Below are 287699 nucleotides of genomic sequence, written 5' to 3'. Positions count from 1 at the left end.
AGCCACACTGGAAGATGTCAGCTCTGACCAATTTGCTTCCTGCTTTCAGTACAATGGCACTCTCTTCCTCACTGCTTCCTTCTTCATATCACCCTTCTTTCTCTCAGTCCTTCTTTGCAACTTTATCATCTTTCATCCTTAGGTTTTATATTACTATAAAATTCACCATACATGAAACATGGCTGTGTGGTGCATGCGTACATTTTAAAATAAGAATAAGATCGATACACTTCCACCAATGTATAGGATGTTCTCAACTGTATGCCCAACCCATATCCTGGTGGCTTTTCTCCTCTTGCCCTCCCACAGGGAATAACATTATTCTCCATCTAGCTGTGTGTCTTCTGCTTCTAGAGCCTTTGCATCAACGGTGTGAAAGTGTGTTCTCTTCTGTCACCTGCTGCTGACCCTTTCAGCATTTCAGAAATGCCTGTGAGGAGGCTCACGTGGCTCATCCACACAGCACAGCTCACTTTCCAGTGCTCTGTAGTCCTCCGGGTACCACAGTGTCCATTTCTCATGCTGGTAGCTCTAGGTTCTGGTCCCAGGGGCTGGTGTCTTCAGAACACTCTCGTCATGTGTTAGGTGAGCGTCGGCACCTGCCAGTGAGATGCTGAGTGGGGCCAAAATGCTGGTGTCCCAAGTAACTGTAAAACTCAGAACTGCTCAATGTGGACCGTGACACTCACTATGCCCCCTAATAAATACACGAATAAATAAAGTGTAACTGAGTAAAACTCTATGTTCATTAAATAAGTGTTAAACAGAAAAATAACACGCATTGTTCTAATACCTTAAAGAGAGATCATTTCAGCAGGCCCTTTTTGTGGTTTTGCTTTGTCATTTCATTGTATTTACCTCCTTTAGTTAATTTTTCCTTTTCCTTTTCATTTAACGGCCAAAATGCTCTTCTTTGTGCTTTTTAGTACGGTCTCTTTTCCTATCCGTCTTCCAGTGGTTATCTTCCCCAATAGTTTGCTACATTGCTGAGAGACTGACACCCAAAATCACAAGCTCAGAAATTTCCCGTAGATGTGTGTGGGTCAGAGTGAAAAAGTCTGGCATCAGCTGGGTGGGAAGCCTGGGGCTGGAGGCCTCTGGAAACTCCCTCGAACTCCTTTGCAGACTGGGTTTTTTTTTTTTTTTCTTTTTTCTTTTTAGTAGTGTCAACTGTGGGATGGCCTTTGGGGACCAGCGGATACTGAGTCTGCTGACCTCTCTGTCTGTTTCCTGACACAGGAGATTGCACCTGGATGTACTCAGTATTTCCCTGGAATTATTAAGCCAAAGAATAATTTTTAAATAGAAACCCCGGCATCGGAAGGGTCCCCGACCAGGCCTTCAGTCTGCTTGCCAGTGCCTGCTGCCACGAGCTTCTGTGGCTGTCACAGAAAGAGCAGATCAGAGTTCCCAAGACCTGAGCCGCAGAGGAAACCCCCCAGAAAAGGTGCAGGAGGGATACACAGACTGACCGGACTGGTTGAGTGTCTCTGAGGCCAGAGAGGAATGGTGTTTGGACCTGGTGCCTCTGGCTACATGTTGTGTCTCCCTGTGGTCTCTAGAGTTAGTTTCTAAGGGTCTCTGGAGGTCGATGACTGGAAAGGTGCCCTTAGCAATCAGGGCTTCAGCAGCAGCCGCCTTCCTCTTCAAAGGCTGCTGCCTGGGTCGCGCCCCAGGGCTTCTCACGTTTCTCAGTGGCCTGGGCTTCGGCTCCTCAAAGCTTTCCAGGTGGTTCTAACCCTGAGGCCAAAGCCCAGAAACTACCCAAGCCAACCCGCTCTGCTACTTCCTGCTCTACTACCATTGCTGAAGCCCATGTGGACCAGGCTGGGTGAGGCTCTGAACACCTTGGTTCATACTGCTCAATCTTGGACTAGGGACAAGGAAAGGAAGGCTCAGAGTGATGAAGGGACGCACTTGGGTTTGTGCAGCAGAGTTCAGGCTTGATTTCTGAGGCTTTGAATCCCCTGGCGAGGGACCGGAAACATGAGAATGATCCAGATGTTTAAAAATTGAGTTAACGCACACAGCTGCTCCATCTTGCCCCGGTCCACCAGCGCCTTACCCTTCTCTGGTCATTAATTTCTGTCCATAGTGGGAATGGAACTGTGCTCAGGAAGGAACAGTGAGACTTAGGTGGGAGGGAAGGGCCTTGGAGAAAGAAGAAAGGGGCCATTGTAGTCTTCTTGCTTCCCTTCTTGGGTTCTTGCTGATCCCAGGGGAATCTTAGTATTGGAACACCTTCATAGCTCTGAAGTACCTTAAAATGGTTGCATGTTAATCACAAAAATGCAAAGCAAACCAACCAACCACCACCACCACCAACAACAACAACAACAACAACAACAACAAAAACCAAGCAGTTAAAACCCTGAGAGTTTTGCCTTTGCTTACCTTCATTTTAACAAAAGGTTAAGGATCCATTTGCTGTCAGGGTCACACATTAGCAAGTTTCATTTAAGGAGAATGAAAAGCCAACACGCAGCTGGCAGAAATGTTTGCGAAAGACAACGTGATACAGGACTAAGATCCAAAGTATACGAACAAAATGGACAGGATGAAAACAAACAACCCAGTTAAAAAAAAAGGAGCAAGGACATGAACAGACACCTCCCCAAAGAAGACCCGGGGATGGCAAGTGAGCAAAGGAAAAGAGGCTCCATAGTGCTGTCATCGGGAAACGAAAATCAAAGCAGCGAGACGCTGCCGCAAGCCGGTGAGAACAGCCCGACCCAGAACACTGACAGCGGCAAATGTTGGCAAGGATGTGGAGCGGCTGTAGGAGAGTACCATGGGTTTGCTGTTGTTGGTCCTTGTGTACCAGGCTGGCCTCAAGCTTGCCAGGTAGCTGAGGCTGTCCTTTAACTGAAAGCTTGCCTCACCCGCAGCCCTCACCACAGTGTGTGGTTACAGGCATGCACCACCATGCCCAGTGAAATACCATTATTTCAGTAAAGATGCACAGGCCCCAGCAAGCTTGCAGAAGGGTCCACAGAGCAAGTAGGAATGTGAAATGGTAGAACTACTTTGGAAGATGGTTTGACAATTCTTAAAAAAAAAAAAGAAGAAGAAGAAGCACACTTTCATTGTATGACCTGGAAATTGCATACCTTCCTTAGTTTTTACCTAAGTAATAGAAGACATAAATGCACACAGAAACATGCATGTGATTTTAGGGTCAAAATGTGGCAACAGCCATGATGCTTTTTGGTAGGTGAGTGGTGGAAGAAATTTTGGTACCTTGGGAGGAGGGATGGCTGTTCAGTGTTACAAAGATTTGAGGTTTTATGACAGGAAAAGAACAAGGAACCCTCCGAGCCCTCTCAGGGAAAGAAGCCGCCTTCACAGCCTACAGTCTCCCACGACATCAGTGAGCTGGCATTCTGCAGATGACAAAACCATGGGCAGTGGACCAGCAGTAGCTAGGGTTGAACAGGAAAGAGGGACAAACCAGCAGATCACAGAGAACGCTGACAGGGCAAAGCCACCATGCCTGACAGATATCACAATGGAGGACACCATCATACATTTGTCTAAACATCAACAGGGAAAGTGAGCCTTAAACTATGGGCTCTGAGTAGCAACAGTGTGCCAGCTTAGGTCTCTCAGTTGTAACAAGTGGGCAGTTCCCGGGGGCATGTTGATAGGAAAGGTGTGTATTGGTGGGAGCAGGAGAAATGGAGGAAGCTACCTTCTCTCACTTTTGCTGTGAACCTAAAACAATAGATTTGAAAACTTCAACTGTGTAGTGGAATTTCTATTCTTAGTTGTTTTACATTTGGGGGGGGGGCAGGGACCACTGGGAACTAGAACCATAGTCCCTTTCTATTTCTCTGCTTCTGACCATCTTGAGCGAGCAGCTGCCTCTGCCCTGGGCTCCCTCTGTGATTTACTGCCCCACTACAGACCCAAATGCAGCCAGCAAACGACCAGGGACTGAAACCTCTACCACCGTGAGCCAAAGTGAACCTTTCACTTTGACTGCCCTGGGCTCTTTGTTACAGTCACAGAAAGCCAGCTATCACCGAGCACAGGAACTTGTCCTCACCTTCTTCCAGTTCTTAGTCCCACTGTCCTGACCCTGCAGCCACCTCAGTAGCCACACCTGCTACTGGACCAACTCCTGGGAGTGGACTAGGATGACAATCAGAGACCTACAACCAACTGACAGTTAAGGTGATGCTAACGAGGATAATAGTACCACTTCCTGTGTGGGGGACCATTGCACACTCAATGGGAAATGCATGTCAAACCCTGCTCAGTTAGCTATTGATAATTATGACCGTGGTGAGCACAGCGGTGACTCATGGCACCACCCCGTCAGGATGCTTGGAGGCCATCCTGCGGTAGTGTCCAGGGGAGAGCCCTGCCTCAGGTCCAGTCTAGACCCTAACACTGCACACTGGCAGCACGGGCCACCCTACGCCGGCATCCTTGCTGGCATGCTTCTGTTGCTCCAGCTGATCTGACAGCCTTTGCCGGCCCATCTTACCAACTCTCGATTCCTCAGCTTGATTGCGTGGTTGCCCCAGTCGTGAGGCTCTCTCATCAGACTCCCTCAGGCTGACCACTGATGCCCCTGATCACCACCTTGACTCCAGCAGTGGGGAGGGGCTGTGATTTTAGATAGACTGTCTCCTGATCTGCTGCACACTGCCACCCGAGCTGGGAACGCTGTGGAGTCTCACCCTGTCTTTGGCCCCACTCTCACTGTCCTGGAGTCTCGTCATCAGTACGCACTGCTGAGCAGAGAGCTCACAGGCGATCCCCACAAACTGTGGGCTGGGCCTGTGTGGACAGCTGCCCAGTGTGATTTACACACAGAAGGCTGAGAGTTTCAAGCATGAAGCTGAAAGGTTCATACAGCTGCACGTGCTGAGATTTCAGCATTCGGGAATCAGAGGCAGGCGAGCTCTGTGAGTTCTAGGCCAGCCTGGTCTATGTAGTGGGTTCTAGGCCAGCCAGGGCTACACAAACAGCCCTACTGTGCTTTTTGTTGTGATAAGACATTCTGACCAAAAGCAACTTTGGGAGAAAAAGGTTTGTTTGCTTTACACTTCCATAGCACACGCCATCATTCAGGCAAGTCAGGGCAGGAACCCAAGGCAGGAACCTGGAGGCAGGAGCGGAAGCAGAGGCCGTGGAGAAACGCTGCCCACTGGTTTGCTCCCCATGGCTAACCCAGTCGACTTCCCTGTATAGCCTAGGACCACCTCTCAGGATAGCACTGCCTGCTGTGCTGCGCCCTGCTGAGTGACCCCACCAGTTATCAGGACTTTCCTTCAGGCCAGTAGATGGAGGCATTTTTTCAGTTGAGGTTCACTCTTTCCACATGATTCCAGCCTGTGTCGAGTTAACAAAAAACAACAGCAAACAAACTTAACTATCACATAAACAAAAGCCAAAAGAATATTTTGTTTTTAAATTTCCTATTTCAAACGATTTGTCTATAACTTTTATCGCGTTTATATATGATGAGGAACACAGCTCTCAGGAATATAACCCAGTCAGATTTGAACTTCTCTCACTCGTGCATCTACACAGACCCACACACCTACACATACACGAGCTTTGCATGCCATCTTACCTGTCAGGGTGAGATACAAAACGCAAGCTCCCCATGCTCCGTCTCTGTGAACACCCCCGTCAGTCACCTCACACACAACTTTACTAACTTTATCAGCGTGGGTTATTTTTTTCTGTTTTTAAACCACGAGAGCGGAGCCACATAATGCGCACTCGTGAGTCGTATGTGTGTGACTAGTATGTGCCTGTGCAGGTCTTCATGTTGTATGCAGCAGTGAGTTTCAGTTGCTGTACATTCGTCCGGTGCACGAATATTCCGTTTTTGATTCCACTGCCAACAGGCTACAGTTTGGGGCTGTTAGGAAGTAGCTCTTTATGGACGTGAGTCATGTGCTGTCACGCCTCTTATCTGTGAACCCCACAATGCAGTGGCAGCTCCCAGGGCACATGTAGGTTAGCCATAGTAGATATTGCCAAACAGTGTTCCAAAAGGTTGTGCGAACTACTTCCACTCCCACCAGTAAGGTATGAGTGGGTTATTACTCAACATCGTTGTCAACACTTCCTCTTGTTACTCTTAACCTTAGTCATTTGGGTGGGTGTGTAACAGTATTTCATTGTTATTTTAATTTGTACCCCCGATGAGTGTGTGCTAAGTGACTTTGACATGCCATTGGCCATTTGGAGATCTTGTTAAGCAAGGTGTCTGCTTAATCGCTGAAGAACACAGTTTTATCTGTGTTACTTGCCTCTGCTTTTACTGCGTACGCTGGCACAAACACACCCCAGGTGCTGTGAGCACCCTTTTCTGTGGCGCGCCTCTTCCCCCTCTCAGTGCTCTTGGTGAAGAAGATGTTTCTTAATTTAAATAGAGGCCAGTTGATTTTTCTTTTTTCAGTGCTAGCGTTGAAGCCAGGCACTTGTGCCTGCTAGGCAAGTGCTGGGCCGAGAGCCGTGATCTACTTCACAACTGTCTTCATTCCGTTCTCGCTCTTAACTCTCTTGAAGCTTTTGTAATTTTTCCTTGCATCTGTCCAAAGGTTTCAATGTCATATGTCTGCATGAGAGAGTTTTATTGTAGTTGATCCAATTCACAACACAGAGACTCAGTTGAGCCTATTTTCCTCCTTCGGCTCTGAAGATTCTCAGCTATTTGGCCAATGTTTCCCTTTATTCTCTCCTGGAGTCTGCTAGAGCCTTTTATTGTAGACTTCGGTCTCTTGCTTTTTCTTTTATGCCTTTCATCCCTTCTCCGTGGGTGATGTGTTGGATGTTTTCCTCAGGTTTATTGTGTGTGTGTGTGTGTGTGTGTGTGTGTGTGTGTGTGTGTAATGAAGTAGCCATAGAAACAGAGAATGATTTAGACACAGGAGCCAGAAGTACCCTGGGGAAGCAGCAATGACCACTAACCACTGCAAAGGAGATGTGATGCTGTGATGCGTGCCCAGGCGTGAATGTGGGTTCTTGTAGTGAGATCCATGCCCCCCCACCCAGGGGACAGACTCCTCAACTTGCTGATGGGGACAGAATGACAGCAATCACAGAGAAGACACTGGGATGCTTAAAGATTTTCTTTCTAAAGTGAGGGACCTCAGCCTGAGGACCACACTTTGTCTGCCCACCACACTTTGTCTGCCCACTTCTGTCTTGCTCACTCACATTCTGGAGTTTTGAAAACAGTCGAATTCTTGCTTGATTAGCTCTTTTCCTACAGGACAGTTTTCACTAAACCTCTTCTCACCCCCTCTAGAATCCCCTTGATCCTCTTGATTTAATTTGGTTTCATTAACCTGAGAGTCAAGATTCTGAATCTGGGGCTTAGCTTCTAGATGAACTGGATAAGGAAAGAAAATCCAGTCATATGTACAAGCAAGATCAGGGGTATGATGGCTAATTTGGGTTGTCAACTTGACACACTTGGGAAGAGGGAAGCTTAGCTGAAGGACTGTGGTCGTGTCCATGGGTGTGTCTTGATTGTTAATGAGTGCAGGAGGGCCCAGCCCCCATTCCTAGGCAGGTGGGTCTGGGCCTCGGAAGCAAGGTGGCTGAGAGAACTCCCTCAGCCATCATCACTGGGAGTGTAGGATGAAATTATCCCGCCCCTCCCTCCCCAGGCATTTTGGTTATTTTATCACAGGAACAGAAAAATGTGAGCCATGAAGCATGTGCAAGGGAGGGAGGACGCGGAGGAAAGGGATGAGGAAGAGAGACAGTTAGTTAAGGGAGGCACTACAGTGCTCACTTGAGCCTCAGACTTTGCAGCAGACCCCTGCATCCTCTAGGTACTCCCGGCCAGTCCTGGCTGCCAACCAGCCTCCTTAATCTCAGGTGAATCTGGGTAATACTGTGGGCTTCCGGCCAGGATGGTGACTTCAGGATCTCTCCTCCAAAAGTGACCTTTGGGTCTCAAATGTAGGAACTGTCACTAATATCCTCTTCCTCGGAGTGAGACCTCTTGGGTCAGCTTCCTCCCTGACATTGACCTTTGGCAGGGTCCTTCGTAAGGGCAGTCTTCCCTCAGGAACCATATGGTTGACCCAGTTTCAGGTTTTTAGCTGTGTTGTGGCACCTTCCATGGTGAGTTTAGTTGGCGAATGGAATGAATGCTGACAGGGCTGCCAGAGAAAGTGGCTGTTGGGGTGAAGGTGGGACAAGGTCTCTGTGAGTCAACAATGGCTTTAGTGACTCAGTCCTTGCTCTGCAGTAGTGCTGAGAGCCCAGCAGGTTGTCGGAATCCTTAGTTACAGCTCAGCTGCAAAAGCAACAGGGAACAGCAGGCAGCTGAGCAGGCCACTGTCCTCCGAGGCAGCCTGTCAGGGTTCCCAGGAGAAAGCAACCTCAAGAAGCTCTGCATTCACTGGAGTTCCGATGGGAGTGCTGGAGTCACTCCAAGAATCGCCCAAAGCAATGAAGTGCTCGGCTGAAATGAACGCACAGAAACCTCCAGAAAGGGCACCACACCTCTCTGTCTATGTCCTGTGGGGGACTCAACAGGACTCTCAATAGAAACTTATGGTACAGAACAGCAGGACAGAAGGGCCTGGGCTTTGCTTGAATCCTCTCCACCAACAAAGGGATGCATTTATTTAGATTGCCACTTGTGGGCCTGGAGAGGTGGCTCAGTGGTTAAGCGCACCACCAGCTGCCCTTTTAGAGAACCTGGGTTTGAGTCCTCACATCCTAGAGTGGCTCACCCCAGTCCCCAGGAATCCAAGTTCTTCTCCTGGCCTGCAGGAGCACCAGACACATACCTGGGTCACAGACATACACGCAGGCAAAATGCCCATACACGTAAAGCAATAAAATTATTCCGAACATTAAACTGTTATTTATTCTTTTTAATTTTTATATTAATTACAGTTTATTAATTTTGTATTCCAGCTGTAGCCCTCTCTCATTTCCTCCCAACCCCACCCTCCCTCCCTCTTCTCCAAGTCCACTGATAGGGGAGGACCTCCCCCCTTTCCGCCTGACCCTAGCTTACCAGGTCTCATCAGAACTGGCTGCATTGTCCTCTGTGGTAAGACTGCTCACCCATCAGGGGAAGGTGATCAAAGAGCCACCCACTGAGTTCATGTCAGAGATAGTCCCTGTTTCCCTTATTAGGGAACACATTTGGAGACTGAGCTGCCATGGGCTACATCTGAGCAGGGGTTCTAAGTTATGCCCATAAATGGTCCTTGGTTAGAATATCAGTCTCAGAAAAGACCCCTGTGCCCAGATTTTTTGGTTCTGTTGCTCTCCTTGTGGAGCTTCTGTCCTCTCCAGGTCTTACTATCTCCCCCTTCTTTCCCAAGATTCCCTGCACTCTGCCCAAAGTTTGGTTATGAGTCAAAGCATCTGCTTTGATATACTGCTGGGTAGAGTCTTTCAGAGGCTCTCTGTGGTAGGCTCCTGTCCTGTTTCCTGTTTTCTCCCTCTTCTGATGTCTATTCTATTTGCCTTTCTGAGTGAGGACTGATCATCTTACCCAGGATCCCCCCTTCTTGCTTCAGTTCTTTAGGTGTATAGAGTTTAGTATGATTATCGTATATGTCTAATATCCACTTATAAGTGAGTATATACTGTGTGTGTCTTTCTGCTTCTGGGATACCTCACTCAGGATGATCTTTTCTAGATCCCATCATTTGCCTGCAAATTTCATTATTTCCTTGTTTTTAATTGCCGAGTACTATTCCATTGTGGAAATGTACCACAATTTCTATATCCATTCCTCCAGGGGGACATAACAATAGACACTGAGAAAATCCAAACAATCATTAGGTCTTACTACAAAAGCCTATATGCCGCAAAATTTGAAAATCTAAATGAAATGGACAATTTTCTTGATAGATTCCATTTACCGGAATTAAATCTAGATCAGGTAAAAAGATTGAATAGTCCTATATCCCTCAAGGAAATAGAAGCAATCATCAAAAGTCTCCCTTCCAAAAAAAGCCCAGGGCCAGATGGTTTCAGGGCAGAATTCTACCAGACCTTCAAAGAAGGGCTAACACCAATACTCTTCAAACTATTCCACAAAATAGAAACAGAAGGAACATTACCAAATTCATTCTATGAAGCCACAGTCACTTTGATACCTAAACCACACAAAGACCCCATAAAAAAAGAGAACTTCAGACCTATCTTTCTTATGAACATTGATGCAAAAGTACTAAACAAAATACTTGCAAACTGAATCCAAGAACACAGAAAAGATATCATCCACTATGACCAAGTAAGCTTCATCCCAGGCATGCAGGGGTGGTTCAATATATGGAAATCCATCAATGTAATCCACCATATAAACAAGCTGAAGGAGAAAAACCACATGATCATCTCCGTAGATGCTGAAAAAGCATTTGACAAAACCCAACATGTTTAAAGTCCTGGAGAGATCAGGGATACAAGGCACATACCTAAACATAGTAAAGACAATATACAGCAAGCCTACAGCCAACATCAAACTAAATAGAGAGAAGTTTAAATCAATCCCACTGAAATCAGAGACAAGGCGAGGCTGCCCACTCTCTCCACATCTCAACACAGAACTTGAAGTCCCAGCCATTTATTCCTTAAGACCCTGCCAAGGATCTGGCTCCACCAGGCAGTGTCCTTATCCCCTGCACTTCAGATCCTCTCCCCTCCCACTGTGCCTGTCTCTGCATTCCTGCAGCCTGTGCACGCCTCTGTGAGCACGCAAACCTCTGTGCTGGGATTGGAGGCTCTGCTGGTCCTCTGTGATGACTGACCACCCCTGTGCCTGGGCTGGTCTTAGAGGCCGACGTTACCCTCTGGCATGTGTTAGTGCCCAGTGCGCACTGAACTAGCTTGTTCTTAGAAACTGGTTGCAGAGACATGTTAAGGTAGCTTGTTTTGGTATTAGGAGACCTGATGATTATAAAAGCCTCTCCAGGTAGAAACTGTTTGTTTATGTGGATCACGTGTGTATTTAATGTGTGACACCTATCTATCATGGCTGGAATCCCACAAGCTGGGCATGCATGTGGCCAGGACCCCTAGGGTGTCAGTGAGGAGAAGACTTGGCCAGCCTCTGCCTGTGCATCTGGCTTGCAGATCTCTCCCAGTAAACTAGAGGTGGGCCATGATGTTAGCTCTTATCTATTCGACACAAACCTAGACGTATTTGGGAAAAAGGAATCTCAACTAAGAAATTGTCTCCACCAAATTAGCCTGTAGACATCTGCCGGGCAGTTTCTTGATTGATGGTTGATGTGGAAGGGCCCTGTGCACTGTGGACGGTGCCACTCCTGGGCAAGTGGTGCTGAGTGGCATAAGAAAGCTAGCTGAGTGAACTGTGGAAGACAAGCGAGTAAGCAGCTCTCCTCCATGGCTTCTGCTTCAGTTTCTGCCTCCAGGTCCTTCTTTGAGTTCCTGTTATGACCTCCCTTTATGGTGGACAATAATCTACAAGACCACATAAACTTCTTTCTCAGATTGCTTTAGGTCCTGGTGTGTATCACAGCAAAAAAAGCTAGCCTGGCATGGTGGCGCATGCCTTTGATCCCAGCACTGGGGAGGCAGAGACTGGTGGAGCTCCATGAGCTGGAGGCCAGTGTGGTCCACAGAGTGAGTCCAGGACAGCAAATGCTATATAGGAAACCCTGTCTTGGAAAGAAAGAAAGAAAGAAAAGAAAGAAAGAAAGAAAGAAAGAAAGAAAGAAAGAAAGAAAGAAAGAAAGAAAGAAAGAAAAGAAAGAGAGAGAGAAAGAAGGAAGGAAGGAAAGAAGGAAGGAAGGAAGGAAGGAAGGAAAAAGAGAAAGAAAGAAAGAGAGAAAGAAAGAAAGAAAGAAAGAAAGAAAGAAAGAAAGAAAGAAAGAAAGAAAGAAAGAGAAAGAAAGGGAGAGAGAAAGAAAGAAGGAAGGAAGGAAGGAAAAAGAAAAAGAAAGAAAGAAAAAAGAAAGGAAGGAAGGAAAAGAAAAAAAGCAACTTGGATAGGAATTGTTCAGTCTTGAAATGATTTTTGTTTAGAATTTTCTTCTCATGAATAGCTCTGCTCTGAGAGTCTGGAATAGCGTTTTTCAATCTATGGGTTGAACCCCTTTGGATTTTGAAACTTTCATGGGGATCATGTATCAGCTTATATTACATATTTATAATATAAATCATATATTTATAATATATAATATTTATGCATATTATATATTTACATTAGAATTTCTAACAGTAACAAAATTACAGTTATGAAGTAGCAATGAAAATAATTTTATGTTTGGGGTCAGCACAGCGTGAGGAAGTGTATTAAAGGGTCACAGCATCAGCAAGGCCGAGAGCCACTGCTCTACAGCAGTGCTCTCTAAACAGAACACCAAGGGGGGTGGATTTACCGGTAACCAGGAGATCCTGAGAAGTCTTACCAATGCCTCCTTCCTCTCAAAACTGTGAGGCATGTGGTCTTGGTCCTCATACTGGACAAGGCTTACCCTCACACGGCTGCTACTCTGTCCGGCTCTGCCCTTGTTCTTACCGTGTCAGAACAAGGGAAGAGCTCATGTTAGGCAGCTCATGTTATCAGCAGGCAACACCTTGCACTGGGCGGGGGCTGGGCTGGGCTGACGGCTTAGAAGAGCCAGCCAACCCAATGGGCAGACACCACAGAGGAAGGGCAGTGCCAGGGCCGCTGCCTCTCGCTTGGTGAGTTTTCTCAGCACCTTGACTATTCAGAGTCACCGTGAAAGCTGCTGGTTCATGTGTTCCAGCTGCCAGCACCTCTTGGAAGGGCACGGGGCAGGCAGCTTCACTTCCCCAAGGACTTTTTTTTTCCTCTTTGAAGAAAACAAGGAACTGGTAATATAAATGAATAAAGAAATATATATATATGATAAACTAGGAAGAATAGAATAGGTTTCCAGATAAAACATACACACCCTGTTAGGTCTGAATTTCAGATAAACAAATAGTTATATATATTTTTTAGCATACATATGCCTCAACTATTGTCTAGGATATACTTATGTTAAATATTAATTATTGTCATATAAGTCTACATAATTTTACCACTTAAAATTATAGGCACTAATTTTTCAAATGCTACTTTATTTGGGGGTTTCTTAAAGATTATACCTCCCTTCCAAGGCCCCAATCCCAGGTAGAGGAAAAAGAAGGTTGGAAGGGAAAAGGGAAGCAGCCCTCCCCCGCCTTCTCCAAGCTGCTGCACTGTGGCCTCTGGGCTATTATATTTACACCCCTCAAAGTCCTCAGAATTCAACTAACTCCAGCTGGCAAAGACCATGATCCTGCACTAGGTAATTACCAGCTGTGGACAAACTAAAAGCCCACACTTGGGAGTATAACAAAAACATGTTCATATAACATAACCGAGTTTTTAAGGAAGCCAAAACTCCCATTACAAAAAATAGTTCAGGTGGGTCAGTGAGATGGCTCAGGAGGTAAAGGCACTTGTCACCAAGCCTCACACACATACACACACACACACACAAACGCGCGCACACACACACACACACACACACACACACACACACACACACATACACACGCACGTTACCTAAATAAATAATAAATTCTGACTGAACGTAGTTAAGATGTTTTTTTAAAGCTTTGTGTCATCTGGGGGATGAAGGTATGGATGCCCTGCATTTCTGTGAGCCGAATCTGGCAGCCAGCAAAGCGAAGGCAGGCTGTGCCCTCCTGCTCTCCTTCCCTGCAACCACAGACACGGAAGGGGGGCCACTGGGCTGCCCTCCAGGGAAGAGAGACTGAATCCCAGGTGTTGAAAGCTCCTGCAGGATGGGCCCTGACAGAAGCCAGGAATCAATGGCCTGGATAGAGCTGTCATCACCTCCTTGCCTCCTGACTGTCACACCCATCACTAGGCTGTAAGCCATGCTTAGGTGCCCTTGAAAAAGAAGCAAACCTCAGCCACACAGAAAACTCTGTGCTTACCCCAAATACCAGAGCAAGTGATTATGTCATGCTGTTGACACTAGCATAGACCATGGGCTTTCTTTAATAATAAGTAAGCTCCCCCACCCCGCCTGTGAGTTTAGAATAGGGTTCTAATTAGGAAGAGAAAGTAACAGGATGGTCACAGCACCCCAAGGAAGGGCAGGGATGGTAAAAGCGAGTTTGTTTTCTAAGAGGGGAAGGGCTGGAGACATCTGCAGGGAGCTGGAATGACAGGTGTGTGTGTGTGTGTGTGTGTGTGTGTGTGTGTGTGTGTGTGTGACAGCCGCTCCTTCCTGGATGTTCAGAACCGGTCTCTGCCACAGTAACACACAGCCACACTGTGAGTGTGGGGTAAGGCTGCTCTGAGCTTCATGCTTGGGCAAGGCATGTACAGGAAGGCTGGTCCCGTGGTGACGTGGTGGGAAGTCCGAGAAATAGGTAGAGGAAATGGCAGTCAGGCTGTGCGGCTCCATCATGCGTGTCTGTGTGGCTCACAGAAGGAGGCGGCCGTCGCAAGGCTGTTAGCAAGCATGGCCATCCCTGTTGCTCAGCCCCTTCTGCCAGAGGCAGCTCCTTTTGGTGCCTGTGCCACGTTGTGACGCAGCCGGCAGGCGCCTGCCCAGGTGCGGCTTCCATGTTGCTTGGATCTGCCAGTCACCAGAGCTGTGAGCCATACTCCTCCTCCCCCTCTCCCAGGCCCTTTCTCTGCTCTCCTTTTCCTCCAGCATATTTTTCACCCTGTAGCCCAAGCTGGCCTCAGCTTCACAGCAGTCCTTCTGCCTCGGCTCCCCGAGTGCTGAGATTAAAGCCACCAGCCAGCACACCCTCTGAAAACGCTTTCTTCATCAAGCACCCACTCCTAGGGGCTTTACTCTAGCGACGCAGAACAATTGATGCAGTTTTCATTGATGTCGCTCCCCTTCCCTCCAGCTGCAGACAGAAAGAATTTGGAGAAACAGTGAAGACAAGAGAGCGAGCTGGGTATGAGGAGCTCTCTGCTCTGGAATGAGAGGTTCGGGAACGTCATTTGCTCTGGCACATGGAGTAAAGTAAACGGTCTGCTCATGAAGCCACCAGTTAGCCGGAACTTAATGATGCTCTGCCTGGCCCGCTGGGCTTAACTGCTCGGCAGCAGAAAATAATAATTACAAAGTAATGATAACAATAATATCAGACAAAATCCTATCTTCATTGAGTCTCTCCCAAGGAAGATGTCAGTTATGAGCCCGGGACCTCAGAATGTGACTGCCTATAGGAGAGTGGTGTGAGCCGGGGGAGGAGCCACATGACTTTGTGTGAGAGGGTGACTGCCCGAAGCCGGGGAGGAGGCCCAGAACAGTCCTCCTTCTAGGCCTCAGAAGAAACTAGCCTTGTCCACTCCTTCATTTCGGATGAAACCTTTAGAACAGGAAGGTAAAGTTTTGTTGTTTGAGTTACTCAGTTGTTTGTACCTTGTAATTAATGTGGAGCATAATAATGCTTTGGGGCCTGAATGTCCCCCCAAAACCCATATGCTAAGGTTTGGCCCCCCAGGGGTGCAGTCCTGGGAGGTGGTGGGCCCTCTCAGGGCTGGGAGGGCCCTTGAAGCAGAGAGTGGGATCCCAGCCCTCCTCGGTCCCTGTGTTTCCTACCGTGAGGCAAGCAGCTTCCTCTATGGCCACTGACACAATGGGCTGGTTTACGTCAAGCATTTTGTCGGAGTAACATTTTGTCTCACTAGCACACAAGGTGAGGGGATCACTCCTATGTGGTAAGTACTGTGCCCAGTGGCTTACACAAATTGTATCACATACTCTCCACAGTCCCATGAGAAGGAAGCCTTCCCCACTTTGGGTGGGGGCAGGGGAGCTTGGAGAGGCTGCAGGTGCCACAGCCAAGCTCGACATTGCAAGACGCTGGTAGAAGCCTGGGCTGCCCATTGCGAGCCACATGGCCTCTGCTCAGCGCTCAGCAAGACCCGGAGACCAGGCCCAGTACACACTGACCACCCAGTGATCAACATGTACCCAGAAAAGGGCACTATCACCTCAGGGAGGAGAGCTGGGGTGGCAACGCTTGGCCCATAGAGTGGCACTGTTAGGAGGTGTGGCGTTGTTGGAGGAAGTGTGTCACTGTGGGGGCAGGTTTTCAGGTCTCCTGTGCTCAAGCTCCACCTAATGGGACACACAGTCTCCTGCTGCTGCAGATCAAGATGTGGAACTCTCAGCTCCTCTCCAGCACGTGTCCACCTGCACGCTGCCATGCTTCCCACAATGATGATAATGGACCAAACCTCTGAACTGTGAGCCAGCCCCGGTTAAATGTTTTCCTTTATAAGAGATGCTGTGGTCATGGTGCCTCTTCCCAGCAGTAAAGCCCTGACTAAGACACCTGGGAAGCCTGAAACTTGACAGACCAGGATGACCTTGAGCTCACAGAGACCCACCTGCCCCTGTCTCCTCAGTTCTGAGTGTAAAGTATGTGCCGCCATGCTCAGGAAATCTGGTCATATGCTTACTGGTGTCGGGTCTCCCAACAAACGTCGCTTTGTGACTAAGCGTCTTTGAGGCTGCTGATAAATTGTTCCTGGCATATCAGAGATTAAGGCACCATGTCATTATCCTGCCATTCGCACAGCACCTTCAAAATGACCAGGCTCATTATTATGTCATTACATCGTGGTTTTGACTCCTTGCCCTAAGAAGTACCCTAAAGCAGCAGTTCTTAACCTGTGGGTTGCAACCACTTTGGCAAACCTCTACGTCCAAAAATATTTACATTGCAATTTACAGCAGTAGCAAAACTACAGTTATGGAGTAGCAATAAAAAGAACTTTACAGTCGGGGTCACCACAACATGAGGAACTGTATTAAAGGGTCGCAGCGTGAGGAAGGGTGAGAAGTGATGCCAAGGAAGATCCATCCCTCCATAATGGGGGTAAGGGAGTCACCCACATTAGAACCATCCGTTAAAGCCCCTTTAAACTCCACAGTGAGGAACTCAGTGTGCTGATATTCCCATCCGTCCCATGCAGAGCCAGCGTCTCTTTGCTAAACAAACTTCTGCCTAAGCCGTCTCTGACTCTTGACTGAACTCTTTCCTTCAAGACAAGAGCTGAGGAGAAACCTCACCAGGTAACAAAGACTTCACCTGGAAGGTTAAACACAGAGAGAGGTTCCATGGCCTTGAGAGACTTCAAATTACATGTCTGAAGTAGCAACCAGAGTCATACCGATGTTAGCCTCATGCTAGCCAGCACTCAGAGGGTTAAACCTGTGGATCTTAGAGCCCACACACTTGTCACCTTCAGGAGATGGTGGGACCCTGAAGAGCTCATTGGGAATCCCCGAAAAGGAGATCCTGAGCCCTCGGGGCCAGCTCTCTCTCTCTTTGCTTCTGAGCCATAAACTGAGTGACTTAAGTCAGCCACAAACATCCATAGAGATGCCCCACACTTCTGCAGGACCAAGCAACCAGGGCAGGTCATGGCTGAAACTCCTGAGCCAAAATTAACCGTCTCTCCCCACAGGCAGACCATCCCAGATCCTCGCTGTAGCTTCGGGAAGCTGACTAAACAGCAGGTCATGAGTCAGAATGGCCGCCCTCTCCTAGCAACAAACAAGCCGTGGAGATTCGGCCTCCAGCTAGCATCTCACTCACGCAGGGGTGAGGGTGAGTTGCATGTGTGCATTTACTGTTTGGTGGGAGCACACGAATGCCGTGGTGAGCACTTACGGAAGTCGGAGGGCAACTTTTGGGAGTTGGTTCTGTCTTCCCAGGGCTATTTTTCTCTTTTGGAGTTTGGGTTTTCACTTTCAGCCACGGTCAACTGTGACACGAAAATATTCAATGGTGGATTACAGACCCTGAATATGCTTGCCCTTCAAGTTGCCTTCTGTGCTGAGTCGCAGGTCTGTGCTGGCTCGCTGTGCCACCCAGGGCGAGAATGAGGGTCAGCGGGCCCCTGCTGCAGGTGCTGTCTGCCTGCAAGCCACCTAAATCCCTCCACCAGCCAGGAGGCCTGGGCTCTGGGTACTTGTTCAGGTTACACTTATGTTACGTCATGATGGACCCAAAGTACACAACTAAAGTATACAACTAATGTGCCAGCGATTTACATCTGCTAAGGGGAGGCTGGAAAGTGAAAGTGCAGAGCTACCCAGATTCTTCTAGGTTCGTGTGTCTGTGTCGGTGTGGGAAGACTTCAAGGAAGTGATCCCAGGGAAAGCCTCCCAGCCCTGGTCCCAGCTTCCCATGCCTCTCTGCCCAGGCCTACCCTGGCATCAGCTCCTGTGGGCGGTTCTGCAGCTGGCCTTCTGCCCTGCTCCCCCTAAAGTAGGTCCCACAGGGATTAGCACGGGCCTGCTTTCTCCCTTCCTCAGTGACAGAGCCACTGCCTGCCGTCCTCTGCGGGGAAGGTCCCACCCGTCCCTGGCCCACCTGACCTATCGGGCTCCACCAAGCCTTCTGGAGGAAGGGGAGGGAAACTGAGGTAGTGGAGTCAGGACTGACCATTAGAGGCTGCTTTCCCTGACACTAGAGCTATATTTGGCCTATCTAGCCCAGGGAAGGCATTACTGAACCCCGAACCCCTCTAATACAAAGATGTGTCCAGTCCAGAGCTGGGCATAAGAAAGACCCTCAAAGATGAGTGCAAAAAACCTTTGTAACCTTTACTTGCATGTAGGGATGGACTAGGAAGCCTGTGAGGCTGTAGGGACCTGCTTCTGATGACGTGGCCATTTGGATGGGACCGTAAGCATTAATGCATCTTACTGCTTTACAGGGCAGTGAGATAGGGAAACATGACCCTTCCCAGGGGCATTCAGCTTTCTGTGTGCGTTTTCTCAAGCTTAAGCATTCAGTTACGTAACCCTTCCCCTTGGCTAGCAACCAAACTTCCAGATTAGCTGGAGGTTCCCTGTGCAAGCTGGGAGCTGGCATGGTCTGAGCCATGTGACCACGGTGCTTCCTGGGTCTGGTAGGGGCTGCTCTCTGAGGAAGGACCAGTGTCGTATGTGGGTCAGGAGGGAATAACCTGCAGGCGGAGTGTGATTCCTGACCCAGAAGGGGCCTGGGGTCATCGCCAATTCTCAAGCTGTGGCCATTTAAAGTTAGGAATTTTTATCTTTTTTTTTTTTTTTTGTCTTTGGAAAAATAAAAGTGAGACATCTACACTTTTAAGTAGGAAACTACTTACAAGAAAGTCAAATGTCCAGCTACTCAAGGTCTCGTGTGAACAGCGGCTTCAACATTGTTGAATGGGAGCTCTGTGGTCCCTGGTGGCGGTGTGTAGCGGAGCTCAAGTCCCAGATGTCTCCTTCCGCCTCTTGTCTTTTCTTTCAGGCCACTGATAACAATCAACATGCTGGCTCTTTCTGTACGGCTTACGACAAGGTGGGAGGCAGCGTGGTGAGAGATGATGAGCCCAGCAGACATTCCGAACCTCTCTGTGTGTTTGCTGATTCAGTTCACATTCATCTTGGCCAAGGTGTCCAGACGTTTGGTCTCAGCTTGTCCTCGATGTATCTGTGAAAATGAATTTGCACTGCTTGATTTCATTGTGCTTGGGCTAACATTTAACGTGTTGGACTTGGGTGAAAAGCTACTCACGGTTCATAGCGTGGCGGGCCTCATCCAGTCAGTGAAGGCTTAGAACAGAGACCTGAGAGGGGATTCTGCTTACAGACTGCCTTGGAGTTATCTGAGTTTTCCAGGAGAAATGTGAACAAATGCCTATTTGCCCTACATAGGACACTGACAATGGACCCGAATAATGACGCCATTGACGTCCACCTTGGAGAGCAATGAGCCTGTTAGAGTTACCTGCAGGAGCAGGGCAAAGGGCTCCTTATTGGAGTGTGGAGGATGAAAAGGCAGCTGCATAGCCGAGAAGCTCATCAGCACAAGGCCCCGGAACCCCCTGCGCAACCTCTCCCCAGTAATCCTACTTATGTAACCTCATGAATCTTTTAAGTTTCAGGCACTTTCTGAGACTTGTAAGTTTTTTACTTCCTAAGCATTGTAAGTTTTGTTAACTTCCTGAGTCAGAAGGCGCTTCCTCCTGAAAGGAAAGTTTCAATCAGAAGGAAATTTCTACATAACAGGACTTTGGCTGCAACTCTCCCCCAGGGTCAAGTCCACACTTCCCTGAAGTCTCTGGACTTGAACTTCCTCTATCATCTGAGCTATTACTGAATTCTCACATGTTCTGCATGTGCGCTCACTTGCATACTATATATGATCCAATGTTTATGTGTGGATATATACACCCACGTGAATATTCTTATCCTGCTGATATTAATGTAATGTATATTACTCAGTGTACATGTGGAGATATACATTTATAAATGTCCATATCTTACTGGCTACATGTGTATACATCTATACACACCCAATCCAACGTACATACTTACACACATTTCTCTAAGTGTGTGGATTTTATTGCAAATATGTTATCTATAAAAAAGAAAAAGAAAAAAGTTCTTAAGAATGAACAAGCCAGTCATGAAACATTCTAATCTAATTCCCAATCCTCTGGCTGTGCTTCCGTTGCTCTCAGATATATTAAAACAGAAGCAGTTACCAAAGGATGCCAAAGGGGCCGTACAGAGTAGCCCCTGGAATCTTCGCAGCCTGGTGAATCCAAAGTCTACAGTGATCCTTGGTGAATGACCACATCTCCTCTACAGCCCGGATCAGCTCGCTGCCTTCAGTCTACGTGGCCTCTAGGACAGTGGTCCTCAGCCTTCCTAAAGCTGCAACCCTTTAATACAGTTCCTCATGCTGTGCTGACTCAGCCATAAAACCATAAAGTTGGTTCTTCATAAGTGTAATTTTGCTACTGCTATGAATTGTAGCATAAGTATCTAATGTGTAGTTTATCTTCATTCAGCCCCCAAGGGGTCACAACCCACAGGTTGAGAACCGTTGCTCTAAGGCTGCTTTTCTTATGAAAATTCCTAGGGAAGGGCCTAGAGAAATGCAAAACACCAGGCAGGTCCCCAGAGGTCCTGCAGTCTTTCCTGTCTCTCTCTCTTCCCTGTGTGCAGAGGAAGACACAGCCCCAGCATCTGGAGAGAACAAGCATTTCAGAGTCCAAGGAAGTCATCCCCAAGGACTACCCAGCCACTGAAATTGATCCCAGGGAAAGCCTCCCAGCCCTGTTCCCAGCAGTCCCGTGCTCCTCGTTTGTACTGAGGACTCAGCCTGGACCCTCACACATGTCAGGACACAGCCGAGCCAACGCCGAGGCCCATAGGGTCCATCAGAAGGCCACTCACGAGAAATGCGGCCAAAGGTCACTGTGATCCCCAAGGTTCCTGCCCTGTCAGTCCTCTGATCTGCTGTTTGAATGGGAGGCTGGAAAGAGGCCTTGTGCAAAGACTGCCTATGGCTCTTAAGGCAGGGCAGCTCGTCCTTGTTCCTTGGCCATTTACTTTTCAAAAGAGGCTAAGGCTAGGCTTTCTGTCATAAAAAAAAAAAAGAAACACTGGAAAAGGCCTTAAAAAGAAACGTGAATCCTCCCACCCGAGACAGTTGCTGTTGACACTCAGCGGCTGTGTACCTGAGTGTGTGCTTGTGAGGCCCCCAGAGCATGGTGCACAGCCCAGCCGAGCTGTGTGTGGGATGGCTGACTGCTAAGAGCAAAGCGTGGGCAGGCGATTTCTCCCCAGGCCTCTGCAGCTCGCAGAGGGTGTCCGGGGGGGGGGGGCTCATGTTCGAAGCCCTCCTCTCAGTTCCTCCTGACTTAACCCGCTCTGAAGACCCTGTCTCCTGGAGTCACAGTCCAAGGCACTGGTTCAGGACTCACATAGCTGAACTCTGGGGCACACATCGGAGCAAAAGGAATACAGGTGTGTGATTATAAACAGGGCAACACCGAGGGACTCTTTTAAAATCTGTATTTTTATGACAGCCAGACTGGGCTACATGACCCTGTCTCAAACAAGACAAAACGATACTATAAAAAAAAAATCAAATAACAACAAACAAAAAGAAAATCTACTCCCAAGGCTTCAGAAACTGTTAGCAAAGATGCTTAAGCATTGCACACCCAGTGTTCTGTGCGGGGGGGTGGAGAATAGTGCGTTCACTTTGGAAAACACACACACACACACACACACACACACACACACACAGGTTTTCCATATGTATAGGTGATATATAGCGATCCCTGGAATGGAACCCCAGCCTTGCACATGCGAGGCAAGTGTTTTGCTGCTGAATTACATGTTAACTCTTGAACATTGCAATTTATTAGCTAATTTCGATTTGATAGGTTTTAGGCTTTGCTTCTTCTGTCTCACTGCTCTAGGGTCCACTGCAGTGGACATCTGTGCTGGCCCATAGCCGTGACAAACACGAATGAGAACAAGGGCAAAGGCAGGCATCTTGCTCTTAGTTTCAGGGTGGTCAGCCCACACCCACGGCTCTGTTGGTTAGGGGCTGTGTTGGGGCAGATGCTACCGGGGCCGAGCAGGAGGCAGAGAGCAAAGGTGAACCCCTAGTGAGCTGCCTTTTCTAGGGGTGTCCCTAATGTTTCCACCGTTCCCACAAACAGTGCCAGCAGCTGGACACCAGGCTCCTGACACAGGATCTCACGGGGACAGTTCATGTTCTAGCCTTACCTTTTGGGTATGTGCCTGACTCTCAGATAGAGTCTAGAGCTTCAACTGGTGGCTTACAGGGGCAAGTCATTCTTAATGTTGATGCAGATTGTTTTTTATCCTGTCCTGAAGGGCTCAACCTTGGCCTCAGCACATGTGAGAGTCTGCGTCCCCAACTGCTCGCCAACATTAGGCTGTGACGTGATGACGCGAGAAATTGGTTCTTCTATTCATTAGCTGCCTCTCTTCTTGGGCCCTTTTTGGACCGTTTCTGAAAGGGTATTGCTCTTTCATTTCTCACCTGCCAAAGGACTTTTAAGTCTTAAAAGAACAAACCGTATGCTTTGCTTTTACTTACTTTGTGACCGTTTTGGGGGTGAAGCAGGGCTTTCTGCCTGCTGGGCACTTTCGGTACGTGAGCTGCACCTTCAAACCTTACCCTTCCGTGTGCACAGCTAAGCCTCGGGGACACACGTTCTTGTGAAACCAGGCTTTAGGGCTCATTCCATCTGCCAAACTAAAGCTATGAGCCCGCTGATCAGCAGCTGTCCAGGCCCTTTCCTGCCCTGCCGGGCACAATCCCCTTCCGGCTCTGGCCTTGACTCTTCTGGTTTTGCATCTATGTGAAACCGGGGAGTGTTTGGGAATTCTGAGGTTGGCTCTGGCAAACTGTCTTTGTGTTTACGTGTGAGCACGCATGTATGCATGGTCGAGTTTGTGTGTATGTGTACAAGCGAGTGTGTGTGTTTGAAGGTGTGTATGCACGTGTATGTGTGTACACGTATGTGTGTGCATGAGTGAATGCGCGTGTGTATGTGTGTGTGTGTGTGCACGTGTATGTGTGTACACGCATGTGTGTGCATGAGTGAATGAGCGTGTGTATGTGTGTGTGTGTGCACGTGTATGTGTGTACACGCATGTGTGTGCATGAGTGAATGCACGTGTGTATGTGTGTGTGTATGTATGTACACCCTAGGGCACGAGCCTGACACTGAGCCCTGTGGAGGTCGGAGCACAGCCCTCTTGAGGTGCTCCCCCTGGAACCAGTCTCAGGTCGTCAGGTCTAGCAGCACTTTACCCACTGAGCCAACTCGGCAGCCACACGGCTACTCAGTGTTCACGTTCGCTTTTCTGGGGAGTGTATCTTGAAGTGCAACTGGAATTGTAGTTTGAATATGCAGGTTTTTGAAGTTATAAGGCTTGCGTGGCTCCTAAAACTGTATGGACTCCTAGTTAGTCCTCGCCTTCATCCGCAATTAGCTGTTCTACAACTGGGCATTTTGTACTGGAGTGTGGATGAAACTCGCAGGCTGTGACTAGTGATGAGCTGTTTCAGATGCATGCTGGCTCTTTGCAGGGTCTCCGGTGATATGCATGCTAAGGTTGTTTCACACAGCTTTCCCCATTTCCCCTTGGCCAAGTCCCCTCCTCACCGTGAATGAGTCCACTGTGGGGGCTACGGGCTGGCAGTGTCATGGCCGCCCCTCGCTCTCACAGGGTTTCTTCCAGTGAGGGGACATTCTTCCTTTCAGTGGATTCTAACATGAGTGCTTTCCTGTGGTTCTCTCACATCCCTCCCTACTGCTAAGACACTTTCCCATGTCCCGTTTCAATCACTTTCCTTGTCACACTTTAGATCTACAACCATGTGGTGTCACAGCCACGTGGATCACAAACGTTTAGATGTGTATACACATGCGTAGACGTATGTATACCGCGTGTGTACCTGAGGACTCAGAGGACAACGTTCAGGGCGGAGTCAGTTCTCTCTCCCCTCCATGTGGGGCCAGGTGATCCCACCCACCCAGGTCCTCGGGCTGCAGGAGCCTTCATGCACTAAGACACCATTCTGGCCCTAGATTAACTGGAAGAACAAGTGTTGTTGAGACCGGGTCTTGCAGTGTTGCCCTGGCCGGCCTCTGCAAAGTACTCCTGCCCGGTCTCCCCAGGAGACCATACTCTAGGGAAGTGTGCAGCATGACCAGTTTGGGGCTTCTTGTTGTTTCTTTAATGATGTTGGAGAAGACATGGACCTTATGGAAGGGATATTACACTCTAGATACTATTCTCCACTGCAGTTAGTTCCCAACTAATCAAGACAGAGACCTTTTAGAGTTACGAAAGCTTTAAGGCAGATAGCAGCCCTCTAAGCTATTTTGCTATTTCCCAGCCACACATCCCAACTTACTTGTCAAAATTGTTTTGTTCTTGTTTTTTGTATAAAGGTTTTCTCTGTGTAGCCTTGGCTATCCTAGACTTGCTTTGTGGACCAGGCTGGCCTCAGATTTACAGCTGCCTGCCTCTGCTTCCCTGAATACTGGGATCACAGGCGTGCGCCACTGCTCCTGACTTACTTGCCATAACTGTTCCTGCCTGGGATGCATCTGTTCCATCAGGCTAGCTCTCATGGCCACGTGCTCATGGTCCATACTGCCCCATGACAGTTTCCTTCTCTTCTGCTTCCTCTCCTTCCTCCTGGCCTCGTGGTCCCTCTGAGACACTCGAGCCTGGGAAGCTAAGCTCTGCCTACTTCTGCCCAGCTATAGGCTGTCAGCTACTTAATTTACCAGTCAGAAAATATTGACAAGTAAAGTACATCTCCTCTGGGCATCAGCCAGATCTTGGGGGCTGGTAATTAGCATTAGAAGGCACAGCACCAGACCAAGCCCCAACACATGAATGAGGAGGTTTTTTGTTTGCTTTTGTTTCTTAACCCTACAGAGATTTTTGTGCCTCCTTGTTTGTCCTCAGCCAAGGGCCCCACTGGCTTCTCCAGTCTGCAGTTTGAAGCGGTCCTCTTCCTCAGGGTTGTCCCATCACAGACTGTCCCCACAGACAGGCCATTTCCCATGTGCAAACAAAGGAAAGCAAAGCCCAACGCACCTGCTAGGGGACAGGTTTTGAGATTCCCATTGAATCTATGGAACCATTTAGGGAGAAACTGACATTTTCCCCATATTATATCCTCCAATTGTGCAGATAATCCTGGGATTTTAAATTTTCTTTACAATTTCCAAATAGTGGCTATTGCTTTCTACATTGTTTCATAATGCTTTGCTAGATTCATTCCTAAATATTTTATTTTAAAATGTATTTGCAAATGTTACCAGCTTTTAGATTTAATTTTCCAGGGGTTTGTTGTGATTATTAAGAAAGAGAACTAATTCTATGTTCTTTGTAGCAAAGAACTCATAGAGTGTATTGATGAGTTTTAGCAGCTTAGAGACCCTGATGGTTGGGGTATTGCTGGTGACTGAACCCCAGAACCTCCTGCACACACAGCATTCACTCTGTCCTTCACCCCAGCCCAACCTACTTGATTTCTGAAAATAGAAGTAGGGGTTGTGCTTCCTCTTCCCTGGCCCCTCATTTTCTCCTTATTGATTAAGTGTGAATCTTACTGGGTTTTTTTTCTCAGTTTTTTTTTATGGGGGAGGGCTCTTTTCTGTTTTGTTTAGCTAGCCTTTACCAGATTAAAGAAATTTCCTTTGTGCTTATCATCTTTGTGTACCAAATCTCATTAAATGAAGTCCTACTCCCATTAGGATGATTGTAACAAGCCTCTATTTTATTTCATTAATATGGAGATTTGATTGAATTTTGATTTGGAGTATTAAATAAACCTTGGGTTCCTGGAGTAAAATCCATTTAGTTGTATTTCCCTGTTCTCACATAATTGAACTTAATTTGTTACTATTTTCTTCAGAATTTTTGTAAGATAAATCTCCTTATAATGTTACTTTCTTTTACTAACTTATCAGGTTTTACTTTAGAGTAATGCCCCATGGAACACAGGAGGGAGACTTCCTTTTTCTGTTCTCGCAAAAGCTTATGTATTGTAATAGGACTTATTTTCCTTATACTAAGAATTTTGCATCAAAACTAAGTAGGGCAGAAATTTTCCTTATGGGAAGATTTACAACATTCCTTTTTAAATTTATTTTTCATTAAAAAAGAACTAGAAAGTAGCGTATTCAGATTTTACAATTTCTTATTGGTTTTGGGAAGGTGCACTTTTCTGTTTTCTATTTCTATTTGTTTAACTTGGAGCATTTTTGAGAGCCTTGACCCCCTGTGCATCTGCTTTGGTTTTTTAAATTTAAAAAATTTTATTTTACATGTGTGAGTGTATTTCTAGTGTCTTAGTTTGAGTTGTCATTGCTGTGATGAAACACCATGACCAAAAGCATCTTGGGGAGAAAGGGTTTATTTGCTTACACTTCCAGATAACAGTCCATCACTGAGGGAAGTCAGGGCAGGAATTCAAGCAGGGCAGGAACTGGAGGCAGGAGCTGATGCAGAGGCCATGGAGGAGTGCTGCTTACTGGCTTGCTCCTCATGGCTTGTTCAGCTGCTTTCTTATAGAGCCCAGGGTCACCGGCCCAGGCATAGCCCCACCCACCATGGGCTCGGCCCTCCCACATCAGTCACCAATTAAGAAAATGCCTGACATCTGGATCTGGAGACGTTTTCTCAGTTGAGGTCTCCTCTCAAATGACTCTAGCTTTTGTCAGGTTGACATAAGACTAGCAGCACAGCCTACATATATCTGCGCACAGCACAGCCTACATATATCTGCACACAGTACATGCTTGATGCCTTCAGAGATCAGAGGAAGATGTTGCATCCCCTAGAGCTGGATTCACCAATGGTTGTGAACCACTATGTACGTGCTGGGAACCAAACCTTGGTCCTCTGCACGTTCTCTTAACCACTAACCCATTTCTGCAGCCTCTACCTGTGCATCTGTTTTCACTGGCAGTTTTCCTCTTGGTATACATGCTAACACAGTGACAAAACACCTTAGCAACAGGGCTGATAACTTCTCAACAAGAGTGATGACAAGCAGGAAAAAAGCAATAGCTTCCTTCTTTCATGTCCTTCCACGTACGCTGCCCTCCGGAGATGTTACCCTGATTTAGGGTGCCCTGATTTTCACACCTCAAAAGATCCAATCAAGAAAATCCCTCCAAGGCAAGCCCAGCCACTTGGGTTCTAGTTGACTCCAGGTGTAGCCAAGTTTACAGTCAACGTTAGCCATCACAGCTTGTGTTTGCAAATGGCAGATGCTCTGAGGGATGTTAATGCTTCCAAGGATGATTTGCTCAGCTTCTTCTGGAGTGAAAATGTCGTCCACAGGCTCACACGTTTGAACTCTTGGTCCCAGTTGGTGGCGCTGTTTGGGGAGGGTATGGAATCTTTAGGAGTTAGAGCCTTGCTGGAGGGAGCATATTACTAAGCATATTACTATGACAGGAAGTTCATAGCCTGGCGCCCACTTCCTGATCTTTTCTACTTCTCTACTTCCTGTCAACTTTCTGCTTCTGCCTCCATGCTTTTCTTCCCTGCCATAATGCTGTCTGCCCCTCTAAAACTATAAGCCAAAATATACCCTTTCTTCCTGAAGTTGCCTTTGGTCATGGTAATTTTTTTAATCACATAACATGTGAGGAAAAAATACAAATTCATATAATCTAATTCAGGATTGATCTGTTTCTAGCCAGGTTCTAGTCTTTGCAAAGTCTGGTCTACTTCTGATTTGTCCTAACTCCAAAGTTTAACCTCTCCCATCAGTGAAAGCCGAGGGCCTTCACATTGGTCTTCCTCACCAGCCCTGGCCTCCAGCATCAGTCTTAGATCCAGACTGTCGGGAACTCTGCTCCCATCCTGCCTCTCAACTGCCACTTCCTGCTTACACTCTCCACCTTCAAGGCTATTTAATCTTCACAAACACCCTCAGGTAAGATGCCACTCAGACTTTCAAGCTGAATTTTCTTCCTTTTTTCAGCTTCTGACATAGCTTCAAGTTCTGCCTGCCATGAGACCCTTGACTATCAACTTCTGCCTTCTCAGCACCATGAGATGCTGAAAGCTAATTCTAGACTGTCTGTCTTCTGTTGTTCATACTCCTTCTGCCCAGCAATGTCCATTGAGAGGGAAACTTGGGGGAATCCTGAGCTCATCGAACCTCTTGATCTGAGTTCTGCGTTTCCTGGTTGTAGGGTTTTGTAGCTCTCTGATACCTTCAAAAAGGAGTCCCTGTCCCCTATCTATCTATCTATCTATCTATCTATCATGTAAAATCTATTTCTCACAATGTAGCAGTGTCTGGCTGACCTCAAAGTCACAGAGAACCACCTGCCCCTGCCTTGAGCTGCTGCAGTAAAGCAAATGTGTACCAGCACCCCTCTTTCATCTTTAGCTTTTAAACTGAATTTGTTACTTGATGGCCCTCCTTACTCCTGGCTTCTGTAGACTCTCATTGATGTCATTACTTGTCCCATGTCTGGTTGCCAATTTCTAACCAGGTTAGTGAAAGACCCACAGCAACTGTTAGGCCTCATAGCCTGAACCCCACCTCCATTTACACTTTAACAGATATTTTTTCTTTGTGTTGTTTATTTGTGGTGCTACAGACGGAAACTGGGGCTTTGCGGTCTAGGTGAGTATTCTCCCTTTGAGCAGCACTCCTTCCCTCTCCTACATGCTTTACACTTGGTGGTTACTTACTCCCTAATGTTAATTCCACTCCTGTTGGCTGTGCTGTCTGCTGATGACCCACACTTCTGGGTTTATTAGGCTTTCTACTTGAGGTCTCACTTCAAGATTCCTCCGTATTTCTTTTCTACTGTCCCTTCTGTTACCGTGAAGAGGGGAAATTCCTACTTCTCCCTAAGCCAAACACAAAAAGCCTGTAGAACCCCATCTCCATTGTACACTACAATCAAGATGCCAAAACTTGACTCAGGAGCTAGAGATGGCTCAGCAGTTAAGAGCATGTGCTGTTCTTCCAGAGGACCTGGGCTCCATTTCTAGCTCTCACACGGCATCTCACAACATCCTGTAATTCCAGCTCCAGGAGACCTGATGTCTCTTCTGACCTCCACGGGCACCAGACACATGTGTGGTACATAGACACACATGCCAAAAAGGAAAACAGACAAGCAACCCCATCCCAAACCAAACAACAACAGAAAATATCCATGCACATAAAATAATAATAATTAAAGATTTTAAAAGTCTTGATTCAGTTTGAAAGTATTTAATTCAGAATATTAACATCTATGTTCATCAGGGATGTTGATCTACAGTGTCCCTTTTCTTGTTGTGTGCTTCAGGTTTTGGTGTCAGAATCAGACTGGCTTCTGAGAATGAGTTTAGTAGTGTTCCTTTCCTTACTGTTGTCTGAGGAACACTGGTGTTCACTGTAAGTCTGTGGGGTTCAGCTGTGAATCTGTCTGGTCCTGGCTTCTCTCTGTTGGGAGACTATAACTCTGGAACAGCATTGCTTGGTGTCGACCTGTCTGAACTGTTGACATCATTTTGGTCTAGTATTGGTGGACTGCAGGTGGCAAAAGAGTTCTCCAAGGTTTCTGAAGTGCTGTCCGATGATGATCTGGGTTTTACCTGGAACTGTTGAAGGGCTGGTGTTTTCACCTCTCTCTCCTTCTGGCTGACTCACGTAAGTGTGGCTGGTGACCTTATTCATCTTTCCAAGGAGTCAACTCTTTGTTTCATTGATTCATTCACGATAGTACCTCACGGACAATCCACTCATTCAAGACACTCTCACAGACACGGCCACAGGCCCGAGCGATCTGGGCAATGCCTACCTTGAGTTTCCCTCTTCTTAGGTGCCTGGAGGTTGTGTCAAGCTGACTATAATAATTAAACAGGCCAATTTCCTTGTAGCCTGCAGCCAACTGCTTCTTAATGTCCTCTCTGATGTCAGCTCTGGCTACATTACTCTTCTTCACTCTGTTCAGCAAAGCCCAGGCCGGTTGCTGCATGCTCTCGGTATAGCCCTTCCCTGCAGCTGCCCTCCTCTGCGCCATTGCTTTCCCTCTTTGGCCACCACATCTCCACTTACACAGTCTCCTAAAGGAACACGACACCCCAAATGCATTTCCACCTCTGTTTTTGCTCCCGACGCAGAATCTTGCTGCTCTCATGGATTTCCTACCATCGCCTCCAACTGACATAGCTCAAGCAAGTTTACCCCAAATCCTTCCTGACCGTCTCCTGCCTGTTAACTGCCTGGGAAGCTCCTTTAACTCTGGCCTGCAGGGATGTGACCCCATTATCCCCTTCCCACCCTTTTTGCCATAAAATCACGCTGTGTTTTGCCGGGTTTTGCCAGTCTCCGGGACATGTTTTGTGTGTGTCCTCTTCTCATTGCTACCCACTCTTACTTGTTTGTTTTTGTTTTTCTAGACAGGGTTTCTCTGTGTAGCCTTGGCTGTCCTGGACTCACTCTGTAGACCAGGCTGGTCTCGAACTCACAAGATCCGCCTGCCTCTGCCTCCCAGTCATTACCCACTCTTAAAGATGTATTTATACTTTTTAATTTATCTGTATGTGTATATGTGTGTGTAAAGGCACAGGCGTGCACGCAGGCAAGGCTCCACAGAAGCTAGAAGAGGTGTCGGATCCCCCTGAAACTGGAGTTACAAGTGGCTGTGGGTGCTGGGAGCTGAACTTGGGGCCTCTGCAGGAGTATCTAGCCCCCTTAACCATGGCACCATCTTGCCCTGTCCCTCCCATTACCACCGTTAAGTTATTGCTTTTGCCATGAGGTGTCTTGGTTCCTTTTTCTTTTTCCATTGTGTGTGTGTATGAGTATGTATGTGTGGAGGTCAGAAGACAGCTTCTAGGAGACCGTTCTCTCCTTTACCACACACATCCTGGTGCAAAGCTCAGGCCGCAGGCTTAGTGCGGGACACTGTACCCACTTTGCCATCTCGTTGGCCCTTGGTCCTTAGTTCTACATCTTCTAATTTATTGCCTCACTGGCACTACGCTAACATTGCTTGATATGCATCAAATGAAGAACTAGGCCAGCTTTAATAATGCTACCTGCTGGTTACTTTGAGATTGCTGACTGTGAAATTCAGAGCTCGTAACTGAATCGAAGTCCTTTGAATCTGGCCTGAGAATCTGGACTCACTAGCTCTTAATTCATTTCCGCACCCTGTGTCTCAGTTACACACACTGCCATTTTTTTCAAGCTGTGACCCGCAACACAATAGTGACCTTCAGGAAGTGAATACTGTCCCTTGATAAAATGTTCCATGGTAATTGAATTTGACCAAAGGCAAGCATTTTTCCTGCACAATCTCCCAAAGCCTTTACTGTTCTGATGTATACATTGAGCCTTCAGTTGAGAGGGAAATTATATGCTATTTCTCAACACTGTTTGAACATGAATCCCATCTAAGGGGCACCACTTATGTCACAAGATGCCACTGTTCCAAGGACACATGTTCAGATGCGCAAACACAGGCACCTTTATTCCCCAAACGCTCACATTCTCGCACGGGCTTCTCCACTAAGCAGCCCTCGGGGGCATTTAGCAGTGTTCTGGCTAGCACAGTGGGGAGGACTGCCCGCTGCGTGGGAGCCAGCACTGTGGCCACACCAGCCAGACTACGCAGGACAGGCCCCCACAGCCAAGAATGGTCCAGCTCTCAGCTCTCAGAGAGAACATCAGCTCTCAGAGGCTGGACCACCCAGCGTAGACCAAGCTCCTCTCGCCTGTTTGCCCCAACACTGGCTCCGCGACCTCAAGGCCAGCACCTCCTCTGCAGCAATGCCTGGCTCCTGCGTTAGAGCGTCCCCTCTCCTCTTGGTGGAGCCGAATGCGTTCCCACATTGTGCATGTTCATGCACGTTTAACCTCTCCCCCAGACGGTCAGCACTGTGAGGCGACAGCATGGTGACCTTCTCCCCTGCTCTTCTACACGGCTATCACAGTGCTCACGAGATCTTGCTCACCTGGTTCCTTTCACCCTTCAAACTTCCACACCCACATGGCCCGGTCCGTACCTCTGCCTATTCCCCACATCTTTCCTTTTTCTGTGTCTGTAGCCAGTGTTCCAGGGGCCACTGTGGCTCCAGGCACTTACAGCATGGGAGAAGAAATAGCATCCCACAGAGAGCTGCACCCAGACCTTCTGTAGGCCTCAGGTGGCTCTCCCTACTCCCTAGACTAAAGCCTTCCCTTCCTGGGAACTGAAGTTCTTCAGGACAATGCGGAGGCAGCAATTCTGTTTGCCTCTTGGGTTCTTGAGGAGGACTAAGGTAGACAAATGATGTACCTGAATCATCGTGGGTGCCCAGCGACAGGCTCCAGGGTGTAACTCATGATAGAATATATGCTCAGTGTACCAAGGCCCTCAGTTCAGCCTTCAGCAAGTACACGCACACACACACACATGCACACACACACACACTAACCATACTGTCTAAAGGGTCTCCTCTGTCCCAGTCGTGCACTTTTCTTTGGTCCTGCACTAACCACAAAGCTCTAAACACTGGAACTCATTGCCACAAGGCTCTAGACCTTCGAACCCATTGCAGGGGATTTGTTAGCAACTTTCCAGGGTTGCTTCCCTTGTACTTCTTCCTGCGCTTCTGGTCCTTGATGAGTGGCCATGGCCTGAGGTCCCATCTCCATCTTCTGGTTCCTAGTTTCCTCTTAAACAATGTCTCTGCCCTTAGCTACAAATCTTACCTAGAGTCATTGGCTTTCTGTGATTGTGACAAAACCAAAACCAAATCAAACACAAACAAAAAAAACCCCAACCCACCACCATCACCTCCACCAAAACCACCCAACCTGTAATGAGAATGGGGATTTGGCTTAGTTTCCCAAGTTCCGTCATGGCTGAACAGCCCTGTTGCCTTGGGCACATGAACAGTCCCATCATGGCAGAGGAACAGCAAGGGCTGGGGCTCACCATCTCCTTTGTGCACCCCTCCAGTGGCCAGCCCTTCTTCTACAAGACCCCACTTCCCAGTGCTTCCACCATGTCCTGATGACGTCAGGTGGGGAGTTTTTAGCACAGCTTTGGAGGCACTCAGCTGTAAGCTATAGCCCTGTAGCCCAGCCCTTCCTTCAAGGAAGTCCTCACAGCCTGCTCTGTCCCCAGGGTGAGTCTTTACAGTCTGTTTTACTTTGACAAAGGTACTTTGTATATGTTAATATTCAGAATCTTTAGTCCAAATTACCCAATGTCCTCTGAGGAGTGGAGGTGTCAACAATTATCTCTTTTTAAATAATTTATTGTTTATTTTTCATGTACCTTGGCCTGTGTGAGTGTGTCAGATCTCCTGGGACTGGAATTACAGACAGTTGTGAGTTGCCATGTGGTGCTGGGAATTGAACCCAGGACCTTTGGAAGAACAACCAGTGCTCTTAACTGATGAGCCATCTCTCCAGGAGATGTCTTTAAAACACATTCCTTCTCTTGAGCTTTGTACTCACCTTGGAGGGTTTGCCATGGCCAGGAAGAAATGCAAGTGATGCAGGGCAAGGAGGCAGGTGCATACCAGGCTCAGGGAGAAGTCTTGGAAACAGGATAACGCCAACGGGACATTAGCATTTTAATTAACAACTTTAATGGCTTACCCCAAATAATCCCCCTGATCTGGAAGGATTAAATTTCGTCTGACAAAACCATTGGTGTGTGAGGAAAGAGGTCTCACGTGCTATTTCTTGCCACAGCGGGGCTTGGAGAGGCCAGGGGCCCCCAAGGTACACAGCTGGTGGGAACCGCTGTGCCAGGCTGGTGAAAACAGCCTCGCACCTGAAGCCAGGCGCTTAAACACAACAGCATCGAGCAGGGGTCACGTCCATCTTTCAGAGGTAGGCGAGGGAGAGGAAACAGTCTCTCCAGCGCTCTAGCTGCAGTCGGCAGCAGCTCCATTTCCTTGTGTGACCCTCATCTCCCTGCCCACCTTCTTCACCTCTCTCATTCCTCCCCCCAGTCACTGGAGAGTCAGTATATTTAGATGGTCCCCAATTTAAAATCCAGATATTGCGGGAGAAATTAAAGGAGATCCAGTATCCCCTGCTGAAAGCTGATACTGTTGATATTGTTGAAAGTACTAATAGTATTAAAATGTACATCCTACACAAAGCGATCTAAAAACTCTGACTGCTGCCAAAAATCTTTACTATCGTGGCTTAAAAGTGATGTTTTTTCTTTTTGTTAATTTAATTTTTTAAGACTTTTAATTCTGTGTAGTTGTTTGTGTCCACATGTGGCATGTGACATGAGTGCAGGGACCAGAGACTTTGGGTGCCCTGGAGCTGGAGTTACAGACAGTTGAGAGCTGCCTCATATTGATGCTGAGACCAGATTCGGGTCCTCCGGAGGAGCAGCAAGCGTTCTAAGCGCTGAGCCGCCTCTCCAGGCTCTGGCTTTCATTATTTTAAATTTAATTTAGTTGAAAACATTCTGGGTGTGTATGTATTCATGTACGCCAGTGGGGGGCACCTGCTTCAGCCTGTGTAAAGGTCACAGGGCAACTTTCAGGACCCAGTTCTTGTCTTCCACCTCAATTGTGCAAGTGCATGGTTCCTTCTGCTAGCTGCCGTGCAAGCTTCCAGGTGGGGTGGTTCCCTGCCTCACTCCCAGCTCTCCGCAGAGAGAGACATGTGCTCCTGACTCCAGCCTTCACACGTACGTTTCTGGGATCCAGAGCTCTTACCCACCAAGCCATCTTGTGGCCTCAAGACTTTGAGCAATGATTTCCCACATTTCCCTGTAGGTAAAACCCTCTCTTTTCCTCCGTTTGCTGCATTCTTAATTCACCTTCTTTTTTGGTATAGACTCATAGACCTTCCATTGTGAAACAAATGTTTATCAGAAGTTTTCAAATTAATTGTACAACTGATCCATTGTAAGTTTCCAGACAGATTGTATGTTATTTCTCGAGGATTTTTCGATGACTTCAAGCTTAGGGTCTTCAGATTTGAAACATCTCCTTGCTGCTTTGCCAACTGTTTGTTTAAGCTTCAGAAGCTCTGCTCAGCCCTCACTGCTGCCTGGCCCACAGAGACAGGTCTTCACCTCCTCCCTCTCCGTTTTGGTGCTTGAGCCAGGATTGGCTGCTGGCCTCTATTCCTTGTCTTTGTTCTCTGTCCTGTTTAGCAAAAAGGAAAGGAAGAAAGAGGAAGCCGTGGTGGAGGGGCCCTGTGAGGAGGCTAACAGCTCAGCGCACTCCGAGGGGCGTTCCGTGAGAAGTGGCCCTTCTCCCCACATGTAAAGACCAGACTGCTCTGTGTAGACCATGGTGGCTTGTGTCCTCCAGGACCATTCTTGATAGTAATCAGTGATGGAGGCCCAAGCCAAGAGGGGCTGAGGAGTGGAGAGAAATGCTCCTCAGTGTTGGTCATCCATTCGAGCATCTAGATACACCTGCCTTTGAAATTATTCCATATTTTTCAATGTGTTTATACTTATACATAAAATGTATATATAACTATCTATATTATATATGTGATCAACAGTATCTTTCCATTCCTTGTATGTCCCACCCACCTCTGCTTGCTTTTATTTTTGTTTTGGTCAGCCTCTTCTCCCAAGGTCCATGAGTGCTTCCTGCACTAGATTAACCATGCTATCTTAACAACTCTGACAAAAAGAAGCTTCTTTCCCATGGTTGGCACATAAATCTTGCAAGTGTCTCTGCCTGGCCCAGGCCTGATCCTATCCCTGTGCCTGATTGGATAGCACCCTCATCAGCCAGGCCTGGGCTATGAACTCTCCTGCAGAACAGGAAGTATGGGTGAAGCATGCCAAAACACACAGGTTGGGCGTGAGGAGACAGCCTGGCACCCAAGACCTCTGGAGTGTGCTTACCAAAATGAGAAAGGAAAAACCAGAAAGCTGACTGGAAAGCTCACCCATTGTGTGTGGAGCACGGGCATGGTGACCATGAGGTGGGCTGATGAACAGAGGGGCAGCCATTTTGTCAGGACAGCCCTCCCTTCCTCTACACAAGCCCCCTCACAAGGAAGAAGCCCTTGGAGACTGAGGCCTCTGCCCACTGTCCCGGCTGCTGGCAGAAGTGCCCAGGAGCACAGAGGATGAGAACAGGCTGGGCCCTTCCTAAGGAGGCTCTCCATCAAGACCGGCTCCTGTGTCACCAATTCTCCCAGGCCTGGCAGGTCCAACGGGGACATGTCTGTCACAGTGGTGTGTTACGTCATGTTAGATGGCAATCGAAGGCGCTGTTAACTCAAGCTGACAGGATTGCTGTGGCAATGTGCTTATCTGGATGCCACCCTCGCTGAGTAAAGAGCCATTATCAGAATTATTCACGCAGTGTTACAGCAGCTCAAGTCTTCGGATTGCTCATTACATCACCCTCGCTTTAGTCACTCAGCAAAGATGGAGCCTCAAAGGAGACTACTCCCCACCCCCTGCCCGTGAGAGGCCACCCTTTCCCTTACACACCAAGAGGAGTGTGATGTGATGTTAGGTCAACCTCTAATGTGCTTGTTTCATGCCCAGGGTCAGCCTTCTGTGTTCCTTCCACAGGTGTGAGCAGTCAGGTGTGAGATCCCTGTTGAGATGTCTCCCAGTGAGACCCTTTCTTGGGACCGTCCTGCCAACACTGGTGTCCAGTGGTTCAGAGCTGATGTATAAACTCCAGGTATGCTTTCTGGAAAGGAGAGAACACAGCGTTCGTAGGCCTAGGCTCCTTCAAAAGGTCCATAGACCCTTCCTAGCTCGCTCCGTGATCTCCACCCTGGACACACCTCTCCCCTGCCTCCTCCGCCAACAAGCCTCCACCTGCAAGGCAAACACACTCAGACTTCACCCTACACACACGTACATTCCCATGCAAACCCAACAAAATTGATGGCAGAAACTGTGGGAAGGAGGCAGGAAGAGAGTGTGGTTGACAAGGTGGGTTCGGAGGCGTGGGCCTCTTCACTGCCACCGTCCAATGATAACACGGAAGAACAACACAGACTGAGCTGAAGGCAAGCAGGCAGGAGGAAGGCCGGGGATTAGAGGGGAGGGTGGGAAGTCTCTGTTCACTGCCTTGGTCTGGAGACGTGTTTTCAAAGCGCAGCCATGTCCCGCATCAAACAATGCTTCGGAACCTATAGCGCCTCCTGCTCCCTCTCTGGGCTTCAATGCTCTGGAAGATAGCACTGTGCCGTGACTTCTGAGGGCCTCTGCTTTGTCCCAGACTTCTCTCACTGGCTCGGGGACAGACATCCTTATATTCATGTGGGATTTTCCTGGGAATGTGTTTCTGTGTCTTAACTTTCCCCTTTGGAAAAGATATCAATAGTATCTGATTAGGGCCACCCTGGTGACCTCATTTGACTTGATTACATCTGTAAAGATCAGATGTCCACATAAACACACTTTCTGAGGTGCTGAGGCACAGATAGAGGGGGTGTGGGAATGGCACAGACCTACCCACGGTGCCCTGGTTTCCCAGCCTCTCACCCTGTGTGTTTCTGCTCTCAAGGCAGTGCCCTGGTACTAACATGTCATCCCTTTTGCTTCAAGCCTTTTCAGTGGCTGAGTATGTTTGATGGACTCTGCCATCTACAGCTAATGGGAAGATCTTGAAATTGGAGGCATCATGAGATCAGAGGCCTGAGCTTTCTGTCCCTCAAGATCTTGACACTGTTGGCTGCTGAAGGTGGGGAGGAATTCTGAGCCCCCCAGGCATTAATGAGTGCTCTAGGCTACAGAGGTTCTTTCTCCTTCAGGTCTCCTCAGGACAACTCTGAGTAGTCTGTGGCTATGACAACTGACTCCCACATGGATGCTTGCATTGGCAGCTTTCTGTCTTTGTGACAAGATGCCCCAAAGAAATAACTTAGGGGAGGAAGGTATTTGGCTTGTGGATTCAACCTATAGTCCCCAGGCACCTTGTTTTTGGTCCTGTGGCAAGGCAGGATTTCATGGTGAATGCAGATGGTCCAGGGGGCAACTCACATCATGGACAGGAAGCAGAGGGAGAGACAGGAAGTGGCCCCAGGGTCCCAACATTCCCCTCGAGGGCATGTCTTCGATGACCTACCTTTCTTCCACTTTGTCCACCTCCCAGAAGTTCCGCTGTCTTCTTTTAGCACCCTAGGCTGGGACCAAGATGCTGACATGTGGAACTCATGGACCATTCCAGGTCTGAACCACAGACCGGCTCTAAGACTTCAGGCGCCTGTGAGTGTGACTCTCCTGTGGATGCTTCCTGCCTATTTTAGTTAAAGAGAACATCCAGACTGAGTCCTGCTAACTGGAGTCCAGGTCACTTCCACCTGGAAACAATGAGCTGAGGTGCCATCTTTGGGCCTTTGCAGCTGGGGCACTTGATTGCTTGCTTAATTGCATTCCTCAAACAAGTGAGTGAGGGAGAGCTTCCCTCTCGGCTCCCTTTTCTAGCCCCTTTTCTAGTCCCAGGCTAGGAAAACCAAGTCAATCTGTGTCTTCTCCCTGCTCCACTGCACCCTCCTCTCTAGCTTCCTGCCCCTCCCCTCACCGTGAGTGAACACCTTTTGAGCTGGTTCCCGTTTCATCTTCTTCCTGTTAATTAACATGAAGTACCCGTTGCTGAGCAGTGCCCAGCTATTTCACTGAGAACAGACAAGCCTAAACACAGGCCTACCAACTACAGAAGGAGAAAGAGGAAGAAAAGGGGCTCTGCTGTGGGCACAGGCTTCCCCACAGGAAGAGAGTGGGGTGTCAGTTTATGGGGCACAGAGCCCGGGTCTGAGTGGTCCTCTTTGTAGGGCAGCCCACCAGGGTGGGTGGAAGGGTTTCACCTGCTCGCAGCCTCTTGTCCCAGCATCCCTCTCTCCTCCTGGATCACTCACAGAAGTTCTAGGCTTCGGTTCATGTAGGTTTTACAAAACAGTCACCATGACAGCATTTCAGCCCTTGCAGGGGGGACTTTCCGGAGTCAGGGTCTGCACTTCACACCTTATGAGGACAGGGGGACAGTATGCAGATAAAAAAGGAGTGGGCCGAGGGGAGGGTCACACAGCTGTGGTGACAGACAAAGGGAGTCCCAGAGAAGGACTGCACTTGCTTGGGAATTCTGCCCCCAAGGACAGCCTTGCTCTGTGGCTACTCATCAAAAAATGTCAACTTGAGGTCGCTTTAGTCACTGCCATCTGCCAAAGAGGACAAAGGCCAGTCTGTGGTCAGGGAGCCCAAGGCGAGAGGCTGGACACAGAGAAGGGTAGGCCTGTATGTATTACTCTCGTAAAAAATGGTCTTCAGTTAGCGAAGCGGGTTTTCTGTGGGGAGAGGAACCTGAAGGGCGGGATCTAACTATCTTCTCTGTTTCACTACAACACACTGATGGAAAGAATGCGCACAGCTCGGGATTTCTCCTGGGCTCTAAGAGCTCTCACAACTAGAAGGTGGCACTTGGCAATCCAAAGAGTCTTTGTTTCATGCTGAGAAAGTCCTCAGAGGGGGTTGCCTCTGGGCTTCCTGGTTGAGAGGCTGATATGAAACATGGGTGGTGGGGGGAGGTCCACGGCCCTGGGTTCAAAAGCCAGCAACCTCCAAATGTAATAAATGAGCGTTTAAATCAGCCGGTGGTAAGATGCTCCAGGTATCTGGCTATCCTGAGGCTTCCCCAGTCACACAGCCTGGTTCCCTGAAGCTCCTACCACAAAGCCAGTTTCCTTTGTGCAAGGCATCCGCACATGATGAGAAGATTTATAGCAGACCGTCACCAGATGGCGTCTTGGTTCTCCTCGAGCTATATTCTGCTCGCTTTGTTCTCCTGCAGAGAGCTGACATTGTGACATTTCTTTGAGAAGAACAGTCAGTTCCGGGGGATATAAATGGGATGCGAGGAGCCACAAGTTATTGTATTTGATCAGTCTGACAAGACTCTAGGCTCATAAACACAGGAAAGCCACGGTCGTTGACCAGGAGTTAATGGAAGAACAGATTTCTTCACACAGTGGGACGTATCCATGAAAGCTCTCTCGGCTCCGGACATGCAAACCTGACTCAGGGCTAATTGCTCCCCACTGGCATGTTGCTGCTGGATTCAGAGTGATTTCCAGCCCTGAGAGTCTGGGCAAAGCCACTGAAGAGGGCCTGAGAACTCAAGCTGATAGCAACCTCAGTGGCTTTCAAACAGATATTTTGTATTTTCTTTCTTCCTTTTTCTTTTATGACAGGATTTCACTGTGTAGCCTCTGTTAGATTTGAACATCCCCCCCCTTCCCCGCCTCAGTCTCCCAAGTATTGAGATAGTAGGCATGCCACAATGCCCAGAATAATCGTTTCAGTTCTTAAAAGTTACTTTTCAACAACCGGCAGAGCCTGTTTCTCGTTCAATATAAAATGGGAATGTAAGTTGGAAAACTGTTACAAAAAAAAAAAACTAGGTAACTAGCAAACAATTTTACTGCTTTTCTTTATTTCTTTCTTTTAGAGTTATTTATTTATTTATTTATTTATTATTTATACAGTATTCTGTCTGCATGTACACCAGAAGAGGGTACGAGGTCTGCTTACAGATGGTCGGTCGTGAGCCACCATGTGGTTGCTGGGGAATGAACTCAGGACTCCTGGAAGAGCAGCCAGTGCTCTTAACCTCAAGACAGAGGTTAGCCCAGATGATGGCCCAGTTTCTTCCGGTGAGGGGGCGCGGGGGAGCGGTGTCACCGCAGGGGTGCGAGGGACCAGATGCACGCCCGGGTGAACATGCCTTTACAGTGCAGCGGGGCAGGGGGACTGAGGACCTTGCAGCTTGAGGCCTGGGGCTCTCACTCTGTCCCGAGTACCTCCTTCAGCTTCGCCTTCTCTCCTCGGAAGGCGGTGATGTGTGGATGTGGCCACCCAAGCGCTCAGAAGAAACTTTGTCTCCGCCATTTCCCGCCTTGGCTTCCCAAGCTCCCACGCCCCGAAGTCCCATTTTCGCCTCCCAGGGTTTGTATCCAAGCCTGTGATGTGGAGGCTTAGTCCGTTCATACAGAATTGTCACTCACAGAGGACAATCGGGGCGCCTTAGCGCCCGGATTTCCTGGTGTGCGCGCTGTGAGGCCGTCCGCACTCTGACTGGTCCTCGGCCCATCTGCAGGAGCATCTGCAGGAAGCCAGCGGCCACAACCTCGCCTCTGGGCGAGCCACGCCCATTTTCGTTCCAAACCTGGGCCTGGGGCTGTCTGTCCCGGGCTTCCCCCGGACTCTTAGAAAGCGGGTTGGAGTCGGTGACATCAGCCGTCCCTCTCATTCCTTAGGACACCCGTTAGGTGTGGCAAGCATCTACTACTTAATTCTTTTGTGTGCCCTTTCTCTCTTTGCAAGGGGGAGGGGACGGGGGCCACGGAGGGGACCCCCGGGTCTGCTGTCAACTGAGCAGCAGCTATGGCAATCAGCATCGTGCCCGTAGGAGTCAAACCTACTCGCTAAGCTCTCGGCTCTCCCACGTGGAAGCTGGGTGGGTTTGCACCATTTACCACTGGGAACACATTTCAGCTTCTTTCCCACGCCAGGCAGGCAGCGCTGAAATCGCCTTCCCCCTGGAGCGCCTGGAAGCCGATTGGACAACCGGCTGTGCGCCCCCTGCTGGCCGGCGGAGGCACACCCGATTCTCCGGGAGACCTGGGGCCGCAAGGACTTTTCAAAGGCTTGTCTTGCCCTCTGAATTTCAGTGAAGGAAAGGCAGGGATAAAGAGGACGGCAGGTTTGACTGAGCTCTCACACAGTGGAGTCTGGCGGTTAAGAGCAAGCATCCTGGCGTCTGCGAGTCTAAATCCCGCCTTGGCAATCAGGAGTGAGTGTAACCTTGGGCAAATTTCGAAACTTCTCAGTAATCAGTTTCTTATCTATCAAACGAAGAGCATAACGCTCGGTGCCTCGGGGTTTAGAAGATTAAATTAGGCAGGGCATGTGGAAGTACTTAGCACTATGCCTGACCCCCCTCCCCCGCCCCCAAGTGAGGCAAAGGCTACAGCATCCTTTATCCCGCAGCTGTTGATCTGTGTTGACAATTTTTCTTAGGGATAGCACGGTTCGAATTAGTTGCTTAGGTATCAGAATAAGAGGCTGAAGCACCGCAGACAGCATGGAAGAAGAGCAGGGAGACAGTGTCTGGCTCTAACGAAAGGGCTTGGGAAGGATCACGGGTCAAATGCACTGCCATGGATTAACGGGATTGGGTGAGAGAGGGAAAGGCTAGTGCCCCAGGATAGAGGTTGGTGGGGAGCAGAGAGAAAGTGTCACCTGGCATCATCCACAGGCGTCCCAGGAGACCCACTGTCAGCTCCACAGGCTAGGCTCGCCCTTGCTGGCCACTGACTTTGGAATGCCGACATTTAGAAAGACCACTTTTTCAGTTCTAGAACGACCATATTCCATAAGGAAGCTTGGCTAGTTCCAGTCTGTGACCTGGCTGCAAGTTCTGCTGCCCTGGAGCCTCCAGGTCACTTGCAGATGCCTGAGCGGCTGGCCCAAGCCGAGCATGCCCAGATGCCAGCCTCAGGCGGCGGAGCAGGGCAGCAGCCTCACCTGGCTGGGGGAGGGGGAGTGTTCTGGGGGAGGGAGGCTGCAGGTCTGAGAGCTCTGTGTGGGCACACAGGGGGGGGAGAGCTCTGTGTGGGCACACAGGGGGGGGGAGAGCTCTGTGTGGGCACACAGGGGGGGAGAGCTCTGTGTGGGCACACAGGGGGGGAGAGCTCTGTGTGGGCACACAGGGGGGGAGAGCTCTGTGTGGGCACACAGGGGGGGGAGAGCTCTGTGTGGGCACACAGGGGGGGTTGGAGGGTTCAAATATCTGCTCACTTTGCAGATGCTCTTTCTAGCCTCATGTGAACCTTTTATTGTGCTGGTTCCGTTTTCTTTCTTCCTTTCTGTTGCTTAGTTTTGGGTTTTTGAGATGGGTTTCATGTAGCCTAAGCTGGTCTTACCTGTTGCATAGCTGAGGTTAACTCACACTCCTGACCTCTTTGCCTCTGCCTTCAGAGTGTGGGGTATGCGTGCTCAACCGTACTCAGTTTGACACTATTTTTTAATGGTGATTCCCACACACACTTTTTTTAAAAATCCTTTTTTGGGGGACTGAAGAGATGGCTCAGTGGTTAAGAGCACTGAATGCTCTTGCCAGAGGACCCAAGTTCAATTCCCAGCACCCACATGGCAGCTCACAACTGTCTGTAACTGTTTCAGGGGATTGGACACCCTTACACAGGCATATTTGCAATCCAAACACCAATGTACATAAAATAAAGGTAAATCATGTTTTTAAAAATTCTTCTTCCTGTTCTTAGAGTGTATATCACACAGTATTAGAGTTTTAGACACGTGGGTAGAAACGGCTTGATAAACAGGTGAGCCTTTGAGAACATTCCTCCTTCCCCAACAGCTGTGCTCTTCAGCAGAAGCACAGCTGTGCAGGAATCTTAGCACACTGAGGAAGGAGAGAAGGAAATGAAGGTAAAACGTGTTTTCAAATGGAGCACAAAGACAGCTCCGTGGCCGACAGAGAGCCACAGCACAGGTAGCTCTCTTCACTTCTTTTTTCCTGAGCGGTGGATCCACTCATTTAATCCTTTATATTTGTTGAGTATGCCATTTGTGCCAGGCACCACGCCAGCTGCTGACGAATCGCACATAGGCTTGCCTAAGAAACCCCACAGTCTGCAGGATCCCGGTACTCTCCATACCAAGCTGTTCACGCCCGCGGTGACACCAGCTTTTTGGCAGAGGCTTGTCCACGGCACAGAGAGAATGCAAAGCGGGGCCCTGGAAAGTTAGGGTTGCTACCGCAGTGACTGCTTCAGAAACACTGTCGGAAGACAGAAATATTAGGTGATGAACTGGAGGGAGGGGATACCTTGTCAGCCAAAAAGGGTCTCCAGAAAAGCTCAAAACATGGGAGGATCCAAGGGCTGCTTCTAGGGGACAAGGCTCGCAGAAGCAGCAATCATACACCAGAAAGGACACCAGGCCTGACGGCAGCCCTTCAGCCTTCCTCTAAAGAAACAGGGCAGGGTCAAGTCTTCCCGGGAAGAAGTGACCTAAAAAACAACAACAATTTCTAGGCCACTTGTTTTATTTTATATACATGACTTTTGCCTGCATATACATGCACTGTGTGCCTACAGAGATTCGAAGAGGGGGTCAGATTCCCTGGAGCTGGAGCTGGGGGTGATTGTGAGCCAGTCCGGCAGGGGCTCATCACTGAGCCACCTCTCCGTCTCTGGCCATCAGCAATTTTGAGAGCAATCATGGCTTAGACTAATCATGGCGGCAGTAAGATAACCAGCTGGAGGCCAAGACAGGAAGTAGAGGCTTCTTGCACTAAACTGCAAACAACATGGTGAAGGCCTAACCTGATGTCAGCAGTGGGTGAGGAATGGGGGTGAGGGATGTCCCAGGCTCTAAAGAGAGGCTCGGGGGAGATGGCTCCCAGAAAGGTCACTTTCAGCATCTGCCTCGAGTCACTCGTTTTTCTCTTTGCGTTATGCTAATTCAGCGTAGGCCAAGAAGCCCCTCTCAGTGGGCCCTTGCTCCAGAACACAGGGCTTCTCTGTGTGCACAACTTTATGACTGATACTATAGAATGACAGTGGCTTTGGAGGCCTTGCTCTCGGCCACACTGACTGGCAGCAGCAGCCCCCTGGGGAGATGTGCTCACAGAATCTAAGATGGCGTCTGCAAGGCGTTTCAGCAGGGTACCCCCTTACACCCAGGTGCCCTTTCTTTATTTATTATGCTGAATTTAGGGCTGGGTAGCTATTAAAAAACAAACAAGAAAAAGGAAGACTTTTATTTGAGACAAGCTCTTTCTGAGTCACCCAGGCCAGTCTTGGACTTAAAATCCTCCTGCCCCAGGCCTCACAGTAGCTGCACCACTGCCCCTGGCTGCTGATGCTTTCAGTATGCCAACTCTTACTCAGGCAAAGGGCACACTGGCTCTGCCCTCCACCTTTGGTCAGGTGACCCTGTCGTTACATTGATCCTGGGAGCTGGGGTGGAACAGAAAAAAGTAAAACATGCCCCGCAAACCTACTCAGCAGGCTCACCTGGTTTCCTCCCAACGAGCTGCCTGTTGCTTAGCTGCACTGAGACCCAACAGTGACAGCATGTCCTCCACTGGCCGGAAGAACATTCCTCAGGAGGGCTGTGGCCACTGCGCATCGCCTTCTGGAAATTCTCCTCAAATGATAAGTCTCAGGCGAATGACTTTTGGGGTACCTACAGGCTGGATTCCGGTGGGCTCTTCCGCCCACAGTCAGAGAAGCTAGGTAAAGACTGGGGCCTCTCAACCCGCAAGCCCGCTTTCCAGTCACCAATAGTAAAATTAAAGCATATGGCTGAGGATTCTGACCATGCCCATTTTTTTAAAACCAGACAACAAAATAGCTCAAATGCAATGTAAATTTCCTTTCAGGAAGTAGAAGACACATAAAAGCATTGAAGGGGAAACTGGAAGACTGAACATCAAAACAGCCTATCTTTCTTAAGTACTCCTAGCTGAGCAAGCAGAGTGCAAGTGGCGAGCCATTTCAGTGATTTAACAGCGGCTACGGGATGACAGTAATGAATGCAGTTCAAGGCCAGTGCCTTTGAAGTGAGCGAGTGAGCGTTTCCGGGTTTTAAAAAGAATGCCTTTGGAGCTTATAGAACTCACATAGGAAAGGATCTTGGTGAAGAAGTGAGGTTCTCTGCCACCTAGTGAAGATTTGCAAGTCAAACCTCATTTGCATCTAATTCTCAGAGTGCAAGTCACAATGGATTACTTCGAGGTGAAAAATTCTAAACACTCTTGGAAATTTCTTTGATTACACCAAGACAAAGAAAACAAAGCAAGGAAATAAGGTGGGATTTAAAACTAAGCCCACCATGAGAATGTGTAGGGGCTGACACAGCTACAGCAGTTCTAGCAAAGGACCATCATGCACTGCTTCCTCTGTAGCTGAGCCAGTTTGATTCAAGATGCTAATGGCATGTTATATGGGCTCATTTCAGACCTGGTCCCTAGCTCCTAGCTAACTCCGCTCCACCCCGCGACACACACACACACACACACACACACACACACAGAGAGCACAATCTTGTCTCCAAAAACCAAAGGGAAAAGGGCACTGACCCAAGTAATGACTGATAACATGGCTTTCGGTTCATTTGCTTTCAAGGCTGCTGCACATGCTCCCTCCATTACAGCTGGATTTCAGCTAGCAGAACGTGAGAAGACAGAGAACACACTCCACACTTTAAGGGTGCCTGCCCACCACATCTCTTAGCCAGGAACTCGGCCACCTGGTCCTGTCTAGTTACAAATGTGAGGAAATGTGGCGTTTCTTCCGGCGGCTTGAAAACCTCCCTAAATATCTGATTCTCCATAAATATATAAACAAGCCCCAGCCACGGCCATAAAATGGAACAGCCTCCCTGGGGAAGCTGCAGTGTGCTTCAACATTTGCATTAGAAGCAGCTGGCTTGAGAGCTCAGGGTCTGTGACGCTAAATACAGAAACTCACTCAGGAGGGCGTTCTTGTCACCAACACAATTCCAGCTGAGGGGACAAATGAGCCTGTGGTTGGACAGATACCATTCTGGCTCCTCCAGGGGAGCAGGAGAGTGCACCAGAGCTCTGCCGCAGGCCCATGGGCCCGGGCTCGTTCCTTCTGTTGATCTGGAGGTGCAGAATCCTAACCCTATTCTTCACTGTCTCAAACTCACACCCACCATCCCTTCCAGGTTCCGTCTCCCCAAAATACCTTGAGCTGCACGAGCTGAGATCTGTTGGTTTTGTTTAGTACGGTTCTTGGGATAGGGGGAGCTTGTTTGTTTGTTTGGTTGGTTGGTTGGCTGGTTGGTTGGTTGGTTGGTTGGTTTTTTGAGACATGGTTTCTTTGTGTAGCCCTGGCTGTCCTGGACTCACTACATAGATGAGGCTGGCCTTGAACTCACAGAGATCCACCTGTTTCTGCCTTTAGGGTACTGGGATCAAAGGCCTGTGCTGCCACCACCACTGCCCAGCAGGTTTTGTCGTTGTTGTTGTTGTTTGAGACAATGTATCACTATGTGGCTCAGTCAACCCAGAATTCACTAGGTAACCAAGGCTGGCCTTGAGCTTGCAACTTCCTGCCTTGTCCAGAAAGCTGGGGTTATAGGACTATGTATCACACAACGTTTGACTCTGAGCTAAACAGTCTTTTTTGTTTTGTTTAAAGATTTATTTATTATGTATACAATGTACTGTCTGCATGTAGACCTGCAAGCCAGAAGAGGGCACCAGATCTCATTATAGAAGGTTATGAGCCACCATGTGGTTGCTGGGAATTGAACTCAGGACCTCTGGAAGAGCAGACAGTGCTCTTAACCTCTGAGCCATCTCTTCAGCCGGGGCTGGACAGTCTTTATTATTTATTATTATTATTTATTATTGCTGTGTGTGTCACATTGTACCGGAGGTGAGAATCTTGCGGAGGCCAGAAAACAACTTTGTGGACGCAGTTCTCTTCTTCGCCTTTATGTGAGCTCCAGGAGTCAAACTCATGTCCTCAAGCTGGCTCTGCAAACACTTTAATCTGCTAAATCATCTCATGGTCCCTACTCAAATTAAAAAAAAAAAAAAGTATCCCCACTGTCCTGGAACTTGCTGGGTAGCCCAGGCTGGCCTCAAACTCTTTCTGCCTCTGCCTCTGCCTCTGCCTCTGCCTCTGCCTCTGCCTCCTGAGTGCTGGGACTAAAGGTGTGCACCACCACTGCCAGGCAAAACAAAACAAAGCAAACAAAAACCCGGCAACTTTTTAAGAAGCGTTTTGTTGTTGTTGTTGTTGTTTTTATCTTTGAGACAGGGGTTTACTATGTAGCTAAGACTAACCTTGACTTTCTGTGCTCCACTGATGGCCCTACCTCAGGCTTTCCAGTACCGGGGCTGCCAGCTCCTGCTGTCTCAGGGTTTCTATCACTGTGATAGCTGAGCTTGGGGAGGAGAGTGATTCTTTCTCTTAGCTTCTACATCGCAGTCCGCTGACAGGAGCCAAAGCAGGAGCTCACCCAGAGCAGGAGCCCCGAGGCAGGCGCTGATGCAGAAGCCACGGAGGGTGCTGCTCACTGGCTTACTCCTCATGGCCTGCTCAGCCTGCTTTCTTTTAGAATCTAGGATCACCTGCCCAGGGATGGCACCACCCACAATGGGCTGGGCCCTCCCATAGAAATCATTAAATTAAAAATGCCCCACAGGCTTGCCTACAGCCTGATTTCTGGAGGCGTTTTTCTCAGTTGAGGTTCCCTCCTCTCACAAGCCTCTCCCTTGCATCAGGGTGACATAAAACCAGCGCCACAACTGGCTCAACTGTTTTCTCGCCACTGCCGCAAGCCTGTACTTAAACCCTTAAATTAAAGTTTTATTAAAAATCGCAGCAAACAAAACATGTAGGGGCTACACACACACACACACACACACACATGCACACGCACACACGCACACACGCATATGCAATGATGAAAAGGTCTGAGGCTCAGCACAGGAGGTGAGGCAGACACCAGCCAGCAGCCCTCCAGCTCTGCTCCTCCTGCATGGCTCCAGCCCCCAGGAGTTATTAGCAGGCTTTCCTTACATCGCAGAAGTGGTGGCTCTGCTGCCATCTCAATGCCAGCCAGTCCTCACCACAGGGACCAGGCTACTCAGGGGATTTCAGATGAATAATTCAGCTTCATAAAAGCGTCTCCACGGGGCCTCTAACCAGAGCTGTGACGTAGGTGGGCAGGAGGGACCCGGAACAGAAGGTGACTGTAACAGACAGCATTTTGATCACCTATCCAAAAGGACAGTCCCTCCTGCCCAAATGGCCAGAGCAGGGCGGGGTCAGGGCAGGAGACTGAATCCACAGGGGCACCTTCGGGTCTTTCTGGTGATGGGACTATCTTCCAGGAGATCTTGGTCCGCCTGGTAAGCAGAGCCCAGGTCACGTTGGGGGCCCCTGTGTTTGTGCCAGGGGACGCTGCACATGGCTCCCTCTGTGCCCTGACCCCATGCCGCAGGTGCTAGTGCCAGGCTTATGTCCCCCAAGGCTGTCCGTCACTTAGCCTTGTGGGGATGCAGCCTGGATAAGGCCAGATTTTTCAGATTCTCAGAAAAGCCGAGGATCCACGCGGAAACGTAACTCTGCGTTATAAATACGGGCAACTGTTTCAAATGTGGAAAGCATTGCGCAGACCCTGGGCCGCAAAAGGGAAGGAGCCAGGCCCCGCCCATCCTGGGATTTGAAGCTGAAGTGGGTGGGGCTGTGGGAGGAACAAGATGGCATGATAGACGGGAAGGAGCTAGTCCTGCTTATGCCCCTGCCCGCCCCACTCCCGCGCCCTGCTACCTTCCCTGGCCGCCTGTGAGCCGGTAGGCTGACCACACAGACTGCCACAGGCAGTCTCGGGTTCTAACTCGTGTCAGCAGCCACATCGAGGGACTGAGTCGCTTGCCTAGGCCATGCTTCAATGGTGAAGCAGGGACTACGGTCAGGAAATGTGACCCCAGACGCTCTCTGCTCTTCAGCACCAACCCCGAGAGAAACAGGACTCTCACTCAGCTCTGAAGTTAACTGTGGAAACCCTGGAGAAAGAGGAATCAGGAGGCTGGGGAGAGATGTCCTGATTTTTTTTTTTTTTTAAGCAAAAAGTTTCTACTAAAATATGTTAGCACAGCCAGATGGTGGTGGCTCATGCCTTTAACCCAGCACTCAGGAGGCAGAGGCAGATCTCTGAGTTCGAGGCCAGCCTGGTCTACAGAGTTCCAAGACAGCCAGTATACAGAGAAACCCTGTCTCTAACAACAACAACACAAACAAACAACACACACACACACACACACACGTAGGTATGTTAATGCGTAAGTAGAGAGCATAATTCCCTTGTGTGCTGTCTGCTGGGCTTACTAAGCCCATGGTATGACCTGGCCCCTCCTCACCGGCACAGACACATATATTCACACCCATGGAATCCACAGGTACCATGTCACACTGATGGGTGAATTCTAAAGCTTTATGTGCGCGGCCCTCAGAAACATTTGTTGTCTTTTTAACCTTGCTTCTCTGAGACTGGTTGGCCCATCCTGACACACACAGCGCATGCATACTGTTTTTATTCTGTCTTTTGCTGTTATTGAGCATTTTGTTTTTGTTTTTTTGACACGAGGGGGTCTCTGTGTGTTGCTCAGAATGCTCTCAAACTCCAGAGCACAAACGCTCCGCTGCAGCAGCCTCAGCTTCCCGAGAGCTGGCAGTGTGCACGGCTCCACTCAGCTCCCGCCTTCCATTCATCTTTTTAGTTCCTTAGCACAAGGGATGGAGTCCAGGGCCTTGCGCAATGCACGCTTGGCAATCATTCTACCACTGAGCTTCATGTCCAGCCCTGCCCGTGTTGTTGAAGCATAGTATCTAATCAAGAAGGCCCACAGAGCTGCCAGTTACAGCTCAAACAGTGTATGGACCATCTCCAGGCCTGAGGAAGGGACCTGGGGAGGGAACTGTTCAGCAGGTAGAGTGCCTTCCAGGACCACAAAGCCCTTGGGTCAGCTCCCCAGCATTACACGCTGTAATCCCAGAACTCAGCAGGCAGAGGCAGGAGGACGGGAAGCCACCCTGGGAAACTGGAAGTTAGGTTCCCTGATCGGTAGGCAGATAGGGAGAAGAGGCAGGACTAGGACATAAAGGTGATGGACTTCCAAGATGGCTGACTTCTTCCTCACCTTCCCGACCTGAGACACAGCCTGACAGCTTAAAACAGAGGACTGGTGGGCTTTACTCCCCAGGCCCTGCCTGCGGACAAAAGCATGTTCACAAAAATGGTGGCTATATCAGCCTCCCTGTCTGTGTTCAAACTGAGCAACCCTAACCTGGGGGAGAAAGATCCCTCAAAGACCTTTAAGATACCTCTTGGAGAGACCAGGCTTAGCTTCTGTAGTCCCTCCCTCTGCGCTACAGAGGCTGTTTCTCTGAGTGTGCCCTGCTGTGTGTTTCTTCAACCCTAGTGCAGGTTTTTCTTCACTGGCTGGTTCTGCCTGCTCTGTCTCTGATTTCCCCCACTGCTATCTGTTGTGCTGCAGTTTTATCTATTTATTTATTGATTGATTGATTTTTAATTCTTGAACTGGCAAAGAAAATGAGCCTCATCAAGATCCCTAGATGGAAACAGTCCTTGGTGACATAGCAAGTTGGAGGCCAAACTGGGCTACATGAAACCCTGCCTAAAAACCAAAAGCAATAAATCAATAAATAACAATAAATCTGAACCGTGGTGGTTCTCATGAAATGAAATGGATATCAGGCAACAGACCAACACCAGGATTTGGAAACCCCCATCACATCCTGTCTCATAACCATCCATTTTCATGGCAAAACACTATTCCACTGTGCCAGCACCCACACCTTGTAGCCTTTACTCGATGGACTTTCTTTGCAGTACTGCAGGGGGGCACGCCCATCAAGGACAGGTTTGTCATCTCCAGCCCACCGCGGCCTTTCCCTGTGGCTCACCAGATCCCAGTTCTGCCTGCCCAGCAAGATCTGAAAGTTGCTCTTCTCTACAGCCTCACCGGGCTTGGCACAGGAATGTCTCCAACCTAAGCAGTGGGACGTGGTCTCTGCCACCCACGATTTAAATTTCCTTTCCACCGGTTACAAGTGAGGTGCAGGGGCTCACTGGGGGTTTTTCATGGTTCCTCTTTTCTGAATTGATTTTTCATGTCTTTGTCAGTTTGTTTGTTTTCGTTTTTGTTTTTTTTTTCCTATTGGGTGGTCTCCATGTTTACTGATTTTAAGGCCATATATATATATATATATATATATATATATATATATTAGATAGTAGATGTGTTTCTCGTATCAGCTTTTTTTAAATCAGAGCAGGACACTTTGCTTTAGTTTTCAGGAGAGGAAGGAAGATTCATGAGGTAAAGGGAGGCCTCGGAGTATGATATATGTTTCTAGATTCTAGAGCACATCAGCAAGGGATGATTTGTGGCTACTGAACGTGAAGCCGTGATCGCTGGGAGGATCTAGGCTGGCAGGAACAGGTCATGCCGGCTCCCCGGCTTGTCTTGCCATCGCCGTTTGAGTGACATGCACCTACATCATTGCATGCATTCGGGACGCCGACACGGTCACCCTCCCTGTGCAGAGCGAAGGAGGGCCGCGGGCCGGCTCAGCAGTGACCGTGGGGGATCGCTGGGCTGCAGAGCAGGGGCAGCTGAGGTGTTGGTGCTGGGATTTCTGTGAGACCTTAGCCTTGGCCTTGCCGCGGGGGAATGTTGGATTGTAGACATTAAATAAATCAGTTACTACTGTGTCCTATGAACCCCACAGGAACCTCCTGGAGACTCACACTAGGGCTGCATGCTGACCCATTCAGCAAGCTCATTGGTGTCTCTGAAGGGGACAGAGGTGACATGCAAATCATATGCACCATCGTCTTGAAAGTGAATTCAGAGAATAACACTTGTAACCTAAATTGAACCTCACTGCAAGTTTCTGGAGATACATGGAAAGGGTCCCATTCATCACCTGTCTCCCCTTCCCATCACCAAAACCTCCACTAGGGAGGAGTGAGAGGGACAGGCAGCCCTAAGAGGCTCAGGAGAGGCTGGGACACCTGCCAGGGGGAGGATGGAAAGGTGGGAGGTAGAGTTCTGGGTGCAGGGACCAAGGAGGAGAATCTTCGGTCAAGCAGGAGACGGGGAGTGGAGGGGCGAGGAGCCATTGGGAAGGGCTGGGCTGGTCACTGCACAGAGGATGCTCCTGTGTACCGGGAAGGGCTTGTCCAGCAGTCTTGTCTATGGGACAGCGCAGAGAGCATCCGCATGCTCACGCTGGCCTGAAGAGCGCTTCTCTAATCTTATCCAGTCCCTTCCTCTGCATGTCAGGACAGTCAAAGCCAGCATCGAAAAAGCAGACTCACACAGGAGGCAAGGTCTGTAAGCTGGCTGGTACCACCAGGTTGGGAAGGATTTTCCCACTTACTCTGAGCCAAAGAAAGCCATGGAAATTTCCTAAGTATTCCTCCCACCGGACGGTGTGGGGGGAGAAATGTTGGAAAAGTGTGTCGGAGCCAAGTTTCATTCCCGTTGCCTTCAAGTCACCAAAGTGATAGGTATTTGTCGTCATTTTTCCAATATACAGTGAAGAAAGAAGAAAATGAAGATTTCCCAGTGCTTTGCGGTGGGCCTGAACGCTGGTTGATCCCTAAATCCATACTGAAACCCCACCACAAGGTGGCGCTATTGAAGCACCCATTGGGAGCCGAGTGTCAGGAGGGTGGTACCCTCACAGCGGGATCGGTGCCCTTATAGAAGGTGTGCAGTGTCCCGCCACAGCAGGGCACAGCGGGATGGTGGCTGTCCGAATCCAGCAGCAGCTCTCACCAGACACGGTATCCGAGCTGCACCTTGACCTCGGACCCCTTCAGTTCTCGACACCGTGAGGAATAAAGTCAGTTGTCCACAGGCCTCTCGGCCTGTGGTGCCCCTCACAGGAATCCGAGCGAGCCGAACACCGTCGCTTGTGGAGATTCACCCACATTCTTCAGCCATATAAGGCGTAAGGGCTGTGCAGCGTTCCTTCGCACGGCTGCTTCGTGATTTATATAGCAGACCCCGTGTTGTTCAGAATACATGAGTGTAAATCGTGAGCTTCGGCCTGGATGCTCTTCTAGACAAGCTAGCTCCGGCTCTCCGCCTCTGCCCTGGGGTACTGGGTCGGGAGCCGCACAGGCAGCTGCTGCTGGCCGGAGCAGCCTCGGGCGCTGGGCGCAGGTGTGCAGGCTGACAGCTCTCCAGGCTGGCTCAGCTGTCGGAGGGCGCGGCTCCCGGCGGCCATCAGCAGTGTGTGCTCAGCAGCTCAGCCCCTCACCCACTGTAGCCGTTCGCCTGCGGAGACCGCACCATCGGGCCCTCTGCCCCGGCCTCCAGTCTTCGAGGAAGCCATGCTGGCGTCTTCTCTGCGAGCCGTGTTCACGTTCGTGTTCACAGACCCCAGGACGGTGCTTGCCTCAGCCAGCCCGACCCGGCTGCTGTTTCCAAATTCAGTTTCTTCTTTTTTAAATTATTTCATTATTTGTTTGTGGGTGCCAGGGCTGGACCCCAGGCCCTTCTACAGGCTAAACGCATGGCTTTCCACTCAGCTACCTCAGCCTTCTGCTTTTTTTAAATACCCACAGCTTCCTGAAGAGCTAGCTCTAGCCCACCAGTCCAAGCCCTCCTCCTTTACCAACAGCTTGTCATTGGGACCTTGAAGTCTCCTCAAGACACCCCAACACGGAGTTCTCAGCACGAAGGAGATAGACTTGTTCCAGAAGGACAAATAGCAGGAACTAAGAGACAAAGACAGGATATAGAGGAAGAGGGAGAAGGGGAAGAGAGCAAGGGATGGGAAGGGGTATTTGTCCCTGAGGGGGACAAAGGACAGCCTCTGGATCTGAGGAGACAGGCCTGGCCCATAGGCAAAGGTCAATCTATACAGGTAGAAGGGGAAACCCCGTGTTAGGATGAGGGTTTAATTTTGGTTGGCTGTGTTAAGTAGGTGAGCCAAGCTTCAACGCTTTGATAGCTGGGCCTTGGTAGTCAGTGGGAGGAAGTGGCCAAATGAGGGGTGAGACCTTGGCGGCTAGCTTTAGGAATGTGATCTGAGGTAAAGGGGATGAGGGAGAAGGGCAAGGCCTGCCAGAGCCAGGTTTGTGGCGCTTGGGGGACCATAGTCAGTCACCCCTTCTACTAACCTGAGCAACCCGGCTCTGGCTGGTCCGGCTAACACCTTTCTCAATGTTTTCACACCCATGTGAAGAGGCCAGTCCACACCAGAGCCTGTTCTTGTCTTAGTTCCTTAAGGGCTGCATAAGAAATTCCTTCAAATTAGGTGCCTTAAAAACCCATTCTCTCACGGTTGTGTAGACTGGAAAACCAAAGTCAAGACGTGCAGTCTTGCTGGTGAGTTGGGGAGAATCCTGTGTTGTCTCATCCATACCACCTGGGCCGTGGCTGAGGAACACCTGTCTCTTCAGGGGCCTTCTCTTCAGGGCCTTGCCTTCTCACCTTTGAATCTTAAGGGCTTTAATACACTGTATGATGCTATAATGTTAGCATGTAGGAAGCTGAAATAGAAGGATGACCACCTCAAGGCCAACCAAGGATATTGATGATACGGTGCCTCTGAAGACTGGAGGTGTGTGCAGGGGAGGGAGTTGGGGCAGATATAGAACTGCTTGATTTAGATGCTGTCAGCTGGCTCTCTGTCACTGTGAGGAAATATCTGAGATGGTCACCTTGAGGGGGCGGAGCTACTGTGTTAGGCCTGTGGGGGGAAGTTTGTTTACCTCATGGCAGTTGGTATGTAAAAGACAGACAATGAGATAGAGGCATGGGGACCAACATCGCCTTCAAGGGCACAACTCAGTGACCTAACTCCCTTCCACCATACCCACCTAAGACCTGACCACTTCCAATAATGCCACGGGCTGCAGATGAAGCCTTTAACACAGGCTTCCAAGGAATGTTCAAGACCCAAACTACAGCAAAGACCCACCTGGACAATGCTGGCTGATGGTATTTCCAGATCTGGCCCTTAATTCCACCCAAGTGAAGGTCACAGTCACAGTTCCAAGGTCGAGCTGTGGGTGGTGCCATTCAGCCCATTCTGTGCTTTTCCTTCTTGCTCAGCTGAACCAGCCTCCTGCCATCATAGACCATGTCATCTCTCCCATCTCCTATTCTCAAGCATCCTTCCATCAACACCCTCCCCCTCCCAGCTCTCCTGTTCTCCTAGGCCCACCCCAAGAGCTCTGATGAGGTGAAGTCACTCTCTGTCAAATCCATCCCCTCCTCCTGTCAGGGCAGACTGTGGCCACCAACAGCTGCTCCCTGGTGGACTCCCAGACTCCCTTGCTTCTCACTTCCTGAAGTCATAATCACTGAAGGCCAACCAACCACACATAGATAGTGAGACCCCGTCAAAAACCAAAACAACAACAACACGCCCTTGTGTCGGGACCGAGGAAAAGGCTCTGCTGGTAAACTGCTTGCCTCGAGAGATGGAGACCAGTGTTTGGCCCTCATGGCATATGTGGTTGTGTTTGTCTGTTTGCTGAGGGCACTAGGGACACAGAGACAGGTCGACCCTGCAGCTTGCTGGACCAGTCTAATCAGTGGGTGCTAGGCTAGGGAGAGGCCCCATCTCAGAAACAAGGAGTAACACCCAACACTGACCTCTGGCCTGTACATGTATGTGTACACGAGTGCCTCATACACCAAGCACACACACAGCCATTCACACTGAAGAGTCAAAAAATGTTTTTTAATGTAAAGGACACATTTCTAATTTTATCATAATTTAAGACTCTGATTTGAAAGCTTTTCAACAGTTTCTGCTCACTGATAAAATGGCTGAGGTATGGAACTTCAAAAGGTACAGAGACTGGTTTTGACTTACAGCCTTGAAGTTTTCAGCCCCTGGACTCTTAGCCCATTGCTTACGGGTCCTTTGGTGGAGCAGTGGTCCTGGAGAAAGTGCCTCCGGCTTCCCCTGAGCTAACTGACCATGACAGGGAAAAGTCACAGGGCTGGGTGAGTGACTTCACCTCAAGTTCATGACCACAAGCCTCGTTACACAGGCATCTCCACTGTGAGGCTCCCTTCCCGTCAGAGGTGTCATACCTTTTCCTCCCATCCCCCACAAAGATGACCTGCCTTCTGCTTCACACATGGTTGGGAAAATGGATGCCACCAAGGGACAATTCTCCTCCTTTCCTCACAACTACAGGAACACTCACGTCTCCACCTGTCTTGTCACACCACAAGCATTCTGCTCCTTGAACATCCATCAGAATGACAGCCGGCTGAGTGGTCACCATGTCAGGGCTGCTGATGCCCAGGATTCATGCCAGGAAGATGCCTACTAAAGATAAGAATGAAATTTTTGCCAAATGAATAGTTTCCCTCTTCCATTTATGTCCTTTTGTTCCACAACCAGCATCTTCTCTACAGGGTTATTGCTCCTAACATCTCAACATGTGGAATCTTCCGTTTAAAATGGTCTGTCTGTCTGCGCTGCCCTCCTCCTCCCAAGCATCCGAGAAAAGTCCTCCACACTAGGCTAGAGCAGGCTGCCGCTGTCCTCCCTGCACATGCTCTTCGGTTCCACATCTGGCTTCTGGCTTCACCGTTTCTCTGAGGTTCCTCTGTCAAGGCTATCCATGACCTCCATGCTGTGAAGCCTGATTTCACTCAAGGCAGCCATCCGCATGGTGAAACACAGCTGCCCACTCTCATTCCTTCAATCTTTTTTCTCGATGCTCCATGATTCAACAATTGTAATGGTTTTCCTCCTATTCCAGCAAACACTTGTGACCAGCCATCATCACTGGACCCTCCCCACATCTCCATCTGCCTATCTGCCTATCTGCCTATCTATCTATCTATCTATCTATCTATCTATCTATCTATCTATCTATCTATTATCTGTCTCTATCTCTTTATTATCTATCTCTATTTCTTTATCTATTATCTCTATCTCTATCTCTTTATTATCTATCACTATCTCTTTATCTATCCATCCATCCATCTATCTCTTTATTATCTATCTCTATCTCTTTATCTATCTATCTCTATTATATCTATCTATCTATCTATCTATCTATCTATCTATTTATCTATCTATCTCTTCATGTATCTATCTATTTTGAGTTTATATCCCAGGCTTTAACAGCCATCCGCTGGCTGGAGACCTGTTAATTCACTCCTTCAGTTGGGTATCTCTGACCTCCTGACTTTCAAAGCACCCACATGTTTGGTACCTTCATTGCGTGTTTCAGAAGAATCTCAAACTTAACATTTCCTTAATGTCACCCTTGATCCCCTCAACATCCACTCCAAAATTCTCCTTCTCCCGGGTTTCAGGATGGTGCACTCATCTCTATTTCTATATGTCAAGGCCACGATGTAGTTTCATCCTATGGGAGTGATTCCAGAGATGAACTCCTAGAACAAGAAGTGCTGAGCCAGGGCTTCCACCATTTTTAAGGAGTTCAGGTGCCCTTCGGTGTCTATGGAGGCAGAAGTCTAGGAACCGTTCTGACACAAAACCCCACAGGTGTTCAGCCTCGTAGATGACCGATAATTTGCATAAAACCTATGCAACACTCTACGTACTTTGGTCAGCTCTGAGTCACCGTGCTCAGCATCACGATAAGCAAACAGCAGAAGTCTCATCCTGTTTAGTGACTGATGATAAGGATGCTCAAATAGCTCCGTGACGCAGGGTTAGAACCACCTGGGTGTATAGCTAGATCTGTACAGCTGTGTTTTCAGTCTTTGGAGGAACTTCAATAGACTTCCAAAGCGGCTGCACTGCTTTACAGTCCTGGGTAAAGCCTGGTGTACAAAGGTCCCCTTTCTTCACATCTTTGCCAGAATTTATTGTCATTTCTTTTCTTCCTGAGGCCATTCTGACCGGGGTGGGGTGGGATTTCACAGCAGATTTAGTTTGTGGTCCCCTGGTGACTGAGGAAGCTGAAGGTTCTCAAATAAGTATCGGTCATTTGTATTTCCTTTCACTCATTTGCACGTGCGCATGTCTGTGTGTGGTATCTGCACGTGTGCATGTTCTTGTGCGGAGGCCAGAGAGGGTGTCTTTATCACTTTATTCCCTCGAGACAATCTCTCACTGAACTGACTTTTTAGTTCTCATTTTGAGAACTCTATCCCACTCATTAGCCCATTTACTGGTTGAATGAGTTGGAGGTGTTTGTTTGTTTGTTTGTTGGGGCTCTTTTTAGACTCACTCCATGCAGTAGCCTTTTCTGATGTGTAACTGGCAAAGGTTTTCCTGTCCTATAGACTGTCTCTTCAGCCTTTGATAGTTTCCTTTGCTGTGCAGCTTTTTAATTCAATGTAATTCCTTTTGCCAAGCACTTCCTGTGCTGTTAAGAGGTCTTTTCAGAAAGTCCCTGCCCATTGCTGCCTGTAAGGGCATCTTCCTTGTTTTCTGTAGTAGGTCAGAGTGCAGGCCGCACAGCCAGGTCTTCGATGGGTCTTGAACTGACTTTCGTGCAGGAGAGGAGAGCTGCAGCTCCCTCTGTCTGCGCATGTATAAGCCAGTGTGGGGTTCAGTTTGCAGGCTCCACAGGTTTTGTCAGTGTGCGATCGGCCCTCTTGCCTTTGGCCCTAACGTTGAAGTAGCACACCATAGTGGAAATGGGTAGCAGGCGAAGCCGTCCACCTGTGGCCGCTGGGAACCAAAAAAAGAGAGAAGGGACCATGTCCACTCTCTGCCTCCAGCACACTAAACCTAAACCTCCTCTCACGAGGCTCTGCCTTCTAGCAATTCCACATGCTCCCAAAGTGCCGGAGGCTGGGCCCAGGCCACCAGTGCATGGATCTGGGGAATACTTTAGATCCAAACTAGCAAATCCTGGAATGGTTCCTGTGCCCTGGCTTCCTGGGCCATCTCACTTTCCTCCCCTAAGCTCACTATATATGTCACCCATGGGAATCCCAGAGGGAACAAACATCCCCACAATCAAACAGAAAGGATCCCCAGGTCACATTGCCTTTTACAGAGAGAAACGGGCACGCCAGCCACACTGCAGATTCGTTCCTACAATTGTGCACGGTGTACGAGTCGCTCCCTCACCACTGGGACAAGAAACTGTTCAGAGAACAGTTTACTCTGGCTGAGGATTCTAGCGGCTGCAGCGCAGCATGAGAGAGAGGTACGGAGAGGCCAGGCGGTTGCACATCCGCAGTCCAGAAGTAGGCAGCAAAGAGGAAGTGAGGCTAGCATGTCACCTCAAGGCCCCGCCCCGGCAGAACCCGCCCCCAGCAGGGCCCCGCCCTCCTGAAAGTGCCCCAACCTCCCTAAACAGTGCTACCTACCAGCAGGGGCCCACGGGTTCAAACACAGGAAGCCATGGAGGACACTTCCTAATCAAATCACCACAGAAACGGCACATGAACAGACGTGGAACATGGCTTGTATGTGAAGAAGCAACATGCAGACTAAGGTTTAAGTATGTTGGTTCGGAGGCTGGCTATGATTCTGTTCTGCCATCTTTTTGTCTGTCCCACTAGCAAGCTCTGAGCTGTGTGTCAATGACATTTCGGCATTTATGCTGCGGCTTTCTTAAAGTTCCGGTAATGAATTCCAGTATTTTGGTCAGCATTTTGTCCCTTTTTACTTAGAGTCTGGGGGGACACAGCACACACCAGTGAGTGATATGATGTCACTATGACCGTAGTGAAGAACAATCAGGAGGTTTCTCAGCTGGATTCTGCCCTGTCTCTCCCTCTGCCCGATCTGGGTGGGGGAGGACCTGGCTCCTTTGCCTCACCAGCTTTGCGTTTCGGCCTCCACCCCTGGCCCTGACAGTGGAAACTCCGGCTGCCATTTCTACCTGCATGAGTACTCTGCTTTCAGTTTGGCAATTAATCCAGTATTTCTTTCCGTGGGCAGGTTGTGAACCTTGCCCTGGTTTCTGTGGCTCATGTTCACCACTTGGAGCTGGGCCTCCTTCCCTGCTGCTCAGAGCAGTAAAGACCAAGACAGGTATTTAGCCTGGTGAGATGATAGCGCTGGTGTTCCGGATGTCCTCTGCAGCCACGTGCATGGGCGGCTTCCCACAGGCGTGCTGAAACAAGTCTCCCACCTGCCCCCTTCCTCTCCTACCTCCATCTGCTGAATCAGCATTTCCGGCAGCAGAGGCAAGGAAAGAGCAGTTCCAGGAAGTTCCCAGGTGACTCCCGGCTGAAGCACTAGGCCCCTGTAGCCCGGGAGTGGGGCAGTGCTGAGCTCTGCCACGGCTCTTGATCTACACACCCTCAGGCCAAGTGCAATGAGATGGAGGCAGAGGGCAGGAGCATGGGCTGGGTGGGGTTACCATGAAAGACTGATGACTGTGATGTGCAAAATCCACGCCAGAAAATAGTCATGAAACCCTCATCCTAAACGGTTGGCTAGATACATGGCAAACAGGTGGAAGGAATGAGGGAGGGAGAGGGAATAAAGGAGGGGGAGGGAATCAGGGAAGGGGAGGGAGAGGAGGGGAAGGGAAGGGAAGGGAAGGGAAGAGAAGAGGAGAAGGGAGGGATGAATTAGCTCTACCATTTTTCTGTCTTCTAAAATAAGGGCGTGAGATAGATGAAAAGTTGAAGAATTTTTTCAGTTCCAAGTTTCTGTAATCACAAGATGGTTTGATTCCCCATTACTACTTCTTACACGTTCTTCAGAACCTCCCCTCTCTCTGTCTATACACACACACACACCACACACCATCGCTTGACTTTCAGTATCTTTTTAATAGTATTTCCAAACATCGGAACACATGCAGTTCATTTTATCTGCTGTATAGCATTCCAGTGTGTAGACATTACCACAACTACCTCAGCTGCTTTCCAACTGATTGGCACTTTCCCTTTCAGCTGATGTTGTTTAGAAAATAATGAAGAGACTTTTATTTTTATTTAACGTAAAAACATTATGTGCATGTATGCATGCCTGTGTGTGGATATGTGTATGTGAGCGTGCTGCCCACAGAGGCCAGAAGAGGGCATCCGATCCCCTCAAGCTGTAAATGGTTGTGACCCACTTGACATGGATGCTGGGAAATGAACGCAGATCCTCTGCAAGAACCGCAGCTATAAATATTTTAATTCACGGGTTACTAGAACTACAACACAGTTTCATTACAAATATATGCATTTTTAAGTGTTGGTATAACTGTGTTTATTTCTGTGTAAGAGGAAGGGGTCTGCCTACGTAGCCTAGGTTGAAAGTGCACGTGTGTGCCACCACACGTGGTTCATGCTTTCGTCTTTAAAAAGCCATACATCTTCCCACTTCTGGGAACTGTTAATTCCATTTTCTCTGCTTTCAAAGAGGAATCTATTTCTGCTACAGATTTTCTTGTTCATAGGCTTTTCTCAAAACTCTAGGTGGCAGCCTCCAGTAATCCCCAAACTCTCCCATTCTGCATTCCTGAAAAGCAGGACCGTGTGGACGAGGCCACATTCTGCTACCATTGCAAGCACCAGTCAGGCCTGTGGAACCACAGCAGCCTCTGAGTGCCTGCGGAAAGCAAAGCAAGCCAACCGATCAAACAGCACATCCCCTGGGCAGCCCTTGGGGCACCTTGTCAGCACTCCTTCCCAGTGTTAAATCCTGGAGCCTGGACGGTGAGAGCTCACCACTTCTTGAATGCCATCCAGGCACTCTCCTAGTCCCAGTGCAAACTCATTTGGGTCTTTTTATGTCACTGATCTCGTTAACAACCCCTGTCACTTTGTCTGCAACTCCTTGTTCCCCCTTTCCAGACCAAAACATAAATCTCTCAACTCCTGCTCTGCTGCTCACTTCCAGTTCTCACTGTAAGCCTGGCTAAAAGTAGCCACAGTAACCATGCTACAACCCGGAGGCTAAGCTGCCTTCAAAGTTCCTCCACCAAATTCATTGCTTTTGAAATGTGAGCTTCCACCAACGTTTCAGGCTTGTGCATAATACACTCAAACCCTTGCCAGAATATGGCGTCTGTCCCCAGTCCCTGTTCCCACGTGAGATCTCATTAGCACAGGCCTTACTGTGTACATGTCTCCTGGCATCACCAGAATGTCCCATTAAGACACTGATGATGTTCGCTGGAGAGATGGTGTAATGGTTAAGAGCACTGACTGCTCTTCCAGAGGACCGGGTTCAATTCCCAGCACCTGCATGGTGGGTCACAACTGCCTGTAACTTCAGTTCCAGGGGACCTGACACCTCCATACCGACATACATGCAGGCAAAGCACCAATGCACATGGAAAAGTAATAAATAAATATATATGAAGAAAGACATTAATGACATTCCCAGCTTCTCTAACACGTATCTGCAGAATCTTCTATATTCCTCCCACAAACCAGTTCCACACCCAGAGAACTAGCTAGATAGGTTTCATCAAACGCCTTGTCTCTTATCTCCAGTTCTGTGTGCTACTTACCTTAAAGTTGCAATGAGCACAGTCCTGACAGAGCATTATAGGGGAAGAGAGGTTTGTCTAGGCTGTCTTGGGTTTTATTGCCGTGAAGAGACACCATGAATATGGCTACTCTTATAAAGAAAGACATTTCATTGCAGCTGGCTTACAGTTCAGAGAATTAGTCCATTATCGTCATGGAGAGAAGCACGGTGGCCACTCAGGCAGACATGGTGCTGGAGAAATAGCTGAGATGGGCAGATGGCAGGAAGAGAGAGAGTGGCACTGGGCCTGGCTTGAGCTTCTGAAACCTCAAAGCCCACCCCCAGTGACACACTTCCTCCAACAAGGCCACCCCTCCCACTAGTACTACTCCCCATGAGCCTATGGAGGCCATGTTCATTCAAACCATCACGTGGGCTTAGATTTCAGAGGGTTTCAGCCCATCGCAGGAAAGGCTTGGCAGGGAGGCCCAGGCCACAGTGGTGGGAGTGTGTGGCAGAGGTTCTTCACACCATTGCAGTGAGGACGTTCAAGGCATGGGGCCTGTGCCAGCTAGTTTTATGGCAACTGACACAAAGTGGAGTAATTTTGGCAGCAAGAACCTCAACTGGGAAAATGTCCCTACCAGACTGGCCTGTGGTACATTTTCTTGGCTGTTGGTTGACTGTGGGAGAGCCCAGTTCACAGTGGGTGGTGCCTTCCCTGGGCTGGTGGTCCTGGTCCTATAAGAGAGCAGACTGAGTGAGCCAGGAGGAGCAAGCCAGTGAGCAGCGCCCCATCACTGCTTCAGTTCCAGCCTCCTTCCTTGAGTTCCTGCCTCACTTCCTGGAGGATCAACTACAAGTTAGGATAAAATGAGCCCTTTCCTCCCCAGGCCACTGTTTGTCATGGTGTTTCATGACAGCGAGAGGACCAAGGCAGGACAGAACGAGGGTGGCTGTAATCGTAAAAGACTTGCCCTTAGTGATCACGTATGTGAGGCGCGCCCAGCTCCACAGCAGCCCAAACGCACTGCCATGGGGGAGTAAGCATTCAGCTCGTGAGTGCTGGGGACAGTTCAGATCTAAACCAAAGCAAGGTTATTCAGCCAAACCTCTGTCTGCCACCTCGTCTCTTTCCTTTAGCATGTCTGCTGGACTTACCCGGTCCCCAGTGTTCTCCAGAGCCACACACGGAGTGAGCACAGCCTGGAGACAGGGGTTGCTTACACAGGAATGTGAGAACGCGGCCTTCTGGCATGTGTTCTCATGCCACCTTAGGGAAGAAAACTCGCACCAGGATCAAAACTGACTCCAGTGCCCTCTGGCAACATCAGAAAGGGAGGGCTCACAGTGTCTTGATAGATAAATTATAGACAGAAATAAATTGGTGAGTTTGACCTTGGCAATCTTTGGATTCTATTTTTTAAAAAAAACACTCTGGACACAGTTTGTAATCTAAAATTCAACACTGGGCTAATTTTATGATAATTACAAAGGAATCCATTTTCCATTTCCCCTGGCTTTCTGGGTGCAGCTAGGAATTACTGGCCACAGAAAACAGGGAGAGGGAGGTTTTTCATCATGTTTACTTTTTCTAATTTGTCTCCTGATGTGGTCACTCTTACATGTCATATTCTCCTGGAAAAGAAACATCCCCAAGTGGGAAGCAGCCTAGAATTTCACATTGCTGAAAGCTTTAACCTGCCAGGTTTGAAGGTGAGGTCGTGGGAAGGCATCGTGGTTTTGACCCGGAAGTCTCCTCTGTAAAATGCATGGATCGTGTCTCTCCATGCAGATATGAGTGAAACCTGAAGCCTGGAGGCTGTGAATTCCTTGACTGCTTGGAACACACCCCAGCACATAGTCAGCACCCAATAAATGCTTCTAGAGCGAAGGATGGGAATCAGCAAGCCCGCGGCACCAGCCAGGAGCCTTCTGCCCTAGATCCTTCGTGTGAACCCCCGTTCCTGAGGAAGTGAGTCAGTGCTGCTATCTGATGGCAGATGAGAAAATGCGTGTGCTCTAGCACAGGGTGTCTAGCGAGCGGCGCTCATCCCTGGGGAAGGGCATGCGTGGACTACAGATGTGCCAGTCACTGGCCACATCAGCCGCTGGGCCGCCTTGGCATTAGTGGCGAGGCCTTTCCAGCAGCTTGAACTTCCTCAGTGTCGAGAAAATTCCAGACCCTGAACACAGTGATATCTGAGTGCCTACTGTGTGCAGTGTCTCCTGTGTGCAATGGATACAATGAAGTGAGGCACTGGACCGCAGGGGTGGAAGGCAGACGGAGAGTCAGCGCCTCGTGTTGGCTGAGAAGATGGGTCCTGGGCCAGGCAATGTGTCTGGGCACACGGAGGAGCTACGCAGAACTCAAAGCAGAGGTCAGGAAGAGCCTTCTACAAGAGTTGGGAGGTGAATCGGAAATTGGGAGGTTCAGATTTGCTAACTTTTAAGTTTGAGCCCCACCCCGGCCTCGTGGTCTTAGATGGCGCTGCAGTCACAGGGCGTGGTGTGGTGGCTAGTTCTCTGTGTCGTCCCGCTACGCCGTGGTACGCATGGTGCCCCGTTGCTTGGTCAAGGCCAGACTAGCTGCTGCCCTGCAGGCAATTGTAGATAGGATCCGCCTTTCCTTCTCCTCTCTGCAGGTGCGGGGGCTCATTCATACTAAGCCTGTGCCTGTCACTGGGCTGCGCCACTGCCTCCCAATTAACATTACACCAGGGGACCTTACACCAGGGGAGTAGATCAGACCACGCCATGGAATGGCGGGCCTGGGACAGGATGACGCTGGGGAATTTTGTCTGAGTGCCCAGCCATCCCTACACATCTCAGACCTGCTCCCTCTACCCTAGAGTGGCGTGAACCAGCCCTCCAAGTGCGCACGCACATGTACACACACACACACACACACACACACACACACACACATACACATACACATACATGCACGCGCACCAGCTCGCCACAGTCCTGCTGTCAATTACTCTGTAGGGTCCTAATGCAAACAGCTTTTTATTTAACTGGTAGGATAGTCTTGGGCCTGAATCCTAGCTGTGTGCTTTCAGCAAGGGACACGGGCCTGGGCATGTCAGCATGTGCCTTTAGTGCCAGCATGCTGTGAGGTCAGCCTGATTGACAGTAAGTTCCAGGCCAGCTAGAGCTGTCTCCACATAAAATAAAAATTCTAAAGGAGGGAGGGGAGGAGGAAAGGGTCTACAGGGATGTAAAGTGGATAAGACAGATAAAGGATATGGAACACACAGCTACAATGGCGGAAATGTAACTGTTTTTCTCTTCTCTGCTGTGCTTGGGCCCAGGACTTGCACATGCTGGAGCACTGTATCACTGAATTCCACTGCGTCCTCGCTCTAATCCCAGCTTTCTTTATCTGTAGCTTTGCTCCTATTGTCCTGTAAACTATGGAACTCGTCAGGGCCCAGGCTGTCCTGGTAGGTTTTGGACTCTTTGCTCCTCCTCAGGTCGCCTCCTCCCACCCCAGTGTCCAGTGTCTTCACCCCCACCTCTCCCGAACCTCCAATCCAAACAATGGTAACTCCTGTCAGCCCCACCTCTTGGGTGCCAGAGTCAGCGGCACCTGCTTGGGCACACTGCGTACCCTTGGTGGCCCATGCTCACCCACTAGATGTGTCAGAGAGCGTGTGGATATTAATGGAATAGATTTGCATTTTTAGGCTCCAAAAATTTAGAACTAACTGCCAGTGCCCCTCTAATTATCAAGAGCATTGGACTGATCACAGCAAGATTTGGGGGACGTTCCCCTCCCTTAATCCTAAGTGTGTGCCTGAGGAAACTGGAGGAGGGAACCGATTGCCCTGGAACTAGAGCCTCTGGTGGCTGTGAACTATCCAGGGTACTGGAAACTGAACCCGGGTCCTCTGCCAGAGCAACAAGTGTTCCTAACTGCTGAGCTGCTTCTGCAGTCTCCAGCAGCTTCTCGTCACAAGTATGTCTGGCTTCAGCCGAGATTTCCCGTCCCTGCTCCTGGCTGGCGGTTTTCAGTCTGTTTCCTTGGCTTCTGCTGTGATGCTTTGAACACAGCTGAGGCTTAATAAATGCCTGCTAGCCCACCAGTAACAGGCCAGGGTGAGGCAGCATGGATGCTCTAGGCGCCCCGTGTACCGGAGGTGACCCACACGCACTGTCCTGTGCCCACCAGTCTTAAGCGGCACGCTCACAGCTGCTCCCACTTTTCATTTTTATCATCGTGCCCAGTGGGAAGAAACCACCTTCACACCCTGAGCTCACCTGCTCCCGAGCTCACCTGCCCCACAGGAGCTGCTCAGCAAGTCCATAGAGGAGAAAGGACTCCTCTGAGGAGGAGGCAGAGGTCAGGTGGCTTCCTTTCTGTGTTCCCAGTGCTCCCACGGTTGCCATGGGAAGGGATGGCTCCCCCAGCCTAGGTGTTCCAGAAAGAGCTCCAGCTGAGTGAGCCTGGAGTCTCGGGGCTGGGCCTGGGAGCTGCCCTAGCGACTCAGAGCCTCACTTTTCTTATTTATAAAATGAAAGGGCTAAGCTAGGTGACCAGTGGCATCTCTGTCTGTGACCTAGATGTCATTGAGGGTTCCAGTGTCTTTTTTTGACCCTTCTGTTGGTGCTGTTGACTTTAATTTTGCAACCCTTCTGCAGTGGTTCCCACAACCCGCTAGTGGCTTCCGGTCCTGTGAGAGGCCAAAGGGGTTGAAGAGTCTCAGGAGCCATCATGCAGCTGTTATGGCAGCTTCTTTACACGACCTCAGGATCTCAGATGGTCCGGCCTGCCTGCCTCCAAGGGCCCAGGATGGGAACTCATGAGCTACACCGTAACAAGTAGTGACTGAAGCGATTGAAAGCTGAGCTCAGCGGGACAGCCCTGCTCTGCACCGGGGGTATTGGGGTCTGTGGGCCTCACCTAGACTCCTGGTCCCAAAGACGGGAAAGCAGCAAGACATCCCTGCTCCGCCAGGCAGCTCGTGTGAAGTGATTCATATGGGCGTGTCTCCCTCCGGATTTTATTTTTTGCGGGTGAATTCTCCTGGGAGAGGGAGGCAGGGACACCCTAGCCCGAGCTACCTCTCCAGGGAAGACGCTGGACGCTGAGACCCAGATGCATGTTTCCCCATGCCCTGGTGTCTGAAAGCGAGACTCACTTCATTCAATACTGCAGGTTCCTCAGGCCAAGAGATACCCATGTAGATAAAACCCCAGGAGCCTGAAAGCTCTTAAGGTAATTGCAGCTAAAAATAACCCCTGCATAGACACGCTGAATTAAAAGAAACACTATGAAGGCGACGCTCAGAACACCCCGCAGCAAAGCTTTGGCAAACAAGGGGTCGTGGTCTTTCCCCTGGTTCTGGGGCCTTCCTGTGCTCCGCAAGGCACCATTGCAGCTTACCAAGACCGCGCTTTGGCACACGGGGGCGGGGGCCACGTACCCGCATGTAAGCCGCCCCTGGGGAGACCGGAGTGCTGCTGTTTGCTGCAAGAAACGCAGAAGTAAGACTGTCGCTAGCAGACCCTTCAAACCCCGTAAGTAAACACGAGGCTGGAGTTTGCTGGGGGGTCTTGCTGTCACTGCGTCACTGGATGTTTGCTGTTTCTTAAGAAGGGACCGCGAGAGCCACCTGATTAAGTGTGGGTGTGGCTGCTTGAGTGGATGCGGTGTGTCCATTGGTAAACAAGAATAAACGGAAAAGGGGACGCTGGGCGCCGGGCTGGGAGAAGCTAGGACGTTCTCCCCAGCAAACAGGATTCGGGTCAGGCTCCAGCCGCCTCTCTGCGTGCGCATCTGGGAAGCCACTTGTGCGAATCCGAAGGCTGGTTCAGACCGCGTCAGGGTGGATTCATCACTTCGGCCAGTGTCCTTGAAACAATTCCGTTTATATTTAACTGAGTCGCACGCGGGCACACGCACTCTGGGGTCGTATTTAGTCTGTGGCAGGCTGCGGCCGAGTCGGGAGGCAGGCTGAAGGTCGGATTTCTTCCGCGTTTTGAAGATAACTTCTCCCTTCTCGGTTGGGATCGCTGGGCTGCTTTTGTTGGTAGCCGCTAAGCGGTGGCCCAGATGCTCCTTTGCGTACCCTGGAGAACCAGTGCCCTCTTGTGGACAGTGCACTAATTGCAGATTCAGGAAGTGGTCAGATTTCCTAAGAGGTCTTGTATTTGAATATTCTTGAAAGAGAACACAAAAGAAACTTTGATGTTCTCTGCATTCAGAGAACATACTTTTCTGTTAAAGCGATGATTTGCTTTGGAATTTTCGAAGTGGATCTATAGGGCCAGGAAGTCTGTTACTGAATAGTGTTCCCAAGAAGTTATCACTTTCTTTATAACCCAAACTTCTTTTTTAAAAGCTAACGATTGCTGGGGGTGGAGGTGAGGGGGTGGCTTGGTAGTAAAACCCTTTGCTGGCATGCATGAAGCCCTGGGATTGATTGCTAGTACCCCTACCCCTCCAACACACACACACACACACACACACACACACACACACACTACACATAGCACAGTTTAAAGCCTTTCCTTTTCCTATTTACTTAAAATTTGCTCCTTTTAAGAAGTAGAAATCTGGGCAGTGGCGGTGCACACCTTTAATCTCAGCACTCAGAAGGCAGAGACAAGGCGGTGTCTATGTTTGCAGCCAGCCTCAAACTTACAGAGAGAGCTCTCGGACAGCCAGAACTATGCAGAGAAACTGTGTCGAAGAAGAGGAGGAGGAGGAGGAGGAGAAAGAGACAGAGAGAGAAATTATTTTCCATAAAGACAGCTGGATCTTTCAGATGTCTACTACAAGGGCAGTTAATGCTTATAAATGCCATGTCGTAGAATGTCGCAAAGCTCGCGGGCAATGTCCTTTACTGCCCTAATGGCTGCTGCTCAAAGACAGGGAGTCTCAGTGTTCCAGAGTGGCTGCCTCAGGAGCCGCGCTCCTGTTGACACTCAGCGGGGAGGCGGCAGGCTTTCACTTTCCAACAGAGGAGCCTCCCAGCCACCGAGCTGAGCCCTGGGCTGGATTCTAGGTGTGAAAAACAAGCGAGGTGACCTGAGCCTGGCCCTGGGTCCTGCATCCTACACTAAGTGTCCAGCATCGCCCAGCCCTGTCCACGTCTCTCTGTGTTCCTCACTGCGTTCACTCTCACGGTAAGTTTCAACCTAGAAATCCCCCAATGCAGAATGCAGCGAGCAATTCCACAGTGAGTGCTGGTGTAACAGAAGGAGCCAGAAAGCGCTCTCCTGCCGTGGCCACCTTCGACCTGCCCCTCCCCCTGACAGGGACCTGACTTTGGGCTGTAGTCCCTCCCTTGTTTCTCTGTCACTTTGCCACCCACATGTGTGAGCGATGTAGGTCAGCTTGTACCATTCGGCTCCCCACAATTTGATGTTGTGTCTTTTGAATTTGTTCATTTCAGCCTCCCTTTTGTTTGGTCCTGTGGTTTGAAGCCGGGGACGCGCATATGTTAGGGGAATGCTCTTCCCAGCTGTATCTCCCCCAGCCCCATTCACTTTTTATTTTGAGACAGAGTCTCTCCAAGCTGCCCAAGCAGGTCATAGAAAGTCTTCCTGCTTCAGCCTTCCTAAGTGCTAAGATCACAGGAATGTGTCACTGTTTCATCTCTCAGAGAGCCCAGGGAGCATCTCAGTGTCTGTGGGGCATTGGTCAGTTTCTCGGTCTGTGCTTGGTTCCTTCCCTAAGGGGGCTGAAAGCGCAGCCTGGACCAGATGCATGGTTTATCCTTTTAGGGCCACTAGATGGCGCTGTGTCCTTCTACTCCCAGCACATCACGTCTGAAATCAACTGTTCCTGCTCAAAGGCTAGGTTCATTAACTAGTCCCTGAGATTTCAAAATGGTGACCACTAAGTTTTGAGATTTCAAGGCTGAGGACATAGCTTGGTAGCAGATCATTCATCTAGCACGTGTGAGGCCCTGTGCTTAATCCCCAGCACTAGAGGAAAAGAAATACTGAATTTACCATAAAAAAAATCCGTTGGGTTAAAATTTTCAGTTGATATTGCAAAAGCAGTAAAAATGCGCACCTTCTTGGCATTCTGTGGGCTCTGACCCTTTATTTTTCATTTTCAGTAGAGTAATTTCACTAAGCGTCTCCCCTCAGGCAAAAAGCTTGGGTTGTTTGTTTGTTTGTTTGTTTTTGCTCAAACTACCCAGTTTTTGAGAAAACGGATTGATTCCTTAGTGATTTGGGAGCACATGCTTTCCTTGTCATGTGGGCCTTAAGGAGACGGCTTTCCCCACCTGAGTGTGCCGCAAACGACTGCAGAGCGCGTCAGGAAGACAGTGGGGGAGTCCCACACCTGTGCCCTGAGGAGACGCAGAGTCTGTCTTGTGTCCTAGAGCCTGGGACCACACCGGAGAAAGTCGGTCACCCCAATAGGGCCGCCTTAGGTAGCCCACACCCTGACAAGATGGCAGCCAGTGCCAGGAGTCTGGGCTGGAGTCCACAGCAGCCCAGATGTGCTCTAATGCACCATTTGGTCTTCCCAGGTCACAGGCACTGCAGCCATCCCCGCTGTGTCCACTGTGTCCATCCCCGCTGTGTCCAATCCCTCTGTGTCCACTGTGTCCATTCCCTCTGTGTCCACTGTGTCCATCCCCGCTGTGTCCACTGTGTCCATCCCCGCTGTGTCCATTCCCTCTGTGTCCACTGTGTCCATCCCCTCTGTGTCCATCCCCGCTGTGTCCATCCCCGCTGTGTCCACTGTGTCCATCCCCGCTGTGTCCATCCCCGCTGTGTCCACTGTGTCCATCCCCGCTGTGTCCACTGTGTCCATCCCCGCTGTGTCCACTGTGTCCATCCCTCCGTGTCCACTGTGTCCATCCCCTCTGTGTCCACTGTGTCCATTCCCTCCGTGTCCACTGTGTCCATTCCCTCTGTGTCCACTGTGTCCATTCCCTCCGTGTCCACTGTGTCCATTCCCTCTGTGTCCACTGTGTCCATTCCCTCCGTGTCCACTGTGTCCATTCCCTCTGTGTCCACTGTGTCCATCCCCGCTGTGTCCACTGTGTCCATCCCCGCTGTGTCCACTGTGTCCATCCCCGCTGTGTCCAATCCCTCTGTGTCCATCCCCGCTGTGTCCATCCCCTCTGTGTCCATCCCCGCTGTGTCCAATCCCTCTGTGTCCATCCCCGCTGTGTCCACTGTGTCCATCCCCGCTGTGTCCAATCCCTCTGTGTCCACTGTGTCCATTCCCTCTGTGTCCATCCCCGCTGTGTCCTCTGTGTCCATTCCCTCCGTGTCCATCCCCGCTGTGTCCACTGTGTCCATCCCCGCTGTGTCCTCTGTGTCCATCCCCGCTGTGTCCTCTGTGTCCATTCCCTCTGTGTCCACTGTGTCCATTCCCTCTGTGTCCATCCCCGCTGTGTCCATTCCCTCTGTGTCCACTGTGTCCATCCCCGCTGTGTCCATCCCCGCTGTGTCCATTCCCTCTGTGTCCACTGTGTCCATTCCCACTGTGTCCATTCCTGCTGTGACCATTCCTGCCTCTTCTTACACTGGGGTTTAGCCATGGGTCCCAGGGTCTCTGTGGTCTTTTGTGGGGATGTTTGCTGCCTCTGTGGTTGCTTCTAGCCTCCTCCATAGACAAACCAGGTAGATAAACACCTTGTGAATTCACACAGAGAATTCCAGTTCAACTCAGACCTCACTGTTGACTTAACCTTCTTGTCTGTCTGTCTGTCTTCATCCCCTTGAACACTGGAAATGGTTAACATTTCATTCTCTGGTGCACTTACAATCTCTATTGCATCACTTTTCTGTAGTTATTCTTTTGTCCTTAACTCTTCTTCATGGAGTTTGACCCCTTATTATTGATTTGGTGTTAAGCAAAATTAGGGTGTGTGTGTGTGTGTGTGTGTGTGTGTGTGTGTGTGTGTGTGTCTTTTAGAAGGGGTCACAGCCACTTTCTGTCTTCTCAGAGCTCTCTGTATCTCACCTTCTCCACCGCCGTTTCCTGGCTTTTGGCCTATTACTGTTCATGTCCTCCCTCCCCCTTGTAGGCTTCAGTTACAGCCTGGTCCTTCTCCTGGCAGCTCTGCAACCTCACAGACAGACAGACAGACAGACAGACAGACACACACACACACATCACTGTGGCTGCTCTGCCTGCACTCTGGGTGAACTGTTTCTGATGGTGGTGAACCTCTGGCCTTCGCCCATCACCGGGCAGCTCCCTCAGCATTCCACAGAACCCCTGATGGTGACGGTGACGCTGAGCTCTGTTCTCACAGTGCCGAGGGAGCTGCCCTGCTCACTCTTTCGTGTAAATGGCTTAACTTCCAGGCTCATTGTAAAAGTACTCAAGAATTTTCGGGTTTGCTTACTTTTATTTGTTTGTTTGTTTTCTTTTAATGCTGGGGATGAAATCAAGGCTTCACAGGAACAAAAGGACCACTGAGATCCATCCTAGCCCCACTTTTTCTGTTTTAATGGGGAATGAATGGTTAAAAGACTAAGTGGCCAGCAAGGCCTTCCGTGGGGACTCCTCAGACCACAGACAATTCAGTTCACAGCATTTGCTGCCCGCCTTGACGGTTGTTTGCTTTTGTTTGTGCTGTGCAGAGTTGGCTTCCTGGCTCCCGCCTCTTCCCTGGTCACCACCCCCCTCTCTGGCAGTTTGATCTGACCACCTCGGAGCCCTGGTTTGCTCCTTCACATTAGCTGTGAGCTGTCCTCAGGACTGGTGACTCAGCACTCCACTCAAGGCTCCGACCACAAGCTGAAGCGCACGGAGTCCCTCGCAGTCCTCTTTCCCAGCACTTTTGCACATCTCCCATACACAGGCTGGTGGAACACATGTCCGAGAACTCACCTCAGGCACTCTTTCCACAGAGCCCAAGCTCTCCTTGAAGTCCCCCAAGCACAGGGTGCCATGGATTCTAAGCCATGCTGAAGCTCACTCTCCATGGCACAGGAAAAACTCCAGCAGGGACCAATCTGCTCTGAGCACACTAACCTAGAACTACTTACTCAATGAGCATTTATCATGTACCAGCTGTATACCTGACACTGTGCTGGGTGCTAGAAAAACAAGACTAAATACAACATTCTCTCTCCTCTCTGGGTACAGAAGACATCAGCATTAACTATTAATTGTGTCGCACGGAAATCATGTGAAAACACAGATTGTTGATAGGGGGGAGGGCAAAGAGAGGCAGCTGCTGAGAGGGTGCTCTCCTGTCATCGGAGCACCACAGTGCATTCGTCTCCTGTTGGTGTGCAAGCCCATGCGCTGGCCACGGATGGGGCAGCTGTCGCTGCAACAGTTCTCAAAACTGTGAGCGAATAGATGTGTTTTCTTCCTCTGTTAGCATTGACCTTATTATAGTTAATGACAATTAAATTAACAGTGACATTATTCTCTGTGTATATGCACGTGTGCACACATAGGCATACAGACACGAAAATATCCTTAGCATGTGTGTTTGTCACCTGAGCCAAGGCTGTCCTCTAACTCATAATCCTCCTGCCTCAGCCTCCTGTGTGCTGAGGTTATAGGCATGCGCCCTCACTCCAACCCTTAGCTCTTTCTTGATGTTTTTCCCTTTTATTGGTCCCAGGGACAAATCCGGGCCCAGGTACATGTGCCCCCCTCACCACCAAAACAGTCCAGTTCCTCTTGGTGCCCTTTCATGGGTGTCCATAGGCTCTAGCCCTGACAGGGCTCCAAACGCTTCCCCTCAGCACATGTATTCTTTGGGAATTATTGCAGGATTTTCAAATGTGACCTTGAGTGTCTGTCCTCAGCTCCCAGCCCTGTTTGAATCATCATCTCATCATCATCGTCTCATCATCATCATCATCATCATCATCATCATCGTCATCGTCATCGTCAGGACCCTCACTAGTGGCCTTGGCTGGCTTGGAGCCCAGGCTGCACCATAGGATGCACCTATGTCTGTGTCCTGGGTGCTGGGGTTAAAGGTGTGCACCACCCCACCACGCCTGGCCCTCACCTGAGATTTTAAATGAAAGAAATGGGAAACACAGAGCAGGAGGACGGTCGCAGTCAGAGCAGTGGACAGACGGCCTCAAACTGGATTCCATAGAAGCGAAACACCATGCAGGCATTTCCAGAATTGCAGCGAGGCTTTGGGCAAGCACAGAGTGGAACCGTCTACAGGTGCAGTGGCTGCAGCGGGAGGGCACTGGCCCTTTGCACCAGGCACCGAGTGCCCACAGAGCCTCAGAGGGGAGACCATGGGGTCTTGGCACAGGTAGGGCTGCTTTACCGTAACTAGCCAGTATGCATTCTTGGACTAGGCAGAAGAGAGCTAGAGCTGCCGAGCAGAGGGAGAGACAGTCACTCCTCTTGGACCCTCATTCGCTAGGACACCAGAGGACCCGCTTGCTCTGGTCATCATAGCATCCAGAAGTTTCCTAGAGCCAACTCTTTCTTTCCACTTCCAAATGCCTGGAGCAGCTGTGTTGGGGCCAGTGTCCTGAACTGCACTTGGGGTTGCAGAGTCCCTCCCTATGCAGCTGGGCCAGCAGGTGGCTTAGTAGCTAAGGCGCTCGCTGTGCAAGCATGAAGTCCTGGGTTCACAGCCCACAGAAAGCCACATGCAGAAGCCCGTGTGTGTAATCCCAGCACAACACGACGCAGACAGGGCCCCCAGAAGCTCATGGGCAGGCTGGCCGCACGGACACAGAGATGAACAAAATGCTCCATCTCAGACAAGGGTGAAGGTGAGGAGGAAAGACAGCTGAGGTCCTGTCCAGTCTCTGCACACATCCTCATACTCACACACGAGCCCGCCTACATAGACACAGCGGCACACACATCACATAGGCATGCACACGCAGATTAAAAACACAGAGTTTAAACAGGTGTGGTAGCATGTGCCTATAGTGCCAGCCACCTGAGCTTCTGAGACAAGAGGATTTTCCAGAAGTCTGAGGCCTAGAAGACATATTGAGATCCCGACTCCTAATAAACAAATAACTAAACAGGTGAAGGTCAGGCGCCTTTGTGGACTGGCCCTTCACACACCCTGCCTCTCCTAGCTCCTGCTCCTTCCCCAAACTCCAAATGCTAAGAACTTTCAGTTTTCAAGATTTTAAGAACATGGCTAAGCAAAGTGTGTGAACTAGCCAAACCTGCCAAGTTACAGATTATAACAAACAACAAAACTTGGGGGTCTGGAAATTGGAATCTTTCTAAGCTGAATTCTACCTAACATGTCCCACAGGAGCTGCACAGAGCGTTTCAACAAGGCCTGAGAGGAGACGTCTCTGAGGATGTCATCTGTCTCCACCACACCCGTGGTGTTACTGAGCTTTGAAAGAAGTGTTTTCTCCAGGATGGGTTCAGTGGTACGGGCGAGGTTAATGTCAAAGATTTTTCAGTCTGAGCCAGACGTAGTGCCTGGCACTAGGGATGATGGGCAGGAGAAACTGTGAGTTCGAATCCAGCCTGGCTACATGGTGAGTTTGAGGTCAGTCTAAGATACATGATGAGAACCTGTCTCAAAACCAATCACTGCTATGTATATATAAAAGAAAGAAAGAAAGAAAGAAAGAAAGAAAGAAAGAGAGAGAGAGAGAGAGAGAGAGAGAGAAAAGAAAAGAAAAGAAAAGAAAAGAAAAGAAAAGAAAAGAAAAGAAAAGAAAAGAAAAGAAAAGAAAAGATATTTCAGAATGGAGGAGGAGGAGAGTGGGAGGGAGAGAGGGAGGGAGGAGACAGAGAGAGGTTCTTTAGCTGGGGTTACCAGAACAGATGTTAGGTGGGAAGGTGAGAATGACCATGAGACCTCGGATGAGCAGCCCTGCCGGGCTGTCCTCTCGCTGAAGCGGCTAGAAGGTTCCCTAGAGAAGAGGCTGCTCCTCTTACCCCACCCAGGCACTGCATCACTGCGCTGTGGGCCAGGCCACCTCAGTTCTAGCCCAGGATCTCTGGCCGTAAGCCTCTCCAGGTCCAGTGTGGACTGAAGGAGAAGAGCCACAGCTTCTTGGATTGATCTCCTTCTGTGTGTCCTGAGAACTGCTCTAGGGCTCCCTGCTCTGGGCATGCGCAGTCTTCACTTGTGGGGCACCCTGCTCTGAGCATGTGCAGTCTTCACCTGTGTGGTGCTCCCTAGTCCTGCTTGGTGGCTGAACATCTGAAGTGACAGCTGCTTGGTGCCTCAAGGCCTACGGGAAGTCACTGGCGGTGGAAACTTGTCTTTCTCTCTTAGTTTCTTCAGGGTAAGATACAGACGCATCTCTTCCACACACTAATAAGCATCATATCGGGACCTGGTTTGAGCAATGAAGTGTGAAATTTGCCCCAAAGGGTCTTGGGCAAACTCTAAAAGTTCCGTACTCCAAGTTTGAAATTACAGATCTGAGCATCCAGAAGGGGAGGGTGGTGGCACAATTGTTTTGGGTACCTGAGCCACAGGCACCTGCTGCAAAGGTTCATGGGAAGCCTCACCTGCACCTTTATGACCAAGGCAACCCCTTGGCCTCTCAGACGGGAGGCCAGCCGAGCTCAGTCTCGTGCGACTGTTCACTCGGCACTGGCATGGAAAGCACCGAACAGCTTCTTCACTCTGGCGGGAGCCGTCCAGAGCCTCGGCTAAGGCAGGCTACTAATTAGTCCCAGGGAATGCCGGCCCAGCATGACCAGCAGGTTTGACTGACTGATCCCCCACTGTGAGGAATACTCACCTGTGCGGGTCCCCTCTACTGAACACCAGGAGACCTGAGTGGGAGGAAAGGGGCTTTCGGAGGCTGGCCGTGGAGCTGAAGAAGCAATCCCCAACGGTCTTAGTCAGGGTTCTGTTGCTGTGAGGAGACACCATGAGCAGGGAAAGTTACTTTTTAAAGCCTGCAGTTCAGAGGTTCAGTCTGTTCTCATCACGGCGGGAAGCATGGTGACACCGGCAGACATGGTTCTGGAGAAGAAGCTGAGAGTTCTGCATCTCAATTTGCAGGCAGAAGGAAGAGAAACCTTGAAACCTCAAAGCCCATCCTCCAGTGACACACTTTCTCCAACAAGGCCCGCCTTCTAATCCTTTCAAATGGTGCCACTCCTGATGACCAGTCACTCAAATGTATGAGCCCACAGAGGCCATTCTTGTTCAAACCACTGCACCACGGGAGCACCACCTAGGCCCAGGAGCACAGTGGGCTTTTATGGGACTCACGGGTTAGAGTGAGACAGTGGTAGGAGGTCCCAGGGTTGTGGGGGTCTCTCTCTTCACAGCTGTCTGTACGTCTTCAAACAACATCTGGACCTGGGTCTTCCTGGGATAACAGCTGCAATTTCTTTATTTTCAATTAATTGGTATTTATTTGTTTGCTTTTGAGGCAGGGTCTCATTATATACAGCCCAGGCTGGCTTCAAACTCTGGGTCCCTACCTCAGCCCCCCAGGTACTTGGCGTTACAGGTGTGCATCACTGTGCCCAGCACCGCATTTTCTTCTCAGACAGAGAAATTCATATGAACACAGGAGAGAAAGGGGCATTATAGAGAATATCAAAAGATCAGGGGAGAGCTGGGAGGGAGGAAGAAAACAAGTAACAGTTTAGGAGAAGGAGCCGGCAGCGAGGCGTCTGGAGCTGTGTTGTCCAGGTGTCCTGGAGCTCCAGTTCTCCACATTAACTGGAGGGACAGACATGCTGTTCTGGATGCTATTCTCTGTCTCACATCTGTATGGTAAGCATGGCTTCTGCCTGCACGGCTACGGTGACCCCAGTGCTGAGCCCATTTGGAGTACGTGGTGAATACAGACGAAAGCATTTGAGTACAGAAGTTTCTTGTGCTGTCTGGATTGAAGGAAGAAAGCTGAGGCCATGAGCCACCTGAAAGGGCGTCGTGTCTCCACTCTAGGAGGCTCAGTGCTCATGGTAGCCCTTCCTCACACACCCACAGAAAGCGTGGATCCTGCTCATGCTCTATCCACAAGGCGACTGAGTGTTGGAGCTGGCTGCTGAGAGCCAGGCCAGCGATGCTCGCCAGAGTTTCATTTCTGTGCTGAATAAGATCACAGATGTCGGGGTGAGCACAACCACAGCGACAGAAGCCCCAGGTCCTTCTCGTGACACATGTCTCCCCTCCCCTGCCTATAGAGACAAAAGAGCGAAACAAGAGCCAAACAGCTACTCTTCAGCATCACTAGTCTGAGGATAACTTGGAGCTGACCCCACTGATGTGTGATGTCTTCTACAAGCATTGGAGCCTGTTCCTAAGGACCTGTGCCATCCTACTCAAATGTCCAGGCTCGAGAAAGTCAGCTTCGCTTATAAAGTTTACTGCCAGGCAAGACGATGAGAAGCCTTCCTTCCTATTTAGAGAGGGACCCCTCACGGGGACCAATGAGATAAGACCCACCAAGCAAAGTCCTGTTAACTGTTATAAAGGGACCCCCACTCTTTGCAGTGGCGCGGTCTCCTCCCCAGAAACCCTCTCTTGCACTGCATTTCAATAAATTCTCTTTCATGTTCTTGGTAAATCTTTGTTACACCCCCCCCCCCCCCGTGTCACTGGTGTTTGTTCACAATTGTTCCTCCGACAAGCCCCTACCTCTTTAAGGATCTGCTTGGGAACAGCCTCCCAAAGCACCTGAGCCTTTGGAGGACAGTGAGAGCAGGCCATCCTATGCACATGCGTGCTGAAGCAGCTGTCATGCCCCTGCAAGGAGGAGAGAGGGCTCTGGCTACAGATTTATGTTTTGGTCATGATAGGCAGAGGAAAAACGCCTGCCTCTCCTGTACTTTCTCTCTCTCTCTCTCTCTCTGCTGAGAGAGCATAATGAGCAGGAAGGATCTGGGCGCTTGCTCCTGACCTGGAAGGGAAGAGAGTGTGGTGTTTGTAGATAAACAACTGAAGACCAAGTTCAGATAAACTGTGAGTCTAATTAGTTCCTTTCGAGAGAAATGTCCAAAGCTGTTGACCTCTCCCCCTGCTGAGAGTTCGCAGCCTGTCTCTCTGCATTCTTTGGCTTCTGTTAACATCCAGCCTGATCCCAAAGGGTGTGGTCCCTGATACACACTCTTAAGATGGTTAACTGAATCGTGTGAGCTTTAAAGGGACTACTTGGAATTTCAGCCTTGAGTGAAACAGCATCCGGAGTGTGCAGGCCCAGAGAAGACTGGAAACAGAAGGCAGTGAGCCGGGAAGCCAAGCAGCTCACAGACACACCCCAGCTCCCCGTGTCTCCCCTCCTGCTGTGGCCCCCTGAGTCTGTACTGGGCATCCAGCCCAGAGAAGAGCACTTGAGATAAGCAAAAATGGTTCCTAACTGTCCAAATTTCAGTTCTAGTTTAGAAAAGTTTCTGGCAATGGAATTAACATTGACCACAGATGAGCTGGAGAAAAGACTGGTGGTGGATTTTCCAGGGTTCATGATTGCCTTGGGGCAGGGATTGTTTATCAGGGCTGAATATGTGCCTGGCCCTGGGATACAGCCATAACCTCAGGCATGCATGATGTGTCCATGTGGATGTGTCTGAGGTCTCTAGAACAGAAAGCCAGGCAGCTACCAAATAGCCATGAAAAACCCTTAAACCCACAGGCAGGGCTGCAGAGTACTTATATAGCAGAAAGAATTAGGGAGTGCATGGGGAGGGCATGGGGGTAGAGGGAGAAAGAGAGAGATAGACAAATGTGACCACCATGACTGAATTCTGTGCTTAGCTTGCAGTGTGGAGGAAAGAGAGGAAGAAAGAAAGGCAGATTAATTTTGTAGACTGAATGTGTAGAGAAACTCCTGCTATATGAATATAATGACTTAAATAGATGGATAAAATGTACGAATTTTTTTTTCTTTTAGTCTGTTTTGTTAAGGTATGCTGTGGACTAAAAACCCCCCACTGCCTTAACTACTTTTCTATCGCTGTGATAAAAACACCACAACTAAAGCAACTTGCAGAAGAAAGGATTTATTGGAGGCTTACAGTTTCAGAGGGCGAGTCCATGACCACCATGGAAGGAGGCATGGCAGCAGGCAGGAAGGCATGGTGCTGGATCAGTAGCTGAGAGCTGACATCTTGACCCATAGACAGGAGGCAGGGAATGCTAACTGGGACCCACCTCCTCCAAAAAGGCCACACCCCTAATCCTGCCCAAACAGTTCCACCAACTGTTCAAGTATTCAAATGTATGAGCTTATGGGGGCCATACTTATTTACACCATCAGATCTGCCAAAATGGCTGTCGAAGGCCATTTAAAGGGTGATGAGGTCATGTCAGCAGATTCAGTTCATGGGTTAATAGGGAATGGTTGCCTCCACAGTGGGTCAGCCACAAAGCCGACTTGGTTCTGTCTCTCAGTGTGTCCCTCTCACAGTAGAGGACTGTCATCCTCCAAATCCACAGAGTCCGTGTCACCAAGAAACACCTCATCAGAGGCAGCACTTCAATGTCCGTCTTCCCAGCCTTTGGTTCAGAAGCCAATAAGCCTGCGCTCTTGACAGATTACCCTGTTTCTAGGGTTTAGTCCCAACAACAGAAAATGGTCTGAGGCTCGTAGCTACGATGGAACTTTGACAGTGCCATTCGCTGGGCGTCTGCAGTGTTCAGAGTCACGTGACCGGCAGCACAGCCAGCACATAGAGCACAGAACACGGCGTTTGGCTGCACAGGGTTTCCTCCCCACCTCCTCCAGGCCCCAGCATCCTCTGCTCCTGAAACCACAGTCTTGCCCATTCTGGAGTGTCTTAGAAGTTAAAGCAGGCATCCCATATGCAGCCTTCCCTGTCAGGGTCCGGTCACTGGACTCAGCGCACAGTGGCTCTCCATGTTTGTGTAGGTTGGGCACACGCCCTCTCTGTTGCTGGGTGAACCTCACTGACAGATGCTCAGCAATGTGTTTTGTTACTTCAGCACCAATGGGCATCTGAGTGCCTTCTGGCTCTTAGTGATCAGGAATGAAGCTGGTATGAGTAACTGCCTACAAATCTCTGAGTTGACATGCACATCTTTTCATTCACTCAGGATAATGTATGGGTAGAATGGCTGGAGTCACACGGCATGATGAGCAGAATTGTGGGAACGACTCTTAAAGACCCCAGCCTTTAGATAACTCATTTTAGTGAGGGCAAACACTGTAAGACACCCCTTTCACAGCCATAATCTCTCACAAGGAAATGGGAAATGGTCTAAATGGACTGTGAGTGTTGTTTTTATAAAGCTGTGTTTGTCTCAGTTTCTCTCTTAACCCAGCTATCACACAAATAATTGAGACTCTATTATTTTAACAAGCTTTACAGCACAAGAACCGAGCAGCTATTGCTCTATTCTTACCGTCTAAGCTAATTTAACTTTCTCCAGTGTGCATCCCAGAGATACCTGCATTTTGTAGCTTTTCTTGCTGGGCCCTTTCTCCTGATCCCTCCTGGACTCCAGCCCAAGGCTGAATCCCCAGCTTTCTCCTCCCCTGGATGGCAGGAAGTCTAGCCTTATTCTCTGTCCTGCTCAGTGATTGGCTGTAAGCTGCTTTATTGGCATACCAGGGGACAACTGGGGAGCAATGTTTACACAGCACCGAGAGAGGAGATTCTCAGAGCAAGGACCGCAACCAGATATGGGAGGTACAGAAGTCAGCATTTGAATAACACAGTAACTTCATGCCTACATCAGACCTAAGCTTGTGCCTTAAACACAGAAGGAAGCCATACACACGTGAAGCATTGGGTGTGCTGACATGTTTTCTCTTTCTGTGTCAATATATCTGAGGCTGAGTGTTTTACAAAGCAAAGAAGTTTACTTGGCTCAGTAACTATGGCTAGCTTCATGTGGCAACAGCCCTGGCCTCTCCCGTGTATAGACAAACATTGTTAGCCAGGTGCAGCGGCTCACATCTTTAATCCCAGCACTCAGGGAGGTAGAGGCAGGTGGATCGCTGTGAGTTCAAGGCCAGCCTGTTCTACGAAGAGTCCAAGACAGCCAGGGCTACACAGATAGACAAAAAAGATAGACAGACAATGCAAGCATACCTAGCCCCTGTTACATAAGAAAATGTAGCAAATCTCCTTTGGAGTATAGATACTCATTGTACTGTTTCTACTCCTTAAAGAACCCTGACTAATATGATGGCTACTTTTGTCAGTACTTTGAAAATATCTTACTGGATTCTAGTTCACTGCTGCCTAGATTAGATAGTTAAAAAAAAAAAAAAAGTCAGCTGTCATCTAATTTTCACATCTTTCTTTCTTTCTTTCCTTCTTTCCTTCTTTCTTTCTTTCTTTCTTTCTTTCTTTCTTTCTTTCCTTCTTTTGTTTTTGTTTTTCAAGACAGGGTTTCTCTGTGTAGCCTTGGCTGTCTTGGACTCACTCTGCAGACGAGGCTGGCCTCGAACTCACGGAGATCCGGCTGCCTCTGCGTCCGAGTGCTGATATTACGGACGTGCACCACCACACCGGCTTCATCTTTTTCTAGTTGTCTAATCTGTGGGCTTTGAACGTTTTGCTGCACCTTATTCCTTTATTCCGTTGTCTTACTTGAAGCAGAACACTGCAAACGCTTGCATGCTCTTCCGTACCAGTCTTTGCAGCGTTCATAGTCTTCGTAGCCCAGGAAGTTGCTTTTCGGCTCGCTCTTCCTCGCCGCGCCCCACTTCCGCAAAGCAGAGCTTACACGCGGCTTGGTGAGGTCAGGCTCCTTCCCCGGGTCTCAAGATGGAGCGCGCACTTTCAGGTTTTTAGTAAATCCGGTTAGCTTTCCTAGGTCCCAGCTCTCTCAAACAACGAGCGAGAATGTGTTGCCGTGCGCTCACACAGCCGGACTTCTTGAATGTGTCTGCGTATGACATCATCCGTGGCTAACTGTTGTCCCCGGGAGGGCCTCGCTCTGTTCCCAACATGCTTAGGGGCTTTTTAACTCAGTCCTACCGGGGCCAGTTCCTGCTGGAAAATCCCTTTTCAGCATCTTCAGCGGATGAAGAGAGACACTAGAAAGAGCTACGGAGTTTATTTTACTGCCATGCGTAAACTCGCTTGTGGAGGGGGGGAGCGACACGGTGCCCCCAGACCGTGACACCCCCGACCCCACCCAGGCTCTGAGGCTCAGCCTGCACCCCCTAGTGCCGCTGTTTTCTTATCCCTGCCCTGCCAACCAGTCCCCACACAGCCCGAACCCGTACTGGACGCGGCATCCTTTGCCCTTCTCCGCGGCACGCCCAGCGCCGGGTCGCTGTTGTCAGGGCAACGGCGTGTCTGCTGGGAGCGCCAGCTCTCCAGGGTTTCCAAGGCAACCACTCCGCAGAGTGGGAGCAGGTGCGCCCTGAGAAGCGTGCTGGGCGGAGCCAGCTCGGGTGAGGACCCTCGGGGGGCCGAGAGGCGTGGCCGCCAGGCTGCGCCGTGCGGGGCCTCCAGCTCGCTCTGGAGCATCACTTTCGGCGGAACAGTCGGCTTCGGTGCTGCACCTGCAAACCCGACCCCTCCTCCCCCGGTTCCTCCCCGCTTGGTGTCCCCTAGCTTGTCCGCGGGAGCCACTCGCGCCTTGAAATGGTCCAGGTGGACGAGCCGCAGCGGAGCGTCCCCACACAGTAAGGCCCCGATGAAACAGAGCGCTGGGCGCGGAGGAGGAGGCTGGCGCGCGCCGCCGGGCCGCGAGGCTCTGCCGCAGGGGCCCGCTGCGCCGCGCGCGGCCCCAGGACTTCCCGCGGCGGCCGGAGGAGGCCGCGCACGGCCCTTCCCGAGCGCGATGCAGGTTAGCTCACCTGCACGGCGCTCGCCCCCCTCGGTCCGTTCGCCTGTTTCCCGAAAGAAACGCTGCTGGGAACCGCAGGTGGTGGCTCCCGCTGAACCGGGGAGAAGCGAGGTTCCCGGCGGGGTTTGGCGTGTGGATCTTGGCGTGGTGGGTCTTCCCCGCGGCCGAGGCCGGTCGCCTGCGGCTCCTCGGGGAGGGGGAGGGGCGGGCCGCCTGGCAGTCATTAAACCCGGCAGCTGCGTTGGCGGCACCCGGAGCGTTTGGGGGAGCTGGCGGAAAATCGGGGGCTGCCAGCTGGCCGGCTGCGTGCCTTTCTCGCCGCCCGCAAGGCGGGCCCCGCACAGCTTCCTCGCGGTTCTGGTTGGCGACCGGGGTTCGGGCACTTTGGCAAAGGCTTGAAACGTGAGTATCAGCCACCTCGGCTGGGGGCAGGCGACGGGAGAAGGGGCAGGCTGCGAGGGGATGCTCGCATGCCGGCGCCACGCCTCGCCTGGAGGTGGCGCGCGCTGGCCGAGGCCCCGCAGGCGCCGGGGTCGGTGGCGGCCGCTCCTGGGTTCCCACAAAGAACCCCGGCCTAGGCAGCCGCAGCGCGCACCTTCCAGCCACTGGGAAAGGCGAGAAGCCGCACTTCAGGGCTGGCTCGCAGCGATGGAACAAAGGTGCTTTCCCATCCGTGGGGGCTGTGAGCACTGCGCAAGGACTCCGTGGTCCTCCCGCAAGCCACCGAGCCGGGCAACACGCTCGCTGCTCCCAGCCTGCATCCCGGGAAGATTTCCTAGTTCTGAGACTTGAGGTGTCTCGTCAGGAGCCCAGCTCGCTCCTTCCTTCCCTGCCATGGTCCCTGTTCTTCCAGGGCAGGCATTTTTTAGAGACTAGAGACAAACGAAAAGACCCCATCCCCTCCTTTCTCGTCAAAGCGTGAATGTTGTGAAAGGGTGTGATGGGTTTTGTTTGATGTTGCCACTGCTTGCTAGAGGAAACCTTGGCTTCCGATTTCGTTTTTATATATTTAATTGTGGACAAGATGTTCAACTTTTCCGAACCGCCAACGTGCGAAGCCCCCCTTCGGTCTGTATCGCTCTTGAGGAACCTGGCTTTTCCCGAGGGTTCCGAGAGGTAGCTAGCACAGTGCAGCGGCTCCTGAACACCATGGTCAGGACTGGGCTGCCCTGGGATGGCCACCTGGCTCAGAAACGGCGCTCTTGTCTGGTCCAGGCTCCTGACTTCTGTGGTCTCTGCACAAGGCTTGCTTCCCTATGGTTTCTTGAGTCTGGCTTGTAGCATCCCGGGCTGTGGGCCATGGAAGACGTTGAGGGACCGCAGACCCACGACTAGCACAGACTGGGGATGCCAGCCATGAACAGGTGCTGGAACTTTCTAGGTCTCCATCTCCTCAGGTGTAACCCCGACCCAGCAAAGTGACCTCCAGATGTGCTTAGAGACGGGCTAAGGTTTCGATCTTCCAGTTCTATTTCTTGGCTGAGCAGCTTTTGTTAGCCTGGCCTTTGAGGGTTAGTTTAATAAGAACAAGCAGGACAGAAAGGAGAAGCAAACAGAATGAGGGGAGGGGCCCTTTAACACTCAAGCCCCAAGCAAATGTAGCTTAGAAACTCATGGGTTACAAATTCCTCTGTAGGTATGAAACTAAAGCTATTATGAACACACATGTGGACCCTTTGATTTTACATGTGAGATTATGGTCCTGACCACAAAATGAGGCTTGGTACCTGGTACTTGAATTTGGAGCAAACCTTGGTTTTCACACCACCATGTGCTTTCTCGGTTCCTTGTTAATCAAAACCAGTTTACGGCTAAGTTAAAGTGCTGTGAAAGCAGCCGTGGGTTCTGAGATGCCACGCATGGCACAGAACCAGAAGCAAGCCTTCCTGTCGACTTCAAGAGTAAAATGAAAGGGTGCTGTTCCCAGCGTCACCTGATCCTGAAAGAAAATGTGGGAAAAATTACTTGGTATTGAGAATGGGACAGCCAAAACAGTGAGGCAGAGAGGCAAAAAACAAAGAAAGAAGGCTGTTTTAAGGAAAGAACGAGAAGTAACTTTGTTACTGCCCAGATGGGGGTAGCGCTGGAGAGAAGGGAGTGAAGAAAATCAGATTGTAGTTGGAGCTAACAAAGAGATTCTAAAATGGTGTTCGCCACCACGGAACATCTAGAAGAAAATAAGTCGCTACCCACTCTCCATGCCCTAACCACTCCTAGCCCATTCAGGCCTAGCCGCTCTTAGCCCTGGCTTCAGACCTTGGATCCTAAGAAGCATCTAAAGCCCAGGTCATTTCTCTGGCTCAGATTTGAACTCATCTGGCCTGACCCCAGGGGTGGAGCTGTTCTTGGAGCTCTCTGGGGGTTGGGGGGGGAAGACACCCATGCATGCCTCAGCCGGCCAGCTCTGTTGATGCAGGGGCAGAAGTGCTGTGAGAAGCCATGGCCTGATCGGGTTAACTGTGGGGGACAGCAGAAGCCTCCACTCAGGCTAGCCAGCTCTGCCAGAGGGAGCCAGGAGCCCAGCATTCAGTCTGTTAGTATGAGACCAGCAGATCTTTAAAGGCTGGCAGCTAATTCAAACATCTGAAGTGCACTGTGCTTGCCAGACAAAACAGCCCTGCCAGAGCTGTCTTCCAGACTGGGCAACCCCGCCAGACCTTGCCTTCCCAGAAAAGGGCAGCTCAGGGGCACAGCAGGCGGAGCGGGGTGGGCTATGTCATATCAGGACTTCTACCTCCCGTCGTGAAGTTTATCCTTTCTTTGAAACAGGAGTTAACTTTATTGCCACACTTTCTTCCTGGTGCTGCTGGTGGAACGTAGGACCGGGCGTGTGCTGGCCTCATTTTTTGTGGAGGCCCGTAGTTTTCTGGCCTGAGGTCTCTGGATTAGTGAAATGAAGAAGTGTTCTCTTGTTTCCTAGAGGCCTCTCTGGCTGTGAATCAAAGGAGGTTGGTCTGTGTAAAGTGAGCGCATCTGTCCCCTCCCTGAGTCCAGCCCACAGAGTTCCCTGGCAGCCTCGTGGAGGTGGAGATGGCCAGTGGGGGCTGGGAAATGAAGGCGCAGTCTCAACGCTGCCTGTCTCCTGGGCTGGAAAGTGGGAGTATGGGAGGGGGTAGGAGAACGTGGCTTGCCTCGTGTATGTAAATCGTACTGACAGTGAGGTGAGAACCGTTCCCAGTTCACGCGTGTCTTAAGTCTTCCTCTCAGCCACAGAACCAATAGGAAGTGCGTCTTCATTAGCCAAGAGGAAGCAATCAATGCTGAGTCACTCTTTACGGGTTAAAACACCTTTGCTGGGTGCAGAACGGTTCGAGAGACCTGGCAGCCCGTCTTCATTGCACTCTTCCTCCCTCATCCTTGGGCCAAGGCCCTCATATTTTGACTTGGATCTGTATTGTTTTTGTTCGGTTTGCTCTGACATATATTAACCATACATATTTATGGGGTACAATATAATGTTTTATACATATTCATCTTGTGTAACGAGCAAGCTGGGGTAATTAGCATATTATAATTTCAAGCTTTAGTAATTTATTTGTGACAAGATCAGTGGAACCCTGTCTTCTAGTTATTTTAAAATGCAATAGTCTTGTTAACTGTAGTCACCTGCTGTGTCAACACCAGGATTTATTCCTTCCATTTACATATTTTATGCCAGTGACAAAGCTCTCCTGTTCTCTTTCCCCTTCCTCTCCCAGTCTCTGAGGACTAAGGTCTGCTCTTGGCTTCTGTGATATGAAGCCTATGTTCCATGTGAGTGAGGTCATCCAGTGCTTTCTTCCTGGGCTCGGTTTATTTCCTAAATGTGATGTCATCCAGGTCCAACGTGTGACAAATGACAGGATTTCATCTTTTTTCATGCCCAAAAAGTAGCCCATTGTACATGCGTAGCCATCTTGTAATAGACATGGGGTACAGGTGTCCTCTTACGGTATGGATTTCATTTCCTTTGACTGTCTGCCACCTGTAGGTCTTGCAGGACTCTAGATCGTGTGTAGTTTTGTCTCCAGTTTTTGGGGACCACTGTACTGTCTGCCGTCATGGCTGCACTCATTTACATTCCACCAACCACGCACAGAGGCTCTGGCCTCTCTGCAGCCTCACGGCGTTACGGCAAATTGATTCCTGGTCACAGACATTTGAGCCAGGTGCGTTGATATCTTCCTGTGGTTTTGATTTGGAATCTCTGGTGATCAATTCAAGGGTGCATTTCTTAAATCACACCTTGGCTGTTTGTATGTAACAGTGTAAACCAGCTTTAAGCTACCATCTTGGTAACTACCCTTTTGCCTGCCAGGTGAACCTGGCACCATTCTAAACCCTGTAAGAAAAACAAAGTCAGTAAAATAGTCAACTAAGAATTTTTGCAATGCCTACACTGCATTTTTTTTTAAGCAGTGTTGGTCATGTTGAGAGGTTCTGAAGGAAGCCAGCTCTATGCAGCTTCTCCATCCACCATGGGGCCCCTTCTATCTCAGCACCCCAGGACCCTCTGCTGGCTGATGCTATGGCTCATCTTTGTTCATGAGTCTTTAGCAAACTGTACCTGTGCAGCTGTGGGCACCTCCCATGCTTTCTTCCCCTCTTGGCACCATCTTTGCAGCTGCTTCTTACCCGCTCGGTCTCCCGAAATGTGTGTCTTCCTGTGAAAAATGATCTGTCTGGTCAAAATTGTTTGGTCTCTTTTAAAATGAGATTCCTTGTTTCCTGCTGTTGAGATGTTGGGTTCCTTCCATGTCTTAGACGCCAGCTCCGGGTCAGATGGAGAGCCTTCGTGCTTCCTCTGCAGCTGCCCTCACCATGCTATGCCACCGATGGTGCAGGGCCTTTTAGTTTAATGAAACCTCATTTGGTCTGGTTTTCAACAACAACAAAAACTCCTTGCCCAGGCCAATCACTTGAATTGCATCCCTGTTTTGTTCTGGTTCTTTCATAGTTTTGTGCCCAACTGTTAAGTCTAAAGAAGACTAACGGTTTTAGTTTGTTTGTTTGTTTTTGTTGTTCGGTGTTGGGGATCAAATCCATGGCCTGCCCATACAAGGCGAGTGTTCACCATTAAGTGAAACTTCTGTCCCTTTAACTCCTTTTATGTTGATTTTCATAATGTGTAAGATTCGAGAGAGGGGTCAAGTTTCACTTGTTATACACGTAGATGCTGAGTTTCTCGAATTGTTATCTTGGTCACCGCTCTTTGGCTGGGAAGGGCCATCATGACAAAGGCAGCTCCTAGAAAAGGAAGTTTGTGGCTGGAGGTTTGCTCAGTCTTAGAGAGAAAGTTCATTATCATCACGGCAGGGGGTCATAGTGTCCGAAGGTAGGCTGCTGGGAAAGTAGCTGAGAGCTCAATTTACTTCTTGATTTGCAGGCAGCAGACAGAGGGGGGACTGGGCCTGGGATGGTTTGAAACCTTACCACTCTTCTTATCCAATGACACACCTCCTCCAACAGGCCACACCTCCTAATCTCCCAAACGGTTCTACTCCCTGGTGACTAAGCATTGAAATATATGAGTCTATGGGGGCCATTGTCATTCAAAGCACCACAAGGATGTACTAAAGAAACAGACTTTCTCTGGCATGTTGGCACCCTTGGCACAAAGGCTGTTGAATTTTATTTGGATGTTGGGGTCAGGTACGGAGGGTAGGGGTTGGGGCATGGCTTTGTTGGTGGAGAAAATGCCGGTTTCTCTCCAGCTATTGCCACCTCTGTGGTGCTGAGATACGGTGGTACCCACTCAGGTGATGACGCCTCGAGAGCCGTTTAGGTTGGCACGGAGACCTGTCTGGACAAAATGACAGCCACTCCATGCAGATGGCAGGAGCACATACCCCGTGCGACACTCAGAGGGCAGCTTTGTACAGGACAAAGTCAGCAGTCTTTAGCATTTCCCATTTTCACATCCCACGGGCTCCGCGAACGGCAGAGCCACAGTGATGAGGCCCAGGAGCCGCGTTTTCTTCATTGCTGGGAAAAAGATCGCTTGTGTCTGGGTCCTCCCGCCACCTTCTGAGCTTCCTCCCCTCTCCTTCTGAGCTCGCCAAAGTGAAAAACCTCAAGACTCAGCACACACGGATTTCACTGTTGTTCAAACAGGAGAGAGTTCTAAAGCTAGAAGCTAGAAACCTCCCACAGAGAAGGGAAGGAAGCGGATCCAAGGGTCTGGTTGGATTCCTTTCGAGGAAACTCGGAAGTCTCTGTTGGAAGGACAGTGTCCACAGCAGCCCTGACACTGAGCTGCCAAAGTCTCAGGCATGGCCAGGATGCCCTGGCCTAGCATACCCATTCCTTCCTGTTGAGTGTGTAAAAAATAGAGTGTGACTCTATTCCTGGAACTTTAGATTATCACTCCCCACCTTGGCAGCCTCTGCTGCCAACTTAGACCAGTTCCCAAGGACGAGAGGGTGTTTGCTGGAGTGCTGACTCTTGTTTGATGGTCTGCCCACGTCTAACAACCGAGCGGCCTCAGGCTCGACCCGGAGGTCCTCTCTCTGCATGCTTCTGCAAACATGAGACCATCTTGCAGAGTGCGTTTTGGGGCCAGCCCTCGCTGAAGCTCCACATTCTTCCTACTGTGGCCCAGGCTACCTGCTAAGCAGCACCAGCTGTTCGGACCCAGGACCAGTACATCCAACTTCTGTCCTCTAGCTTGACAAGTCTCCTGTCGAGAATCTATTTATGTAATCACCATGTAAATTTCCTAAAGGTAGTTTATCTGATTGTCTTTCTATTCCAGAACATTCCTGTTGGCTCTTGTTGTTTCAACCAATTCGCTATTCTACAAAGATTTATGCGAGGATGGAGAGAGGGGGGAAAAGAGACGCTAATGTATTCTCCTGAACTAGCTCATGGCATAGCAGAAAAATCATTAAAGGAAAATTGGACACATCATGAGCAATATGGGTGAGGCCAGCATTATGAACCGTAATTGGTTTATACAACAGTGACCCATCAGAATGTTATTTTATGAGTTATTATCATTAGTAATTACATTGTTTATTTATTTGCTGCTCTCGAGATAAAACCCAGGGCCTGGCACATGCTTGGCAAATGATCTCCCATGGAAGTACCTTTTTTTGGAGACAGAATTTCACTGTGTAGCCTTGGCTGGCCTAGAGTTCACTATGTACATCAGGCTGGTCTTGAACTTATAGAGATCTGTTGCCTTAGCCTCCCATGTGCTGGCCTTAAAGATGTGTGCCACTACGCTCAGTCCCATTTTATTTATTTTAAAATTATATTTATTTATTTATTTAATGTAGATGAGTGCTCTATCTGCATGAACATGTGCACGCCAGGAGAGGGCGCCAGATCTCAGTACACATGGCTGTGAGCCGCAGTGTGGTTGCTGGGAATTGAACTCAGAACCTCTGGAAGAGCAGGCTCTTAACCTCTGAGCCATCTGTCCACCCTCACTCCCTCTCCCATTTTATTTTAAAGTGTATCATTCTCATTATTGTAGAGTGACAAGTTAGAATTGAAATTACCTTTCTAATATATACTTATATATAATGTTGACAACTTATTAAGTAATTACTCTATTTCTCCCACAAGAACTTTTTAAAAAGGATTTTTTTTTTTTTTTGCAATTTTTAAAAAAATTGTCTCTTGCCAGGTGTGGTGGTACATGATTGTAATCCAGCACTCAGGGGGCTGGATGGATTTATGAGTTTGAGGCCAGCCTGGTCTGCCTAGAGAGTTCAGAACAGTCAAAGCTTGTTACACAGAGAAACTCTGTCTTGAGAAAAAAAAAATCAACAAAATAATTTAGCTCTTACTGTGTCTAGGAGAAAGGTCCATGCACAACACCCAGACACAGAATAAAACAATTGCAGCACGCATCCTGCTGGAAACTGCTAAGCAGGTTCTGGGCAGGTGTCAGACAGTCTACAGCCAGGGTGGCTGACTGATGGCTCCTGGGACCCAAGGGCTTGTGGGTAACTGGGGAGAGAAGCAGAGCAGTCCACGACTGTGGAGAGCCTGGGCTGAAGGAGCTGGAGTTTGGCTAGCTCCAGAGAGAAAACAGGAACTACACAGGCCGGCTGTCTGAGGCAGGTGGGCTGGGTGTGGCAGGGGGTGGAAGCATTTGCTCAAGACCCAGAGCAGTGCCAACCCGAAAGTGAAGTGGTCGCTGCAGGGTGACGAGTGCTGCAAGGGTCCTGAGCGGCTCACAGAGCACAGATGACCAAGCCACCATGACTGCTGGAGCTGGGGCTCTGCCAGGTTTCTTTACAGAGAATGAGGGCTCGGGGCTTGGTAGCTACCCGTTAACATGTGTGCTATCATGCACCAGTTAGAAAATGGCTTTCATCTGAGTTTTAAGAGAATTCAGGCTCCTTCCTTCCGTCTGTCACCACTGTCTGTCTGCTGGCATTCTGCAGCCTGCTTGCTGTTCCCCACATTTAAAAGGACTTCGTGTCTGCCCACAGTTTTGTTCTTTTTGCCAGTGTAGTGACATGTGGAGAATTCCATCACTGTTGTTCAAATACAGTTTGGGGAGACAGAGAAGGCAGGTTTAAGTTTTGAGTCTGTACGGTAGGCCCAGAGCCTGCTGCTGTGCTCTTGTTTGTTTGTTTCTTCTTGTGACGTCACAAGGCAGTGGTTCTCAGCCTTCTTAATGCTGCAACACTTTAAGACAGTTGTTCATGCTGTGACTCCAAGAGTAAAATCAGTTTTGTTGCTACCTCATAATTGTAATTTTGCTATTGTCACGTACTGTGATGTAAAGATCTGTGTTTTCCAGTGGTCTTCGGCAACTCCTGTGAAAGAGTCATTCCACCCCTAAAGGAGACTTGACCCACAGGTTGAGAACCACTGTCATAAGGAAACCACGAGCCTTGCGCATGGCAGGAAACAATCCACCACTGACACACAGCCCAGCCATCTTTTTGAAATATAAAAAAGCCTGGGAAATGGCTCCTCGGTAAAGTGCTTGGCTCACAAACCTGAGGACCTAAATTCAGTCCCCAGAATTCAAGTGCAAAAGCCAACTATGGAGATACTTACTGGTCATCCCAGGCGAAGGAAATGGGAGTCCTTGAGACTCACTGGCCAGCCAGCCTGGCCTACCCGGCAGACTCCAACCCAGTGAGAGACCTAAAAGATTCCTTAGGTGACACCTAAGCTCGTTCTGTTCTCTGGCCTCCGAACACACACACATGCACGCACATACACACGCAGCCATAGGCATGCCTGCACATGAATATCTGCTCACACATGTAACATACATGCAATCAAAGTGTTTCCTATCTCTAAAAGTGAAAGCCCGTCAGAGCTTAGTCTGGAAACGTTTCTTTGGATCCACATGACTGGCTCCCACAGCTTGTGTATCTAGTGAGTGGTCTGTACTGCCTGCCCTGTTGGCGCCTGCTCTTCCTGGGCTAATGGTGCTGTGAATGGAAGCCTGTGTTGTCCACGGAGGGTCACACGTGCTAGTTACTACGAGAGCTAAATTTTGTGAAAACTCAGAACTTGAATCCACAGGAACATCTGTTTCCATGACTTAATTATCATTCCCGTGTGTGTTCCCGGTGTTTTCAGCTGTTTACACCGTCTCTACACCTGTAGGGGTCGTTTGCATCTGTAGTCTACTCCACTTTCCTGTGCTGTCCGGTGCGGCCTGGAAACTGAGTCCGCCTCAGTTATTGCACTGAGCTTTTGGAACACCTTTTAGTTTGTGATCCTTTTAAATATTTCTCTGAAAAGTTTCTCCCAGCTCTTTCCCTCCGGTCCCCTCCTTCCTTTATTGGCCTTCACTGACGTAAGCGGAGTCAGCTGCCTCTGTACTCTGGTGTTTCGGGGATTTGCCACAGTTTCAGTGTTCATTCATTAACCATTTAAGCCACTTGGCCCTTTTCAATACACAAACTCACACTTTCCTGGCAGTCTGTGAGGAAACACTCAGCTTTGATCCTGTGCTTGCTCTGTCCTCTCTACTGGAACTCCAGCCCCGTGAACACCCACTCGTGTTCTCCCGACTTGTGAGACTTGCAGCCTCTGCTTCCCGGGTGGGACAGCTTCAGACTCCTTTCCCGCCCCCAGCATTGTTCCCGTGTCTGAGTGTGCTCTGTCTTGTTTTGTGTTGACCCGGTGCCTTTTTTTTCTGGAAGCCTGGGGATCTACACGGGCAGACTCTGTCCCATGACCTGGCAGTCAGCCAGGTTTTCTTTGAGTGACCCCCAGAAGGCGTGTGGGAAGGGTTTTTCTTTAATGGGACCGTTTGGTTTCTTCTCAGCTAAGAAGCTCCCTGGTGCTGGGGTGATTCAGGGTGGAGGCTTGGCCAGCAAGCTGGAGGCCCTGGTTCTCTCTTCCACATCTCTTCAGGGCCGGGGAGGGGTGCTCCGGAGGCGCTTCTCATGTGGGCAGGAAAAACTGGTTTCTGCCTGTGTTTGTTTGTTTTCTGAGACAGGGATTCTCTGTGTAGCCCTGGCTGTCCTGAAGCTCATGCTGTAGAGCAGGCTGCTCTGGAACTCTGTAGCCAGGCTGGCCTGAAACTCAGAGCTCTGCCTGCCTCTGCCTCCTGAGTGCTAGGATCACAGGCGTGCGCCACCATGCCTGGCTTGATTTCTGTCCTTTTCAGATCGTGCAAGGAAACCTGTGCAGGCACATACCCAGTGTGACCTTAACTCTAACCTCAGGCTCCCAGACCCAAATTGGCGAGCGTGTCTACAGAGTAAATGTCTTCTCTAAAGTGAAAACGGTTCAATTTTCAATGTTGTCTTTTTTCTGTTTGAGCTCATGTGTTTGTGCATGTCTGTATTTGTGTAGGCCTACATGTGTGTTTGTGTGTATGTGTGTGTGCATGACTGTACTTATGTAGGTACACACGTGTGTGAATGCGTGTGCAGGTGAACACACATGAAGCCTGAGGTTGGTGTCAGGAATCATCCTTGACAGCTCTCCCACTCCACCTTATTCACTGAGTCAGGGTGTCTCAGTGAACTGCAGAGCTCACCAGTGTGGTCTCTCTGGCTTGCTCTGGAGAGCCCTTGTCTCCACTTTCTGAGGTGGAGTCACTGATGGCCACGAGGCCCAGCGGCCTCCATGTGTTCTGAGGATCTGAAGTCCAGTCTTGATACTCCATGGCAAGCAATGTAACCAGCGAGCAATCTCTCTAGCCTCATTTTTCATTACACACACACACGCACACGCACACGCACACAGGCACACGCACACACACACACGCACACACAGGCACACAGGCACACACCCAACTCTACTCTAGGGCCTGATGGATGTAGTGGTGAACTTAGCAGTATAACAACGTCAGGAGTACAGACCCTGCGGCAGCCGGTCGGCTCAGCTCTTGGGTCTCTTCTTTACTAGCAGTGGATCCCGGTCCGTTCCCTCTAAAGCCCTGTGTTGGTGACTCAGGGTCGCACAGTGTCTAGGAAGATGAAGGGCATAACTGGATTCTCTCGCTTTTTGTTCCTCGCAGTCAGTTCTGTATTTTAAGAATATGTTTTTTTTTTGTTTTTTGTTTTTTGTTTTTTTTTCACATAGAACCAGGCCAATGAAGGCACAAAGGGCTCCCTGCACACAAATGTGCCCTGCTGAAGAAACCCACTGTTTCCAGACTTGGCAATCAGAAGGAAAGGGCTCTCAACAAACAGCTCATTGAGGGTATGCCGGGATGTTAGCACCATGCCATGACAAACCTCGACATGGAAAAACATTCTGGATGAAGGTTTTCTGTCACAGAAAGATCAAAAGCAAAGAAACCATGGGTGTTCAAAGTCTTGCTTCCATGGCTGACTTTGCAGTGGGGTCTTTCCTAGAGGACGTGTTTTCAGTTCGGCTTCAATACTTAGAGTGAGCTGGGTCCCGCTCAGCACTTCTTGCCTCTGGGGGAGTAGAGAACGGGGGGGGGGGTGCTGTAGACTGCGTCCATGGAAAGCAGGGGAGAAACGAGGAGGGAGCTCTGCAGAGACAGTGAGGAAATGCAGGGGAGAGAGGACAGGCTTGGGCCAAATCTACACCGACAATGCTTCGGACAGTAAGAAAGGGTCATTTGTGGTTCCACCCCTCAAGGGGGCCAGTCTTGCAGAGGCTGCTGAAGCAGATATTTTACTGTCTTTGTGTTGGTTTCTTGAGACAGGGCCTCAGCTTCTCACCCTGATTGGTCTTGAACTTGCGTCGGTCCTCCCGCCTCCATGCCCTGGACGCGGGGTTTGCAGATGTGAGCTTCTATCACGGGATAAAGCCTTCTCTCCGGAGTTGCTCTTCTGCATATTCTGGCTCAGGAGCACAGACTATGACAGAAGGTGCTGATGCTGGAGGAGCCTTGCCTGCCATCTGTCTTCCTCTTGGTATTCCTTGGCTTATCTCTGGAGATTTCTGGAATAAAGAATATGGTTAGCTGTACGTAAGCACACATCTGAAAATGGAGAACAGAGTGGGTGTGTAGGGGCCATGCGTGGGCTTCTTTCAGGAAAGCTATCCCAGTGACCCACCTGCTTCAGAGCGCTTACACACCACGCTTAAATGCACACCCAACAGATGTCCTGTTCACTCATCCAATGAGCCCCAGAAAACCACGGACGGATTATCAGGTCCTCCAGCAGAAACTGTATGTTAGGCTCTGCTCACCAAAACTGACCCGGCAAGTGAATTTTGATTTAATCTCGTTTGTTTATTTGGGGCAGGATTTTGTGGGTGGGTGGGCTGCTGCTCTTCCTGCCCCCACTTCCCAGTGGCAGCAAGCTTTCAATCTGTGATTTTCCTTGTGTGATCTACGTTTTATAAAGCACACGGCTACACTTCTGTGTGTGATGTATATGTGAATACATAAGAACTTGTGTGGTGTTTCCTAGACCATAGAACTAGTGAAGATTTTTAAATTGATGCACTTGCACACATGCACACACGTAAGTGCGCACACCTGAGTACAGGTGCCCAAGAAATCAGAAAGGGCATCAGATCCCTGGAGCTAAAGTTACAGGAGCTGTGAGCCACCCGATGCGTGGGCTGGGAACCGAACTCAGGCCCTCTGGAAGGACGGCAGACACACTTAACCACTGAGCCATCGCTGCCACTCCTGTCTGTGAAGATTTTAATGCTCAGGAAACCCCTTTGATCCTCTGATGTCACTCTGTCCAGAAGGCCAACTTTGTGCCGTATTCTCCGGCTTCTGGGCAGCCTCCAAGTGCCACTTGCTTGCATTTTCAGTGATGCTTGCATGTCTACATCTGACATCCCTCCACGCCTGGGTTCAGTGCATGTGGCCTACGCACATTTCCCGCTGTTGCACGGTACACGCTGTGTGCAACTCCGAGTCCCTCCAAGATGGCCACCCCCACAGTCCAGGCACCCTGATTTCATCCACATCTGCAGGTCACAAGTGTGCTGGGGGGCTGTCCATGGAGGAACCAAGAGTGACGACAGCTGGTGAGTGATGGCACATTTCCAGCCTCTGAGTACCACAGTGAATGGCTTGATTGTTGGAGACAACAATATTAGGTTTTTAATGGAAGAAGCAAAATGAGAAAGGGAAGGAGGAGATGGGGGAGGAGACAGAGGAGGGTGAGGAAACAGATTGAAGAAGAGGAGAAAAAAGAGGGGAAGGGGAAAAAAGACAAAATAGGACCAGACTTAACCCAGTGAGACAGTAGCTCGTTCCTAGTGGAATAAAAAATTGAAAATATCCCAATATTAGTCACCATGCCCCTTCCCACTTTTATGGGGAAGGAAAAATATATTTAGAAAAATCAGTAGGATTATATGGCATTCTTTGAGCACTGGACTAGTTAGCTTTATGTCAGCTTGAGACAAACGAAAGCCATCTGAGAGGAGGGAACCTCAATTAAGAAAATGCCTCCTGGAGCTAGTTGTAGTGGCTCACGCCTTTAGTCCCAGCAACTCAGGAGGCAGAGGCAGGTGCATCTTTGGTCTACAAAGTGAGTTCCAGGACAGCCAGAGCTACACAGAGAAAACTTGTCTTGCAAAACCATAAATAAATAAATAAATAAATATCCCCCAACCAAAAACAAAACAACAAACACACAAACAAACAGACTGCAGGGAAGTATATAGGGCATTTTCTTAATTAATGATTGATGGGGGAGGGCTCAGGGCTGTCCCTAGGCCAGTGGTCCTGGGTTGTGTAAGGAAGCAGGCTGAACAAGCCACGGGAAGCAAGCCAGTGAGCAGCCCCCTGCCTGGCCTCTGCGTCGGCTCCTGCCTCCAGGTTCCTGCCCTGCCTGAGTTCCTGCCCTGGCTCCCTTTGGTAGTGAACAGTGACGTGGAAGCCAATAAAGTTTTTCTCCCCAACTTGCTTTAGTCATGGTGTTTCGTCACAGCAATGGAAACTGTAAGACAAGCACTAAATGAGACAAATAAGCAGGCCCCTCCTGGCGAGCCCCAGGCTGAGGGAGGGGCTGCGTGGGTTCAGCTGTGTGTGGCAGGGGGCCTACATCCCAGCATCTGTGCTGATCAGTGCTGGTGTTTCATCCCACAGTCCTGACTCAGCTACCCCAAACACAAGCTAGCAGGCACCAGAGGCTGCCTTTTGACGACTGGTACATCACCTACGGGGTAAACGGTCAGCAAGTTGTGGAGGTGTTATTCCTCCGAGGACATTTAGCAGGGATGGGGAAGGGCACTTGGGTTAGGATTCACACAGCTGCATAGAACAGCCCCACCCAGCAGAACCAGCCAGGTCCCTGTCCCTTGTTTGTGTTCAAAGCAATGAAACAGGACATTTTTTTTTCTTTCGCTTTTTAAAAGCTGTGTGTGTGTGTGTGTGTGTGTGTGTGTGTGTGTGTGTGTGTGTGAACATCAACCATGGGCATCTTTCTCAGTTGCTCTCCACATAATTCCTTGAGACAGGTCCCTCACTGAACCTGGGGATCATTGATTAAGCTGGACTGGCTGGCTAGAAAACCCTGGAGCTCTTCCAGCCTCCTTCCAGCTGAGGCAGGTGCCCATGTGTAAGTGCCGGCCATCTGACCTCAGGCTCTCATGCTTGCCTGGAAAGCATTTACCAACCGAGTCATCTCCTCAGCACCCTTTCCTTTTGGGGTCCTGGAGATCAAACACACAGCCTTGCACATGCAGAGCACACGCTGAATGCTGGGTTGTACCCCAGTCTTGCACATCTTCTTCTAGTGACACAAAGGGCTGCTGTAAGCCGTCCAAATAGTGCTGATGTCAGCAATGACTGTTGACTCTATCTGTAGCGAGGCAGGACGAGGCTAGGCCTATTTTGTCTTGTCTTTTGTATGTACCATTCATAGTTAATCTCTAAAGTGAGTACCGGTGCTATGGATTGAATAAGCGTCTCTCTAAGGCCACTGTGGATGCTCCGTCTGCAGCCCTTGGGCCTGCTGGGACATCCAGACCCCATGAGGAGAGCTTTGTTCTGTCATGGGTTGCTTGCCTGTGGTGCTGCCTGACCACAGGCCAAACCTTTCAGGTCTAAGTAACCTCGGCCTGAAATGTCTGGCCCCTCCTGCTCTTTCTCAGCAGGGTTAGTTTTCTTGGGGTGCTGGGCCGGGGGGCATGAACACGGAGCTCTCTACATGCTTGGCACAGATGTATTAGGAATTCCAGCCTGCGCTGGGAGACACAAGTGAATGTCTGGGTCCAGTGTGCGAGGGGGTGATGACGGGCCTTACGATAATGAGGGAGACTCAAAGCCACAGTGATCTTTAGATGGAGCAATGAGAGAAAAGTAAGGAGGTAACACTACAGATCTGTATAGGGAAATACTGGGGAGGAGGAAGTCAGGGAGAGGGACAGTTAAGGCACAGCACAGAGACAGGCCATGCTGAAGGCTGAACTTGACCAAGGCAGGAGCAGGTCAGAGGGCTTGTGGGTGTGGCATCCCATGACACGGGAGTGGGAGGAGGGTGGATTTTAACCGGGGCACAGTGCACAGTGATACCTGCCCCGCTGTGAGCGGGTTGTGACCAGTGAGTAAAAGCTCCCTAGGAGTTAGGGCCCTCAGCTCCTTCCCTGCCCTGTGCTGGCATGGAGGTGCTGGGTGCTGGAAGGATGAGGACTCAGGAGGGGTGGGGCGCTGAGGTTTCTAATTCCTGGTTCAAATCCAAGGGAAAGTCTCTGGCTTCCGGCAGGACGAAAGCTGGTTCCCACTCTCAGAGACCCTGCAGTCCCCGGCACCTAAGCCACTGCAGCTCCGTCTGCACTGAACCCACCATGGCTTCCCAGCCCCTCTGGCTCCAGGTCTCAGAGAAAACTGGCAGCTGCCAGCAGTTTCCTTCCTTCCCCTCACACTATTAGTGACTGGTCCTGGCACTGCAGTGTGACGATGGACCCTTTCACATGGAGGAGGACTGGCCGGTGCCTTTCACTTAGGGGAAATGACTGCACCCTCTCCTGAGTTCTTTCCAGCTGGCATTGATACCTGGGGTTGGTCTTTGAGCTGAGAGAGACAGAGAGAGAAAGGTACCTCCCAGTCAGATGGGGCTAGGCACGGGCCACCCCATGTGTGTGGAGGAGCAGGGCATCCTTAGCTGCAGACCAGGCAGGTGGCCTCAGCTATAGCGTTGTCAGCAGCCTGCCCACCCCAGGATTCCTCCAGAGCTCCTGACGACAGAGGACAGTTACCTTAGCAACAGACACATCTGTGCCTAGTTCATTAGTTTATAAGATTCATGTCTTGTAGTACAGTAATAAGGATTAAGGTCAGCAAGGCTGCTGGCACCATCAGGAGGCCCGCACCTGTATAACCACAGATAAGAGGAGTTTTCGAGGTCAAACAGATCTTGTGTCCTAAATCCCCTTTATCGGGTACATAGCACTGTATCAGAACAAAGCATAGTCGGCTGTTTAATTGCTATTTGCATTTAAGAAGCTTGCATACTGAAAGCTCCGAGCTCTCAATAAACGGCACGTGTTCCCCCCTCCCCCGCCACCTTCCTCCCACCCATCACATTAAGGAATCCATTGTAAGTGCGATGCCAGCTGCAGGAGTGAGAATTCTGACACTACAGTGACAGGGGTCTTCCCGGTGCCTGGAACAGGGTTGATGCCAGGAAGCAGATTTGGGGAGTCACGGAAAAGGGCATTGCACAGTGGACAGAATGAGCTGAGCCAGAGGAGCTGCAGTGCTCAGGGTTGGAGGCCAGGCCTGACAGCAGGAGGAAGATGGGCTTGGAAAAGAAGCAAGGGATACATTCAAACCACGAAAAAAAAAATGCTTCAGGTGATAAGCCTGCTAATTACCCGTGTTGATCACGCCTACTGTAGACATGAATCAGAACACCGTACCTCATAACTACAAAGAAATATATGTCACTGAAAAGACCTTTTAATCAAGAGTCATGGTGCTTGGAATGGCAAAGGCAACATGTGCAAACGAGGTATGTCCTTCAAGGTTTGGTTTCTTTCTTCCTCATTGAAGTTGAGAGTAAAACCCAGTGACAGAGCACTTGCCCAGCATACATGAGGCCCTCGGTCCCAACCAACCATGGCCCCTTCCCCAAAAAATGATACTCGAGACACAACAAATGCCTGCATGATCCTGATTTGATCCTGAATCAGACATTATTGGGACAGTTGGACTCTGAAGGTTGTGTGTAAGGTTCCAGGGCTGAGCAAGCACTGTGTGGGAACTCTTGTCCTCAGCCTTAGGAAATGCACACTGAAGGGATATAGTGTAGGCTGTTCCTTGTAAATGAAGAGGAGAGGGGAGGGAGGGGGGGGGGGAGAAAGAAACAGTGGTAACTGAATGTTAAAGCTACTATCCCTGACTAAAGACAGCATAGTAGTTCCTGGTTTTTGCTGTCATTTTGCTCCAATTTTAAGTTTATTTATGCTCTCAATTATATTTGTCAAGAGTCAATGCAGTTGTGCTTGAAAGTTCCCAATGGGTGCTTTGCCAGGAGTGAAACTTGTTTCCCTCTCAGACAAGAGGCATCCACATGAGGATGGGCCTCTGTTCCATTTCACTCGCTGGCTAGGCATTTTCAGCCGCTGGCTTCCACGGCAGTCTAAGGTGTTCTTTAGTGCAGACCAGGAAAGGGAGGCCTGTGGAAAAGAGGCGCGGGGAGCAAGATGGCTTCTGATGTTAGAAGACCTGTTTTCTCACAACTGTTACTCTATATTTTCACTTAAACTTCTTGGGCCACAATAGTCTCAGAGCCATCGGTAGGTGTAATCAGTCAGGGATAATGTCTTTATTCTGGATAGTCTAATGGGCCTACTTACATCTCAGCAGTTTCTTGGTCCCGAGTGAAAAAAGACCCTGGCTTCAAGCCCCACTGTGGCAAAAAAGGGAAGGGGTTCTGGAAGAATAGTGGGCAATTATCAGTCTATCCAGCCAAGCCCCAAAAGAAGAGTGCGTTGCCCTGGCAGCCTCTGTGAGGCTTGTGACCCTAGAGCTCTGCTGGGCATCAGACTGACCCAGCCTCACTCTTGCTCCTCCACCTCTGCCATGGCTGATGGGCACCCGCAGGGTGTGTTCACAGCCCTGCCGTTTCAGACAGACTACACTCCCACGCCACTGACCGGGCCAAACTCCACGGGCCAGCCACTCTACTAGTTAAAGATTAACCTGTCACCTGGCATTTACCCAAGAGGACAAGCTATTTTTAAAACCAGAGGTGAATATCTTGAGTAAGAAGAAAGACTCCAGAGCCTTCTGGCAGCTTCCCGGGTACGGGAAGAGTGGGAACAATCTTTGTGCAGTTGATAGTGGGCACAGAGGCCTATTCTGTAGAAAGACAGAGATATGCTAATAGCAGTCTTTCTAGTCTGTCAAGGTGCTGACTTCCAGGCAAGCAGTAATCTTTTTATTGAAAGAGTATCATTTCTGGAGGAGGGAGGGAGGGAGGGACAGAGAGAGAAGAGATTCTTAGTCAAAGGAATTTGAGAATCTTGTTCCATATACACCCGGTACAAAGACATGTTAAAGGCTTGGTAAAGAATTCTTAGTTTCCCAGACTTAGCTGGGCTCAGTGGTGCACACCTGTAAACCCAGCACTCTGGGAGACAGAGGCTGGTGGATCTCTGTGAGTTCAAGCCCAGCCTAGTCTACAGAGTGAGTCCAGGACAGCCAAGGCTACACAGAGAAACCCTGTCTCAAAAACAAAACAAACAAACAAAAAGTTTCGCAGACTTATTCCACAACTCTTTCTTCTTCATCCTGTTTGCTTCCGAACAGAAGCTTACCTTGGGAATACTGCATCTCGGAGCCACATGGGAGCACCTGCACTTGCATTCTCAAGAAGTGATTCTGAGCTCCTCTCACTTTGAGTCTTACAGAAAATGGAGCCCAAGTCTTAGCAGTGACAAGGTTTATTCATGTGATGGACTGGACACAAATTGCGGTCTCCCTGAGGAGGGGTTTGACACTTGGGATTTGTTTGTTTTGTTTTTAGGTCTATTTTAAGGGCACGAATGGATTGCTTCCATGCATGTAGATACACCACATGGTTTACCTGATGAACTGATGCCCTCAGAGGTCAGAAGAGGGTGTTTGTGAGCCGCCACGTGGGTTCTGGAAATGAACTGGTCCCCTACAAGAGCAGCAAGGGCAATGACCACTGACCATCTCCCCAGATCCCAGATGAGAGTTTGTAAGGGATCTTTATTGGTGGGCCATAGTGTCTTGCCTGTGACTCTTAGGTCATCAAAGCTGCAGAACTCAAAGCAGGGACCTGAAGGCAGCCACCCAGCCATGCTGGGCCAGGGATTTGTCTTCAGAACAATCTACTTGCTGGTTCCATGTGGTTAGCTGGGAGAGGACTGCAGCCCGGAGCTCTCTCTAGCCTGGGAGCTACTCTTAAGAACACCCCACAGCTGCATGGAAGTAAAGAGATGACGGCTGTGGTCAGCTTCCACCTGAACCCAGCCACGAGTAAGAAGCATCCGCTCTGTCCTCAGAGAGCCGAAGGATCACCAGGCAACCTTGCCTCTGTGAGGACAGTTCAACAGCCGGAATGAGTTGTCCACAAGAAATTAGGAGGCTCAGTAACTCCACCCACTTAGGGCCCATTTTTAACAGTTTTGCTTTCCTGTAACAGGTTTTGTTTTTTTCTCTTTTTCTTTTGCATAGTGTGCAGCCTCATTAACTTTTACCTTCCTTAGGATGAAGGCTGTTATTTCCATCAGGACCCTGAGGCTCTAGGCCTGGGGCTGGCCAGCTAATTGGCATGTGGGCTCTTTGGTGCTATATCAGTGTTGTCAGGGTTGGTAGTCTTTGAAAGGCAAACTTTGGAAATTGTGCTCTTAACCCAGAGATATTATAAAAGAGCCCCTTGGGAACCTTCATTCCTACTCCCCATAAGCAAGAGCTTAACCACGGAGCCATCTTCCCAGCCCCTGGATATTGCACTCATGAAGGCACTATCATGCAGGCTGTGTTGACTGAAGTATCTGTATGACCCTGCATATTAAAAGTCTACTTATCTGAGCACTGTCCTGATGGAAGGAGAGCCTTTGTGGGTTTTAGTCCCAGCTTTTGGGATGGGAGGATAGTTCCGGAGACTAAGGAATAAGTGGTCATGTGACTGCCAGTGTCAGGATCCGTGACAGGAGATCTTTTGGACTGTGAGAGGCCGGTGGCTACCCCACCATTGCCCAGTTTCTGGATGCCTCTGGCTTTCTGCTGTGCATTGGTTACTTTCGAATCACCAAGGTCCAAATGCTGGAAAGAAACAAGGAAGGAGCGGCTTCCTTTGGCTCCTGGTTTCAGGGGATGTCAGTCCATTGTGATGGGAAGGTTATGATGAGGCTGAGGAGGCGGGCAGCTCCTGTGCACAGCAGCGGTGTGGAGTCGTGGCGGCAGGCTCGTGTGCAGTGGGGGCTCCTCACGGGACAGAGAGATAGAGAGAGAGAGAGACACAGAGACACACACAGAGAGAGAGAGAGCTTATGGAAGAGTTAGGATGTATACATCACTGAGCAAGAATGTGATGCCTGTGGGGACAAGAGGGAGCAAAGCTACACTAGAGAGACATGGGACCTTCAGCTCAGGAGGGGTTCCAGCCCAGGAGAGAGAGGCAGAGCTGAGCCAGCAGGGGCTGCCTTGGCCAAGCACCAGCAGCAAGGTGACCTGACGACAGATGTTGACTTTCTCCAAGCTGAAGTCTGACATCAGAGCTCTTGTGTGTTTCCTGGAAAGGGTGCTCTTTCTGGCTTGCGGGGTGGCGGGCGTGGCTACATTCCACCTCATCACAGTGTACCCACAGGGCCTTCCTCTGCTGTTTCCTGCTCGTGAGTTTGAGAGAGGGAAGAAGGGAAGAAGGGAGATGGGGAAGGCGGAGATCAAAGGGAAAGGGGTAAGCACTCTGATGTCCCCTCTCAGAAAGACACTAAATCCCACTGGGTTGGAGCCTCACCCTTAGGCCCTCGCTTAACTTAATGACTTCTGGTCTCTAAACAGCCTCACCAGAGCTCAGAGCTTCAACGTGCATGTGGTGATAGGAACAGAAGTGCTCGGTCCTTAGTGAGGAGGATGAGGATGAGGGACTGCAGACACCCAGACCCCGACTTGGTAGTCTCGGCTGCTCTTGGTCACTGCAGTGGCCTTTTGGCTCCACCCCCTGGTTTCGAAGCCGACTTGAATAGAACAAAACAACCTTAGAGCTTTCAAAACCTCCTTGGCTTGCCTGTATTCCTCCATACAACCTGGTGGGTTCAGGTGCCTCAGGACAGTCCGAGTGGGGGTGGGGGGTGGGGTGTTTCCTACCTCCTCATCCTGCCTTTCCGTCTGCAGTGGTGCTTGCACCTGTGGGCCACACAGCTCTGTCTTCCAGCTTGAAAAGAGCCGGACTGAGGCTAGAGGCCTAGCTCAGTGATAGAGCACCTGCCCTCCTCATGAGAGACCCCTTGTGCTATCCTTAGCATGGCAGAACAGGAGCCAAGGTGAAGCTTTACTGGAGGGTAGCTTAGCCAGTAGTAGTCACTGATTAGCCAGTAGTGGGCACTGAGCTACTGCTTCATCCCTAGCAGCATACTCAGCAGCACGGACCATCCCGGGATGAATTCTGTCAGTCACAGGGGATAATCCTCCACTCTCAAAGGATTCTTTCAGACTCAGAGAAACAACACACACACGAACACACACACACACACCACACACGGCCACACAGGAACATCACAAGGAGGACTGCAGCACCAGAAGGTGATTTCACCTAGGAGCCAGTTAATAACAGCCATGCTTGTCCCGCCCGGGAGAGTCTGATGACAAATGCTGGTCTGGTGAGGCACTGACCGGGAGATCTGAATGTGCACAGGCAGTGGTTACTAAACTCGACCTTTCCTGTGGACAGAGGTGCAGGGAACTGCCAGAGTGGTGGTTGTGAGCACGTAGACATCTGACAGCATCGAGGTATCGGGAGCTCCAAGAATGAGGAGCCAAGTGGGATGAGCTCAGCAGCCAGGGCCGCCGCTGAGCCTTCCACAATGCCCACAACAGCCTCCAACAAAGGACTGCTCACCCCAGAGCACCAAGAGTGCTGAGGGCAGGAAACGCAGCGTCCATTCGCAGGAACATCTGGAGCATGGTGGAGTATGGCGTTGGGTCTTTTGACGTCCCTGGGTCTCAGCTTATCTACCTGTAATGTAATAGTATCTTAGCTTACATTGGCCTAAACATTATGGGATTGAGTGACGAGAGAGCAAAATAAGTGTGTGCCTCCAGACAGTTTTTTTTTTCAAGGGCTTTTGGGGCACAGTTCCTAAATGTTGGGCAAATCTGTGGAACTATTTCACCTTCTGGCCAGAGCTGGAAGGACCTAGTCCTCTGGGTGTTGTCACTCAGGGACAGAATCTCCTGAAGTTACCCAGGACGTCAGACGCCAGCCAGCAGGCCTGGGCGCCTCTTGCCAGGCTTGTCTGTGCTGCCAAGTCCTGAAAGAAGTACAGCTTTCCCAAGCCTGAGCAGGGCCATTGCTCCAGGTTCTCAAGCCATACCTCCTCCTCTGTCCTCGTAGGCAAAGCACTGCTCTTCCAGATGATGGCAAACAGCCGGGCAGGAGAGGATGGGCGGAAGCAAGCTTTGTCTGTGCAGGGAAGGTGGCTAAAGAAAGCACAAACCATCAGAGTGATGACGTCACAGCTCTCTGCATAATCCCCTCACCATAAACCAGCAGACCATGCTCAAGCACCGTCACAGAAATTCCAGTGTTAGACAGAGGGGCCCTTTCTCTCCACCCCATGACAAGGAAGAAGCAAGAAGACCACTGAGAGAACTTGGTGCTCATTCTGGAGGTTGGTGGAACATATGGCTGAGAAGAGAGGAAGGAAAAAGGAGAGGGGAGAAGGCTGGTCCAGGAGCCACCACGTCCCTCATGTTGCCCAGCTGTGGAACAAGAAGACAGCGTTTACCAGAGACCAAGCAAACCTCCCCTGAGCCTGTAATAGGAGCCACGTCAGGGGTCCCTCTCCAAGGGGCTGAAAAGAGGGTGACTGGATCTGACAAAGAAATCCTAGATGAGGCACCAAGGGTCAACGTCAGCCAGAGAAACGGAAAGCACACCACAGGCATTTCTATAAGAGGTTCAAAGCAGGGCCATCTTCAAGGCCCCACAGACTTTCAGGAGACTAAATGCCAAGTTCTGAACAAACATCCTATTCTATTGGTACCCAAGGACATGATAATCATCTCCCACCCTTGGGCCAACTCCAGAAGGAAGGAAACCATGAAAGATGGGAAGGGAGAAGTAGACTATAAAGAAAGAGAAAAGGCCAGCCTTTCCCTCTCCTCCCTCTTGAGGCTGCAAGCATGCAAGGGCTGGGGAGGACGTCCCAGCGGGTGAGAGGATGAAGCTGTTATTGGCCTGGGAGAAAGTTCTACATCTCCTGGCAGCTCTGGACCTTCCAGAGACTCCAGTACAATCATTTCCAGCCCACAGTTCCTAATGTAAACAAATCCACAACACGCATGTTCCCATCATGCCCTCCGCCCCTGCCTCCATGCCCTTAGGATCGCTGTGCTGTGTCTTCTGCTGTGCTTTTTTGACACGCTCCATCTCTGTCGCCCAGGCTGGCCTTGAACGTCCAGGCTCCCATGCTCCTCAGTCTTCTCTCCAGTCCCTGGGGCTGCAGGTGTGTTCCACCATCCTGACTGTTTTGCCTGTTCCTTGCTGGGCCAAGGATGACTCCCGAGGTTCTGCGAATGCTTGCCGAACACTCTACCACTGACCTCTGCACCCAGCCGGCTCTCTGCTTGGTTTTCTATAAACACAACCAAACGGTGCACGCTCCTGTGGCTGGCTCCTTGACTCAGCTTTGCCTTGGAGCTGTGTTCACGGTCTGTGAATCGGTAGCTCAGCTTTGTTGCCGAGTGGGGCTCTACCACAGTTGCATTAGTCTCCTTCTTCCAGGTTTGGGCTGTTAGTAACATATTTAGAACAATCTAGATGTGTTTTCATTTATCCTAATTGGATAAAAGTGACACTCCTAGCTTTGAGATGCTCGCTTCAGAAAACACTGAGGCCATCTGCACTCATGTATGTAAACCCAACCTCCTCACATACTCACAATTAAAAGTCATTTAAAAATAAATTTCAGACTCATGACAAGTTCCTTTCTGCTTGCTAATAGAGTCTGGGGGAGTCTTGTAGGTGGCGAGGTATGTTTAGTTTCTCAGAGCGTTGTCCACTAATAGAAGAATGAAGGATGTGTCAAGCATAGTGGCACATGCCTTCGGGCCCAGCAGTCAGGGGCAGAGGCAGGTGGTTCTCTTTAGGTCTGAGGCCAGCCTGGTGTCCACAGCAAGCTCCAGCCAGGGCCATGTGGAGAGACTTTGTCTAAGCAGAGGAGGAGGAGCAGGAGGAAGGAAGATGAAGTCTACGCTGAGAAAGGCCAGAAGGAGGTGGGATGAGGGCAAGGACAATCTACTGTGGACAACAGCCTGAAAAAGGCGAAGAGGCAGCAGGCGGTGTGAGGGTGACTTGATGTGCACGGCGACGCATGGCAACAACAGCACACACCTGCTGACGCCTAGCGACGCTGTGCTCAGCACGATGCTAAGTACATCCCGTACCTTACCCCACATTCCACGCAAGCAGCCGTGGGTAAAAGTTCATGTTATCACCGAACTACATATGATGAAAATAGAGGCATGAAAAATCTTCATAGGGAGACGGTTCAATGGGTGAGAACACTTGCTGAGCAAACGTGAGGACCTGAGTTCAAATCCCCAGCACTCTTGTAAAAGGGATTGAGTGCCTATAGTCCCAGATCTTTGAGGGGCAGAGATGGAGGGATTATTGGGGCTTTCTGGCTGTCAGCCTAACTCCAGGTTCAGCCAGAGACTGTGTCTCAAAAGAACACAGAGGAGAGCGATGAAGCGGGACATCAGATATCTTCCTCTGGCCTCCGATCACCCAGAGAAAAGCCTTAGCTTAGCTTGTGTAGACCATGAGCAGGCACAGCACAAGCCTGGCTCCAGGCTGGAAGTGCCATCCCAGGCAAGAAGAAAATGCTAAGTTCAGCAGCCAGCACCCACTTGATGCTAAGAAACAGAACAGAGATGCTCGCGGTCCTAGGATTAATCTCAGCACCAGTGAACAGCAACAAAGCAAGACTCAAAAGCTACATACTGAGGGGTGTGGGACATCTCAAATGGAAAACACTACAATGAGGACTCCACAGATGACACGCAGGCTTGTGGGGGTTGGGAAGGAACCAAACCCGCTCTGTTCTTAGAGAATGCCCACAGAAGGCTGCTGTGAGCTCTAGTTGCAGGGAGAGCTCGCTGGCTGACTTCCCTGCCCCTCTCTTCCTTCCCACTCCCTCTTCCTGCCCTTCCTTCTTTCCTTTCCTGCAATTTGTGTGTGTAGGGGGGGTAATGCTTTTTTTTATTTTTCCATCAGTCAGTTTGCATCATGAAGCCATAGACAGGCAGACAGATGGAGGATTGTTTTGTTCACTTGCTTCTTTGTTTCAGTAATTTCTGCTACCCAGGGTCTCACTGCCTTGTAGAGCATTGCAAGCCTTCCCAGGTGGAAGATTTCTCTGACAAATACCACCTGAGGCCATCATGCTACAAGTCAGGCCTAGTTTCTTTCAGTATGTCCTATGAGGACACTGGAAGCGCATCAAACACTCTTATTGAGTGCACTGTTACTTTATATTTATATAAAAGTGCTGAATTTTTAAAGTTTGAAACTTTGATTCTTATTCATCTCTTTCATCTATTGCCTTTTGCCACCCCCTCTTGCTGGCTGCCTGCTCCCCAAGTGCTCCCCGAATTCTGCTTTCACCTTGCATGGATTACTTTAATTTCCCTTTTTCAAAACCTTCTTCTCTACTCCCTTAAGCTCTCTTCCTCCCCTCTCAAGCTTCCCCTTCTACTTTTTTTACATGCACATACTCACATGCCCCACAGAGAAAAAGGGAAGGAGAACCAGAGGCAGAGACAGAAAGACACACACACAGAGAAATACGAGTCCAGAGGCCAATATGAGAAGAAATATGTAGTACCTATCTTTCTTAGCATCCACCCCCCACGCCCCACCCCACACACACCATCACACACCCCACACCACAACACACCACCACACACACCACCACACACACACAGCATGGGAGCTGAAGGCAGAGCCTGCTGAAGGACTAGACCTTGGTCATTTCAGCTCTAGAGCTCAGGCCCACAGGCTCTCCACTAGGAGGCCTTCCCTGGAAACACAATGAGATGCCAGAGGTCATATGGTCCAGGTCTGGCCTTTGGCCTCCCTCCCTCTGGTGCTTCTGCTCTTCTTTGCTGTGGTAAACTCCCTGAACCAGCCTGGGGGAGCAAAGGGTTTATTTCATGTTACACTTTCCAGGTCACAATCTAGCAGTGTGTGACGTCAGAGCAGGAACGTGGAGCGTAAATCACGGAGGAATGGTGCTTTCGGACTCGTTCCCACTGAGTCCCGCTTAGCCATCCTTCTTACACAAGCCAGGACCCAGGGGCAGTGCAGCCCACAGTGGCCTCACCCTCCACATCAAATAGCAACCAAGACAATTCCTCACAGACATGGCTGCTGAACAAGTGAAACGTCCTCTTCCCAGGCGACCCTTGCTTGCTTGTGTTAGTTGGCAACAAAACTGACCAGGGCCCAGAGCTGCGTGGGAATCACGGTTTTAGTGTGAGGCACCTACCACAGGTGCGTGTGTTGAGGGCTTGTCCCCAGCTCCCTTCCTCTCTTCGTACCTCCTGTCACTTTCATGTTCTTCCCTAGTGCCTGGGGCCTAGGAACTGTGGGCTGATTCTTCTAAAACCACGAGGCAGAATAAGCGCTTCCTTGGGTCATTTACATCCAGGACTTTGTCCCAGCACTGAGAAAGCTCACGCAGTAGACCTGATGGGTTGGGATACTGGCCTTTTACTTCAACGGAGGCAGCCTGGTGGCCTTGTCCTTGGGTGAAGCAGAGGAGCGGTGGTGCACCGTGCTGGAGGCAGAGCTGCTCAGCACCCATCCCACCTCAGGGAAGCTCCAGAGCCTGTGGATTTGCACTGTATGGAGAAAGGAAGGAAGCAGCATCCGGGAACTGTCCACACTTTACTTGGGAAGTCGCCTCCACAAACCCTCTTCTCCCCCTCCCCCCCAAGTATCTGCTGGCGTTCCCTCAGAGGAGAACTTGGCTCCTTCAGGAGCCGCACATGAGCTCCTTCCTTGAAGGAGGCCTGAACAGCCCCGTGAGACCTTAACAACCTGCCGACACAGGAGCTGACACGAAATAGAGGCGTCTTCCCGCACAAGGCAGGTGAAGATGAGGCCAGCTTCAGCCCTGAACTCCTCTGGGTTCTGCTAGGAAAAGTTGCCCCTGACCTCAGGGGACTGTGAGGTTAGAGACCCCAACCTCAGCAAGCTGCTGCTCCCATCACAGGGGCGTCAGCCTCTGTGGGAAGAGAGGCTCACAGAGAACCTTCTGCAATGTAGCGAGGTCTCACCCACGGGCCTCCTGTCATGCAGAGCCTGTCCCTTTGGAAATTTGGGAACCTCCATAGGGTCCAGCCTCCCACTGAGCTGATAAGGTGCTGCGGGATAAGGGAGAGCTCGTTCAGCCCATCCCCCACCCGGGCTTGCCTTCCTCAGACATGGAGCCCAGACAGCGTGGACTGCAGCGTGGACTGACTTGGTCGTGTTTATAGCCAAAGCTTTCTTCTGGGTTCTTGGAACTAAGACCTAGAACCCCAGTACATCCTGAAGTGGACCCTGTGGCTATCATTTTGGGCACTGGGGACAGGAGAAGCGGAAGGCAATAGGGCGAGTGGGGTGGGTTGGAAAGAGAAGCATTGACTTGAGGGGAGCCCAGGGGTCCCTCTGCAACGTGCTTTCTGAAGTCCGGGTTTTAGGAGTAGGATTCAAGCCATACTTGAAGGGATTGACCTGGTGAAGACAGTTGTTAAAGAAAAGGTCAGAGTAAAGAGAACCTCAATTTAAAAAAAAAAAAAAAAAAAAAAAAAAGGCCATTGCCCTTCCTGTTCAGTGCTCCTTACTCCCTGTCTCCCCTGCTTCAGGGTGAAACACAATATCTTAAGCAAACAGAGCTCAAAGAGGCTGGTCATTGGCTCCCATTGTCCCCTGATACCGCAGCCCCTCCCTCCGCTTGGCCTGAGCGGACAAGCGGTTTATGTTTTTTGCAAGGGCCACCCTTTAACTCACAGCCTGGTGACTATAAGGGGCTCATTTGTCTGAGGGCTAACGAGGGCTGAGCTCCCAGCGCCGAGGAGGCCGGGCGGTCGCTGCTGCCCGGGAGTGGCCGCGATGGAACCCAGGTAAGAACTTCCGCGCGTGCGAAGAGCCGTGGGCTCGGCGGGAAACGAGCTCTGGGCGAGTTGCTCGCCTTTTCACGGTGTTCAGGTCTTGTCTGCACCGACAGAGGGAGGCGAGGCGGTTACCTGAGACTTGCCCAGCAAGCTTACAGGAGCCTGGTCCTCCCGGGTGAGGAAGGAGGGAGCGCGCAGGAGCGGGAGGGAGAGAGAGGCAGCTCTGACCCCCAGCAGCAACTCTGACCCCCCGGCAGCAGCTCTGACCCCCCCCCCCCCCCGGCAGCAGCCGCAGCGCTGGGCTGAGCTGCAGACGCCCTCCCCTCCCCCGCGCTGCGGGACTCCCGCGCTTCTCCTGCCCAGTGCGCCTGTTCACGGGTTACCTCTGCCGCGGGGAGCTAGCCTGTGCACCCCAGCCGACCCCCTTTGGGAGATGGAACGTGTTTTAGTATTTTCAAAAGGAAGGCGTAGTGAACGCGTCATAAACAGACCCATTCAGTAAATGTGGGAATGGCTGTGAGCCAGCAAGCTGCTGTAAAGTTTAACTACCTCGTAAAAGTGCTCAAAGGGTACTTGGAATAAGGAAGAGCCCGGGGCGAATAGGGAGTTTGTCCTTGATTACTGAAGTGAAGAGGCTGGGGCCGGGGCGGGGCGGGGATGGGCTGCCCGGCGCCCCTCCCTCACCCCCTACCTGGAGGACGCTGTGGGGTGGGGAGCCTGCCCGCCGCCTGCGCAGCCCTGCTGCTGTCTACGCCTCAGGTTCCTGGCTCGGTTTGGTTCCCTCCTCTTAGCCGATTCGGCAGTAGACACCTGTCCTAGCACAGAGCTATGGCTGCACCCTAGGTAGCACCCGGCCAACCGCCTTAGAAACCCCCGCCTCCTGCTGGGCCCGAGAACCGTCCGCGGCCGCTTTGATCAGACGCTTGCGCCTTCCCGAGGAGCCCGGTGCTCTGAAGTCAGAGACGCGCGGTGTTTGATGTGGGTGGCGGTCTGATAAGCTGGGGAGGGAGGCTGGCGCCTCGGGCCAGTGTGGCTGTGCTTTCTTAATCTCTGGCCTCTCCCCAGGATCTGGACGCTACCTGGACACGGGACCTTTGAAAATGTCAAGCTTTTGAGCACCAGATGGAATTAGATCAGAACGCAAAAGTCAGTTCGCAAGTCAGTTTGGACCCAAAGCAGCACCGTGTTTAGTTAATCGGTGAAAACAAGGCCGTGTGCCAGTCAGCAAGGGCTCTGAGTGAGTGCTCTGAGAGCCCGGACAGAGGGGGCTGCGTGCTCCTTAGAGCAGGCTAGTAAAGGGAAGAGCTGACTGGGAAAATGAACTCCAGACTGGCCTGGGTGCAGTGGAGCCAGGGGGAAAGGGAGGGGTGCGCATCACCTACCTCCCAGCCCCGCCCCGAAAACTCTGTTGGGGACACTGCATTCCCACACTCTACCTTCACCCGAGACTGCCAGCTGTAAATCAGCAGTAAATCAGGGGTCCCTGCAACCTGGAGAGGTTTGGGGACTAGTGTACCTGCGTTTAACGCTGTGCTGTAGCGCGGAAGTTCTGTGGCTCCAGTCAACTGGGGTGTTAAAGATTTGTAGAGCCCAGGGAAGTGTGTTTATGTCTACAGGCAGATCACAAAGCGTGGAAGGAAGAACAGAAACAGCGGGTGGAGATGCGTGGGGTAGAACTGGGCTGTGGAGGGGCCTTCACAGGCCCAGGGGATGATATTGGTGGTTTGGTTTGGTTTTACTGAGACTTCATTACCCAGGCCGGATTGGTTGGGTTATTGCCACTGGGGATTGAGTCAACCTCCGGAAACGTTCTGCCCCCTGGAGGTTGGCATTGGTGCTGCAGTAGGAGAGTGGCCCACTCCCTTGACCAATAGACCCCTTCCCTGAGGCTTCTGGAAGCCCTCGGCCTTTGTATATCCCGTGAGCACACAGAGCTACCTTTTCAGTTTGTGCATCCTAATGGCTTCAAGAACTGTTTGCCAAGAAACAGGGACAATATAATATGCACATATATATTTCTTATTCTAAACCTCGGCATCACACCTTTCTAGGATTTCACCCTTCAGGTCAGCTCTTACGGACATTCGTGTAAATTGGGTATCTCTGGGTACCAGTGCCCTAATCTGCAGCATGTGGTTGGTCCTAAAGCCTGTCGGGTGAAGGGTGGTTCTTGGGGCTCAGCACTGCCCTGTTGGTGGGGGTAACTCCAGAATGACCAGGCGGAGGTAGGTGCTCCAGAGCCTGGGGAAAAGAGCAAGAGTTTTGATGCAGACACAGCCTGGTCACCTCTTCCCTCTGCTGTTTTATTTGTGTAACATTGAGTAAGTCATGCACTCTTCTAGGGTTTCTGACTGGACCATTGTGAGGCTTAAGTGTGTCTGGGAGTAAAGAGTTTGTTGTGCAGTGCTCAGCACACAGAAAACCTGTGGTAAATGTATTTATTTCAGCTTTAGGCCTAACCACGGGCCAGGCAGGTTTGCTGAGTGTATCTCAGGCTCGTGTGAAAATTCTGGAGGAAGAAACTAGTGAGTCACCCATGCAAGGTCACATTCTAGTTTCCACGCCAGGCTGGCTGGCAGGTAACTCTGGATGAAGTGTGTCCCTTGAGCCATTGTCATCTGACCATCAATGAGATACCTTTAAGCTCACTCTCACACTTGGCCCATGGGAAAACAGAGCTGAACTTCACCTCTGGCTCCAGTTTCTGCTGATGAGGTGTCCTGGGGAAGCCCCTTGCTCACTGAGGTTCCCTCACCATCTTCATCATCAGGGTTCCCCCACAGGACACTGAGGGTTGGAAAGATGGAGACACAGATATCCCCAGTGGGATGGGACTCCCTAAACGGTACTCCCGAGAATTCCCACAAGGACTAGGCTGAAATCATTGCTGAGCACGGAGCCTGACCCTACAGGGGCCAGGTTGGGAGCTGGGAGCCAGTCTAGGAGAGAGTATGAAAAGTGAAGGCCTCGCCCATGCCACAGAAAACCCAGCCTCACTCCTTGCTAAGCCTGAGGGGAGCACTCATTTCTTCACTGGGCCCTTTCTGTAGTGAACCCTAAGAAAATGGAGGCCCCCAAAGTCCAGTGTGTAATCCAGCGGGATCACAGAAAGTGGCAGGCCATCCCCTTTTAGAGAAAAGGCACACTTTTCTCTAAAGAACGACAGCCTGGTGACCTTTGGGCTCCCGGGCCTTCTTACAAGAGCGATGGGAGGAATGGAGATTTGGCACACAGTCATAGTCCCTGTACTTCAGAGTTCACACCCCACCATATCTTTAAAGCTAGCAGGCACACTCCTTCACCAAACATGGTAGACACCCTGTTTGTCATCCAGGTACATTAAAGGGACTCACAAAAAGACAGAGAGAAAGTCAGACCCTTTCTGAGGAGGACCCGGCACCCTTTCGCCTCATGCTACCCTGTGGGAGCACTGCTCTCATCTCACCTCCCACCCGTGCAACCCCTCAAGGCCTCTAACTGCCCAGAGGGTTTTCTCTCTCTCCACTGCCATTCCAACACTGGGCTTGAGATGCTGAGATGCTGAGGTGAGGACACTGAGGTGAGGACACTGAGGCCGAGGTAGGACACTGAGGTGAGGACACAGATGCCAAGGTAGGACACTGAGGCTGAGGTGAGGACACTGAGGCTGAGGTGAGGACACAGAGGCTGAGGTGAGGACACTGAGGCTGAGGTGAGGACACAGAGGCTGAGGTGAGGACACTGCGGCTGAGGTGAGGACACAGATGCTGAGGTGAGGACACTGAGGCTGAGGTGAGGACACTGAGGCTGAGGTGAGGACACAGATGCTAAGGTGAGGACACTGAGGCTGAGGTGAGGACACTGAGGTGAGGACACCGAGGCTGAGGTGAGGACACAGATGCTGAGGTAGAACACTAAGGCTGAGGTGAGGGCACTGAGGCTAAGGTGAGGACGCTGAGGCTGAGGTGAGGACACTGAGGTGAGGACAGCCCTGACCATGAGGTGGAGTTAGGGTACACTGACTTTCTTCTGCACATCCATATCTACCATAGTTTTTCATTCATAATGAGACACAGCAATGAACAATAGTGAATCCCAAGGAGCACTTGCAGGAACAAGCAGTAATGATACGCTGCTTTGTTCTAGAATTCTCCACTTCGTGTCTTTTGATCTCAGTTGACCATGGCTTACTGAAACCGAGGAATGTTTAAAATGTGGATATGGTGACCGCTCTACAGGGGCTTCAAGTAAATATGAATGGGTGGCCTCTGCCTGCTTCTAGCATCCAGTGAGATCTGCATTATCCTCTCCTGCTCTCGTCCCCAAGTGCTTTCAGGGAAGGTAGGCACTAACTAAATTTCCAGAGTGGCCAGCACCATCTAATCCCTTTAATGTGTCACTGCCCCTCAGGTTCTTCTCTGGAACCAAGGGAACAGACTGAGGCTGTGTACATTATGATTCTCGCTGTTCCCTGGACTCGGCTGTTTTCTTTTGACTGTTTTTGGAATAGGAAATAGCAGCCATTGGTGTTTTCCTAGGAAGGGAAGCTCTTTCCATCTACTCTCAGCTTGGGTAGCTGCTGTAGCTCTGGGTCCCTTCTCTGTTCTGGGCACAATGGGGACATACATAAATATTAATTACTGCTGGTACATTACCAACAGAAAACGGAAAGACCCTTGTAAGGCAGTGGTGACCCTAGAAATCCCAGAAGCTGTGCTGGATATGTGACCAGGACAGACAGTCACAAGACATTAAAAAGCAGCTTGTCTTCTCACACTCAGCACTTGCAATAAAGCAAGAGTGCCATTGTCTGAGCTGTGGCTGGCGCTGGGGAAAAACTGGGGAGTGGGGTAAGGGCAGGCATCTCTGCCTTCCACAAGGGCATTCTGAGAATACTGGTCTCCGGTGGGAGCCTCGTTTTCCACATATAGGCCATACCAACCTGAGCAGCACACAGATCTCCTGCTGTCCCGATCTTCTGGGTGCAGCTTTTGAGGCCAGGGTCCTAGAGGAAGGCGGAACTGCTGATGGGAGAGGAGCTGTGGTCAGCAGCATGGGAGAGGCAGCAGGCGTGGTGGCCAGCAACCCTGGCTTCCTAGGAATTGGGGTCAGAGAGACATCTCAGTGGCCAACAGTCTACAAGGCTGCTTGTAAGCCTGTGTCTGTAACAACCATGTCCAGCAGGGTCCCTAGCCCCGCCTAGTGTGTCAGGGATAGAAGGTGACACAGGGAGACACTGGTTCTTTCTTTGAAAGTGCTCACTGCACATCTTTCCCCTTCTATGAACGTAAATTTATCTCCCTCGTCCCCTCCCTTTCCATGTATGGAAGAGACCCACAGAGAGTGGAGGAAGGAGGGGCATGGCAAGCAGAGTGGGAACAGGAGAGTAAAGCTTCTTTCTTGTTGCTGCTGCATGGGGTATGTTTCTTGGGGGGCTGCTTCCCCACTGTCTCTTAAGCCCTGTTTGCTCTGAGCTGCCCATGGACCTCTCCGGCCCCCTCACCTAACCCTAACCCTCACATAGTGACTGTGGTAGCCAGGCCCAGGCTGGCATCTATTGTGTCTTCTGTTGACTGAAGGGGAGCTTGGGTTTTGTTCTTGCTTTCTCGGTCCAGGGAATGTCCTTTCTCAGCCACTGACTGGAGGCCTGGTGTTTGGGAGACAGGGCCAGGCAGTGCGGCTGCGGGTGGAGCCGCCAACTCTGCTTAGGCAGAGCTCCTGCAAACTGCTGGGTCAGCTTTCCTTCACTCAGAAATGCCTGCATGAAATAGACACTTACGGGAGAGGCTTATTTTGGCTCCTAGTTTTGGAAATTTTAGTGCATGGTTCTCCAGCCTAATGCAAGCATGACTGAGGTTGACATGGTTTCCGGTCACACAAGAACATACGTGTGCAAACACCCGAGTGTGCACACATACAGACAGGAACAGGCCTCAGGAGGAGGGCATAAAGTCACGAGGGCAATGAGCTGTGTGTATACATAACTAGGGTGGAAGAGCGCTTGCAAGATACGCCGCATGTGTGACTTTCCAGGAGGCTGTTGTCATCCAGAGCCAAATGAACTTTATAATCGGGATTTGGGATGAAGGATAAGATTTAGGCAAGGGAAAGAGAAGAAAGGCCACAGCAGACTCACAAGGAACCTGTAGTGAAAATTCTGGAATTTTGGTGTCTTTTAAAAACACAAAAATGTTACATGTTTTCATTTTAATCCCTGGTGGGGGTGGGGGCTGCTTTGCCTGTCTGCAGCAGCTGAGGATGATTGGCCTCGTGCTCTGGCGGAGGCGTGGTTTGCCAGCTGCGGGTAGTGTCTGCAATCAGTGATGGTTGGGATTCTAGGGACTTCTCAGCAGGTTATAAATGCTGGGCCCCCCGGCAGGTGGGGTTGGTCACGCAGGGAGCTTGGTTTGTGGGCGGTGACGTTCAAAGAAGAAATGAGAAGAACGAAATTAGATTCCAAGATCTCACTCTCCCCTCCATCCTTCTCTCCGGTCTAGTGAGAGGGATGAAGCCAGGGGCTAAAGGTGGGAAGGGAAGAACCCACAAAGTGGCAAAGAGTGAAAGTCAACAACAGGAACCAACATCACAGGAAAGGTGCAAGAGCTAAGGCCGAAGGAGGTAGATGAAAGGCGAGCAGTGACCCCCGAAAGAAGTCAGGGCCTAGAAAGACACAGACCCCCTTGACAGCCAGAGCAACATCCGACGTCACTAATGCTTACACTACCTGGCTCTTCCTCCGGTCTTCCATAAATGGCTTCTTTGAGCACCAGAACTCTCCCACTCTTCCTCCATCAAGTCACACATATACACACACTCACACTCACACACTCACACTCAATGCTTGTACACATGCTCCCCTTGAGTCTCAGAACAGCGCCTCTTTTATGGAAAGGCTTAGAGTTAACTGTGTACTTTGACCTTTGCCCCTGTTAGTCATCTCAGAGGAAAGTTGTCTCCTTCTGTGCCAAGGTGTTGTGCGCAACCCATGTGCTCAGCCAACGCTGGCCACATCTGAGGAAGAAGGAAGGGCTCTTTCCTGCTGTCTCCTGCACAAGTCTTTCAGTTCATCTGACATTTTAGCTACTGGGCAGAAGTAAGTAGATGGAATTAAAGACCCTATGAAGCAGGCCCAATCGCTGAGCAGTAGTGTCAGGAAGCTGACCCACCAGAGAGCTCTCACAGGAAACGGTCTCACCTTGAATGTGTCACACCCTTGTAATTCTAGTTTGCTCAGGGTCTGCAGGACATTCCCCTCACCGCTTCACAGATGCCCTTACTGATTCCTAAAAGAATGCCACCCTTCTGGTCATAAACTGAATACCAAAGATGCCCCCGGAAGAAGGCCCATTTAAGTCACTACCCTCCAAAGGTGGCTGAAGAGCAAAGACTACACAAGCATTGATTCGGTGTGCGGGGTGAGAGTGAAGAACTGGGCAGCGTGAGGTAAAATGTGAAGTCTTAAAGTAGCAGAGCCCAGGACTAAATTCCATCCCCATGTGTTTGCTCTAGGTTGTCTCAGAGCTTTGTGCACAGCACTGAAGATGCCAAAATCACACATGGCATCGACCTCACAGCGAGGGCCCTGGGCCATTGGCACTGACACGGAGGGAGGCACAGGGAGGAAGGAGCCTAGGAAGAAAGGGTGGGTGTTGACCTCGGGGCGTGGCATCAGGACGGGGTAGAAGTATACTCATTCTTGTGGTTGTGTTCAGGCAGCCACAGGCACTTTGAGCCTGTGCCCAGCTAACACATGATGCACGATGGATTCACATAGGGAGAGCAGAAACACTTTAGGAAAAAAATAATAAAAGTTCCCAGGTGGTGTCAGATAGAAGGTATGATCAGACAAGTATGTGCGTGTTGGGGGGGGAGACAAAGAGAGAGACTGAAACTTAATACAATCTTCTTGTATTTTCTGATCCTCTTTCTCTCTGCTTTCACCCAGTTTTCCTCCTGCTCCACAGTGGATCTTCTCCTCTACATAGCTCTGCTCACAACAAGTGAATCTTATGAGTTAAATTGGTTTCCTAAATTCCTGTTGAAGCCTTGACCCTTGCCCCCATACCTCAGAATGTGCCATTTATTTTCTGGAAAGGAAGTGCTTTCCAGGTCCAAGATAGAAATACAGTGCTGTGGTCAGATTGTGGACGTCTTAAGAGGTCCATGTGCTGCAGGCTTGCCTGCCAGCCCTACCCCAGCCTGTGGTGCCACTGGCAAGAGCAGGAAGCTGGCCTGGTGGACTTAGTCACTTGGAGCCTGCCCTGGCAGCGGACACATCTCTTTCCTGGTTCCCACTGCAGGCAAATGGGCCTCCTTCACCGCGTGCCCACCCTCACGCTCACTCCGGCTTCCATGAACTGACATCTGTGAAACAGCCAGAATAAACCTCCCCTTGGTGGAAGTTGATGATTTTAGGCATCATGACAGAAAGCTGACTGACACTGGAGGACAGATGTGGTCAGTTAAGTGCAGTAATTCTGGAGTGAGGTGGCCCCTAACCAGATATGATCGGCGTCTTACAAAATGGGGTCTGGGGGGATATCCCACCACACAGACCCACGAGGAAAGCCAGGGGAACATCAAGGCCACCACAGCGCAAGCCAAGGCGCCCTAGGAACTGGCAAGGGGCCACAGCAAGCCCCTCCTGACCCTTCCAGAAGCAAGTCCTCTGTTCATGCTGGCCACAGGCGGCCAGGCTTGGATCCGAGAGGCAGCGCTTCTCTGTTGTTTAAGCCCCATCAGTTCCAGGCACATTGTTTCAGTGGCTGCAACAAACCCCTGTGAGGCATTTCTCCCTGCTCTGCGTTCACCCTCCACTTCTATCCCCACACCGCCTCATCTGTCTTGCTTAGCCGGAAGGTCCCAAACGCCTTAGAAATCTGTGGTTGGTTTGCGTTTAGTAACCGCGTTTGAGGCCTGTGATCCCTTTCTGTGAACCCCGCTCCAGGCTTCCCTGGGCCCTCTTTCGTTTTCTCCTGCTTACCCCGGTACCGAGGCACAGACCTCCCGGGCAGTCTCTGACCTCCGAATTGTGCGTCCCTCCCTGTGCTGGCCCTCAAAGCCTCGTTCCTCTCCCTCCATTTCAAGCTCACCTCCACTCCCTTCCTAGGTTGGACCCGTCTTGCAGAACTATCTTTCTGCAGTGGAAATCTTATGACATCACTCGCCAGCTTGCAATCTGTCAGAGCCTGCAGCCAAACGTCAAGGTCCCAGCCCACCGTGACCTAACTTCCTTGCCATCCACCACAGGGCATCGGTCCTCGCTGCTTCTGCTCTGCCCCTATAGCCACATTCAGGATCAGCTCCAAAATCCGAACGCCCGTCTGAGCGGCGGGGGAGGGAGTGGGAAGGGGGGGCCTTTGCATTCCAGAGAGATCGAAAATCCCCGTCTGTGCCCTCCCCAGCGCCGCCCTGCGTTTCTTTGACGGTAATCTTACAGGGTCGGTCTTCCTGGCACAACCCACACGAGACTGTAGAGCCCTGGAGAGTAGTGCGACTTCCGAGGTGAGGAAGGGACGGGGTGGGGGAGCAGCTGTTTGGAGCGCGGAAAGCCCCCCTCCCGTCCCCGGTTCCAGCGCTGGCTGTATCACAGCCGACCCCTGCAGTGGAGCTGCAGCGGAGGCCGAGCTGCGCCGCCCCGCCCCGGCCGGCGGGGGTGCTCCGGCTGAAGTCACTTCCCCCGCGGGGACGGAGCGCGCTCGGCGGGGCGGGCGCTGGGGGAGGTGGTGGCGGAGGATGGGGCTTCCGCAGCCGACCTGAAACCCCGCGGCCGCGGATTGGCGCATCCCGCCGGGCCTCAGTCACCGGAGCGGCGGCGGCGCGGGGCACCGACCGGCGTGCTCGTGCGCGGCCCTTCGTGCGCGCGGCGGCGGCGGCGCGGGCACCGACCGGGACCGGCCTCCGCGCGAGGCTTATGGAGAGCAGATGCCGCGCTGCCCCGGGACCGAGCGCGGCATGGCCCTGACCCGGAGCGCGGCCGGCTGGCACCGACCCCGCGGAGGCAGGGCCCGGGCGCGGCCCCGGAGGCCAGCCCCGTTCCTCGCGTCCGCGCCCTCGGCCATCACGCACACGGCGCCCTGCGAGCCAGCCGCGTGACCTTGATTCCGCGGGGGACGTGAGCGCGGACACCGGGGTCCGCGGCCGCCTGAGGTCCGGTGCGAGCAGCCGCCGCCAGGGTGAGTGTCCCCGAGGCTGGCGGCGTGCGGGGCGTGGGCACCCCGGCTTGGGCAGCTTGGCGGGCTCTGCACTGCTCGCCGCGGACCCCCTGCCGTCCCTGACCTGCCAGAAGCGCTTGCGAAGTCCTTTGGTCCTGGACAAGAAAGCTATTCTGTAATCTTAAAGCTGGGAAATGGCTGGCTTCCTCCCCTTTAATTAATTAATAAGTTAATTAATTAATTCCCTATATCTTTTCCTTTCAAAAGATGTTCTTTCTCTTCGAAGGGTCTGCTCAGCTCCATCCCCTTCCGGTTAGTTTCCAAGCTAACCCTCTGAGCAAGCTCGCGCTACCCTTCTGGTTTACTGAAGGAGGGAGATGCTTCCTCTTGAGGCTTTTTGATTGTTGTACGTTGGAAACTGCATGCTGCTGTCAGGAGGTACAGCGCCGGAGGCGGGGAGGAACCCCTAAGAAATGCCTGTCAGATGCAAAGCATTCCACGAACCCCAGATCTTTTCCTACCTGCAATCCGATCAGTTCCCGGGAGCGACTGGCTTGTTTTCTGCGCCCCTTTACTCTGGCGAGGGCACAGACAGCGTTAGCTTCAAACGCACTTTTTTGTTTTGTTTTTTCATTTTTTGGGTGTGTTTGTTTATTATGAGGCTCTAAGGATCAAACGCCTGGCTGAACTAAGGAGCTGCTCCAGCTGGCAAATGCTTTTTGTAAATAGTCTGCTTCAGAGCATTTGGAGTTTGGGGAGTCTAAAGATTAGACTAGACACTAGGATGGACATGAGAGGCTCTTCTTCTGACAGCATGCACATCTATGCACCCCTGTGTGTGTGTGTGTGCGCGCGCGCACACACACACACACACACACACAGAGCCCAGGTTTCCTTCTAAGATGAAGCTTAACCTTCACATCTGTATTCTTAAAATACAGTCATCAGCTCAGCACATCATAACTAGTATTTCCAGATTCCTTTCCGGGGGCGGGAGTCCCTGTGCTGGATCGCACATGACCTCTAGTCTCAGATTTCCACTTGATTCCACCCTTGGCAGAGCTAGCACCTGTCCTTCAACTCCAAGAAACAAAAGGGAGGGGCTGATTCAGAGTGCCTGGCCCACCACAGCCTTGACCAAAGACATAGAGCATTTTATAGCCTTTTTATGACACACTTTACATTCCCATCCTGTTAAAACGTATGTTCATATAATGATTAAAGCTCAGTTATGAAGGACACACTCCGCTTTCTTCTGCCTTGGGTAAATGTGGAGTTTTGATGAGATGGGCAGGGCCTTCTACACAGAAGGGTCACTCCATAGCTCACCGGCTTCATTTCAGCATTTTCTTTTCCTAGCAGCCTCCTATCTCTTCCCTCCCTCATTTGTAGAATTCTGTTTCACTCAATTGCCACCACCTCATTTTGGATTTTGTCACGTACAATGCCATCATCTTTTTGTTATCAATGTTTGTTTAGGTGAAAATGGTCCTTATCAGTATATTTTTGAGAACATTTACCCAAACCCTGCCTTTAGTTTTCTAGAAAACTCTCTCTAAAATAAACAGTATAGTATCTGTCAAAAATAACTGTGGCATCCATATTGCGAATTATTCTTGGATCATGATGTTACTGTTGGCTTATATGGATTATTATTTGGTAAGATTGTAGTTTTTATTTTGTACTGAAATCCAAGTAGAAGGAATCTCTCATAGGACACTAAATATAAATGGGTTAGAAAATATGATCATGAATGTCTCTTGCTCTGACCTTTTCTCTGATCTGTCCTTGGACTGAATTCTGTCCGTTGACTCTTCGGGAATCGCTGACTGCTGCCAAGCAGGTCAAGAGTGTGTGTCTGTGGGTGTGTCAGTAACTTACTACTCTTCAAATTCTTTACCGTGAAAATTTGGCTCATTCAAGGGAGATAACACAACTGCGTAATATTCGCAACTTCTAAGGAAGCTTTGAAGATGAAATTTCGGGATCCTGAAAGGAAGATATCAGAATAGTCTCTTTTCCTCACCAGTGCTTAAAATAAGGTTGCTTAGTTTATCCCATATCTATCATAAACAATAAATAAGTTAGCTTGATTATCTTACACACTGAAAGTTTATTCTGGCAGGTTCCTAAGAAATGCCTTTTTATGCAGCTTCTAATGGTGAAGGCTGGGACAATGATGACATTCTGGAGAAAAATCACTCCGGAGAGTCTGCTTGAGTGGCCTGCCTGTGAGAGTTATCAGAAGCACCTGAGTCAGATTGAGGCCTTATCAGACCTTTATCAATATTAAAGTTGGATGTCTGCATCCGAGGCTCCCATAGCTAAGAATCTCACCTACAGATGTTGCCTCCTTGCTGATATTCATTACTCAGTGAGGCCTGTCATAGTAGCATGACCCCACTGAACAAGCACCTCCCCCCCCCGTGTTTTGTTTGGTCACTGTTCCCTAAACAACATAGCAGGACTGTAATTCAAAACTGCATAGGCACTGCAAGCAATCGGAGATGACTTGAAGAGAGCTGAGGACAGGCAAATAGTATGTGGTTTTATAGACGAAACTTACTCATCTGCAGAGTTCATTTTCCCCGGGGTGAAGATGGCCTTGAACCAACCCCTTTAGATGCCAAAGCATTGCTATTTCTTATATTACTACATACTAGACATTAAGATTGAGTGGCTAGTTAGCAAGTCTTTTTAAAAATCCCACTTTAAAAAAATGAGTTTGATGTGGTTTTTTGTTTTGTTTTTTTTCTGGAAAAAAGAGATATTTAAGTCCCATCATGTGGACAGTCTTTGATTTTAGAGTGAAAAGAACTGACAACTGCAACTTTTGAGATAACAGAAAATTAAGGGGGACAAATTGCTGAACCAAGCCAGTGTTTTTATGCCGTTTGTGGGGTTTGATAGAAGTCAAACCTCAGAATCAGCGTATATGTTGGCACATATTAAATTTTCCTCACAATGGTTGCTTCCTATATTAAGCTAGGATTTTTTTTGTACATCCTGCTGTTGGCTCTCAACTTAATGATAGAACAGAAATATTCCCTCTGTAGAATTTCCACTATTTCCATTTTGCCTAAAACACTGCGTGTCTACATAAAATTTACGTACACAGTATGGCTGGCCCTGGGAGCTTCAGATGTCTTTGGGTCTGTGGATGAGAAGGGCAGAGTTTGCTTCCTGGCATACTTGAAGCAGGGCTTCATCCTTAGCTCCACATGAGAAGAGAAATGCCTTTCTTTCTTCCCCGACTCAGCCAAAATCAGCGCATCTGTCTGTATTGCCATCAATCTATGGTGGACTTAGAAATGTGCAGATGGCCACTGCTGGTGAGACCTTCCTTCTGCTTAGCTGTGCTTAGCTGTAGCAAATGAATAAACGAATCCACCGAGACCCAGCTTCCGGACCCAGCTTTAGAAGCAGTTTGAAGAGGATGCTAGAGAGTTGGAGCAGGACCACTGGGAAGTAATTAGCTTTTTTAAATTACTGCTTCGGTGTGTAAATGTCTTTCAGGCTTCAGAATGTCTGCTGTCTTAGGGATGCCCCTTTCCTCCCTTTAAATGTATCCATCAGTTTAAACTAATGTATCAAGAGAGGCATAAAATCATTCTTACCTTTGGGTCTCTCCCTTTTGGACCTGGACCAACATTGTAGAATTCTCTGTGTTTGTTTGTTTGTTTCAGGAATGGTGATTTTATATCAAAAAAATGGTAAGTTTCAGATCAGGCTTCTGTAGAACAATCCAATGTGAGACCAAAAAGTGGTGGAAAAGTTAGAGCGAAGTTTTGTTTTGTTTGTGGGTTTTGGCTTCACACATGCTAACAGTGAACTGTACAAGTGTTCCTTTGGATGATTCTGCCCTGGCTGGCAGAAGGAAGGAAAGGGGCCTTTGAAGCCCCTGTCCAGTCTGTGAAGCCAAACAGATTTATGGAGAAAATGTCACATTTCAGGGCCCTGCTCTGTGACCTGGAAGTGCAGCCATGAGCTGCTCTGTGACCTGGAAGTGCAGCCATGAGTGAGTACACAGGCCCAGCAGTGTACCGAGGAGAATCTAAGCCTGGAAAGCGTTCTTCAAGCATCAGTGATGTCTTTTGAGTAGCTACCAGGGAGCTTCCTTCTTCCATCTATTTAGGAATTTCCTCCAAAGCTTTCCCTCCAGTTGGAAATGGTGGTGCTCCTCTGTGTCTGTCATGTGTCACCATTCCTATGGAGACATGAACACATTGTCACCATTCCTATGGAGACATGAACACATGTCTCCTCAGCCCAGACAGGGAATCAACTACCAATCAATGTAAGGATACCACCAGAGTCCAATTTGGTGAACTAATGAGTTTTATTGGGGTTACTTACAGGAGCAGAGATGACTCAAACACACTGCCTCCCCAAACCCCAGCTCACCAAAGCTAGAAACCTGCAGCATACACGTGACACAGGTTACAGGCCTGTCAGCATGCGGGAGAGGGTCTCTGTGAGGCCTAGGTGGTCTAAGCATCCTTTGGTTGCTAGGCAGGTTGCTGCTTCTTCCAGGTGGCTCAGCTAGTCCTTCCTCATTTCAGGCAGCTTGGCTGGCCTCCGTTTCTTCCAGGCGGCTCTGATCTGAGTCTCTCTGGAACAGCTCAGCTTGTCTGAGAGCCTTCTAGGCAGGTCAGCTGGTCAGGTGCCTTGGCTGGTCTGAGAGAGTTACCCTGCAGGTTGAAATGTTTGGCTTTTCTTTAGAGTATCCTATGTCTTAACAAACATCCCTCTAAACCGGAGGTTTATAGGAGGAAAAAGCTACCACAGCACCTGTCGCCCCACCCAGCACAGCAGTTAGCTCTTGGTGGCTGAGGCAGAAGTACTAGACTTTTGAAGCCAGCCTGTCTTCTTTTTGGAACTTGGAGGCCTTTTTAGAGGTTCATGTATAAATCCTGTCTGGGAGAATCTAGAGGCCCCTGGCACTGGGTTATGCTTCCTTTGGTGGTAAAAAGCATCATCTTGAATCTTTAAACATAATTAAAGTGCTCTGGCATGTGTTGCTTACGCTCAAGACTCTTGGTAGGTTCGGCCTTGCTCCCAGGGCTTGCTCAGGTCCCAGTCAGTTTTGTAGTCGCTTTGCGTGGGGTGGGTAGTTGCAAAATGACCCTTAATAGGAGTGTTGCCGGAGAGTAGGTGGGAGGTACTCCTGAGCTTTGCAGTAATTGAGAAGATGATATCAGGCCCCTGTAATCACGAAAATAGCCTCTCAGACTAAACAAAGACAGAGCCGTCTCCTTTGACTACATGCAATTTATTTAAATTAGCGTTGCACATTCTGCAATGGTCTGAAGCCATAATATGAAGCTGGCACAGTGAAGAAGTTTTCTGGGCCTTTGCTGAGGGATGAAAGGGAAAGGGCTCAGCCACACTGAACAGGATTTGCATCTTGTTAGCCTCTCCGCATGTCTCTGGCCACTGGAGGACAATAGAGAGTGGAAGTCTCTGTTTTCAGCCAGACAGTCTGCCTGGGTTTATGATTCTGCTGGGAACTAGGAGCCTGGGTGAGGAGAGAGGGCAGCAAGAATTTTCAGGACACTCAAAAGAAGGACAGCTTGGGGTCAGGCCTGACCCCCCTCATTCTTGCAGTGTGAACCTGGCAGTGCAGCTTGCCTTGGCTGCATCACGGCCTCACTAGTCACGGAAGGATCTCTTTAGTATTTTCATGTGAATAGTTTTCTTCTAGATCTGAGCCACTGACTCGTCTTTGGCATGCAGCCTGTGTCCAGGATACCTCCCTCCACCCAGAGCCCTGGATCCTGCTTCAGGAAGGCAAAATAGCAACCATGTTAGTCAAAGAAAGATGAGGTAGAATCAAACCCTGTTTGCAATGTAAATGCATACTTTGAGTCCTGCTTGCACCAATACTTTTCATGGCCAAGCAACGGTCCTGCAAAGAGTAGACTAAAGGGTTAATCAGCGGGGCCTGAAGGCTTCGGGACTGACTGCTTGCTACCCACAAACACCTATGTGAATTGGAGACGCTCCATCTGATGACCTTCCCTCTGCTCCTTCCTTCTAAGTTTGAGTCATCCTTACCTCCCCATTTGCTCACTCACATCCTGGCTCTAGTTAGTACCTCCTGGCTCTCTAGGCCAGAGGTCACCAGCCACTGCACTTGTCATGGTTGAGATGAGCAGTGCTGAGTAGCTTGAGGACAGTTTTAAGTACAGGGCCAAGTAAGCACCAGTGAGAAAGACTAAGCAGGCTAGGAATTCATACTTGGTTTACGAAGCTCTGTAGAAGGTTATGGGACTGTCAGCATTATGACTGCCGGGGCAGCACAAATGGCAAAAATATGCTGGATGTCTTTATCATCTAACTCTTTGCCAATAATGGACCCAGTGATCAAAACCAAATTGAAATTCTCCCTTGCAAAGCTGTTTCCCCCTCACGAGGACAATACGTTACCATCTGTGTAGCTCACAGGCTACAGCACAATGGGCCGAGCTCACAAATGGACTCTTTCATTCCAGGCATGCGGCTGCCACCCACTCTGGGTGCGCTGAAGTGGCAGGGAGCCATTTGCCCAAGGGAGGGATGAATGGAGGCCGGTCAGTCCTTTTCCATTTTTCCTTATTCTCTGCTATAAAGCAGCAACTACCTTCAGAGTTTCTTCATCTCCCCCCTCTGCCCTGTGCAGTTCTCTATCCAGAAACCTGAAGTACAAACTAATCCATGCCTGAAGGCTAAAACCCACTCTGCCCAAACTAGCTACCAAAACAGCAGAAAAACCTAATGGGGCCACAGGTATGGCTCAGTGGTATAACAGAAGCTTAACCTGTGTCCGGTCCTGGGCTCATCTGTGCATCAAAAACAAAAAACAAACAAATAAAAAAAAAAAAAAACCCAACAAAACAAAAACCCAAAACCCCAGCTACAACCCCAGTCCTGCCTCACTTGTAGTAGTCTCATCAGATAATAAAATACTCATTTTTTCAGGGATTTCCTTTAGAAATATTTTGCTTGTAAGTTACATAAAGTATTCTGGTGAATTTTTAATAAACACTGATTCCAGATCAAATTCATACATATTCATATTGCCTACTCCCTCCCTCCCTCCTTCATTCCTCCCTCCCTCTCTCCTTCTCTTCCTCCCTTCCTTCCTACCTTCCTTCTCTCTTTCTCTCTACTGGCATTGAACCCAGAAACTTGCCATGCTACTGTGAGCTCTACTACTGAGCTGCACCCCAGCCCCACCCCCACCCCTAGTTCAGGTTACTTCCTAAAGAACCTTTAAATAACCAGAATAGGAACATTTTTTAAGAATTTGCTTTCAATAGTTAGAGCATTTTCTGTTTCTGTCATGGAGGAAGACAGATTTATGGGGTTATAAAATTGAGAATTCCATCTGCCTAGGAGCTGGTTTGCATTTGTAATGCAGAACAAAATATTCTTGGCATGCTTGAGGCCAAGACAGGATGCTCCATGCTAAACCTCAGTCAAGAAAGAACTAAGTAAATCATTTTCCTAGATGTCTTCTAAGCCTCTTGCTCTTTCTCAAGCCTCTTGGATTCGCTGCAGTGACATTAACTCTTCTATGAAGAACCTGCCAAGCTCCAAACTTCCTTAATCAGACACCCTGCTGGAACCTCTTGATGCTGGTCAGGAGGTCCAGGAAGGTACAAAAGACCCCAGACCTTCCGCTTGTACCCCGAGACCACCAGGGCTTAGCCTGTGACTTTACAAACACTGACTGCTGCAGGAGCCAGAGCTTATAGCCACAGCTTCACAATTGCCACAGTCTTTGGCCAGAGTGTATCAATTTCAGAGCAAATATCAAAAGTGATACAGGAGAAAACAGTTCAGCCGAGAGGTAGAGGAGGGAGAAATTGAAGGCCCAGGCCAGCTTCACCTGCTTCTCTGAGCTAAGTGAGCACTGCCTCGCACTATCCCCTCCCCCTAAAATGTCCATGTATTCCCTTCAAAACAGAAACAGTTAACTTCAAATTAAACTCAGATGGAGGCTTTCAGAAAGTTTGGTGGTTTGAGACTGTAAATACCAAACATATGGTCTTTGTGTTCCGATACAGTCCGCCTTATTTGAAACAGGCAGCGAGACCAGGGCTCGCCCTTGATCTGCAGTGCTCAGGGGACAAACTGTGCTGAGACACTTTGCTGGATTTCCATTCTGCTTTCCCAGCCTGGTTAGCACCCGTGGTTAACGTTCAGCTTTAAATCAGTAGAATTCAAATTAAGAAGGAAACACAACCCACAAACAAGCAAACATTGAACTCTTGGCTTAGGATAACACATTACAGTGTGTGTGTGTGTGTGTGTGTGTGTGTGTGTGTGTGTGTGTGCTCGCGAGCGCGTGCACCAGAGCTGTTTATTGGATGCTGTGGATGATTTCTCCCTGGAGCCTTGGATACTGAAGCTGCCAGGAAGACTGAACTGATAGCCTCCCGTCTCTTTCTTATTTATGGAGGTCATCCTGTTGACCCACCAAGACATGCTTGGCCATTTCCTTCACTCTTTCTACCACTCTTTATTAGTCATGAAATTTATTGGCCCCAGTGGCATGAATCTAGAAGAACCTGCTTCCTCAGCTCAAGCCCATAATTTCTTCAGTGTGTCAGGTAACTAACTGGGCTCACTGAGATCAGAACAGTGATTTGCTCTCAGAGTTGAGGAAGAAGGTCCCTTTAACAAATCCCTTTCAGGGGTGGGGGCGGGGCTCCGTGGAAGAGTGCTTGCTTACCTGTGTGTGCCAGACCCTGGCTTCCATCCCCAGCACCTCAGGCACAGAACGAGACACAAGCAAATCCCTATCTCTACGACACTTTTGTGATGGAACATGCTGGAAGGAAAGCTCCATGAATTGAGTGACAAAGGGAGCACCAATACTCCCACCTAGGGCATCCTTCTCACTAGACCTGACTCCTAATTGAATGATATGTGATGACATAGTGCCAGGAGCCAGGACGGAAGAGCACTTGCTCAGCATGCCCAGAGTCCTGTGTTCTACCTGTGGTGATAATCAAAATAGAACTGTGGAAGACTCTACATGAAAGTGTCTCAGCTAGGGGTTCTATCGCTGTAATGGAACACCATGACCAAAAAGCAAGCAGGGGAGGAAAGAGTTTATTTGTTTATTTGGCTTACACTTCCACATGGCTGCTCATCACTGAAGGAAGCCAGGACAGGAACTCAGACAGGGCAAGATCCTAGAAACAGGAGCTGATGCAGAGACCACGGAGGGGTGCTGCTCACTGGCTTGCTCTTTATGGCTAGCTCAGCTGCTTTCTCATAGAACCCAGGATCACCAGCTTAGGGGTGGCACCACCACAATAGGCTAGGCCCTCCCCCATCAATCACTGATTTTAAAAAATGCCTTACAGCCGAATCTTATGGAGGCTTTCTCAATAGACGGTCCCTTCTTTCAGATAACTCTAGCTTGTGTTGAGTTGGTATAAGACCTGCCAGCACAGAAAGCATATCGTACAGTGAAAAAAGATCTAAGAAGGGGTCCTGAGGAGCGACCAATAATGATGGAGAAGAGAAGTGTGGGGGAGGAAGGTTAATAAGCTGTTAGGAGCATCAAAGGTTGGAATCAGTAAACAGGCATGCCTGAGGATGACTCATCAGTGTCAGTGTGGAGAGGTCCCAGTAATGAAGACAAGGTCGGAGAGGCCTTCAGTGTGATCCTGATGGTCAGGCACGCAGAATGCATGGGTAATGCTGAGAGCTATGACAGGGACTGTTCCGCGCCTCTCATCTAGCTGCGGTAGCCTTCCACATTCCTTGGCTTCTCCCCATCACTGCATTGTCTTCTCTCTGTATGTCTCTGTACCCATCTTTCCCCCTGTCATAAGAACACCAGTCAGAGCAGTGCCCGCCCTGATGCCCCCACTCAAACTTGGTTGTCTCTGCGAAGACCCACACAGTCTCCCTCGCCACAGACAGCTTGATTAACAAGCTGCAGCTTTACCATGACATGATGACACTATATATCCAGTGGACACTGAACTTTGAAATCTTTTTTCATTTTATGTGTGTGAGTGTTTGCTCGCATGTGCATTTGTGTATCACATGTGTGTGCTATGCTGGAGGTTACCAGAAGATGGAGCCAGATCCCCTGGACCTGGAGTTATAAATGGCCGTTAGCCACCATGCAGGGGCTGGGATTGAAACTGAATCTTCTAGAGGAGGGCCAGTGCTCTTAACTGCTCAGCCACCTCTCCAGCTCTGAATTCTTGTTTTGGACGTTATCTGAGGTGACACTATGACGTTGGACCATCTTGGGCCATGGCACTGGGCCATGCTCTCAAGCCACAGCAACGCGGACCACCCCGTCAGCTCACGAGCGCAGCGGGAAGGAGCGAACACTCTGGATGGCACTGCCCATTGCCTGGACTTTTAGGGTCTCAAATACAACGTTCTTGAGTAAACTCGGCTCTCGGTGACTTTGCCCCACAGTAGGCAGGGGCAACAGCCCTGCACAGCCTTCCTGCACCGGCTAGTCACGGCCTAGTCACGCTAGGCTAACGTGCTGGGTATGGGGAGGGGTTGCTGCACTGCCTAATCACAGCATTTCCAACTTCAGGAGGGTTTATGGGGCTGTGACCCCAGCGTGAGTCAGAGAGCGCTGTACCCTGGGAGGTCACCTTGTGAGATGTCAGCACAGCAGGTGGGGCTCAGTCTGGCAGGGGCCTCTACAGTGCTGAGCAGAAGAGTGAGGCTCTGAAAGCAGAAAGTTCTGGCAAAGGTAGGCTGAACACAGAGTGGCGAATGCACCAGAGGGAGGGAAGCTCTGCCGGGGGGTGAGGGGTGGCTTAGAAGAAAGCAAGGGGAAGCAAAGGGAAGAAGTCTTAAGCAGTAGCAGTGGCCGTGTGTTTGGGGTGTGGCACGTGTGCCCTAGAGCACCTTGACTTTGCCGCTTCTTCTGATCTGCAGGACTGGGAAGCCAGTGTCCATTTTCACAGTTTGTGGCTGAGGAGGATTCAGGAAGCGATCACCCCCACCAGGGTCTAGTGCTGCCAGAGGGAGGAGAGAAGGGTGATGCCCAGCAGCACGTGTGTTAGAGTGGAGGCTGTGACAGGCATTTGGAGATGGCTCCTGGGCCAGCTGTCCTCCCTTCGGACCCGGATTTGGGATCTGGATGCTCAGCAGCCTCCCTTTAATTCCCAGAGTGGGTGGCTCTCTGACAATGGGAATATGGAAGCTAAGCCTGGGGATTGCTATTTTAGTAGCTTTCCGGATTTGGGTGATTGCCAGGAACTGGCGGGAGAGGTGTTTACAGAAGTCAGGGAGAGCCATGGAGCTCTTCAGAGGAAGTTTTTACTCCGGGAGTAGAGAATGGCCTGAGGGCTGGAGAAGACTTTGGTTTGTAGCAACAGTGAGGGCAGTGGGGAAAGTGAGTGTCAGAGAAAGAAGGAAAGATGGAGATTGCTGGATGGCAGGACTGGGGAAAGGGGCAGGAGGCTTCTACTCAGAAGCTGGAGTTTACCTGAAAAACCAGTGGAGCTAAAAGTCAGAATAAGAGGGACCAATAAGGCCTCAGACTGAGACTGAGGGCTTGGGAGTTCCATGCAGAGCTGTTAGCATGAGTCTGTGTGAGTTATGGAGTCTGAGGTCCATGGGCCAAAGATGGAGCAAAACTGTCCACTCAGGAAGAACTGGCAACACAGAGGCAGGCACACCTCTCTCCTCCATGCTTGTTCCATCTAGTGAACGATTTGGCTTTCGGGTAGGTCTCCCCCCGTTTGCGCACCACAGACACAGCCAGCATGGAGCTTCGCTAACTTCCTGGGAGCCTGCCCATCCAGCCAAGCCAGCATTAACTGTGAGACACCGTGAGGGGGACAGGGTGGCCCGTGAGGGGGACAGGGTGGCCCGTGAAAGGAAGCATACCGTCTCTTTCCGTGGAATGCTTACATTCAGGGTTTCTGGCGTATTTTGGGATTGATTCCCAAAGTCCTGTCAGCAGAGCCATTTCCTACTGAAGAAGACGTTACTGTTGTATTGCACAGCTTCCGCCTCAGCGCTAGCACATCTGCTGAAGATGCTGTCTGCAGGAATTATGGTAAAGAGAGCGCTGGTGTGGGACTGGTTTGCTTTGGGCTGCGTTCCCAAATCCTTCCACCGTGTAACACTATGGCAATTTTAGAGCAAATAACTTCCAAATTTTCTCCAAATATATGCATCCGCCTCCCTTCCTGTACAATGGGGTGGGGGTAGGGGGACCTGGCAGCAGGTCTAATCCCCACAAGGACTCGGGGCGGCCACAGAGGACTCGGTGTTTAAGACTAGCTTCCACAGACATGTCCTAGGTGTGGTTTGCCAGACGAGTTCCAGCACATTGGATCATACTGAAGACTGAAAACCAAACAGAAACCAAGCTTTCTCCTCATGTTAGTGTCTATGATGCTAGTTCCACTTCCCCTCATCCCTGCAAACCTGCTGTGAGCACCCAGACACAGGGGCGGGAGGCAGAAGGGCATCAGCAATCCTCAAGCTGCGCCTTCCACAAGTGGGCTGTAAATCAGGTCGTGCGCTGCAGCGCTCTATTTTAGAGATGGAATTCGTGCCAGGCGTGGTAGCACATCCCATAATTCCAGCACTCTGGAGGCTGAGGCAGGAGCCTCAGAACAGCCAATCCAGCCTGTGACACATAGCAAGACCTTGTTGTGAATACATAAATAAAAATAGAAGATTAAATATGAAACAGCAGAGGGTGTAGGGCTCTCAGTCTTTGTTTCAGTGAGATATATGTTTATATTGTCACCAAAATAAAACAGTGGATTCCAGTCCCTAAAGATGGCGAGCTCAGGCGCAGAAGTGCAGGGGGACCTCATGACCCTAGGCAGGTTACTGAATGACGTATAGTCTATCCTATACAAATCAAGGCAGTAATCAATTTTATTTGGCTATTGAATGAATGAAACAAATGAAAGCAGTGCGTCCTTTGCCTGGCTAATAATGTTTATCATAATGGCTTATTCGGCCTAGATTTCTTTTCCATCTCTAATCCTTGTTCAATATCCAGGCCTTACACCTAAGGTTAGAACTGTGAACTCAGCAGCTGCTGGCATTTCCATGTTGTCTACAAACATCTGGAGCTCAATATGTCTGTCGTAGTCAGTTTTCTGTTGCTACAACCAAATACCAGGACATGGATAATGTATAAAGAATAAATGTTCACTTGGTCAGTGGTTCTGGAAGCTGGACAGTTTGAGGTCAAGAGGCCGCATCTGGAGAGGGTCTTTTGGCAGATGGGATACTTGGACGTACCCTGAGTTGGCAGAGGGCATCGCTTGGTGACAGGGGCACAGAAAAGAAACAAAATCAAACTAGCTTCTTCAGGAGACCAACCCTCAAGGTAATGCATTAACCCATGGGCCGGTGACTCTGCCCTGGTGGCCCAGTCACCACGTAAGGGCCCCATCTGGTTCCACCTCTTAGTACCTCAGAACAGAGGCTGAATTCCAACATGAGTGTCGATGGGGACATTCAAGACAAGTAATGTCCAAACTTTACTCAAGTCTTTGTCATCTTCTCTCTCTAGCTGTCACCTACCTGTCTGACCTCAAAGTGCACCAACCCCTCCATCACTCCTCACCCAGGCTGCATGAATGGCATCCTATTGATTCCTTAGGATCAGAATTCTAAGCCTGGTCACCGTCCCCCACTCACTGGATGACTTAGCCTGGCCTGCCCCAGTTCCTCCTCAGCTAGGGTGTCCCCTCTCCGTCCTTCTCATCTTTGCCTGCTTCTGAGTCTTCAGAGTGCCTAGCATCCAGATGAAAGTTCACAGCCTTCTCCTGCCCCAGCCTTGCACTCCATGCTCTAGCCACCCTCATCTGCCTAGGCACCCTTCACCCTGTAACATTTCCTGCAGTGGCCTGGGCCTAGGATGCCACTTCTTTGTGTTAGGCAGGTAACTGATCTCCCAGGGATTACTAAAAATGGAGTTTTGAGTCAGAAATGCTTAGGTCTGAAGTCCTTAAACAATGTTCAGTTGCTTTGTGACCCCAAGGGGGGAGGTTTGTAAAGCAAGAACAGCAGTGCCTTTTGTGCTAGTTAAATAAGTTACTGTGTGTAATGAACACTGTCTGGACTGGGGATGTGGCTCTGTCTGTGGAGTCTTTGGCTGGCTAGCGTGCACAAAGCTCTGGGTTCCATCTCCATCATACCACATGAACCAGATATGGCAGCACATGACTGTTATCCCAGTACTTGGGAGGTAGAAGCAGGAAGACCGGACATTCGGGCTCATCCTTAGCAAGCCAAAGCCCAGCCTGAGATTCATAAGACTCTACCTCAAATATATGAGCAAGCAAATTAATTGATAGAACAGTGTCTGGGCTGGAGGGGATAACTAAGTTCACAGTCCATGTCAGGCATTCACAATGCATTGAGTTCATTTTCCAGTACTGCAAACCAACAAATAGGTAAGCAAAAACAAGGGGTGCCTGGAACACACCACACACCTGCAAAACTGCTGTGATATTATTTGATGTGTAATGATAGTTCTTTCTATCCTGGACCAGAGCTGCTGTGTGTGTGAGGTTGATAAAGATCCAGCACCTGCTCTTCCTTCTGACGCTTCCTACCCTTCTTCCTTTGACCAATCCCTGTTCATCCCTCAAGACTCAATCCTTGTCTCTTGTCTTGGACCCTCCCAGAGCACCCTGTGCTCAACTCCATCAGAGCTCTTGTCTGCAAGAGATATGCCCCTTCCCTGCGCCTGGACTCCGTGTCTCCTGAGAGCGCCGCGTGCAGGTCACCACAGTAGCAAAACTCCCTCGAGAGCGCAGGTACCTGAGACACAGAATGCACAAAAATGTTTACCAGAAGATGAGTTGGTCTGTTTTCTGTTGACTTAAGAAAACACAACAAACTGAAAGAAAAGAAGTGTGTTCTGTATAGTTGGGGAAGTTGGGAAGCACAAGATCCAGGAAACCAGACTGCTGAGCACGTTGATGCTAGAGGACTCGGCTGAGTCCCAGCACAGTGCAGGCATCACACACTGTGAAGACAGAAAGAAGCCAGAAAGCTCACATTATAACAAAGCCCCTCCTGAGATAGCCCATTAGCCCCCTAATCCATTAAACCAGATGGGTTAATTACCTTTCACAGAGCCTACCTGGACCCATCACGCCACCTCACAATGGGAATTAAGTTTCAACGTGAGTATTGTTGAAAACATTTAAGCCATAGTGACAGAATGCATGAAAGAGCCGACTGATGTAATAGCTTCCTGATTGGTGTCTGTGGCTGCCTCCCTCAGGAAATTCAGCCCACTGATTGCTGGACATTTGGTGTCCCAGCCTTTGTTCCACTGGTTCCCACTGTGTACCTGATACCATAGAAGAGCAGGCTGTTTACCCGACAGCGCCCCTCCCTCCTCTCGTGCCCAGCTGCATTGGTCTCATGGTGTGGAAACACCCAGCACCTTTAACTTGACTTTTCGCCCAGTGGTTCTGCTTGCCTCACAACACTTTGGAGGCCTCTCAGATGTCACCACATGGCAATCCCAGGCCTCCCTCTCACTGACTGTGTAACCAGAAAGTCAGTTACCTTCAGTTTTCCTTTTCAACCTGCTCCTGATGTTTTCTCTTACAGAAGAGTTCCAACAGTGTCCTCACGCGTTTGTTTGCCTTGGCAAGTCCTTAGGGGCTGAGGATCATGTCTTAAACATCCCTGCAACCCAAAACTGCTAGGACATCAGTTATTTGTCACTTTTCATAGTGCTGGAGAGTGAGTGGAGAGTCAGCTCAACCTGGCTCTCTGTCTTCTCTACTGGTCTACCTGGAGACTAGGTTAGGAGAGAACAGAAAGAAGTTAACTTCTTTAACTAATTACAGTTTATTCACTTTGTATCCCAGCTATAGCTCCCTCTGTCATCTCCTCCCAACCCCTCCCCCTCCATCATCAACTCCCATGTCCCTCCCAAAGTCCATTGATAGTGGAGGACCTCCTCCCCCTCTATCTCACCCTAGCCTATCAGGTATCATCAGGACTGTCTGCATTGCCTTCCTCTGTAGTCTGGTACAGCTGCCCTCCTTAGGCAGAGGTGATTAAAGAGCCAGCCACTGAGTTCATTTTATTTAAGACTTTTTTTACATTTATTTTTATTTCATGTATATTATGTACATTATTGTGCATGCATGTCTACATGAGGACATCAGAATCCCTGGGACAGGAGTTATAGACGGTTGTGAGCCACCATGTGCTGGGAATTGAACTTGGGTTCTCTGGAAGGATAGTCAGTACTCTTAACCACTGAGACATCTCTCTAGCCCCCTTCTAGCTCTTTTTGAACTCTGTCTGGTTCAACTCAGCTGTTCTGGCTCAAACTCCTCTCCAAGCTGACTGATTCAATCTGCCTTCTCTCTCAGCCTCTTCCTGAATTGTTCTGTTTGGCCTCATATTAAGTCTAGCAATCTGTTCTAATCTTCTGGCTCTTTCTCATTCTCTGGCTCATTCTGTCTTTACCTGAGTCTAGCTTGTTCTGTCTTCAACCTCTCTCTGTAAAACTCTCCCAGTAAAAATTGCCTCTGAATTCCACAAACTCAACTGCACTGCACTGCCTCTCAACTCACTGTCAACCAAACTAACAGAAACAGCACTAACTAGAACTCAGAGATCTGCTCCCTCTGTCTCATGAGTGCCTGGATTTAAGGTGTATACTACCACGCCTGGACCTAAGCTTTTCTTTACCTGAAACTTGCTGTTTATCAGGCTGGCCTTGATCTTAGATCTGCTTGCCTCTGTTTGTATCCTAGCTGGGTCACACAGACCTAGAAGTTCTTTGGATATGATCTCTTGCCGGAGCAGCCATGTTCTGAATTAAAATTCCTCTACAGACCAGTGCTGAGTCCAATTGGAACAAAGCTCATGTTCTTTAAGACACATGAAGTACAACCACTTTCCTTCAAGAAACAGGGCCTCGAGAAGTTGCTTATTTATTTGTCCCCCCATTAAACCCTCAGAAAGATCAGCCTAGAGCAGTGGCTCTCAGTCTTCGTAGTCCTGAGACCCTTTAATACAATTCCTCATGTGTGGTAACCCCCAACTGTAAAATTATTTTCACTGCTACTTCATAACTGTAATTTTGCTGTTTTGAATCATAATGTAAATATCTGTGTTTTCTGATGGTCTTAGTTGATTCCTATGAAAGGGTTGTTCTACCCCCACAAAGGGTCACAACCCACAGGTTGAGAACCACCTGCCTAGAGGAGCTGGTAGACGTACCATTTGTGTGAGTGTGTATGCCAAGCAACACTCAGAAGCATGTTGACAAGCCAGTCAGTCAGCGCAGTGTGGCAGAAGGCTTGCCAGGTCCCAGTCACTCACGTGTTTCAGAGGCTGTTCCCCTCCCAAACTAAAAAGGCGCATGGTCTACAGAGCATATTTCCCAACATGGACTCAAGCAGAGTCCAACAAAGAGAAAGGTGATGAACTGTGAAAGATCACATATGCCCTACTGGAGTCAGCAAGGACATGCGGAATATGCTGGTGGTGACCAGAAGGTCACTTGCTGGTGTCTTTTATGGGTGATCCCAAATCAGAACAATAGGAGAGTGTGTAGGTGGTCAGTAGAATCATTTTTAAAGAATTTTCTCACACAATTTAAAAACATCATGCCACAAGACAGATGGAGAATATTTACAAGAAGGAACCTGGTGAGAAGCCATGCTCCAACCTACCATCTGCAACGGACCCATGAGTGCACTCTCTACGTCACAAGCCACTGACTGCAGACAGGGTGGACCAATGGGCAATGTCCTAGCAGTACGAGCTAGTCAAACCAGAGTGGACGTGTTGGCAGAGGCCCCGCATCACAAGCCACTGAATCCAGACGGGCAAATGTGCCATGTAGGCTATAGTGCTAATGATGCTGAGTGCTGTTACTGTTGGAACCAAGCTGGTGACTTCCTGGCTCTTCACCTGTTTTAGTTTGTATCAGCTGTGCTAGTGGCCGGATTTCATATACAGTCACGTTACTTGGTAAAACATTGACCTCAGGCATAACACCCTGTTAGAGTTCCGATAACTAAGCCCTGAAAGTACCATTCGTTCAAAATAGATCTGGCACATCACTCAACGGTTTGGAAGTATTCTCTTATTTCCAGTAAGGTGGTTCTTCAGTCTCAGAGTCATTTGTATGCACCCAGGCACGTAGTGAGATTCTGGTGAGCGCTGGGCCACACGGACAATGGTGTCTCTCAGAACTGTGATGGAACTGAACCTTCTGCTTAGCTCTGCCTTCCTTTTTCTCCTCAGCACACACCGTGACTTTTATCAGGTGACCTCTCTTTCATTCTTCCTTGTCTTCATGAGAAGCAAAATCTCAGGGCCAGTGAGATGGCTCGGCACGTTAAGGCACCTACTGTGAAGCCTGATGATCTGAGTTCAATCCCCAGGGCCCACAGAGTGAAGGGAGAGAACCAGTTTGTCTTCTGACTTCCATATGTGTGCCGTGACCTATACACAAACACACACGATAATAAAGCAATGTTTCTATGGGCAAAGAGCTCATGTGAACACAGAGACTGCAGGCTCAGGGCCTGCAAAGGTCTGCGCCGGGTCCTCTGCCTATGTGTGTGTTATGGCTTCCAGGTCAGTGTTTTTATGGGATTCCTGAGTGTGCGAACAAGTGAGTCTGATTCTTACGCCTTCCCCTGAGCTCTCTCTCTCTCTCTCTCTCTCTCTCTGTCTCTTCTGTTTGTCTTGTTCAACTCATTATAATCATTTTTTATTTTGTCATATTTTATTATTATCCCTTAGACACCTGTTTGTTTTCTAATGAGAGACAGAAAGTGGCGGATACAGATGGGAGGGGAGGGGAAGAAAAACTGGGAGGAGGAGAGGGAGGAAGAGCCATAATCAGGATATATTATATGAGAAAAATCCATTTTCAATAAAGTAAGTAAAATAACCGTTAAAAACCTTTTAGGCAATATAGCACGACCGTGTCTGGTGGTGCTCTCTGCAGCTGTACATCGGGTCCCTGATAAAAGCTGAGTCTCAGGCCTGTGGGGTCTTGTTTGGGTCATATGTAAAAGGCTGCTGAATTGTGTGTTGGGCTATTTTTGAAAATATTTTCCTTTGGTAATACTGGAAATATTTAAGGGCGGGCAATAAAAATAAGATACGTCTTATTTGGTAATATTTTGTTTTCAGTATTGATTTGGGGCCCTAATTTGATGTAGTTTTACATAGCAGTTGGAACTATTCTTTGAAGGAGGTTTGCAGGAGAGAAAAAGCCATCTCTTCAAAATAAATGTCAAACAATATTTAGTGGATTACTATTTCTTTCTTTTTGATTTTTTGTTTTGTTTTTGTTTTTGTTTTGAGACAGGGTTTTTTTGTTTTTTTGTAGCCTTGGCTGTCTTGAACTCGCTTTGTAGACCAGGCTGGCCTTGAACTCACAGCATTTGAGGCAGAGGCCCATGGATCTCTGTAACTTGGAAGCCAACCTAGACTACACAGTAAGTTCCAGGTCAGCCAGAGCTACACGGTGAAAGCATGTCTCAAAGGGACTGGAGAGCTGGCTCCGCAGCAAAGAGCACTTGCTGCTCTTGTACAGGACCTGATTTGTTGCCCAGCACCCTCATGGTGGCTGACAACCATCTGTCACTCCAGTTCCAGGGGATCCAACTGACCTCTCCAGGCACCAGGCACACACATGTGGTGCATATTCATTCATTCAGGCAGGCTACTCATGCACATAAAATAAATCAAAACACAAATGGTTTTTTTGTGACAGAGGAAAACATACGACAGTAGCCCTTAGTCACCACACACACACTCACACATAGGAACACGCTCACACCACATACACGTAAATTTACAAAGAAAAAGAAAGTTGAAGAGCAAGTGAAGACTGAATTGTAGCTGACCGGTAACGCTCACGCCAAGGTCCTGAATTCAATCGCTCGCACACTGCCCTGCCCCCACGCCCGCCCGAAAGGGAGTAACGCTGAAGCCCAATCAGAATGAGATGGGGAGGACCAGATGGCCAATCAAATGATGCCAGGCATCGCTGCCGCGCTTTCAGCCCTTCAACCTGTTCACCCTGCCCGGAAAGAAAGGCGGCGGCAGTCGGAAGGCCGGCGGAATGACCCCTGCTCGCACCTACCCCCGCGCAGCTCGCGGTGTTTGTGGTGGTGCTGGCTTTTGTTCACTCCGAGGCCGTTTGGGAACTTGGCTTCTTCCCGACAATGTCTTGTGTTCTTTGGCTTCTCTGCTATTCCCGGCGTCGCCTTCTCTGTGAATCCCCTTTATCAGGATGTCGTGGTTTATTTTTTCCCTGCTCTTTGCCCGAATGGCTGGCTGAACCTTGACCCCTGAGTACTACTTTGGGCAGGGTTCCGGTTTCTCTGCTATCTTGGGAAATCCTGCCGTTTGACTGGGGCGTGTATGTTCACAAACCCTGAGCCATTCATTCCCCTAGAGGCCAGCTGTGGGGTGAGAGCCCTTTCCCTATTCTTCAGCACAGTTCTCCAGTCTCACTTAGGAGACTTGTTTCTCGTATTGCTCATCAACCCGTCGTGGAACGCTGCCGATGAAGCTGGTTTTATGGAAGTTGAGCGTTCCAGCAGAGGCTTCCAAGGCCCCTGTCTCACCAGTAGATGATGGTGGGACAGGAAGAAAGAGGCCCGAACCGGAGGCTGGCATGACTTGGTTTTCTGACGGGCTTTGCCATTTGGTTGTATAGCATGAGAGGCCGGCATGTCTCCTCAGACGGGTTTGTCTGTACAGCGGTGCTCAGCCTGGCTTTACACCCAGAGATACCCCGCTGCTCTGAGGAGACGGGTAAGACGTGTGATGGCGTACCCATTTTTCCTGCCTCTATCTCTGTGCTGGGATGGGACCAGACTCTTAGGTTACTGAGCTACGGCCCTGTTGTTTGGAGAAGGTATTCCGTGGTGTTCAAATGACTGGATGAAACCATCTCGAAGGTCCTTTCTACTCTGATTCTGTGAAACATGGGTTTTGTGCTGCAGTGTTTCTGGAAGAGAGGCTCCACCGGGTCAGTAGGTATTCAACTCATGTGACGTCCAGCATCCAGGGTGTGAGAGGGCTCTGATTTGGCTGGATAAGCTTTTATTATTATTATTATTATTATTTTATTATTATTATTAAACTTTGTTTTTTGAGACCAGGTTTTTCTGTGTAGCCCTGGCTGGCCTGGACCCTTTTTGTAGACCAAGCTGGCCTCGAACTCACAGAGATCCACCTGTCTCTGCCTACCTGCCGAGACTACAAAAGTGCGTCACCACCCCCAGCTGGATAAGCTATTCTTTATCTAATAGTCATGGTTGGATGCAGATGACTGTATGTGCAAGAGAAGATTGGATTCTTGGATGGGCTTTATTAAAAAGGCCTTACCTTTCCTCTGGCTAATGGGAAGCAACGTTAATTATTATTATTTAAATAGTTTATTGGTAGATTTGGTAGTCACTTTACGTTATTGGAGAAGGAATTTGTGGCCTGCAAGAGACTTGATATGAACTTGAAACTGGAAATCTCAGATTTCAGAAGAAAGGAAAGCAAAGTGTTATATTTCTGTCCACAGTCATTTATGAGGGGCAGGGAGAAGGCAGGGCGAGAGAGGGCTGGGCCTTGCTTGAGGTACCTGAATCGTTTGTTGTCTGAGCTCCATGACTAGGCTTGCCTCTTTCTCACAGGTTCCCGCCCTCCTTTGTCTTCTCAGTCCCTTCACCAAATATGCAGTTTGCCTTCTTCTGTCCATGCTTGTAAAATCTAGCAAACCAGTGACCCTCAAGCCAGTGTTCCTCACAGCAGCGACTCGGCTCACAGCACTGAGAAACAAAGTGAGCACACAAGCGAATCCCACATCTGTCGGGAGCAGCATCCCCCATCTGCAGGGCCCAGACTGGCTTTCCCATGGCTTGCTAGTCTTGCTGACAAGCGAATAGCCAAGTGTTGTCTTGGCTTGTGCACAAGTCGAGAGTAGACATTACTTTCATGCATGAGGTTTATGCAGTCTGCGGACTGGGTTATGACCATGTTTGTCAGCCTGGCTTGCGTCTTAACATCTAGACCCTGGCTCAGGGGATTGAAGACCCCCAGGTGGATTTCTCTGTGAAGCGGAGTCCACAAAAGAATGTGTGTCGGCATTTCGTTAGGATTAAAAACATTCTGTGATGTGAAAGTTAAACAAACCTCAGCTTTCTGTGTCCAGGAAAACAGTTTTGTGGCACAAGCTATGATCACTTGCTTACCCATCTCTGTGGCTGTCTCTCAGTACTAAAGCAGGTAGCTGCGCTGATGACATGTTGGTCCACGAAGTCGGAAAGATTTAGTGCCTGGCTCTTTCGAAAGGATGTGTGCCTGACTGCTGCGCTGGGGTGGATAGAGCAGCTATCCACCATGCATGGTAGTTTTTAGTCTTGTTGTGTGCCAGCCACTTGGCTAACCATCACTCTGGTGTTGTTGTACTTAATTCTCGCTGTATACAGCCTCTCTGTGTCACTCTGCCTCTCTGGCCCCTAGCAAGGTACTCTGCCTGCCCTAGCCTTAAAGGACACCTCCTTTCATTACCATTTTAGAAACAACAGCCAGAGAAAGTAAATAATTTGGCCCCCCCATGGCTCGTCAATGTCAGGGCTAAGGTTAACACCTATATTTGATTCTAGAACCTAAATTTCTACACACCACAGACACTACACTCCCTGTGACTCAGAGTGTCCTGGAAGGAGAGGTCTGTTCCTGTTGTAGTGCTTTGAATAAAAATGCCCGCCCAGAGGCTCATATATATGAATGCTTAGTCACCGAGGAGTGGAACTCTTTGAAAGGTTTGAAAGGATTGGGAGGTGTGGCCTTGTTGGAAGAAGCCTGTCAGTGAGAATGAGCGATGAGGTTCCAAAAGCCCATGCCAGGCCCAGTCCAACAGAGCAGAACCCCTTTACCCTTACGGGTCTGAGGTAGAGAATGCAGATAAAACTTGTTTTGAGATTTGATTTATTTTTTTTTGTTTAATGAGCTTTTAAGTTGATCTCTCATGGGAGTATTTAAATTCCTTAGTAGTGGTGACCACTGTGTGGCCCAGCACAGTGCACATTACAGAGACTAAAGGTTTGTTGAATGAAGTTGGTGAACGGTACAGGGGTAGGATAAGGCACACGAAGCAAACAGATGAAACTCAGGGGAACAAAGAGTAGAGAAAAGGCAGAAAGACATCCAGGAAGGGCCAAGGCACCTCTGCATTGTCCGTGAGGTGAGTGGCACAGCACTCTCGGGCCCAGCAGGACAGCTGCTGGCAGGTCCCGGCAGGTCCCCTTCTCCAGCCTGTGCCCTCCCCTCCAGTGGTGCTGTGGCCTCCTGGCACTAGGCCCAGGCACACTTCTCATCTCTGAGGATGCTCGGTAGCTCAGCCTTTGCTGTGACATGTCCATTCAGAAGAGGATATGGAAACAAACCCCAAGGGCCCATGTCCAAAAGCTATGGCTGACATCAAAAGGCTTAGCTTTGGTTCTCCTCCAGTCTTTCCCAAAAGTCCGCTGGCTGGAAGAGAGATGCTGCTGCCAGGCTTTCTCTAAAAAGTGAAACAGTGGTGGTGAACAGAGCCTCTTTCCCTTCTTGAGGCTGGCTGAGAATACGAGGAGCCTTCAAGGTCCGGGAAGAGGCCAGGTGGAGAGAGCTAAGTCTGTGGGATGGGGAGCGGGACGCAGCCCTGAAGGCAGCCTGGTCCCGTGTTGGATTCAGGGAGGTTGCGGCCTGTCCACTCTCGTTTGCTGGTTTTAATGGCATGAAAATGAAGCAGGGCAGTTGGGTCTTATTGTCGTTGGAGAAGTCCCTCCTACATACCCCAGGCTGGTCTAGGACTCAGGATGCTCACTGGCACTCTTGATCCCCTGCCTCCGCCGTCTGAGGACTGGGATTATGAGGCGCGCTGCGGTAGCCGGCTTTCATCAAAAGGGTGCGGAGCCTTACCTGAACGCAGCTGCAGAGTCCGGGCTTCTGAATGAGCTCCCAAGCCTACAGGGGCTTCAACAACAGTGCCAGCTTCTGCGCTTGACGCCGGCTCTCTCGCTTGTGCCTTCTAGCTTGTTCTGCTGTCTTTCTTAGACCCATTGGGATGATTCTGCCCACAGTCGACCCTGCCTCCCCCAGATACGCTCACAGGCCAGTGTGATGGAGACACGGCCGTCCCCTCTTCCCAGACATTCCGAGTTGTCAGCCGAGGTTAGTCACACGCTCTTATAGTAATCAGAAAATGGAGGCACGAAGGACCGAGATTGTACGCCCCTCTGACAAGGCATGATGGCCTGCGCAGAATGACCCCTCTGTTTGGTATATTCATGTTGGGTAGGTCACCTTACCCAGCCACTAGCTGGCAGCCTCGGGGTGAGTTGATCCATCAGTGCTTGTCTCCAAGCACATTTTATTTAACTTAATGAAGTCCCCAAGTCAGAAGCTTTTGTGCTTATGGTTTTTTTAGACATGCCAGAGAAACTAAAGTGCTTCCTTTAAGTAAAAAGTTAAAAAGCTGTTTTAAGAGACAACACATCTACATAATTTGATCACAGTCAATTGTTACTGTTGTCTATTTTTAATTAGTTGCCAACGTTTTACTGCTCCCAATTTCTAATAAAAATTTTCGGCCAAAGAAGTTATTATAGATATGCGCTACTTAGGGGAAAATGTAAAACGTCAAAGGTTCAGTACAATCCAGTTTTCAGACATCCGCTGAGATCTTGGAACTCACCCCCCAAATTAGGAGACCTGCTGTAGAGCGAATCTAAGCGGTATCCTAATCAATTGGGGCCACATGCCGACAGCCACGCTAGCTAGGTTCAGCGGGATAAACAGGAAACTCAGGCCTGAAGCTCCAAAGACTGCGTTGGAAGATCCTGGCCTCTGACCACACGCTGGAAGAGGCAGCCAGTGAGGACGAGGGACCAGTCTTCAGTTTATTCCCCCCAGACAAGACGCCTATTTTACCACCCCTTCAGCTTAAAGTTACCGGATGCCCAGTAACCTCAAGCCTGTTCCCTGCCAAAAGGCACCTTAAGCCCACAACATCGGGGGCGTCTGAGACCCTGGAACCCCGCTGGGCCTGAGGCAGCCGAGCTTTAGTCCCAGAAGGCTGGGAAAGGGCGTTAGCTGAGAGCACACGCGTTTTATTTTAGGACGTCTGTCCAGCCAGGGCGACCCCAGTCACATGGCGTTTAGAATACTGCACCGCAGCCAGCAATGGCCATCACCGCCACTTCCATCAGCTCTGCAAAAAGGTTCTAATTCCCTGTGAGGAATAAGGTTAGCCAGCGAGACCTCCGAGGGAGGGAAAGGAAGAAATTCTACAAGCAAAGACATTGCTGTCTGGGAAGAGGAGAGCGCCTTGCCTGCTTGCTTTAGCTGAAGGCCGGCTGGCTTCTTGGGGGAGGGACCTGTTGCCATAGAAACAGGAGGCGTGGCTTCAACAGACGCAGAACCCGGAAGTTTCAGGGAGTGCGAGCTGAGATCTTTTTTTTTTTTTACAGTGTAGCCCAGGAGGTGGGATTGGTTGCTTAGTACGGGGGAAGGTGCGCCGGGTTCTCTCTGATCCCCTCCAGGGATCGGATCTCTCGCCCGCAAGAAAAAGAATACCCTTAAGAGAAAGGAGGGCGCCCAGGCAGGCACGCGCAGCCGCGCACCCAGCCCTCCACCCACTGCCGCCCGCTGGCAGTCTGGGCTCCGCAGGGCCTCTGGCGGAGGTCAGCCGCGCCCACTTGCTAGGTAGGACCGGGAGGTCAGTGGGAGAGCCCCTGCTTGCCAGACGGAAAAGGCCCCAGGCGCCGTCACTGCACCAAAAGCCCTTGAATTTAAGATGAGATCGCCCGTCCGTCTAGAAAAACAAGTTCTCTGGGTGCACATGCAGCCATGGATAAACTTCGTGTGCGTGTTTCCGAATGCATGTGTGCTGGCTCGTGTGACAGACCCTTGTTGACCTGGAACTCAGCCAAGTAGGCTAGGCAGCCTGGCAGCGAGACTCAGGGATCCTCCCGACCCTTCCTCAGCAGTGGATTAACGAACAGGCTGCCATGACTGGATTATTTTTTTAAACCTGTGTTCTGGGGACCAAAGTCAGGTCCTCTTGCTTGCAAGGTAAGCCCTTTACCCACTGAGCTGTCACCGGAAGATTCCATTCCAAGTGTGGGAAGGAAACATTCATCTCTGAATTCTACACAGCTAACAATGGCAAAAGCCAAAGACCATTTTGTTTGCTCGCTTTTGCCTTTGCTATCATTGGAGCATTATGAAGATTCTGGCAGGTTAGGCACGATGTGAGGGCAGTTGTGTGTTCGTCTTCTCTGCCATAAACAGAAGAGAACCCAGGTGCCTCCGGCAAGCCTGCATCAGCCTTTGCTTCATGTTATCCCTTTACCCAATGCAGATATGACGGGTTGAATTGTGCCCCCTTTCCCCAAAGTACATTGAGACCCTAACCCTCGGTATCTCGTTTGGAAATGGAATCTTTACATGTGTAATCAAGTTAGGATGAGGCCATACTCAGAGTGGGCCCTACCTGGTTTCTCCCCTTTTCTCCTCTGAGAAAAGAGACATGGAGAGGAAATGGCATGTGAAGACAGAGACATACAGAAAGATGTTACAAGACTGGAGTTTTGCATCTATAAGCCAGAGGACACTGGTGGGTACCAGAACTAGAAGAATGCTCTCCTGAAGGCTTTCCTGGGAACCTGGCCCTGTCACACCTTGATTTTAGACATCTGGCCCCTGGAACTATGAATGAATACACTTATTTCTCTTGTTTTAGGCCATGTCAGTCTCTGGGGCTTTGGCACTGCCGTCTCAGGGGGCAACTACTATAGGTAAAAACAGCGTCAGGGAAACACTTGCTCTAAATGAGCCTGAGTCCTAGCTTCCAAAAATTACATTCCAGGTTCAAAGACTGCTGAACCACTGACCCCAATTTAGGGAAAGAGATTCCTAAAGACTGAGATAGGAAAATATGCTTTTCAGTTAAGAAAATAAGACAATGAAATCCACAAATTATAGAGGCACTGGGTATCAGGCACAATGCTAGATGGTTACGGTGAGACTGCTCAGAAGCACCTATTAAAGAGAGCAGCTCAGGTCCGTCATTCCAGACCAACAAAGTCTGCTCTGTGCAGGAGCAGATTTTTGTTGTCTGTTCAATCTGAGTCACCATGGGAAAGGTACCATCAACTCAGAGATCACTGGAGGAAGAAAAGCAATGAATTTGTTGTACTCTGTGCTGGGCGGACTCCATGTAACATGTCCTCAATTGGGGTGCTCTCTCTGGGTCCCCATTACTGCCACTACTGATGCCTTGGGTCCAATCCACATGACTGTGAGCTAAGGCAGGGCTGATTTCTAAAAGTTCTGTCCTTTCTAGAAGTTTCTGTCATTTATTGTTCTATGCCTGACACACCAGCTGATGCATAGTCATTTGTGAACCGGACACATATGTAGTGATGCTACCAACGCCAGATTGGTTCTGATGCCAGTTCTTGGGTTAAAACAGTTGTCCCTTACCTCCGTCTTTGCAAGAGTTGGGCACTAATTTTCACAAGAGTTCTTTGAAAGCAAAGACAAGAACAATGAGGTGATGATCACCCCAGGCAGTTGCTAAGCCTCCTGCTGAAGGTTGCCCACCCTTCATTGGTCATTGACACCTAGTGCTCTGTAACCAGCTGACTTTGTTCGCTCTGAAATCGCTGGCTACTCCCCCTGCTTATCCACTAGGGGCACCATGGCACAGCTCACCTCTGCTATAGAGCAGCTGCTCCTTCAGCTGGGCGCTTAGCTGCTCCAAGCTTTAGTCTCTACTAGAATAATGGCAGCACCCACTCTTACATTTTTGGAGGTTTGCTTTGGCGCTCAAGGAGAAAAGTCCATGAGGAAAGCCATTTCTAAATTACAAGTCACTCAGAAGCCGTGAAGAATTGCCTTGCTCCAATGGCCTCTGCTCCAGTTATCTTTCCAGCTGTGAGATGAATGTTCACCTTGCATTATATTCTGCCGCTCGTTGCTTTGTAGGAAAATTTTACCCACCCTGTGTCTATTTACTGAACATTTATTATGGGACATCCTTGTGCTGGGGCCTGGGAAGTTAAGAGTACAAGATAGACCATTTCACTGTTTATAGCCAGAAGTGTTATAGAGCAAGAGTGGCTTCCCACCCAAGGGGGGGGTGCTGAGAGGGTCTAATGTCTGGAGGAGGAGCCAGAGGACCCATACTGTGAGTGGTGGCTGTGCTCAATGCAAAGACACGCCCTAAAATCAAGGCTGTATTTTCCAGTGACAACCTGAGATTGTCAGGGTACCCTTACAGGGTAGCTGAGTTCCCAGCACACTTTCTGTCCAGACAACAGTAAAGCCACAGTGACAAGGATATTTAGAATAGGGCTATCCTATGGAATGCTGTAGCTACAGAACGAGTATTCCTGTCTAAGTCAAAGATTGGAAATAAAACATGAGCCTTGTATCAGTCATTCGCTGTTATTGACAAACACCCGAAACAGACAGTTTTAGTGTGGGAAGGTTTGTTCTGGAGGTCTCAACCCACAGTTGCTTGGCCACAACATGTGGAGGGGCACAGCGGAGCAGAGCAGCTTCCTTCAGGTCAGCCAGAGAGCAGGAGTGTGGGACAAAGGACAAGGCTTAACTGTCCAGGACCTGCTCAGCAGTATCTACTCTCTCTAACCAGGCCCACCTCCTAATTCCACAACCTCTCAGTAACGCCATCAAATTATGAAGCCACCACGGGGTTAATCCCTCGATAAGGTCAAAGCCCTCACAAGTAGATCACTTCCCAAAAGCCACAGGATATTGGGAACCGAGCCTTTAACACATTATACCCAAATGGCTCGAGTGTGTCCTGCTCTCACTCTAGACTCCAGCAGCACATATCTCAATTCCTGTGAGCCAGCTGTGCCCCGCCTTTGCTTGTGTGCTGTTCTGCACACAGATGGCCCTGAGCATCCTTCCTGTGGGCGGGTATCCCATTCCTCTCGCTGCCAGGCAATCACTCTTCTACTCTATAACTGCCTGCATGCTAAACTCCATCTTCTGTATTTGATTGTGACATAAGGGCCCAGAGTCTGAGAAACTCCCCTCTCTGTCCTCAGAACCTCCTCAGGGCCTGAAGCACACTAGACAGTCAGTCAGTGAGTGTTCACTGAAATGAAGGATTGAACACGTGCACCTCTGTAGGCCTAGGACCGCCCCTTACCCCTGCCTCACTTCTTTACCCCAACTGTGTTAAGTCAGATACTTTGTAATGGCCTGTCTTAGGAAGACACCATTGTAAATTGGTGTGGGGCACCTGTTTGTGCTTTTAAGTACCAGTCCTAACTGCACTGTAAGCTTCTGAGGCACAGCATGTGTCCACATAAACCCTGTACCGGAATGTGCATTAGCAACATTGTTCTTAACAGCCCCAAGTCAAAAACAGCCCTGGTGTCCACCAACTGGTAGGAATGGGTAATTACAGCCAGGCGGTGGTGGCACACTCCTTAATCTCAGGGGGGGCAGGCAGAGCTCTGAGCTTGGGGACAGCCAGCAAGGGAGGCAGGCAGAGCTCTGAGCTTGGGGACAGCCAGCAATACACAGGAAACGCTTCTCAAACAAACAAACAAACAAAGGAATGGATAATTACAATGTTCTACATCCATACAGTGGGATATATTATTTAATATAATAAAGGGAATGTAACATTGTATATGCTACCGTGTATGAAAATTGAAAATGTGCTAAATGGAAAAGGCCTGGCATACATTGTATATGATTTCACTGTCATGAGTCTAAAATGGAAAAATCTGTTTGTGAGGGTTCTCTACAAGCAGTAGTGTACACGAACAGAAAGTAGATCAGAAACTGTTTAGGATTCTAGGGGATGGAAAGGTAGGTGGTGGCAGCCAGAAACTGCAGGGTTTGATTCGGTTTTGAGGTAGTGAAGACCCTATATAGTCGATAATGGTAACTGCTGTCCATCTGTGGGTATGCTAGCAGGCTTGAAATACATATTTTCTTAGTGTCACTAGCAGTAGCACCTTGGTGTTTTGAGAGCTATGTTCTCTGCATCTTAGGTTAACCTGGAACTCACTATGAAGATGAAGGTTGGCCTGAAATTCATGGTAATTCTCCTGCCTCAGCCCTTTGAGTGTTGGGATTCCAGGTGAAAGCCACCATGCCTGACTGAAGTACACTTTAAGTAAGATAACTGTATATGGATTATAGTTCAATGAAGTTATTTAAGGGGGGGGGGCTCAGCTGGATGTGGTGGTGCACACCTTTAACCCTAGCACTCAGGAGGCAGAGGCAGGTGGATCGCAGTGAGTTCGAAGCCCTGCCTGGTCTGTATAGTGAGACCCTGCCTTTAAAACAAAACAAACAAACAAACAAACAAACAAAAAATCCCACTAGCTGCAGAAAACTCTATAGTGTTAATCCTGGTTCCAAGAACTTAGCGCTCCTAAAATGTCATCCCCGAAGTCCCATGTCCCTACATTTCCTAAGAACAGATGACATCGCTGGGTTCCCAACTCCCCATCCCACTACTACCCAAGATGACCTTCGCTGACCTCTGGAGTCAGGGCTCATAGGAGGGCTCAGGGCAGTGCTAACCGTATGAAGGAGTGCCATCAAATATGCAGTCTTCTTATCTGAATAAAGAGGAATTGGGGGTTGCTCTTACTAACAACTGAAGCCAAGCGTGCAACGGCATTCTGTGCCTCCATGACGTAAACTGAGAGCAAAGACCTCAGCACTGTTTGATAGGCACTTGTTGACCATTTTGTCCTCTTAATATTTTAAGTGCATTCATTGACTTGGTAAGAAATCATGTAATGGGCAAAGGTAACGTTTGTCAGGTTTCTCAGCCCTTAACGGAAAAGTCCATCACCAGAAACAGAAAAGAACGGAGTATGTGCCATCTACTGCTTCTTTTTTCCCTGACTGGTTAGAACTATAAAAAGCGGAGAGATACCCTTTGTATTGTTTGACTTTGATAGAACTGTGCTGCACAGATCTTTTCTTGAGAAAAAGTCTCAGTGGGGTGGGTGGAAGAGGCTGTGGAGTGGACCTGGTGTTGCATTTTAAATAATCTGCATTGTTTCAAGCTACCTGCTACGTCCAAAGAGACAGATTTTAGTTTAATTAACTGTTGAAAATGCGTGCTGTCACACCCACCCAAAACATGCCTCTAAATGTGAACTTTCCACGATTCTCAAATCTGTTCTTCCTGCCTGGGCACTGGTTTACAGACCAGCATAGCCTCTTTCTGATTCGGAACACCCTTGGGTGGGTACCAGCCTTGTCTGCAGCGCCAGAGGCGCTCCTCACGCCTCCCGGGGTTAATCCTGCAGTCGGGATTTGTGGATGGAGCCTGGCGGCCTTACACCGGAGCAGGCGAGCAGCTGACTGCTGACTCAGAGGGGAAAGCCAGCCACCCGCGAATCTCTTTGCAGCTCGCTGCTGCATCCCTATCCCACAATCCTTTGCTGCAGTGTGGCTTGCTGCAGTCTTTTCAACAGACGCTGAGAAAAAGATGTCCTGTAAGATAAAGATTGATTGGTCTGAAAACGGATGGGGGTCTCCTACTTGTTAATGACCCAGAAACATTCCTGCCGACTTTCCTGAGCCTTCTCTCCTTTCCTCCGTTTTTCTCTTCCTCTGTCCTGTTCACGAGCTGGTACATCACTACTTAGAGCAGAAGATATGCTGGGCTTCTGACGATGGCTGCATTGCATGGTAGGGAATTTTAACCAGTCTCTTTGCATGGCGCTTCCGAACTTGAGCCGGTAGCAGGAGGGCGCATTGTTCTTTTGGGTGGCCGGGGAGCTGCTGCGATTAGCCTGGAGGGGCGCGTCTTTCTTTACCTCGCTGACAGGTCTGTTTCCCGGGAGAAATGGGGAGGTCCTCGGCCTTGCTGTGGTGGTATCTGCTGGGTAACGGCTCCTGCCGCTCCCGCTTGCCTTTCTGGTGATGCTGCAGGCTCTTTAATTACCAGGCAGGGGTAGACCCACTCTTTGCCTAAACAAAAGCATCAGATTAACAAGTACCGGGAGAAAGCTGCTGTGAGCGGGTTAGGTTTTTTTGTTGTTAGTCGTTATTTTAATGTTGTCTTGGCTAGAATTACTTTTCCTGCATCTTGATATTGGGATGAAGTGTTGGATTTGCAGGGTCCTTCCTGGCTCCTCGTAGGCGGAGGGTGTGCGATTCCCTTCCCCCACCCGGCGCCTGGCCCTGGGTTGGGCGCCTGCCTCCCAGTTACCATTGGAAACCATTCATTCATAATGCATGCCTCGACCCTGGGTTCTAGATGCTATTAAGAGCTGCAGCCCCACATGCAGCGAAGATTTCTTTCAATATTTTTTTCTGCCGTGGAAGTGCAATTAAATCTGGGTGGAGCTCGGGGGAAGAACTGCAGAGAGGGAGAGAGCTTTGGGTTGGTCCTCAGTTCTGCTTCCTCGAATCATGGGTAATTTTTGTGTCAGTTTTTTTCCCCTGCAGGAATGCCCCACCCTGACATTAATCCTCATTGTACAGTAGCAAAGCCTGTAGGAAGGTCATTTACTTCCAACTAAAAACTGAATATTGAAAAACTGAATTTTAGAGCCAAAAGAAAAGATTGGTGTTTGAAGAAAAGATGGGTTCCCGTGTTATAGCTTCCAAGATATAGACTGGAAATGAGGCATTGAAAAAACTCTCAGTTCTTCAGCTTCTGTCACAGCAGCTGCATTCTCCAGGAGTAAACTGTTAGGTTTTAAAGCGCTGCGGTACAGAAAGAGGGCCGTTCGTTTTCTCGGCTCCCCAAGCTGGATTCTGCTTTTCCCAGTGTGAACTGTTTTCGGAGTGCTTCCCTTATTTTCAGGCAGGTGCTTTCTCCGCACTGTTCTGACCCAGTGCAGTGTTAACTAACAGGCCACGGAGGGCCGGCCAGCCAGCACACAATGAGAAGTTTCCTGTGTGCCCTGGCATGGGGAGCTGTTCTCCCACCATCCTTAGCACCCTTCCTGGCCCTCGAAAGAGTCCTTCTGAAAAGACAACCAATTTGCATTGCAAACATTGAAAGACAATGTAAAAAAAATTCTCAGACAGAATGTGCTGTTTGAAGATTGATGAATGCACTGTATTTAACCCACAGTTTTTTTTTTAAGACAGCCAAGTCAGTACACGTTTTCACCTCTGTGAATGTTGTAATCCTATGATAACTTAATTTTTTTTAATGATTGGGACAACAAAAGATTAATGGGTACTGAGTTATGAAACAAAGTAAAAACACATACTCTGTCTCAAAAATGAAAATATTCATCATTTGGATAGCTTTTGACATTGATTTCTCTAAATTTAACACTAAATATGTGAGAAACTCTAAATGTGAAGGAATTTTAATTACCAAAGCTTAAAATATAAGAACTTAACCTCTTTTCATTATTTCTCTGATAAGACTAATGCTCCAACCAAATGTTTTTATACACTAAAACGTGTAGAAAAGAAATATTTTAGGCTTTAAAAATAGGCTGGAAATTACCTTTGTGTGTATGCCAGAAAGGAGAGAGAATATGAGAGAGAGAGAGAGAGAGAGAGAGAGAGTCAGAGGCTCTGACACAGGGCATGTGTCTGCCAGACAGATAACCCCAACCCCATCATACTTTCTGTCTTCCAAATTTTGAGTGTTTTGCTTCTAAACCGTGGCAGAGTGTTAACTCGAGCACATCTGCAGTGGCTTTAAAAAACATCCTTTGATGCATCTGTCCCTTTACTACAGAAGGGCTTCAGGTCAGAGCACGGGGCTTCAGACAGTGGCTATTAGGGTTTCGGAAGGTTTCCATTGTGCAGGTTGTCTGAATTCAGTGGATCAGGTTTCTGCCTGAAACTTGGAGCCTCAGGTTAGAACAGAGAGCGAGGGGTGTGGGAGCCAAGTGTTCAAACAGCCGCTCTTCTAGGAGCCACGTGTTGCTGCTTTTTGTGTGCCAGTCTTTCTGGCTGCTTCTCTGCCTTGTTTAGTGTTGATATCCTCCATTTCTCCATTCTTCTTCTTGAAACTTATTATTAAAGGAAGCACTCACCATAAGTAGCAGCAGAGGCAGGGGCAGAGAAGGGTATTGTCACACAGGCCTGTGTCTTTGGGAGCGCTGAGGTGAAATCCATTTTGACCAGCCACTCCCTGCTCCCGGAAGGGATCCTAGCCCTTAGCAACATGGCTGTTCCACATGCCTTCCCCGTGTTTGCAGAGTACTCAGCAGCTTTTGTGTAGGTCCCCAGCGGGAGCCCAGGGCAGCTGTGGCACGGGGGATGGATGTGGAGGAGACCCCGCTCATCTTGATTGTCCCAGGGCATTGCAAGGAAAATGTCAATTAGCTCAGCCGCTTAACACACCTCACACAGACTTGAGTCCTGCTTAGGAATAACTCCCTATGCACAAGCCAACACGCCGAGGGCTGTCACACATCCGTGCCTGGCAACAGAAGCAGAGCTTGGGGGAGCTCGGGCACAAATGTGTCTGGAGACCTACTGAAGTTAAAGGAGAGCCTCACATCCTTCACACATTCACGCATGCACACACACACACACACAGAAGAAAGGATCTTGGATTCCAATTTACAGAGTGGCTCCCCTGAGGTCAGGCTTGATTTAACTGAAACTGGGTCACCCTGTTTTCCTTCTGCTGAAGACTGCCCTCTTTCTTCTAGCTGAGTCACCAGCAACAGTGCAAATCCAAGTACAGATGAATGACAATGGGCTCCCAACTTACCCAGAGCACCTGCTGGGGGGTCCCCGAGTACCGCACGTGTGCTTGTGTGCCCGAGGAGGCCAAAGATTCCTAGCCACCTTAGTTTTTGAGACAGTGTAACCGACATGGCTGCCCGACCTGTCACTGGGTCAGGGCTCTGCCTGCCTCTGCACACTAGACCTGGGATTGCTGCCATGCCGGTGTTCTCTAGGGACTGGTCCTCACGCTTGCATGGCAAACCCTGTACTGACTGGCCCGGCTCCCCAACCCCCAAACACCTGTTCCTTCCATTGTGCGTCACCCACACCGTGAGCTCCCGTGTCCCCTGCCCTGGGGTAGCATATTATGATGTTCACTACTTCCTCCTGTAAGTGTATCACAAGACTTTGATCATTGGAGAAGACGGTTTGGTTTGGTTTGGTTTGGGCCTGTCCTCACCATCATCATTAAAGAACATTTTCTTTTTTTTTTTTTTTTTTTTTTTTAATGTAAGCACATTATTAAATAAATCCACCAGAGAGGCCCAAGGACTGATACTGACCCAGGAGTGCCACAAAGCTAGGTAGAGAGATGGAAGTGAGGCCAGGTGTGACTGCGCACCTGTCAGCACTCAGGAGGCCGAGTCAGGCAGGCCGTAAGTTAAAGGCCAGCCTGGTCTGCACAGTAAGACCCTGTCTAGAAAGAAAAGGAAAGAAATGGAATTTTCCGCCTTTGGGGTGGTGTGTAATAAATTATGCCACAACTTGCAAATCACGTGCTTCAGTTTTATTTTTCAGCCACCTCCCTAGGACCAGTCAGTCTAGGGGACTTCTAGATTTTTTTTTCTTCCATTCTCCCTTCCTACTCCTCCTCATGCTGCTGTCAAAGCTGGACACTTTTCTCCTCTGAATGGTATAATTTGGGGTGAGAAGCGTGCTCTGGGTGTCGGAACTGCAGACACAGCGGTCGCTCCTCACTTCAGCTCCTCTCATTTGGTGGGGTTCCCATCACGTTGGAGGAATCTCGAACAGGTGGGCCAGGGAAAACAAGCGAGTTGGTGCAAGGGAAAAACTCTGGGGCAGAATTTTCTGTGCAAGGACTGTGTTTCCTGTTTGCCGAGTTGCTTTCCCCACAACATACCATGTTGAGCTGGCAAAACCGCCCTTAATGAGGGCCGCCCGTGCCAGCTCTTGTGCTGTTTACTGCCATGCATATGTGTCCTCAGTACTTTTCCAGTTCCTCCTCTTGAATTTGTGAACATGTTAAGATGTGTCGCTAATACTCATCCTCTGGATGATAGCATGTGTTGGGGAGCTTCCGACTGTCCCACCGGGAGGCAGGCGATGCTATGTCAACAACAGCCCTACACCAAGCATGCTGTGTCAGAGAATCCAGCCTCTCTTTCCGACTGTCGTGCTTTTGTCCACCCATACTGTACCCCATTTATTCAGAAAGTAGTGACACCCCGTGCCAGGCGCACACAGTTCAGCCTCTGGGGGACTACAGTGAGCAGACACATCCGTCACACCACAAGCCTTACAGGCAGGATGAGGCAGCCGGGGGAGGAAGATAATCTGGGATGGAAACGAATTGCATATTGTATCAAAGAGGTTTCCACCAGTCCTTTCCTGTAACAAAACTGCCATAGACTAGGTGGCTTTCAACAATTGTTTCTTCCAGTTGGATGTCGGAAGTCCAAGACCAGGTACCAAGACAGTGGGTTTCTGGCAAAAGCTGTCCCCCAGCTTTGCAACCAGATGGCCTTCCTTTTATTGTATCCTCACACGGAGGGAGAGGGGTGGAGAGAGAGAGCACTGTGCTTCACTCCTGCCAGCAAGCACAGTGGGAAACATGCCATCAGCCTGATTTGGCTGAAGAACACATGCAGGACAGGCAGCCTTTAACCAAAGGGCTGGGGGAGGGGGGCAGTTCCTGGTCTCCTTGATCAGAAAAGCAGCATGTACTTGGATTCATGGCTGGCGTCCTTTCCCACCTGGTCTGAAGTGTCAAGACCCTTCCTAGCCACATGAGCAGCAGAAATCGGTGCGGGATAACAGGCACGGAAGTATACAACCACTCCGCTCTCCTGCTGGGCTCCTCTCTGTCCTTAAGCTCCATCCTCACGGCCTAATGCGCCCCCACCAATGGTCACAGTCTCCAAACATATTAGGGGCCAGGGCTTCGCCATAGATGACACAGGGGGCTGCTGCAGAAACACGGGGCCGGTAAGAGAAAACACGCGCTTCTGGAGCTAAAGGCAGCAAAGGCAAGGGGAAGCATGTGTTAGAATACAATGTGGGGTATTAAACCGTGTGATCAGACTGAGCAGGAGACCCTCATCAAAGCCGTAGGGTGGGGCAGGGTAGGGGTGGGAGCCGGGCAGTGGGCGCCAGGACGCTTCAGGGAAGGCCTGCTGGGTTCCGTGTGACGGTGAACATCAGTATCTGTCTAACGTGGACTGTGTCGTATAAAGGTGACCGCTGACCAGGTGTGGTGGCTGGTGACCGGGCACCCCAGCACCTCGAAGGACCTTGAGAATCTGGGTTGCACAGTAATACCCAATTTCAAGAGGAAAGGCTCTTCTGCCTTCAGCTCCTTTGGCCTTTTGCCAGCGCGTGTCCCGTCGGCTCTGCTGGGCTCCAAGGGTGGTTTTGCCAGCTAGTTCTGTTGGTTTCCAGCAAGTGGCAATTCCCTTTCTGCTCCTTACTCTCTCAGGTTTGTGGGTAGGAATCAGGCTGGCACTTTGGAAGTCCAGATAGGGAGGAAGGCGCCACAAGAAAGTGGCTAGATACTGGTCCTGGTAGGGCTCAAGCCCATTCACTCGTGCTTAGACCTCGGTGGCGGCGGAGGGAGCGCAAGCCATCAACGCTGGCAGGCGGGAGGCAGAGGCAGGTGGATTCCCGAGTTTGAGACCAGCCTGGTCTACCGAGGGAAAAACAGCGACCGTAACAAAAAGAGGGCTGCCCAGACGCGTCCGGCTGGCTGACGTTTGCCTGCGCTCTTCCTGCGAGTTGCCCTTCAGGGGCGGGGAGATTCTTCCCAGCGGGGGTGCGCGTCCAGCGATAGTCCAGAAGCATTCTTGACCTGGTAAAACTGGGGGCGGGGCTCGGAGAGCTTTTGTGTCAATTGTGGGAGTTGTAAGGACCAAGAACAGGTCCTTCAACAGGTCACCTGTGACAGATCTGCAACATTGTCATGATTTTAAATTGGTGTTAATGAGTAGGCATAAATAATTTTCCGCATAAATGAACAATACTAACAAAGACTTTATTACTCACCGCAATAATTACCATAGAATTAGAAGCAAATGCTTTTTTTTTTTTTTTTTAAGTTTTAGAACATAGAATGTTGGCTTAAGAAACTTCATTTCGTTAATACAGGGCGTTTAGAAAATGCCCTAAACCTGAGGCGTTCTTCCCCTCCACCCTTCCTTTTGCTGTTACTATCCAGCTGAGCTCATAATGGTCACATGAAAAACATAGTCAAGGACAGGTGAGCCAGACCTCAGGCCTCAGGCCTCCCTGGGTCCCACTTAGTGAGAGAAGCCACTCCCAAACGTCAGCCTCCGGCCCTCCACACGCCTGCTGTGGCACCGTGGCACTCCCTGCACCCCCCCCAACACAAACGGATAAATAAATGCAACTTCAGACTTGGGGGGAGGATTCGAGACAGGGCTTCTCTGCAGAGCCTTGGCTGTCCTGGACTCACTTTGTAGACCAGGCTGATCTCGAACTCACAGAAGTCTACCTGCCTTTGCCTCCCTGAGTGCTGGGGGACCAGGCTGGCCTCAGACTCAGTCTCCCGAATGCTGGGCTTAGAGGCGTGTGCCACCACACCTGGCTGATTTGTTTGTGGCTGTGTTATGTGTGTCAGTGCTCAGTGTGTGTATCTGTGCACCTCATGTATGCCTCGGAGGCCAGAGAGGGTGTCAGATCCCTGGAAGTGAAGGTACTGTTGTGAGCCATCCTGTGGGTCCTGGGAACCGAACCCAGGTCCTGTGAGAGACCAGCAAGGGCTCGTAGCTGCTGAGCCACCTCTCCAGTCCCTCTTTCATTTGATTTTAATGAGCTTAACAGAATGTGGGAGCCAGGCGGGGACACCCCTTATGCTGAGTGCTGTGTACGTGTATGTCACTGAGCCACAGGTCCAGCCGTCAAAGATAACAATAATAATAACAACAACAACGGGGCACGCGGTGGAGTTTTGCTCAGGAATCTCTGATTTCTCCTGGTCCTGCAAAGTTTACGGCCACCGAGGAGAGCACACTGTCACCTTTGCGGGGCTTGCACAGCATTTTCCTTGGTTAAGACGAGCTATCAGAGACCTGTCAGACAGGGCAGAAAACCTGAAACCTGAGCTTTCTCTCCATTGAATGGAGAGATGACCTGGATGACCTTGGGCAGGTCATTTAAACCCTCAGCTTTGGTTTCACTATCTCCAGGACAGACCGTGCTCTCCTTCACTAGTCTGACGTCATAGGATGTGGCCGGGCTCCCGAAGGCCCAGCTGGCCTTCACCGGGTCAGTGAACGTCTTTCTCTAGCTCTTTAGGGAGCACTCTGTGGAAAGTCTAGCCGGCAGTGCTGGCCGATCAGACGCTCCTGCCTGTACTACCTCACTGCGCAGGGAGCTCTGGCTGAGGGCAGTGCTCCTGCCTAACGGACACTTCACAGTTTACCAATCCCGTTCCTTTATAACGTGGTCGTGTGTGCAGCTGCTAAACCGGATCTTGACAGGGCTTGATTCTTTAAATTAAACTATCTTCTACCATTTCCTCCACTTCTACTGCCTCCCGCCCCCCATGACCCTCCTCTCCAATGTGTGATCTCTTTTCTCTAATTATTGTTATTATAAGTACATACAACATACTCGATAGTGAAAGCAGAAAGCCCAATGAGAGGCTCCACAGCTTCAGAACGCCTATCTAATGATGTGGAAGTTCACTGGGATACGTAGACTTTGGAGCTGGTTAATTTTGGTGTATAGTATTTATTTTATTTGCACATTTTTAATAAGTGTATAAAATTAAAACGAGTATAAAATTATCGCCACATGTGCAGACACACATAGAAATGAGTAAGCAAATAAGTACGACTTGCTGAGCCTGTTTGTGTTGGCTGCGTGTGTATGTTTTTAGGGCTGACCTCTTGGTTTGTAAGAGCCAGAGTTTTTTGTTTTTTGTTTTTGTTGTGGGGCTGGAGAGATGGCTCAGCCGTTTAGAGCACTGCTCTCTCTCAGAGGACTGGGGTTTGGTTCCCAGCACCCATATGACTGCTCACAGCATCTGTAACTCTAGTTCCAGGGAACGCGACATCCTCTTCTGGCTTCTTCAAACACCAGGCATGATGCTTTCAGTGAACGCCCACTTGTAGTGAAAACGCTCACATACACATGTAAACATAAGTAAGCCTTTAAAACAAAGAGCTGAAGTCCATCATTCGTTATCTGGCGGGGCCTGAGCACTCATTCATGGAAAAGAGTGGTTCCCACAGAAAGGAGGGCTGTTGATGATGTTAGCTGCGTTACCCAGCTTCAGACATGGGTCACAGGCCAAGTCCTAGTGCCCAGTGAAAGCTCTGCCTCCAGAGCACAGCCTGATCACAACACAAGATCAGGGTGATGGGAAGCTTAAGAGGTGAAAAGGTAGTAAGTTTCAGAGATACGTAAACTCCTGGCCTGCAGGGTGTGTGTGTGTGTGTGTGTGTGTGTGTGTGTGTCTGTGTGTGTGTGTAATAAAAATAAAATATTCATTTTTATTATGTTGAAGATTAACTAGGGTTTTTTTATCCTTCCTTCCTTCCTTCCTTCCTTCCTTCCTTCCTTCCTTCCTTCTTTCTTTCTTTTTCCAATAGATTATTTTCCTTGAAAAGAAGAGGACTATGGGCATCTTACCAAGGGCTTAGAAAACTGATAAATAAATTTTCGTTCAACCCATGCTAACTCTTTGAGATAGGAGCCAGATACTTTAAGGTGGTTGGCAGGAGCTGTGTCTGTTATAACTTCCTGCCCTGTGAACCAGTGAACTCTGCTTTTTTTCTTTTCTTTTCCTTTCTTTCTTTCTTTCTTTTTTTTTTTCTTGGATTTATTTATTTATTATTTATATAGTATTCTGCCTGCATGTGTACCTGAGCACCAGAAGAGGGCACCAGATCTCACAATAGATTGTTATAAGCCACCACGTGGTTGCTGGGAATTGAACTCAGGACCTTTGAAAGAACAGCCAGTGTTCTTAACCTCTGAGCCATCTCTCCAGGCCCCACTGTGGAGTGTCTCATGTGCACAGTCTGTCACTATGTCGCTTCCTCTGAATTCACTTTCAGAAGCCAGGGGATATTTCTTTAAGATCACAGGGACTGCCTCTGCTTTATCTCTATTCTGTTACCAGACTTTAGTAACCCTGACCACCGGGATGAACTGACAAAGTGAGGAGGGTTGGACTCTGGGACAGCCCTGTGGGAAGGTGAGGGGAGATGCTGGGTCTCTGAGCTCTGTCAAGCATGGCTTGCCAGGAAGACCCATCTCCTTGCAGCCACAGTGGCTGAGAGCCCTCCTCACACTTTTGGGGGGAGAAATGTCCTTTTCCAGAGGAAAATGTATGTCCATTTTAGACAAAGGGAGAGTCGGAACCTTTGTGTTTGCCTTTGTTAAAATGCCCAAGTCTGATCACCAACCTGGGTTTGCACCTCTTTTCTACGAAACTTCCAAACACGTATCATGAGGAACGCTGACATCAGGACCGGAGAGATGGCTCCGTGGATAAAGGAGCTTCAGTCAGTCCTGAGGCCCCGAGTTCTGTCCTGGCGCCACGTGATGGGAGGACAGCCAACTCACACAAGTTGTTCCCTGGCCTCCACGTGTGCGGTGGCAAGCGCACACCCGTGCACACGACCGAAATAAAGAAGTAATGTTAAAAGTTAACAGAACAGTACAAGCTGTAACCTTGTCTCCTATGGATGTCTTTTACCGGTTTAACTTACAGGCCCTAGGTAATATAACATAAGAGGAGATAAGTTTTGTCCAACAACTGGACATTATTTCTCACCTGCGCTCATGTTTGGTGGGGGCATACTCTAATCCCTTCAAAGTATAGCGACTGAAAACATATAACTGATGTCATATGACTGTAAAAGGCAAATGTTTATCCAGACACAGTCATGACTGAAGGCCTGCGCCTAGCTGTGTAACTATTTGCCCCCTCGGCCGCCACTCGCTTTAACGGGCAGCGAACGTCTTAGCACACCCTCTCCTGATCTGTTGTCTGGTGGCGAGGGTGTCATTGTTTTACTGTTATTTATAGCACAGACAGGCTTGCTAATCCTTCCCCTGAGAGCTGGCCCTGGCAGTGTTGAGGTCGCGGACACTGACTTCTGTGTTTAGTATGGAAGAGCCTGGGATTGGTGTGCGTGTAACGGCTGACGGTTTTGTCTTTCTCTCTGACCGCAGCAGCGTCCAGGGTCGAGGACAGCCGGCCCCCCATGTCAGTGGTCTAGGATGGCCAGTGAGGGTGCCAGCATCCCCAGTCCTGTGGTGCGCCAGATCGACAAGCAGTTTCTGATCTGCAGCATATGCCTGGAGAGGTACAAGACCCCCAAGGTCCTGCCCTGCCTGCACACCTTCTGCGAGAGGTGAGCTTCCGGCTGCTCGCTCAGCCTCCGCCGCACAGGCGTGTGCCCCCACTCTGCCGCCCCGGGGACAATGCCCCGCTTGTGCTTCCAACAGACATCTAGGAATCCAATCAAGAATTACCAGAGACTTACTTCATTCCAAATGATCGCTTCCAAAAGAGATGGAGCTAAAGAAAACACACTTCTTGTTTGTCTTTTTTAAAGAGTACTTTTGACTGTTATTTCATTTTAGAGTTTTTATTTGTTTGTTTGTTTCATTAGTTTATTATTATTATTATTATTTAATTTTGAGGCAGGATCTCACTAGACCAGGCTGACCTTGAACTCATAGAGAACTGCCTGCTTCTGATTAAAGGCGTGCACCACTATGCCTGGTTAGGATTTTATTTTCTTTCTGTGTGTGCTTGTGTGTCTGTGGGCAGAGGCCAAGAAACGGCATCAGATGCTCTGGAGCTGCAGTTACAAGTAGTTGTGAGCCGCTGGCTGGGTGCGGATGCTAAGAACCCCACTCCAACCCTCCCTAAGAACAGCACGTGCTCTTAACACAAAACTGCTCCTTCAGGCCTCCCCAGTGCACTGTTATACTCCACAGTTTGCTTTGCTGTGTTTAAAAAAACAGGATAAGAAGTTTGGCATATGACCTACTTGTTGGCACAAGCCTGTAATTATAGCATCCAGGAGTCTGAGGTAGTAGAATTTTGAGTTGAAGATAGTCTGGGCTATCCATCGAGGTCTTTTTTAAAATACAGAAACCAGAACTAGGACAGTGGCACATGCCTTTAACCCCAGAGGCAGAGGAGGAGGCAGAGATAGGTAGATCTCTTTGAGTCAAGACCAGCCTTTTCTGCATAGTGAATCCAGGACAACTAGGGCCATGTAGAAAGATCCTGTCTCAAACAAACAAACAAACAAATAAACACAAAAACAAAAAGAAAAGTTGTTAGCATGTAGTTTATGTGTGGCGCAATTTAAGCAAGGTTGTATTAATATTCTTCTTAAAGACGAGCAAATATGGGGAGGGGCATGCATGAAGAAGGGGTAGGAGGGTGGGACCAGGAGGGGAGGAGGGAGGGGCTTATGGGGGGATACAAAGTGAATAAAGTGTAAATAATAATAATAATAATAATAAATATATAAAAAAACAAAAACAAAAAATGAGCAAATACTGTACTCCTGTTTTAACACATGTTGAGTACATTTTTATTACTTATTAGATATAATTAAAGTAATATATCTCCTATTTATAGACCATGAAATCAGTGCTGCTAGTGCTTTCAAGTATATGCTGATTTTATTTACTATCTAGTTCAAAATACATTTGCTATTTGACTGGGATTGAATAAAAACAGTTGATTCGCTTTGGAGGGTCCCAGCTGCAGCAGAATAACTACATCCTTGATGATGATGATGATGGTAGGGGAGGCCCAGAGCTTGAACTGGGTAGTAGTTGTGGGTTTTTCTTTGCATGTAGAATTATGTAATGATTGTTTGTTTTAGTGATGTGCTTTTCATTTTATCCATTTTATAGGCATTGTTTACCCAAGTGCTTTGTGATTTATATTCTATAGTGAATTAGTGATCATCCCCTCCCCTACCACAACACGGACCGGGCACATCCCCCCCCACACAAACACACAACACTGACTGAGCACAGCTGCCGTGTCCCTGGGTATTGCAGTCTCCATGTCCTGACACCCATGTGGTACACACCAGTTGAGAGTCACTCAGGCAGAGTGAAAGAAATGAAGGCCAGGAAGGGAGTTGGCTCTTAGTCTCTGTTGCCTAGATGGATGGATGGAGGTGCCATTCATTAAGAGAGGAGGAGGGCATGGTGTGGGGAAGAACACTGCTTTGGCTTGTTGCCTGGTGGGTTTTATGACCCTTGAGGTGTCTAAGTGTGGTAGGAAGGAGACACAGGTCTCGGAGAGCGTATCTACGGGAAGAAACAATGTCTGCTCTATTTGCAATGCTGAGATCCCAGAGGAAGAAGCACTCTGAGTACGCAGCCATGAGTAACAGCAGGCTTTACTAACTCAGAGCAGATAGAGCTGATAGGGGACCAGATGCCGCAAAGACAAAGGAAGATGATCTGGCAACAGTGGAGGTGGGGGAAAGGTCAAGCTTGATGAACGTGGGTTGCCTGGTAAAATAAGATAGAAAAGGCCTCTTAGGCTTGCATCCCATCGCTGATTTTAGCAGACCTGTTTCATTTCTGGTAGGGGGTCAGTCCTAGGTACTCCTTATCGGATACTTATCAGCCAGCCGTCATCACTGGTGTCACTTTCTCCATTGGCAAAGCCACACTGGTGGTTCTCAAACTCTGGCTAAGTGACTGGAAACAGTGCATGGTATAATTTGGGGTTTGTTTCTGCAGTGCTTGGATGGGAACCTTGTGTGCTGGGTAAGCTCTTACCCACTGAGTGGCAATGCCAACGCTAGTTATTCAGAGGTTAGATTATGATGTCAAACTGCCTGGGGTTGGATTCCAGCTTTGACCCTGGGCTGCATAAGAACTTAGGCAAGGTGCTTAACTCCTCCATACCTCATCGTCGGAAGGAATCATAATGGTGCTTCCTCCATAGGCTCATGAGAGCAGTTCTTTTGCTTTATTTTTGTTTGTTTGTTTTTCAAAACAGGTTTTTTCTGTGTAGCCTTGGCTGTCTTGGACTCATTTTTAGACCAGGCTGTACTCTAACTCACAGAGATCCTCCTGCCTCTGCCTCCCGAATGCTGGGATTACAGGCATGTGCCACCACACCTGGCTCTCGTGGGAGTATTTCAAGTGTAATTTGTCATAAATATGGCAGCCAATATTGTTTAACTAACTTGGTTAAATTGATGCTTCTTGAGGAGAAGCAAGAGATGATGTGCCTGAGTATGGGAATGCCATGCTTACTTCAACCAAATATTTCCATTCTGTTGCTTTCTTTTTTTTTTTATATTTGATTATGGTTTTTGTGTGTCAAATGAAAGTGTTAACCAGAAGAAAGAGATTTTTCCCCCAGTTGCTAAAATCCACACACTGCTGAGCTCAATGCTTACAGAACAAGGCTTTGGAACCTTTACTATGTGTGGGAGTCATGTGGCCATGTGATCTGTAGGTCTATCGAGTTCCTTGGAAGGTCGAGGACCCGACCACGCTGAGGGTGATCTAGACACTACAGAGGCCTGTGACATCTTCTTTTCCTCAGCACAATCTTCTGTCTGGTCAGTGGATAGGGCCCACGTCAGACAAGATTAGCTCTTGGTCTCTGAGCCATCGTTTCCCTGGTAGAGGACACCACAAAGTGGGTTTCTGCAAGGTGGCCCATTGTCAGCATGTTGTTGAGGCAAACGTGGCTGGCGTGGCAGGAAGTGGTGCTCTGTGCTCACTGTCCCCGTGTGCCCCGCACAGGTGCCTGCAGAACTACATTCCCGCCCACAGCTTAACCCTCTCGTGCCCGGTGTGTCGCCAGACCTCCATCCTGCCTGAGAAAGGGGTGGCTGCACTCCAGAACAACTTCTTCATCACAAACCTCATGGACGTGCTGCAGCGAACGCCAGGCAGCAACGGCGAGGACTCTTCCATCCTGGAGACGGTCACCGCGGTGGCTGCAGGGAAGCCCCTTTCATGCCCAAACCACGATGGGAGTGTAAGTGAGGCGGACAGTAGGCTGGCTGCCTGGGGAGCGTGATGGCTGTGGCCTCGGGTGGGCTTTGGGTGCCTCCGAGATTCTTCATTAAAGCAACCCTCATTCTGAGAAATGACTGATTTAAATTTAAATACAAATTTTAATACAAATTTTCAGCAATCCTCAGACTATTTTGTCTGCTCACTTGCTCTAACCAGAGTTAGTTAAATTGTAAAACGTATCTTCATCATCTCTATGTAAATATGCTGTTGCTGTCCTAAAGAGAGAGAGTCAGTAGCTGCTTGTAAGCTAGGCATACTCTGACATAAGATATGAGTCAAAAAATCATGGGTAAAGATTTAATAGCAGATAAGCTCTACAGATTGAAAGTGATTACTGAAATGCTAATTCACTAGAGTTTATTTTTCTTGGAGAAGGGTTTTTCTCATGTTTTAGATCCTCCTCCTTTTGGAATGAAGAACTGAAGAAGAACTGTGAATCCCTGATAAAGACTGCAGATTATGAGCTGCAAACATACTTCCTACTTCTAACAAGCTCAATAACAGTTAGGAGTGCAAATGGACCTATAAGACTCATCAAATAAGTGACTCATAATAGCTCTGTGCCTGGAAGGCAGGACAATGTCATGGCTAGAAGCACTACCCCGTGAGTCAGCTGATTCACACCCTGCTTTGAGACTATTCCCTGCCTCGGCTTTGGCAAGTTTATTGAACTCTCGCTTCCTTTCCTGTGTAGTAATAGCACTTACCAAATAGGATTATGTGATTGGGAAATGGAATGTTTACATGATATAAAGCACATGTAGGCTCTCAGAAAAGATTACCTGTTTCAATTACTCCTTGGTCCAGGTGTGGTGTGCAGACTTGTAATCCCAGCACTCAGGAAGCAGGGAGACAAGACTGATGCCTTTGAGAACAGGTTGGGCGGTACAGAGAGACTCTGTCTAAAAATACATACATATTTCTTAGAGGTTGGAAGTGGAGCTCAGTGGTATGCCTAGGCTCTTAGTTAATTTTCTATTGCTGTGGTAAAACACCATTGACCAAGGCAACTCATAAAAGAAAGCATTTACCCTGGGGCTTGGGTTTCAGAGGGTTAGAGTCCGTGAGCTTCATGTCAAGGAGCGTGGCAGCAGGCAGCAGGCAGGCAGCAGGCAGGCATGGTGCTAGAGCAGTAGCTGAGAGCTCACATCTGGAGACATAACCAAAAACCATGAGACAGAGAAAGACTGGGAATCACATGAATCTTCGGAAATCTCAAAGCCTTTCCACAATGGCACACTACTTCCAACAAGGCCACACCTCCTAATCCTTCCCAAACAGTTCCACTAACTGGGGCCACATCACTTAAATAGATGAGCCTATGAGGCCATTCTCATTCAAACTCTGGATTTAATTCCTGGCACTGCCGCCTGAACTGGATGATGAGGATGAGGATGAGCATGATGATGATGATTTAGTCTGATTAGAGTCATACCCAGGGCCTCATGAACACTCCTGTCCTATCACTGAGCTATCCTCCAGCCCTAATGTTGTATTAATTCTAATAAATGCATTTTTTTCTTCTATTGGCCATTTAACAAGTATTTGAAACTGCTTTTAATGTAAGCCCCACATATTATAAACTACTAGAAAAAACAAGTGGCTGTTGGAGCCGCGCCATTGTCACTGGACTGACTGCATCTCTGCTGCACTTTCCTGCCCCTTGCAGCCTGCCTGGCCTCCTTAAACTCCTCACTGGGCTTCCTGCCTTCAGGCTGGCTGTCCTGGTCCTTCTTTCTTACGTGGCTTGTTTGTCCTTATCTTTCATTTCCATTTCCTTCCCAGAACAGCTTTTTCTAACTATGTTCTCTGAGGTAAGACAAGTCACCCCTTTTTTGAGACAAGGTCTCACTATGTAACCCTTACTGGCCTAGAACTCTCAAGCTAGACCAGGCTGGGCTTGAACTCATGGAGATATGCCTGCCTCTGCCTCCTGAGTACTGGAAATGAGGTCATATGCCACTATGTCCAGCCAGGCCACTTCTTAAGAGCATTTTAACCCCTTTATGTCACTTCCTGTCCTGGCCCATGACGTTCATTGCCATCTGTGGGCTGTTGCTCCTTGGTCTTCTAGCTTTCCTTTTAGAATGAGCTCAAGGGGGCACTAAGTTCTGCATCTTCAGCAGATTGTAGGGCAGGTTTGCCGACACCCACACTCGCTTCTCAACACAGTCCACAAAGCAGGTGTAAGTTACCCTTCCCATAGATGGAGGTTCTCAGCCTTGGACAGTTCAGCACCAGTCTGACTGACACATTACTGAAGCGAGGCCTAGAAGAAATAGTGTGCTGAGCTTCACAATAGTTCCAAACACAAGAAGACACCCTGCCATGCGCATCTGTAACTATTTAATTGGACTCCAAGCTAGTAATAGCAATGCAGCATAACATACAGAACACGATCCAAGGGCGACAGTAATGTAGAGTTCACAGAAACAAGCTTAGCGGGTTCCTCTCAAAACAGACTGAAGATGAGTTTTTTTGACTCCTTATTGGCTCAGAATGAACACTGAGGTCCTTGCCTGGACTCCCATGCTGTGCTCTGTGTAGGAAAGCATTTCTGGCAGGTACAAGTCCCTTAAAATGTATTCAGCCGTGGGGCTCCCTGAAGACCCCATTTGAAGGACGGACTCTTGGAGACAAACTCCAGGACTCCCACTGTCGGTCCGAGCATAAAGTTGAACAGGTGTTTGTGCAGAGTGTGGAACACATGGTCCTTGGGGAGATGACATAATCAGTGAAGGGCATGGTGGTGCTCAGGCACCGAAGGCAGCTGAGGCACCTAGAACAGGAAGCCTGGAGGTGCGGCCAGGGCACGGGTGGGAACCAGAAGGCAGATCGGGAGAGAGCGTGACACTGCGGCATCACGGAGAAAGTGCTTGACCTGAATTCCAAAGGCACCGGGGAGCATTAGACCTGCGAAATAAGGGGCACAGCTACCACTGGGGTGATGCCTAGAGCACGGGGCCCGAAGCCGTGCACTGTGCTCGCGCCTACCAAGGTGTTCCGCGCAAGTCAGTGAGAGGGTGCGCCAGAGGAAAGAGCACGCTCCTGCGAGAATCTGCTGCCCACACAAAAGCCCACGTTTTGAGAAGACATTCTGTTAAAGCTAAGCTAAGATCGGGAGAACTTGAGCCACTGAAATGAACCATATAATTAGGCTACACACACACACACACACACACACACACACACACACACGTTAGTGTATTTAGCTCCAGCACAGTGCACTAAAATTAAATTGTTCGTGGAAAAAACACAAAATGCCCTTTTGATATACACACCATCTAATACATCAAAAAGGACAAAATAAGACTATATAGAATGCAGAAATGAATACGTTTACTGCCTAATGTATGGAATAAATAACCCCACATTTTTTTTAAAGATTTTTATAGGTTAAAAAAATATTTTCCTTTATCTGAAAAGAATGCAATTCAGAAAGTTAAAAGCCAGTCTGGGATACATAATGAGATCCTATCGCAAAAACAAGCAAACATGCACACAAAATCAAGACTCTAAGAAAAGAACAACAAAATAAATTGTGAAATGTTAAAAAAAGTATATAGTGTATGTGATTCTTAGTATAATACTGAAAAGCAAAAGACAGAAAGCTAGCCAGGACTGTGGTGGTACACACTTCTAACCCCAGCACTTGGAGGCAGAGGCAAGTGCATCTCTGAGTTCAAAGCCAGCCTGATCTATAAAGCCAGGGTTACACAGAGAAACTCTGTCTCAAAAAAAAAAAAAAAATTTTTTTAAAGAAGAAAAGAAAGGAAAAAAGAAAGAAAGAAAGAAAGAAAGGAAGGAAGGAAGGAAGGAAGGAAGGAAGGAAGAAGAAAGGGCAAGAGGGAAGGAAGGAAGGAAGGAAGGAAGGAAGGAAGGAAGGAAGGAAGGGAGAAAGAGAGAAGGAAAGAAAAGGAAAAAACTACACAGATAATATATTGCACACTTACATTCCTGATACCAAAATTTGGGCAGACACGAAAAGAAAGCTATTAATAACTTAACTTATAATACTAACCATAAAATTCTTAATTAAAATGCCTTAGACAGTTCTTTGTACGTAAGAACACTGACGAGGAAAACATGATTCTCTCAAAAGATTGAGCAAAGAACTTAGAAACTCCACAGGGAAGGAGGTGTAAATGGCTAAAAATGACATCGCAGAGGTTAGGTTTCACAAATAATTGTCTCTGTTCAGATTTTTAAAAGGTAATAACCAGAGGCTGGCAGTATGGTTCATCAGCAACGGTGCTGGCCGCGTGGGCCTAGGACCCGAGCTCAAACTCTGCACCCACGTAAGACAAGTCCGCAGAGTGGCCCTCTGCCTTTAGGCCCTGTCCCGGGCCTCCTGGAGAGGAAAGGAGATGGCTCTTCAGAAAAGCGATGTCACCTGGGCCAAAATACAAGTGTTTTACACAGACTCTCATCTGTAGTTCAGCAATTTCACTGACAGAATTATTTCGAAGGGAATCGCTAAAGAGGTGATGCTTTTCTCTGGATGTATTCGTTTCTATATTCTGATAAAAATTACAAATATATAAATTTACAGTATTAGATACCTGCTGAGGTTATTGTAAGTCCATATAACTGATTGCTGGGTGACTTAAAATGGGTTCATTGATTGACTGATTGATCGATTGACTGATACTAAGAATTTTCAGCCCAGGGTTGAGCACATGCTTTAACACTGTGCCTCACTCACAGCCCCAAATGACATGAATGTTGAGATATATACATACACACACACACACACATATGCCACAGGGAGAATGGGCATGTCTAAGAGTCTGCAGTGCTCTGCTCTGCTGTGCTCTCTGTCTAGTGTCCTCAGGAGCCAGGAAATGGTGTTGGGCCAGAGAGATTAAAGGGTCAAAACTTGAAGGAAGACACTGGATGCCATTATTGGGAACCTGAGCCTGACCTCACGCAGTCGGAGGATCTGTTCAAGACCAGTAGGCATCGGTACACCTATGTAAGGTTTGCCCTGGACTCATCTCAGACTAGCTGGTCATGGGAGACGGTGGATTCAAACCAGAGGAGACCGAGACAAAAGGACGTTGTGGGAGTCCATGGAATAGCGCATTGAGTGGCTCCGATCCAGACCGGCAGGAATGAGGCTGGCCAACTGGCTCAGAGTTGATTGGCAGCAGGTCTAACTTCAGTGCCCAGATGTAATGGTGTCCTCCGCTGAGATGGTAATTCTGAAATCACCATGCACCAGGAATGGTAGTGTTGCCTACAATTCTAGCACTTGAGAGGTTCTGGTAGGAGGATCACAAGTTTGAAGGAAACCTGGCCTGTGAAGCAAGAACTCTGCAGATAAAAGGGAGAGGTGTGGAACACGTCTCAGACTCAGAGGGCCTTGGCTTCGAACCTCAGCATGGGAGAAAGGTGAATGAAACTAAAACTATAGGACTTAGGGTGTGGCTTGGGATAGGATGGTGGCAAGGCCTCGGGTTCCCTCCCATAGCCTCAGAAATAAATAAATAAAAAGCGAAGCAACTGAATTTCTAGAAAATGGTACTAAACTAAGGAAGGAGGGGTCTCTGGCTACTCCCTGGAGGACAAATTAGAAAAGAACTATGTTGATGGCACATGATTGGGCTTGAGTCCGGATCCAGCTTGGTCTACATAGGGAGCGCCTGACCCACAAAACCAGTGAAAGCCATGGGGGAATTAGCAGCACTTATCTCAAAGCACCCTATTGTCCAACTGTAGGAGTTCAAGGCTCGCTGCTTTGAAATGGGGATGCTCACTGCCTGTGCGAGCCAAACCAGTATCCCAGAGAAACTGCTGCGGTTAACTGCCATGGGTAAATCTCTAAAAACAAGTCAAGCATATGAAGGTTAATAAAATCAGGTGATTAGCAGCAAAGCAGGGTGCAGCCATGCTGATTAGCCCCAGCAGATGAAAGCCTGTCCCAGGCTGAATGCTGTGCGCTCTGCTCATTAAACTGCCGGGGCAGCACTGCCGGGCACTGAAGAATGACGGCCAGTGATCGGAGAAGTGCTTTGCGCTTGAAGCCAGCCCTGAGATGTGCCTTGTGATCCTAGAGAGATAAATGGCCAGGGAACCCTGTCAGCGCTCAGTGAGGCTCCACACTAACAAGAATGTTGACAGGAAGGGGATGCTCAGGACAAGAGCATCCTCCCCGCCCCCAGCAACTGTCAGGATCCCCACAAAGGCCTCCAGATTGGCCGCAGGCCTGGAGCATCCTTCTCCCCCTAGGAATGCTTGTGATCCTGCCAGCTCCTCTACTGATGGACACAGACAGTGACCACCTGTCAGCAGCAATAAGCTTACCCTGGCCTCTGGCTGCCCTCCCACCCCTGGGGACAGTGGCCTCATCTCTCTAGAGAAGGATGAGCTCAGCTGAGGGCCACATAGTTACCCCACAATTAGTATGGAACTCAACACTCCTCAGCTGTAAAAGGCTAGAACGAGCATTTAAGAACCACCAGCTTTCGACACTTCAAAACGATTCCAGAATTCTTTCTCCCAGGACGCACTTGAGATATTGAACTGTGGACAGTGAACACTTCCTGCCGTCAGCTCGAAAGTGCGTCCCGGCTGCTTTTTCTTTTTCTTATTCTTCTTTTCTATTTTAAAGGTAAAAATCACATAATGTCAAATTCAGTATTTCAAACACTTAGAAGTATATAGTTAGTGGGTTTTATGAATATGCAAATGTGACTATGCAAATGTCACTGCTATCTGATTCCAGGATGTTTGCATCACCCATAAAAGTAGCTTCACACCTACAAAGAGCCATTTCTCGGTAGAGGTGACATGCCCACGATTGTCATATGTGATTTTCGTATGTGACTCCCCCTACAATCCTGGGGATCCTTCTGATGTGTGGCTGGGGCAGTTTTGTTAGTTTATTCTGCAGGGTTTCTCACCCAAATTTACAAGGGACATTAACCTGCCACTGTCTCACAATGCCTTTGGTGCAGTGAATTAGGAAATGCTTCGCGCGCGCACACACACACACACACACACACACACACACATTTTAATCTATGTATCCATCCATCCATCCATCCATCCATGTCCATCCATCTATCCATCCATGTCCATCCATCCATCCATCCATCCATCCATCCATCCATGTCCATCCATCTGTCCATCCATGTCCATCCATCCATCCATGTCCATCCATCTATGTCCATCCATCCCTCCAGCTAGCTAATTTTTGGAGACAGAGTCTTACTGTTACTTGCCTTGGAATCCTCCCACTCACTATGACAGTGATCGTGCCTCTACCACCCATGTTCTAGAAGGGAAGGTGTTCACTACCACGGCCGATTCTCTCTTCCTCTTGGGTGTTTTGGAAGTATTTGGGAAGGACTGGAATACTTTCTTAACTAACACACTCGGTAGGTTCTACAGTTGAGGCTTTTGGTCCAATGCCTTCCCTTGCTGGCAGTTTCTGACTGTATCTCTTCAGACCTGCATTTCTTCTTTGCATCTGTTTTTGGTAGTTTGGGGCTTCTAGAAGTTGGTCTATGCCATCAAGGCCGTTCAGCCTGCTGGCATACAGCGTCCTTAGAGCCATGGAAATTTGTTATAATTCTTTATGTTTCTAAGATGTCACTAGCAATCTCCCCGCTTTCCTGATTTTAATTCGAGCCTTTCCCCTTTCTTGGCCAATCTAAATGAAGTTTTTCTTTTTTCCTTCTTTAGCTTATTTAAGTCCTGTCAGTTACACACTTTTCTGTGACAGCATTTGCCTCGGTCTGTCATGTCTGGTGCTAAATTAGCTACCCAGATCCTTTTTGTTCTGGCTTTTGTCTTTTAAAGATTTATTCTAATAATTTTAAGTGTGTCTGTGGCGGGGGGAGGGGTATGTGCAGTAACTTGTGAGGCCAGAGACATCAGATCCTCTTGAGCTAGAGGTACAGGCAGTTGTGCATGGCCTGATGTGGTTGCTGGGAACTGAGCTCAGGTACTCTGTAGGAGCAGTACATGCTCTTAATCAATGAGCCATCTCTCCAGCCTTGAGACTTTGTTTTTTGAGGCAGAGTCTCAAGGCCTTGAACCTGCAGCTGTTCCACCTTCACCTCTCAAGTACTGAGACCACAGGCTTATGGCATCATGCTAGGCCTAGCTGCTCTGAGATAGGAGCTGCACTGTTGATCTTCCTGGCCACTTCTTGTACTTTCTGTGTCCCTTTCTCGTTACTCTCAGGGTTTTCCTTTTGTCTTTATGTGACAGCTTGGTTTTAAAATACTGGGCTCCGTTCTCTTTGAGTCGGCTACTTAGGATTTATGCAGCTTTTTTGACTGCGTCAATTTGTCTCTTTCATCAAAATTTGAGAAGTTTCCAGCTCAACTTTCTTCAAATATTATTTCTTTAAAATTCTTATTACATATATTTAGTGTGTGTGTGTACATGTGTCAGATCTTGGGAGTGGCACTCAGAAGACGACCTTGCAGAGCTGGCTCTCTGCTTTTACCACGTGAGTCCTAGGGTAACTCTGACTATGAGGCAAGCACAGCCACTGAGCCATTTTTCTTTGTTCCTTTCAGCTCTGCCCCTTAAGCGGAAGTGATCCTAACGTCACCATTACTGATTTTCCCTCTTCCGCCGGCTGTTCATGTCTGTGGCACCACTCTAGTGGACTTCACATTTGAATTGTTATACTTTCCAGTGCTGGAATATTTTTGTTTGGTTTCTTAAAATTCTTAAAATATTTCTATTCTTTCTAAAAATTTCTGTCTTTTTAATATCATCTGTTTAATGGGGCCTTGTCTCCTGGTTTCCTCCTGTCATTTTCTGTTTGTTGGTTGGTTTTTAAAGTTTGTAAATATTTTCTTTAGTTCTGGAACCGTATGTAATAGTTCATTTAAGCTCTAGTAAGTCCAATGTAGATTTACCAAGAGACAGTTAATATTAATTTATTTTGGTGTGGGCCATCTTCTCTTTTAACAAATTGGGATTTTATTATTTTTCATTGTTGTACATGGGTGTTTTGCCTGTGTTGTTATGAGTATGGGTATATGTCTGTGTATCACTGTGTACAGACCCCACAGATGCTGGGAGAGATTTTCAGACCCCCTGAGACTAGACTTATAGATTGTCTAAGTTAGGGTTTCATTGCTGTGAAGAGACGTCAGGACAACAGCAGCCCTTAGAAAGGAAAACATTTCACTGGGGCTGAATCACAGTTCAGAGGTCAATCCATTATCACGGCAGGAAGCATGGCAGCGTGCAGGCAAACATGGTGCTGGAGGAGGAGCTGAGAGCTCTACAACTTGATCCACAGGGGGCAGAGGAGACTGGGTATGTTTTAGCTGGGCACAGCATGATTATTTCAGACCTCAAAGCCCCACCTTCACAGTGACACACTTCTTCCAACAAGGCCACACCCACTCCAACAAGGCCACACCTCCTAATAGTGCCACTCCCTACTGACAAGCATTGGCACACACGAGGCTATGGGCCCATTCCTATTCAAACCAACACAGATGGTTGTGACCTGCCATGTGGGTGCTGAGAATCGAACCTGGACCCTCTGGAAGAGCAGGCAGCAGCTCTCTAAACCTCTGAGCACCCTCCAGCCCATCTTTTTTTTATGATTTACTAACTTTTTCATTGGAAATTAAGGCATCTAAAATACTGTGATGAAGGTTGGACATGATGTCATACACCTTCAACTACAAATGCTTAGGGGGCTAAAGCAGGGAGATGGTGAGTTTGAAGCTAGCCTGTGCTACATAGTGAGATTCTATATTTAAGAAAAGAAAGTAAAAGAAAGAAAGATAATATTGTGGCAAGTCTGGAAATAATATTTACTCTCTGTTATGTTCTTTCTTCCATTCTTTCCTTTTTTTTTTTTTTTCTTAGTTCCTTTTCTGGGACAACTTTGTAAAGGCTGTAATTTTTGTCATGTGTGGTCACTGAAATCATGTTCCATTAGCTTAGCTTAGTCATCAGCTAGTGATATGACAGAAATTTCCTTACTCAGTAAGTTCATTTTCCTGCTACCAGCTGTTGAAACTATAAATTAAAAAGAGGGCTAAAGAGATGCTCAGTGGTTAGAGCGCTGGCAGCTTTTGCCGAGGACCTGCGTTCAATTCCAGACACCCACATGGCAGCTTGGAATCATCTGCACATCCCACTCCAGAGGATATGGCATTCTCTTCTGCGAGCATCTGGCAATATATTCACACACATAAAGCAAAATAAATAGAAACAGGCTGGGAGATGGCTCAGTGGTGAAGAGCACTGGCTGCTCTTCCAGAGGTCCTGGGCTTGATTCCCAGGGCCCATATGGTGGCTCACAACCACTTCTACTGGGGTCTGGTGCCTTTTTCTGGCATGCAAGTATACATGCAGATACGGCATTCATATATAAATATATTCATAAATAAACAAATATTAATGGACAAATGGGAAAAACAAGTTGGTAACAATAGGAGGATGGGCTCTGCTCTTGATGGCACCTTAGATTGTTAGTGTCTGTGTGTATGTCGTGCCTTTCCTCTTCTTATAATTCCCTCCCTGCATCATCTCATGCCTCACACTGTGGAGGACAATTGCCCTCGGACCAAGTCACATGGCACAGTGTCTGAGCTTTCTAACTGACTTCTAAATCAACGATGCCGTTGTCTGACTCCATTCTGTACTAGTGGCAGTGTTCTGCTCTCTCACAAACAGCGTGTGGCAATTTGGTGGCAGCCTCAGGGGGAGTGTGCCAGTAGGCTAGATGAGCACTATTATTGTGTCACACTCCCCAACACGTGCATTAGTGCCAATGCCCCAGAGAAGCTGAGGGAAGACACCTTCACATTCCGTCCTTGACTCTACCACACAGCGATTTCCTGCACTGGCGGGATTAATGAGTATTTACCATGAAGGTGAAATCTTTGTTATATACGATCCAGAAATAACATATTCTGATCTCATGCACCACCTTCCACTGAAGTGAAAGGAGCCCCAGCCCGCACAGGGCCGTGCTTCATGGAGCCTGCAGAGGACATTTTTAGAAAAAAGTCTCAGAGTTTATTGAAAAAGTTTGAACCATTCCTTTCACCAGCCCTTTGAAAGACAGGAAACCTTTTAAATTAATGACTTTTTATAAATAAAATATTTGTGATAAAGGGCTCCTATATTGTTACCAAATATTTGCATTTCCAAAAGCAATTTCAAGAAACCTTATGGTAGGAAATGTGGCATGGTGTTGCATTTTTGGTCCTCTGTTTCCTGAACAGTGAGAGCAAAGGAAACATTAAAGAGGCCTAAAGCATTCAAAGTGCAGCTCCAATGCCAGTCAATGCACTGAGCTGGACTGAATCCCTTGTGTTTTAAAGTGAAAAGCAGGCATTCCATCTTCCCTTGGGAGGCTTGATTTCCATTTGGGTTTGTTATCAACTTACAATTTCATAGAGCGTAAGGGGATATTTTGAAAAGGAGATGGACAGAGAAAACTTTGGGCTACAGTGAATCTCGGGGGCACAGCATCTGCCAACCATACACAGGCCCTGGGTTTGAGCCCCACCTCCAAAAAGGGGGAAAAAGAAAGGAAATTTCCAATTCATGGTCCAAGTCTAACAGATCTCCTTATGTGACAAAAATTAAAAAAAATAATAAGTTGATTCCTATCTCAGAAAAACAGGGTGTGGCTTCCAATTTATGGCCCAGACATAGGCTTAAAATGTCATTTTATGTGACAAAAACTAAGGTGAAACACACATTTCTCTAACTTACTATGTACCTGCTTCAAAGCATGAAATATAACATTGTTATGGAATCCTGAAGAACTTTTATCTGAATCTGGTTCACTCAGAAGATTGCTTCCAGAATACAGTCACCTCCAGAAAATACTGTCAAATAGTGAGGCTAAGGAAGGAAGGAGTCCTTTGGGTCACCATGACGTGTACCCCTGGAGCCACGGGTAAGGGATCCTGTGATTCCCATGATCCCCAGACCCAGCAGTTTTGCATACTGGCAGTAGGTGAGGCATGACCTGGACCCTGTGACCAGGATGGTTTCAGTCCTGCTGTGAAAATCCATCATCCATCATGCTGGGGCAGGATTTATGCCCCTTTTGGTGTGTGCACTACTGAAAATGCTACATGAAGTTCTCCCTCAAAAGGGCTATGGGAATTCAAAATTGGAAGGTACCCTGGTTGAGAAAATAGGGGGTAGGTGACGTTACATTGTTAATAAGTGACTGTCCTAATCTGGGTTAGTGGCTTTACTTTCTTTAAAGACAATCAAGTGATGTTACTGTCCTCGCCACAGCAGTTGCTAACTGGGAACTGTTCTGAGCTGGTGCCAGGCATCATCAAGTTCTTAATCTTCACAGCTGCCTGACGGGGAGGGGACTGTCATGGATACCAACATCTCCACTGGACAGGGGTGGAAGTTGAGACTCAGTGGACTTGGGTCATTTGCCTCTGACCATTCAGCTAAACGTGTGCTGGAGCCAGGATGCAAACCGCTGAGGGCATCGCTGTTCAAACAGTGGCAGTTTAAAATAAAGTCCAGGAGCGCTCCTGGGTCCCCAGACCTCTTCAGCGGGTCCGGAAGGCGACTGCTGCATTCACAGCTCAGCAATAGCAAGGTGGCGTTTGTCACTTTCACTCTCTCTGGTGCATACAGTGGAGCCCTCAGGGTCTGTATGCTATGTTCTAGCCTGAGGCCAGTGCTGCCTATCAAGCTAAACACTGCAGAGATGTGCTCAAGTGCAAAGTGATGCCATAGTCCTAACATCTTCCATCCTGAGAACAAACTGTGCTGCTCAGCGTCGGTCTTTAAAGGGCTCCACTATTCCACTTAGCACGTCAATAAATAAGCTCTGCTTCATTTTTAATATGACAAATATCTATGGAAAGAATCTACATATACAAAAGCTTTTTCTTTTTTCTTTTAAAGACAGGGTCTCACTGTACAGCTGTGGTTGTCTTGGAACTTGCTATGTAGACCAGGTTGGCCTGGAACTTACAGAGCTCCATCTTCCTTTGCCTCCTGAGTGCTGGGACTAAAGACTTCCACCACCATGCCTGCCTCAAAAGCTCTTTTAAGATCCTCAGGGTAAAGAGCTTAGCTTCTAAGACCACCGTGTTTGAGCCACACAGCAGCTTTGGCATTGGATGCCAAGCCTGTTTGAGGCCTGTCGAGTCAACGCTTGGGTACCGTGATGCCAACAGCCTAGTGACAGGATGAAGACAGAATGCGTATCTGCTTCCTGCAGAGTAAGCTGTTGGTGTTACCCACAGGTGATGGAGTTTTACTGCCAGTCCTGTGAGACCGCCATGTGTCGAGAGTGCACGGAAGGGGAACACGCGGAGCACCCCACAGTCCCCCTGAAGGACGTGGTGGAGCAGCACAAGGCCTCCCTCCAGGTCCAGCTGGACGCAGTCAACAAAAGGTGCCATGCCCTCAGACACCCCAGCCCCTGTGAGGCCTGGTGTTCCCCCAGACACCCCAGCCCCTGTGAGGCCTGGTGTCCTCCCAGACACCCCAGCCCCTGTGAGGCCTGGTGTCCCTCAGATACCCCAGCCCCTGTGAGGCCTGGTGTCCCCCCAGACGCCCCAGCCCCTGTGAGGCCTGGTGTCCCTCAGACGCCCCAGGCCCTGTGAGGCCTGGCCTCCGCGCCCAGTGTCTCTGAGATGGTAGGGTCGTGCTGGCCTGTGGACACAGCTCTGTATGTCCTGCTGTCTCCTTGACCATGAGAGCTCGGAAGCTCCTCCCTGAAACCAGAGCTGGGACCTTCCTTGGTGCTGCTGTCTACCCCCCCCCCCCAGGCTGCTGGGGTGGCTGGGATGGCTCCTCTCTGCCTGAGCTGTGCACACTGGTGCTGGGCAGTGATTTCTCAATCTACCTGGGCGGTTTTTAGGGTTTGTTGTTTTCCTTTTGCACAGACACAGATGAAAATCGGAGCCATGTCCTGTATGAGAGAGACTGAAAGGAGTACATTAATAACCACCTGAAAGACAGACAAAATAACTGATTGTGGAAGGTCCTAGTGAGAAAAGTGTAGTTTTTCAACATTACTTAAGGAACTTGGAAACTTAAAAAAAAATGTTCTCCAGCTACTCTGAGTTGGGGGGTCGGGGAGGAGCTGGACATTTAGAACATAACAGTTCTCTGTCGTGGGCAGTTCTACACACACCCCTCTCCCGGCCCCAAGAACGTTTGGGAATACCTAGAGCCGTTTGCAGTGTCTTAGCGGTGGGGTGGGCACGTAGAGGAGAGGAGAGACCAGTGCTGAACGTCCTCTGTCCTCAGAGAGCTTCACACCCCCGGTAATCAGCGCAGGTGGTTGAAGGTAAACTGAGACAGATGTGACCCTGGAAGACTCGCCCGGTCCGTTCTAGCGCTTCTTAGAGATGGCCCGAGCCGCACAGAAAAGGCGGTTTGCTTTCGGAGAAGCCAAAAGGTGAAGGTGGGCGCTGGGATGTTAAACAGTGCTCGCTGACCACCGTCCCCCCCTCAGACTCCCCGAGATCGACTCTGCGCTGCAGTTCATCTCGGAGATCGTGCATCAGCTGACCAGCCAGAAGGCCAGCATCGTGGACGACATCCACTCCACCTTCGACGAGCTGCAGAAGACGCTCAACGTTCGCAAGAGCGTGCTGCTCATGGAGCTGGAGGTCAACTACGGCCTCAAACACAAAGTAAGACTCCTCTGTCCTGCGGGGCTCCCGCGAGGTGTGCCAGGCCGGTTCCCGCAGGGCCCCTGCCCTCTGTGTTCTAACCTGGGGCGGCGGCGTGTGTGCGCGCGCGCGCGCGTGTGTGTGCGCGTGTGTGTGTGTGTGCGTGCACGCGCGCGCTCTTGCTACACGGGCCCTTCAATGTCACCACCGTACAGGCTTTTCTCTTTCGGCAAAACTGGGGTTCTGTGGCCTCCTGTGGCAGTGTAGTTTGGCATAAGGAGAGGTAGCATGTCGTCATGTTTCAGGCTTTCAGGCTGCCCGGAATGTGTTCCTTAATTAGGATGTCTGTTAAGTGCCGTCTCACCCACACTAACCTGTTCCTCAACTTCAGCGTGCCTGACTGCAGCCTTTGTTTGGCTCTGCGAGTCTGTTCCCCGAGCCAGGGAGGAGAGCGGCTGGTACTCAGGTGTGGGGACTGTTCAGAGGGCTGCGGCTTGCTCCCTGAGGTGGAGACGAGCGGCCGTGCCCCTCAGGGACAGCCACCACGAGAAGGACTGGTTCACCGCATGCAGTCTGTTTGCGGTCGGTGGCGTCCTTTCTGTTTGCCCCAAGTAAACAGGTGACGCCAGAAATGCTGGCGTGGGTGGGGAGGCGGGAGGGAAACCTCCAGGAGGTACCGGACAGGCGACTTGGCATTCCGCGCGGGTTCACCGCGCACCCGGACCCGCAGAGGGTCGCGCGCGGCACCTGCGTGGGCGGGCGCAGGGGCGGGTTCTGCCGGCCGCGCCCCGGGCCGCGCCTGCGCGCACGGCGTCCCGCCTGCAGGCGGCGCTCACCGCCCCTGTGCGCCCGCAGGTGCTGCAGTCGCAGCTGGACACCCTGCTGCAAGGCCAGGAGAGCATCAAGAGCTGCAGCAGCTTCACGGCGCAGGCGCTCAACCACGGCACGGAGACCGAGGTGCTGCTGGTGAAGAAGCAGATGAGCGAGAAGCTCACGGAGCTGGCCGACCGCGACTTCCCGCTGCACCCGCGCGAGAACGACCAGCTGGACTTCATCGTGGAGACCGAGGGCCTCAAGAAGTCCATCCACAACCTGGGCACCATCCTCACCACCAACGCCGTCGCCTCGGAGACGGTGGCCACGGGCGAGGGGCTCCGGCAGACCATCATCGGTCAGCCCATGTCCGTCACCATCACCACCAAGGACAAAGACGGAGAGCTGTGCAAGACGGGCAACGCGTACCTCACCGCCGAGCTCAGCACCCCCGACGGCAGCGTGGCGGACGGCGAGATCCTGGACAACAAGAACGGCACCTACGAGTTCCTCTACACCGTGCAGAAGGAGGGCGACTTCACCCTGTCGCTCAGGCTCTACGACCAGCACATCCGAGGCAGCCCGTTCAAGCTCAAGGTCATCCGCTCCGCCGACGTGTCCCCCACCACCGAGGGCGTGAAGCGGCGCGTCAAGTCCCCCGGCAGCGGCCACGTCAAGCAGAAGGCGGTGAAGAGACCCGCCAGCATGTACAGCACCGGCAAGAGAAAAGAGAACCCCATCGAGGACGACCTGATCTTCCGAGTGGGTAAGGAGGGGCCGCGGCCGCCTCCCCGGGATCCGGCTGTCCAGCGGGTGGCCAGCTTCTGGGTTGTTTTGTCAGGCTGGTGCGTGCAGGCGCTTTCCAAATGCTTCTTCCTCTCCTGCTCCCCCTCCTTCCCCTCCCCTCCTTTTCCTCTTTAAGAGGTAAGCGCTGCCAGGGAGAAACTGAAAATAAGCAGGAATCAAAAAAGAGAGAGAGAGGGAGGGAAAGAAAAAGAAAACAGAAAACATTCATAGCCTGGAAATGGGGATAAAGGAAATTCAGAACCATTCTCGCTTTGGTGGAAGTGTCTTCAGAGGACTCCTGCCTGACCCAAAGTCAGCGAGAACCTTGCCTCAGGCAAATTCTTGCATTTCTGTGAAATCTGTGGGCTTGGGCAGAGGCAGTCCCACAGTTCAAATACCTCTCGCCTCCGCTCCTGCTAGGAGTGGGAGGCCAGTTGTGCAGGCCAGCCAGCTGTGCAGAACCGGAGAACCCCTCCTAAGAGCTCAGGGCGGAGAAGGGAACGGGCTCAGGGCGGGGTCGGGATGAAGCCAGAAGGTGTGGCGGGAGCTCAGCGATGGGAAGGCAAGCTGCCCCTCCCTCTGATTTATCGCCTGTCGCTTTTTTACTTATGTTTGTTTTAACTGCTTATTTTCTCAAGGGAAAGTACCCTGAATGTAAACCAAAACCAGGGCGCAGCCATGCTTAAGGAAAAGCAAAGCTTGCATTTTCTCTCAAAAGTACCTGCAGCCTGCCTCACTCCCCGTACTGTGTCTGCATCTCAGGGCCCGAGAGAGCTCCACGCTTGGTTAACTGGCGCCTAGAACAGAAACATATTTCTACCATGGAGCTTCCAAGGCTGGCAATCTGCTGTCACGCGTGTGCGCGTGTGTGCCCTGGGAGGGAAGGATTAACAGGGCAACCTTGTCACCGTCTGTTTTCCAGGACCTTGGGAAACTGAGGCTCCTCGGAGCACTGTTGGCTGAGTTGCCTGCGGAATGGCATGTGACTTGTCCAATCAGAGCGCGCCTTTCTTGGCCACCTCTGTAGCGTGGTTCCAGGGACAAGCTGGAACAGACAGGCCTGGAGCCTGCCACTCCAGTTCCTCTGCTTACACTTCTCCCAACTTCAGCTTCCCTGTCCATAAAGTGCAAAATTGTCCTTTAGATTCGTCCATGTTGTCACATTGATAGCCTCAAAAAAAAAAAAAAAAAAAAAAAAAAAAAATAGTGACCTCGTAGTATTTTCTTCGATGTACCAGTTTCATTTCTTTTGGGAAATCCTAGCGGTAGTCCTGGACTCTATGTTAGTACCAGTTTTAGCACCCTTTTTAATTGCATGAGGAAGCTTCGTACTGTTTACCTAACGACTACAAGTGCATCTTTTCCTCAGCAGTGGTCAGGCTCACCTTTGTCCACATCTTCATCAGCATTTATCTTGTCTTTGGCAAGTCTTTACCTGCCTGAGGCATCTCATTGGCCCTAGGTTGTTCTCTCACCGTGGAGTGGAGTTGTTTGGAGCATCTGAGAGGCCGAGGCAGGATTGCGAGTTCAGGGCCAGCCTCGGTTACATAAGCAATGCTTTTCATAATTCCTTCAACATTGGGAACAAAAGCAAAAGCATCAAACTGAAAAGTTTCTGTTCAACAAACAAAACAATCACCAGAGTGAGGAGACAAATAGAAAACAAAAAAGAAAGATTATGAAATTATTTCAGCGCTTCCTCTATTTGGACATCAACACTCTAGCAGATGTCTGGCTGCCATAGGCTTTCTTCCCTTCTCTTTGTCTTTGCTGCTGGTGCTGGTGGGCTCAAGCCAGTGTCATGAGCTTTGCCCTGTGCCTCCTCCTGACTCTTTAGTCCAGTTTCTGTTGCTCTTTGTATTTGATCGAGGGCAGCATCTAAAAATCTGCATGTCCATATCTGGATTTCCCAGCACCATTTATTGAGGAGACTCTCTTGTCCGTTGCCTGTTGTTCTTTGTCATAAATCAATTAACCACACAGGTGATACACACACACACATGCACACACACACACACACACACACACACACACGCATGCACACACGCACACCGTGTCTAAGTGTATGTTTGTGTGTGTGTCCTTTTTGTGCTGATATTATTCTGTTTTTGTCAGGATAGCTTTGAAGCAGATGTTGAAATCAGATAATATAATGTCTCCGGCTTTGCTCTTTTTCCTCAAAAATTGCTTTAGCTCTTTGGAGGTTTCTGTGGTTACATATGAATTTTAGCATTGCTTTTTCTACTTCTGTGAAAACTGTCTTTGGAATTTTGGTGAGAACTGCATTGAATTTGTCGGTTACTTTGGGTAGAGTGGGGTTTTTACCTGTTTGTGTTCTTCCAATCCACGGGCACAGGGTATCTTTCCGCTTTTTAATAGCTTCTTAACTTCTTTTATAAATGATTCTTGGGGTTCAGTGTTCAGATCTTTTACATAATTGGTTTAAAATATCCCTAAGGTTTTTGTTGTGGTTTTAATTCTTTAACTTCGTGTCCTAAATCCAGACACAGTAAGTGTCCTAGGGCACCCGACACTGGCCGACAGTATGCTAGATAATGAATACATTCAAAGATGACAGAAATGTCACCTCCTTCCTGGGGAGCTTACAGTTTTGTGTGACAGATAGATGATCTACCTGGGCAGCTGCTGAGGACGCGTGATAGAAAACTACAATAATAAGGACTTTAATCCTGAAATTGGTAGTATTTACCCGAGTCAACAGGTGGAATTAGCAGGCAGGGGGAGCAGTGCAAGGAGCAGGGGAAAGGGGAGGATGAGAGAATATGACTGACGGACTCACATCACGCATGTCTTGTGCCGAGTGAGCAAAGGACAGAAGAGTGAAAAGTGATGTGATTGGACAAAAGTGTGGGAGCCCACCGCTCCTCAAACACCTTCTACGTCCTCACACTGGATCACGCCAAGCCTGAATTCTACTACTTTCTTATTCAAAATCCATAGCGACTGCTGTTATTATTTATGACTTGGTCTCACTTCTCAATAAGCTTGTAAGTTCCTTGAGGTCAGGGGTGATGCCATTGTGCCATTTGTCATCCCCAGCAACGCTCAGAAGTCCACTGGAGTCACATCAAGGTGTGACAGTGAGATGGCTCAGCGCATGAAAGCACTGCTCCCCATCCTATGAGTTTGATCCCTGGAGCGTTACTTTAATCAGGAGCCTCAAGAAAATGTTATAGTGATACAAGTTAAAGGAACTCAAGCCGGGTGTGGTGGTGCACGTTCTTAATCCCAGCACTCTGGAAGCAGATGCAGACAGGTCTCTGAGTTCAAGGCCAGCCTGGTCTACACAGTGGGTCTACACAGGACAGCCAGGGCTACGTAGTGAGACACTGTTTTAACCCCCCCAAACAAACAAACAAAATCTACACACACACACACACACACACACACACACAGACACAGTAACAGAACTCTAGATGGTGACTGGAAAAAAGAAAAGGGAACAGGGATTTTTCTGAGTCAGGTGCTGTGCCATCTTAATAAATATCTGTAGTAGCTATAATACTGTTTCAGTTCTGATAACTCTGCAGCATAACAGACATATATGTCTATTATATATGTATAGGTATGCTGGAGGCAGCGGCTGCCAGCTTATTCAATGGTTCTATAATATTAACTTGAAATCACCAAGGATTATTTAAACTTTGGAAATGAGCAAATGGCGCAGATCAGAGTTCCCTCCCAAGCCCCTCAGCCCTATCTGGCCTCATTATCAGAGTAATATATAATTGTCCTTCTCACAGAAGGAATGCAGACTTAAAGAAGTGAAAGCTATGCCTTTAAAACTTCTGCGGTTTTCCAGAGTGTGTGGTGTGTTCCTCCCATGGATGGCAACTTAACTGACTACCCACTGCAAGCAAACTATAGCCTCTGTCAAATATTGTACTGGGAAATAATTTTGAATGAGTTCCTCTTGGTGACAGTTTCCGGGAAGGCAGAAATTGCTCTCTGGGGCTTGCTGACTAGGAGGTTTGAGCTGGTTTAGTCAGCTACAAAGAGCATCACTGAACAAAGGCGAAATGGAAGATGTGGGAGGGAGAAAGACAATCACAGCTGAATTGTTTGAAAATATGTAATTCATTCGCCATTCCTTAATGAGTTAGCAGGAGCTGAATGAAGCACTCATTTGTACTCTAGAGCCATTTTAAACAGATGTGGAGGGCTGGGGAGACGGTCCAGCTCAGAGCATCCTTCTGGGACTGCCCACCAGCATGTAGAATAGAAAATGTATATAGAACAGAATGGAATGAACGGGACAGGCCAGGACAGAACAGAATAGAATTCATGTAGAATGTGCATAAAATTTCTAAAAATATACTCCATTATTTCATGGCCTGCTCCTTGCCATTGTAAACCACTTTCTTCCCTAAAGTCTGTGATGCTGGAGGTTATGTTAATAAGCTCTAAGATAAGATTCTCTGCCTCAGGCCAGGCATGGTGGAGCACGCCTTTAATCTCAGTACTCAGGGAGGCAGAGGCAGGAGGATCACTGTGAGCTGGAGGCCAGTCTGTTCTACAAAGTGAGCCCAGGGCAGCCAGGGCTACACAGAGAAACCCTGTCTCAAAAAACAAAAACAAAAAAAGCTGTTTTCTACCTCAGTCCCTTGAGAATCTTATCCTTGGGAACTCTCTCTCTGTTGCGAGCAGAAGCAGGTACAGTCCATGTTACTGTATTTATGAGGTGTCAGGCACTGTGCTGTGTGTGATAATAGGGTTTCTATTCCTATAACAAACTCTTGGAGATATTAACTGAAAAGGAGGAAGGGTGTGTTTTGACCCACAGTTTTGGAGGTTCCAGTAGACGGTTTGTGGGTCCCATTGCTTTGGGGAGGACATGCTGAAATGACGTTCTGACCTCGTGGTGACTGGGAAGGAAAGTCAGGGAGAGTAGAAGCTGGAGTCCCCATAGCTTCTTCAAGGCATGCCACTAATGAATTAGCTTCCTTCCACGAAGCCTTGCATCTTCGCTCCACCAGCTCCCAGTACTGCTGCAGACTGAGGACCTCCGGGTGACATTCTGCCTCCCAGCGTGAGTGCAGTGCAGCCAGGGACCGGGAGAGATGGCACTCCCTCACAGGGGGGCTCATGGCGGAGGGAGGGATACAGGTAAGCAATTACGTGTGATGGGGATGGAGTTCTCTAAAGGGTTTTAAGAGAAAATATGATCCACATGAGCCCGAGGAAACCTGTCATGTTAGAGTCTAAAGAGGCGCAACCCCGGCCTGGAGGGATGGCTACTGTTGCAGAGGGCTGGAGTTCAGTTCCCCGCACCCATGTAGGATGGCTCAAAACCATGAGAAACTCCAGTTTCAGGGGCCTCTTTTGGCCTCCGTGGGCACCCACACACATGTGGACATACAGACAGACAGACTGTATGCCCACATACATACAGATTATTATTACTGTTACTACTGTTATCTTTAGACAGGGTCTCACTATGTAGTGTCCTTGAACTCACTATGTAAACCAGACTGGAAGTGGATGTGTCTGCCTCTGCCTCCTAAATTCTGGGATTAAGGAGTGGACAACAAACAAACAAACAAACAAAAGAAAGAAAAGCATGTGTTTGTGTATCGGGAAAATGCAGTTTTGTTCTCTGATGCGTCTAGATCCTCATCTGCATAATGGGAATGATATTATTCCTGACGACTCATGGGAGAGCTTAAGAAAGTGCGTGCGGCCACTGAACATTTCATTTCTCACTATGCAGCATGAGTTCTAATTTACTGCCGGTCGTTAATAACTCATTTGTGCTTTCACTCACTTAGCAGGCATCTGTAAGCACCTGTCTGGTTCAACGTCCTGCAGTAAATACTGCAGTAGATTCAAACCTCAGTAACATCTTGGTAGATTCTTTCATTCAAAGCATCGTGCAGACCAAGTGGGGGAAGGTAGTGAGAGGAGATACACATTGTAAATTCCCTGGATTTAGTTTAAGGGTTCACCTCCTGGGCATTTGGAAGTGGTCGAGGAGAACAGAGTTCAGAAGCTGTGGGTGTGAAAATTCCTCTTGTGAGTCATAGATAGCTTATCATCCAGAAAAAAAAAAAAAAAAGCTTATTTTGTTTTGTTCTTCCAGACAAGGTTTTTTGTTTTTGTTTTGTTTTCTCTCTCTCTGTCTCTGTCTCTGTCTCTCTCTTTCTCTCTCTCTCTCTGTGTGTGTGTGTGTGTGTGTGTGTGTGTGTGGCCCTAGTTGTCCTGAAACTCACTCTGTATACCAGAGATCCACCTACCTCTACCTCCCGAGTGCTGGGATTACAGTTGTGTGCCGCCACTGCCCTGCTAGTTTAATTATCTTAAGGAATGATTGCTAACTTATTTATAGCTTCCTTAAAATTCTGTTGATTAGTTAGTAGCCAACACAATTGTGAAATGAATCTTTTACATGAAAACAGACAAGAAATGATTTGCTAAGTTTTATCAATGTATGTATGGTTTTACATATCAGTGTTATGAAAGAATTTTTTTCATTACATATTTTCAATGTTCTGTGTACGCGTATGTGCACATGCATGGGTGCATGCATGCATGTGTGTGTGTGTGTGTGTGTGTGTGTGTGCACAAGCCTGTGTGGCTAAGGATTAAACCTAAGGTCTTGTACAATGCTCTATGACTAAGACATGTCACCAGCCTTCTTCACTCATTTAGAATACGGTAGAGAGGACGGAGAGACTGGTCTGTAGACCAGCTGGGATTTACCAAGGAGCAGGAAATGTAAAGCCTGGTCCCAAATAATTCCCAACTTCTGTCATTTCTATTTACTTCATTGTCATGGTAAGCTACTTTCCAAACTAAAAACTGTTGTTTTTATTTCCTCAGATGACGGGATGAGATGGGAGCTGTCCCAAGCCTGTCTAGCTTTTTCTGAACTCTCGCTGGCTGGGTCCACTCAGTTGTTCTGGCTTAAACTCCTGTCCAAGTTGACTGATTCAAACTGGCTTCTGACTGAATTGCTCTGCCTTGGCCTCAAACCAATTATGACAATATGTTTTAATCTTCTGGTTCTTCATCCTCTGGCTTGTTCTGTCTTCTCCTGTGTCTAGCTTGTTTTTTGTGCCCCCTGTCTCTATAAAACTGTCCTGGTAAGAAACTCTCCATAAAAACTCTCCTTTTCTCTCTCTCCCTTCACTGCTCTTAAGTTGCCTTTCTTTCCTGTCCTGTTCTCGTGAGAGTTGGATGTTTCTTACCTCTGACTCATTTTGTCCAATCTTTCTCTGCTTTGTCACTTTGCCCCTCAATTAGACTTCACCTTCAAACATGGCTGCTTCCTTCTACAAACTGACCTTACCTTCATTGTTTGGGATTGGAGGTGTGTACTGAGGGTGTGTCTGCATTCTACCTAGATCATACTATAATCCAGGGCATGTCTGTATTCTAGCCAGATCACATAAACCTAGAAGGTTTTTGGATGTGATCCCTTGCCAGAGCAGCCATGTTGCTGGATGAAAAGTCCATGACACTAAACACTTGAACATTCTGCCCTGATACCACACTGCTGCTCAGTGTCTGCTTCAACTGCCAGGAAAAAGTAATCAGCATCCTTAGTCTTTCAAGAGTGTGCCGAGCCACGCTCCAGGCTTCAGGAAAAGGCTCGTCCCCTTGCTTTCACAGGTGATGGGACTCTCCGTCAAGACAGAAGGTGCTCGTCAGGATGAAGGCCAGATACAGCACAGGCCTGGACAAGGCTGAGGTGGTCCTTAGTCCCTGGGAAGAGAGAGGGTGGGAAGAGGAGGAGGACAGACAGGGGGAGACAGGGATGTTTTACTATTATGAAATCTAAGTGGTAGTTTGTTGGTGGTGATGGTGGTGGTGTGTGTGTGTTTGTGTGTCTGTGTGTGATGGGCATCTGTGTATGTGTGTCTGCATCTGTGTGTGTGACTGCATCTGTGTGTGTGTGTCTGCATTTGTGTGTGTGTGTGTCTGCATCTGTGTGTGTGTCTGCATCTGTGTATGCGTGTCTGCATCTCTGTGTGTGTGTGTCTGCATCTGTGTGTGTGTCTGCATCTGTGTGTGTGTGTGTCTGCATCTGTGTGTGTGTCTGCATCTGTGTGTGTGTCTGCATCTGTATGTGTGTGTCTGCATCTGTGTGTGTGTGTGTCTGCATCTGTGTATGTGTGTCTGCATGTGTGTGTGTGTCTGCATCTGTGTGTGTGTGTCTGCATCTGTGTGTGTGTCTGCATCTGTGTGTGTGTCTGCATCTGTGTGTGTGTGTCTGCATCTGTGTATGTGTGTCTGCATGTGTGTGTGTGTCTGCATCTGTGTGTGTGTGTCTGTATCTGTGTGTGTGTCTGCATCTGTGTGTGTGTGTCTGCATCTGTGTGTGTGTCTGCATCTGTGTGTGTGTGTCTGCATCTGTGTGTGTGTGTCTGCATCTGTGTGTGTGTGTCTGCATCTGTGTGTGTGTCTGCATCTGTGTGTGTGACTGCAGGTGTGCGTGTGAATGTCAGAGGACAACTCTCCCTCTCTCTCTCTCTCTCTCTCTCTCTCTCTCTCTTTCTCTCAATCTCTCTCTCTCTCTCTCTCTCTCTCTCTCTCTCTCTCTCTCCCCCTCCCTCCCTCGGATTCAGGGCAGGAGCTCAAGCTTGGACGTTCCTGAGTGGTAAAGACTTACCTGCTGAGTGGCCTCCCTGAGCCAGGCCCAGTTAGCGTGCAAGTGGTTTTCCTCCAACCTGTGGTTTTATGTACAAACGGAGCAGCAGATTCAGGCTGACTGCCTGAGAGCCAGGCTGCCTGCGTCTCGCCAGGGGCTTCCGGAAGCTCTTTCCAGCAGCGTGCTCTGTTCCACTGCGCTGGCGACCCAAGGGTGGCAGCTTCCAAGCCCCTGTCCTTCCTGGCAAAGGGATAGACTCTCCCTGCCCTGGATTCTGACTGCAGTAGCGTGGAGTCTGACTAAATGTCTTCCTGCCCTCAAATGCATTTGATTTCTGCTAACGCCCAGAACCAGGGCCTTATTTTTGTACAGCACAAAATGTGTTGGTGTTTTGGGCACCTGTGTTTTCCTTATTCCACATCACCTGTGTGGTCTTGAAAGCAAATGGGATCTTTTCCACGGGACAGTGTTGGCTTTCACTAGCACTGTTTTCTCCACTTCCTGCCACCCACTGAGCCTTCCAGAAACACAATAGCTTTGTCCTTCAAGGAACAGACAAAGGGTAAATGAAGGAGATCCGCAGGTGCTGATTGTCCCTGTCTGGACAGGAAGGACAGCAAATCAACATTTATCCACTCAGGTGTCTTGTGGCCCCCCTGTTCCCTGTGTTTCCCGTCAGCCTGTGGCTGTGGGGACATTACTAGTTCCACATATGCGATTCTACAGCGCTGGGTTTCCTTCAGGTCATTCTGTTACTGTTCTAATCCCAGGCATAAGGCTGTTTAAGGAAGTGTGTTTATTATTAGTGTGTGTGACACAGGCCACTGCCTCTCTGTGTGAAGGGCAGAGGAAAACGCATGTGTCTGTTCTCTTCTCCACCTTTTCAGGGTTCCAGAGGTTGAGTCCTGGCTTGTAGAATTGACCTTGCAGAAACACCTCATCCATGGGCTGCAGGACTCTTGCTTCAGATCGGTCCTGCTGCCCCCTTCTGATAATGTCAGACTTTTGTTTATCAGTCTTCAAACTTATTTATTTGTTTTGGGACAGGGACCATCTGTCTCAAGCCCTTTCCTTCTTCACCCCATGCTCTTGTGTGCTGGGATTATAGGTGTATTTTTGAAAAATCCGGAGTTTGGGTTTTTATTTTTCTTAGAAGCCCTGGGCTTACCAGCTTTAAAAAGATGTTCATAAAATGATCATTGTAGAATTCTTTCCTTTCCTGTCCTCAGTTTTGCTCTTCCCACGTGCAGTTGTTCAGACATCAGCAGGAAGAGGCCCCAAACAAGTCTTATCACTGTCTACCCCTTTAAAGGGCTAACCACTCCTTTCTTGTCTGTCTGCCCAGATACCGGCTCGCTTCTCTATCTTTTTATCTATTTTATTTGTCTGTTTATTTGTTGTGAGCCTGGAGCCCACAGTTGTTGTGCAGGGTGGCTTTGAACCTGCTGGCACTCCATTTGGGTACACCCTGCTCTCACACACCAGCTTAAAAACCTGTTTATCATTCTGCATCCATGCCTGTTGCAAGGGTCCCTTGGGTCAAGTGACACATTTGATGGATAGTAGTTTCCTTCGTGATGCAGGACCTGACCTTGGGGGATCTGAGGGGTTTTTGTTTGGTTGGCTGGTTGGGTTTCTCTGTGTATTTTTGTTTTATTTGTTTTTCTCTCTCATGCTTGGTGACATTAAACACAGATCACACAAGTAAACTTGAGAGGGCCCTGACTTTGGTACAATGATGGTCATTGGGATCTGGTGTAAACCAACTGACCGAAATTTTCCTGCGCAGCCCCAGCCAGTCAGCTGCGGGATTGTTCACTTCAGCCGACACCTGTCATCTGCGTTCCTCTGCTCTTTCCTCAAGCGCTGACCATATTGATGGCTAAAAATATTACATTTCTCTTTTAATATAAGTTATAGTTTTTTCTCACTAGGAATTAAAATTTAAGCTTCTTTCTAAGTCACTTTTAGGCAGTTTATCTGTTTCTATCCATTAATACTCAGAGTTCTATTGAAACAAGTTATTCAAATTTTTTTTTAAATAAAAAGAGAACTGTTAAATGCAGACGAAACAGTTTTACCTTCTTTCTTTCTAGTGGCCACGTTTGACAGATTTGACTAGGGAGACTAAGAGAAGGAGCAAACTCAAGTTAGTCTGGGACACACATAGGAGACCCTGTCAAAAAAACAAAAATGAAAAACTAAGCAAGGGTGCGGTGATCAGGAATTACAGAGCGCTTGCTCACAACATCCGTGGGGTTAGAGCCACTTGTGCTCTGAAAGCCTGGCGTCCAGGCTGCCCCGAGAGCTGTGCAGTAAGACTGAGATCCACACAAAGCCTAAATACACCCCTGTTTTGTTGTAGCTCAGGGGCTGGAATATTTTTATTATTTCTTTGTGAAGGCCAAATATATGTTAACTGTGCTAATACTGAGCTTCAGATTGCTGAAATAAAGTTAGCATTTGACTAAAAATGATTTTGTAAAGACTTTATTGATCTGAAAGGGAAGGCTAGTAGTCTCTAGGTTAAGTCATAGGGGAAGTCTCTCCCACCTCCCCATATATATCAATCAAAGGCAGCAGAGGCTGTGGATGTGGCTTGGTCACTCACACCTGGCTGAGGGGAAGGACAATGCTCTCAGGCCACTTACGGAAGCCTGAATTGTCTGCTCACTAACCTCACGCTCTACAGCTTACTTTCTCCGCTTTCTCACTTACTGTTAGGTACCAAAGGAAGAAACAAAGGCGAGTTCACGAACCTGCAGGGTGTCGCTGCCTCTACGACTGGAAAGATATTAATTGCAGACAGTAACAACCAGTGTGTACAGGTACAGCCCTGCGTGTTCCCTTGGCTGTTTGTGCTGCCCAGAGGTAGGTGTGCGAGTCTCTAGGTTAGATTCAAGGGAATGGTGTGGAGAGGAAACAAGATTTACATGCAGAGTTTCCCTTTGTGTGTGTGTGTGTGTCTGAGTGTGAGTGTGTGAGTGTGTGTGTGTGTGTGTGTGTCTGAGTGTGTGTGTGTGTGTGTGTGTGTGTGTTGGGGGAGGGGCTTTTTGAAGCAGCTTCGGCTTCTTCTGATCTGTGGTGCATTTGACAGATGCCTTTTCCTGCCGCAGTGATTTCTGTGCTCGTTCAGACTGTAACGGAGGTAAATTCCTTGTACAGATATTTTCCAATGACGGCCAGTTCAAGAGTCGCTTCGGCATCCGAGGGCGGTCCCCCGGGCAGCTGCAGCGGCCCACGGGGGTGGCGGTGCACCCCAGTGGGGACATCATCATCGCAGACTACGATAACAAGTGGGTTAGCATTTTCTCCAGCGACGGCAAGTTCAAGGTGAGAGCGGCCACTGCGGAATACAAACAAGAAGCCTGACGCTAACCTAGGTTCTTCTTGGTTTAAGCCAAGCCAGGATTCCATAATTCTTTGTATAGAGTCGTCAATCTCGGTTTTATTAAATGAGAGTGAGTAACTGTGATAATTTTATAAACTTGTTTTCTCTCTCTCACCCCCACACATGTACACATTCATATATTCACATATGTGCATACACACATTTTCATGCATGCATATACACACATGCATGTAGATGCTCATTCACGCATACATGCATACACACACCCACATGTACTCCAAAGCTGATTTATTAGTTTTATAAAGCAATAGATTTATAAAGCAATCGTTGCTTGTTTGCTTTAAAGAATCATGTTTGTTGGAAAACTATTGGTTACCTCAACTGGAGTTAAAAAAAAAAAAAGCCTCCTGAAAAGGGTCATAAAGAGGCAGTTTGTGATCTCCAAATTAATTTCCAGGCTGTCACAAAATACCTTCTACTTTCTCAGGCCTGTGGTAGAAAACAAGGGAGAAACAACATTATAATGCACATTTTTTACCTGTAAAACCTACACAGGCACATTGAGGAAAAAAGCCCAATACTCAAGAGATGTCAGGCATAGCTGGGCAGTGGTGGTGCACGCCTGTAATCCCAGCACTGGGGAGGCAGAGGCCGACGGATCTCTGTGGGTTCGAGGCCAGCCTGGTCTACAAAGTGAGTCCAGGCCAGCCAGGGGTACACAGAAAAATCTGTTTTGAAAATTAAATAAGAATAAATTTTAAAAATATAAAGAAGGAAATGTCAGTCGTAAACTATTTGCTGAAACTGAGAACACAACATTAAAGAATGCCACATGGAGCTAAGAAGGAAAAGGACAGTGGGGACTGAACTGAGAGGGCTGAAGCCAGTTCTTCAACACTTTGGGTTGTCACAGTCACTCGTGAGATTTGCAAGATGGCATTTAGAGATAAGTTACAGGTTTTTCACTCTCGTGGAGCCCTCGTTCTGAGCGAGGCAAGGCCTTTTCGGTCTAAGGAGGTAAAGAAAGGAGGTGAAGGCAGTCCACCAACACTGGGGGTCTTCAGTAGCCCCTGGACCTTTTGTGCCGCTGCAGACCTGGCCGCCGCACACAGTGGCCATCGGCACGGAAAACTCTTGCCTTCCGTATCTTCCAACACCCAAGTAGGACAACTCTGGTAAGAGTGTGGAGAGGACTGTTTGCTGCCCTCTCGGAAGTCCCCGAGTTTGTAGAAAACCCACCTCTTCTAGTTTCAGACTCTAGGAAAATAATTGTTGAACACTACAGTAGCTTTTGCATGCTGGGCAAGAGTTTGCTAGCTAAGCGGGAAGGGCTCCCTGATTGAGCCCTTCTATGCTCGTGACTTGGTAATTCAATACCTTATAATAAATATTTAGAAGAACCGAAGTCCTAACATTGGCCAGCGAATGCAATGCACACTGTAGAGCACTCCTGCCCTCTAGTGGACAGTGCAGGGTATTGACCATTGCAGAAGAATCCCTAGGACAGATGTTGGTTAGAAGCCATTAAAGTGAAAGGATAGCGCTAGCACGTGGAAACATTTGCGCACTGTAAAAAGTTCCCCCAGGTGTGCAGGCTACAACTCGGTGCCACGAGATTATTGCTTTTGCTTCTTTAATGGCACAGTGAACTCAACAGTGAACTGATTTTACTGTCATTATAGCTCAGTCTTCATATTTATTCCCAATTATCCAGCTGTGCAACATCTCGTTACCTTTTTTATAGACATCTGTTTTGTAGGCTAATATTTATCCTTCTCTGCCTCCTTCTATATTTTTCCTTTCACTTTCCTTCATGGCATATCTCCCAGGCCTGCTGAGAGCCTTATGTAGTCAGAATATATATATTATATATAACATATTCTATATATTTGTGGCATATATCACTAATATGGTGACCTTTATGGCCACTGTATTCTAATATATCTCAACTTTTCCCTCTTCAACTTGTGAGCCATCCGTCGAGTTAAATGCTCCCATTTCACGGTTCTTACACCTCTAAGACAGCAGGGGAACAGCGAAGCGTGGCTTCTTATTTCACCTGAAGAGTTCGGTGCAGGAACGGGAGCAGCTGTGGGAGGCAGAGGAACAGGACGGTCGGTCTCAGCTTTGCGTTGTGCTTTGTGGCTCTGCCCAGCTGGCATCCCAGGCTGGCACTAGGATGGCCTTCTAGGCAGGGATCCACCTGGTATTGTATGGTTGAGTCGTTCTACGCCAGCCACTACTGTTGTCATAACGTTAGGTAGCAGTGGGATCGGGCAGAAGCAAGCAGAGGGCCTGCCCCTTGATCTCTGCCTCTTTGATCCTGGGGCTTTTTTGAAGCATCAGAATCAGACTTACACAAGGGACTCCCAGCCTAAGACAAGACATTTCCTTTCAAGGTAATTGCGTCTCTCTGCTCTAAGACCCCTGAGTCTTCATGATTTGTAAACTTAGAAAAATAGTCACATGAGAAGTCCTACTCACAGAAAGCTCCGCCACTGTATTAGGAAATTAAGGGTACATATGGAGGAGGCCGGAGAAACGGCTCAGCGGGTGGAGCAATTGCAGAGGCGGTTCAGCAGATGAAGCGTTTGCTGTTCTTGAGACCCCAGCGCCCGCATGGTGGCTCACAACCATTTGTAACTCCAGCTCCAGGGGATCTGATGCCTTCTGACCTCTGGGGTCACGAAACACACACAGACATACATGTAGGCAAAAGACTCATACACATAATGTGAAATAAATAAATCTAAAAAAACCGAAAGTGTTCATCTTTTGCTCACAGATTTCCATCAGCCAGTGCTAGCATGGGAGAGAGGGCTGTGCTTCAGGGCTTATGAAACGGAACTGGTGGGGTTAGTTTTTAATGTGAAAGATAACACAAACAGGCTTTAAAAATGTGTGCACAAAAAAGTATAACCTAAAAAGTAAGGGTTCCTCTTGCCACCACTGACCCCGCCTTCTAGACTACAGACTCTGCAGTTGGACTTTTCCTCCCAGAGGTTCGGTCTCCATGTGGGGTACTTCCAGGACCCATGGACACCAAGACCCAATATTTTTCAGGTTCTTAAAATGATAGTTTGCATATCGCCATATACACCTTTATATTTTGAATCTATAAGATTCTTTATACCTAATACCATCCAAATGCCTTGTAGATATTTGTTGTGTTGTGTTGTTTAGAGAATAGTGAAAAGAAAGTCTTCATGTGTCAGTAGAGACTTTGATATGAGGTTGACTGAATCTGTAAATGCAGAACTAAAGCATACATGAACATATGGTTAATAAAAATTGAATGTTTTGCCCTCCCTGTGGAAATGAGAGGAGTTAGCCATGAACTGGAAGCTGGGAAGACGGCTCAGTCTCTAAGGTGCGGTAGAAGCATGAGGACCTGAGTTTGATCCCTGTGACACGTGTTTAAAAGATGTCAGCATGATAATGCATGCTGGAGAGGCTAAGGAGGGCAGCTCTCAGGGGGTCCTGGACCAGCCGGCCAGCATAGGGGGCAAGCTCAAAGCCAGACACAGGCTCTGTCTCAAATCCCTTAGTGAAGAGCACCCAAAGTTGACTCCTGGCCTCTCCATACATGTATCACAGATAGACATGTACCCCCCACATACATACATGCATGCACACATACATACACACACACCACACACACAAATGGTAACCAGGATCAGGTTAGCTCTTAAGTAATTCTAGACTCTGGTTTTTTAATGAAATAAACAAATGTTAGCTGAGCACCACTTACAAAGCGGGAAGTGAGGTAGGCTTTGAGTCCAGGACAGTGGAGGGATGCTACTTCTAACCATGCAGAACTTAATTCCAGTAACTTTTAATGGCACGTGTCTGAGGTTTTAGTGCTGAGTGTGAAATATAGCCGCAATCGTGATGGCTTCCCCTTCGTGACTGCTTGCTATTATTTTGCTTACACTAAAACTGACATTATTTTATTCCTAAAATAACGTTGACTATCATTATATTATATATTATTGCTTTAAAAGGTTTTAGGAAAAAATAAGGAATCCTAAGGGTAAAGGAAGGGAGTGATCCTGTCTGTGCAGCTTCACATGTGCTCAAAGCACGTGACAGGAGTGAAATGTCTTTCTCCAGCGCTGTGGCTTTTCATCAAGTCCATTCAGAAGGGCTCTGTGGCCCAAGTTTCAGGGCAGATGTCTTAAAACTGAGGCTTTTCTACAGATGCCGCTAGCACATGCTGACTGTGGCAGAGCCAGTTTCCTGGGATAGACACGGCTGTCCCACGTGGCACTCGGAACATTCGAGCAGACGCTCCCCTGAGACGGCCGACTGGTTTCAGGTTGGCCCCTGCCACGCTTTGAACTCCAGTGTGCATACTCAGTTTCCATGTGTGTCTCTAACAGACAAAAATCGGATCGGGAAAACTGATGGGGCCCAAAGGAGTTTCTGTGGACCGCAACGGCCACATTATTGTGGTGGACAACAAGGCGTGCTGCGTGTTCATCTTCCAGCCCAACGGGAAAATAGTCACCAGGTTTGGTAGCCGAGGAAACGGGGACAGGCAGTTTGCAGGTACACTTGACGGTAATATGTAAGCCCCCTTTTTATGCTTGTTCTGCTCACACTTGCATGATGTTTGAGCATGTTGAAGGTGCCCCCACCCCCACCCCCGTCCCCAGTGTGTGTGCTGGCTGTGGGGGAAGAGCGGGGGCGGAGCCTAAGCAGAAACAAAGTGGACGCGTCTCAGCTGTGGTGAGGAGGCTCAGTCGACAATGTGGCAGCAGATACTGGATTTTCAAACATTTGTATTAAGTGAAATAATACATTTTAAAATAAAAATTAAAAAAAAACCCACACGTGTTTGAAGAACAGTGACTGTTTCAATCATTCAAACTTCCATGGCTGCAGTTCTTTTTAGCAAGCCTTTGTATGGGTTTTACTCTCACTTACTGCAAGAGAGGTGGAGGGTAGAGCATTTGCCAAGAGCAGCGAAGGCAGTCTCTTCTTTCCCATTGCAGCCACAAGCTTGTTTGGATGTACCCATCTGCAGGAAAAGCCTGAGCACCGTCTACCGATTTTCCTCTCAGAGGATGCTTGCGGGATTTAGCGCTAGCTGGCTTCGTGTTTCTCCGTGCTCATTCTCTCGTCTGTCTGGCCACATTCTCAACAGTCACTCAATATTATAAAGTGTGGATTTTCCGCCCTTTTTTTTTTTTTTTTTTTTTTTTCAGAAGAAAAATTATATTTTGGAGCCTCTTTCCCAGGGCTGAATGGCTGTGGTAGACTTTGTGGGACGCCCTCACCTGCCTGCTTGGCAAAAACCATCAGGTGGTGAGAGGTGGTGAGCGTAGCTTACGGAGGGCTGTACGGAGAGGGGTCAGTGGTACTCCCTGCTCATCCCACCTCCTTGGGGCTGCCACTCTTAGGTGCTTGGTGGGAGAGGCCCCGGGCAGACGGTCACAGGCTGAGGAACAAGCAGGACCCGGCTTGGCAGGAGTGACTGGGGCTCTGGGCCTTTGCCCTTTAGTCAATGTGCTAACCGTGTCCTGTGTGGCAGCGACTGCTGACGGAGCGCTCATGTGTTTCCCCCATTTTATTGCAGGTCCCCATTTTGCAGCTGTAAATAGCAATAATGAGATCATCGTTACAGATTTCCATAATCATTCCGTCAAGGTACTATTAGCACTCCCACCGTTGTTAACTCTGAGCTGCTTTTACAGAGAAACTGCAGTAATTGAAGTAGTTGAAGATAATGTACAGACACTCAGAGCTGAACGGAGTAAGCCCATGGGGTCTCTGCGCTTAAACATGAAGGCTGTAGCATCGGCTTGCATACTTGTGGATAAATGATGGCGGCCATCTATTTCTTAGTTGGAAACTGGGATTAATGGGTGTGATTTAAAAATTGTGTGAAATAGTTGCTTGGACACAGAGACAGAGCTTTCTGGAGCTTACCTGCTACTTTCGTTCACTGCTAGTCAACAAACCAAAACTTCACTGGTTAGCTCTTCTGCCGCATAAGGCCTTTAAAAATGAGGCAGTGGAAGTCTGCTACAGCGACTTCCTTAATCCCAGCATCCAGGAGGCAGAGGCAGGGAGATCTGAGTTCGAGGCCATCCTGGTCTAGTATGAGTTCCAGGACAGCCAGGGCTGCACAGAGAAACCCTGTCTCAGATAGACAGATAGATAGAGAGATAGATAGATAGATAGATAGATAGATAGATAGATAGATAGATAGATAGATGATAGATAGAGAGATAGATAGATAGATGATAGATAGAGAGATAGATAGATAGAGAGATAGATAGATAGATAGAGATAGATAGAGAGAGAGAGAGAGAGAGAGAGAGACAGACAGACAGACAGACAGACAGACAGACAACTCTCCTTAGCGGTCTTACTATGGGAAAGCCGCGACACACGGGGACCCACCACGTTTAGGAGTTGTGGGTAGCCTCTCCAGGAGTGACGCATGTCCCATGCAAGGTATGCAGGTCAGCACGTCAGCACACTGGCAAGCATTTGATCTTAAGGTTGCATTTGTTTCTAGGGTTGGGCTGAAGGCTGAGCCCTCACACAGTCAAGACCCTGGGTTCAATTCCAAGAGCAGGTGAGGGAGGGTTAAAAAAAGAAACAAAAAAAATTTTGTATAATTATCAGCTTTCTGTTTATATCAAATAAGAGTGATTAGCATGATAAAGGTGAGCCACACCTTATGTTTATTTAAGTTTTCAACATGTGGTGAGCAAACAGCTAAAGTTTATGCCTTGAGCAACCAGCTTAATGAGGACTCATTGATGTCAGTAACTGGCTAGGCAGGTGAGGGGCAGGACTTTCCATCCATCGGTTCTCTCACTCCTAGGCCTTTCTCTGCTTCATTCCTCACACTATCATCTTCAGCTGAGTAAACAGAAAGACTTTGAGCTTTCATTCATTCATTCATTCATTCATTTTGGTTTTTTTGAGACAGGGTTTCCCTGTGTAGACTTGGTTGTCCTGGACTTTGTAGACCAGGCTGGCCTTAAACTCACACCTGTCTCTGCTTCCCCAAGGGCTGGGATCACAGGCGTGCACCACTGTGCTGGTGGTTTTGAGCTTTTTGAGGGTAGCCAAATCCTCCGCCAAAAGTAGAAAATTATGGGCGGTGATGCTGGGGAGGGTGAGGGGAAGGGAAGCAGGGTTGCTCTTCTGCCGCTGCTCCCTGAGGCGTGGCTGTTGCCATGGCTTAGTGGCAGAGAACCAGCAGCTTCAGTCTCACACAGCTGCATTCTCTGTGGGCAACCTCCACTAAGGTGTCTCAGTGAACGGAAAGGGGTGATGGGGAACGTTTCTCTGAATGGGTGCATAGAGAGGGAACTGGAGAGCAAAGAGGCGGCAGGAAGGCTGTGGTTACATTTTCCCCTTCACTGAATACATGGAAGGCCCCTTCACCACAGGGCTTTCAGCAAGAGGGAAACCCAGCTAGATCCCAGCAGCAGGAGGCCAGCACACCCGCTCACCACTGACTCTTTTGAATTGCTCTCTCTTTCTGTGTTAAGCCCCACAGTGGTCTCAAAGCTTTACCTGTCCACTGCTGCAGAGTGTAAACCAGCCAGTATCAGTGTGTGGAAGGACTCCCAGTTCCCGCCCCTGACTGCCTCTCTAGAGAGAAATCAGGCCTGTTAGGCAGATAGCAGCGTGTGAGCTGCGCAGAAATGGCAACGGAAGTGCGTATGTTTCCAGAAGGAGGAGCGGGCTTCCCGAGGGCTAAGGATGCAGCTCCGTGATACAGCGTGTGCTAGCATATTCCAGGGGCACCGTCCAGTCTCCCACACCGGGGCAGAGGAACCATAATTACAACAGTTGGGGAAGACTTTGACGTGGGTGTGAGAGTCAGCCTGAGCAGGGTTTTGAAATCAGGAGAGGTTTAGTGCCAACAGCAGCAAAGAACAACTTCACACCCCCAAAAGCAAAGCGATAAAAATTACTCCAGCTCTTAGAGTGCGTCCATCTGAGAAATGGACGAGCAGTTAAGTGACGTTAGGTGGGATGCAGAGACCAGAATGTTCCTAATCATTAAAGCTCTAGCAGTGATGGTTTCGGGATCTAGATATGATATTATTTCAATTACGCTCACTTCGCAGCTTAAAGAAATCACAGCATTTGCTTTATCTTTTTCTCTCTGACAGCTACTGCATGGGCTGTGTGGGATTTGCTTTTCCATGTTACAGCAGTAGCTCCCAATTCAGGTGATTTCTGGCTTGTAAACTGTAGAGCAGAGTTAATAAGTAGCCTACTCCAGTGTTCCTTTTTAAACTGCCTGCCCTACAGTGTTGCTGGGGCATATGTTCTAAGGCCCCTCGTGGATACCAAGTCACAAGTGGTCCAGGACTCTACAGACACTGTTTTTCCCTGTGCGTACATACTTAGGATACAGTTTAATTTGCAAATACCGTACGGGAAGTACTTATGTCAGCTTTCTGTTGCTGTGATAAAATGTCTGAAATCTACAAATTCAAGAAGCAAAGCTGTATTTTGCTTCATGGTCTCAGAGTTTCAGTCACAGTCTCTGCTAGAGACTAAGAGAGAGAGAAGCAGAGGCAGAGCCTGGGGCTAGTTACCGCCTCCAAGAGCGCGCAGGTGACCTGCCTCCTCTAGATAGGCCAGAGCACACTGCCAGTCTCTGCTGCCTCCTGCCTCCGGCATTCAGGGATGACGTGCCAGTAAATCAGGCCCTCCATGAGTTCAGAGCCTTGGGATCCACTCCCTCCTAGGAACTCCTCCACCCGAACATTCCTGCCTCTGGGGACCGGAGTTTAGCATGTGAACCCCTGAAGACACGTGTCAGACCCGAAGCACAGCAGCAGTTAGCGTGGTGCTGAACTACAAAGCAGAGTATTTGGGACGGCACCCCCCTGTAGGTGTTCTTGGAGACTGGGACTTACTGCTGAAACTGCAGGGAACAAGGCTGAGGGAGCACTGCGGTGAGCAGAGAGGCTGCTTTTTTTTTTTTTTTAAACTCACAAGACAACTGAGTGAGGTGGGCTCCATGTGTGTGCCTGTCATTTCCAGCACTTAAAAGGCAAAGGCAGAGGTGTTGGCCAGAGCAGGATATCAGGAAATCAAAGCTAGCCTGGGCTACATATTGAGACCCTGTCTTCAATGAACATCAAAGAAAAAAAAAAAGTCAAACAAATAACAAAAATAAAGCAAAGTCTGCAGCTTTTAATTCTGATACAAAGCAGATGTCCTTAATGATAAGAGAATATACTGGCTTAACAAAATAAGCAAGGACCACCAAAGGATCATGTGTAGGAATTAATAAAGAAAGGAGCATAGAGCAACAGTGTCCTCACCATCCGAACACATGCTCATTGGTATTTAAAGCTATATATACGTGACTAAGAATTCAGGAAGCCTTTTAAATACGTCCTCTTTTTCCTACCCCTTCTCTCTTTTTCTTCCCCACCCTCCCCTTCCCCTCTCTTTTCTTTCCATCTTTTCTCTTTTCTTATTGCTGAAGATAAACTCAGGTTTTCATACATGCTGGGCAGGTGCTGTGCCACTTAGCTGCAGCTGCTGCGTACCCAGCCTGCACTGGGGCATTTGTAACCTAGCGTATCAGCAAGAACTGCCTGTGCTTGTTGCTGAGGAGCCAAAGAGGTCTCAAAGGTCCTGAGGGCACCCTCAAACCAGATCTGTGCCCAAAGCTGTGACCCCTCCGAGGTCCACATGTGAACAACCTTTAAAGTTGCCCTGACTGGAACACTACTTGATTTGTTACTTAACATTTCCATACATCCACACATCATCATAATGGACGTATAAAATAACATCCCTGGAACATTCCAGAGCCAGGACATATCATCTGAAGCAGCAAGATAAAATTGTTCACTATAGTGTTTTCATTAAACTCATTAAATGATGTCATTAATTAATGTTGTCATTAAAATTTTCACTTCAAAACCTGGGCCTCAGCAGTTAAGAGCACTGGCTGCTCTTCCAAAGGACCTGGATTCAATTCCCAGTACCCACATGGCAGCTCTGTTTTTGCCTCACTTGGAATAGCTTCTGTTGGTTCTAATTGTGAAAGCCCTAGAATTCAGAAACTCTTCATTTTAATTAAAATACCTTCTGAGAGAAATGAAATAGCCCCTGTTTATTCCTCACCTGTGGCCATTGTATGTTGACCCACATAAATGCCTATATCCTAAGTATGACTGTCAGCCCCTTTGTTCTAATTATGTTGCTATAATAAAAATGATAATAAAACATGATTTATTATCAGGTCCAACAAGAACCTGATCCAAATGGACTGACAAGTCATCCTATAGAGATATTTCTTGAAATTTTTTATCTATTTAGCAAATAAAGCTGCTTATTTGAAGGTAAAATAATATTTAGTGTTATTTAAAAATACATATTTTCAGCTCTATTCACAACATCTTATATTTTATATTATTTTGTAATTTATAAGAGATTATGTAAGTATTCAGCAACTGGTTGTAAATGACAGAAAAAAGAAGAGTAATTTGATAAATAATAAATGAGATTGCTTATGATTTGGAAGCCACAAGTGCCAAGAGTCTAGTCTTTAGATCACTTTCCTCAAGTCTCAGGTCCTGTCATGAGTAACATGCTCAGACAGCTATTTTCAAAACAAGATGGTTGGGTCAGCTATTTGTAAATAAAAGAGTTTTTCACTATTTCATACAGGTATTTAATCAGGAGGGAGAATTCATGTTGAAGTTCGGCTCAAATGGAGAGGGCAACGGGCAGTTCAATGCGCCAACAGGAGTGGCTGTGGACTCCAATGGAAACATCATTGTGGCCGACTGGGGCAACAGCAGGATCCAGGTGGGTGGGGCTGCGGTGCCGCCATGCGGCTGAGGCCTGCTCCAAGGGAAAAGTTGCCCAGCCCAGAACCTGGGACGTTCCTCCTTCTTGGTTAAGTCATAACACCATAGATAAGCTCACGTGAAGGACCAAAAACCCAAGAGAAAAGGTAAAGGGGGCATCATTAGCATAAAAATCTCTAATGCAAAGTTGTTATTTATCTATATCTATATCTATAAAAATCTATACATATATATATTTGGTTTGAATATTGTTCTCCTCAAACCCCTAAAAGGCTCATAGATAGGATTCAAGAGAGCCACTGGACAAAACTGTACTAGTTGGGTGTTTTACTAATCTCAGAGTAAAGACTTATTTTTCCTAGTTATGAACACAGGCAACAATCAGTAATTTTAATAAAACCTATGATTGTCACTAAAAAGAACCACACACACGTTTATGTCTCTTTACAGCTATTTCAGACACCCCTACCTTTGTTTTTGGTTCATTGCTGTCATGGTTTCTTTTCATTCAGTGTGGTAGTTAAGAAGCCAACATCCAAAGCCAGATGTGTTGATGATTGCCCATAACCCCAGCACACAGAGAAAGAGAAGAAGATAAGCAGTTCAGGTCATCTTCATCTATGGAGAGAGTTCAAACCATATACATAGGGCTATGCTACACATATAATCACGATATTATAATTTTGTATTTTTCTTTTGAGACATAGTCTATGTAGCAGGCCCAAGTTGATCATGAACTCCTTGTATAATCAAGAAAATAACTGAGAATATCAGTGTGATGCAACATGCTTTTATTTCTCACATATGCACACACATATATATGTAAATATATACATATGTATGAATACAGATGTATGTGTACACACATACATATATATGTATATATCTCTTACTTAATTACCCACTGACTTCTGTATTCAAAGAGACATTCTGGGATGAAGCAGCAGCTCACTTGGTAAGGGGTTGTGCAGTGTGTGCAAGACCCTGAGTTCAGTCCCTGGGACTGAGAGAGCTGGGCATAATGGCACAGACATGTAATCCCAGCACTTGGGAGGTAAAGACAGGCCAGCATCTTAGGGACATCCTTGACTACATAGTGAGTTTGGGGCTAGCCTGGACTACATGAGACCCTGTGTCAAAAGAGAGCATGACCCCTGAGGTCTCTATCAGTGGCCCCATTACGGTACGTAGGAGGGTCTGGTAACTTAGAGGCCCGGAGCTGGACAAGTTACAAAGGCCCACAGAGGCTGTTTATATCTTGTGGCTACTTACACTGTTTCTTGAAGCTCCACGCCAGCCAAACAAACGGTCCAAAGGAGCGAACCTGGGACCCTGTAAAGGAGGAAGTGTTATGAGCCTACATTTGTGGCTCTTACTTCATCACAGCAGAATCACGTGGACCATGAAAAGGCCATGGCCTATCCAGGAGGGCACACTGAACTATACAGACTTCCAATCTCAGTTTCGCCATTGCACTGCAACAGCCATAGTAATATAAGATCTGGCAGCCAACGAGTTCTGTGTCGGTGACTGCAGTCATAGAGGGACCAGGAGAGAGCATGACAAGTGTAAGTGGTGACAAGTATGTGTTAGGGTAACAATAGGGCAGGACAGATGGGTTGAATGTGTGTCACAAGCGAGTTATTGACTCCCGTGACTCGGGCGGATGAGGCATGCACGGTCATCTGTATGCTGAAGAGGCTGAGAGCCTGGTAACCTCTCAGTCCACCAGGCTGCTGCCACAGCAGCACCAGCCTCACAGTGAAGGCCTAGACGCTCAGCCCTGAGCAGCATGCTGATGATTACCAATATTTATTATTGATTCATCTTTTATTAAAAAGCGGCTATTCCTAAACCAGCTGTATACCCAAATTACCACTCAGAGACTAGGATTTATTTAATTAACCTAGAGCACAATGCTGGGTAATAGTTACTCCATCCTAAACCTCCAAGCCCTCATAGCTTCCTCCCATTCAGATTTCCCACATTATACTTGCTTTTTAGTCATCTCTTAGGTCTGGGTCATTTCTCCTGATGTTTCCTCATTCTCTGCTCTCAGCTCTCTTCTCAGATCTCTCCTCCCACTCCTTCTTTCTCCTTCCCTCTGTATCAGGATGTCCCACTCTCTTCTCTTCTCTGCTCAGCACTGTGGCTGGTTGTTTTTATTGGCAACACAGAGAACAAATGGTGGCATGTCTGCACAAATTTGAGACAGGTGATACTTAGAGTAATCACAGTGCAGTGTCCTGGTTGAAATCAGATTGTGGGGCAGAGAAATCAGCACTGAATGAACAAGTGTGGACTGAAAACATTCCGCAAGAACATTATACCAACAGCAATGCTTCTCAACCTTCATAGCGCTGTGGCCCGTTAATACAGTTCCTTGTGTTGTGGTGACCCCAAGCCATAAAAATTATTTTCATTGCTACTTCACAATGGTAATTTTGATACTGTTATGAATTGTAATGTAAATATTTTTAGAGATAGAGGTTTGCCCAAGGGATTGTTCTATCTCTAAAAATAGGGCAGTTGAGAACCACTGTGCTCTTAGATCATGAGAGAACCCCAGGTCTTCCTCAGCCTGTGTTGGAAGGCCAAAGCAGCTGGATTCCAGTGTCAGCAAAGGATGATAGCAGTGGCTGCAGCAGCCACCGCCAGGCAGATGCACTTACCAGTCAGGACTGAAGATGGTGGGGCCAAAAGCAGCAGCTTTTTTCTCAGCCCTCCGTATGCCTGGACACAAGGATGTGCTGCCCCCACCCCAGGGAGTCTTTTCAGGAAGTACACTTATGGATGTTCTCAGATGCTCCCAGAATTGTTCCTAGACCCATCCACGTCAATGCCCAAGATCAGCCGTCAGATACTGTGTGTATGCGCAGCCTGAGCAGACTCAGAATGTTCCCTCAAAGCATTTTCAAAAATCCATCTTCAGCCTATGTAACATCTCTGATGTTCTTGTTTTTTATTCATGCAGGTTTTTGACGGGAGTGGATCATTTTTGTCCTATATCAACACATCTGCTGACCCGCTCTATGGCCCTCAAGGCCTGGCCCTAACCTCAGATGGCCACGTTGTGGTTGCAGACTCCGGAAACCACTGCTTCAAGGTCTATCGGTACTTACAGTAACAGCGGACAGCCCTGTATTGAGGTCTTGCACTAGAAACTGGAATGGAGTTCTCGATGTGGGACCAGATCACAACAGGACTTTTCAAACTAGGAAGAATCTTTGGTGAACTTTCCAAGGTTATTTCTGAATGTAACAATTTCCTTAAAAACTGCTTATTCAATTTCCATAATTCACTTTTAGGATTTAAAAAGAATCTCTTCTACTGGATCTATACAAACTGCAAAGTTTTACACCTGTGAACTATGGCTCATAGGACAGGGATTACATAGTTAAACTAATTTTGCAAATCAGACATTAAAAAGAATTAGCAAATCTGTTGACCAGTGAATGAATGGTAAGCCTTTGCATAGCGCTTCCAAGAACAAAACTTGTAGGTACCTGTTTTATCTAACTTCAATCACAAGACCCAAGGGCCCTTCTAACCTCACTTTTATAGTAGGTGTTATTACTCTGGTGACATTTTTTTGGTTATCAACAACCACATATAAATTACTTTAGAAAAATCCAAGGCTGTCCTGGAAGGCCCTCCCAGCTCTCACTCAGGGCCCTCTTGAGTTGAGCCCATCAGAATCAATGCAAATTTCCCAACCTTTCTGGGTTCAATCAAAGATTATTTTCCGTGTGTTCTCTTCACCTTTCTCGTTTCTGCTCACCTCACATCAGAAAATGAAATATAATTTCAGGAAAACCTGAAATTCCCGATGCTCTGGAAGGCATATAGCAAAAGCAACGGAACCTTCTGGTGTCAATTTCCGGTCAGCACACTGGGATGTAACCAAGAGAAGTCATGTTCATGTGCCCTGTGTTCATACGTCTTCTGCCACATCATGAAAGCGAAAGCTTTACCTCCTGAAACATGTCAGCACGTGTAGTCGGACACCAGTGTCCTGGGACAGAGAGCCTTAAGCAGCCCTTTGGAAAATGGACGGTGTCAGCCAAAGGCATGTGATTGATTAATGATCTCCCTTAGCGAGCAAGTGTTACCAAAGTTCTGTTGCGCATTACAGGTAAGGGCATGCTGTGGTTACTTATCATTGTCTAATGAATAGAAGAGGCATTAAGGAACAAGTATACATGGTTAGGGTAAGATAGAATGTATTATACATATACATATATATATAGCTGAACCCTTGGTGTGTGAAAGCAGGCAGCGCTCCGAAGGACAGAAGCCTTGTCCAGCCACCCTTCCCACATTTCCTTGCTGCTGCAGTCTGAAGCCGTCCTTGTGGAGGGAGCCTGACAGCAGGTTTGAGTGTTTCCGTTTTCTGGCACGTGGTGGTACCTGACTTCCAGTCAGCAAATGGTCTTCTTTGTTTTCAAGAAAAAAAGGAAGGAAAGAAGAAAGAGAAAGAGAAAGAGAAAGAAAGAAAGAAAGAAAGAAAGAAAGAAAGAAAGAAAGAAAGAAAGAAGGAAAAAGGCATCACTTAAAAATTGAGTTTGAATTACCTTTCATTTAAGTATAAATGCATTTTGAGAAACATTCCTGTCATGGATACTGTAAAATAAGATATGATCTCCTTCCTCTGTTTGATTTTCTACCCAGTCCTACCAAATAGGAAAGCTGTGTTTGGCATGTTTGATAATGAATATGGGATGTCGTTCATTGAAGCACCTTAGACATACACTGTAAAAACACTTCCCTTAGCTATATATAATGACATTTATGGCTTATTATCTTAAAATTCAAATGTTCTCGATATAAGACTTTTAAAAAATTTAGAAGGAAAATCTCGCTACTCCCAAAAGTCTATTTAATTTATTATATCCAAATCAACACCTGGGCAGAAAAACTTTATTTTCAGGAGATTTACATTAGGGTTTAGCTTATTATTATTATTTTAGTTCTGTGGGGTTTTAAAATATTCAAGCCTGTTTGTGATAGATATAAAATCCAATACCAGTTTTAGAGTGATGAAGTAAGACTACTTCTGAAATACCACGAAATAAGTCTTTGACTTTCTCTTTTAATTTTTTTCTTGGTGCTGGGGATGGAACCCATGGCCCCAGACGTGCTCAGCAAGAGCTCTATAGCTGGGCAGTGCCTGCAGCCCAAGCCTTCAGTCTGAAGGTCAGTGTTCATTCCTACAGACTTCCTGCCAGGAGCCAGGGGCACATCCAGGCACTGGGACCACAGGGACTCACAGAAGAGAGAGGCGTCTCTGTCCTCTTACAGTTTATGTTCCGGCAAAGACATTTTGTTGTGCTGTTAATTAACAGTCTGTCTGTAGAACTGTTTCTGGGCTATTTAAAAGAAAGCTTTTTTTAAAACGAGTAAATTAATTTTAGTTAATTTTCACAAGCAGAAAACAAGTTTTTTAAGAGTCTGCCACAGGCTATTTTGTTTGTTTGTTTGTTGTTTTTGTTTGTTTGTGGTGCTGGGGATGGTATAATCCTGGTTCAGGCACACTAGGCTTATGTGCTACAGCTGAGCTGTGCCTCCAGGTTACAACTATTAGTTTAAAAATGATTTACTGAATGAGTTTTTTTGTACAACATTGAGATATTTGTGGACTGAGAAATTAGTTCATAAACCAGTCAGCCTCAGGCTGATAGCTCAATTGGAAATAATACAAATTGAGTTGTTGTTTTTTTGAAACACACAAATATTGGTACAAACTGGAATGAGAGAATACTTTAATTTAGGCCTGTCCCACCATTGCTACTGGAACACCTGCCGTCAGCGCTCCAGGAAACACTCCTTGGGCACTTGTACACTTGGGCACGTGTGTGCACTTACTGTTTTCCATTGTGGTAAGCATATTTTAAGGGGAAAGTGCTGCTGCTAAGAGACAAATAGACAAGATCTAAATGAAATCTTGTCTTATTTGCTCACAATGCTTTCTGGTAAACTAAGATGGATTATTAAAATAAGGGGTTTTATTGTTCTAGGCTATTGTTACTGCTTAATTTATCTTTGTCAAGTGTTTAGAACCTATCGCACACTCATGATATGTAGCGCTGAGAAAGGAAGCATTCAGATTTCCCGTGGGCACTAGGATGAAACAGTTAAGTTCTAAAGGTTAATGGCAGTGTGTCTTCTCCTGCTGGACACGCATGGGTGGTAGGGAGCCACGTGACCATCCAGAGACACACGACTAGAAAGCCTCTCTGACAGTTTGCCAGTTTGTAACGGATGTATAAGATTTTGATGAGACTTTAGTTTCTGTAACCGGACGAGCCCCCAAGTTTCCTAAAATGGATGATGTGAGGCATTAAGTCTCTCTGGTCCATGCAGAGGCTGCACAGCTGCTCCCATTCCTGCACAGGGCACATCTGTCCTCACAGGGAATGCACTGGAACCGAGGCGCATTCCCAGGGACGCAGAGCCGGGTTAGCATAACCGAGGTGGTAATGCCTCCCGAGGAGGCTGGAGCCAGCCACCAGCATCAGGCCACCAGCAGTCGCTTCCGCTGGGAAGATGCTCTGTACACACTTACACGCTAGGGCACCCGCTCTCCACCAGCTTCGGAATGCTTTAAAAAAGACCTTTTCCAGTAGGATAACATGAAGCTGCCTGATGCAAACCTTATCTAATTTCCCTTAAAATCGAAAGTCCTAATACTGTTACTTTATGTAAATGTTGCAGGGTTTTAAAATCTACAGTTATTTTACTATTTTTGATAACTAGGAATCTAGTCTTGCCATAAAGGTAACTAAGTGCCCATTAAACATTTGTTTGGTAAAAAAAAAAAAAAATGATTTTTTGGTTTTGCTTTAAATGACAGTAAGCTACAAATCGCGATGCTAATCTTCAAAAACACTTTCTAATGACGAGCTGTGTGGTAGTGATTGTGTGGTCTGTTTGTGGAGAGTGTATGGATGCTATGCATTGGTATTCTAGAAGAGATTAACAATCAGCTATGTTGTTCCAATGAATGTACAGCACTTCCACTGACTTTTAAAGCAACACAGCCTTAACCTCAATGCTTTTGCTTTTCAACATGGGGTGTTGTGTTCTCAGCAAAGGGTCCTCTGCTAACGTCTCTCTGCCATTCCCAAGTGTGCAGCCTCCTGAGCCTGCCTGAGTATGAGGGCCATCCATTCCCTTGTTGTTTCTTTGAAGATTTTGTACATTCCACCTCAACAGATCTGTTTCATACATTTTGCGTGTAGAACGCAGCTGGTCTTGTGCCATCGATAACGATTTCGCCTTCTCATATGTTCTTTCATGAATTGAAATGCTGACTGCCTATTTATAGAAGAATGGACGCTGTGCATCGACCTGTTTGTATGTTCGTAGCTACATACGTACCACAGTATTTTGGATGCTTTAGTCTATAATAAAACTTTAAATTAATTCTGTCTTGAAACACAGGAGAAACAAGATTTCATGTGTATATCGTTACCATGCACAAAAATCTCAAATCATTATAATAAAGCTTGTTTTCTCCATCTGCAGACTGAATGTTTATTTAACGGATTGTTCCCTGAGTGAAGGGGAGTGGGGGTTGTTCTAGAACATGTAGACTATTGCAACACCTTGGCCAACCTGTTTGGACTAAAGAGGAAAAGCTGAGTACTGTTTTTATTGGTTGTGTTGCTGACCCCTTGGCAGCATCCAGGATATATCTGGAACAGGAGCTGGGGGAAATCTGACACTGGGCAGTCTGTTTACTTAGAATGCTCAAGGATTTCAAGACCAGATGGCCTTCTGCTGGTCATGGTGGACACTGCTGTGGGCAGAGGCTCAAGAGGACCTCGCTACACCGCTACTTCTCAGATGGAGAATATATTGACAGAGTTCATCACAGTAAAAATGTCTATTTTTCTGCACTGTATCAAACCATTGGATATGTGCTCAAGCCATGGAGCAGTCTCTGGGGGCCAGGGAGCTTAATGGTAAGAAAATGTGACTAATCTTCTCAAAGAAGCCTGATACCACAATCCTCAAATTTAGAGACTACGTCTCAAACAATGTCTGATGTCCAAGCTGTCATGTTCAAATGTTTTCTCTTTTAGAACAGGCTGGAACTCTGAAAGAAGTGGTCAGAGTTAGCCTTACAAGGGGAGATAAACCAATAGAAATTAGAATAAAATCCCAAATTGGCATCCCTGGCTACCAACTGTGTAATAACTCTATTTTATTAATTCCCATCTTGCTTCTTCACTTTTTAAAAAAGATATATATATATATATATATATTTGTTTAACTGTATTTTATGTACATCAGTGTGAAGGTGTCAGATCCCTTGGAAAGGGCATTACATACCGTTGTGAGCTGCCATGTGGGTGCTGGGAATTTGAACCGGGGTCCTTTGGAAGAACAGACAGTGCTCTTAACCACTGAGCCATCTCTCCAGCCCCAGGTTCTTCACTTCTTTATTCTTGTTTTGGTTATTTTGAGGCAAGGTCTTACTTTGTTGCTGTGGCTGGCCTGGAATTGACCACGTAGATCAGGCTGGCCATGAGCTTGTACCAGGCCTCCCACGGGTTACTTTCCCTCTTCTCCGGACAGGTACCATTGCCATCATGGGCTCTTTAGCGTCTATCAGACTGAGAGAGGAGCGCCTCTCATCATCTGGCTCCTCATTCTGTTCACCCGGAACACACCCCACACGCAGCCAGCTGCACCCCTTTCCGGAGCAGCAGGGGTTAGTTAAAGCAGGAGCGAGGAGACGGTGGGGCAGGCGGGCATTCAGCCTTGGGCCATCCTGCTCTCCTCATGTCTTCAATAGCAGACGCGTCCAAGGTATGCTGCAGTTTCTCCTAAGTGGAAGGGCTGTGAAGATCAACAAGGAAACCTGTGTCTCCCAGGAGCTGACAGTCCAACCAATGAAAAGACGTGTATGCAGCAGAATTCGGGGTGCTGCTACACTTACACACTAGCAAGTATACCACGACCAGCAATGCCAGGTACTGTTCTGGCTGCTAGAGGGTAGCAAAAGCCCTGAGTTCACCCCAGCATCTAAAACAACCACCACCACTGCCACAGCAATGCCTTGAGATAAATGTAGTGTCAGCTACATGATTTATGGCCTGGTGTAAAATGAAATTGCAGGGCCCCTTGTCCATGGAAAGGGGTCTGGAGAGACAGACAGTGTCATAGCTGTAAAGAGACACCATGACCACGGCAACTCTTGTAAAGGAAAACATTTAATTGAGGCTGGCTTATGGTTCAGAGGCATAATTCATTCTCATCATGGCAGCGTGCAGGCAGACATGGTGCTGGAGAAGGAGCTGAGAGTTCTCCATCTTGATCCCCAGGCAGCAGAGGGAGACTGTGTGTCACTCAGGGCGCAGCTTGAGCATATATGAGATCTCACAGTACATCTCCATAGTGACACACTTCCTCCAAGGCCATACCTACTCCAAAAGGCCACACCTCCTAATAGCACCACTCCCTGCAGGCCAGGCATTCAAATAGGAGTCTACAGGCTTACTTCCTATTCAAACCTCCACAGGCAGCTTAGCAAAGGGCTAGCTTCTCCGGTGTGAAAGCCGCTGTTCTATCTGCAGAGCCTACCTGAAACCCTGGGCATGGTGGTGTGTTTTTATAATCCTAGGGCGGGGGAGGCAGAGACAAGCAGACCGTGGGGCTTGCTGCCTGGCCATCCTTGCCTACTTGTCTGGGTGCGAGAAGCTAGAGCGATGGCAGAAGCCTAGCAGACACTAGTGTCACTGGGACTGCAGTCCCCAGGTCACTGTCCAGTCATGATCCTCAAGCTTGGCAGCATCCTCCCAGCACAGCAGCTACCGGTTGTGGGTCATCATTGCTGGGTAACATCCAGGGATCCCGGGACAGCAGGTACACAAGGGTAAGTCTGCGGACATGCTACCCATCACAGAATAACTGGGAAAGAGAGCAGCCCTATCATGCAGGGGTCAAGAGCACCACTGAGAATGGAAGGAGATGTCACCCAGTCTGATTGGGGACTGTCTGGCCAGACTCTAGCCTCCTAGTTAAGTCAGAAGACCCCTGTCTGATGAGATGGTGCCTCTCATCTCTTATGCAGATGAAAGCTTTTGTTTTCAAATTATCTAACTGTCCATCTTTTTCCTTCCATGGCACACCAGACTCAAAACTTATAGTCAAAAAGTTGGGGAAAGATTTTGTAGTTCGTTCATAAGAATTTGTATTTTAAGTGGTCAGGAATGTCTCGGGTTCCTTTCAAGTATGGACTTAAAAGGTATTCGTGAAGTGGTGATAAAGCAAACTGCCTTCTAGAGACAAGGCCCCTGATTTCCTTCTCTGAGGAGCACTTGCACTCACACTTGTCTTTCCACAAGCCTACATGACTTTGGGACTACCGCAGCTAATTTTACTTCTTGGCTGGCCTGTTCACCATGCAGCTTAACTTCTACTTAACTGACTTTCTGCTCAAGTAGTTGATGTCACACTTTGATGTCAGTCTTTTAAAATGCATAAATTGTGTATAGAAGAGCAACCTACCAATCCCAACAAACACCTGGAAAGCTTTCACTAAAACTGTTCAGATTTCAGTTCTACCGTAAGTTGATCAAAAGGAAAATGACTAAAAGTGCTTGCCTCTTTGTATAGCTGTTACTTTATCTAATGAAGCCTATTTTCCACTAAAACAAAATAATAACAACAATAATAACAGCATAGGATGGGAGAGTACTTGCTGTCTTAAAACCCTGTCCTGGAACCCCAGTATTGAATAGAAAACTCAGAGGAACAATTGCAATACATAGCAAACTAAGGGCTTTAGAAAAGTGTTAATGAAGTCTCTGTGCTGGAGCTTCATGCCACGTGACAGGGACACCTCTGCCATATGCCTGTTGTCATGGTGTGAGTATGGCAAGCCGGCTTGGATGATACATACTCACTTTATGCTACCCTCCTCCCATCATTGCTCTCCACTGTACGAGCTGCGGACATTTTTGCTAATCGCCTTTATCCCATCTTGTGAAATAAATTAAGGTTTTAGTGAAACTGTGAGAGGGAGATTCACCAGTAGTTGCAAGAAATAATTTAGAAAGCCCCCACTTCCTCCTTACACCGTTCTTACAATCAGTGGAACCAGAATATTTAGATTCAGTCACAATTCATTCACACCTGCCCTTGCACCACTCTGTAAGAGCTCCCTTTAAGGCGAGGCGTGGTGGAGCACGCCTTTGATCCCAGAGCTGAAGGGGTGGAGGGTCTCTGCGTTCAAGGCCAGCCTGGTCTACAAAGCGAGTTCCAGGGCACCAGGGCTACACAGAGAAATCCTGTCTCGAAAAGTCAAAATAAATAAATAAACAACCAAAAAACCAAACCAAAACAACCCTCCCCCAAAGCCAAACCAAACCAAACAACTCCTCCATCAAAAACCCAAAAAACACACCCTTAAAAGCGAATTCTCAAAGTTGCCTTTTAAAAAGAAAAACAAAAGCGGCTTTGAACACGTCAGCACCCAGCAACTAGGCAAGCCGGGAGGCATGGGACAGGCCTGCCCCGCGCCAGCTCCTGCCTCCGCGCTCCCACGCGGCCTCCAGGCTCCCAGATTCAGGCCGGCGCTGGTGGTCCGGCCGGCCCCGCCCATATTCGGCCCCTCCCAGGCCCCGCCCACCGCCGTAGCCCCTCCCTCCCCCACTGACCCCGCCCATCAGTCGTGGTCCGGCTCCCTTAGCCCTCGGAGGGCCGCTAGGGGTCGCTGCGTCCTCCCCAGCACTTCCTCCCGCCCTCCTCACCCGACGCGACTGTGGGCGCGGGACTCAAACCGGGAGGCGGCTGCGCGCGCACCATGGTAAGAGCGAGGCGGCGGCGCGCACTCGGGCTCCCGGGCCGCGGCGGCGGGGGGTTGCGGCTGGCTGGGCCCCGCGCGGTAGGCCCCGGCGCCTCGTGCTGCCCCGAGTCCGAGCCGCAGCGTTCTGGAACGGAACCCAGAAGCTCGGTGAACCGGGCTGTCGCGGCTCGCGCCCCCGGAACCCCACGGCGCACGCGCGGCGGAGATGCCGCTGAAGTTTTCAAGGGCCCTGCGGTCCTGCTGGGATTAGAACCCGGGGCCTCCCCAGCGGGGTAGTTCGGGGCTCACTGGGGCAGCCCGGCAGGCCCGCCCTTCGATCACGGCGGTGCCCCCACCCCATCCCCACCCCCACCCCCACCCCCACCCTCCTTCCCCCCCTCCACCTCCGTCTGTAACGCACCGGCAGGACTCGCCCGGCCCCGCCTCGGTGTGCGGGCCAACCGAGTATCCCGGTGTCGGTAGTGACCCTTAGTTAAGTGCCGTTGCAAAGGGCGGCCGAGGAGCAGGTTGGAGGGCGTTTATCCGAAAAACTGCCCAACTGTAATTAGAGCTGATAACGGCCTCTTTGTGGTTAAACCAACAGCCGGGCCACCTGGGCATCAGATGGCCCAAAGAGCCCCGGGACCAGACTCAAAAGACCGGTGCTTCGTGTGATCCCGTTTCTCTTTGTAGAATTAGTGCCCGACTGCAAGGAACTCTTAATGATGTGCCGGCCTTATCCTCTTACCTAACTATAGGGCAGTTGCCTACTGCTGGGGCATTTAATGGCTGCTGACTCTTCACATAGATACGCGCTACTAGTTTCATATATGACCAAGAAAAAAGCTTTTGTTAATTCTGGTCCAAGTTAACGTTTTGACCTCTTTCCTGGTCGGGAATTAATAACTTCTAACTTGATTGGTCTTGTTAGGTAAGCAATCCTAAGTCTACAGTTTGAAATTTGAGAAAGGCGACTTGGAGAGTGATGTAACCTCATTAAATTTTCAAAACGTTATTACAAATGATCAGTGGAGCTGATATTGGGAATTTTGTAACTGTATATTGGAGAAGACTATATACAGGACTCTAAAAAGTAGCTGGAGGTTCTTCACGGAAATAGTCCTCCGGTGGCATTGAGTCCCCCTCATAATCTGAAGGCACCCCGTTTTACCATGAGGAGATAACCCTCCCCAGTTTGACGCACCCAGCCCTTGTTATTTTTCTTCCTGTCTCTAGTGTCACTATGATGCCCTTTTTACAGGAGGTACTTTAAATCTGGCCTTGCTGGCTTCCAACTGTGATTAGTGACAGCTTACTGTAAGAGACACAGGGACAGAGCACCCTGAAAGTAATATAAATGTATGCTACCATTCAGCGCGTTCCTAGAATGACTTTTCTGTCTGTTGACTATTAAAAGCTTTCCTAAACCGTGCTTCCCCAGGACATGAGATTCTCCTTATTCCTTGCCTCTGGGGGATTGCAAAGGATTTTCCAGGAATTGTTTATAATACCAAAATGTTAGGAGGTTTGTCCCCAAATTTGGGTTCTTTTTCTCCTGGTTTAGCCACAGGATAAAGCCCTGATATAGGGAGCAGAGCAGGCCTTGAGTAAGTGAGCTCCTGAGTAAATGTGTGTTGTTGATGCACATGGCTCTACCACAGACTCTAGCACCTCAGCCTTGGAGGGATGTCAGAGTCTCCCCAAGGAGATGGGCTGAGTTTTGACAGCACATGGAAAATGGACACTATAGCTTTATTCCCTTCTGGGTGTTTATGTCCTGAGGACTGGCCCCCTATAGAGACTGCTTCCATCTTCAGATGTACATAATAACCTTGCCTCCTTGTTTATCTGTATGTACTAACCTCACTCTGCAGTAAGCTGCCTCTGTGTTCAGATGTACATAATAACCCTGCCTCCGTGTTTATCTGTATGTACTAACCCCACCCTGTGCAGTAAGCTGCCTGTTCAACTCTGTATGAACACACTGAGCTTCTGGAGTGCTGTGGTTTCTCCACCCAAGATCCCCAGACCACCTAACCCCAGCTTTCTGTTCTGTCTTTTTTTCATTCCCTTGCTGCTCCAGTTAGGTCCAAGTTCCTGGAGCCATGCAAAAGCACTGCTCCTGTTAAAGTTATTTTTATATAATGGTGTTTCTCTTTTAACTCCGCTGTCATACAAATGAGACTGTATTATATTTGTTTAATAACGAGCTTCACAGCACAAGAACTGAGCAGTTACTACTCTATTCTTAACCCTCTAAGCTAATTTGTTTTTCTTACAGTGTATGTCCTAGAGGTACTGGCACTTTGTAGCTTCTCTGTTCCAGTGTATTCTCCTGATGTCTTGTGGACCTCTCTCATGGCTGAATCCTCCTACTTCTTCTTCTAACTCCTTCTCTCCTGGCTGGCAGGAAGTTCAGCCCTATTCTCTTCCCTGCTCATCAATTGGCTGTAAGTGCTTTATTGTCATGTCAGGGGACAATTGGGGAGCAGTATTTACACAACACTGAGACACGAGATTCTCAGAGCAAGGATTGCACACAGATATGAGAGGTATAGACGTCAGCATTTGAATTGTACAATAACCTTATGCCTATGGACACCCTAAAGAGATTTCTACTTCTCCCAGAGTCCCTGCCATTCTTGGAAATATAGTGAGTTAAAGCAAGTGGGAGTGTTTTTAAAGTGCACATGCCCAGCCTTCTCACCAGCATTGCAGTTGAGTGCATACAGGGATCGCAGGCACTGGTCTTTTAAAGTTTCCGTGGTGAGTGTATGGAAGGTTGATACCTGCCATTGGGGAGCCCAGCTTCGCTGAGGAGCCCTTTGCTGAATGTTAAATTCATGACTGGCTCAGATACAGTAAGAGCAGTGTGGAAGGGGTTATAGAACACTCATGGATTCTAGCTTTGCACCAGAGGGTCAGGCAGCAGTTCTGCGTAGCTTCCGGGAGCCTCTGTCCCTCCTGGAGCGTGCTCTGCTTTCTCTCTGCAAGCAAGATGATGCTCACGGGCCTTCCTGCTGCTCAGATGCCCTGTGCTGTATGTTTAGGAGCGGTGTGGCCTTCTAGGCTTGAGCAGTTTAGCGTTTTAGAGGTGGCGGTTCTACTGGTTGTGGTCCTCGAGTTCAGAGCTATCTGTCTGCTGTGACTGACTTACCTGGCTTGCTAAGCCCTGAGCGGGCAAGGGACAGTGGGTAGTCTGAACTTCCTCAGTCTGCTGACAGAAATCAGCTTCTCTCTTTGGTGCAGCAAATGGTGTGATGTGTCCTGGGAACATACGCTCAGCCTGTAAGCTCAGCAGAGGGAGGCCTTTCTGGAGAGAATGCCTAAGCTAGACTTTGGGAGGTCTTTCAGAGTATCGAGTGTGCAAAGGAGAGATGTTGTAGGTAGAAGAATATATATATATATATATATATATATATATATATATATATATATATATACACAAGGCACAGAAATGGTAGAATCCTTCCAGTAGAGAATTCTGGAAATAAATTTATAATTATTATTATGCAAATTGCATGGTTTTTAATCTTGTTTTAATGAAAATTTGGGGGTGGCGTGGGGAGCTACTCAAAATCGTAATTTGGGGTCAGGTGATAGAGGGCCTTCTATATCCTGTTAGGATGCTTTATACTTAGGAGGGTTGGGGCCATCAAAAGTTTTCAGCAAGGGAGCTGACAGTCAGACCTGTTTCTATCATGGTGTGAAAGCTGAATTTATAGAATGAGACAAAAGTGTGTTCAGGCAGCTGAACAGAGATTGTAGGAGATAGCCCGTGAATGCTTGGCAGAGGTAAGAGGGTGGACTAGGCAGGACTTACTAGGGAATAGCTCAGAACCAGTGCTGACAGTACTGGGTAATTGGTGAAGAGATGAAGGCGTCTAGAATGACTGCCAGGCCTTTGGCATAGGTACAAAGTGTGTCTACGAGTCAAGATGAATAGCCAGTTTGGAGTGTGTAGGAGAGGAAGGATTCAGTTGGACACTCGAGTTTGAAGTCCGTCCAGCAGGCAGGTAGATACATGAGACGGAAGTTCAGGAGCATATTCAGGGCCAGATATAAAGATCTGTGGTCTCATTGCAGTGTTAATTAAAATTAAAGATGAGATCAAAGAAGCGATTTGAGGAGAGGACTGGCTTGATAGTGGATCCCTGGGAGATCCACTTTTTTCTCAAGAGAGAAAGCGAGGGGGAAGAAAGAAAAATGTGAACTTGAGGCAGCTTTCTAATATACATCCTCATCAAAAACACTACACAGGCTCATTGCTGTGGAAATGAGTTAGCTTCTAATGTTGCCAGAAGAAATGTGGAACACCATTCCAAGACCCTGTTCTCAAGTGTTGGAGACTGGTGCTTCCTGGTGGAGTTTTTGCTTGGACAGAACCAGTTTTTATCTTACTGTATCTTAAGAAGTCTAGTTTGTTATGATCTGTTGTGTAGCAGTTTTCTCAAGGTTAAAGCTTTCCACCTTGGAGAACTCTCTAAGAAGCAGAGTGTGGGAAGGGAAGCAGAAACAGGTTTTAGGACAGGGTGTTTACATGGAGGTGAAGCAACAGGATGATCCAAGGCAGTGTGCTTCTCAACTTTCCTCACTCTTTAACAAAGTTCCTCATGCTGTGGTGACCCCACCATAAAATTATTTTTGTTGCTACTTCATAAATGTAATTTTGCTATGGCTATGAATCATAATGTAAATACATGTGTTTTCTGGTGGTCTTAGGTGACTCCATGAAAGGTTTGTTCAGCCCCTAAAGGGATCACAGCCTACAGTTTGAGAACCACTGATTTAAGGGGACATGAAATGCTCAATCCTGCAGGAAAGCTCATTAATTAAGATGGGAAGTAAACAGCTCAAATAGCTGCAGGAAGTCCCTGAAATCGACCTAGGCCCGTTACTCCCATAGAGCATGTAAGCAATCCTGAAATCGACCTAGGCCCGGAATTCCCAGAGTACATGTAAGCAATCTGACTACCGAGAGTCACTCTCAGACAAGCCCAGTGTAGCAGCCTGGAGAAACAAAGACCAGCCAAGCTGCCCGGGAGGCTTCCACTAGCTGAGTCACGGGGAGAGGCCACAGGGTGCTCATTGCGCTCCAGGTTTCTGGCTTTCTGCGCTGTCACACGTGCTGTGGGCTTTGGGGATGCACCCGTCTCTATCATTTCTGCCCCGTCCGTCCTTTCCCATATTACTAAGGAACCCTGACAGAACTCACCAATTCACCAGGGTGGGCTTGGCGATAGAGTGCTCCGGTCTGTCGCTGGTTCTCTTTGATTGTTCCCGTCTCCAGGGAGAGCATCACACATGATTGTGCAGTTTTTGAGAAAGATGCAGAACACCTCAGTGTTGGTGCGATGGCTCAGTGGGTAGCAACGCTGACTGCCCAGCCTGACTGCCTGAGTTCAGCCCTTGGGGTCCACATGTGGAAGCTTCTCCTGTGGCCTCTTCACAGCCCCATAGTGCCCTGACAAGTAAATCATGCGTGTCGGTGTGCAGTGCCAGACCCCAGAGGGTGGTATTTTTACACTGTCGCCATTTTTCTTGCAATTTTTTGCATGGAAGAAATTTGTCTTTTCCTTTTGCTTTATTTGAATGTAAGTTGCTATGTAATATATATTATATATGGCAACCACTGAGCCATCTTTCCAGCCCTGCCACCACCACTTCATACTCAGATTTAACTCTAAGCTTGTCGCGCCTCAGTTTTAAAGTTGCTCAGCATGTGTTCGTTGTCTTGGTGAGATCCACGCTTTTCCCAGTCAGCCTCTGGTGGTCGGAGCCAGACACCCATTTGAAACTCTGCGCAGCCCAGGGGGCAGCTCTTCATGGCTTGCCTTGTGTCTGAAACACTGGGCCTGTACATTTGAGCTGCACCCTCCCTGCATCCCGGCTTGACCGAGTCCTCTCCATCTCCAGCCTTCTAGAGTAACACGCCTACCTTCCCAAGTGGGATTAGCTCATTCTTCTGGGTATTTCTGCAACAATTTGTGCTTGTAGCTGTTATAAGTGGCTGTCTATTTTCTTTCAAAAGGCAAGCCTTTTGAGAAGTAATACAGTGGCTTGTCATTGGTTCACTTTATAAATATTAAATTTCTACAAAGGGTATGGTAGCACAAGCCTTTAATCCCAGCACTGGGAGGCAGAGGCAGGTGACTTTTTGAGTTCAAGGACAACCAGGGCTACACAGAGAAAGCCTGTCTTCAAAAACTGAAAAATAAATAAAAATAAATTTCCACAAAATGCTATCTCAGCCACTGTTTGTATAGGAAATTGGCAGTTCCTACTTGAAGAGTTGGCATTTAGTCATTAAAGTGAGTCTTTACGCCAGACTTGGAGAGTGACAAGCCTGTTGACCTTAGACAAAATCACGTAAGTTTTAAGATATTGTTTAATGCCAAATTGCTGTGAAATGCTGTTTTTAAAACTGCTGCTTTTTGTTGTCTTTATTTTATGCTTTAGTCAAAGAAAAAAGGACTGAGTGCAGAAGAAAAGAGAACCCGTATGATGGAGATATTTTTTGAGACAGTAAGTTATTTTCCCTAATGTTAGTGTTTTGTTAGCGATTTTCACATTCAATATATTTTCATGGTATGTTGTGTATTTTGCTGCTATGTGATTCAATGTTAATGGTCTCTTTTTGTTAGAGAGCAATACTGCCTTGATTCTTGAGGGACAGGTAAACACCTGCAAATGTTTTTGGCTCTTCTGAGCTGTGGAACAGGAATGAGCTTCTCACTCATAGTCTTATATCCTACAGACTGATAGCAGGGTTCCCTTTTGAGTCATGCATTTTCATGGTGACAGCTTTCTCTTAGAAATAACTAATAGTTCGCTGAGTGCTGTCTGGATGCCGGCTGTGCCCAGGCATGTATGTAGGACTCCAGTACAGTCCTGTGAGGTCAGTCTTGAGGCCATCGGCTACCGCTGAGGACTCCCGAGACAGGGTCTAAAGAGCCTCCCCAGTATCTCAGAAGACAGGAGTTTTTTAGCGGGGTTTAAACAAGAAGGGTCACCTGGTTTAGTAGGGATCACAAAACCCTGCTTCTCTGTGTTTATGCGTCTGTCTACGGCATAGCATTTATGATGATACCCTCCATTTATTCCAGATGGCTGTGTCAGTCACTAGGAGAAAGTCAAGTTTCTGATTCATAAGTCAGAGTACAAACCCAGGCCCTAGACCCTGCTTTATTTACCATGTTCCTGTCTGTGGCTTTCTTTCATAAAGAAACAAGTCTAAACAGGCCTTTTATTCCCCTACCCCCACCCCCCAGTTCTTCTTGTGCCTCAGGAGGGCCTTTAGCCCACTGGCTATTTTCATCCCGAGCAGATGGGGCAAATGGTAAAATAAAATTTTACCTTGCCCACATTTTTTTTTCATGTGACAATGCAGATGCTCAATAAAGCTGTCCAAGTGTTGTGAGGACTTTAGAAAGTCTGGGTCTAACCTTCATGGTTTTAGAGACAGTGCAAGACTACCAGTCAGAAGATGAAGTTTGTCTTTCAGTTTTTTTTCTTCAGCTGGGTTGATTTTTTTTTTTCTGTGATCCTAGAACAAGAACAATTTTATTTTCTTCCAGGCAGTAGAAACCCAAGGAAAGTAGCCAGTGAAATGATTTTATCCTTTCAATATTAATTTTCTCAGCTACCAAAGTTGGCCATTTCTGGTTTAAAAATGTTTACCTTCTCCCTTTAGTTGTTTCATTAAGTTCATGTTTTCCTTTTCAGTCTCCACATATGGTACAGTATGTTGCCTTTTACTTAATCTCTTAGTCTGGGGGATGGAATTGAAAAGTGTAACAGTGAACTTTGGAAACAGTGGAAAACATTGGGTCTGTTTTCTCCTGCATAAGACAGCGTATCTGAGATCTAGAGTGATGCCAGATGTTGGTGAGTATTAGACATCAGCCCTTCAGCAATTCAGAACAAACCAATATTATAGTCCAAGGTGAAAAGCATGGATTCTGGAATTCTGTTTTTGGAATGTAGATTCTAATTCCATTGTTGACAAGTAAAACACCAGCAAATTCAAACATGGCTACTATACTGTCAGTTATAGAATGTGGCCCTTCTCAAAGACAGTGTCATGACTAAATGCTCACTATATGGTGTGAAGTAGAAAATGCAGACTCTGAAAAAATATTGCAGTATGATTCTGCACATTAATGGTAGGGTTATGTCTTATAGTCGGTTTTCTCAGTCACAATGGTGAATGTGTAACACCTTCTAAATTAATTAGGAAACTTACTAACGAAGCACCAGGTACCATGCTGTCTCTAGTCATGGATGCTGGTTGTAGTCACAAATGCTGGGTAAGCACCGTGAACCCTCCTGTCTCTAGTCACAGGTGCTGGGTAGGCACTGTGTACCACGCTGCTTCTAATCCTGATAATGCTTTGGGAATCTTTTCAAAACATTTGTAATGACGACAGCTCTCTTAGGCATTATCTGTCTTCTCACTTTCTTAACATGTCTGTTTGGATGAACAGAGGCCTTGAACTTTGTTGAGATGTAGTTTCCATTCAGTTGAACTTGCTTTTTCAGTATTTGGGAAGCAGAGACCTCTATCCCGTCACAGTGGTGGTGCTTCTAATTATTGAATGTTTTAGTCTTTCCAAACTGCCTCATGTTCCCTGGCTAAGAGCTTCTCACCACTTAACAAGAAAGAGCAGTCTGTAAGAGTGTTGTCGCCTGCCACCAGATTAAACACTATGGAATTTTTCCATACTGTTTTGCTCTGTATGTATTAAGTGTATGTGTGTGTGGATGAGTTATTGAGACACAGCATGAGCCGGACAGTTTTCTGTCATGTGGAGTGAACGCTTCATAAGGTCTTAGATGAAAACCAACTTTGACAGTTGTCTGTAGCCTTTAGTTACAGCTTGGTAAATCTGTGGAGCATGATACATACCAAGTAAAGCACTCTTCCCTCTTTTTCTTTCTTCTGGTTCTCTTTCTCTCTCATTTCCTTTTTTCTTCCCATATGATATGACCTGGTTATATTTCCCAGGCTGGCTTCAAAATTCTGGGCCTAGGCAATCCTCCCATCACAGAGCCTGGTTTTTTGTTTTTTGCTTTTTGCTTTTTAAGATTTATTATGTAAAAAGTTTATGTGTATGAGTGTTAGTCTTCATGTATATATGTGTACCGTGTGTGTGCCTGGTACCCACAGATGCCAGAAGGGGACACCAGATGCCCTGAACTACAATGTGCATGTTGGGAACTAAATTAGGGCCTCTTATTTAAAGAGCAGTGCTTTAGACCACAGAGCCATCTCTCCAGACCCCTGATTTTTGGTTTCCTTGACATCAGAGTGTCAGAGCATCATTATCTGACGGCGCAGGTTTCCTGCGTGGCTGAGAAGATGGTCCCTGTTGTTGCTGTCCCAGCCAGGAAGAGACCACTGTGCCCCTGTGGCAGTATGTCTGTCTTCCGTGCCATGGATGGCACTGAATGAGACAAACGGTTTCCTCTAGTTCTGAGATGCTCAGCTCTAGGACATTATTTATTTGTAGACATAACTGATGATGTTTTAGGAACGTGACTGGTAAATTAAATACACAGTAGAAAGTAATTATGTGTTTTCATCTTTTTAAACCCTTTTATGTAGAAAGATGTATTCCAACTAAAAGACCTGGAGAAGCTTGCTCCCAGAGAGAAAGGCATCAGTAAGTATTAAAGAGTCATGGATAGCGAGACTTGGATACCTGGACTCCGTCTTTTCTGCAGTGTTCTTTTCCTTTTTGGACAATGCATGCATCTAGAAATGAATATGTTTGTAAAAGCCCATCATTGCAGTTCCTGTGTTTGGACACTGCCCTGGAACATTGTAAGGGAATACACACATATGTTTACACACACGCCTTTACCCATATGCACTCTTGTTTTATAGTTGATTTCAGAAGAAGTAAAGAGTTTCATTTATTTTGTAGCATTTGTCAAATGTGATTTGGTATCCATACACTGTGTATTTGCTTCCTGAGGCCATATTAACAATTCACTGTGAATTTGATGCTTAAAGAGTTTGTTTCCTCTCAGCCTTAGAGGCAGAAGGTCGCCATGATGGTGCAGGCTGGTCCCCAGGAGACTGAAGGGCCCTTTCTTTCCCTCCTAGGACCCACTGGCTGCCAGTGGTGTATGCCTGGCCCCTTCTTGGCACCATCTCCCACCATCCTTCTTTTCTCTGTTCTTTCTCCCTTTTCTCTATGACAAACATTGACCTTGGGCCGATTATATACCCAGGGCGATTTCATCTTGAGATCTTTATTTTTAATTACATTTGTTTGTTGGTCAGACTTCCCATTGCTGTCATAGAGCACCTGACAGAACTTCAGGAGGGATTCATTTTTGCTCAGTTTCAGAGGTTTCCATTCAGGAAAGACAGGTAGAACAGAGCAGCCCCCATCAACTGAGCTAAGGAAGAAGAAAATTATAATTTTTCTGTTCTCCAGTCACCACTGTAAGCATTTTGGTACATTTTGAAGGTTTTTTTGTCAGTGTATGTATGTAAAGACCGGTCGTTCTGACAGGGAATTACGCTCCTTATGCAGTTCTGTGTGTGTGGCCGGGCGGTGAGTGTGCTGAGGAGTGACCCAGGGCTCACAGTTTGCCAGGCTGGTACGCTACAGCTGAGCTGCACCTTAGCCGTGCACCTTCTTTTTATAGCGTGTCATTTGCATGTGGATGCACTTGCTTTGGAAGCTGAGTTATATCCTGTGACTACTTATCAAACCTGCCTAGTCAGTTACCTGTTGTTGACTGTCTAGGTCAGTGGTACCCTTTCACAGGGGTCACATGTCATATAGCCTGCATGTCAGATATTTACATTATGATTCATAACAGTAGCAAAATTAAAGTTATGAAGTAGCAACAAAAATAAAGTTATGGTTGGGGTCACCACAACATAAGTTTCGATATGAAAGGATCGCAGTGTTAGGAAGGTTTGGAACCATTACACATACTGCTGCTAAAAATATTGTGTAGTTAACATGCTCTCTGCTCTGGATTGAGCTGTGCTCTTCCTTGATTCATATGTTGAATCTCCAGCCCTTCTGGAAATCGGATCTTTGTCAGGGCATTAATTTAAAAGCTGAATGTGGTGATACGTGTTTACAGTCTCAGCACTTGGAAAATCATGACTTCCAGTTAGCTTGAGCTCCATGGTAAGGGACTGTCACAGTTGAATGCAGAAACAAATGATCGTGTGAGGTTCTGAGAGTGGGACTCTGATCTTAGGAATGGGGGAGAGAGAGGGAGAGAGAGAAAGAGGCGGGTATCTTTGTGCATGTGTCCTGTGGAAAGGCCACCCATAATGACAACACAGGCTATGTGCAAAACAGGCAAAGTGTCCTCACCAATAACTGAGTTGGGTGCTGTCACGTCCTGTTTGCCAGGACTATGGGAACGGGGAGTGAACACAGGGCCTCATCCCTCTTAAGCCAGTGCTGTCTGGTGGTGTGTTACATATGGTTTACATGCCTGTTCTATGAGGTTTGGTTATGGAACCTGAGCAAACCAAAAGTCTGTCCATCAATGTTTCTCCACTGTTCATGTTACTCATTAGACCATATCTGCACAAGTGAAATAGAAAGTAAAGGCTTATGTAGTTCTCAGAGTTTGAATATGTATTCTTAAATTATTTTCAGGGAAGGCTTGACCAGTTCCCAGGGCTCTGTCAGTGAGCTTCACCATGACTCTTTTTATTTTTAGAATCCTTTGACTTCCGTTCCACTTTGTACTTTGAGTAGGGTTGAGTGTTTTGCACATTTGGTGTCAATTTTATATACTAGATCTTTAAATTTTAAGTAAATTTTATAGCTAGAGATCTGCTCTAGGAAAAATTTAAATGGACATTAAAATAGAGATAAAGTTTTTGGTACAAAGAAAAGTAAACATTCTAATAGATTCTGATTTTAAAGCTTAACCCTAAATATTGGAACTGATTTACTTCTTTATTGTTTCATTTTTCACAACTTTTAATTTTCTTAGCTGAAAGTAATACATGTTTATTTTGTGGGAAAAATAAGAAAGTAAAAATCACGTTTTATCTGCCATCCAGACTACTGCCACATTGATGCAGTTGTTTTTTCATTCTATATTACACATTCTATACAATGCGCCGTGTATTCCCCATATCATTAAAATTGTTTTATAACATCGCATTGTGTTTTTGAAAATACAGTTGTTGGACTAGTTTCCAATTTCCTTTGTTATTGATAAAAATGCATTGACAAATATGTATGTCCATCTTTCTGCTCTGTGGCTGAGTTTATACAAGTGAAATTTCTTCAAAAAGGAAAAGCATATGTCTAAAGTTGTAGATACATACTGCTATATTTTATACCCGTTGAGAATACTGGTTTCCTTAAATCCTTTCCTTTGTCTTTCAGTGTTTTAATTTGGTGGCCTAGGAATCACACTGTTTGTTTTGTTTGTCTTCAGAGTGGGGTTGGAAAGGCTAGTGTGGACCTCTGCGATAGAGCACTTACCTAGCATGTTCAAAGCAGTGTCTAACCCTAGTACCACAAAAAACAGATAATAGTTGAAATATGTGGACCATCAGTACTTGTAGAAGCTTATTTATATTTAATTTAGCACACAAAGCAAGAGGCGTCCTTGTGGTGTTGTAATAGGTACCCCATTTTGGTTGTCTTCCCTTTCCCTCACCCTCTCAGTCACCCTCAGAGTCCTAAGCATGCTCCAACCCTGTCACTGTGTGCCTCCTTTCCTAAAGCCTCTTTTTCTTCTCTCACAGCCCTTTCCAGTTCCATGACCCTGCCCACTTCCACTTGACATGAGCACGGAAGGTCTGTGTGTAAGGAAGGGCACGTGGTGTTTGCCTTTCTAGCCGGGTCACCTCGGTTTTCTGCAGTGTGGGTGCCTGTTGAGACGCTTGTATCTCCTTGGCGTCGAGTTGTATACGCTCTGCAAGCGCCCCTCCAGTCGCTTGCTCTTGAATCTCACTTAGGATGCAGCTTACCACAGAGTCTGTACACGTTTCTCCCCAGCTGCTATGTCGGTGAAAGAAGTCCTCCAAAGCTTGGTAGACGATGGGATGGTTGACTGTGAGAGGATTGGAACTTCGAACTACTATTGGGCTTTTCCGAGCAAAGCTCTTCACGCCCGGAAGCGCAAGCTGGAGGTGCTGGACTCTCAGGTACGTCACCATAGGTGTGTTCGTGACACAGAGTGTTTGTCTTAAGACTTTTCCCATTCAGCACTTTCCCTTAAACTTCACACACACATTACTATTTGGGCTCAAAGTCTAAGGAAAAATAACATCTTTTCCTCTTAAGCAGTTATGTCTAGGGGTGTAGCTTAGTGGTAGAGTGCTTCCCTAGCTTGCACAAGGCCCTGGGTTTCGCTCCCGAACCCCTCAAACATCACAACATAAAACTGTAAAATGGCCTAGAATACCTCATCTTTCGCTTCCCTCTTCGAAGGGGCACATTTAGATCTGGTTTCTAGGAAACCTGATGGGAAAGTGGAGAGAACTCTAATCTGTCCCCTTCCCACCCCAGCTCACATAAGCCCCTGTCGCTGGTGTCATGTATGTTAGTGTATATCCGTGCAGAACAGCTGGTAAGCCAGTCCTGATATCTTGTTAGCCAGAGCCTGCTAGGTCTGGGGCTCAGTGTCAGGTGTTTTTCTTTCCTGTGTGTATGGGAAGGGTGTAGGTATTTGTGCATGTGGTCATGTGTGTGCATGGACCTATGTGCAGAGATGTGTGCACATGTATGCGTGTGTATGTGTAGATGGGAGGACAACCTTTGGTGTCCTCAAGAATGCTGTCACCTCCTATTGAGACAGGGCAGTTATTGACTAGATGTCAGTAATTAGGCTAGACTGGCTGGCCCAGAGTCCCTGGCCCCATCCTGGCTTCCCCCGCACAGTGCCAGGCTCACAGGCGTGCACCGCCATGCTTGGCATTACTTTCACATGGGTCTGCGGCTTGAGTGAGGCCCTTGTGCTTTGTTTTACTGTGGGCTTTTCTTTTATTGTTGTTGTTTTGCTTTTGCTTTTTTGTTTGTTTTTGAGACAAGCTCTGATGTAGCTTAGGCAGCCACAAGCTTGCTTTGCACTTGAGGAGGACTTTGGACTCCTGACTATTCTGCCTTCATCTCCCTAGTGTTGGGATTGTACGTGTGTGCTACCAACCTAGAGATTTGGGCAAATGTGTAGTGACATGTGTCCACAGCTACAGTGTTGGACACAGTACTTTCACTGCCTAGGACTCTGCCTTACTCTACTTATTCATCCTTCCAGCCCTTCAGCTCCCAGGAACTGCTGGTCTTTCTCTTGTTAAGAGAGGATCTTCATGTAACCCAGGCTGCCCTCATGTTTCAGTCCTCTTCAGTCAGCTGCTCTTTTATGTCTGTATAGTTTTACTTTTTCAAACTTTTACATGACTGAAATCATACATGATGGAGCCTTCACAGTTTGGCTTCTTGCACTTAACAAGATGCATTTGAGGTTCCACTGCATCTTTTGGGGCTTGATAGCTTGTAGTGCTCATTTTTAAACTTTTATTGGAGTTCCTTAAAGCCTCACCCTTCCAGCTCCCCAACCCTAAGTAGGAGAGAGAAGGTTAGTGGGGAGAGGGGGCACAGACCCTTTTAATTCTTCTCCCGGCTCTTTAAAGTCAGTGGCTCTTTTAGGCCTGTACTGATTTCTGTCAACAGCACACACAGCCAGTGGTCTCCTCCAAGCCTCTGCACCCTGAAGTGTTTCTTTTTGTCTGTCTGCTCCAAACTTCTACACCGTCTGTCTCTGGTCTCTCCAAACTGCCACTTGTCATGTGCCAACACACTTTCTTTCTTGGGGCTGTCATAGTTACATCCTCTGAGCCCTAGACCACACCCCTCTCCGTGCTGCACGAGGCAGGCAGTTACCAGCTGGCAAGGGCCACGCCCCACACAAGATAATTATCAGCTGTGGACAAACTAAAGCCTGACTAAAATCCCACACTTGGGATTAAAACAAAAACATTTGCATAACATAACTGAGTTTACAAAGAAACCAAAGCTTCCATTACAATAGCTCATTTTTTTCCTTACTGATGTATAAATTTTGCCACATTAAATATATCTTAATATATCCACGGAGGTGGTATATATCACTGGACATCTTGGCTGCTTCCAGGTTTGGTGGTTATGAAGAAATCTGCTCTTATACCTTTGTATGCATGGTTTTGCGTAGTATATGCTTTCGATTTATGTGGGATCATCATTTCTGGATTGTATGAAGAGTGTGTTCTGTCTCTAAGAAATCACCCTGTACCTTTTAGTGTAGGTGTATTATTTTGAATTTCTGTCTATAGAGGCTGAGTGTTCTGTCACTGTATGACGGCGTGGGCCTTAGGTGATGTGAAGGTTGTCTTACCACTTCACGAACATACAGTGGTGTTTCCTTGTTTCTGCTTGCAGTTCCCTGATGCCTGGTATGCAGCGTCTCCTGTGCTTGCGTGCTACCTGTATGGGAGGCCGAGTAATTTATCTCAGTCTTTTCATCCATTTCTTCAGTGTTGACTTGTAAAATTCTTGCATGTTTTTATTTTTATTTTTTCTTGAATCCTGTCTGCTTCAGTGCGATGTTTAAAGGATTGTAGTTCTGAAAATGCTAAGGTGGGCATTGCTATTTCCTGTTGTCTTTGTACTTTCTTTTGTTTGTGTGTTTGTTTTTGAGACAGGGTTTTTCTTTGTAGCCTTGGCTGTCCTGGACTCACTTTGTAGACCAGGCTGGCCTTGAACTTAGAGATCCTGCCTTTGCCTCCCTGAGTGCTAGGATTACAGGTGTGCACCCAGCATCTTTGTACTTTCTATCTGGAATTCTTTTTTGGCCTATCTTCTATTCTGTCATTTGATTAGGAAATCCTGCATGACAGTATCATTTTTGCTTCCATGGCACAGTCGTACCTGTGAATCATGACCACTTAGCATTGCTTGAGACTGGTTCTTTGAAGCAGACTCCTTGTGCTGTATGCATGTGCTTAGGGTGTTAGCTGTTGGGTGGGTGTGATCTAAACACACCTACAGTTCTCAAAGATTTAATAAAATATCTGAAACGGCATTAGCTCTTAATGAACAAAAACTCAGTTTAACAGTTGTTTATTTATTGAGATGGCAGAAATTAGAAGACGCACGTAGAGTTACATTGTCAACTTAAAATACAGTCATGCAGAGGGAGCCCTGGGTTGGCATGGGCCTCTTTCCAGTACTTCTGAGCTTGGCTGTGTCCAGCTAATTCAGGTCTGTCCCTTCCTTTGTCCTGCCAGACTTAAACATCTATGAAGATAAATACCCAGCTGTATTAGGGACTTTCATCATTTTTTAAAACTTATTTGAAAATTAAAAAAATCTGATGTGTGTATGTATGCTGTGTGTGTGCACGCATTCTTCGGCAAGTGTGCGTGCTGAGACCACAGGAGGATGTTGGGTGTCCTCTGTCTCTTTCTACTTTGGTCCCGTGAGACTTGAGCATCTTACTGAACCAGAAGCTTGCTGGGTTTGGCCGAGCTGGCAGGCCACAGTGATGTTCCCGTGTGTTCCCTCCCCTAGGTTCACAGGTATGTGTGGCCACATAGGTATACCTGGCTTTTTATGTGGCACTAGGGAATCTGAATCCAGGTCCTGATGGGCCATAGCAAATGCTCTTAGCACCAAGTCGCCTCCTCAGCCCACAGATAGAGTGTTTCTTCAGCTTTGTTGCAGAAGGCAGTTACTGCAGTGTCCTGGTGTTACAGTACCCACTTCTGCTGCTGCTTTCTTAGCTCCTTTGTTCCTTTTGGATATACTGCTTTTTAATGAGGAAAAGCTTCAGCAGTGCCTTAGCTAGGCATCTGAGATGTTTAATTTTGAAAGTAGTTTTCTGTCTCATTTGTTCACTTAATTATTCAAAGACCTTGAAGTCACTTGTGGAAGGGCAGTAGAAGATGAGGCTGGGGGAACCCTGGTAAATATGTGCATAGAGACTATGTTTATTTTGCAAGGGGGGCTGGTTGAGATAGGGTTTTTCCATGTACCCTTGGCTGTCCTGGAACTCAGCCTGTAGACCAGGCTGGTCTCAAATTCACAGAGATCCGTGGGGCCGGGAGACCCGGCCTAGAGGATGAGTGAGGGTGAGGTGTGTCCAAACCCTGAAAATCTCGTACTGAGACTGGTAGGAGCAATACTCCTTCCTCTCTGCCCTGGGCCTGCGTGCCTGGTCCATGTAGCCTTTCAGTCCCAACCTCTGTCACCCTTGAGGTAGTTATGTATTTTGGTGGCCAGCCTACAAGTTAAACTTCCCTTCTCCTTATAAGGCATGGTCCAGCAAGCACTTGGAGTTCTTCTTCATGCAAATGAGGCATTTCCCACACTGTAGCCGCAGCCAATGATGCATACTCACCCCAAAGCCTCTACTCACTTCCCAAAGGCTCAAATAGCCTTTGTCCACCCCACCCCCCATTTAAACAGGGTGCTCAATGAAGCCTGCCTGCTGGAGAAGGCTGTTTCTCCATCACCCCCTGCCGTTCCTGCCCCTCTGTCCCTCTCAGGCCACTGGTCATGATCACCCAAGCGATCACAAGGGAAGCAGAGTGGGAATGACAGAGCTTGCCTGCCTCTGTCTCCTGAGTGCTGGGAGTAAGGGTTTCCCTGCCTTCGCCTGGCTTAGGCTGTGGCCACATTTTGGAGGTATGTTTGTTGAACATTTAGCCCTTCTTAAAAGAGATGGAAGTGAAGGTTTTTAGCTGTAAAATTACATGGTGAAAGGTACCTTTCTGATGACAGTATGCAGAATGGATCAACAGTTGAGGCCTAGAATCAACAATCATGACTTGGGGGTTATTGTAGTTACATGGTAAAGAAATAGGGTTACCATAAGAAAAAGAAGCTACCTCATACTCACTGTGGTAGCTAACAAGAAAAGAAGAAGGAAAACGGGTCGTAAGCCTGCATTCCCAGCACATGGAAGTGTGAGGCAAGAGTGGAACTGTTGCTCTGGCCCTCTCCTCTCTTACACACGTGTGTACATATGTAAGTGCAGTAGTGGGCTGTGCAGTGGCAATTATTACTTGGACTTGAAAACACTTGTTCCTTAGCTGCTAGAGTCCTGTGGGAAGCTCTGGAACCTTCAGAGGAAGAGACCTTGAAGGTCGTGTGAGTTCCTGGATCAGCCTTGTTCTGTTTCTATTGTGCTATGGTGTGACAAGCCTCCAGCCACCATGAAGTGAGCCACTGTGCCATGCCTTCCCTACCACAGTGGACAGAAACCCACCAAACCGTGACCCCATGTTAGTCTTTCCTCCTAAAGCAAGACAGCTCATCCCGTGGTGCAGCCGCTGTAGAAGCCGTATGTTGGTTCCTCAGATACCACAGAGAATATGTATGTGACTGTGACTGAGCAAGTGCATCTGTTGGTTGTAGCCAAAGACTTGAAAACATCATAGTGAATACGTTAATCCATGGTCAGAGCAGAATTCTCACATGTGGCAGCTACCCATGTCTCCCAAGGGAATATTGAAATTAGGTATTACTCATCTAGAAAGGGACAAATTCTGAGACACAGTGCAGTATGGATGAACCCTGAGGATATGCTGAGTGAATAAGCCAGCTACAAAACAACACATGGTTTATGATCCCACATATCTCACGGCAAAACTGCATCAGGAGTCAGGGAGCAAACAGAAGAGGAAAGGCCTGGGCCCACAATGCTTTTGGAGGGTACTCGGTGACATCATTTCCTTCCATTAGGCCCCACCTATTACAGGTTCCCACCTTCAGTCCCAACCTTTAGCACATGGCAAGGTCTAAACTATGACACATGGTTATTTTTTTAAACCTTACTGCATTTTCCTATCTTGATTTTTGTTCCTTATCACTTGTGAATTCAGTTTTTCTTCATCTGTTCTTAGCCAGAGTCTCACACCTTCTCAGACTACCTGGCTCACAGGCACTTGTTCTTCTTGATGTGTGTATTATGGTCTCACCGCAAATGCAGTGTGTGCTTTGAGGTATGCTGTGGCTGTCCTGTAGTGAGCATGATCGACTCTGTCTTTACTGGTGAGGCTTGTATGCTGGTGAGGGAACAGTGTGCGTCCAAACATGCTAATGTCCCAGGTGATATGAGTGGACACTAGCTTCAGAGTTCCGGGAGAAGTTTTGCCTCTATAAAGGGACATCTCTCTCCATCAATCTCTCTCTCTCTCTCTTTCTCTTTCTCTCTCTCTGAGAATGACCATAACATGATGTTTTTATAAAGGGACATCTCTTTCCATCAATCTCTCTCTCTCTCTCTCTCTCTCTCTCTCTCTCTCTCTCTCTCTCTCTCTCTCTGGGAATGACCATAACGTAATTGCTAAACTAGAAGCATGAGGTTAGGTTGCATATCAGAAAAAGCCGAAAGATTAGATTGTAAGGAAGACTGAGGCCATGTTTTGAAGACGTGTTACAGCTATCTCATCAGGTTGGGAGATGTTTCCTTAGCAGTCTTTGAATTGTGTCAGTGTCTTTGGTGAGCATCTCAGGACCCTGTCATAAGACAGGTGGGAGGCAAAAACCCAGTCAGTATATTTTCTTTTGCAACAAATGAGATGTGGCAGTCAGGACAGTGAAATAGACCAAATGTCAGTCAAAAGCCAACAGGGCACAGAATATCAATCAGTGTCTCAACCAGAGATGTGGCGTATCAAAGGGAGCCTCGTATATTTGTGGAAGGGAAAGTGGACTATGGTGGATACATGGATAAAAATAATGTGAGGCAGCAAGCAACAATAATCATAGCTGAAACAGTATATTTCTGAGTGACCAGATGAAAGAAATGGCATAGAAAGCATGATTGTTCTTTGATCATGTATATAGTTTAAATATTAAATATATATTTAATTATATATATATATGAGGAAAAATTATATGTGTGGAGAAGCGTGAGGGCCGACTTGTTCCAGTCAGTGGGCTAAGCAAAAGATCTTAGGTCTCTGAAAGCATTTTGAGCTGTGCAAGTCTTAGACCACCTCACCTCTGGACTCCGCGTTGAGGAAAGTAAGCTTTTATGTAAGTCTGGTTTTGTTCACTATTGTCACTTGTTTTTTAATATAGTCTCAGTAAGTAAGTTGCTTTGCCATCCTTTTGTAAGTCTGGGTAAGATCTGTTAGCTTTTACTGGCTAGAACAACAGTGTGACCTCACACAGCTTCCGGGAGCAAACACTGACGCCATCCATTTCTGTGTGTCTGAACACGAGGCCTGCTTGAATGAGTAGCTCTGGCTCAAGATCTTGTCTGAGGCTGCAGTACCCCTGATTTGGTCAAGGCTGCATTCTCACCAGGATGGCCACCTGGGAGAGGACAGTATAGCTTCAAAGCACACTCCTTCAGTTGCTGGCCTTAGGCTCTGCAGGCTCTTGGCCTGAGGACCTTACATCTTCACTTTAGCCAGAGGTTTCGCTCAGTTCCTTACCTGTGGATCTTTCCAGACTGCAGCTTGCCACAGTCCTGGTTAGACTGTTACTTAAGAAATGTAAATCGTGTGTAAACAATTATGTTTATAGAATAAGGACAAAAATTTAAAAGTTCGTACATTTCCAGTACATTTCCCCTGAACATTTTAAATCCCTAGCTGATTGAATCAGTGTGTGTGTATGAAACCCATGGGGACAAGAGCCAATTCCAAAGAAATTCTCTTTTGGTTAAGACTTGCTTAGTATGTGCCACTTTGTGTTTATTTTTGTCTTTTCTGCTGACAGTGTGTTTCTTGTAAGGATATATAAATGGGTTTTGCATTTTTATGTAAGCTGACAATTTTTCTCTTTTAAGTTAGTGTGTTAGACCATTTATATTTAGTGTTAGGATCGATGTGATTAAATTTGCTGTCATAATTGATTTTGTTGCTTGAGAACAAATAAACATTTTCTTCATTCAACAAATACCTTATTGAGTATTTGAACCTTGTAGGTGGTCAGTTCTGTCTGAATTGGGTATAGGGGTGCTTATTACATATTTCTTGGCCAATGGTATAAGACAGAAATGCTTTACCTAAATGAAAATAGCCAAATGTAGTTTCTTATGCCTTAATTCTAGACTTACCACAGTTCATAGTTTACCATAACTAAAAATGGGTACTTGGGTAATCTTAATAGAAGCAAGCAAGAATGTTCTGCTAGTATCATGAGTCCAGCTATTTCAGAAGTGAGGGTCATGGATGTTTGTATTGACTGCCTGAAGAACAGGGCGTCCCTGTTCACACTGGCCTGGTTCTCTTGGGCCACAGTGTGAGTAAGAGATTAACAACATTAGCCAAATTTACCAAATCTTCATACAAAATAGCTGCTGCTGATACACTTCCATTCTGTGGGTCTGGAGAGATGGCTCAGAGGGTAAGAGCACTGGTTGCTCTTCCAGAGGTCTTGAGTTCAATTCCCAGTAACCTCATAGTGGCTCACAACCATCTGTGATGAGATCTGGTGGCTTCTTCTGGTTCATGCAGACACAACACTGCATACATGATAAATAAAAAAAAATCTTTAAAAAAAGAGTTGTTGTGGTCATGGTGTGTTGTAAATCAAGACTTACTGTGGGGCAACAGCTCCCAAATAATGACAAAGAGACTTAGAAAAGAAAAAAAGAAGAAGAAAGAAAACTGTATACTCCTCCTGGCCTGAGAGGTGATATCTAGTGTAGTTTTGGGCCCACCCCTCTTTACTTCCTCTTAGAAGCTGGGGGCGGAAGCTTGACCTGACACACGGAAGTCCGGGCATGCTAACACGTGAACACGCGTCCTGCTCCTCCTGTTTTCAAGTACCTGGAGAAGCTTGCACGGTGTTCTTCAGCTTTCTAGGGACTTGCTTTCCGAGTCTGGGGAGGAGGCGGCTTTTCCGGTTGTGGAGAAGTGGGAAGTGTCAGTTTTCTGCTGCCTTTGGTTTCAGCGTATGGTGGCCACACATTCAGAGACAGTTTGGTTCACCCAGGAGTGTAGACTGAACTTACGTGTTCAGCCAGAGCCTATAATCGAGGGTTTGCATTTTACTGAAGGTCATTCCAAAGGAAGAAGCCAGCGTTCAGGCTTTGTAAGAAAGATACTGTGGCCTGTGCTCACAGCAAGATTTGTGTACAGGAGAGCGAGGATAGCCTGCCTGGCTAACAGCCGGAAGGACTGCTGCTGGAGGCAGGAGGTTTCAGAAAGACCAGGCGCTCAGTTCCTGCTGGCCACCACCTCCGCGGCGGTGAAGAGCTGCTCCTCCACAGAGGGCCAGGCTCTACTGCTGGCTTCCTGGAGTTTCCTGTTAATTATTTCCAGATTGGCATGGAAGTGGGGGCCGTGGCTCTTCATTTCCTTCCTTTTAATGTCATTCCTGTTCTGCCAGTGACTCCAATTACGTGTAGGAATGTGCTTGTCCCTTGACGAGACGCTCTTGTAGTAAATTTTAGAATGAAGTCAGGAAGTGTGTTTTCTCCTTTGCCTTTGATTGTGTGTGTTGATCATCCCTGGAGACAGTCTGAAGGACTCCTGGCCAGGTCTGTCTGAGATGACAGACTGCTACGTGTGGCGCGTGGTAACCTCCACAGAGATTCGCCACGCACTGCTGTGGCCACGCGCTGGGGCAAAGCCTCTGCTGTAAAGAATAGGTGCTCTGTGCCCGGAGAATGTGCAGGTTCCTTGATAAGGAATAGTTATCTAACTGCTGTGGAGAAAATTAACAAGAAACTATGAAAAATTACCTTCTGTTGTTTAATATGGTAATGTCAAATGCTAAGCTTTGCTATACATTCTGTTAAATGGTTTAGGACAAAGGCAATTTTTCAATCTAATTTTTTAATGGCATTTATTTGCTCATTCATTTGTGTGTATGGGGCGTATGGATGTGCCACAGCACCTATGGAAATCAGAAAAGAACCCACAGGGGTCAGTTCTCTCCTTTCACCATGTAGAAGGTGAGCAGGCTCGGTGGTGAGTGGCTTTACCCAGCTGAGCAATCTCATGCCCAAAGATGTAGCTTTTACTTATATGTATAGTTAGCAAAGAGTTCTTAGAAACTGTTGGTTTGAGCTGAAAAGTAGGGTAGGTTTAGATGAGTGGTTCTCAACCCTCCCAATGCTGTGACCCTTTAATACAGTTCCTCATGTTGGGGTGACCCCAACCATAAAATTATTTTGTTGCTACTTCATAATTCTAATTTTGCTACTGTTATGAATCATAATGTAAATATCTGACATGCAGGACATCTGACATGCAGCGTCCAGAGAGGTTTTGATCCACAGGGTGGGAACCGCTGCTTTAATGCAACCCGCAGACATGTGAGGAGGAACTGGGGACTGTTGCTGACTCTTGGGGAGGGCTAGTTAAGAGTGTCTACATGCTGCGTGTACTGATTCTTACGCCTGCCTGAGGCGTCATTCTCCTAACTGTGGTTACATATCAGAAAACTGAGTGGCCCACAGGCTGAATAACCTGCCCAAGGTGACGATATTAGGAGATGGCAAAGGAGGATTTGAATCCATGCATTTTGAGTATGTAGCCCATGCTGTTAAGAGAAGACAGAAGCCATTACATTCAATGAAATAGTTGACAGTTAGCTTAGTTATGCAGAGACTTTTTACACGGTCATGGGAACAGAAGTCAGATTGAGGTCACACTATCATGGGATGCCTCAGTGGTTGGTTTTGTCATGTACACTCAGCAGAAGAAACTGAAATTTTCCTGCCATACTGTATGCACGCGCGTGTGTGTGTGTGTTTGTGTGTGTGTGTTTGTGTGTGTGTGTGTGTTGCTAACTTTGTTAGTTGCAACAATTAGACCACAAGCCTAGAAGATAGTGTCATTACTCCCCTCCCTCTGCTTAATGTGGCTGAGAGATTACTAATTTTGCTAAGAATAAGTTGAGGGCTAGTAGTTTTTTCTCTACAAAGCTAAAATAAATGTGTGGGTTGGACTGAAGAAATGGTTTTTAAACTCGCCCCGAAGTAGCTGTGATGCAGTTGTAGCCTTATAAATTGAAGTGTTCGGTAGGGAAGAAAAGTTTCCCGTACGAATGCTGAGAATAGCAAGGCACATTTCTGGCTTATTTCTTTTGAAATACATGTTCTGCTAATTGATACCAGAAGCAGCTATTTCAGCTCAAGTGGAAGTAGAAATGACAGGATTCCTCTTACAAGTCATGTTGTGATGACTCTGTATGTGGCCTCAGGAAACTCCTAAGTGAAGTGACATTCCTCTGTATCCTGAAAGATATACAGGAATTGTTAGGGCTGGAGAGAGATGGCTCAGCAGTTAGGATTCATTCTGTTCTTACGAAACCTGCGTGGCGTTCTAGCATCCGTACCTGGTGGCTCACAGCCCCCTGCAACTTTAGCTCCAGGGGGATCCCACACCTGTGAGCTCCAAGGGCATCCAGGCGCATGTGCAGAGAGCCTCCCCCAGTATCGTCACAAATAAAGCAAAGCAATTGTTGAAAGTCCTTTCAAGCGTGGCCTTGAAGTCCGTCCTTAAAATACTCATTCCTGTCCTCAGCCTCAAAGGCGCTTCTGACACATGCTCTGACATGGAGGACACTTGGGCCAGCATGCCTCCATTTTCCTACCTGGTCTCTCCGGTGAGTGTGGCAGTGCTGTGCCGCACCACGCTAATTCCCCTTGTGTTGGATGTGACGTGGAGCCAGGCTCAAACAGAAAGTGGGACTGAGTTTGCGCAGGCCTGGAGGTGAACAGGTGGAGGTTCCAGTTTGCAGAGGAGCCGCTCTGAGGCTGGGTGCAGCGGTGAGGCTGCACTCAGCAGTGCTGGGCTGCACGGTGGGAAATGCTATGTGCGCGTTATTGACAGGTTATAGGTCAGGGCAACATTTTAAATTTGCAGTTACAACATGTGGCTTCTTTCAAATAAGAATTTAATTAGCGTGGTAGCAGCTATGTACCAGATTTCAGTGGAATTTTTAAACTAATAGGTAAGACTTAGGAAGGTCCTCCCCCAGAACTTTTGTAGTTCTTCATTCAGCTCTTGGTTTAGAGGATGGTTCAGGCCAGACTTTCTATGAGATGGTGTGTTGTTAGCATTTTATTCTAGCTCGATCTTCTTGTTTTGGTTTGGAGACAGCTAAGATATGTTCTTAGTTTGGCATTTTCCCCCCTTACCAGTGTTGAGAAACAGCCACACAGTGACACACACAGCTGAAGCTGAGTCTAGAAAGAGTAGGTCTACTTTGGGATGGTGTAGACAGCTAGGAATATTTTTAACAAGGCCAGGCACTGCCTCTGTGGAAATCGATTCAAGTCAGGGAATGTTTAGTGACTGTTCGCCGTGGCAGGCGTTATGACTGCTGGGCAGGACATAAGCGTGAGACACCTGACAGCACCTCACTGTGGCAGGCTGCCGTCCACACACTGATCTTAGCACACATCGCAAAGGAGGGTGTTACTCACGTCCACCTACCAGCATACCTGAAATAAATAAGGGAAAGGGGATTTACCGTGGTCTTCCCATGGCAGCAAGGGCAGTCTGGAAACCGTCAGCAGCGTTAGCCATCACACTTCCTCTGGCATGAAGCAGCCTTTATGTGAGAACCATGGCAGATATTCTTTCGGGGAGGGGACTACTGCTTGCTCCTCCTTTGTTGCTAACGTAACTGAGATACATAGAGATATGCTAAGTGTTGAACAAACATGTTATCACCGCATCACTGCCTGAGTCCAGCTCTGTGGCTGGGGTTCAGTCCCACGTACTGTGGACATGGCCTAGGAGCCTTGTCCCTGGCCCTAGGTCTCCCTTTCCATCTGCTCTATAACAAAGCAGTAAAAATGATTTCCACTAAGTAGACATAATTATTGTAGCCCTGGTGTAACTTAGCTTTGGGAATGAGTATTGTGTGGGAACAATTAGGTGTATATTTTTAACTTCATCCTTTCATTTTTCTACCATTTTTCTTGAATTATACTTGACAGGATCCTGTGTAACAGATGTAGTGTGTTAACTGAAAAGGAAGTTCTGTAATCAGAAGAATTTGGGAACCCTGAGTTCACAAAAGTAACTAATTTGAGTTCTCAATACAAGTCTAACTTGTCCTATTTCCTTGAGATATTAGTGCTCTATGAAACACACTTTGGTAAATTCTGTCCAAGTGTTTGTAGTCACTTCTGCACATAAGACTTCATTTACTGTCACAGACTACCCTCGCAGAGCACTTTCCGGGTTGATGCCTGAAATAATCGTAGCTTGCAGATTGCATTCCAGCTTGTGTAGGCATCTGCTGCTGTCAGCTGGTTCTTTGGGTCTCTTCCTGATTAAATATACCTGCATTGACTCTCAGAAGAGCCCCTTAGAGGCACTGAGGAGTAGCCCTCTCGGTTAGTAGATTTGTAGTGTCTTCTTGCAGGCTGTGCTTTTTACCCAGTTAGCTGACTGTATACTGTATCCCTGATAGATGTTAGTAAGCAAGAACTTTCCAAGCTACAGAACTTCGCATTGCTCTGATATTTTTAAATGGTCACACTGGTATTTTTCTAAATTTTGTATGTTACTCACTTAAAACTAAACACTATTAACATTCTTAAAGCATTTTAAAATTTTATTTTTAATTATTTGTATTTGAGTGTGGTTGTGTCAGATCTCTTGGAGCTGGACTTACAGGCAGTTGTGAGCTGCCCACAGTGGGCGCTGGGAACCAAATGCGGTCTGGTAGAAGAGCAGTTCTTCCTCCTATCATGTGGGCTGTCCTCCCTCATCTGCTCTCTTCTTGATGTTCTTACGTGTGTGTGAACAGCTAGGAGAGAAGCAGGTTCACACTGGCTCACACAATGGGAATTCCTCGTCTGAGGTAAGAAGTTAGAGATAGCCTTTTCAAGATTGGACACTCACACCGCACATTCTCCAGAGTCCAGGCTGCCTTTGGTACTGGCTTTTCCTTTTTGGTTGTAAGTGCTTACAACCAAGTCCTCTCTAAGCAGTGTTCAGAGGATAGGCTGGCCTCTTACCTTCCCTCTTTCTCTTGTCTGTCTCTTTTTTCTGTGTCTCTATGTCTCTGTCTCCCTCCCTTTCTCTCCCCCTCTCGCTCTCCCCCTCTCCTTTCCTTTCTCTCTTTCTTTCTCCCTGTCCCCCTCTTCCTCCTTCTATACAGAGGAATATGTCAGCATGCCCCCTTCCCCAAGCAGGCTTCTGTTAATGACTCTGAGGCTACATCAGAGTTGACAGCTTACACTGAAGGCTGTTAGGGGAGTGGCCTGCTCTTTCAGGGCACATCACTACTCTAGTCTGAACAGAAATCGGAACTCTGTTAAGAAAGAAAGGGTTGGAGGAGCAACTAAGAGGTTCTGGCAGAAAGCATCCACATGTATTTAAAAATCAAGTCTTTTAAGCTGGCCATCCCAGCTACTCAGAAGGCTGAAGTCAAGGTCTCTTGAGCCACCCTGGGCAACACAGCAAGCCTTCGCCCTCCACCTCAGACAAAGCTGTGCTTGTAGGTTGAATGTTACCACTACCTCTCCGTTGTCTCAGAAAACTAAGAACTAAAAACTATCAGCAGAGACAGGCTCACTTGGATATTGGAGATGGGAGAAGGAAGTAGGCAAGTGTTTTATTGATAAACAATTTGGAATAGTTTCAAAATGGTCAGTGATTTCAGCTGTTGAAATGCATGCATTTGGTACTGTTTCTAAGGTGTCAGAGATTTTTTAAAAAGTGTTTACTGTTTGCTTTGCTCTTGTGGTAGGTAGCTTCAGGCTAGGCTTCCAAACTTCCCTAAAAATTACTCTTCTTTGCTATAGGAGCTTTGTCATATGGTTGAAAAGTGTGACCCTGGACTAGCAATCAAATTCCATAGTCCATCCTCCAAACACTATCCTGTGCTTCCCAGGAAATACAGGCTTGTGAGACTCATTCTGCAAAACTACCCCTGCAAATCAACCAGTCTAGGAAAGACCCACTCCACTAGAGCCAGAGTGCTGAAGCCATGCATCAGGTGGAGCAGAGTGTCCAAGTCATGCTTTCCATTACCAACCCTCAGCTCAAGTTGTTTGCTCTATTTTGTGCCCAAAAGGTTATCAGTAGTTTATGAATTTTAGTATTTCAGTCCTAATAGCATCTCTAGCTGCTCTGTATTTTATAGACATTTCAAAAATTAACCCTGTTAGTTGCATTTGTGTTTAAACTTAGCTCCCTTTGATCCAAGGGCACGATACAGACTTATATGATTACACCAGATCAAATTCAGATATAAGATCTTATTAGTTCCCCAGTATTTATATTTATTTATAACCATGGCCTTCCTACATTGTAGTTCTTTTAAAAATCCATTTAACTTTAGATTAGACACAAAACAGTTTTAACTTTGAAAGTTGTTGGTTTTTATATGTTCAAGGCTGTGCATTTACATGTTGACTATGTAACTTCAGTTCACTTCAAATGTTAGTTTGATTGGGGTCATTGCCTGTCTCTTAGTAGCACCAAAACCAAATTTAAGTCTTACAAGAAACAAATGAAGAAAAGTATAGTGCACTTTCTAGGACACAGAACTCCAAAATCAACGGGGCAGCATACACTTGAGTGAGGAATGTCCATTGCAAAAATGTCAGTTTGTGTCTGTCTAGCTCATTAATGATGATCAACATCCACTAGATTTTTATAGAGATTTTGAATCCATTCAATGAAGAAACTAATAAAGGACCAATAATATAGTTGCGAGTAGGAGCCAGCTCACCTTACTGCCCAGCCCATGCTCCTTGCACTACACTCATTAGACTTTTCTTAAAGAAGACGGAGGATCAGTGAGGTAAGGTTTGTGCCTGTCAGAGACTGAACAAATGCAGTGTTGCTAGGACTAGAAAAAAAGAGTAAGGCTGTGTGGACCATGTGAAGGTTGGATGTGAGAGCTGTCTTCCCAAGACTGTTGGCTGACCTCTACACACAGCTGTGATGTATAACAAGCCATACACAGCATGTGCAAGATGATAATACATAATTTTTAATGATGAAAAGTACATATGGGATTGAGGGCATAGTTTAGCTTCAGATTGCATAGTTAGCATATTTAAAGGTCTAGGTTCAATTCTCAGACTGTAAGAGGAACTCTTGATTCATAAAAAACGTGAAGATTTACTAAATATCAATAACTGAAATCACTCTAAGGGGGTGGGAGGCTCAGTGTGTGAAGCACTTGCCGTACATTCATAAGGACCCAAATTTGGATCTCCAGAACCCATGAACAACTGCATGAGGAGCACATGTCAGTGACCTCCCAGTACCTATTACACACACAGACATGGACACACTATCCCTGCAAGCCCATGGACATTTAGCTCGGCAGGTGCAGAAGTACAGAAAGAGACAGTGTCTCAAGACGGAAAGTGAGGATGGACCATCATGGTTGCTGTCTGACCTACACAGGAGCACCATGGCAGGTGTGTGCCCCTGGCATGGATGCACAGCATGCACATATACACGCATCATATATACAGAGATCAAAAACATTAAAGAAATGAAGTGAAAACATGAAAGCCCTAGAGCATGAAACCAAGAGCTGGTTCTTTCAAGAAATCCAACAAGCTAGACAAACCCTTAGACAAAGTAACTAAAAGGCAGAGAGACTATCCAAATCAACAAAATCAGAAATGAAAAGGGGGACATAAGAACAGACACTGAGGAAAGTCAAACAATCATTAGTTCTTACTTCAAAAACCTTTATACCACAAAATTTGAAAATCTAAATGAAATGGACAATTTTTGTGATTGAGTCTACTTGCCAAAGCTGAACCAAGATCAAGTAAATAAATAAAGTAGTCCTATATCCCCTAAGGAAATAGAAGCAGTCATCAGAAGTCTCCCTTCCAAAAGAAGCTCAGGGCCAGATGGTTTCAGTGCAGAATTCTGCCAGAGCTTCAAAGAAGAGCTAACGCCAATATTCTTCAAACTATTCCACGAAATAGATGGAACATTACTAATCTCATTCTATGAGGCCACAGTCACCTTGATACCTAAACCTCACAAAGACCTAAAAAGAAAGAGAATTTCAGACCTATTTTCCTTATGAATATTGACACAAAAATTTTCAATAAAATACTTGCAAACTGAATCCAAGAACATATCAAAGATATCATCCACTGTGACCAAGTAGGCTTCATTCCAGGCATGCAGGGGTTGTTCAATAAATGGAAATCTGTCACTGTAATCCACCATATAAACAAACTGAAGGAGAAAAATCACATGATCATCTCCTTAAATGCCGAAAAAGCATTTGATAAAATCCAACATTTGTTCATATTTAAAGTCTTGGAGAGATCAGGGATACAAGGCACTTCCCTAAACACAGTAAAGACAATCTACAACAAGCCTATAGCCATCATCAAACTAAACAGAGAGAAACTTAAATCAATCCCACTGAAATCAGGGACAAGGCAAGGCTGCCCACTCTCTCCTTATTTCTTCAACATGGTACTTGAAGTCCTAGCTAGAGCAATAAGACAACTAAAGGAAATCAAGCAGATACAGATTGGAAAGGAAGAAGTCAAAGTATCACTGTTCACAGATGAATGATAGTATACATGAGTGATCCCAAAAAGTCTACCAGGGCACACCTACAGCTGATCAACACCAACAGCAAAGTGGCTGGATACAAAATTAACTAAAAACACCTCAGCAGCCCTCCTGAATACAGAAGACAAATGTGCTGAGAAAGAAATTACTCCCTTTACAATAGCCACTAATAAAGTACCTTGATGTGATTCTAACCAAGCAAGTGAGAGACTTGTATGAAAATAACTTCAAGTCTCTGAAGAAAGAAATAGAAGAAGATATCAGAAGATGGAAAGATATCCCATGCTCATGTAGGATTAACATAGTGAAAATGGCCATCCTACCAAAAGCAATCTACAGATTCAATGTAATTCCCATAAAAATAACAACACAATTTTTTTACAGACATTGAAAGAACAATTCTCAATTTTATATGGAAAAAAAAAACAGAATAGCTAAAACAATCCTCTACAATAAAAGATGATCTAGAGGTATCTCTATCCCTGATCTCAAACTGTACTATAGAGCAACAGTAATAAAAACGGCATGGTACTGGCATAGAAACTGACTGGTGTACCAGTGTAATTGAATAGAAGACCCAGAAACAAACACACACCTACGGATACTTGGTTTTTGACAAAGAAGCCAAAACCATACAATGGAAAAAGATAGCATCTTGAACAAATGGTGCTGATCTAACTGGATGTCTACTTGTAAAAAAATTCAAATAGATACTTATCACCCTGCACAAAATTAAAGTCCAAGTGGATCAAAGACCTCAACATAAAACCAGACACATTAAATCTGTTAGAAGAAAAAGTGGGGAAGAGCCTTGAACTCATTGATACAAGAGACACTTTCCTGAACAGAACACCAACAGCACAGGCTCTAAAATCATCAATAAATGGGACCTCGTGAAACTGAAAAGCTTCTGTAAAGCAAAGGACACTGTCAACAGAACAAAATGACAGCCTACAGACTGGGAAAAGATCTTTACCAACCTTATGACCGACAGAGGGCTAATATCCAGAATATATAAAGAACTCAAGAAATTAAACACCAACAAACCAAATAATCCAATTAAAAAAGGGTTTATAGAGCTAAACAGAATTCTCAACAGAGGAATAATTTGATGATGGAGAAACACTTAAAGCAATGCTCAGTACCCTTAGTCACCAGGGAAATGCAAATCAAAACGACCCTGAGATTTCACCTTACACCCATCAGAATGATCAAAATCTCAAGTGACAACACATGCTGGAGAGTATGTGGACAAAGGGGAAACCCTCCGCCATTGCTGGTGGGAATGTAAACTTGTACAACCACGTTGGAAATCACTTTCTCAGAAAATTGGGGGTGGTACCTCAAGATCTGGCTGTACCCATAAGATGCTCCACTTATGTTCAACATTTATGGCACACCCAGTGGGATAGGCGTTGTTACAACAACAAAAGAAAATAAGTGTTATCAAGGTGTGGAGACCTTGGGTTTAGTCCTTCCAGTATTCCCTATCCCTAGAAGCAAAGAATTTGAAGTAAGGACTCAAACAGGCACTTGAACAGCAGTGCTTATTAACAGCTTTTTTTTCACAGTGGAGGAGATGATACAAGTGGCCATCAGCAAGCATAGAAAATGTGGTGTACACGTAGAACACAGTTTTGTTGAGCCTTAAAAAGAAATGGAATTCTGGCATGCACTACAGTATAGATGATTCTTGAAACATGCTATGTAATACAAGCCAGGTACAAAAGGACAGATATTGTATTCTTCCATTTATGTCAGTTGTTTAGACTAAAGCAAACAGGTAGTAAGAGAGTGGTTACCACAGGTGGAAGGGTAGGGAGAATGCGGAAGTGTTGGTAATGGATAGTTTGTTCAGAATGATGAACGTGTTCTGCAAATGGACAGTGGTAATGGTTGCCTAGCCTGAGTGTATTTAGTGTCATTGAATAAAATACATTAACTGATACATTTTGTCTATCTTTTCTACAATTAAAAACATTTAAGAGAAATTGGAGAGGTGGCTTAGCAGTTAAGAGCTTCAGCTGTTCTTGCAAAGTACCCAGATTTAGTTCCGAGCACCCACCTGGTGCACACAGCTGCCTGTAACTTCAGTTCTGAGGGATCCAGTGCCCTCTTTAGCCTCCATGGGTGGACACATACTATGCAGAGGTATACGTGCAGGCACTCCCACATACACGTGGCCACTAGTGACTCCATATTCTGGGAGAGGCCAGAGCAAAGAAACTGTCTATTTGTGGCTGTTGGGAATACAGATTGTACAGTTTGGCATTTTATTATTAAAGTAAGCATACTTTTACCCTATGACCCAACAGTTGTGTGCCTTGTCATTTACTAAAGTGGGTTGAAAACTTACATTTGTATAAAATCTTTGTAGGTGTTATAGGAGATTAATTTATTATTACCCACACCTGGGAGCAATTCAGTAGCTTAATGGAGGAACAAACTCTTAAGTTACCCAGGTGCTAGAATATTATTCACTGATGAAAAGAAATTAGTTATAGAGCATAGGACAATTGGGGATTCAGTGGGGACTGAATGTATTGCCAAGTGGAAGAAGCCAGTCTAGAGGGAGGAAGTGATGACTGGATGGAGCACAGAGAAACTATTCTGTATGAAACTGCAGTGGTGGACATGGTCCCTAAAATCCCTAGGGTGTGCTGTGTTGGAGCCTCATGTATTCTGGACATCAGTGATTGTAATGTCAGGGTCATAAATTGTGACAAAGATACCATTTCGTGTGAGAACTTGATAGTGAGGGGGCTGCATATACATAGGATTGGGGTACATGAAAAATAATCTGTCTTTGACTCAGCTCTTTGTGGATCTAAAACTGCTGTGGAAAACAAAGTTGTTTGTAAAATAATGTAGGCCTGTTGGAATTGGTTGTACATTGCCTTAATTCTAGCACTTCTGAGGCCGAGGCCGTGTATCTCTGTGAGTTTGAGGCGAGCCTGATCTAAATAGTAAGTTCCAGGCTCATCAGGGGCTACATAGTGAGACCTTGTCTAATATAAATAATCTGTGTGTATATATATATATATATATATGTGTGTGTGTGTGTGTGTATTTATATTCATACTCATTTGAAGTGTAGTTGAAAATAGTGAATTGTAAAGCATCTGCAGAGGGCGGCCTGGTTACTGTGGAGTGTTACTGTGTTGGTCTGTGACGGAATGTGAAGCGGCGGCATGCTGGCAGGCGTGCAGTGGGGCTGCTGGAGCTCGTGTGTTCCCAATACCGGCGTCTCAGATCTGAAGCTGAACCTGCTTTTTCTAGTTACGGATAGTGTTCTTTTACTGTTCCAGTGGGTGATACTCGTTCTGGCGTAGTAGGTTTGAAAAGTGATTATCATTAACTTCAGTGAACGATGTGGATAGAGTTAGTATAGTATATAGGTGATTCTGGTTTCGTTTTATAGAAGTCCACCAGAATAGTTTGGTGTTCAAAGGACTCTCGTGGTGAATACCTTTCGAAAATATAAGATAACATCATTTTAAGTTTGTTTTTTTCTTTTTGTAAATGTGGACTTTCAGGTCCTAAATGTAGAAATACTGAGATATTTTCTAGATCAAACTACAATGTACAGCAGTAATTTGTTTTCTCTTAGAGGCTAGGTTATCTTTTTTCTATATGTTAATATCTTAAGTATTTCAGTAGGGTTTGTTACCTGGAGAATACAGAATTTTATTTAGATCAATATTTTTCAAATTTGTGGATTCATAACAGCATCACCTGAGAAAGTTATAAACACAAATTCTTGGGATCACAGCTCAGTGGCAGAGGGTTTGCCTGAGCACTAAAAAGGCTGGCTCAGAACCCCACTATTGTTCTATTTGGAACCTCAGGAAGTGGGAGCAGCGGCTGCCCAACCTAGCTTACTCTGCCACATGTCATAGTTTGAGGACTGCTGGCTCATGTGACCCTCAGACAGTGGCTGAACTTGCCCATTTATTCCCTGCCAAGCCCTGGTTTGACAATTGCACAGAGCTTATTGGGAAGTAGAGCTGTATGACTTCTTAATAGCTGTATAGATCAGAACAAAACAAGCAAAAACCCCAGACCAAAACAGAATCCAAAGCCTTATGGCACACACAGCCTAACAAGGCTACCGTGGTTTTCCGTGTGGTGTCTGAAAACTGATGGGACCAGAGCCCTTCAGCAGAAGCACCTGTGGTCCTGTGGTTTAGATTGTACCCTGTATTAATCAAGATGCTTATGTGACTGTTCACGAGTGCAGGACTTCATGCTGAAATACTAAGATGGGGCTAGAGAGCAGCTCAGCCGCTGCTCTTCCGAGGACTCAGGCCGCTCTTAGAATGACTTCACCGGGCGCATGACTCCATGGGAGCTGAGCTCCAGGGGATTGGAAATACTCTTCTGGCCTCTGTGGGCCTCTGTACACATAAATAAAAGTAAAACAATCTAAAACACTAATATATAGGTGTACATAAGGTTATTATCAGAATCGGGGAAGTATTGAATGAGTTACTTTTGTTTTTAAGTCATTGAAAATAGACATGTACCTGGAGTGCTTCATTCATTTAGCTTATATATATGCTAGCATGTTTTAATTACTAACTTTAAGGTTAATGTTTCTGGTTATTTTATAAATAATTTCCATATATTGTTTTAATTGGGGAATTCCTCTGTTCCTGAATTGAGGTGATATCTACATTTAAAGACTATTTTAGGTAAATCCTTCAGGGTGTAGCATATTAATTTTTTAATGTGGAGGTTTTTAAAATAATAAATTGGAATCGTTGAAGAGCTGGATCTTGTTGCTGAGTTTGAAGCCTTGAAGCTTGTTGGTCTCTGGGGCCTGCCGAAGCACGTGTCTGTTCTGACTGAGGACGGTGTCTCTAGAAGAGGCAAGCGGCATCTGTGTGGCTCATGAACGTACTTGTGCTCTTTCTGAGCTGGACTGGATAAGTAGTGAAAGGTGGTTATTGGTGCTTCCTGCTTGCATACTGAAAAGCAGAGCCATCACAGTAAAGCTACCCACTTTCCAGAGATGCTGTTTTTGAATTTTAAGCAAGACCCGTGTTTAAAGGTTGATCGTCCTCTGCATAGCTATGTTTATATTGTGAAAAGTCAGTTTCTTCTCAGCTAATAAGTTAAATTAATGTAGTCTCCAAGTACTTCCAAGATGTGTATGACTCCAGAGTGACAGAGGTGTGGAAGACACTTTAAGAAGGCTTATCTCCAGTCAAACAAGTCTTAGACTTCTTAACTCAGAGTAAAAGATGGGGTAGAAACTGAGTGCTGGGAATTTTCTGTGACTATTCCCTCACAGACTCAGGTGAGAGTAATAATTTTGAGGGGTCTGGATTGTCAGTCTTTTCTAGTGGTATGCTCATAGACTGTCCATGTTCACTGTCTGCATGGCTTCCACGTGGGACTGTCTGCTTTCTGAGCTGAGGAAGACGAGTGCATTAGTTAATTAACTAATTAGACTTGTCTAGAAATGGCAGTGGGCAGCAGTTTCTTTCTTCTCTCAGAGTATATGTGTGAAGTGTGCAGCTGCTCACAGACACCATCGTGGGAACAGGAGCGAGCACTGGCTTGAAGCGGTGCAGCACACGTCTACACGAAATAACCCCAGGTGTTTGTGACATGATATTTAAATATGGATTCTTAAAGGAGATATTTTTTGAATTTTCAAATCCTATTTCTAACTGAAGTAATTTGAGGTAGAGGTTATTCGGGGGTAGGGATTGAAAAGCAGATGCAGAGTATATAGAAATGCAGAGGACAGGCCACTCGGGGCTGGGGGTACTGCCACACACCTTTAGACCAGCGCCTGCGGAGGCAGAGGTGGGCTGTTTTCTTCAATTCCAGGCTAGTGAGGGCTGCAGAGTGAGACCTTGTCTCAGAACAGCAAAAATTTAAAAAGTCAAAGATAATGATTTTTTGGATAAAATAAGAAAACATTTCCTTTCTGTGCAGTCTAATATTATGTCAACTTGACACGAGCTAGAGCCATCTGAGAGGAGGGAATCCCCAACTGAGAAAATGCCTCCATAATCCTGGCTGCAGGCAAGCGGGTAGAGTGGCGGTTCTCAACCTCTGCGTTCCGGACCTTTCCCAGGTGTCACAGATATTTATATTATAACATATAACAGAAGCACATTGCATTATGACATAGCAAAGAACATAACTTTACGGTTGCGGTCAGCACAGCATGAGGATCTGTATTAAAGGGTCGCAGCGTTAGGACGGTAGTGCTGGTTGGTGATATATGGGCAGGAACCAGCCCATTGTAATATGCCATCCCTGGGATGGTGGTCCTGGGTTCTACAAGAAAGCAGGCTGAGCAGATCTGAGGAACAAGCCAGTAAGCAGCACCCTCCATGGCCTCTGCATCAGCTCCTGCCTTCTGGTTTCTGCTGTTTGAGTTCCTACCCCGTCTTCCTTCAGTGATGGACTATGGATATGGAAGCATAAGCCAAATAAAATCTTTCCTCCTCAGATTCTTTTTGGTCAAGGTGTTTTACCATAAAAATAGGAACCCTGACTAGGATACTTTTCCTTAATTCTACTCTAATGATTCATGTTTTTTTGTTTTGTTTGTTTTTCAAATTAGAAAAATTGGTTTTTAGTGTAGCCTATAACATTTTCTTCTGACATAGAGCTGAACCAACAGTCTGTTTCATTTTGTCTTTGAAAGGTGCCTTCCGGGCAGCTTAGCAACCCATTTTATCTGTTTGTTCTCTCTCGAGCTGTTGGAGGGGAACCAGAAGCATGCAAACTTACAGAAGAGCATTGAGAAAGCTAGAATTGGCCGGCAAGAATCAGTAAGTTTGTATTCTATAAATTATTTAATAATATAAATGTGTGCATATGTATATATTAGTATTGAATAGAAGCATAAACCCTGGAGCCAGGCTGCCTGAGTTTGAAAATCTCCAGAATTCTCTGTTCTTAATTTTCTCAGTTGAAACATGGGGAATAATTAAAAAATGTTTCATTGGGTTATTTTGTGAATTAACCTAGTTAATATTTACAAAGGTTAAAGAAATATCTCTCGTTTATAGAAAGCCCTATTAAATACTTATGTACATATTTTAAGAGTTGTAAAAGAGTTTGGCACATAAATGAAACATGATCAACATAATATCCTTGTGATGGCTATTCTTGGTTGTCAACTTGACCACATCTGGAATTAACTAAAATCCAAGTGGCTGGGTATACTTGTGAGGGATTTTTTTCTTCTTAATTACATCATTTGAAGTGGGAAGACCCAGTTTTAATCCAGATCTTTTGATGTGGAAAGATCCACTTTTAATCTGGGCCACACCTTCTGGTAGCAGCCTGTATAAAAGATGTGGGAGGAGGAAGCTTGCTCTCTTTGCCTGCTTGCACTCTCTAACTGGCAAGTCCATTCCACAAGATGGTAGGAAGGCCACCAGCAAAGAGTTTTGTTGTTGTTGCCTTGCTCCTTGTGCCTGTCCTAGTGTTGGAGATGCTGCTGCTCTGTTGGATGAAGTAAATGCAGTGGTTTAAGTGGGCACTGAAGTTACAGGGACCAGGTGGCAGCACCCAATCTACAAAGGCAAGGTGATCGTAGTTACCGTGGTGGGTGACACAGACGAAGGACTGTCCACATCTGTAATGGCCTGGCCTGTGATGGGCGGCACAGACAACGTAATTTTTATGGTGGCATGACTTAAACGGACCTCTGGTGCTGGCTAATCAGTCATGGTGTTTTCAGGCATGAAATAGATAAAAAGCATGCTGCATTTTTTATCTATATAAGTAGAAAAAGAAAAACAAATGAAAGAAAGACTATGTTGGATCATGGCAAAAGACTGTCTCAGCCTATGAATTAGTTTTCAGACTTGAGCCAGTTTGCAGACTTAGAACCCCTTGAATGAAGGGATTTCCAGGTCCCCCTAGAGAAAGATCTTGATAAAATACCTACGAATTTTACTGTTAACCCTTCTCTAGCCCTTCCCCAGAAGGGCCTATGACCTTTTACGCTGGGGGAAAGGAAACAATCAGACTTTCCGGGGTCTGTTGGCTACTGGTTCTGAGGTCATACTGATTCCGGGAGCAGGGGCCAGACCCTAAGAAGCATTGTGACCTTCCAGTTCAAGAAGGGGCTCATGGAGATCAAGTGATTAATGAAGTTGTGGCTGAAGCCCAACACACAGTAGATCCCAAACAGATCCTGTGGTTCTTTCCTCAGTCCCAGAATGTAGATCTGATCCCAAACAGATCCTGTGGTTCTTTCCTCGGTCCCAGAATGTAGAACTGACACAGATATACTTAGGAGTTTGCAGAATTCCCATGTTGGTTCCCTGACCTATGGAGTGGGGGCTGTTATGGTTTGAAGGACCAAACGGAAGCCTTTAGAGTTGCCTCTGCCAAGGAAAATAGTGAGTAAAAACCAGTATCACATCCCAGGAAGAACTGCAGAAGTTAGTGCCACTGTCAACATCTGGAAAGATTTGGGGTGATGATTCTCCTCTTCCTTTAGCCCTTCTGTCTGGCCAGTGCAGAAGACAGATGGAGAATGACAGTTGACTGTTGGAGCGTCTTCAAGTCAGGACTTTAGTTGTTGCTGCTGTACCAGATGTGTGATCTCACAGCACATTAGCACATCTGGGTCTGGTACACATCTGTTGATCTAGCACATGCTTTCTATGTACCTGTCCATAAGCACCACCAGAAGCAATCTGCCTTCAGTTGGCAAAGCCAGCAGTATATTTTTACAGTTTTACATCAGGAATATATAAACTCCCCAGCCCTGTGTCATAACTTAGAAGAAATCTAAATCATCTGTCTCTTCCATAAAATATCACATTGGTGTACTATATTGATGGCATTATACTGGTTCGAGCAAGTGACCAGGAGGTAGCAACTATTTGGACTCATTGGTAACACATACACACATCAGAGGATGGGAAATAAATCCAACCAAAATTCAAGAGTTTTCTACCTATGTGGAATTTTTAGGAGTGGTGTGGGCCGTGATATCTCATCACCAAGGAAGAAGCACAACACTTAGTAGGCCTGTTTGGATTCTGGAGACAGTGCGTTCTTCACTTGGGTGCATTACTCTGACCCATATACCTAGTGACTCTGAAAGCTGCTAGTTTTGTGTGGGACCTGGCATCTGAAAAGTCTCTTCAACAGGTCTAGGCTGCTCTACCACTGGGACCACGTGATCCAGCAGACCCGATGGTACTTGAGGTGTCAATGGCAGAGAGGGATGCTGTTTCGAGCTTTTCAGGCCCTCGTTGGTGAATCACAGAAGAGACCTTTGGGAGCAAGGATCAGCATCTACAAACTGTTCTCCCCTTGAGAGACAGCTCTTGGCCTTCTACTGAAGGCTGGAAACTGAATGTTTGACAATGGGCTACCAAGTTACCATGAAACCTGGGCACAAGCACACTACATGAAGAAGTTGCCAAATTCTGTGGTTTCTACTCCCATTATAAGGCTGTCTGCCAAGCGCGTACCTATAACCTCATGGCATGTGCCTGAAACTGAGGAAGAGCAGACTAGGGGCTGCTTCTTTGCATTAAGCGGGTGTCACCCAGAAAAGAACAGCTGCAACATGACAACCCTGAAAGACTCCAGTGAAGGGAAGTCTTCCCCGTGAGCAGAACTTCAGGCAGTCATGGTCACACATTGTGTTTGGAAGGACAGATAGCCACATTTGCAATTGTTCACTGATTTTTTTTGTGGGCTGTAGCCAATGGCTTGGCTAGATGGTCAGGGGCTTGGAAAGAGCATGGTTGGAAAATTGGCAAGAAAGACATCTGGGGAAAAGTACATGGGTGGATCTGATCTCTCCAAATGGGTGAAGAATGTGAAGATGCTTATGCCCCATGTAAGTGCTCATTAAAAGGTGACTTCAACAAAGTTCAGTAATCAAGTAGATAGGATGACCTGGTCTGTGGACAGTCAGCCTCTTTCGCCAGCCATCCCTGTCATTGCCCAGTGGACCCATGAACAAAGCGGCCATGGTGGCAGAAATGGAGGTTATGAAAGAACTCAACAACATGGACTTCCATTCACCAAGGCTGACTTGGCTACAGCTGCTATTGGAAGCCAGATCTGCCAACAGCAGAACAACATTTAACCCCAGATATAGCACCATTCCCGGGGGTGACATGACCAGCCAGAGACCTGATGACAGGTTGACTACATTGGACCACTTCCCCATGGAAAGGACAAGGCTTTTTCTTACTGGAGTAGACACTTTTTCTGGTTATGGATTTTCCTTTCCTGCACATAATGCTTCTCTGAAAACCACCATCTGTGGACTTACAGAATGCCTCATCCACCATCATGGTATTCTACACAGTATGGCTTCTGGCCAACTTACTTCACAGCCAGAGAATTGTGACGGTGGGTCCACAATCATGGAATCCAGTGGGCTTACCTGAAGCAGCTGTCCTGATAGAAAGATGGAATGGCCTTTTGAAGACACACTTACTGTGCCAATTAGACGCAGCCTGGATGGCTGAGACGGGGTTCTCTAGAAGACTTTTCTTCCTTATCCAGAGTCCATGGGTCCACAAATCAAGGGGTAGAAAACGGAATAGTTCCATTCACTATCAGCTGTAGTGACCCACTTGGAAAATTTTTACTTCCTGTTCCCATGACCTTAAGTTCTGCTGACCAAGAAGTTTTGGTTCTAGAGGTAGGAGTGTTCCTGCCAGAAGCAACAAAAAACATTCCACTGACCTGACAGCTTGGACTTCCTCCTGGCCACTGAGGGCTTCTGATGCCCTTAAGCGAACACCTAAGAAAGGACCAAGAGTGTTAGGAGGGTGACTGATCCAGATTATCAGGGGAACTTGGACTGCTTCTCCACAAAGGTGGTGAGAGAGATGATGTCTGGAGTGCAGGAGATCCTATAGAGCGTCTCGGTGTTACTGTGTCTGGTGACGAAAGGCAGTGGGGAACTACAGCCTAATGTAGGCGGTGACAAAGCACACAGGCCCTTCAGGAATGAAGCTATGGGTCATTTCTCCAGGAAAAGAGCCAAGACCTGCTGAGGTGCTTGCTCAGGGTAGAGGAAATACAGAATGGGCAGTAGAGAATGGTACTTGGAAATACCAGCCAAGGCCATGTGATCTGTTGAAGAAATAAGGATTATAATTGACATGAGTATTTCTGTCATATTTTGTTAAGCATGTGTTTGTGCAGGTATTTCTGTTTTCTCTCCTTGATTTCTTTATCATGTAATATAACATCAATGAAGAGAATATCATTGGTTATCATTTAAGTCTGAGATACTGAAAGAATGTCCTTCAAGGGAAATTGCCACTTATTCTAAGTTTGTAATGTGTTTGTAGTTGTATAAGGTATATAGTTATATCATGGTAAGCATAAGTATGACCTGATTAAATATATAAAGCATTTGCAATTATATGTGGGATAGTCTTATCATGTAAGACGTAAGTATGACCTGGTTCTGGTTTTCATTTGTAAATTAAGCGTGATTTAAGGAGACATGATTGTCTGTCACATTGAGAAGGGGCAGCTGTTCTTGGTTGTGAAGTTGGCTGTAGTGGGTATTAACTAAAATCCAGGTGTGCATTATCACCATGTGAGGGTTGGAATGTGATCTAAGCTGCAGTGGTGTTTCTTTAATAAACACAGGTGCCCTTGGTTTGCTGCATGGATGTTAAGAATTGAAATGTCCTCTTTGTGGACTTTTCCTTTGAGTATGTACTGTCCTTCCCTATCTCTTCTGACTAGTTTTGGCTTGAGGTCTAATTATTTGTTAGATATTAAAATGCCTATGCCAGCTTGCTTCTTAGGTCCATTTGCTTTGAATATCTTTTTCTACCATTTTACCCTAAATTATATCCTTGAAATGTGTGTTTCTTGAATGAGGTGAAGGATGAATCCTGTTTTCAAATCCATTTTGTTAAACTGTCTTTTTATTGGGAAATTGAGACCATTGATCCTGAGAATTATCAATGAGTAGCATTTGTTGATTCCTGTTAGTTTGATCGATTGTCTAATAGTATTTATTCCTTGTGTTTTCTTGAGTGTCATTACCCTCTTCAAGTTGAAGGTCTACCTGTACTGCAGTGGTTCTCAACCTGTGGGTCAGAACTCCTTTGGGAACCAAATGACCCTTTCACAGCATTTGCCTAAGATCATCAGAAAACAGATATTTACACTGTGACTCATGGTAATAGCAAAATTACAATTAAGAAGTAGCAATGAAAATAATTTATGGTTGGGAGGGTCACCACAGCATGAGGAACCATGTTAGAGTTTCAGCAACAACAGAATTGCAGAGAGGGAGGGAAAGAAAGACAAACTGATCAGCAAGAACAGACAGTCCACCTTGGCCTCTGTTCCTGTGGCTGATTGTGAAAGGAAGCAATCTGGAAATGTGTTCATCGCAGAAAACTATGTCATGGATTCGCAGGGAGATGGCGCTTCCACATTTGCCTCAGATTTATTCTTTCATGTGAGTGTTCGGCGGTCACAGAAAGGAATTGGGAGCTGGTAACTTCTGTAAACTGTTAAGGGAAGGTAGGCTCTGGGCACCTCTCAGACCTGCTGTTTCTGTGGCTGATAGGAGCAGCGCTGCTCCTTCAACACTGGCAGTGACTGACAGGAGCGCCTTCAGGGGGAAGTGCTTCCGCGTGTCTGGAAACCGTCAACCAGTCTAAGTATGAGTCCGTCCGGTTAGCAGTGTAGCTGGGGTCAGGAGGAGCTTACTGTCAAGTCACAGTGATGCTCTCAGGCAAGAGAAGGGCTCCTCAGACAGCCTCAGCAGCAGGAGCTTGCAGAAGTACTCAGCGAGTCTGTGAGGGGTCAGCCATGGTAATGCGGCTGAAGAAGCTCCCCAGGTAGCGTCAGGCACCATCCAGGTGCATTTTGTTTGCCAACAGTATCAAGGGCGAGTGTCATTACTATCTGCAGGTTTGTATTTGAGGAACCAGAAGCACGAAGCATTAAATACCTCAGCAGAGATTTCTGTCCTGGTGCTGTCTAAGCCGTTTTCACATCCAAGAGCCTGGAGAGTTACCACTGCACTCACCGATGTTCACCCCCTGGCTTCTCTTATCCTCACTAGCTTTTTCTTCTTTTCTTTCTTTTGTCGAAGCATGCATAATCTGGGCTTCTCCGAGCTGTGTCAATATGGCATTTACTAATTATACTCACCCATTTATATTTAAGTCACATATAGTAGAGTTTCTCAGTCACAGATAGCAAATTGACATACATGTGTCTGAAGACCCTGTCCTGGAGTGTGCAGAGCTAGGATATCCCCAATATGCGGTGTTCTGTGGGCTGGGCTGCTCCAGAGCAGTACTCTCTCTAGTTGGCAAGAACGACAGGATAGCCAAAACCAGAGTACAAACAGAATCGTGCAGGATGGCAGGGAGCCTTAGGCTAGCCCATTTGGATTTGTCTGAGAATCTTTTCCAGCATTTGGTTATGTGTGAAATTATTTTTTAGTTTTCACAGTAGTCACATATGGGAGCACTGTGACATCTTTGTGTGGATAAGGACTCTGTCTAAAAAGTCAAAGGGCATCTGTTGCTTCATGCTATTTAAAAACCTTATTTGGTTCACCTTGAAAAAAATGGGAGGAGGCCATTTCTGATCCCTTTAAATATGTATAAAGGTTAATCATTTAAAGTTGAAAAAATCTAGACCTTTTTAAAAACACCTTTTAAAGGATAATGTCTAATGATTGACATTGCTAGAAACTTATGACTCATGTGTGTAAGCACAAGCTCTGAAATTACCCAAGAAGCACTGCGTGCTTTGCCCTGGCATGTGGGGACATCATCTTTTGACTTCATTGATGTGTAATAGCTCTCCTCACCTGCTTACGATTACTCCATCCTACATATGTATTCTTATTTATTATTCCATGTAGAGGAAAGGCACTTGAGATTTCAGAGGATGTGAATGAGGCTTATGACACCGAACACATGTGTGAGTACAGTCGTAGGTTAGTTTCCCCAGAGCAGCTGGCTCCAAGACCTTGTAAGATACTCAAATCTGAGGCTCAAGTCCCTTCTTTATAATAAGTTGAGCCAGTGAGGACTCACCAGGTAAAGGTGCGTATACTTACACATGAGTGTAATACATGCCTATAAAATGTCAGAATAGTTACATATATGCTATAGCTTTTATAATCATAATATATTTTAAATAACCTCTAGATTGCCTATAATTCCTATTACAACAAAAATGCTCTGTAAACATTTGTTATGCTGCATCTATCACTTAGAGGGTAAACTTTGTACGTTTGGTACAGGTGTATGCTATTTTTAATCTATGGGGATGGAATCTGCAGATGTGGAACCCATGGGAACCAAGAGCTGACTATATAAATATACCATGTCAAAGACATAAGTGTTTATGAAATTTATTACTTCTTTACATATGAGATTTTATTTGGCTTAACTGACATAAAATCCTTCACACCCAGGAAGAACGAGCCACACTTGCAAAAGAACTTTCTTCATTTCGGGACCAAAGGGAACAGCTTAAGGCAGAAGTGGAAAAATACAGAGAATGTGACCCGCAAGTTGTGGAAGAGATACGTAAGTTTATATCACAACTTGAGCGTCATTAATTTGTTAACAGGAGACTTTGCATATCTTCTGGCAGGACACCATCCTTCCTGCGTGTGTGTAAAGACAGGGCAGGAGCCCACTGCCCTGCTACATGCTCAGCTCTGTCTGTAGTCTAGCAGAGAGTCGCTGCCTCACGATTTCTACCTTAAGGGTCTGAGAATCGCTGGGGGGAGGCCCCAGATTCAAATAGTACATAAAAGCAAAGAGCGTTTATTCTACAGAGTCAGCCAGCACACAGGGGTCGACCATTCATACAAAATGGCGACCGAGAGGAGCGCACATGCTCCTTTTAAAGCCAGCTAGGGAGTTGCCAGTCAAGGTTAAGGAATCCTTACCAGGATTGTTGGGTTCCTGGTAAGGGATACTTGTGTGCTCCTGATTGGTTCCGGACTTAGGGAAGGAACAGTCACCTCGTAGAGCCCCTGGCCAGATGTCGGGGAAGTCACTGATTGGTTGCCTGTCTCCTGCGGGTTTTTCCGGGAAGTGGTCAAGCAGGAAAGGGGGAAGGGTAGCAAGAACTTTGGCCCGGTTTTGGGCCCAGTCTCAAAATGGGAGTTAGTCAGGTCCTCTCACTACTAAGGAGACTCAGTCCAGCCTTTAGTGCTTGCAGGTCGACACTGAAAGCATTCAGAAGGAAGGAGGTGAATGGGTAGGACAGGACAGGTGTAAGACAGCCAGGAAAGTGAGAGGCCAGAGAAGGGCAGTTTGCTCCTGGCACCTTCAGTGTGCTGAAGAAATCTGCCGTTGCTGCTGAGAAAAGGATAGATAACCACAAGAGCTTGCCTTATAAGTATACCAGTGCTTTTCTTCCTCATTAGCGTGGAGGTCAGAGGACAGCTTAGCAGTTCTCCTCGCCTTTCACCATATGGATTCCGGGACTCTGACTCAGGTCTCAGGCTCAATGCTAAGAGCCCTCTACCCATCTTGCCTGCCCCTCTCTTGTTTTTAAGTTGTTTATTTCTTTATAGAAACATAAAATTAGAACACTTACAGAACTTTTAAAAGCATATTATAAAGGTATCATTTAACTGTTTAGGAAAAGATCTATAACTTTTACCGTATTTTTCTATTTTAGCGCACTTTCATTTAGGACAAACTTTTATCAAGTGTGTCTTTTTAAAGATCTAATATAGTACATGACTGAGACTTTGAGAAAACTGGGACTACTTAGTACTTTGGAAGTAGCCTAAGCAGAGTTGGATTACAATTAAAATGGCATAGTGTGAATGTGTGTGTGTGTGTGTGTGTGTGTGTGTGTGTGTGTGCGTTGTCTTTTGAGAACACTGTCTCTCTCTGTAGCTCAGGCTGGCTTCAGGCTAGCAGCCCCTGCCTCAGCCTCCAGAATGATGTAATTACAGCTTAGTCAGGCTCACCTGCCCCAAAAACCACCTACGGCCATACAATGAAGACCACAAAGCAGAGGGTCTTTATTGAGTATGGTTAGGAAGGATACATCGTGAAATAAAAGGAAATAAACCAGCCAAGCAAGCGAGTGCTGCCTTGAGGAAACAGTTGTGAGGATCACATTAAACTGCAGTCAGAAAGGAGCAGACCAAGTGAGAGGATTGAGGATCAGATTTGCTTCATAGGAAAACAAAAGCTCTTCAGGAACTGCTGGAATACCTTCCAGCCTTGCTGATCCTGAAAAGCAAGCCGCCCGAGGGCATGCGCCTGGGGAAGAAACACGTCTGTGAAGCTCTTCAGGACTTGTCAGCATTCCACACAGGGAAAGGTTGAGCAGGCAACCTTTCCCTTTTGAGAGTGGGTGGTAGCAGGCCTAGCTTCCTGTAGTAACCTCCTCCTTTGTCTCTTGCTATGAGCATCTGTATCCACTAAGGTTCCTCTGCTGTTACAGCGCTCAGCTGAAGTAGCTAATTTTGTAGTGCCAGATTTGGCTAAGTGCTTAGTTTGTCAGGATAGTGATAAAGAATCTGTGGTGCACACGTCTCCCCCAAACACTGAGGCTGCAGAGAATGGCTCTCACAGAGAGAGAGTTCAACTGTCACCTCTTTGTGAAAAGCTTTGTCTCCTAGGAGGCAGAGGCAAGTGGATCTCAGTGAGTTCAAGGCTAGCCTAGCCTGGTCTACAGACATAGTGCCAGGACAGCCAGGGCTACACAAATTAACCTTTGGAAATGGAAAATAAAAAATAAAAACAAACCAATCTAAAGAACATCACCAGGTAGCTGGTGTGCAGTGACCCTACCGTTTCTCCTTGGAGTAGTGCTGCTTTTCTCCATAGCCCTTCCCTTCTCTCTTCAGAACCTGTAAGTGGCAGTGTTAGCCCTCCTCGGCGAGGAATGACGATTTGCCATGTTGTGCCTCCCGTGGTACTGCACCAGGTGTTCCCTTGGGCAGGCGGCCCTGGCTGACACAGCTTCTGAACATCACTTACACACATGAGACTCAAGAGTGAAAACTGCTAACTGTTGCCAGGTAATTTAGCATGTCCCAAAAGAAGCTCAGGAACACTTACAAAAATCCAAAATCACTTAGCATGAAGCATGTATGTTTGGAGTGCAGGCTAGTATGGCTAGTTGTGCAGAGACAGGAGAATGTTGGACAGTGTGAGTGGGTAATGTGTCGGTCAGTGCTGAGCTAGAGGCCAGAACCAGCAGGGAGAACAGTGCAGTGGTTACAGTTGTCTGTAAGCCAGAAACTTACGGGCAATATGGAAGATGTGAAAGAGACACAACTCACACTTCTTGACATGGTAATAGCAGGTTACTTTTTGCCAAGAACAGATTAGTGTATTTGAAGACATAGCAAAGAGAAACGCTAAATATTAACTGGTATCCATGAGCTGATGACAGCTCAGCCTAACGTGAAATTGGACTCAGAGAGGGGTGGAGTCCACCAGGAAAATATCTGTAAAAATCAGCACTTGTTTTGAAATTCTTATGAAACAGATTGTACTCTGGTTCTTGCCCTGCCTCCTACCCCCAGGCAGTAGACGCAGTAAACTATTCATGAGTTTTTCCAATGAAAACTACAAATTCCACAGATCTAAAAACTTAAAATTGTTAGTAGCAGATGTCAGAATGTCCTCATCACTGAATTTAAATGACTTTACTAGGCGCTAGCCTCTAACCCCAAGTGTTAGTGTGGGATATAGTTTTCCTGTCAAGAAGTGTGACTTGTGTCTCTTTCACATCTTCCATATTGCCTCTTAAGTTTCCAGCTTACAGAGAGCCGTAACCACTGCACTGTTCTCCCTGCTGGTTCTGGCCTCTAGCTCAGCACTGACGGACACATGTTAGTTATAATGAAGATTTTCATAGGATTTCAGCTATCGAGTTAGTCACAAAGAATTGGATTAAAGGATTAAGTGGTTTGTAAATTGATTTTAATAGGATTTAGCTCTTAACAGCACAGTTCACACACCCACATTACAACACTGAGGCTTATCCAAGCTGTTTTGACTCATGTGGGACATGATTTTCTGATAATAGTTCATATAGACATGCCAGATATTAATTTCTTTTTAAATAGTGCCCACAGGAAATACTTGTAGTCCATCCTTCCAGTGAGGTAGTTGGTATCATTAACAAGTTTAATTGTAAATAACCAAGAAAGTAAGAAGTCATAGCAATAGTTTTATTTTTTTAAATAATACAGTTTTAGCCACTTTAATCACTATTTGAACAGACTAGATAAAACTACTGGTAGGAACTAAATTTCCACAAAAATACTTTGGGAGTAAGCCAAGTGTGGTGGCATGTGCCTTAGTCCCAGCTGTCTGGGAGGCCGAGCCATAAAGATGGAAAGTACAAAGCCAGATGGGCAACTTAAACCCTGCTTTTGTTTCCTGGGTGCTGGGCATGTGGCTACTGCCTGGCTGCCACATTACGTTTGAAATGCCCAGTTCTGTATTAGAAAATTAGAAGACATGCAAAAAACCAAGAGAATGTACCTCATTAAAGCACTTAATAAAAACTGTTCCGAAGGAAGCACTGGTAAGCTTACTAGACGAAAAGTTTAGTGAGCTGTTCTAAACATAGTCAGTAAAGGAGACCTGTCTAAAGAATAAAGGAAGGCCTAAGGATAGGTCGCAAAGATAGCATTTGTAAAGAAATGAAATCATACTGGAAGACCAAGGAGAAATTCTGGAGTTTGAACTGCAGCAGCTGAAACAAAGGCAGAGTGGCTGAAGGGACGAGCCAACTGAGGAAAGAGGCAGCATAATGGAATACGGTTCAATAGAGATCTTCTGACCGTAGGATGAAGAGGAACTAGCAACCAAAACCCATTCCCAGATTCCAAGGCTCGTACGACATCATGATCAAATTGTCCTCATAAAGAGTAATTCTGAAAGTAGCAAGAGAGAAACAAGTCATTACAACCATCAGTCTCCACCAAAATTGGCCACTTATTTCTATTTAGAAAATATAGAGGCCAAAAGCATTTGGAAGAAGTTGTATTCAAAATACTGAAGGAAAACTGTCAATCAAAATTTCTATATCCAGAAACAGTTCCTTCAGACATAGCAGGCAAAGTAAGCTATCTTCGAGGGAACAACTCCAAGCTCATAACTAACACACCCTCCAGAGATACTTAGGGAATGCCCCAGACTGAGGTAAAAAGAACACTGGAACCTGATTTTATCACTATGAAAAAATAAATCACCAGTGAAGGCTGCTAGTTAAGTAAAGAGATAATATTCATATGTTCTATATATTTGGTTTTCTCTGATTTAGGAGAAAGCCATGTAAAGCAGCAATGTCTGTAAGCAACTATACAGTGTGTAAAGTACAGTCTGTGGAAGTAGTAGCATAATGGAAGAAAGTGGTGTTGCATAGCAGGAAAGCAACTTTCTATGGAAATACAATTATATAAACAAATATATGCTACAAATAAAGACATCAGTGGCAGTCCTTAGGACAGTCACCAAAAGATAACAAAACCACCCCAAAGTACATGGTACAAGAAACAGCAGGGGAGGAGAGGAGTTAAATTTCTTTTGTAGAGTGTTTTCCTGGCATGCAAAACCCCCCAACTGTCTTCCTTCCTTCCTTCCTTCCTTCCTTCCTTCCTTCCTTCCTTCCTTCCTTCCTTCCTTCCTTCCTTCCTTCTTTCCTTCTTCCTTCTTCCTTTCCTTCCTTTCCTTCCTTCCTTTCTCTCTCTCTCTCTCTCTCTTTCTTTTTCCAAGACATTGTTTCTGTGTGCAGCCCTGGCTGTCCTGGAACTCTCTCTGTAGACCAGGCTAGGCAGGAACTCAGAGAGATCCTCCTGCCTCTACCTCCCAAGTGCTGAGATTAAAGGTGTGCAGCACCACAGCTTGACTATCCTGAGTTTTATTCTCAGTTTTTCTTACTATTTAGAGTGCAGAAATTTGAGGAGGGGAGGGAGGGAGACAGAAAAAGGAAATAATTCCACTTAATACAAGCATTGGTTTTTGGAAAAGTTGAAGGATAGAAGGACATCTGACATACAGTGCATTATTTTTACTCTCTGTTGCTATGATAAACACCACGAGCAAGCACGGTTTATAGCTGTGAGAGTCTCCTTTGGCTTATGGTTGTGGAGGTTCTGGAAGGCGAGTCCACAGTGGCTGAAAATGCCAGTGAGCACAGCAGCTAGAAGCTGGCTGAGCACGTTGGAAACTACACACAGAAACAAGCACTGGGCTGAAGCAAGGGGAGGACACAACTGCCCAAAACCCACCCCAGTGATGGGCGTCCTCCAGCAAGGCTCCATAACTCCTCACACAGTGCCACCAACCGGGCCCCAGTGTTCAAACATGAGGGAATGTGAGGGGCAGTTCTCATTCAGACATCACACATGGGAAATCAGCGTGACAAACGTCATCTAAGTCATAGCTTCACTACACTAAGTCTGAATGGCTTGTTTTCCAACGAAAAGGCAGGGAAGGCCAAAATTCAAGGAAATAGACTAATTATTAATACCACCTACAAGTGACTCATTTAAAGACAAACATATATTGAAAGTAAAAGGCTAGAGGAAGACTTATGAACAATAATTGGAAAAGGGTCATAGCAGCTAAACCAAGAGCAAAGAAAATAGACTTTGAGACAGTTATTCCTCGTCGGAAAGTGCAGTCTGTAATGGTGAGGCAGGGGTCAGCAGATACAGGTGATGCAGTGCATGCACTGAGGTGGTTTAGTGAGGCATGTCCCCACGGGCTCCTGCATTTGTCCCTGGTTCCCAGTTGATGCCACCGCGTGGGGAGAGTCAGGAGCTGCAGCCTAGCTGGAAGAAGTTCGCATAGGGGCAGGTTGTGAGAGTTTGAAGTTTTTCATTCTTCTTGTTTAATCTTTGTCTTCCATTTATGTTTGAAGGTGTGAGTCCTCAGTTCCATGTTGCTGTGTCCTTCCCTTTCCTGCTTCTGCTGCTTGCTGCCACGGCTCCCAACTATGATGGGTTTTGTAGAACTATAAGCCAAAATAAATTCTCTTCTTCTTAGGTTGCTTTTGATCATGCTGTTTATCCTAGCAACAGAAAAGTAACTAATATATGCAGCTTAAAGAAAAATGATGAAATACATGGGGCAGAAGCTTAAAGAATTAACGGGACAAATAGATGATTCAACAATCATAGCTGAAAACTCTAGTATTTGATACTGAATCAACAGTCAAACAAGGATTGGGAGTAGTTGGCTCAGTGGCTCACCTGCTTAGCATGCACAAGGCCTGGACTAATCCCCAGCACACCTTCCTTAATGTCGAATGATGTGGATTACTGTTGAGCTCAGCAGGCATGCACGGATGCAGCTCGTTTCCAGTGGTGGAATTCCAGCAACTATTCAATAGTTCTTTTAAGCTGAGAAAAGACTTCCTAGGTCATCACTTGATGTTAGCTGGCATTGCTCTGCTATCAGAACTACAGAGACCTAGCAAGAAAGGAAAATGGAAGACTCGTGGTACTTGTGAATAGAGCTAAAATCTCAGTAAGATACTAGTCAACCGAGTACAGCCTCATGTGAAAGGATTATTATCCTGATGAGGCGTCGTTTATCTTGAGGATGCAGGGGTGTGTTCTGCCAGTGAAACAGCATAACTGCTCTATAACAAATCCAGTAACGAGATATTTATAAAATAAAACTTGGTGGGAGAAGGGCAACCAATTATTTGTCCAAATAAATGAAAAATAGTTCTGTTTTTTTGAGACAAGGTCTCACTATGTAGAGAGCTGGTCTAGAGCTTGTTATATAGACCAGACTGGCCTCTAATTGATAAGGATCTCCCTGACTCCACCTTCAGCCCTGCTTCCTGGGCACTGTGGTGTGGGTACTACCACATCACACAAAATTCAGTAGTCTTCCATAATTAAAAGCATGCAGTGTCCTGGGACTGGACATGAACTTCCTCAGCCTAAGAGAAGCCCATCTTCCTAGAGGGAAGAGCAAACTCAGCACAGTTCCACTTTGTCCCAGAAGTTTCAGCCAGGGCAGTTGGCCAAGAAGACAAATAACAAAATACTCATTTTGAAAAGGAAGAAGTAAAGAAGCAAAGTTTTTAGATTATATATTTTTTTATCTGTATAAAAAATCTTCAGCAATCCTTATATACACGAAATATATAGCCCCAAATTATTATGACTAATAATGTCAAAGGGCACACATACCAAAATGTCAACATTTGAAAAAGCGTATGTTTTCTTTGTTTGTGACATAGTTTTTTCCTGTGCAATTCAGACTGATCTTGAACTATTGATCCTCCTGCCTCAGCCTCTCCGAATGTTGGGGTTGAATTACCCCCTTTGGTCATTTGTGTTTCTGCACGCTAACAATGAGCACATTGAAACTGAAGAAAGGAGAACTGTGTTTCCACAGCAGCAACAGAGATCAGATGACCTATGAATAAAGCTGTCAGAAGAGTAAGGTGTGCCCTGAAATATGGAGCATTGTTGAAACAAAACAAAGATCCCAGTAAATGCAAAGACATCCCAGGTGTGTGGAGTGAAAGACACTGCAGTGCATCGTCAGTTAATCTTTTCCAGAAGTTGATAGGCTAATCTTTAAATTCACATAGAGATAGAAGAGGCCCACAGTAAACAGGAATATGTTATTTAAGTAGTGAAGACTAGTTTTCTTCATTCCAAAATTTAATATAAAAATCCAGCAGTCGAGTTGGTGTGTTGTTGGGTCAGGAGAGACATAGGCTAATGAACTGGCACTGAGAGTCCAGAAGTCAACACGGTTGATTGTAATCAGAACTAAGGGTTCTCAGATCACTCAGCTGAGAAAGACATTTGTTAATGCTGTTGACTACAATTGGATCTGCATGTGCAGTAAATTAGCCTGTGCCCCACTGCTTACCATAGCAACAGCTGAATGGTCCAAAGACCTGTATTTTTCTTTTTTTGGATTAGCCATCAAGTATGACAGTAACAACAAAAGAAAACATACTGTAGTTTTATCAAAACCGAACACTTTTCAAATACCAAGATTGTAGAAAGATACTTACATAATGAGAAAAATGTTTGCAAACCTTCTGCGTGACAAACAGGCAATATGCAAAATACATAAAGGCCTTACGATTCGATAAAATGATGGAAATTTCAACATAAAATGGTCAAGATTAAACACATTTTTCCGATGAAAATAAACAAATGGCCAGTGAAAACACAGCATTCGTTGTTAGGAGGTCAAAACCACAGTGAGATGTCTATTCACATTCCTCAGGATGAGGGTTCCCCTATTTTTAGTTTTATGTGTACGGTGCTCTGCCTGTGTGCATACCACGTGGATGCAGTGCCCGTGGCCGCCAGAAGAGGGCATCAGACTCTCTGGGAGTAGAGTTACAACCGGTTGTGAGCTGCTGTGCAGGTGCTGGAAGTTGCTGTTCTGAGAGCAACCAGTGCTCTTAGCCACTGAGCCAGCTCTTCAGTCCCAGATGACTACAGTTTTTTTAAAGGTAACAAGTGTTGGTGAGGATGTGGGGAAGTTAGAATCCTTGTGTAGCTGGTAGGATCGCAAAGTGGTATGGCTTCGTTAAAAAGTAAAGGCCAGGGAATGGCGGACACATACTTAGAATCCTATCACTTGGGAGGCAGAAGCAGGAAGTTGGCAGGATTGAGGCCAGCCTGACCTGTATAATTAGTTCAGGTGGGCCAGGAACTTAGGGTAAGACCCTGTCTCAAAGAAACAAAGAAATAACCCCCACCCCACTATCCATTCTTCAAAATAGAATGTATACTATGTGTCAGGATTTTATTTCTTACACCCAAGAGAATTAAAAATATGCAATTACTGTTTGTATTAGTGGAAGTGGCCCAATGTCTGTCAGGAGACAAACAGGTAAGCCAATTGTGAAATGTATTTTATTATATAAAATAATAGGTATGTTGAACCCAGAAAACACTATTGTGTGGTGAGAAGCCAAACGCAAGAGAACACGTGTTTCCTTCACCTGAGGTATCCCCCAGGGGAAAGCTGTAAGATGGAAAGCAAACAGATGAGTGTTAGGGGCCGGAGAACGGGGAATGTTGATGTTGGCTTTGTGCGCATGGTTTCCGGTTGTTGATAAGAATGTTCTAGAATTGAGATAGTGGTTATGATTGTACATCCACTGTTTTGATAGGGTAAAATCTGTCATGTGTAAATTATGTTTTCATTTAAAAATAAAAGTTTTTGGGACTGGAGAGATGACTCAGAGGTTAAGCTCTTCCAGAGGACCCATGTTCAGTTCCCAGCACCCACATGACAGCTCACAACTGTCTGTAATTCCGGTTGTAGGAAATTTGACACCCTCACTCAGACATACATGCAGGCAGAACACCAGTGCACAGGAAATAAAAATAGATTATTTTTAAAATACACGACAGTCAGGTGTGGTAGTGCACACCTTTAGTCCCAGCACTCAGGAGGCAGAGGCAGGCGGAGCTCCGTGAGTTCCTGGCGAGCCTGGTCTGCAAAGTGAGTTCCAGGACAGCCAGGGCTGTTACAAAGAAAAACTCTGTCTCAAAAAGCCAAAAACCAAACAAACGGAAAACATGGCATCATTGTAAGTGATCTCTGTGCCTAATTTGTTATGGCATTGTTATGTTCTATCTAGAGTGACTTGAAAGATATTTGTACAGATACATTTAGTATCAAAATGCATATAATCTTAAATTGTCTGGCTTTGTTGTGAAACAAATCCCCACTGTGCAGTCCATGCTGGCCTCACCCTCGAGGCCCTCCTGCCGCACCCTCTACCGTGCTGCAGAGACGCTGTGGACTGGCACACGGCCTAAGACGGTCTGTTTAACATGGGAAGCAAATATTCTCTCCTGTGGGTTTACTTTCCTTCCTCTAAAATGTTTGTTCTGTTTGTTTGTTTGCTTGCTTGCTTGGAGACAGGGCTGCACTGTGTATCTCTGGCTGTCTTTGAACTCGCTACGCAGACCTGTCTAGCTTGAAATTACAGAGATCCTCCTGCCTCTTCCTTCCAAGTGCTGGGATTAAAGTTGTGAACCACCATGTAACTAAAAAGTTTAAATGTCAGATTTATTGAACAGAAGAATATATATGGTAAAATACTTACCACTAAATTACTTTATCATTTTGATGCATTGTTTGAGAAGTATCTCATTTAAACATGTGTGGTAGGAGCTGGCTGTGTACCTTAGTGGATGAAAATGCTCCACAGCAGCCCTGACAGCTGGTAGAAGGAGCCAGCTTATTCCTGCGAAGAGGTGTCCTCTGACCTCACAGCTGTGCTGTGGCACACCCACACAAGCACACAAATAAATAATAAATCGATGTATAAAGTAACCCTGAACTGTAAGGAAGTAAGTGCAATGGTGAGGGACACTTAGAAAAGGGAAGTTATTCACGTTGCCTCTCTGTTCTTTACCTAAGGTAACTGCAAATAACCTAAAACTTTCTCGAGCATTTGAGCAGGTTCTTAAGAGACAGTGTTACACTACATGAGCTTTTTCGTGGTAATTTCTAATGTATGTATAATTTACAATACATTGGTTCATATCTTTAGAGGGTTGGAGGTAGTTTTACATGTATATGTGACAGCAAATCATTTTATCTCCCTCCCTCTCTCTTTCTCTCTCTCTCTTTTAAGGTCAAGCAAATAAAGTAGCCAGAGAAGCGGCCAATCGGTGGACTGGTAGGTGCTGAAGTGGCGCTAGTGCTCTGAGCAGGGGCTTCACACGAGGTGCAGATGTGAACGTGTTTCTGTGAAGCCAGCGGAAGCCCGCGCTGAACTTGTGTGACTTGCCTGAGCTCAGCTTCTGGCCGCTGAGCTTGCGTGTCTCGGAAGGGTACAGTTGAGGTCGATGTGGTTTTCCTTTTCTTCGGTACTGGCGGTTGGACAGCCAGCTTCACACATCCAGGCAGGGCCTTCTTTTGATCTCTGTCTGCAGCCTGCACTTCCCTGTATTCGAATTTATGGTCCCTTTCGGAATTTCATGGACTCTTGAGGTTTGCCGTCCTGCAAGTAAGAACAGCTACTGTGTTTTGAGGGCTCTCTGCTGCTTTGCTGTAATGGACGTCTGTGGTGTTCTCGCTGTCTTTCTCCTCACAGAGAGGTGTGGCTTGTCCCTCAGGTTGAAGAAGTGGCTAAGGCCCTGAGGAGCACAGGGCCACACGTGTACTGTGCAGCAGGAGTTAGACCCGGCTTTCGGGTTCTCCTGTGTGCCTGCTGTTTGTTGCTCACGACAGCAAAGCTAGTCTCAGAAGCAGGAGTTACTGGGCACCAGGTGTGGCGGCAGCGGCTCACAGGCGTAGCACGGGGGAGGCTGAAGCAGGAACATGTGTGTTTGAGTTCAGCGGGGCTACCTCGTGAGGGTCCGTCCTGTGTCAAGTCTCTCTCCACAAATGCCTTACATATGTCGTAAGTCTAGGAGAAAGTAGTGATGGTTGTGACTGGTGCACAAGCCTGGTTAATGCTAACCCTGCCAGGAAGGAGCGCTGGTGTTTCCAAGACCTAACAATGGAATGTGCTCATTGAGCTCTAACACCTCCTATGTATCAGTCACTGTCATTACACTCCCGCGGGAAGGTGTGTAGGGCTGAAGCAGAGGAGGGAAGGACTTCCGGTGCTGAGGCTCCAGGCTAGCCTGGGGAGCAGGTTCATGTGCCAGGTTTCCTGCTGCTGGTCCAGGCCTGCAGTCCACAGAAATTTAAACCTCATTTTCCCCACCCTATTTTACAGTAAAATCAATAGGAATATTAATGAAATTCTCTGTGGGCTCCTATAAAGCTGTTGTCTGTCTGTCTGTCTGTCTGTGAGTTGTTTCCAAAACAAAATTCTGCTGTAGTGAAGAAAACAGAAGAGAAACAGCAGACATTGTGCTCAGGGAAGTATCAGTAAGTGGGAAATACATTGTGATGCACAGTGACTTGTGTCTGTGATCCCTGCATTCAGTCACTGGGGCCTAGGTAGTAAGCTCAGGGCTAACCTAGGCTACATAAAACCTTCTCTCCCAAAAAGGCCAACAACAGTAACAGTGATAACAAATGTGATAGAGAGGTTTGAGAAATAGAAAACTTTGAGTATGGAAAATGAAGCAGATGGCCTCACGGATTAAAGATGAGGTGAGTCGGGAGTAGTGCCGCCAACCTGAGGGTCTGAATTAGACCCACGTGGTGGAAGGTGAGCGCTGACACTGGCCTCCACATGTTCACGACACGCAGCGTAAAGTAACTAGGACTTTCCTCTAGTAGCTTGTGAGGAAGAAGCCAGCAAACAGCAGGAAGGGCAACTTGAGCGCATGGCAGACGGAAGCTACTCAGAGCCTCATCTGCTCTGTGGCCCTTCCAGCTTTTCTGAGCTTCTTCCTCATCTGTTCTCTGTGAATAATGCCTCTCCCTCCCTCCCTTTCTCTCTCCCCCTCCCTTCCTCCCCACCTCTTCCTTTTTGAGACAGTGTTTCTCTGTGTAGCCTTGGTTATCCTGGACTAGCTTTATAGACCAGACTGACCTCAAACTCACAGAGATCCACCTGCCTCTGTCTTTCCAGTTGCTGGGATTAAAGGCACACGCCACTGTGCCCTACTCTGCCTCTCATTTTGAGGGAAATAAATAAGAGTCTTAATGTAAGCTCTTCCGCATGGTAGTTTAGACACGTACTCCCCTTTCTCTTGTTCCCCAAGTTGTTAAGTGACTGTAAATTGTTTTCTAATTCATCATAAGCTTCCAAATTATCATTAGAAAAACTGTTAGAATTTTTTTTCTCTTTGTGGTTAGCTGCAAAAACAAACAAAATCAGAGTTTGAGAAAATACAGAATTTGGGCGGGGGGGGGATTTTGTTTTTGTTATTGTTGTTTTGGTTTGTTTTGTTTTGATTTTGGTTTTTTGAGACAGGGTTTCTCTAGGTGGCTCTGGCTGTTCTGGAACTCACTCTGTAGACCAGGCTGGCCTTGAACTCAGAGATCCGCTTGCTTCTGCCTTCCAGGGGCCGAAGGAGATGTTTTTGTGATAATAGAATTATCATCAAACGTTTTTTGTTTGTTTGTTTGAGTTCAGAGCTGTGTTTCCCAGGCTCTGGATGTGATCTGATTGGCAGACTGTTCAGCATGCCCAAAGTGGAGTTGGAACTCAGCACCAAATAAAACTCCATCGCGGAGAACACCTCCAAGCCCAGCTCTCTGGAGGTAGAGGCAGGAAGGTTACAAGTTCAAGGTCATCTTACATTAAGTAGTCCTTGCTGTGTCAGCCTGGGCTTATTACCCTGTTTCAAAAATATTCCCACTGAGGGCTGCAGCTTACTGTTGTCACATAAGTGTGTTAGGAGAAGATGAAGATAATGGATAAAGTGAATTACAGGTCAGAAAAGCCCCTGATTGCAAAGTGTTGTTTATTAAGTATCAATTGAAGTCTGGTTTCTTCTTACCCAGCAGTGTCCTTGAAATGTATCTAGAACCAAGACTCTGCAGACCAGCAAGAAGGCTGAGTGGTTAAGGGCACTCACTGCCGCAGCAGAGGACCCAGTTCAGTTCCCAGCACAGATACGGCCGCTCACAAATCCCCGTGACACCGGCTCCAGAGTATCCAGCCCACTCTCCCAGCCTCCAGCAGCTCCTCATGCATGTGCTGTCTATACATGCACATACACATAATAAATAGGGTTTCTCTGCGCAGCCCTGGCTGTCCTGGAACTCACAGAAATCTGCCTCTGTCTACCTCCCAAGTGCCTGGATCACAGGAGTGTGCCAGCCCCACCCAGCTGAAAATGGATTTTTAGAAAGGCAGTGTATTCTGCTTAGGGTCTCCCGAGCTCCTGCCAGCGCCTCCCCACTTCCCCACCCACCCGAATCCTCTCTTTCTCTTTCATTAGGATACATAGAGACATCTAAAATAAATGGTAAATTTAGATTAATACAAATTTTGTCCAGAATAGGAAAAAACAGACAAACAGAAGAAAAAGAGCTAAAGGAAAAGTTCAGACGCAGAGACATAGAAGTGCATGTGCATATACGAGTCCCGTAAAGACAAGACCAGAAACCAAAATGCGCAACATTTTAAAAAGAGTATCTACTGCCTAATAACTCAACAGTTTATAGAGTGAGAGATCGCCCAAGACTGGAAATATAAGCGAACTGTATCTTATTATTCACATTACATCTTAGGAGCCTAGTTTTCCATGCTAGGAATCAAGAGGCATCTGTTCCTGAGGTGGACAGACCACTGCAGATCCTGCCATCTTATTCCTATGTTGATACTGAGTATGAAACCATGTGAATTAACAGGAATTCTGTAAATCTAAAGGTTTCTTTTAAACAAATAGTCTCTGTCCACTTAAAATTATGTATAGTAGGAAAATTCTGTGGTGGGGAACGTAGTGTCAGGATCATGTGTGCACTGTCTTAAGAAGGCAGACCTCCAGTGGCCGGAGGAAGGCGTGACCAGCATCTTTGAATTGCCCAGAGGCCCCGCAGCCTGGCTTTGGTTGCTTGTCCATAATGTGAACCAGGAGCTCCTGGTTCTTCAGAGCTGCTGAGTAGAGCTCACCTTGGTGCCCATTTTCTCCTTTCCTGGCCCAGGCTCACAGCTCCATCCCACAAGCCTGCTCTGTTGTGTGTGTGCTCCCTGTTTCCTGGAAGTCCTTCCACTTTATGGAGCTTGTCCTAGAAGGCGTGTGACGCTTGTTCCTCTTCTTTACACAACTTTAGAATTGTTCAGAACTACGTTGTAATGTTTCTTCTTGTGTCACCTTGAAGGGACGTATTCTCCACATTCTGTGCTATCTGTGTACACTGATGCTTGCGGTCTGTTGCACCTCTGTAAGTGCGCAGCTGGGCCTGGCCAGGCCTCGCTACTACATGCACTGACACAACCCCAGCGCGTCCTGGAGGGCCTCGTGTTGTTTAGTGTTCTCCCGTCATGAAGGTGAAGACTCACTGTAGGTTGCTGTGAGAAGTAGATTCATTTACATATCTGTTGGCTTTCCGTAACACATTCCACTGAGAGTTTGTTTCCACTGTTGATTCTTTCTTTAAAAAAAAAAGCTTCATCATATATTTTTTAAAAATTAACCAGACCCGAAGACTACAGTGTTCAAGCCCTTGTATCCAGCTAGGGTATGGCACTGTCTGTGTTTCACTTGAGGTAGTAGGAGGATTCACTCTGGAAAGAAAGTTGAATTTCAAGTTTATGTTTATTTAATACTTAGAATTACACGTCCATGGAAATGGTCTATGAAAGAAATCTCCAGCCACATGTATTGATTTGCAGGATGGCTGCCTGTATTCTACAGAGTGACCATTCTCACTAATCTGGAGGACTAGGTCCTATTCCCCTGAGGCCACTCTCTGCCCTGCGCATGGCTGCTTCCTAAGTCCCATGCTCTTCCCTCTGCCAGCTCCTGATCTCCCTCCTTGTATGTAAATCATAAAGACACCAATCGAATATTTTTAGGGTCCACCTTCATGATCTCATTTTAACTGAGTCATCTTTTTAGCTGCTGTCTTCGGACCATTCTAAGGTAGTGTGGCTGGTGGCTGGGAAGGGTAGTGACCTGGTACAGCCCAGCACTCAGGAAGAACTGCTCTTAACCTTTTACTCCTTTTTACTAGGAATGCAGCGTCCTCTGACGGACTTGGGAACCATGCACACGGTTCACTATGTAATATGGGAGAAATCTGTAGAGGCGAGGGCTGGGGTGACCATCATTCTAACCCCAGGAGCAGCTGCCTTTGCGCATTGGCACTGTGCTGCATCACTCCCCAGCACTGAGGCCTGAGGAGCAGCCATTGCCCTCCCTTTCGTTGCTGCACTGGGGCTGAGATCCTTGTCTGAAAATCTTTCTGTACAATTTGGGGATCCCCCTTTGGGATAAGTTCCTCTAAATAGGTGTAACACCTTTTTCAGTGGTTGTAGGAATGCCGAGGACACATCTGCTCTGTGTTGTTTTAAGAATAGACCTTTTCCACCATCTCCCCCAGTCCCTCAGGCTGGCCTGATGATCTGGAAGCCATTATTCTGAGGAGAAGGACAGAGGTCTGGAGGAAAGCAGTTCCTTAGAGAGCAGAGCAGTTGAAACTGCTCGAGCCTGAGGCCTGGCCTCGCTCCACATGTGCGAAGATTCCAGGGGCTACTCTGTATGGTCCCCTTCGGCGTCTTTCGGTAGCTGCTTCTGTTTTAGTATATCTGAGAGCAACGGAAGCACAGCCAGAGGGTGGGGAATTAGATTACAATGTTTCATGACTGTCTTGTTCATGCTTAAGAACCTTTTTTCTTTTTCTTTTGTATAGATAACATATTTGCAATAAAATCCTGGGCCAAAAGAAAATTTGGGTTTGAAGAAAATAAAATTGATAAAAACTTTGGAATTCCAGAAGACTTCGACTACATAGACTAAACTGTTCGGTTGGTGATAAAGGCTCTGTACACTTACGAATCTGTCAGATTTTAAACATCTAACTAATGGCACTGAATTTTCATCTATCTGTTAATTGTTTATGTTTTACAATTTTAAATAAATTACAAAATAAAGATGGTCTTTGCCCCCTTCTGGTAACTGTATTTCACACTCATTAAAGCAAGGCAGAGCAAGCAAAGCTGCCCGTCCTGGTCAAGTCAGGTGTCCACAGGATTCTTCAAGAGAAAAGTCACAGCAAGGGAAGGTTTCTAACTTCCACTCAAATACTAAATACTGAATGCATTTGAATGCCCTGTCACAAGGACACAGATGCACATACACATACACACACACACACACAGAGAGAGAGAGAGAGAGAGAGAGAGAGAGAGAATCTTTCAAACTAAAGGGTGTTTCACTATGTGGCAGTACTTGGTGGAAGTATGTGGATTGCCTTTCAGTCTGCTGCTGCATCTTTGCAAACTGCAGACAGGGAAGCACAGCACACTGTAGTTCCTTCAATTTAGAATTATGTTACAATCTCTCAGACATGGAGACTACTTTGTTCTAATGTTTGGTACTTTCTACTGGGAAGACCAAGCCCTAGTCCACTGTCTTGATCTCTGCCCTTTCAAAAGATGTGTCTTCCCCAACCTATAAAAAAGTTTATCTTATCCATTTGGAGTATTTGCAGACACCACATAATGAAAGGTAAAAGCCAGTATGGCAAGGCCCACGCCACATGCCTTAGTATCTTCACGCTATCCAGCGTTGGTGTTCCTTTAAATGACCTGAGGAAAGTGTTCCATATGTCTGAAATGACCCAAATGGCATGCGGGCTGTTGGCTAATGAATCAAGCCTTTGTATTTCAGCAGTTGCTCTTGGGTCTATTTAATCCCCGCCTGGCTGTGCAAAGTGTCCATCTTTGTTCTTGGGGCCAGTTTATGTTGCTAGGGGAACAGATCGCACTGGATGAAGAACTTGATGTATGAAATAGAAGCACAGAGTTTTTAGTCACAGTGCATGGGATACTGAGTCAGAAGATTTGCTGTGAATTTGAGACTAGCCTGAAAGAAAAAAGTAAAACTACCCTCCAACACTAAACATGGGAATTCTTAAGAGTGTTCAGAACTAATTTACCATTTCTTTCTTTCTTGTTTAAGATGGTATGTATGTCCAAAAACAAGCCTTTTTTCCTCATCATCACTGGGGTGCTAGTCTGAAAGTAGTTAACTCATGATTTGGATCTTCAGGAGGAAGGCAGAGAACGAGTGAGCTGGCAGTGTTCATGAGCTAACGACATGGCACTCAGTCAATAATGCGCTGGCGAATGTTGAGTGAATGGCTCTGGGAGGAGAGCATGTTGCAGATACAGTGTGTGCTATGCACTGTCCTGGTTGGCCAGCTCATGCTGCCGATGTGATGGCAGCACACGAGGAAAAGTCCCGACCGAAGACTCGCACGCGCTCATGAAGTTTTCATTTCTGGACGTTCTTAAGAACATTTTATTTGTGGGGCAGGCAGTGCATGCCACAGGTGTACATGTGGAGGTCAAGGGATTGGCTCCACCTTCTGCTTGCCTTGTGGAGTCTGTCTCTTCTGTAGCTTCCATCCCTCTGGATTTCATGCTAGCCAAGAGCCTCCTGTTAACGCCCCGTGTCTGTGTCCCATCTTCCCTCAAGATTGCTGGGTTGCAGCCACGTGCCACCATAGCCGGCATTATTTGTTTTTTTGTTTTTAAATGTTGAGCTCTGAGTATTAAACTCAGGCCTGTGTAACAAGTGCTTCTATATGCTAAGCCATCTCGCCAGCTATTTTAGAGGATATTTTTTTCAGACAGGCCCTTACACAGCCCATTTGGCCTCAGTTTATGTAGCTGAGGATACCTTGGTCCTCTTGCCTTAGCTTCCCAAATGTTGAGATTACAGGCATGTATTCTGGCTCATGATATTTCCACCCTTCAGATGCAATGGATACAAATAAAAGAAAGAAGACGCAGGAAAATAATTAGGAAATAGCAATTTTTAGTTTTTATAAATACAATAAAGTCTACTGCAGACTAGACCTGATCTTCATGATGGCTGTTTAAAACGAGCTCGATGGGTGCAGCTGACCTGCCTGTTCTAGCGTGTCGCTGCTGGGTAGCTGTAGGAGCACTTCCGGTTCCACTGTTGTATAGAACCGCGACTGGTGAGAGGACCAGGGCCGTCGGGCCAGGCACACCCTAGGTAATTTGATAGTCTTGGCTGCTTGACTTGTGAGGCTGAAGATTATGAGGTACACCTTGAGGTGACCTGGAATCCTGTCACACGTGATCTCGGACCTAGCTCAACTGAGTAAGTCACACTGCAGTTGGAGACTTTGATATCTTCAGTAGATAGTGAGTCCTGAAGCTTTAAGGCACTGGGGAGCCATGATCTGCCTGACCAGCCTCCTTCACTGGTTATCTTGTGTCAAATAATGTCTGAGTTAGTCTCTTCATTGCCCCACGTCAGGTCACATCAGCAAAAACGACCTTCTGAGGTTGGGCAGGGGCCACAGCACTCTGAATGAATGAAGGGTATGTGAGTTTCCCTGTGATGTTTGTCACATGATTGGTCTGGTAGAGTATAAGTTTTGGTCTGCCTCAGGTAGATACTGTTACCCTTAACTCTTATCTATATATCTTTAAGAAACTGGAAAATAAGTACAACTAGCTGGCCCAGCAGCGGTGCAAGTACCTAGCAGTGCTGGGGGCTGGGGCTGATGTGTCTAATACGAGCTGAAGCTGTCAAAGTATGACAGACGGCCCCGCCTTGTCTGAGAGATGCAGCCTCTCCTTCAGAGACCAGCCTCCTACACACTTCTATGCCAGGAGGAAAAGACCCACTTACCAGATGTATGCATAATCTGCTTACTAAAAACAACGAGAATGATATGACAGAGGTCAGGTGAGGTGCTGTGTTCCTCTCAGATGCTAGAGGTTGAATTTCAGGGTTAACATAAGTTGGTAAACTATCACTCTGAAAGGTAGATTCAAAATTACACACCTTCTTTGCCGCCTTTTGTATATTTCTTAGTTATGAATAAGAATGTGAGATGGAGATTGTGAATAGCTTATAAAGCTAAAAATATTTGCTTTTTGACCCCTTAGAAAAAGTTTGCTTATTTCCAAAAAAGTTAAACCCTGGTAGCATGTAGACTAAATGTGATCTACAAAACAGATTTAATTTACCCAGCTATACTCAGGTGTGTGTGTGTGTGTGTGTGTGTGTGTATGTGTGTGACAGAAAGTCAATACCAAGTATCTTTCTCTATCCCTGTCTCCCCATCTGCCTTTGAGACAGGGTCTCTTCACTAAACTTGGAGCTCACTGTTCAGCTACTGACTGATTAGTGACACCCAGCCCTATATCCACCTGACTGCCTCACAGTGCTGAAGATACAGATGAGTGCTAGGGATCTGACCTCAGGTCCTCATGCATGCAGAGAAAGTGCCCTGTAACCACTGACCCATGTCCTTAGCCCCTTTTCTGAATTTAAATTAGTCACTACTTATTCAGGCTACATAGTGTCTGATTAAAACTGAGATTTTTTTCAGCTTCTTTTGGAAATTGGCTGCTTTAATAATCCTATTGGTAACAAACCAGGAGAGGAGAAAGGAACCGACTCTATGGTTCTAAGGTGGAGAGTGGCTTTCTTCTCCAGGCAGCACCACACAGCACCCTCCCTTGACCACGGTTCATGCTTCCCTCAGTCCAGAGTTGGCAGAACTGACTTGAAATTAAATGTGTCGAGTTCAGAAAAAAACACGTCTTGTTGACGTCTCATTAAATTTGTAAATTGACTCAGAAAGGATGCTTTTGTATTTCATGAAGTATACTATGTTCTAGTAATTTTGTCATTTTCTTTTCTTCACGTTTTATGTTCCTTAAGTGTATGTGGGTATTTATTTTTTTGTTTCCAGGTACAAGGAGATTTCCCTTGCATTTTATCTTTTAGTTGGCATTTTTTCTATACTTTAATGTGATTGTTTCTGCATACTAACGTAATTTTATTAATTTCTATGGTGGTAAGGACTGAACCTGCGCCTGTTAGGCAAATGCTGGCACTCATAACCTCCACCTCAAGGCCCTGTGTATAAGTTTATGCTTGCTGTCTAGTCTGTTTTCTAGTACTGTCTCTAAACAGCACTCGGGAAATTTATAAAGAAGACTTTTGTTTAGCTCATGGTTATAGAGGCTGGGAGGAGGCACAGTGCCAGCATCTGCGTGGTATCTGATGTGGCCTTTCTGTCTTCTTCCTTTGGATGTTTGTTTGTTTGTTTGTTTGAGACAGTCTCGATGTAGCCCTTGCTGCCCTGGAACTCACTGTATAGACCACATTGGCCTCAAACTCAGAGATCTGCCTGCCTCCACCTCCTACGTGCTGGGATTAAAGGTGTGCACCACAAGGCCCAGCTCCAAGGTGAGGCCTTCTTGCTCAGTATAGAGGTATGAATTCAGATGTCAGTTTGGTGCTATGTACATGGAGCAAATGTGATGAACTCCCAACCACAGGTTCTCGGCCAGTTTTATAATATTTCTTCCTGTGGCATGGGCCTTAAATCCAAACAAAAGGTGGTTGGTCACTCCTGTAACATCTGTGCCATTTTTGCACCTGTGGGCATAGCTTGCCAGCTTGTTAACTCACAGGGTTCACAGTTGGATAAGAATGTTAATTGCTGTTTTCCTCTAAGCAGCCTGCATAGCACCTTCTAGTAATAAAGGCTAGCCAGCCAGGAGGAAGCTTCCTGGCTAGTACCAATTTGACTTCTTCATGTCCCATAACCATAAAAGAACATTTCTCAAGTATATTTGTTTGTTTATGTTTTTAGTATTTTTAGACATAATGCCTACTGAATTTGTCAAAGGCTTTTCTGTGTTTCTGTCTGGAAAATGTTATGATTTTCGTAAATCTACTGAGGTAAAGTGGTATTGCTCTGTTTCTGACTGTGCAACCATCTATACTTCCTTGGCACAAAATTGTCCTGGTTGCAGAGAGTTTCTTCTAATACGATGATGAGCGTACTTTCAGCGCTCCTCGGAAACATCTTTTGTGACTTTAACGATGATGAGCGTACTCTCAGCACTCCTCGGGAACATCTTTTGTGACTTTAGAGCCCGCGTTGCGTCCCTTTCCTAGAAGACACTTGGATGTTTTGTCATCTCGTGTCCCTATGGGACATTTTGTCCCTGAAGTGCTCAGCTATAACTCTAAAACAACCAAACAAAAGTTGGGTCACTCCATGTGTATTGCTGATACTGTTTGTCGTCCACTTAAAATGTGGTGGCCATCTTCACCTGTGAGCCCAGTTTAATTCGCTTATCTACTTGTTCTTTAGTGTGGCTTTACGAAGTTGTCATGTAAATTTGTTGAGCCAAAACTGGTGGACATTTGGCTTTCACGTTATTTCAGACTACATTA

General features: G+C 47.6%; 2 protein-coding genes across 11 annotated transcripts; both read left to right on the top strand.

The window, feature by feature from the left end:
* Window positions 1-84484: 84484 nt before the first annotated feature.
* Window positions 84485-216160, top strand: Trim2 (tripartite motif containing 2). 7 transcript variants are annotated; one of them, XM_060378507.1, is made up of 12 exons: window positions 84485-84708; window positions 165792-165973; window positions 169368-169605; window positions 182876-183027; window positions 184096-184276; window positions 185111-185834; window positions 197190-197293; window positions 197631-197798; window positions 202200-202380; window positions 203399-203469; window positions 208492-208632; window positions 211609-216160. In XM_060378507.1, the coding sequence occupies exons 2-12, from the start codon at window positions 165840-165842 to the stop codon at window positions 211759-211761; spliced, it is 2247 nt and encodes a 748-aa protein (XP_060234490.1). In that variant the 5' UTR covers window positions 84485-84708; window positions 165792-165839; the 3' UTR covers window positions 211762-216160. The 7 variants fall into 7 exon arrangements, with proteins under 7 accessions (XP_060234490.1, XP_060234484.1, XP_060234485.1 ...); XM_060378501.1 differs by lacking the exon at window positions 84485-84708 and adding an exon at window positions 84765-84872; XM_060378502.1 differs by lacking the exon at window positions 84485-84708 and adding an exon at window positions 84768-84872 and having other exon boundaries at window positions 202200-202368.
* A 4177-nt stretch (window positions 216161-220337) lies between these two features.
* Window positions 220338-282406, top strand: Mnd1 (meiotic nuclear divisions 1). Of its 4 annotated transcripts, none has more exons than XM_060378499.1 (9): window positions 220338-220452; window positions 222713-222881; window positions 226891-226956; window positions 230039-230096; window positions 233436-233584; window positions 257638-257712; window positions 265347-265461; window positions 276515-276559; window positions 282148-282406. In XM_060378499.1, exons 3-9 carry the CDS (start codon window positions 226933-226935, stop codon window positions 282252-282254), a joined length of 573 nt encoding a protein of 190 aa, XP_060234482.1. In that variant the 5' UTR covers window positions 220338-220452; window positions 222713-222881; window positions 226891-226932; the 3' UTR covers window positions 282255-282406. The 4 variants fall into 4 exon arrangements, with proteins under 4 accessions (XP_060234482.1, XP_021483002.1, XP_060234483.1 ...); XM_060378498.1 differs by lacking the exon at window positions 220338-220452 and adding an exon at window positions 220996-221362; XM_021627327.2 differs by lacking the exon at window positions 222713-222881 and having other exon boundaries at window positions 220343-220452.
* Window positions 282407-287699: the final 5293 nt, after the last annotated feature.

The sequence above is a fragment of the Meriones unguiculatus genome, chromosome 2 (genome assembly GCF_030254825.1).
Source record: "Meriones unguiculatus strain TT.TT164.6M chromosome 2, Bangor_MerUng_6.1, whole genome shotgun sequence".
Lineage (NCBI taxonomy): Eukaryota > Metazoa > Chordata > Mammalia > Rodentia > Muridae > Meriones > Meriones unguiculatus.
This window is presented reverse-complemented; position numbering and strand designations above follow the sequence as displayed.

Bases quoted from the DNA above. Each gene is read 5' to 3' on its own strand.
- Trim2 (XM_060378501.1), top strand. The intron at 165,974-169,367 runs GTGAGCTTCCGG...TGCCCCGCACAG, and splicing joins CTGCACACCTTCTGCGAGAG to GTGCCTGCAGAACTACATTC. The intron at 169,606-182,875 runs GTAAGTGAGGCG...TGTTACCCACAG, and splicing joins GCCCAAACCACGATGGGAGT to GTGATGGAGTTTTACTGCCA.
- Mnd1 (XM_021627327.2), top strand. The intron at 226,957-230,038 runs GTAAGTTATTTT...CCTTTTATGTAG, and splicing joins TGGAGATATTTTTTGAGACA to AAAGATGTATTCCAACTAAA. The intron at 230,097-233,435 runs GTAAGTATTAAA...GTTTCTCCCCAG, and splicing joins TCCCAGAGAGAAAGGCATCA to CTGCTATGTCGGTGAAAGAA.